This window comes from Strix uralensis, chromosome 19 (assembly GCF_047716275.1).
Source record: "Strix uralensis isolate ZFMK-TIS-50842 chromosome 19, bStrUra1, whole genome shotgun sequence".
Lineage (NCBI taxonomy): Eukaryota > Metazoa > Chordata > Aves > Strigiformes > Strigidae > Strix > Strix uralensis.
This window is the reverse complement of record NC_133990.1, coordinates 16,108,549-16,317,871: the sequence shown is the minus strand read 5'-3', so window position 1 is coordinate 16,317,871 and position 209,323 is coordinate 16,108,549. Positions and strand designations below refer to the sequence as shown.

Below are 209,323 nucleotides of genomic sequence, written 5' to 3'. Positions count from 1 at the left end.
TACACAAATCTGTCACTGTGGCCAGATCTCCGGGCTGGGAGAAGGAAGCTCTCAGTGCCCAGCACCCTTGGACCAACACCCGGGTTAAGCTGTGTGCGAAGCTTCGCTTTAGCAGCAGAGCCCAGAACAAACAGTTTTATCCCTGAATCAATGCAGCGAGTCTCGGCCAGTTTGCAGGGCTAAAGCTTTTTCTCCAAATGTGGGGGCTCCTGGCTGGACACACAGGTTATTCCTCACTGTTTCCGAAGAAAATTGGAGCAGATGCACGAGTTTTTGAGCACAGCCAAACCTCCGGCATGATGATTTTAAAAAAGCCGGGGCTGTGTAAGCTTCCAGCCTGAAGAGCAGAAAGGCTCTTTTCCTGGGATTGGAGAGGGGTGCTCAGGGCCGGGACTCCTGTGGGCTGTTTCAAATGCTGCCAAGTGGTTCGCTTGTGCATAAATTTTTATCTTACAGCTTTTGTTGCTCTTTTCTCGCCGCCACCTCAGTCTCGGTGCTGTGTAGAGGACGTTCAGCCCCCGTCGCACGTCTGTGCAGCATCTGCTAGAGCCGAGTCTGGGCTGGTTCCTCCTTCAGTGCAACACCCTGAACCCGGAGGGGGAATGGGAGGAAGCCACCAACTTGGCTCCCCCTTTTCACAGGGCTTCTGTGAGGCTGGGCCGTGGGGGCCCTGAAGAGGGGGGCAGGTGCTGAGAGGGTGCTTCCCAAAAATCTGTGCTGATGGAGCTGTTTTAAAGACAAAGCCCGAAGCAGCTGCAGTTTTCCAGCCCAGAGAAGGAGCTGGTTGTCTCCTGGGAAGCACAAAGCTGTGGGGGCTGCCAGCAGGGTTCTGTGTCCAGAACCTCTCCTGAGATGGCCGCGTCCCCCATCTTGAGGGACCAGCCTGGAGATGGAACCTCCTAAAATGCAACTTGGTGACCCCAGAAACAACCAGACGGGTGGGAACGGCCTCCGGTGGTGCTGCTGCCGCCCTCACCCGTAGGGCAGAGGCCCAGGGCTGCACGGGGGCAGCGGGACCTCAAGGCCTTGTAGTGGCCAAGCCCGTGGCTCCACTAGCCCAGCCTAAAGGCCGCTCAATGGGGAGGGGACCCTGGCTGTGACCTCCTGTGAGGGAGGAGTATTAGTTGTGTCATTAGCAGCGCTCTCCCTGCAGCAGGAAACTCAATCTGGCATAAAGAGGAAGGGCTCGCTGCACGCAGCTGCCTGCACACGAAGGTCTGCTGGGGTGGGAGCCCCCTAAAACCACCTCCCATGCCCCCCGCCCCAGCCGCCTGCCTTCAGGTCTGAGCAGAAACGCCCTCCGTTCCCTTTCCGCCAAGACCGTTGGACTTGGGGTGAGCCCTGCAGGACCCCCCTAACTGGTAGGGACAGGGCTATGAACTAGTCAGGATGGGGCTGGGCCCTTTCCCAGCTCTTCCCAGGAGCCACGGCGCTGCTGTTGGCAGCAAACGGTTCATCCGCTTCTTCCAACCACATGTGAAGCAGCAACTTCACTAAACCGCAGGGTTTAGTCCTCTAAAGCCTGTCACAGATTTAGGCACAAATGATACACTGTGGGCAGCTGTTTCTTAGCTCTTGGGGGCAGAACACCAGAAAAATCCATCTTTTTTTGCTGGTTACCTTGGCCCAGGGAGCAGCCAGCTCGTGCTGTGGTGCCACAGGACCAGCCTGGGCTCATCCCAAACTCTGGGTCATGTTCCTCCTGCTGCAAATTTATCTCGGCGGTGCTAAAGCCCCACATTTGGCTCAGCTGTGCCAGGGGAGGGTCTGTCGGGGAGCAGAGCAGCTCTGGGGATGGTCCTGCTGGAGGAGGGGTTTCCTCAGCAGCTGGGGCTGCAGCTCCTCCTGCCCCGGCTGCGCAGCTGAAGTGGGTGTCTGTGGCTTTAAGCTCCTCTGAGATATTGGTGATTTTGTGCACTTCTGGTTGGTGTTTGACCACGAGGGGGTTGTTGGGTGCTGGGTGGTAGAGGTTTTGCAGCAAAAGGTATGAGCTGGGCTACGCTGAGCCCCGTTCCTCAGCAGGAACGTGAGGCTTTGCTGCTCTGGGTTTGCAGCTGGGGGTTGGCTCCTCCCGCTGAGCTCTGTGGGGTGTGTAAGGCCTGAGCTGGTAACGCTGCAGCCTGCTTCGCTGCGGGGGAGATGCCCCTGCCCGGAGGGGTGAAGTGGGGAAAAAATTTAACCTAAAAGAAAAAAAGAGACAAAAAGCATCGCTGTGCGCTGCTTCCCCCAGGCATCGCCGCTGCCGCTTCCCCCTGCGTGAACTGACGCGTCCCTGCGCTCTTCTTATCTGAGTGCAGGTGAGCTCCTGCGGTCAGAGCACTTTGGATTAAAGTCACCTTCATGGGCTGAGGTGGAGGGTGGGTGTTGCCTCAGCGCTGAGACCTTGCAGCCCTCGCTGCAGGGCCGGTGGAGCCGAGGGCTCTGTTCTGCTTGGGGCTGGTATTTACCTGTGCTGTGCGATGCTCTCGGCTGCCAAAACCTGGGGAGGCGGTTAAACAAACGGACTAAGCTCTGTGTTTGGTGTCTACTTGTGGCTCTCTGAACACAATAAGGGATTAACTTGCTCTTTATCTAATTGGCTTATCAACTAGGGAAGGGAAGATCCCTTTGTAATGCATGAAACCTCCTCTTAATAGAAACTCGGGACTAGAGCCTGAGTGTCCTTCCTAAGTAAACTCATACACATCTCTTCCTTTTTAACTTTCCATTTGCTGGAAATCAGCTTTTCTGGGTGTTAAGTATTTGTTCTCCGGTTCCCAACAACTTATTACTGACTTGTTATAAATCCTTGCCTTTTGTTGTCACCAAGGATGCTTTTCCCTTTAGCGTTTCTACCTGTGACTGTTCAGGAGTCTCTGAGGGGGTCTCATTGCTCAGAAACTCCTCGGTGCTGCTGGTGACGAGGGCGTGGGGCCGGAGCTGCGGGGCAGCAGGAGCTGTGTCTGCCACAGACCACGGCCCTGGCACTCGCAGCAGGGACGTGGCCGTGCAGCGATGCCTCCCGGGTGATGAGCAGGGGTGGAATTGTTCACTAGTGCTGATCGCTAAATATGAATAACTAAGGGGTGGCAAAAATCTGGGACGTGGATGGGAAGAAGTAGAATGGGGTGAAAACAAAGGGGAGGAAGACAGATGAAGGAAGGAGATGGAATCCTCTCTTGTGGCTGCAGGGGGGGCTCTGTAAGGAGGAGGCTGTTGGGATAGTTCTTGCGCTTCTCACCACAGAGGAACCGTGTATCATAACAGTCCTTGCCCGTCTGCTGTGTGCCTGGGGGATGGATTGAGGTTGGCCACCTTTGATTAAACTAATCTGCCACCTCTGCTGCCTTATCACTCAGCTGGGGCTGGGCTGTAGCTCTGGTGTCGGGGTGGCAGCTCCCCAGCCAGTTCTGTTGGGATTTGCCGCGTGGGTTCGGGTTTCCCGACTCCCTGCTGTGCTCTCTGTAAGGGATGTGGCACCAAGACAGCTCTGCAAAACGATTCCTGCTGGAGTCGTGCTGGGGATGCGGAACGTGCCTAAATCCCTCCCCTGCGTGGGAACACGCTGCCGGGAAGGGAGGTGGGAGCAGGAAGGATTTAAAGCATTGCCTGTTCTTGGGAATGTTTGGGTCTGCCTGGCCCGTGCGGCCTCCCGTGCATGGCATCTGTGTGCGGGGCACGTGGCCCGGTGGCTTTCGGAGCCAGGACGGTGAGGGGGGGGCTGTGTGTCCCCCAGGGCTCCCAGCCACTGCCAGCAGCCAGCCCCTTCCTCCAGGAAGCTGATAATTAAAGCAGGAACCGTTTCTTGGCTTCGCTGCTGGGGAGGCCGGAGGGAGCCACTCGCCCTGCTGAGATGCACATGTTGGAGAGCCCTTCCTGGCTGTCCTGCCTTGGGCTCGTCGACAGGCACAGCCTGCTCTGGCTTAATTAAACCTGAGCCACTCCATGCAGAGCCTCCTTGCTGCAGGCTTGGCTTCTGCAGGTCAGGCTCAGCCCTGCATGCGGTTGGAGGCAGATCAAAGGCTGCTTAAGAGCTTCTCCATGCAAACCTGAGCTGGCATAAGGAACCAGACCCCTTCCCCTTCTGAACCTGGTATTGGTGCCACCATTCCAGGAGCTTCTCCCCTGCCTCCTGAGGGCTCCTATGGCCACTTGTTTTACAGCTTTGTTTGCTCTCTGAGGATAGATGGAAGATTTGTGCCAGTCAAATGACAGATGATTTGTTCTGCTGCAGGTTCTCTGGATCTGCTCCTTCTATGTTCTTTGTGGACACCTAGAGATCAGAAAGGAAGATCTCTGCACATGTGCTGCTTAGCTGGGGTCCCTCGATAAGGGAGACAAGATGCTTTAGGATGTAGGTCTGTTTCTTCTCGGATTATTGAGGGAGTCTCGATGAGTAACTCAGTCACAGATGTCTAAAGCTGGGCGAGATGAATTCCCACCTCCGTGTCTGGAGCTTGTGGTAGGCTAGATGCTGCCTGTGCAGTCTGTAGTGCAAGGACTGAGCTCTGGTGACTCAAGGTTTGTATTTCGGGACGCTCGTGCTGAGGGCAGGGAAAGTAGTTTTGTTGGGATTTCCCCCCTCCCCACCCCCTAGTTCTCATTCCTCTTCCCTTTTGACTTGTGCTGGCCGCGTAGATTTAGGAGAGGCTGCTTCCCTCACGCTTCCCCCAAACCAAGCCCATCTGCAGACTGGGAGCATCAGCCCAAAATCGGGGTGCAGTGTGTACCCACAGGCTGCAGAGCTCCTGCCACAAGCTGCTGAGCTTCCCCTCCCGTGTTTCCAGCACATTGGGCTCGTGTGGCGCTGGCTGGGGCAGCCGCGTGCCGCTGGCTCCGTCCCTTCTGCTCTGCGTTCCCCAGCTTTGGGCCCCAGTCTCTGGCTGCAAAGAGGCATTTTCAGGGTCGGTCCTGACTGGGACCTCATCAGGGCGTCCAGAAGCCTCTCGTGCCTCGGATGCGACGGTCGGCGTTCACAGGCGGTGCCTGGGTGTGCGGAGGGCGCTGGGGAGGCTGGGCAGTGTCACCGCTCCCCTGCGGTTGTCTCCTTTGGTCCTATAAATAGTTCTCTGCCCCAGTGCTCTTCCCTTTGTTGGTCTTGGCTGATCCTCTCTAACACCGCTACAGACACCTCTTGCCAGAGTCCTGCCAGCCCCCTGGCTTTATTTTAAGGCCATATTAATTAAAAGCGAATGAGTGGAATTTCTCTTGACACCCAAATTAATAGAAAATGAGATAATGATGAGCTGTGTCATTAGGGTGACGGAGCAGCTTGTGCAGGGCTCAGCCCCAGAAGAGGCGGCAGATCTGCGGCGCCGTGTGGAGCTCGGGGGCTGTGTCTGAGCAGGGCCGGGGCTGTGGCCGTGCCCCCGAGAGGCGGCTGGGGAGGGGGGTGGTGGGAGTCAGGGGACACGATCTCGGGCAGATGAGAGCCAAGACCCGATTTCTTAGTGGCACCTGCCCTTCTAGACCTGGGGCTGGCAGTCTCTGCCCACGGAGGGGGAAGGCTGGGCAGATCCACCCGAGCACCAGGCAGGGCCTGGGCGATGTGAGAAGGTGCTCTTGGGCTACTGGCTGGATTGATTGGGGGCCAAAGAGCCACTGCTGCTGAGCAGACGCGGCAGCGAGCCTCCCCCCGCGGCGGCTGGGCTCCAGGAGGAGGGTGGGGTGGCAGAGCAGGAGGCCAAGGGGGGGGCTGGCTGCTCTCCTGCGCCCGGGTGCTCCGCAGGTCCCCGCATGCGCCGGCTTCCTTCCGCGAGGGCACGCTGGGAGCGCCCCTGTGCCCGTTCCGGAGGCCTGATCAGCTTTAAAAACATGAGATAAAAGCCATAAAATCAGCCCGTAATTAATTCTTGGTTTAGTTCCCAACTCAAGGGCTTGATGCAGAATGTTTCCTTAGGAACGTGCTTTTTCTTGCTTTTCTTGGACTCGCTGCTTGGCTTGTTGTACCTCTGCCTGCAAACCCCCAGCTGTTCACTCTCCACTGCTGGTGCTTACGAGCTCGCGCATTGATTTTTTTATGTTTTTTTTAATGTTATATTTATTGAGCACTCCTGAGAACCTTGTGCTTGGGAGGCCCCCGGTGAACGCCGGGACTCCTGCCTCCCGCCCTGCCTGACGTAGGTGTCTCTGCCGGGGGGACGAGCATCCCCCTGGCTGATGTTTTGACTGGAACCATTTCTCTTGTGTGGAAACAGCTCCTGTTTGCGTGTTGATTAGGAGGATGTGATTAACCAGGCCAGTGGCATGTCTGGAGGGAGGTCTACATGCCTGCGATGACAGGCACGGGAAGGAGATGAAAGGTAGGAGAGGTGGTGCTGCGAGCCAGCTCTGCTCCTCTGTCGTCACTTGAAAGAGAAATGTCCATCTTCTTCATGAAGAGCATTATTGCCCGCTAATAAAATATCAAACAAACTCTTAAGAGAGTGTTTAGCATCTGAAAGCCTGTGATAAATCTGGTAGCTTTGTAACTCGCTCAAAACTATGGTGGGTAGCAATGTGATTAAAGCTCTCTGATTAACACACAAACCTTGTTTGTAATGAGCAGGATTGGGAGGGTTTGGGAAATCCAGCTGGCACATAACAAGGTTTCTCCAACAAATTACTTGGATATCAATTAGTTTGCTAGGTAAATGTCACCTGGTTTCTCTTTGTTTGCAGTAAAGTGGTATCCAATTAATTTGGTGTGGCTAATGCTTGTGACTGACACCACTGCAGCCACTGCAGGCTCGGGGGCAGGCAGGGAAGGGGCAGTGGGGCTCTACCCCACCCGTGGGGCAGGGAAGATCCCTGTCCCTTGAGGATAAAGTCACGACCTGGATAACATCACGGCCTCCCCTGGTGCTCCCGCCGAGCAGAGCCCCCCTCCGCAGCCGGAGGGGTCAAAGCCCTGAGGTCAGGCTGGTCTGCGACACCGACCGGAGCCTCCTCTCTCCTGACTGAAGGCAGATAAATATAATTTTGCTGAAAATAGCCTCCCCCCGCCGCGGGACTTGCTGTTCTCCTGCCTCCTTCCCCGGGAGCTGCCAAGCTGTGCTTGGAGCGTGTGGCTGCAGCGCCTGGAGCCGGGGAAGCAGCCGAGGATGCAAAAGCTGCTCCCTAAATCACACAAGCAGTGGGGTGAAGGAGGGGGCAGAGCGGGAGCTGGACAGGGGGACAGAGCCCCCGTTTCAGCCCTCGGGAAGGCTCCTGGATGTCGGGCATGTGCTGGGTCTGTGAGGTGAATGGGGTTGAGGAAGGGTCGAGGCAGCAGCGTCAGGGCTGGGGGGGCTGGGGGCACATCTAGCCCCAGAGAGCTCTGCGGCTGCTGGAGAGACCCTGGGGATGAGCCAGGCAGCCCCCATCATCCCTGGGGAGCTGCCAGCTCGTCACCCCCTGGGTGAGCCAGGGCTGGGGGGGAGCTGGCAGCGCTGGGCTGGGGTTGGGGGCTCCTCTCCCAGCCCTGGATGCTTCCACAGAGCTCAAGAATGCGAACGGCACCAACATATGGGCGATCTGGGGAGGGAGAAGAAAGGAGCAGAAAGCGTTGCCAATTGTGAAGCAGAACCCATCCCAAATCTAACATTGGTGCAAGAAAACCAACCCGGTCTCTGGGCGTAGGATGGCGTGGGGGGGCTGGAGAGAAAAGGCTGGCGTGAGCTGGGGCTGGCGTGAGCTGGGGCTGGGCGCAGTTGCTCTGGGCTCTGCTGCAGAGTCAGGGTCCTGCTTCCCCCTCGGGAGGGAATAAACCAGCTCCGTTGTGTCCCCTTGGGGGTTTCCCCCCCCACACACCGGGGTGTGGGGGTGGGAGGCTGGGTGGGCAGGAGGGTGTGCGGGTGTCTGGGGGAGGAGGCTGCTGGTCGCCGGCTCTCAGAAGCCCTGAGCCAGCAACGTGATGGAGCCCCGCATCCCTTCTCTCCCCGCCCTGGCAGGAGGGGACGTGCGGGGTGATCCAGGCCTTTACATCCCTCCTTCCCTCTCCCCCAGCCAGGCCGGGGGTGTCGGCGGGCGCGGGGCTGCCCTGTGGCATCTCCGACTTGCATAAGAGCCTCGCCAGGATGATAAATGTTAAAATCTGCTGCAGGCTATCGCTGACCTAATTTCCAGCATCGCTGTGGATCTTGTCATCTGTTGCTTACAGCCTGGGTGCAGATGGGCTGACAGGGAGCTAAGTGTGGGAGAGGGTGCGTGGGGACCCCCGGGCTGGGCTGCCCTGGCACCTCCAGTCCCGTGGGGACCCGATTCCCCAGGGCTGGGGGTGCCGGGCAGCGCGGGGTGGGCTGTGACCCCGCTGCAGCCTCCTGTGCCCAAACCAGGACAAACAAGGTAGTTGGGGTCCAGCTCTGCTTCAGTCCCTGCAGATTTCTGCTAAGCAGAAAACAAATGCTAATTACACAGCATAATTAGCGAGGTGCTGCATCTATTTTTAATCAGCTTTGGAAAATATATTCTTCCTTCTGCTCCGTGCTCACCGGCAGCCTCTCCTGTGGCGGAGCGGTGCTTGGTCAGGGACCCTCTGGTGGGAAATGAGTTGCTATTCCCCTCTGCGCCCCTGGGACGGGGCTGGGATCCCTCCTGGGATCCCCAGCCAGAGGAGCAGCCCCCCCAAACTCCTTGGTGGAGTCTGAGCCCCCACTGAGATCCCAGCCCCTCCATCATCCATCAGGGGGGGATGGAAAGGATGGAGGAAATCAGCTCAGCTCTGTCAAGGTGGTGTTCAGCAGCAGTTGGGAAAATCGCAGGAGGAGGAGCCCAGGAAAAGGTTGCAAAAATATTCCAAGAAGGCAAGACGAGGGGGGCCAGCCCCGCTTTCCCAGCAGCTCCCTGCCCCCGGTGTGGGTGGGGTGGGGTCTCCCTGCTGCTGGGGGACGCCCGGTGTGAGCTCTGGCTGGGGCAGGGTCGCTTCAGAGAGCGCTGTGGGGTGCAAAGAGCAAACTTTGCTCTGAAACGTTCAGCAGAGAGATGCAAAAGTGCCATTTATGTACATCTGCTGCAGCCACGGGGGGGCCCTGTCCTGCAGGTTGTGGCACTGGGAGGGTTGTGACACACAGGGCCAAAAGAGATGGGGGACGTTCATGGGACCCCCTGGAGAGCAGAGCTCTCCTGCAGCTGGCAGCAGCTCGGAAAGATCCAGAATTATCAAGATTCTTCCAAAATTGCTTTAGAGCTTGGGGTGGGATGCAGCAGGGCTGGCAGGGAGCTGCTGCTGGGAGGGCTGGATCCTTCCACCGGGCCGGGGGGCTGCGGCAGCTCATCCTGCCACAGAGACCCTCTCCCTGCTGCAGACCCCGGTGTGCCGTTGTCCTGGGTTAGGGAACAAGGAGACTTGTCATCAGCCAGCAGGCCTGAAGGGTAAAGACATCATTTAACTAATTGAAGGGCTGCACAGAGACAGGCTGGTGGCTGGGAGGTGAATCCGGATCTCTCTGGGGCGCTGGGGTGGGTGTGTGGGGTTGGACCACCAGCAATCTGGGGATGGGGCAGGGCACCACTGGGAGCTGTTTCCCTGCAGTGTCACCGGCGACTGAGCCAGGTCCCCAGCCTGTGCTGCTGTGGGAGCCATCGGGGCCAGCCCCAGCGCCCCAGAGCAGCCCGGGGAGGGGAGCTGGCGGCCCCCAGGCAGTGCGGGGGGAAGGTGGCATTACTCTGGGTGAGCTGGGGTGTCCCCAGTGAGCCCGAGCTGGCGGAGATGGTCTGTTTGGTGAGCGGTGCCGGCATGGCCCGGTTTCAATCATCCCATGCAAACAGCCCTCCCTGACCTCCCCGCTCCGTCCTCGCCCCATCCCGCCTCCACTGGCCATGCGTCCAGAGCTGCCGGGGTCGCGGCTGCCTCCCTTCTGCTGCTCAAAACAATTTCCCTCCCGAGCCGGCCCGAGCGCTGCCGCTGACCTGTGACCGTAGGACAATAGTGCTGCCCTTTCCCACTGTTCGCCCACTGGGCACCCCCCGGCTCTGCAGGGACAGCCAGATCCCGGCAGGATGGAGCCAGCGGGCTCGGGGCCGGTGGCCGGGGTGGTCCCAGCTCTCTGCATGTGCCACCACGTGGGACATTGTGATGCTCGTGCAGCAAAACCTCCCCACATGTCCCCTGCCACGTCCTCACCCTGCTGGGGTCTGTGATTGCCACCAGCCCAACCCCGTGTTGCTGGAGGAGCCTTTAAAGGTGGGAAGGGGCAGCACTGGGGCTTGTCACTGCCCTTGTGACCAAGGGGGGCTCTGGTTTAGGGGGGTGCTGGTGTGGGGGGAGTGGGTGAGATGTGTGGGGCTGGAGGGGCTTGCTGGGGAGCTGTGCCGTGGAGCCAGCCGGTGCACGTCATCAAAGAGCTCGGGGCTGATGCGTCCAAGGCTGCCGTGGGGTCCTCGGGATGCAGAGGGGCTGCGGGACCTCCCCAGGGCTTGCTGCCCCTCCCCAGGGCTGCTCAACGCCTCGCGGGTTTGAATAAATCCTGCAGCCATCGAGAGCCTCATTAAACTGCAGAATCTGGGTTACCAAAGGGAGATTTTTCTATTGACTCGCCTGCTGCAAGCCCCCGCTGGACCCCCAGGGCCTGGGGAGCTGAGCAAGCTCCCGCTCCTCTTCTCCCTTGCCTCTACTGACCCAGTTTCCCTGCGAGGAGGCTGCAAAGGGGCTGGTGCTCGTCAGACACCCGCCGCTCCCGGCTGCCGCTGCTCTTAATTTCACCGTGGCTGAGCGGTGTGAAATGGCGTTTGCTCTTCCAGTGCCATTCGGGCTTTGTGGCGGGGACAGGCTGCTGTCCCACCGGCCCGGATGTTGACCTGGGGTGTTGGGGGTGACATCCCCGGCTGCGGCTCTGGCAGGAGCTCACAGCCCGAGTGTTGGGAGTCCTTGGGGAGGTTTTGCAGCCTGGCTGAGGTCTGAGCTGCAGTGGTGGTGCCAGGCGCGGTGGCTGGTGTTGTCTTGGGGGGAGATTTTGCATGTTACAGGTTCATTACTGTAGGAACAGCCTCTGCGGGGTCCTGGGAAAAGCTGCTGCCTGGCCAGAGGCTCGTCTCACTGTGCTGAACGGATTTCACATCCCCGCAGCTCCGCGGCGCGGGAAGGACAGGCTGGGGCTGTGCTCTGTGCCTGCCCACAGCCACCAGCCAGGACATCGCTGGCTCCACTTCAGCAGGGCCCTGGGCAGGTCTGGCTGCGTATCCCGGGGGGAGGAAGGGCTGGAGGAAGCCCCCTCCTCAGCTGTGCCTGGAAAGGACGCCCGGGCAGTGCCGCAGCCGAGCGGAGGTGTGGGGAGATGGTGCTCTGCCAGCAAAGGCTCCTGAGCAGCATCTGAGGGGCAGTCACAGCCGTGACTCACGCCTGTGACCGGAATGGTCTGTCGGCCTTGACCTTGTGCCCGGGGCCGCGTCCAGCCGCCTGCAGTGACCCAGCTGGTCCCCGTGGGCTTGGCCGCAGCACCCACAGCTCGCTCTGAGCCACATCCCTGGGGGAGCCCGGGCCGGCACTCGGCAGCCCCCGCCGCAGCGGTGCTCGCGCTGGCTGAGCTCCTCGGCCCCACGCTTGCTGCTCGCGGTGTTTCCGTGCAGGTTGGAGCTGCTGCTGGGGCTCCCCAGCCTGGGGAAGGATGGTGCCAGCGCTCCAAACCCTGTCCAGGAGCCGTGCTGGGGAGGATGCTTCAGCTTCTACACCCCTCTTCCCCCATCACCTCCAATTTTTGTGAAATGGAAAGTGTTTTCTGTAGGCATGTGCCAACATTTCTATCGCTGCCCTGCCCAGGCTCAGCGCTGAGCCCCCCTCACTGCTCCGGGGGGGCTTTTCCCACCGTGTCTCGTATATTTTTTACTCGGGGCCTCATGGAGCTGTGTGCTCCTGGGCCAGGCACACGGCATGACACACTCGCTACTAATTAATCTAACGGCATGTTATTAAGTGCCTCGCACGCCTTTGGCACTGCATAATAATGATGCTCTGGGATGTTTCTGGACGCAGTGCTGCAGACAGCTTTGCTTGCAGGCAGCCCTTCCCCTCCGGGGCGGGGGGCTGTGTGTGCCCCCGGGCCCTCCTGTGCAGGGCAGGGATGCGGGAGAGGCCATCTCGGGACAGGCTGTCCCTCTGGTTTTCATGGGTGTTTTGCTATAAAATATAACCAATTTAGTTTTTCATTTAGTCCATCACCTCCTGAAAGCCGTTGGTGGAGCTGACCTGTGCCTGAGGAATGGGGAGAAAAGGATGGGCAACGGGGTGCAAAATGCCCGCAAGCGAGAGTGGTTTCTCTTCCATGTGATTTGCCAGCGAGAAGTTGGATCAGAACTGTAAATCCCAGCTGCATCCTGCCCTTAAGAACTCTCCCTCGCCCCCATCAATATTTCTGAGCCATCTCCTGAGCCGTGGGGCCTGTCCTCACACAGCCCAAGATCTCCATCTGCTCCGCTGCTCTAAAAGCCTCCTGGATTTCATGCTCTCGGCGCTGGTGCGGTAACGCTCTCCCTGAGCCCTGCGCTTGCTGGGGACACAGGGCTGCCTGTCACCACGTCACCGAGGCAGAGCTGGTGCCACCGAACAGCTCTCAGCCCCAAGCAGCAGTGTCTGGTTGCAGGCTGAGGTGTCAGGATTGGTGCGGCTCATCTCCTCTCGCAGGATCCTCCCTGCCTCCCTCCCTCCCTGCTTCCCTGCCTGCCTGTCTGCCTCCCTGCCTGCCTCCCTGCCTGCTTCCCTGCCTCCCTGCCTCCCTGCCTGCCTGCTTGCCTGCCTGCCTCCCTGCCTGCCTGCCTGCCTGCCTGCTTCCCTGCCTGCTGCGGGAGCTGGCATTGCTGCAGCAGCGCTGGCAGGTCGCACGCCTGGAGCTGTTGCTGTGTGCTGAGCTGCCCCAGGAGGGACAGGCAGTGACAGGCAGGGACGGGCAGGGATGGCCCTGGGGCTGCTCTGCCCCTCTCCTCCCTGCCTGGGTTAGCGGTACACACAAGGACGGGCACGGGGGGGCTCCATACCCACAGGTTTTTGTGGGGCTGAGAGACAGATCAAGGGTCCCCTCGAAGCCTTGGGCAGCCCGGGAGGTGGGAGCAGGAGGTTTGTTCCCCCTCTCTTGATGCACAAGTCTCAGCTTCTCCAGCTCCAGCCCCCTCAACCGTCACCTACATCCCACCCTGCTCTTGCCCACAGCCCCCACCCGCTCTGCTCCGGCCGTGCCGCTGCCACCCGCTTTGGGGAGCGAGACAGCCCTGCTTTAATCGCAGCAATGTTTTCCAGCTACCAGCAGGAAAAAAAAAAAAATTATGCCTGGTAGTGTAATTTTTTTTTTTATTGCAGTTTAAATTGTAGTGCAGCACAAGCCTCCAGCTGAGGGTATCGTTTCCCTCTCCGGCAGTAGCGGGTGGGCCCTGTAGCTCTATCTGGGCACCTGGGATGGCTGAGCGCGGCTGGGAAGTCTTGGCTGTCCCCGGACGGGCCCTGCTCGGGGCTGGGGCAGGGCTGGGGTGGGCTGTCGGCGGCGGAGAACAATGCGGGAGCTGCCACCCGTTCCCTGGGTAAAAATAGCATTCCCCTTGCAAAGATGTAGGCTGTTCCCAGTGACACGAAACCAAACAGCCTGTCCTTGGAGCAGCTGGTTTTCAGGGGCGGGAGGGAAGGGGATGGTGTCTGCATCGCCAGAGAGGGCTGAGCTCTGCTCCGGGGGCTGGGGAAGCGGGGTGTGCGCGGGGGGGACGAGGGGGGGGATTTCTGGCCGGGGCTCTGCAGTATTGATGCCTTTGTAAGGCTGTCAAGATGCTGAGCTAAGTCACTTCTACACCTGGGAGGGATCTGGGAAGCCGGGGAGGGGGAACTCTTGGTTGCACCGTTCTCTTCAACACCCCTTCTGTGTCCTCTGGCATCCCGCCCCTGCTTTAATTCCGGTGCCTGTGCTGCTCCCCATCCTGCCCACCTACGAGCTTGGCTGCGGCTCCCTCGGCAGCCCATCTGTGCCTCCTCGCTAATCACCTGCCGGAGTGACTGATGAGTGGCACGTTACACTCAGCCTGTCCCCCATGGGGCTCAGGAAACTGCCCTGGAATAGTTTTGATGTGTCATTTTACCTCTTGCCCCCAGAGGATTCCCGATGCTGACCACCCCCAGCCACGGGTACCCAACACCTGGAATTCTGCTTCTGGCTGGTGGCACGGGAAAACCCGCCGGGTCTCCAGACCCTCAGCGTGGCTGGAGGCATCCTCCCTCTTGCCCTGGATGCCATGTCACCGTGGCTGGGGCTTGAGACATCCTGAAAAGGGCCTGGAGCCCTCCCAGGAGCAAACCCTCCAAAGGAAGAGAGGTTGTCAGGGCGGCAGGCACTGGGTGAAGGAGGGGCCCCCGGGGGTGGCAGTCAGAGATGCGGGAGGTGGCCAGTGACCGCTCAGGGATGCTGTTACAGGCTGCAGATGTTGCTGAGATGTTGTTGTTGTCGTTAGAGCTGTGGATGTTGCTTGGGAAGATGCAGCACAGGCAGTTGCAGGACCCTGGCCATGGCCCTCGCCAGCCCCCGGGGTCTGAGACTCGCTGGCCACCGGTGCGGCAGCAGCGAGGGCTCTGCCAGCTGTGTCCCTCCGGGCTGGGTCACCATGTCCTTGCTCCTACAGAGGAGGGAAGGGGAGTGACAGAGTGACAGTGTCACCGAGGGCTGCGTGGTGCCCAGGGCAACGGGACTGAACTGGCCCCGTACAGCTCCCGGTCCCGGCTGCAGTGGGATGGGGGCAGTTATGGGGCGGGGGCGTATCAGGGGAAATTGGTTCTGGCTGGTTCCAAGGAGTAAATAATAGTTTCCCTACTTCTATCTTTGATGCTAAAAGCAATTTATCTGGCGAGTCAGTTCTGCAGCGGATGTGTAACAAGTGGGAATTTGTAGCGATTACTGAGTTAAATAACAATTACAGCACATCGCCGCCGAGTCCCCACGCCTGGGACACAGGGGTGGCCTCCAGCCACGCCGCCCTCCCAGCCAGGTGCTCCCGCGTCACCCCTGCGCTCAGATCTGCCCTCGGGAGCGAGCAGGAGCCGCTCGGTCCTGCCCGCCCCGGGACGTTGGCTGCAGGGAGCTGACGGGATTGGGGTGTCACTGTCCCTGCCAGCCCGGCGCAGGCAGCCGGAGGGAGCTGAGCTTCCAGCCTGTGTCTTGGGGGGAAAAAAAAACATAAATCAATTTGTATGATGGTGTTGCATAAACCAGGGAAAGATGTGGTCGAATGCAGAAGAAGGAGAGAGCCTGGCAGGTATGGCCGAGGCTCAGGGGGTGCCTGAGCAGGCTCCGAGGGGAAGCGGGCAGAAATTCCCACTTTGTGCAGGCAAAACCTTCCTGTGCAGGAAGATCGGCTCCCGAGCACGGGCTGCCCAGGGAGCTGACACATTGAAGAGAATCCAGTGTCTTTCTTCACTCTTTATTGTGTAAAAATAAAGTCAACAATTCATGTAATCTCGGCAATAAAATGGAAAAAGCATGAGTATCAGTAGAAACAGTGCATTTTCAGAACTGCTGATGCGGACTGGATGCGTAGTATATCTTAACCCATTCAAAACCCAAAGGGGACAGAGAGCAAGTAATAGGAAAAATGTACAGCTTTGGTTAGCAAAATAATGACAAATTAAGATACATTTATTCTCTCCCCTACTATACACTATATACATTGTGTTGACATCACACCCTTTTTTGTTTTTGGCAAATCCGACGCACCTGGGGCTGTAGCTGAACCTTTTCAGTGGTCTTGTTCTTCTCAGCAGGTTGTGCTTCTCGCTTTGCTGATGCGAACAGGTTCTTAGGAGGAACTTAAATTAACTCACGATGGTTGGTTGGTTTTTTGTTTGTGTTTTTTTTAAAAAGAGCACGGTTTAAAATACGCTGCCCTGAGCCACAGTTCGTCTGAAGGTCTCTCGAGCCGGGGGGTGCGCGTGTCCCGAGGCGGCGGTGGCTGGGCCAGCTCTGTGCTCCTGCCCAGGGGCGACCTTGGCCTTGCCCGGCTCCGTACGGGCCCCTCCGCTCTGCAGATCTCTTTGCCACATCTTTGGAGTTGGTCAGGGAGGCTCTGGAGCCCTGTGTGAATTCTCTGCCTCATCCTCCACTGCCGCCCAGGGTGGCCCTCGGGGGTCAGTGGGGGGGGGCTGGGGGGTGATTTCTGCGATCTGTAGTACAAACCAGGAGTTTAGAAAAGGAAACCATACAAAATGCATCTATTATTTCAAAATACGCTTCTTTATCTCTTTTTTTCCTGCAGAATCTCAAAGTACTTTTTTTCTCAGGGAGCACTGCTTAATTCTATATTTTTTTATCTTCATAAAAATACCCTTTTTTTATTGGTAATAAACTTCCCTTTACAGTAAGAGAAACAACATAGTGTATTATCAAAAGCAGAAAGGCTTCAGACTTTTCAGTGGTAGCTAAACTTCCAGGGGATGGTAAAGGCTATTTTTTCACCAGCTACGGCACGTAGGAGGCCTCGGGGGGCTGCAGGCGGCGGGGCCGGGGGGGGGACGTACCTGAGTGCGGCAGGTCGGGGAGCAGGGCCGGCAGGGGGGTCCCATCCGGGGGGGTCCCGTCCCAGTGCCCGCCGCAGCCCGGGGCTATGGCTGTGGTGCTCGGGAGCGGCGCTGGACGGGGAAGGGGGCAACAGGGCTCGCCCGGGAAGGGGGGTGAGAACAGGGCAGGGGGGTCACCCCCTCCTCGGAGTCCTGGCCGCTGCCGCACCCCCGGCTCCCGGGAGGGAGCGCAACCGCGTGGGGGGGGGATGTTGCAACCCTCCCCTGGCTCCGGGGGGGCTTCAGGCTGGGGGGCGAGGAGCCCCAAGGCGGGGGGCTCTGGTCTGGGCCCCGCAGCCTTTTAAGGCGCTGGTGCCCGGAGAAAGCGGGGCCACCCCGGCGGGGGGGAGGCATCGGCAAAGCGGGGGCCGGGCCCGGGGGGCCGGGGGGGAGCGGGAGGGGGGCGCAGCCGCGCCAGGCCAAGGCACGCAGGCGTTGAAGGACGTTGGCAAGACAGAAACCGGAGGGTCGTGGGGCTCCAGGGGCGGGTGGCCCCGCTGCCAGGGCATCCCCGCTCCTCGGGACAAGACGGGTGGCTTCGTTCTCGGTTGTTTTTGCGCAAAAAAAAAAAAAAAAGAAAGAAAAGAACCCGATGAGGAGGTTTCTTTCACTTGTCCGTGGCCCTAGTTGAGCTGGCGACAGGCCTCGAAAGTCCACTTAGTGGCCCCGCCGTAGATGTCGATGTTGGCCTCGGCCCAGGCGATGACGTTGCCGGCGAGCGCCTTGGAGCTGCAGGTGGCCAGGCCGTACACCTCGCCGGGGCTCAGCTTCCTGTCCCACACGTTGAAGTGGGCCAGCTCCCCCACGAAGGCCTGTGTGGCGTCGAACCCGCCGCCCAGCGTGTCCTGTGGAAGGGCCACCATCACCAGGGGCACCTAGCCAAGCAGGGACACCCCCTCCACCCCACGCCCGTCCCCACCAAGCCCTTACCTGCTCCTGGCCCAGGACCAGGACCCCCTGGGGTTTGATGGGGTGGTAGGGTGCCAGGTTCTCGCCGCTGCCGGTCTGCGTCCCGTCCTGGTAGGCCTCCCAGACACCGTCCCGCGTGGTCCAGGTGACGCAGATGTGGTGCCACTTGCCGTCGTTGATGACAAAGGGCAGCTTGGCCACCTGCGGGCGTGAGGGGGCAGGTCAGGGTGGTGGGCACTGAGGGAGTCCCCCATGCTTCCCCCTCCAGGCTCAGCACCCTCCCTGCTCCCCAGCGCCGTACCTTGTCATTGATGAGGATCTCCATGGGGTTGTTGCCCCACTCGATGAGCACCAGCTCGTTAGCCTGCCCAGGCACAGCGTAGGAAAAGGGGGTGCCCATGCCGGGGGAGGCGTTGGACTTCATCCACATGCAGACGCTGAAGGCGTACATCTCGGGCAGGCTCTTCTTCACCTTGGCGTACATGTAGTTGGTGCGCAGCGGGAAGGTGAGCTGGAACCTGTCCGGGGGCCGGTTGTCCTTCTGGCCTGGGCAGGGGGTGGGCAGAGGGGCGGTGGGCTCCGGCCGGACCCCCTCTCTGCCCGCTTTGGGGGTGTCCCCGTCCCCTCCTCGCCGTTATGTAATGGGCCTTGAGATGGCAGAGAGGAGCAAAATCCCTCCCGTGCTGCGCGGCTCCTTAATCTGCCCCTCCCCGGGCAGTGCCCGGAGCATCCCCGGCTCCTGCGGCCGGGCCCGCGGGCACCCTCCTGGCTACAGGGGGAAAAGGGACCACTCCACGGAGGGGGAAGGAATGGGACAGGGACAGCTCGGGGGGGGGGGGGGGGGGAAAGGGACAGGGACCGCTCCACGGGGGAGAAGGAATGGGACAGGGACAGCTCCAGGGGTGGGGGGGGAAGGAAAGGGACAGGACCGCTCCACGGGGGGGTGGAAAGGGACTGGTCCACGGCGGGGGGGAAGGGGACAACTCCACGGGGGGGGGGGCGGGGGGAGGAAAGGGACACGGACCGCTCCGCGGGGGTGGGAGAAGGAGAGGGACAGGGACCGCTCCAGCGGTGGGAAGGAGCGGGACAGGGACCGCTCCACGGCGGGGGGAAGGAAAAGGACGGGGACCGCTCCGGGAGGGGGGGGCGGGAAGGAAAGGGACAGGGACAGGGACAGGGACAGGGACCGCTCCACGCGGGGGGAGCAGGCCGGGCTCGGCAGAGCCGCTCAGCATCCCGCCCCGCAGCGCGGAGAGGGGAGCGGCGGGCACGGCCGGCGGCGTCAGGTGGGGGGGGCTCTCCGGGACGGGGGTCACCGGGATGGGACGGGGGGGGGGTCCCGGTACCTTTCTCCAGGTCGCTGATGCGCTGGTGCAGCGACGTGAGGGTGCTCTCGATCTTGCCGCGCTCCTCGGAGTCGTTCCTGGGGCCGAACTTGCCCTCCTCCAGGCTGTTCACCCGCGACAGCACCTGCTTCTCCAGGTCGTCGATCTTGTTCTGCAGGACGTCCCGGAGGCTGCTGCTCTGGCCGGAGGAATTCATCCGGCTGAACTGCTGCGGGGGGCGAGCACAGGAGCGGGCTGTCACCGCCCGCCCCGCCGCCGCGCTGCCCGCAGCGGGGCGCGGGGACCCCCCCCCCCCCCTCCCCGGGGGGACGGGGCGCGGTACCTCCAGGTTCTCCAGCCGCGTTTTGAGGGACTGCAGCGTCTGCCCGAGCTGGCTGAGCGTCTCGGCGGCGGGGGCCCGCGACAGGTCCCCCATGGTGTTTTTGGAGGGGGGGGCGGCCGCCTTCCTGCCCGCCCCGCCGGCCTTGGCCTCGCCGGGCAGCGCCTCCGCCGTGCTCTGGCTCTCGCAGCGGCCCAGCTTGGCCGTCAGCTCCCGGATCGTCTCCTTCTGGTTCATGATGGTCTCCTTCTGCTGCAGCACCGTCTCCCGCAGCTGCAGCACGCTGCTCTTCAGCTCCTCGGCCGAGGAGCCGCTGCCCGGCGCGGAGGCAGCGCACACGTCGCCGTCCAGCGGCACCGAGGTGCAGATGAAGCGCGTCTGCCCGAAGCCCTGCCCGCGGCCGCGCAGGCAGAGCAGCGACAGCAGCGCCAGGAGGAGGAGGAGCGGCGGGGGGGGAGGAAGGCGGCGGGTGCCGGGGGGCCCCGCGGCCATGGCTGCGCTGGGGCTGGCGCTGGGGCTGGGGCCGCCGCTCTCCGCCGGGCCCACTGCGGCACGCGGCCCCTCTTATAGCGCCCGGGGCGGGGCCGCCCGGCCTGACGTCACGGAGCGTGGAATCCCGGCCGCGCCGAGGGGGGGTCTGGGGGGAGCGGGAGTGGGTGTGCGGGGGGTGAGGAGGGGTGCGAGGGGGTGTGTGCGCGGGGGGGGGCGTGGGAACGAGTGGGCGCGACGCGCGTGGAAGAGAGCGGGGAGCGGGGGAGGGTGCGTGGAGGGTGCTACAGCGAGCGGGGGGGGTGCGGGTGTGTCCGTGTGCGGGGGGTGTGCGTGTGCGTGTGCACCTGTACACGGTGTGTGGGGGGGTGCGGTGTGAGTGTCCGTGTGCAGGTGTGCGGGTGTGCGCGGTGCCGCGGGGGGGCCGGTGGTGCCGCCCGTCTGTGCGCCCAGGGCCGTGCGTGGAAGGGGCCGCCCCGCGCTCTCCGTGGGCCCGTGCCCGTGGGGGCCCGGGTTTGCTCCTCCCCCGCCGCTGCCGGCAGCAGCCGCCGGAGGGGCCCCGCGGGCTCGCCGTGCCCCCGGTAAAGCGTCTCCTCGCTCCCCCCGGGCACCCCCGGGTCCCCAGCAGGGCAGCTCCCACGGTGGGGGAGCCCGCAGGCACCCCTGGGCTCCAGGGCGCTCCGGGGGGGGGACACGGGTGTGTCGCCGCGTGTCCTCGCAGCAAAGGGCTGTCGGTGCCCGGCTCCGTCGTGGCCGTCGGGGAGCAGCTGCTGCTTCACTTCTGCCTTTTGAATCGGGGAAAACAAAATAACCCGCGGGGAGGATTTGGATCTGTCCTTGGTGGAACTGGCTCGTGGCTCTCAGATCTGCCGCTTTCTCCTCTCCAGCACTTCAGCCGAGGCCGATTCCTCTTCAATCCCGGAGAAGCGAGCGTGCGCCTTCCCCCCACGGTTCTTCCTCGGCCAAGACCCGCGAGCTCAGCCCGGCGCGACCCGCAGCCCCGGCTCCTCCAGCTCCGCTCCCTGTTGCTTTTACCCTTCTCTGCTCTCCGCCGTCTCGCACCGCGGTAGGAAATACCTGAACTGCGGAGGGGTGCAGGGAGCAGAGTGCCCGGGTAAACGTGCTTCTGGTGATACCATCGGGGAATTTGGCCCTCGGTTCACTCAGTGCCTGCTCTACCCACCCTGCACTGCAGCAGTCCATATGGCGGGAGTGTTTACATAATGCCAAGTTATCCTGTGAAATATGAAGCAATTAATTTTGATTAGTGAAGTGGGTCAGTAAAATGCAAAGGCTTTCCATCCACGGATCCACAAAAGATGAACTACTACCACTTCATGGTCCTTCCCCCCTTTCCTCTCCCCTCTGCCCGCCGAGCCCTCCCCGGGAGCGGGAGCACACGGAGCCGCTTGCAGCCAGACTGGTGACTCTGTGACTCAGTTCGGTGCCTTTTCTGATGCAGGTGTTTATTTAGCTGCAAGAGTTTTATTTTATGACACACTACCCTGGCACGGAGCGTTTCCTTCTCACAGGCACCTCGGCTGCCCTCGGGAGGTCCCGTTCCTCGTCCAGCCCTGCTCTGCGGGTGACCGCTATAACCGCGTTTTCAGGGCCAAACCCAGAGGTTTGGGGTTGTCGTGGGGTGCAGTAGAACAAGGACTGGCAGGGCTGGCAGCACCCCCAGGTCTCTGCCGTGGCTGGGTACGGCCGTTGGCGCGGGGGAGCCAGGGCAGCGCCGGGCTGGTGGTGGCCGAGGAGGCCGGAGCTGTGGCTGAGCTCAGCACCTCCGTGGCACCTTCACGCGGCTCCTCTCCTGCTTTCGTTGCCGTCTCCCATCCAACCTGTCCCAGCGCTTGTGGGGACTGCAGAGCCTTGTTACCTGTAGCCTTCTGGTTCCCAGTGCTGATCCTGCCCCGCCCAGCGGTTCAGAGCCCCCTGAAGCCCATGAGGAGCTCACCCCTGGTGCTGTGTGCTTTGCTTCTGGAAATTCTGGGGAAAAAACCTGCATTTCCACTAAGTTCTTCACTTCTGGCTTTATTGCCCTGGTTCCTTTCCCTCCCGTTTGCTCTCTGTGCTGGACAGTGTTTCAGTGCGACAGGAATGGAGCAGAGGGGACAGGCAGGATGTGTTTTACTGGGCAGACCAGTCTCCCTTCTGTGCTGGTTTGGTTTTGGGGTTGTTTTTGTTTGGTTAGGTTTGGGGTTTTTTTAAGAAAAGGGATGCTGTGGAGAAGGCTGAAAAGACTGCAGGTCTAATTCTTCTGCCACAGGCAGGAACGCAAACCAAAAATAATGTTACTGCAGGCAATACAATTACACCAGTGTAGAACTGGTCTGAGAGGCAGCTGAATTGGTACTACCCACTTCTGTGAACATTTGCACGGTATTGACAAAGCTGTTCATGTCACCGAACCAATTTAACCAGGAATCTTTTGTCATCCACAGTACATTATGCTGCAACGAGACCAAGGTGACAGGTGCAATAAAATAAACACTCCGATACTATGGTGATGGAGACCGTATAAATACCTAGATAGGAAAAAACAACAAAGCTGCACTACAACAGATAAGCAAAATAACCCCTGTGTCTCCTAATGCAAGGAAAGAACTAGAAAATATGATCAAGATTTCAGCTTTCCCAGAATCACTGAATCATGCAGTAGGATCCGTTATTGCTTTTGTAGATTTAGGAGCTGTATGGGTATAATGGAATAATGGAGCCCCTATTATTTTTAACTCTTCTCTTGCCTTTTCCAAAGCACTCTCTGTAGCTGGCTGATTTATCGCTCTGTAGCTGAAAAGAGCTGAGCACAGCGATCAAGGACCCTTGGAGATGATTTAGTTCTGAACAGGAGCCAGCAGGCACATTTGTGTTTGTGATGGAGAGAATCATTTTGGACAGCCCAGGGTGCTCCCTCCAGGGACCAGCAGCCCTGGCTCCCAGTGCCCTCTGCCACCGCCAGCTCTCCAGTGCAGAGGTGAGGTATGTAAACACTCGATCTGTCCCACACTAACCTTTGTGTGAGAACAGCAGAGTTACAAGTGCATAAAGGACATTTTTCTTAAGTGGACAAATCTCTTTAATCCCAGGAGCCGGAGCCCTCGGGAGCCGGGAGTGGAAGCTTCCTCTCCTGTTTGTGCAGCCTGCTGTACATAAAACATCTCCTGTGGGGTAATGCTGATTCTGCATTTAAGTCTCCTCTGCGGAGTGGGAACAATATGATCCATTATGGGATGGAGACAGCTTTGCGATGGGAAATAGTAACGGGTAGGCTTCAGCGAGCGAGAAACCCAGCTCCTTTTGTTCGTGCATCTAGCGGGTACGCAGCCGAGCTGCTGGTTGTGCCCGTGTTGTCTCCGAGGTTCCCAGAGGGATTGTCCACTCCAGCCCCTGCCTGCACACCCCCGTCTCCAACGTGCTTAAAGCAGGACATGGCAGTGGTGATGAGGCTGTTTTGTGGGGTTTTTTTTTAATCTAAGGGCTTGTTCTCAGGGAGACTACAGCCAGGACAGGATCTCTGCCATGCCGGTCTGTGCAGCGCCCGCGCCTGGAGGGAGCAGGACCCTTCCCAAAGCCCTTTGCCTTCTGCAGCCAGACAAGACGCACGGAACCAGCCCACACCTCTGAGCTGCTCCGTGGTTGAGTTTGCAGAATAGTGTATATGCAAAATCTTTTTTTTACGCCTTCTAAAAATCTACAGCTGTCATTAGAACAGCTTGAGCATGGTGTGTAGCTAGTACAAGTAGAGTGTGTGTAAGGTGGAGTATTGCCTTCTGTAGCAGACAAACACTTTGGACTGGAGTTTGGAAATTTGCTGCATTTTGCTGCAGTCTTTCTTTGCAGATCTCTCCCTCTCTGTTTCTCTCCCTCTCTCTCTCTCACACACACATTCACTCTCTCCCCTTTTTTCCTTCCCTTTCTTTCATTGTTCCCATCTCAAATGCCATTTTCCTTCTAAATTGCCCGACATTTACATCCAGTGAGAATGACGAGTGTGTTCTTTGTACTAGTAGGTCTCAGTGATGCTATAGGGACACAGATCCTTTCATTACAAATAATTAATTTAGCTATATATTGCGTAACATCCTAAAAAGCTTTCTAGGGCAATCTCATGCTAGCTGGATGCACAGTTCCTATCAATATTACATTACATTTGGGTACAACAGTTATGAAGTTTCATTAAAAATTTAATTTGTGGTTTAAAACTGCAGCATTCCCTTAAAAGTGTAGCAGAGAAACCATTTTAGCTGCTTGAGGACTGATCTTGCATTAGCTGAAATTGCAGGGAGCGCTGCAGAAGGGGCTCGGTACCGGGGCGATGCTCCCTGCCCAGGAAGCCGACGGGCTGGACCGCGAGCGGGAGGGAGCTCAGGCCTGGCTGGACGGGGTCCCGCAGCCCTGAGATGCTTTCTTTGAGGACAGACTTAAAGCATTAACCTGTGTCTCTGGGTAGCAGCCACACGTGAGCACAGAAGAGGCCTTACCCCATTCTCACGGCTCCCCGCTCCAGCCACAGGCACCGATCTGGGGTTAGTTTACGCGTGAGGAAGACGGTGACTCCTGGGGAGCGCAGAAGGAAAAGGGAGACGTGCTGTGCCCCGGGGCTGTGGGACAGGAGCTGGTCTGTAACTTGTGCAGGCTCCTGGAGAATTAGCTGTGAGCCCAGGAGTCCCCGAGGAGAGGATGCTAATGCCTTTGTAGAGATCACAGACATCCTTCCTTCTCCACTGTCTACGCTCCGGCAAATTAAAAATCTCCTTACCGTCAGTGAAGTCATCCTACAGCAGGGACTGGGAGACGGGAGGAGGAATAGGGCCCAGTATCATGTTTTGTTAATGAAGTTTTGTTGTGATGCTTCAGCAGCAGATTTGAATGGAGGCAGGTTTAAAGCATCCCACATCCGCCTCTCAGTTTTGGAATTGATTTGTACAGTAACTTCCACCCCTCTCTGCACACACGCACATCAGAAGAACCAAGAGCTTTTCCTTCCAGACCATCCCTCAAGCCATTTTTCAGCTTTCTCAGGATTTACCTGCTGTAAGAGAAAGCAGGGAGCTGGCTGCGTGATGGATCCGAGTTGCTGGGCAGGACATGGACGTCCCCGTCCTGCCCGGGCGGTGGGATGGGACGTGCTGCTCCTGCCCACAGCTCGGGTCTAACGGAGGGAAGGTCCATTCCAGGAGCACAGCGCTGCCCGAGTGCTCTACACAGAGCCCGGCCTCTCACTGAAGCACCCGCAAGTGACAAACTGTGGCTCTATTTATTACAAAAAAACACATTTGTCATTTTTTCCCCGTCCAACAAAGGAGGGGAAATTCGTAGCCAGTGGGGTGTTTCAGAAATCAGCACGGTCCTGGTGTTTGCTGTAGGTCCCTGCAAAAGATCTCTTCCCCTCCCCCCGGAGAGGATAATAATGGGGAGTGGGTTCCTAAATCCCTTAAGCTTCTTTGATAGCTTCAATATTTATCTGTAATCCTGCTAGCACTTCTGAATAGAAACAGCCCTGTGTCCCTGTCGCTCTGGGGCTCCTTCCCACCTTGCAGCCTTCCCTTTTCACAGGAGAAAAGGCAGAGCAGGATGAGACGGAAACATCAAAAGCCGGAGCACTGTTGGTGCCCTAGTTTTTTCCATGATTATTTATTATTTTGCACAGCCTCTTGCTCTCTTTCTCCCACGCTCTCTGCTCTATTATGTTAATGTGTTGTGGTGGGTTGACCTCGGCTGGACGCCGGGTGCCCACCAAAGCCGCTCCATCACTCCCCTCCTCAGCTGGCCAGGAGAGAGAAAATATAACGAAAGGCTCGTGGGTCGAGATAAGGGCAGGGAGAGATCACTCACCAATTACCGTCACCAGCAAAACAGGCTTGACTTGGGGAAATTAGTTTAATTTATTACCAATCAAATCAGAGTAGGGCAATGAGAAACAAAACCAAATCTTAAAAACACCTTCCCCCAGCCCTGCCTTCTTCCCGGGCTCAGCTTTGCTCCTGATTTCTCTCCCTTCTGCCCCCACAGCAGCACAGGGGTGCAGGGGATGGGGGTCGTGGTCAGTTCATCGCCCGTTGTTTCTGCTGCCCCTTCTCCTCACACTCCTCCCCAGCTCCAGCGCGGTGTCCCTCCCACAGCAGACAGTCCTCCACGATCTTCTCCCACGTCAGTCCTTCCCACGGCTGCAGCTCTTCCCGAGCTGCCCCAGCGTGGGTCCCCCGCGGGGTCACAAGTGCTGCCAGAAAACCTGCTCCAGCCTGGGCTCCTCTCTCCACGGGGCCACAGCTCCTGCCAGGAGCCTGCTCCAGCGTGGGTTTCCCACGGGGTCACAGCCTCCTCCGGGCACCCCCTGCTCCAGTGTGGGGTCCCCCACGGGCTGCAGGTGGATTCTGCTCCCCCACTGGCCTCCCTGGGTGCAGGGCACAGCCGCCCCACCATGGGCTGCCCCACGGGCTGTGGGGAATCTCTGCTCTGGCGCCTGGAGCACCTCCTGCCCTCCTTCACTGACCCCCGTGCCTGCAGAGTTGTTTCTATCACATATTCTCACTCCTCTCTCTGCTACAGTAATGCAGTCGGGTTTTTTTCCCTCTTCTTAAATACATTATCCCGGAGGCGCTACCACCGTCGCTGACGGGCTCGGCCTTGGCCAGCGGCGGGTCTGTCTTGGAGCAGCTGGCGTTGGCTCCATCGGACACGGGGGGAGCCCCCCCCTACCAAAACCTTGCCACGCCAACCCAATACGTGTCTGGAGCTGAGGGGAGGAGGTGTCCGGAGGGAGCACAAGGCAGATGGATGGCTGGTCCGGGCCGGGCCGGTGGGTGAGGAGTGCAGGCAGAGGTGCGAGGCCTGGATCAGGGTGCTGGGAGCTCGGTGCTGGCACCTGCCCCCAAACTGGGGAAGCTGGAGCAGAGGTGGGGAGGGGTCGGGGAGGCAGAGCTCCCCAAGGAGGAGGAACGCTCTGGTCCTTTGTGGAGGGTGAGAGATCTGATTGTCTGTGCCAAAGTCAATTTGTGTTTGTGCTCATGACGGTTCGGAGTTCAAACACAGCAAGGTTTTAAAGACAGAATAGATAAAAATGCTGTAATGCAACAGGAATTCATTGCATTTGCCTGCTGCCAGGGCTGACCCTTACCTAAAGTGCAGCTTTTAGTGGGGGAAAGGGGCTCTTATGACATTGAAGATTCTTTGCTGGCACGGATGCCATTAGGGCTGGGTATGTTATTGATTCCTTCTCAAGATTTGAGGCTTGAGAAGCTGCAGAGACACTAAGGGTAACTGGAATGCCATAGAAGCTGCTTCCAGGCAGTGAGAGAAGCTGGAGACATTTTGGCTGGTATGTGGAGCTGGCACTTCTTGAGCTGAAGGTGCAGGAGCCCAGTGAAGGGCCTTCCCAGCTGGTTCTGAACCAAGACTGCAGCACCGTATCTTTTAGAGGTGAAAGATGGACTTGCAAAACTCCGGGCTCCTCCACACCTGGAGCGGCGCACGTTTCCTTTATTATTTGTTACAGCGTTTTGTGCTACTGGGATCGCAACGCCGCCTGAACTTGAGGCCATCAGCACTGCCCTGCTTTACTTGTGCATAATAACAATAATAATGTTGTCAGCAGGTGGTCTGTGGGGCTGATTGCCTCACGCTGTCACTTCTTCGGGCTTTTCTGCATGGGAAATGCAAAATAAATTAAACCATGAATCCGGAATATGCTAGCTGTGCTGCACTGCTTCCAAGGACAGAGGCTCTTGGCATGGTCTTTGCAAGAGGAGTAAGCTGCTCATTCTTGCCACATCCTAACTGTTCGATCAGCAGTTTAATGGGAAGTCATTAGTGTACTATAAATTCACACTTTGTATTTATGTAGTGCTTATTTTACCATGTAGAAAAGCCTTTACTTTCCAGCTGTATGGATGCTCCCCAGTGTAAATGACAGAAGGAGAAGTTTGTGTATATGTTCATCTCATATGTTCATGTATAACTTCCATTAATTATAACAAGACTAGCCACGCTATTTCTTAGAAACCTGCTGAATTCCAGCAGCTAACAGATCAGCCATGAAACCCACCAAGGCTTAGAAAATAGATGTGATCACTGTCTCACTCTGTGTCAGGAATCTGAGTTTGAAATATCCTAGGCATAAGGAAAAGGTTTTGACTGATGGATTTTGTGGGAATGGTAAAAAGAGGACTGGAGAAATATGCTGTTTCCATGGGTAATTACATTTTCTAGGTGTAGGAAGAGATTTTTGGTTTTCTCTGTCTAAAGCAATGTTAGTTGTTAACACTACATGGGCTAACCCAGGCTGTATTTTTCCATTCAGAGTTTGTTTTGGGTGGGTCCAAGTCTCTTGGTTGTTGCCTCTTTTATTGCACATCATAAAACCAAACCGTAGTGGTTCTGATTTGGAAGCAACCTCTGCATGGTTGCACAGGGCATTTCCAAAGGCTGCGCCGTGCAGTAACTGTCACATTCCCAAGCTCCAAAAGAAGGCAGTTAGAACATCCTGTCAAATGCTGGATTACTCCTTATTAGCCAGTTCAGCTCTGGTTGACGGGGATGTCAAGTCCCGCCTGGCTCCGTGGGAAGGTGCGCTTGGCAAGGTGACTGCAAAAAGATACGCCAGAAAACAGGACATTTGGTCTGAATGCTTTTGACAGGCTCAGAAGGAGCCAGCGGAGTTCACTGGCTTCTATTTCTGGTGTATTGGGGTGGTTTTGTCGCTGAGTCAGAGCTGATACTGATCTATAATAGCTACAGAGCGTTTAAGGAAACATTTCTGCTCTTAATAATGAGCAAACCAGTGAATATCTGCTGAGGTGACATCTATCATGTGTTTTTAAACACACATAGCCTGATAACCTAGCAAATTATCCAGATTGCAAAGAGACAAAGGGAGATAATGATAACAAATGAGCTTACATTTATATAACGCCTTTCATCGAGATGGATAGCGAAGTGGTTTGAGAACTCTATTAACAGCTTCTACAAACTATCTAATCTATCGTATCCCCAAACGTATTGAGTGCAGCTTCACTCAGGCTTTATGAGAAAAACATCTCCATTAAGCAACCAATTTTTGTCAGTCTTCGGAGTGGTCATTTAAGTCTCCCCTGTGCAAGCAGGAACGCAGAAATCTTTACGTTTGTCGGTGAACTAAAGCCACCTTTGGGGTGAAATGCAGCTGTTGCTTCACAGTCTAAATTACTTCTAACTTCTTTACTACCTCGTATCCAAGGATGTCAAATACACTCATTAACGAAACTCTACAGCTACTGATTTGTCAAGAAACTTGCCCTTTTATAGTTCAGTGGTGGCAAAGAGAAAAGACAAAACTCCCAAGTTTTCTGCTTCGAACTGCTGCATCACCTCTTCTTTCTCTCTCTCCTTTCCCTTGGTGAAAAATTTCCCCTGATGCCAAAGCATTTGTTCCACTAAAAGGGCAAGGAGAGATTTTTGACCTAGTATTTATTCTGGCCTTTTCACCACGAGAAGAGAAGAATGCCTGTGATATTCCTAATGGGGCACTCCTGACTAGGACACAGCTTTGCACCCATTTTATGTCTCCTCCAATTTTAAGGCAGTCAGAGTGTGTCCGTAACAGCACGTTGCACCAGTGCCAGGGGCCGGGGGCACTTAAGAACAACTGGCATGTAAAGTGCTCTGGCCACAGTCCCCAGCCCCCTCCAAGTCCTTTCTGCATCTCCTAGAATAAAGCGGCCGGCTGTTTCCTCTGCGTCTGCCGCGGGATACTTGAATGCAGACGGCAAAGGATCTTCAGAGGGACACTCGTGTCCTCCCTAGGGCACAGGGGTGGCTGCTCTGCAGAAGCTGTGGGGTGGCCCCGTGTTGAGCAGGGTGGGGTGACTGCGTCCGTACGGATGTGTATTCCCTGCTCTGGAAGCAAAATGAGTTGGAGTGAGACTCAGCAGCCCTATGGTGGCTTCCTCTGCGTCAGGTTTGAGGCAACCACTCTCCTTAATCTTCTCAAGCTAGTTCTTGTCTGGGCAGGGGGAAGCCTCTGATTTTCTGTTCCTCCTAGACACCGCCCGGGTCCCTGTGCGGCAGGTGAACTGCTTGGAGAGCAGAAGTTACTCCCGAGGGGGTATCTTGTACTAGAGCGCCTTTGGCAGCAGTCAGACGAGTGCTCTGTTAAGCCCAACCTGACAGGTTTAATGCTACACCTGCTCCTCAGCAGCGCCGGGGCCACTCCGGTGCTTCCCTGCCCAGGGGTGTTTAAAGGCAGCGAGTTCGGAAGCGCGTGGCAGCGCTAGGAATAGACTCGATGGTTCTCTTCCTCGCAGAGGGAGGTCACTGGGATTCTGTTACGAGATGGAGTCAATTTTATGAATCATTTTTTGATGTGTATTGGACTTGGCATATATAACATCAACCGCCCCCTTCTCACCTGCCTCCCGATCCCTTCCTCCCCAGGCTCCAATCCCCATTCCCAGCCTCAAGCCTTCGATTCACATTTACTGCGAGGAGACAGGCGCAGAAGTCTGTGTGCTGTACATGCATAAATAATAGAACTGAAATCATACTTAGTTAAAAATAGATATTCTTCCTAATAAATATTTTACCTACTGTCTTTAGGATATAAAGGTCCCCTGACTGAAGTGTTAAAACAAATCTTGTTGTTAGCCCCTAAATGCTTAAACCAACCCCGGCCATGGCTGTACAAATAACGCTCGGCTGAGAGGCTGCGTATGGGGAAGGTCTGTGTTCACATGCATATGCATAAAGACAAACACCTACTCTTAAGGCCTTAGGAAAGGTAACCCTTTGGCTAAGGGCACAGACCCTTGCATCTGGCTTTGACTCATCTGGTGACCTGTGAATTTGACTAATGAAAATTAAAGATAAAATCTCTCTTGATATTTATGACTAACGTTCTTCTTTCCATATCTTTCTTTCTTCCTGCCCAAGAGTGGAATTAGAATTAGCTGGCTGAATGAGGCAAAACAAAGGACACTGCCAGAGACTGAGATAGGAGAATTTTTCATTAGAAAGAGTGACAGGTGGAAGAATTTGTCCAAGTGTGTTTCTGGAAGATAATCCTTCTGCATTTTGGTTTTTAGGCCATCACTTAATGTGCCTTACTTGACGTGGTGTTTCCACTCCCTGGATTCCCTAGGAACAAGGGTTTTACAATGCCGCTTTAATCGAGAACAGATTTGCTAAACCAGGGCTCAGCTTTATAAAAGATAAAACTGGGACTGGAATACGGTGATCTGAAACACAGGGAGCTCCCAGCATGAAGTACAGTAGGTGAAGTTCTGCCTACGAGCATGAGTGTGTGTGTGTTTTAGGGGGCTGCAAAGCCAGCTAGGCAGTAAGTGCCACAAAGAATTCACAAGGAAAAATTCAGCCTGCGGGAGTGGAACAAATAAATACAAACCAGCTAAAGTACCTCCAAAGGGAGCAGGGGCTGGAGCATCTCCCTGCACTGGCCATAAAAGCTTCCTTGCTGTTGAAATGCACAGGAGAACAAATGAACTGGGCATTTGACTGGGGGACCCCCAGCCATATTTTCAGAGCACTAAAACCTAATTGGCATTCCAGACTGAATATAGCCATGGCCTCCTTGTTAGGCAGGCAGAGACCTGGTCAATACAGGCAGCCAAGCTTAGGACACAGCTTGCTTCCTCCTGCATTTTTTCAGACTAATTGCTCTGCTAAACTCTACAGACTGACTTGACGAGATCCTTACCAACTCTGACGGAAGCCCAGAGCCTTGCTCAGACACAGACACCTACGTGGCTAATGCCTAAACCACGCAACACGTGCAGTGGTCTAGCAAATGCGGTCTAGATGGAATTACAGCAGTTTGGATGTTTGATTTGAGTTATCAAGGATCCACCGTCAACGTAAGGAGCAGAGGATTCAAGGCGTCAGTCTGGGGCTGGGAGCTGCCTTGATAACTCCCACTGCCGACTTGGATGAGCGATTAGGAAGCACGCTTACTAGATTTTCAGACTAAAGCTGAGTGTGCTTAGAGCACGTCAAAGGATGGGACTGGAATTAAGAAAGGTTTGGACAAACTGGAAATATCTAAAAGGATTTAGTTTCACTTCAGTATGGAGAAATAAGCTGCTTTTCTGCCGACTGAGGGTAGGAATGAAGTACCTGCTGTAATTTTAAGATGGAAATTAGCTGTCAAGGGTACCTCGCCTGGAGAAGTTATGTAGTCTCCATCACTGGAGGTCTTAAGAGCCTGTGATACTGTAGAAATATGAACTAAGCATTATAAATAAATCAATCAGAACATTAAGAAAGCCTACACAAGCCCAGCAGGAGAAGCACATACGTAGCCTAGATTCCATACTCTAGTGGCATGGGGCTCGCCATGGCCTATTAACCTCAGGAAATATTCTGCCTGAGTAAAAGATGCAGAATTTTCTCTGTCATAAAAGAAACCAGGACCTGACACTGGACTACAGAGTGAAATGAAAGAAGTCCAGGGAATGGCATCACTTCCAACAACTAATTTTTATGGAGATGTAAATGGGAGGTTATTTATGTCTCCCTTTGGTTCCTGCCCTATGGAGACTGAAATAAGGTGAGTTGCTTTGATGAAAGCGTAGAACTGCAAATGATCAGAGAGCCCATGACCACCATCCTGAAGATTTTCATTATCAGAGAGCAGATGCCATCGGGGCCAAGAGCTTGGCAGTGCTATTTTTGAATAAATCAATTCATTCTGATTTCCATCAAAACTTGCAAAATTAGGAATTCAAATGGAGACTGATCCCTGCTGACCTGCAGCATGTGTCCTTTAGAAAAAGGATATTTGTGAGGCTTATTCAGAGATCTGATAAAGTGCAGATAATTTTTTTCATTTGATATTTACTGGCTCTGGTCAGTTCAGAAATTCCCAATCACAGATTTGCTAAAACTAAATGTTGTGCCCTTTTCATCATGCATTAAAAAAAGAACATGTATTTAGCACGCGGATGATGTCATCCCAGCCAGGTCTCAGACACTGTCACGAGAGCAGCCCCCCCTTTGCTGAGGTTGGGGGTGCTCTGCCGTGCTGGTCCCCGTGGCCTGCGCTGGGCTGGCTGGGGGAAGCCCCCGTGGGCTGGGGGTGGTGGGCTCGCAGCCCAGTGCAGGCAGTCCTGCTCTGCTGTAGGTGCGTACGCACACGCTGATGCTGCCCTGCCTCAGCCCACTCCCGGCTGAGTCGCTGCCTGTGCAGGCAGTATTTCCTCTCTGCAGACTTTTACAGTGTTTTATCACCTATAGAAACGTCACAGCAGCCTTAGAAGGGTCACAAGGAGTCCCTGAGGTCCCTCTGTTTTTCAGGCAGCCAGCCTTTCTGATGTTCCTCTCGTTTGGCTCTTCTGCAATGCCCCAACAATGCAACCCAAATCCTTGGGGGGTAGCAAGGGCTCCATCCTGTATCACCACACAAAGGCTGGAGGAATATTTGTTGTGAAGCTGTGAGAAGAGCCTGTGTGTGCAGCCCCATTACCAGCACAGGAACCAGTCCTGGGCTTTCTGCTGCAGAGGACAGCATAGCCTGGTCACAGAGCCTGAAGCAGGTGTGTACCTACGAGCATCTGTGTCCACAGGCATCCCCATAAACACGTCTGGTTTTATTCTTCTGTGGAAAGTTGTATACAGCTCAATCCAGTACGGTGTGAACGTAAAGGGCTGCTAAGCCAGAGCTCTGCACTTCTTTATCCTGCAGGTATAAAGAACTGCTTGCATGTAGGGACCTTCTATCAACCTATTATTCTAATGCAAGAATAATTGTAATCCGTCAATTTAATCTGTTATTCTGCTCAGAATCCGAGGCCAGAGGGTTGCCTTTCCAGGGAAATGGGGGGTCCTGATGGCAGCAGTGTGCATCACCACATGCTGCTTTCGGTAGGGAGAAGCCAGCAGCCCAGGGAATCCTGGCCAGCTGTGACAAGAAAGGATGCAATTAAACAGGACAGGGTGGATCTGCAACGGGAACGGTGGAGAGTCCTCCTGGGAAGTGCACATCTGCGATAATGGGAGCGCTGCAGGTCAGAGCTGCTGCATTCGGAGCTGTGTGGGAAGTCTGCTGACAGCCTGCTCTCGCTGTCTGCTTCCCGTCCCCGCAGCCAAGCCGTCGCTTTGGCTCTGCTCTGCGGAATCTTCCTCCTGCCACCTTCCCTGCTCCCTTCCCCCGAGAGCCCCTGTCAGGTGGAACCGAGCAGAGATGCTGGCGTGGATGGGATGAAAGCACTGGGAGCACTGGGAGCCTCAGGGGAGCAGGGCAGTGTTTCAGAGAAGTTCCTGAAATAACACGGGAGGACGCGGGGTGCACAGGGGATGGGGGAACACACGGCTCTTTCAGCACAGGCTGTGGACTTTGCCTGGCCAACCACGAAAACACACGGTCCTTATCGTAGATAACGACCACTTTAAAGCTGCGCGCATGGGAAGCGAGGCAGATTTGTGCTCTCTGCCCTCTGGCAGCTGTGTCCTTCAAAGGTATTTTGGGTGGCAGCTCCCGAGGCCGCACAGCAGCACATTCTGGCGGGGCAGGCGCTGGCTCCGGCACACGCTCCCTAAAGCTGTCGGGAGCCGGGATTAGCGACCTGCGCTGCCCAGCACGAGGGTCCGTCCGTGCAGCCGGGGTGCTGGATGAGCTGCCTTGGGCGCTCCAGGGGCTGTAATTTTTTCAGGTGGTGTGTTGGGATTGTTAGTCCTGTTTTGTGTAGGTGCCGCTAGTACAAGGAATTCATCAAAGGTTAGCAGAAACACAACCACAAGTGCTTTCTATGCCATGGCAATTCATTTCAATAACAATCATGTAGTTATGATCAGTCATCAGCATAAAGCACCCGTAAAGCAATGAATCAGCTCAGTCAGTAAATCGAAGGAGCAAAAGCAAACGTTGGCCACCCCAGAGCCTCCAAGAAACACTATTTTCCAGGCTCTAGTAGAGAACAGTCTTAGCATTTAAAATGTTCCATGAATGTAAACCCACTGAAGATATTAATGAAAATTAATATGATTCTATAAACCAAATTATACATGTATTCTTTGATTTCTACTTTGAAAGGATTTTTACACATTTGATGTATTACAAATATGAACGCAGTTGGACTTGATTACTGCTAAGAGCAAACACTTTGAGGAGCTTCATTAGGAGCAATACTTGGTATTCATTAACCTTCAGTTTATTTGCTAGCACAGAGGATATATTCCTGAAATACATCTACTTTTCCTCATATATGGAGCGAACATAAATCAAACATAATTCTGCTGGAGCCTGCTGTCCGGTTTCACCACCCCCCTGCTCTTTCCCCCCGGGATTAACGACCACACAACTGGAAGCCAGGTAAGGGCCGAGAACCAGCATGGTCGGCCCAGTGCCGGTGCCGGTGCTGCTCGGGGAAACCAGGACACACCAGTGCAATGCTCGCGCTGCTCAGAGCCAGGCGCTTGACAGCACAGGTTTATTTTTATCTCTGTTTAAGTTTATGATCATCAGAAGTGTAATTGTAGGGCACGGTGGTCTGAAGGGTCGGTATGTCGGGCAGTCAGTCTTGTGCTGCTTTAAGTGACGGAAACCAAAGTCACGTTGGATTTTTCTGTGTATACATTTTTCGGCGCCCCGAAGGTAATCAACGACCTTGTCCCTTCAGCGCTGCAGGAGGGACAATCCCTGGAGGAAACAAGCACATCGCACCCTACGGCTCCCAGTGAAGTGGACACGCAGTTAACCGAGGAGCAGGCAGCACGGGGGAAAATTTGCCCTTCTGGTCCCTGTGTGCAGCAGGGCAGGACCTTCCCCCCAGCCAGGGGCAGACAAGCCCCTCGCCCTCCGACCCGAGCAGCCTCTCGGGCGCACTCGGGCGGGGATCCGCCCTCGAAACGCCTTTTCCCCACAGGCGGCCCCAAAGCTGCCCCCAGGCTGTGGTGCCCCCCCCACCCCCGGCGGCCCTCCGGGACGGGCTGTCCCCGCGCACCGCCGACATCTTGAGGCCGCGCACTGCAGGGGAAGGGCCGGGCGAGCCGGGGACCTTCACCCGGGCGGTGCTCGCCTGCCCGGAGGAGGGCGGCCTGTTTTAAGCCCTGCGGCTCCCGGGAGGGCTCCGGGAAGGCTCCCGGGGCCGCCCCGACTGCGCTAGGCCCGGGCTAGGCCGCGCTGTAACCATGGTAACCGCGGCTGGACCTCGGCGGCCCGGCTTGTCCCACGCGGCGGCCCGTAGCGCGGTGCATTGTGGGCCGGGGGAAGATGGCCGCCTCCTTGATGTGGTGGTGAGAGGAGTCGGGCGCTCCGGTGCCGCAGGACGAGTCTCCCCTTCTCCTCCCGCCTCCCGCCCGCTCCCGGTCCGCCGCTCGCCGATCCGCCCTCGGCCCGCCGGTGTGCGAGGGAGCTGGGAGCCGCGATGGGCCGGGCGCGGCTCCCGCCGCAGAGAGTGCAGGGCCCGCGGGGCTAGAGGCGCGAGTGGAGGCCCGGGGCCCGGTCCCCGCCGGCACCTCGGCCCTCCGCGGGGCCGGGAGGCGCCGCCTTCCTCGCAGCCCGGCCGGGGCTGCTGTCTGCGGGCGGCGGCGAGTCGCCAGGTGGAAGGCGCTGCTTCCCCCGGGCTCGTCCTTACCTGCACACCTGGGAGCGGAGCCTCCCTCTGCCCTTGCCCCGTCCTCCCCCCCGCCAGCCCGCGTCCGCGCCTCCGCCCGCCGGAGGGATCCCTCGGCCCCCGCTGCCTGCTGGGCTGGAGATTGCTGCTCACTTGTTGCCTGGCACTTCCCCTCTGATGGAGTCTGAGATGCTGCAGTCGCCTCTTCTGGGGCTTGGGGAGGAGGATGAGTCTGACCTGACTGACTGGAACTTGCCCCTGGCCTTTATGAAGAAAAGGCATTGTGAGAAGATCGAAGGCTCCAAGTCCTTGGCTCAGAGCTGGAGGATGAAGGACCGGGTAATGCTCAAGGGCAGGATGGGGTTTGGAGGAGGAGTGGGGGGGACAGGTGGTGAAAAGGGAGCAGTGAGTGCTCAGAGGGTTGCTGTACCTCCAGCAGCAGCCTGTTTCCAGACGGAATGCTGAGTGTTTGATCCGATAGTTCCTGTGCCTGTTGTATGGTATTAGGGGAAGCAAACACGCAGATAGGTCAAAGGTACTAGTCCCAAGCTCATGGTAATACACTCTTTGAGTAGCTCCCTCACTTAAGATCTTTAAACGAAATTTGGGTACTTGGTATTTTTCAGGAAAGACAATAAAACTAATGAGATCTTAAAGAGCTCTCTGGATCAGCAGGTTAATGATGCAAGCACAAGGTGCAATGAATGTAGTCATTACAGTTGTCTAGTGGTGAAGATGCACGGAAGCTTTGTGGTTTTGAAGCTTGCCACCAGCATGTTATGTGGAATATGAAATTAAGGCATTCTTTGTGTTTGTGGAAACAGAGGTTATGTGATTTTGGAGGCAGGAAATACTTACTAGATGAAGCACTTACTGTATTAAAGCAAAGTGCTTCTCTGTGTTTGAAGATATGTTGCATGTTAAATTGACAAAGCCAAGTGCGTCAAAGAAAGATCCTTGCCAGGGGGTCTTGAATCCTGTGTTGCGTCTATGTGCCAGCTTAAATATTTTAAGTTAAAAGCAAGCAAACTCTTTCTGTGCTTGGAATCTGTTTTGGGTTACAGGATTCCCTAGATCTCAAAGTTGTTTTACCCATAACTTTGTGTTTATGAATATGTATATATGACCAAAGTTTTGTTTTGTTTATGATCCCTCTTGCAATACTCTGGAATAATTTGGGAACTGCTTTTGAAACTCCATCCTGTAGTTTCTTTCCAGAGGCGTTATGACCAGGCACGAGGACGCTGTAGTGGTGTCTAAATGTTCCTGGAGGGTTGTTCACCTAAATGGTTGTAGTGCTCAGAAGTTCTGAGGAAGGCTCTGGCTGAACCAGCATCGTTTGACTGAGTAGAATCATGTACTGAAAATTTTACTTGGCAGATCATTAATGGATTGAATTGAGTTTTGTTTTTTTTTTTTTTTTTTTTGATGTAATTTAAATGAGCCACAGAACACAAAGTTTTGTGGTATGTCATCTTTAAAGGGTTTTGGCAAGGAAGAGATTTTTCTCTAGTAGACTGTGGAGGTGTGATGAGCTTGCTTGTCTATTTTAGTGATCCCTCTGCCTTCCTGTGAAGCTTCCTGTTTGCTTATTTCCTGATCTGCAAAGTTGTTTTTTTCTAAACTGGGGATGACATTGACTTGATCAAGGTGATCAATAGGTTGTGCAGCATAAGCATGAGTAAAGTGCTAGTAATCAGCTGTCGTCTTCATATTTATTGTTAAATGTTTCATATGCATGTTACAGCCAAAGAGAATCTTCTCAATGAAGACGAGAGCAGTGATTACAGTGATCGTTGCAGCCCAGTTTCTACCGTCCTTACTCCTATGGAGTTGTAGTTTCTTCTTCTGGGAGTCCTCTGTGCTGTGACGATGCGCTTTGCACGAAATAGCGTGCTACTCGCTGTGAGTGAGCTCAGCGAAATCATGCCCGAATCCTTCTCCGAGATACTGAGCCTTATTTTTGTAAATGAAGAACATGAGAGCAAATCTGATATTTTCTGTTTAGTTCTTCTGTTTCACTGTCAGCTTGAATCAAATAACTTTTTATATCAGGATCAGTGGTGCTGCTCCTATGTCATTTGTATCTGGACGGCTTTATCAGATGTTGTTTGGACAAACTTGCTGTTGTGTATAATTTTTGCGTAAGAACAGGGTCATAGGAATATATAGAAAGCACACAAAGACATCTGAGAGAGGAAGGGAAGCTGATTTGAGAATGTTCAGTCTCATTACCTTTAAGTATTAACAGTTATTTTTCACGTCTTGTGTTTTATTCAAGTTTTTAGCTATCACTGGATATCTTCTTAGCATTTGACGTCGTATTACAAACTTATCAGAACTTCAGACAGTGAAGGAAGGGGTCTGGAGATGGGGTGTTTAGAATTCTGTATGGAAAATGATATTTGATAAATATTTTCCCCTACCCAACTCAAATTAGGTTAATCCTGCAAAACAGTTGATAAAATCATATAATCTGGTTTGACCTTGTGTTACATGAACTAGCTTGCTAGACCAACTGAAAATGGGAGTTTGAGTGTAACGGGTTTGTCCAGAAAACCAATCACCTTAATAAAATTGCAGGAATTTGAGATTTGTGGGGTTTTTATTATGAAACATTTTGGAATAATAGTGTGAGGGAAGATGTGCAGTAATCTGTCAGCCTTTACTGTCAGGAAGTAAACTGACCTTGTGTTGATTTCCACTCCCCCCCCCCTTTTTTCCCTTTTTCTGATTTCACTTTACTGTTTTGTTACATGCTCTCTGGCATTATAATTTAATTATTCCTCTCATCGTGTTGTTTTAGCTGTCCTCAGAAAGTTCGTTCTCTTTCTTTTTTCTTGCTTTGGAGCATCATTCCCCAGCGATCAGAATTTTGTGTTGCAGCCGTGTTTGTTTGGTGGCGTTCAGAGCCTCTCATGCCCGTCGGTAGCTGCTCATCAAATTAATGCCACACAGTCCCTGCCCTCCAGTCTCTGGCTGCGAGTCTGTTGCGTTCCCCGATTTCCTGTACCTTCATTTTCTTGTCTCTTGCCTCCTTTTTCCAAAAGCCAGGTCTGATTGACTTCAGGTGTGCTCTTATCTTCAAGATGCTATTGAAAGAGATTTTCCTGAGGGCTGGAGGGGATGTACCTCTTGGTGTGAGTAGAGAGTGTGGAAAGGATTCCATTATTTTAAATCTGATAAATTGTCAAAGCCTAGGATGGGAAGCATTAGCTGTGTTTAAACACACCAGCCTATCGCTAAATCAAGAAGTTCTCAAAGGTTATCCAAAACAAGTCTCTATCTGCCTGAGTTGCAGGTAAATTTGTAGCATTTTTTCACTGTGAATCATGAAAAAACACAGGCAGTGGCAGCTTTTGCCCTTATTCAGCATCTTGAGTAGTCCTACAGAGAGATCTTAGCTTTACTATAGTTATAGGAAATGATTCACTAAGATTTGGGAATGGAATGACTCTTTTTTTCATCTTGCTTCACTGCTGTAAAAAACCCAGAGTTTATGCAAACTTAAAGGTTTTTTAGAAGGCAGAACTCTAATAAGAGGGAAGAATCAAATGAGAAAAGTAATGAGTAGTAAATCCAGATAAAATAACTGCACATTCACTTGTCGTGTGTTCCCCCCGCCTTTCATCCAAAAGGACTGCTCTGAAAGCATTTAATCCTTTGTCTCCTGCTTCCGTGGACTACATATGCCATCAAAGTGACACTGCTTTGATCTATTATTTATTTAAAGAATATTTTTAACACAAGAGGGTTGGAATTATGCTTTGTGTATTCAGTTAAATCTCACAGCCTCAGTAGCAAGCAAATCATGAAACTTGATTTAAATGAAAAGATTTCAAATACACTAGGTTTTAGTGACAGGTTGCTACTAAATTCAGAATATTTAAATGAAGATGTGCTGTAGTTATATTGATTTCTAAAATAAGCAGAGAGCAAGAAAGCTGATTGTAATAGTTTTACTTTAACATTTTTTTCCTGCTGCTTCATAACTTGCTGAGTGAGAATTCAATCCTGTTTTTATGAGAAGAGAATACACAATTAGGTTTCTGTGGAAATGTAGATTAAAGCAGGGCTGTGTACAAATGCGCTTAATTCAGACAAGCAGAGTTTACCTGCCTGCATGGGAAATGCTTCTTGTGTCAAAGGAAGTCACTGAAGGATCGTAGTGTTGGAAGTTTGTGTGCATCGCTTCAGCTTGAAATAGTTGTTTCAATCCGAGGGAGCTTCCAGGCACCCTTGTAAGGGACGTGCCTTGGCTACTGCTTGCTCTTGGAGCGCTGGGGGCTCACGTCCCCCCTCTCTTCTAAGCCTGGTTCAGTGTGTTTCTTGTGAGCTGAAATGAGGCAGCAGGAATCCTCGGGGTGAGAGGGTGGGAGTTGGTGTTTTGGCAGCAGCCTTCTCTTTGGTTTGACTTATTTCATTTTACTTGTTTTTGTTTGCTTATGCACGAACACGGACTGTCAACTGCGTTCATTGTTAGGAAACGCATAACCCAGTAAGTAGCCTGGGGTCCAACCCAAATGATCTGTAGTTTCCGTTCTTCCCCTGGTATGAAGATAAACTCTGAGGAAGCCTGGCTTGGAGTGCTGAGAACTGGTGATGGTGTGAATCTCTCTTCTAGGTCAGTTGTTGAAATCCACTTTAGTTCAGGAGTTACTAAAAGTGGCAATTGCTGTCCAGTGAGGTGTGTGAATCGAGCGGTAGCACAGGGCACCTGCTGGTTTACAAATATCTTTAAAAACAAAACGAAAAACCTGGCTTCTCCCCAGACTGAACCCCCTGCTGTAAGTAATGAGCCCTGTCATCTAAGTTATAGATTTATATCTCCTCTTACCTAGAACAAAGATCATTTTGAATTAAGATGGTTGTGTATTGATTGGATGGAGTTGGGAAGCTCGCGCTGTATCTACCACTATCTACACACGTTTTTACGTCTAAGCAGAGAGGGGACTGTAACAGCTCTGAGGAGTACAACTAGTCGTGTATTTTAAAAGAAAAAGATCTTACCTTTGTACACCGGTAGGAAACAAAACACTGAAATCTTCAACTCGGCAAATGGAATGACAAAATAACTCTATCTGTGTTCCTCCATTCAAAAAAATGCAATGAGAGAATACTTATTTATATATAATGTGCTGCTTTTTTTGTCTTGGAGACTAGGGCAGGCTTGGAGACTGGTGTTGCTGCGCTACAGAGCATATGGTATTTGGAGAGGAGTTAGGCAATTATTGCTACTTTAAATCAACATATATGTTGTAGTGGCTCGTTACCCTCCTGCCCCCCAGCATGTTTGTAGAAATTTGAAGGGCCTGTGAATAGCAGATTATCTTTCAAGGTATATATTTTTTCCATTTACGTAAGTGCTGGACTATTATTGCAAATTGCATGCTTTAATTAAAAATATGTATCACTGTATGAGGCTTTTCCTCTAATTTCTCAAGTGTGGCAAATGTTAATAAACATTGGTAGAACCCTAGTGCAGCAGTAGATGGCCAGATGGTAGCGGGCTGCTTCGCATGAAGCTCTTGTGGCAAAAACTGTGAAACATCTGTTCTGCTGACAACTACCACTACTTTATTTTGGCATTGTCTGTGTTTCAATAGTTGCGAGACTGAAGGTTATGTGAACATTTTAGAAATGCTTTGTTAACGCTTCTCTGGCTCTTACCTTTTTTCCTCTCTGCCTTTGTGTAGATAAATTCAAGGGCAACAGGCTTCCTCGGAGTTTAATTTTCATTTGTCTCCATGGGTTATGTAGGTTTTCCGGGAAGTTTGGAGGGTTTGCTTGTGTTTTTCTCTCTGAGATGTTGTTTTAATTGGCTTGCTGCTGTGCTCATCTTCTACCCTTGAACGTTTCCAAAGGTGACTGTTAGCATAGTAGGGCAGTGGATGACTGAGGGAGATTATCGATTGTTCTCTGTCTCTCATAGCTTTAACTGGCATTTCTGAGTAAACTTGATAAACTCAGGATGTTTGTCTTACTCTTGTATTCTTCTATAAAGAATGTACTTTAGATAATTTATCTCATGAAATACTTGACAAAACCAGATTTGTGTCAGTGGCATTCTTTAATACAAAGCTGTCATGTGGGATACAATAGGTGACAGATAGGCTCGGGGCCTGAAGAATTCCTTTTTATCCTTTTGTCCCAGTGGTTCTACCAGTGACACCCTCACCAGGGTTTTTACTTCTGTATTTGTATTTATTTATTTATTCTTGCTGTGTTGTGGCAGGCTGATCTAGAGCCGGAGTAGCTTTTGTTGGGTGGGGGATGCGAGCGGCAGTGTCCAGAGGAGAGGAGCAGTGCCTCAGAGGTGTGCAAGCTGGTCTGTGGTAAAAGTGATGATTTGGGTCATTCCACCCCGCTCTGCTGTCAGGATGGAGCTCTGCACGCGTGGCTCTCCCTCTGCTTGACTTCCTTGGAGTCTGACAAAGCCTCAGGAAGGGGCACAGCCTGCAGCGTGGTTTGCTCCGGGAAGCTTGATTGACTTCCCTCGGTGATTCTTCCTTTCTCTCCATGGCACATCAGCAGTGAGAAATTTAAAGCCCTTGATCAGGCGGTTGAGCCTTATTAGGCAGAGGGACAGTGTTTTGTACCGTATGGCTCTGAAATACAACCAAACATCTTCATCTTTATGTTCCTGACACTTCAGCTGAAATTATGGACTTGATCTCGTCCTGTTTGCTCCTGTAAGCTCAGGAAACTTCTCAAAACATTATTTTATTTTAGTGAAGTTGGCTGTAGCTCAGGGACTCCACTGAAAGGGGACAGTGTGATTCCTGATCAAATATATGTTGTACAGAATGTGGTATTGACTTGTTAAAGATCTAAAAATGTCTTCCAGGAATAATTTGAAATAACAGTTTGTAAGGAAGATCTGAAGATGAGGAAGTCAGTCAGTGCATGCAAAGATGGACACCTTTTTAAAGATAGTGCTAGACGGGAGGGGAAGGTGGTGGAATGATGAAAAGGAGCGTGCGGAATGCAAAGCCGATAGAGAGTTGTGCTGAGGTGAGAAGGGAAGCCGTTGTCACAGATCAAATGAGGAATAACATCTAGAAAATGTCTCTTGTCGATTCTTTTTGCATGTTGTATAAAGAAAGCAAAGATCATAGAAGTAAAATATTTGCCTCCTATTCTTTTTCATTATTTTAAGGAAATGATTGGCAGGGACAAGAAAACACCGTTTTGGTTATATGTATCTAAGCAGTGGTTTAAAGGCAGTATTTTGATGCCTTGCCATGGCAGAGTGAATCAGCCTGCTTGGCTTTGTAGTTTTTAATCCTAAGAGCAGTTCTGTCGTGCACGATTACCTTTGATCTCTGAGGGCCCCCTCAGCCGCTGAGGTCGCCGGGCCATAGCGTGTCAATTGATGTTATTCCCTGTCAGACAGAGAGGATGCACACTGTTCTCCGAGCAAGTAAATAGGAAGTGTGTATGTGTATCTCAGGTGTTGATTGGCAGTAGTAATTCATCTGCAAGCGTAAGCAGTGCTTATCAAGTAAATAGTGAAGCCAGCAGTTAAAAGTCTGTTTTATGAGGAGCTGTGTTAGCATTACTGACTGCTCTTGAACTTTGTGTAGTAGCTGCATTCACCGGGTAAACAAACATGTTGGACATAATAAACCTCTGAAGCAAATTCATAGTATTAGTGCAGAATACAGAGGTTAGAAAAGGAAAACAAAGACTAAGGAGGAGTTGATCTAGGAATCTAGTGTATGCTGTCACCACAGTCACAGCAAGAACCGACCTTTTGGGCTACAGATGGCTGAAGACTACCTGCAGAGGTGTTGAATTATTAATGTTAACTTGAAGTATTTCTTTGCATTCTGCTATTTTTATCACTGTGGAGAAGCACGCTGAGATTTTTTTCCATAACAATTTATTTCTCTTAAACTTCATATTAAAAAACTTTCTTGAAACTGGAAGTTCTTCCTTTTTAGATGTTTTCCCTTGCAAAAACATTACAGGTGAGCTGAAGAGAACTGGCACATCTCTCTTCTTTTGGTATTTGGCCTGCTAAAAGGAAGATCCATTAAAAGAAGAGTAACACTTGATTCTCAATCATCTGTCACAGTGTGGTGCAGGGTGAGTGTAGAAGAGTACCAGATTAGAGCTCAAAGGTGTGACTGCTCCAGGGGCACAGGTCAGACAGACCCCCCTTCTGCAGCAGGGATCTATATTCCTGCTGCCTGTTTGCCGGGTGGAGGTGAGTGGGATACATTCTGTCAGTCACTCCCTTCCGAAACCTTTCTTTGTTTTTGTGTGCAGTTGTGTGATCAAGTGGACCAGGAAGGGCAAACTTTTGTCTTCCTGTTCAAAATTTTAAGGCTTTTCACCAGCTGACTTGTAAACTGTCATTCCTCAGTGGTGTTGTGTGCCTGAGCCCTGGGAATGATGCCTGTGCTGTTAGAGAGCACCCTGACAAAGTGCTGCCACTTGTCACCTCTTAGCTGGGAGCCTGAAATGGGAAGTTGCTAGAGTTCAGGATGCCCGTCTCCTCCCGTGGCTGCTCTGCCATGAATCCCGGCCCCTCCAGAAGAGCCCCACTCCAGTTAAACACGCAGGTTGCTGCAAGAGGCCACCTTGATATGAGAAAGCCTGCCGGGTGTGGGTGCGATGTATAAAAGCTTCCACCAGGCTTGGGAAAGAGAAAACGTGATTTTTCTGGGTGTTGCAGAGTGATCTGTAACTGAAACTCCAAAGGGAGAACAATGTTCCGTGTTGCTAAATACTGCAGTTACTGCTGGGTGTTCACAGAACTCCTTGTGGAAGTGTTTAATGGCACGTCTCCAGAACTGTTAAGGTTTTAGAGTTGCTGGTGGAACACCTAGCTGGTTTTGCCTTTTGGTTGAGAGGCTTGTACTAAATCCATGTAAATGTATATAAAGAAAAACGTCCCAAAAAGTCTTTAGGAAGGGAATGAATTTACTGAACAAGCAGGCAGAACTGAGCCTGCGGGCCAATGAAGACTCCCAAATGAGACGGAGATGAGGATTTCTCAGTCTGGAAATCTGTCCCAGGGTTTGTATTTAATGCCGTTAAGTTCACCCTCAGCTCTGGAAAATAATGTAGCAACATATATTTTATGTTTAATGCTGACTTAATCTTGTGTTTGTATTAACTCACAGAGCAATTTAAACTTACTGGCGTAAAACCAGGCAGGTTTGTAATGGTTGAGTGTTCATCTGTGTAATGTTTAAACAGAAATTTTTCAGCTTGAAAATTTCAGTGTAGAAATAAAATATTTACGGGTTTTAAAAGGTCCATTCTAAAATGTTAGGTGAGGGTCTTACCACAAAATGCAAAATTTCTCGTAAATTGATTATCTGACTTGTTCTTGGTGTCACTTGAACTAGGAGATAAAACAGTTATATGACTCTTTTCTTCGTTGCTAACCCCATTCTTCCTCAGCCTTTAACAAATATTTAGCAACTGATGAAATGGGCTGTCTCAGTTACAGGCTGGGCTGGAATTACTTTCAGGACTGCTACAGTAGGACAAGTTGGGCTCCCTGTGATGGTGAAACTTCAAGTTTTCAATCAAAACCGTTCTTATGAAGATAATGTAATCTTTCTTCTAGCTGAACATAGCTGCAGAAATTGCACTAATTTTGCTGTGAGATACCTATGGGTGATGTTTCTCTCGTCTGCAGATCTGTTTTGCCTCAAAAGGACGTAAGAGGTGAATTAAGAAGATTTTCCAAGTTCTCCAATGTTTAGTATAACATGTAAATTTCAGTGTCAGAGGCTTTAATAAGCATCTTCTCTTCCGGACAGGCACAGACTACCTCTGCTCACCTATTCCCATTTCTGATGGGTTTGGGGTTTAAATCCAGTACTGTTACTGCTCAGGAAGAGCTTTTTGACTGAGTGGATTTTGCAATTTAAGTATTGCAGGTTCTGACCCGGAGTTATTAAATAATTTTAAATTGAATGCAGCACAAAATTGTGAATTGTATCTTTTTCTTTTTTTTAAAATACAAATTACACTATATAGTGAAGAGCCCACAGTAAGAGCTTCTATGGTTTTGATCTTGAGCCTTTGCTGAGAAAGCATTTTGGATATTGGTTTTCCTAGAAGCTTGCCAAACGTTCTTATGCTTCATTTTTTAATTCTAACAAAAATACATCGAAATGTGTTCTGGTGGATATATTCTTGAAATGTAGGAAAGAAAATTTCCACTGTCTTAATGACAGATGAGAGTGTCCTAGTACTTCTTGTATTAAGAAGCTTTAAATATGCTACGGTTTCTGGTAGTAGGTTCCAAAAGAGTTTAGAAATGCAAAAAGCATTATTCAGTTTCTTGGGCTCAGGTTTTCTTTTGATCTGTAATGATTCAACATCATAGATGGATGTTGAGTAGGAGTCGGAGGGGAGTATGGAGAGCTGTAATTCTTACTGAAGATGTGCTCTTTATTAGCAGAACAAATAGTTGTGAAGTATAATACTTTACCTCCTTTGTGGGGAGGCAGGCAGAGGGGAAATAACCCCATTTGTCTTTGGGATCAGACTGTTACTTTTCATCACTGGTTTGCTGTCTGTTTTCAAGGAGAAATCCTCATTTAAAACATCGAACTTGGGAATAGAAAATAAATATCAGCCTCTTCAGCGTAAGTCACAGATCAGACATTACTAGTAAAATATTGAAAAATAAGTCAGTATTAGACCACAAATGGGAAACAATAAATAAACGAGACAGGAAAGATTGTTTGGCAGGATACTTTCTCTTGAAAGAATGATTTGTGTGTTTCCACTTCTAATAAGTTATTTCGTCCTGTAGTTTTCTTTGTTTCCTTCTGGGTTTTCAGTGCGTGTTTGCCAGCATGTGATTACTTCTGGGGATGTTTGTGCTCTTTAACACCCTGGGGCGCCACGTTTTTTCTGAGGCTGTGTGACCTGGCAAAGGGTGCAGCGTACTGAAAAGGTGTCCTCGTGTGCAGGTCAGAGCTCAGCCCGTGCAAGTAGGTCTGTAATGGGCAGAAGTTTTGTGGGGGTATTTTTTGGGTGGGTATTTTTTTTCCTTTTTTTTCTTCTTCCTACTTGACCATACTGCTGAGCACTAATATTCTCAACAAGTGTGCATAGTTGGTACATAGTATTTCTGTGCTGCTTGATACAGTAAAGGGTTACCTATTTAAGAGCTTTTGTTAAATGTGATTAATTTCTTACCTTTGCCTAGTGTGCAGGTGGATCAAGCCAAAAGTCTCAACAGGAACTCTGTGCCTCTTAGTTTTCAAAATATTTGATGGGTTTTGGGAAAGGGCTGGCAGGAAAAGATGACACTAAATAATAGTCTTCGAGGGTGTTGCTTTCTAAATGAAGTTATTTCCTGATCTTAATCTTATCCTTATTGGAAAGGAATAGAAAGGTTTCAAATTGCTGTTGTAATAAGTATTTATTGCAATATCGAAGTAACATGATGTTTTCATTGGTGCAATAGTCAATACTGTGCATGAAATAGGGGAGCGGGAAGAAGGCCAGGTGCCCTCGCTGAGGAAGAATAAAGCACTGAAGTATCGGGTGCCAGACACCTGCGTTACTGGGTGGAAAGCCTGTCCCTTCGGTTTTAAGACTAAAGGGAACTATTTTCACCCATTGCCGGTTGGGTACAGCAGCCTGCGCTGTGTGGGAGCTGATCTGCGCAGGCGCCCAGCGACGGGTGTGCTGGTGACTGCAGGTGCATGGAGCTGCCAGGTCGTCTCTGATCACTTTTAAAAATCAGGTCATTTTTATAACACGCAATTTTTTTTACCGAGTGAATTGAAAAATTAAAAATTTTGCAACTATTTTTCCTTTTACTAGAGCTGGGTATTATTTTGTTACCTTGAAGATAACGTATCCGTGTCTTCACAATAACCCTAGTGCAGCGGTACGCGGGTCTGCAGCGGGGGAAGGAGTCTGGTGTGGTTTTGTGGGGGTCACGGATTCTCAGTCTGTGGTTTGGATCAGGAGGTAAATCAGTCAGTACTTGGATGTTGAAGTAACTTTGTTCAAAAGAAGTGCACCCAGTTAAAAAATGTCATGTGTATCTGTTACATTTGTAAATATCTTGGGGTTTTGTTGCAGCTGTTGTAGGATGGTTTTTTCTGGAGTCTTTATTGTAGTGAACCACCAGTGAGATCTTTGTGCTGGGTTCTGTAAAACCAGGGCAGCAGTTGCCCTGTGTCGGATGAAATTATTTTCTAAACAAAGAAAAAAAACTGAGAGGAAAGGGTAAGATGTGTGCAAGCAACGTGAAAAGAGTCAACAATTGCTGTCGCAATTTATTTTTGAGGGTAGCGGTTTGGTGTTGACAAAATAAGTGAGGGAAAGTGAGGGGAAAAGAGAGATGAAAGTGAAAGATAAAAGAATCAGATAGAGCCGGAGGAGGATTGAAAAGACTTCCAAGGGGAGAGGAATGAATCAGGCTGGCTCTCAGCACAGCATCTCTCCTCCGTCGGGAGCCCGGGGTCTGGCTGCAGGCATCCGGGTCTTGGTGGCGTTTCCTTGGGCTACCTGGCTGCTCTGGCTTTGGAGGACCAAGCTGCATCTCACGGCTGATCCTCATTTTGCCAGTAACTATACTTTATCAAAATTAAGAACAACACGTAGTAAAAGTATTCTTGTGCATGTGTACTTAGTGCTAACCCTTAGCAGTGCCACCTTCACCCCAGCTCTGCGCAGCCCTTTGGGAGCCCTTGTGAAGCGCCGGTGAGGGCACCCCTGCTCAGAGTCTTGTTTTCATCTGTGTTCTGGAAAGTGCTGCTTGCTCCTTGTTAACTCATGGGGGTGAGTAACTCCTACAGGATTGCAGGGTTTTGTTAGCAAGAACATAGTTTGGGATGAAGCCATTAACAAGATTTCTTGCTAATTTTTTCACTGGGTTCCCCATCATAGACATGGGAGTGATCTGCCCTGCTGTAGAGCCTCTCCCCCCTTCTTGGTGTGAATAGTGTCTCTCTGCTCCAGTTTCTAATTTCTTTATGAATTATGTATTTGTGTGGCTCTAGCTTCTTCTGTAAGTGTGAAGTTTGGATATATTTTTTTTTTTTTCTTTTTGCCTGCTATTCTGAATTGTACTGAGCACCCTGGGGAAGTGGAGATGTGGGTGGCCTTGCTTCAGACAAGCAAGGGAGTGCTGAACACTTGATGGAAGTCCTGTGAGCCACGTTGCTTCTTTTCCTTCTCTGGTTTAGATTTTGGGATGAGAGAGTTGAGAAAAGAGCATCAAGATGTGAAATAACACTTTTCAAGCAGTATTTTGAACTGGCCATAGTGCTTAGTCATGGGTTTAGTGCAGCTTTTGGGTCCCAGGTAAGGTATCGATGGGTTTGGATTTTCTGTGGTCGGGGTGCCCCAGGGGCTCCCGAAGCCGGTCGGAGTGTGCTGCTGGGCTGGGCTGGGCACGAGCCAAGTGAAGATTTCTCTGAAAATAAGGCTATGCGGGATAACTAACCTGTGAAGAAAACAAACAAACAAACTGGACTAAACATTTTGTTATGGTTTAGTCAGTCACTTGGGTGTTTTTCCCTTGTAATGCTTTTAGTTTTAATATCAGAGAGGACATAGTATATTATAATATTGATCATGGACCCTGAATAGCATATTCTCATGTTTTAATAATGTGTTTCAGTTGGACGATGACTAATTAAAGATGAGTAACAAGAAGTCCACTGATATCCATTTCCATGCTTTGTAAAAGAAGAATGGGCTCTGGAAATAGTAATAAAAATAGTAACATAAAGTCTGAGTACTGTTCTATTTAAAAAAAAAAAAAAGAAAAATTTAATCAGTCATGCCTTGCTTAAAATAGTCCACCTTAAAGAGCAGATAACAGTTTGTTGAAACCCTTCAAAAGTTACAGTAGTGGTAAAATTTCAACACAAGTGAAAACTGATTTTGTTTCTACACCAAGTAAGCATTTTACTGTCTGTCTTTGCAGATGAAGACTGTCAGTGTTGCCTTAGTTTTGTGCCTAAATGTCGGCGTGGACCCTCCTGATGTGGTGAAAACAACTCCCTGTGCCCGTCTGGAGTGTTGGATCGGTAAGTCTGGAGAACTTCCAAGCTGAGTTATAGCATATATAATAATCTCATAGTTGTGTATTTCCTGGACTTAAAACTAGGGTGAACAAAAGGAAATCTGGCATCTGATTTCACTCTGTCTATATGAGTTAATTAAGAGTCCAGCAGTAACTGCTGCCATAGGTCGTCTTTCCTGCTTTATTCTAAAATGAGAGAGCATGGAGCAAAAAAAGCTTTTAACTGGCTACTTAGTGTTCTTCTAATTGGTGTAGATTTATAAATATCTAAGGAAATCTCCCAGCAGTTACTTTTTTAGAGTACTGTGATCTGCAAAGGTTTAAAATTACCCTGCCTCATACAATATAGAAATAAGTTCCTGTAAAATGCATGGACTTCACTGCATGTTGAGGTGACTGCTCTGGGGCTATTTTAATTGGGATCGTGAATTCAGAAGACCTGGAATTATTCCCAAGGATGTCTTGCCAGCAGTTCCAACACCTGGGCTTGCTACTTTGATGCAGTGTTGGACTAAATTCCTAGTTTTTTGTTAAGAAATGAAAAGTTCCCTTGGTTTTGGGGATCGTCTGATTATCAAGATGAGACAAATCTGAAGTAATATTAGAAGTGATTGCCTTGTGTAAGAAAGCTTTCTAAGGGAGATTTGGTTTTTTTATCTAGGAATGACAAATGTTCAGTTTTCAGCAAGTAACCTGCAGAGCACTGTAATCCTAAACTCTGGGGCTTATGATAGGCTGCAGAAGCAAATTAGTCATTGCACAAACTGGATTTCTTTAAAAACTTTCAGAACATCTCATTTCTAACCTTGCCTTACCTGCTTTATGAATCATAGCATTTTTTTAACCTAAAAATGCTGATGACTTTAAAGCAGTTAAAAAGCCATGAGCGTGCACTAAAATACATTTATTCAGTGGAGAGAACAGCTCTGATTCCTCATTGATACATGAGTAGAGAGTAAAGAGAATGAGGAGCATTGCAGAGTCATTAAAATAAAGTTATTAGTGACTATGATCAACAAAGAGAATTTTAAATGCAGTTTTTAAATTAAATTTTTAGCGTGTATATATACAGAAGTACTCATTTCCGTTTCTAGCCAACTTTAAATTTCTGAAAAAGGTAATTGCAAAAATATCTGCCGTTTTTTCTTCTATACAACAGTCTCAAGAGAAGCTAATGGTGTGTATTGTGGAAACATAATGTCTTTGCCAGATGTGCAAGGAAGTGTGGAAATCATTTTGGTGCAATTGCTGCTATTTACAGCTGAGCTGGGATCACCAGCTTGTGAACTCTGGTAATAAATGGCCATCGCAGTCTCAGACAAAAGCTGCTTGCAGTTCTCCCTGTACCTTCCAGATGCACCCTTAGAACATCTGAAGTGTTTTGTTTTTCTCCAGAATTGAGCCTTAGTGACATCTCTGCTACAGTGTCAACCTGGCACCGTTTGAGGCGCGGATTGTACCGAGGGTGTCTCGGCCTGGAGCCCCGCAGGCCTTCGAGCCTTATACACACCCTCAACAGCGGAGGCTAAAGCTCACGTAGTGCCTGTGGTGGCATCGGCTCTCGTTAGGAAAAGAAACTATTTCCATTGTTTGCCTCTTGGAATGGGACCAGCGTACTTTATTTTTGTACAAAGGGTGTTGTTAATAACGCTAATTACTCTGAAGGCACTCCAGAGTCCACAAACTATGTTCCTCTGCTGTCAAAGTGCATGTGAAGTATTTTTAATTTCTTTTTCTGAAGTTCAGTTTGGTCCTTTTGAAGGACTCAGAAAAACTCTGATGTCTTTATGCTATTTGTTTCCTTTTTTAATTTGAGCAGTGGCTAATGGCGTATCAGCTAACAAAAGCTGTGAGGAGGCAGTGTGAATACTTTTGGGGGAATTACCGCTCAACCCCTCAAGGGTATTGACTCAAAACTTGCCTTAACTAGCGCAGGGGCTGTTGTGGTTCCGAGCAGCGGGTGCCGTCCGTAGAGACCTTTCTGAAAGGTGCGTCCGGGAGCGCGGGGACCCTCCGCAGGGCAGACTGGGTGCTCCCTGGTCCTGGGGACGGCCCCGGGGAGGCTCCTGCAGCCACAGCTCCGCGAAGGCACTAGGCAGCCTTCTGGAAGTCTGAGCAGATGATTTACTGCTGGTTGTGTTTGGTTTGAAAAAATGGAAGTGGTATACTCGCATTACCTTAAATCTGTCTGCAAAAGTGCACAAAAATGTATTCATTTGTATTAGTCATTTAAGAACAATAACTCATAAAATCCTGCTTTCATCCTACTTTATTATTTTGTTTCTAGCAGGACAAGATAGAATATTTGTAAACATTGATTTGGTTGAACGCTTCTAAAACGACATATTAAATTGCAAAATATTAGCTTCTAGGATTTTTTTAAAACTTTTTAGTAGTGTCAATTATACGGCCGTGGTTTTTGAATAAAGCGCAAAAGCTGAGATTGTATTGGTGTGTATGGATGGTGGTAATTACCTAGTGATAAAATTAACTTCTTAAAAATTACAAATGGCATACAATCTCTGAAGCAGTAAGCAATGGAAGTAAATGAAGCAGGATTTTACATTCATCAAGAAAAAATGTTTATCATCAAATATTTAACCAATTTAAATTTTTGTCATTATCTACTATAGAAACCTTTTTTTCAGTATTAAAAGAAACAAATGTAATGCCTCTCATGTCTTCCAAAACAAAATTGTGTTTATTACCTTAGTGAGAGAAATCTTCCAAATTTGACTGTCTTTAATGGCATTTAATTTGTACTTGAGTGAAGAATTTGGGGGTAAGTTCTGGGTATTGCACCCAAGTAAATTCCATGAGGAACGTAATGTTTATGAATTTGAAATTGAATGCGTGAAAGGAACCTGCATTAAAATAGCATTAAATGATCTTTCTTCAAAGCAGAACAGTGGAGAGGGAAAGCGTGGGAAGCTTTTGGCTTCTTTCTCCTGCAAAGGGGGGTGGTGTTCATGCTTTGATGTAGACTTTGGTCTCCCAGGTTGTAGATCTGGATTTTACAGAAACATGATGTAGAGAACCTAAAAGTTTAAATGCAGGTAGAATTGGAAATAATTTCTGCCTTTTGTCAAGCTGAGTGATTCAGTTGTGGTCCAAAATACTAATTAGTGTTATATTTCCTAGATCCTCTCTCAATGGGTCCTCAAAAAGCTCTGGAAACCATTGGTGCAAATTTACAGAAGCAGTATGAAAACTGGCAGCCAAGAGTAAGTATTCCTTGGGCTTCCCCTCTGCAGCTACAGCTGTGATTCTCCTTTGTGATACCGTTCAGCGTAGCCTGGAAGCTGAGGTGTGTGTCTGTAGTGTGGCACGGTGGTCTCGCAGCATTTGTTGCTCCCTTCACCCGTCGGCGTGAATAAATTCTCGGAAGCTGTCAAACGTGACAGCCTCCTAGCTGGTGTCCCTCTTGGCTAGCACTTTCTTTGATCACGCCTGGGGTATTTGTTTAAAGTACAAAGCCCTACAGTGATTTTTTTTTTTTTTTTTAATTTAGGTTCCTCTGATTTTATTGTATTTTTGAGATGTTCTGAAGTTTTTCATTCTGAGTTTATAGTTTCTTCTTCATTTGGCCTCAGCTAGTTCAAAACTGTGTCCCACTTTTTCCAGAAGTGTTTTGTAAGTATATTTATACAAGAAGGACTTGTCTCGAAGCATACATGGTATATATCCATCAGTACTGTCTGTATCCTTTAGAACAATGAATGTTGTGCAGTTAGTAGCTGAGGACGGGTTTTGACTTTGTTGTGAAACAGTTTCAGAGCTTTGGTAACTGCTAATTCTAACTAAAGTATAATGTCTATAAAATATAAGGCATGCAAGCTACTGAGTGTTTATTTCCTGTTTTGCAACATCTCCTTCACACTGGGGAAGTGTTTTGCTTCTGGGTATTTCAATGTCTGTAGTTTCATGTGTCTCAGTAAATAAACTACAGAAGGATCTAAAGGATGAAATTTGAAGTCTGCAGCGTTTTCCAAACAGATGCAAAAACTGAACCGTAGAATCATCTTCACTGTTAATATTCCCCAGTATGTTCATGTCCTTATCTGTATGCTCTAGGTAGTTTGGGTCAAAATGTTCCTCTTCAAAGTACCTGGGCTATTGACTACTAAATCATAAATTTATCATTATAAGCATGTAATGTATAACCCATCAGAAATAGTAACTTCACTGAATGAACTTACCTGTAGGTTTGCCTTTTTTTTTTTTTTTTTTTTTCCTTATGATGTGGTGTGAATACTAACCTGGTCTTCATTTTTTATGGAAACATTGTTTCTTCTCTTCTTTTTAGATCATCTTCAGTAATAATAATAATGTGTGTTTTTGTCAGCACCAGGACTATATTTTCTGTTTCTGACATTGCTCACTACCTTATTTAACGTATATCTAATCTACCGAGGGTCTCTGTAGTGTCTGTTAATATACAGTTTAAGAGTATGGTCTGCAGTTGGAAAAGTTACTGGTATTTTCCTATCCTGTGTATAGCACGGCTGGTTGAGAAGCCCTTTGTGTCAGCAGTGCCTTAGGTACTTTTAATCAGTCTTTCTATTTAAACTGTGATGGGTTGCATTCATTTATTTGTTTCTTCAGAATTTATGAAATCAATAAAGATAGGTTGCCACTGCAAATGTTTTGTTTGGGTCTGGAACCTACAATTTCTGAATGTCCCTGTTCCTACAGGGAGATAGATAACTTGGGGGTTTTGTTATTTTTTTCCCCCAAAGTCTTCCATTCCTTCATGAAGGACTAAGACCTTCAGATAAAGGACAAGTTGGCTTTGAGATTGTCTTTGCAGTAGTAAATACGAACTGTTCTTTTGCCAGACACTGCTGAGAACATTTTTCACTGAAAAAAGGGTTGTTAGCGTGTGTGATGTTAAAAGCAGCTGGTTGTATGCATTCAGAGTCCCTCCTCTTTCTAACTCAAACTTGATGGAAATAGTAATATATTCAGAGCAATTTGAATGTAAATACAGCTCGTACTGGTTCTTTACCTCTTGCCTTTGTTTGATACTTTCCAGCCCCCTTATTCAGGGTTGGCTGACTAGAACTGAGTTTATCACTCAGTAAAAGCTGAATGTATTACCTGAAGGAGTCTTACTGTTTTCAGTGATGAAATGTTTACATTACTAAATCTGTGGATAATTGTGGGTATGCTTTTTTTGGAAGTGTTTTGTAAGTATATTTATACAAGAAGGGCTTGTCTTGAAGCATACATGGTATATACTTAAGAAAATTTACTTTTGCATTTTTCCTCTCGGTACATTGACAATTCTTTTTTAAAATCTCTCTATAGCAGCCCAAGAATTTGGCAGAAAATTAAAATGGTGTCTGAAATCAAATAGGACAATAAAACATCTTGATGCAAAAGTGAAAACGAACCTCTTTCTCTGCTCTTTAATTCCAGAGTCTGTAGTACTGAGGAATGAGGGACAGGCATCTCGCAGCAGCAGGTACCCTGTGTGGGCCGACCTCACGCTGCCTTGTAGAGTTTGCACAAAACATGAGGCAATTACCGAGCTCAGATGTTTGTGTGCAAGGTGCCTGGTTCTTAACAGTAAATCACAGCCCTTTGAAACATTGCAAAGCTAAACACGTACCGTTTTATTGCACTCTACAGGGCTCTTGAGTTTTCTGCAGTAATAAAGAGAAGTTGATGTGCCATCTGCAATAAAACAATAGGAACATTATTGAATTTCCTAGACCTTTCATATAAATACTAATACATCCAGTTTTTGTCTATTTCTCAGTGTTTTGGAAGGGTTGAAGAATTGAGGGAAGGAAGACAATTTGGGGAAAACTAGGCAGTCTGGAAAAAAGACCAAATCATTAAAATGTTCTGAAAGAGCCGATATTATGGGCTGTCAGTGTGGGTCCTTACACCAGGAAATGCCTGTGGTCACTATCTTGTTGTGAAGGCACAAATGGTGCTAACTACTGATAAATGGATCATGTGGTAAGAAAGGCTCTGTGAAAGGCCCCTGACATCACTGCCAGGGCGGTCCTAGGATGTTGTTCAAATACATGCCCGTTTTTGTTAAATACAAATAGCTTAGGTGAAAAAGCTTTCAAAGGGGAAAGCATGAAAATTCTTTGTTTCTGGAAGCTCCCAGGCTGCACAGCTGATGCATATTTCCTTCCAGGTCTTATTGAACCCCTTTCTAAATAATTTATCAGCTTGCCATTCCTTGAAGTATTTGTTCTCATTAAATTTAAGACTTTGCTTTATTGTTGTGTAGCTACATAAATTTGTGTGCTGCGGGAATAAAGAACACTTCAGCCGTTGTTTCATCTGCAAAATACTGCAGTTAAACAATATTCAGTCATTTCATTGCAATTCTCAAACGAAAATTTTACTGGGGGAAGAGTAGGAGATGACAAAGCTGTAGGCTTTATCTGTCTTTATAAAGAATTTTCTGAACAAGTAAGAGTTCTTGCAATTCAGTGCAAAGATAATTTAGCTGTTAGTGAAAAAGTGGAAAGGAAAAAAAAGACAGCTCTTCTCTGATGTTACCTTGGGTGGTGGGTTTAGAGTTTCACTGGGCATGGAAGGGGTTAAACCTGAGGGTAATCTGGAAAACAGGCTCAATTACAGGGAATAACGGGGTTGGTTAAGCAGCTGAGAATGAAAGGAGAGAAAGGTGGTGAAAGTTAAGAGCACAGGACCCCTTAATGCCCAGCCTGGTTGGAGGGAAAAAACCTTCCCTGGGCCTGGTCTGGGGGATGTGGGGACTGGTGGGCGAGGGAGGGATGGCTGGTGGAGCCCAGCAAAACCGGGGCTTGCTGGTGACAGGGCCTGGGTGACAGCGGGCGGCAGGCAGCGTCGGGAGAGCAGCGTGAGAAAGGGGAGCCTTTGGCTCAGGCAGCACATTATATCACTTTAATTGCCTGGAATAAAATACTTTAAATTTCTGTTGGAGATTCTTGGCATGCTCTGTATTTAAAATATTTAGATAAGAAATTGATCACATTGAAATGGTATTTCTCTGCTTCTGATCTCCATTTATACCCTTTGCAGAATACTGCCTGTGCTAGGTGCAGCGTCGTAGTAAGTGACCAGCCAGAGCACTCGCTGCCTCGTGCTGGCGGTAGGTAGCAAATATTTTCCCTGTTGTTTGGATGCAAATTTAGTTTTCTTGGCAGCATTGCATGTTACCTCATTCAAAAGGCAGGAACTTGCCTTAGTTTAAAAGTCAACAGACTTTGTTTGAAAACAGGAATAATCGTCTGCGAATTCCGAGTGCGGCTGCAGCGAGCGGCTTATGGGTGGGCAGTAGCTGGTGGGGTTTTCATGCACAGAGGTTTCTGCTGGGTACTGAAGTCCCAGTTTACATCCATTTTTCAGCAGAGCCTTTGCTGCGATATTCTGCAGAGCTGGAGCAGAGGGGTCGGTGGTGAGGATGAAGGTGTTACCCAGCTTTCTACTGCTCCCACACAGCAGGCTGGTCCTTTCTTGTGGACTGGTTGGAGAGAGCGGGTTTTTCTGCATCCTCGTGGCTGGAGTTCTCTGAACTGAGCTACAGTACTTTTGTATAAAAAGCACCAGTTACCCCATGTGAAATGATCTCTGTGTGTGGTATTGTACAGAATGCTACGAGATTAAGTTGATCTGTGATTGCTGGCTTCATTCTTAGAAGGGTGTCAGACTTTTTCTCCTTTTTTCCCCCCCCTTTCTTGCAATGGACATCTCATTACTTGGCTTCTGGCCTTCCCTAGACAATAAAGCTTCCTTTGCTTCCATTCCTGTGTGTAAGCCTTTGAGAACGGGGCTGTGTAGCCAAAGGCAGAACTGTAGGTTGAATGATGCACAGTTTACATAACTCAGGATCTGATATGAAGTAGTCTGGAGCATATGCTTATTAAATTTGCATGAAATTACAGAATTTTTTTCTTTTTGTTGGCTGTGGCTTTTGACCAGTTTCTTTCTTTAACTCTGAACTGACCAGAAAATTCACAGGACTTTTTTATTCCTTTCTCTCATCTTGCTCAATAATTTTGTCACTTCTATTGTGTTTTCTGCTAGTCCAAATGAATCCCAATGGCTCTCCTACACCAGGTGCTTTTTGCAATACTCTCTTTATTCTCTGACAGAAACTTTCCCAGTCCTGCTGCTGGAATGCCAAAAACTGCTGTTCATAAGCTCACCTCTACTCAGGAAGAGTGAAGAAAGCTGTCTCAGAGACACTTACATTCCTCCGTTGCTCATGAAGTGCATTCTTAACACTGGAGGAGTGGGACCTTGTCTCAGTGAAAATTAATATTTTAAGTTTTCTTAAATCTCCCTTTTCATGAGAGTTTGTGCCATGTGGTGGTCTGTGCACAGCTAGCTGTGAGACCTCTGAAAAACAGATGTTTGTGGCTCCCTTGGGTGTGGTTTGGTAAAGATTCCTTTCTTTTTTCTTCTTTTTTTTTTTTTTTTTTAAGTTGTACTCTTGCAGCGCCCAGGAGCCCTGGTTGTGGAGGAGGGTTCGGTTGAGCCAGGTGCTGTACAGATGAAAAGGAAACCGCTGCTGCATAGCTCGCAGTCTGAAATAAAGCTGATGGAAACAAGGGGGAGGGCACAGAGAGATGGTAAAACAATGGCAGTCGATGTGGTAGGGCCTGGGCTAAATGTGCCGGGAGATGTTCCAGCGTAGTGCAATATAGGAATAAGAAGCAAGTGCTTACAGGGGAGTTTTGAAAGTGCAATCACCAGGTGGAACAGAATATACTGAGAGAAACAGGTTTGGGACAGACCAGAGCATAGGGCTGTAGGTACACTTGGTTTGCGTGTGGGAGTACTGAAGGAAATAAGGTTTGGAAGGTGCAGAGAAGAGGAGCAATAGTAGAGCCGGAGGAGGGGATATCTAGAGAGTGACTACAAACAGCATGTTCTGGGAGCTGAAGCAGTATGTAATTGGCACGCTCATGAGATGCGTCCAGGAACCTTGACAGCCTTGCTGCCAAGCAAAGCCCAGGGCTGGAGTGGAGCTGGTGTCCTTTTAAGCTGGACTGCTACAGAAAATAAAGCTTTAGTTATGGTACACAAGAGTTGAGGCCCACGGACAGCTTAGAAGAAGAGGAAGGTTGTGTTCTCTGCTGTATTTAAGGTGGAATTTGGTCTGATGTCTTATTTTGATGTGTATGGAGGTTTCACAGGAGGGGGAAACTGCTCCGGAGACCCTTGTAGCAACGTGGGTATTTGTTGTCCCCTGAAGCCAGTTGCAGTGACACAGTGGTCGAGCGTTGGTTTCTTTAGATTCATGTCACCGCTGAAGGGAGCGGGCGCTGGGCCCTGCTCCTGGACAGCTCTGGAGATGGTGCAGGGCTGCGAAGCGCTCTGAGCTGGTCTGAGATTCCACAAAACTTTGAGTGGGATCTTGCTTTCGTATAGAGACCTTTACTTCAAGTTGAAGGTCAATTCTTCCATGGAATTTGGAATTTTTTGCATCCTCTGGTAAGTAACTTAATGGAGTGTGAGAGTTTTGTACCTCTCTGTAAGATTTAACCACAGCAAGGTCTGCAGTTTGTCATCTGTGCAGCATCCCTGAGCACCACCCCCTCCTGTTCTTTCAGGCCAGTAGCTCTGGGGCTTCTGCACTTCCCCCTGCGATAGCCAACACCAGCGCAGCCAGAGAGCTTTAAACATTACATCCCAGAGAATTTTTTTTCCCTTACACTCACTTGCTTAAATAAAACAAAGTCAATTACAGTATTGATTTTTCTAATTCAAGTGCTACATTGTTATCTCCCTTTTTGTCCTCTCCTTGCTCCTGTTGTGCTAAGACAGTCATCTTCACTGTTTTGATTGTCTAATGGAATTAGTTGTGAGTATTTCACTGTAGCTCCACCTGAACAGACAGCCCTGGAGTGAAGGAGAGCTATGAGCTGTGAAGGGGGATGGAAATCCCAGGACTGGAGAAATCTAGAAGGCAGGATTAAATAAACTTTCAGAAAGCCTTGGGGAAGGGTGGCTTGAAAGCAAATATTGGTATTTGAGAATGCCCTAGTCACCGAGGATGGTGTGTTAATGACGGTGTGGGCACTATCACACGGCAATTTTGCTTCTCTTCCTTATGCAGTTCTCTTTTTGATGCTCCATTACTTACATTAGTGTCACTTAATGAGAGACAGGCAGTAACATATCTGAACTCATTAGTCTGGCAGATCTAGGCATGTTTTAGGTCTTTCCAGCCCATTTAATTTATGTGGTTGTACCCATTTTTTCACTCAGTTCAAAGAGGTGACATAATCAAGGAGGAGCGGTTGCAGCAATCTTCTATTGAAGTGGGCCTAAGGGAACAGAAACTCGGTACTAATCCCACATAGGCATGCCTGTTCCTTTTATGTGTGGCATTAATAGAAATGTTAGTTAGTTAGTTAGTTGAACTGTGGCTATATGTTATCTTTTCCCCCAAGTTGTTGGTGCCAGGTTAAGACTCCCAGCACTTTGTGTGGCCCATTGTGCTTAACTACGCAGGTTTTTAAATAAAGGGTTTTCCTATTTTTTCCTAATCCGATACCGTATGTTCTGCGATGCCTCTTGCAGCTCGCATCCACCAGTGAGCCATGGTCTCTGAGGAGACATCTCATACCATACAGATAGATTATATTTTTTGTGGCAATCCTTCAAGGAAACAGTGATGCTTTTCTGATCAAACGAGGCTGTTTCTCTTCTAGTCTGCTTCCCAACAGTTTTCTCATAATTTCAAAGGAAGTACAACCAAGATACTTGAAACAAATAATTTAAAGCCTCTACCTTTTTGTGCATGTTTTCTGTTGTTGATGCTGCTGTTTCCCTCATTAGATATCTCTGGGCTTTGATACAGTTTCTGAGGTTTCATTCCTTGCATTGCTTCCTTCTGCCTAATTAATTGGTAAGTTGCCTGCTGCACATCAAAGGTTGAGCATTTCCTAAAGAGTAACTAGTTAAGCATGAAAACTAATTGAACACATGACCTAATTATTGGTCTCTCTGAGTCATACTTTTTCTTTATTTCTGTAGGGTTTTTCTTTTAAAACAACAGCAAATACTAATTGCTCCTGCAAAAGAAATACTGTAGAATTCCAAAGGGGAAAATGTAAAATGGAAAAACTTGTACTTGGTCTCCCTACTCTGCAGATGTTGGAACATGTAACAAAAAATGAAGGGGAAAAAAAAAAAAAGACACTATGACCTTGTTAAGAAAGCCAGGTTTTCCTAAGAGGACTATGTTTGTTGTTTTTTATTTCCCAACAGCCTCTTGAATTTGGCAGCTATTTCAGGCTCTGCAAAATTTTGCTGTATCAATCCTTTGCTGTCTTGTTGAAGATCAACTGTCTTCAGCATAAACCAGCATTTTTTTCCAGAAGAAAAAAAGTCTGTCATGGAAGAGGGGTCAACAAGTATAATTGCCAACACCAGTTATTCACATTCTCATTCTGTCTGAAGAATTGTCATGGTACTATTCTGAGTTTCACTGTTAGCCACGTGCTGTTTTTGCAAAATACCGCTCTAGAAAAACTGGTAGTTTAGCCAGAAAAGCACAAATTGTAAGTATGGTAAATTATGAAAACCACTTTTTCATGTCTTTTGGATACGGGGAAAATTAGGGCAAATTAAGGAGTATCTGACTTGTAGTTTTCCTTCTGGTAGCTCTCCGAGAGTGGTCTGCAGCCCAGGCAGCCACCCATGCACAGCAGAGCTTGGCAGGGGAGAACACGAGACCAGGGTCTCAGTTTAAACCAACAACAAAGATGCGTCGCGTTGAAGCTACTCTCTTTTGTGCTGGAAAATCTGAACTGGGCCACCTATTTTCTTCTGCCGTCGGGGCGCTGAGCATCGGGAGGAGGTCACGATGAACGGCTGGGGAGATTTTAGCATCTTAAACCACTGCGTCGTTCCTCGGAGTTTCGTAGGCTGAAGTGTAGCGGTGTGTCTGCAGGCACTGCTGGGGTGAGTGCCTTCGCACGGGAGTAGCTGCACCACCTGCACATAAAAACTCCCCTATAGCGCTGGTAACTAAAGGATTTGGGAGTAAGCTGTGCAAGTGGAAAGCTCCCTCCTGCAATTCTGGGGCTCAGTCTAGGTAGAATGCAGATTTTAATTCTTTTGATAGTGTGAAAAAAAAAATCTGGTAAGTCTTTAACACACTACTAAAAATAAAGTGGAAACCGCAAAATTACAGCAGTAATGTACTTAACGCTGATTTCTCTGAGATTCTCATGGAAAAATAAGTCATAAAAAGGAAAAAATAGTTACGGGCATGAACTGATGTGAAGAAGCGTGTTCAGAAACCATAAAGACAAGGAAGTGGCATTAAGAACTGTTCGTGCATTGCAGAGCAGCAGTGATTTGGCATTCTGGAACTAAGTCAAAAAACTTGCAAAATCAGTTTAGTGGGAAAATCCTCCAGGTCTTGGCATCTTGCTGAAAGCCTCGAACACGGCGGGCAGGAGCGACCTTGGGTGAAGGAGACGGGGCAGAGGGGAAGCTATTGCCGAAGTCTAGAAAGATAAGTCTGAACCACAGTGAAAAGGACATTTAACTTGTAAGCAAACAACATTTCTTCCCATTTTATTAGAAAAGTGATGCAGTAATGTGATAGTTTAGGATATGTCTCTGAAAAGTGGCAGTCTTCAAAACCACTGAACTGCCCCCTCAGCGGCCGGCCGGTGATGCCTGCCTCGCTGTGCTCTCTGGGAAGCAGACCTGCCTTGCTGCAGGACAGCAGCTCCAGAACACCCCACCACTATTTCTGCACATTTTAATGAAAATGCGAAGAGCTGGTGAAGTCTCCCAGATGCAGTTCAGGAGGGTCTGCTCGGCAGGGAGCTGCTAAGGGCATAAAGCCACAAAGAACCGCATTCCTGTTTTACCTTCCCTGCCCTTACACACTTGGTCATTTGCAGAAGCAACAGGCCGCCCTTGCCAAGGGGGAACTTCTGAGGCTGCCTCTGAAATGCTGCTTCTTTGCTTTCTCACCCAGTATCTGAATTCCTGTTAGTTTTGAAATCCTCTCTTTGACTGCAGTCGTTCAGTCACCGTGCTTTCTCTTGCTTTGCTTTCCGTAGTCTTCTGACAATAAGATCCATTCACATGTTTTATCCTTCCTCTCTGTTTTGTTTTGTATTTTGTCATCAAAATGAGGCCAGAGTTGGCAGACGAGCAAGGTTTGTGTATTCTAGGGTATCTTCATGTGACCATTGTACTCTTTTTAAAGTCAGTTTGCCCTAAGATGTGAAGAAAGACCTGATATTAGGAAAGGCTTCTTGAAAGAGATTAGCAGCTCTGCCTGCTCAAATCTGATTAACGTTTTTCTGTAATTACCACCCAGCCTCTGTGTGACCTATTTAAAAATACCTTGTCTTTGTGTTCCATGGAGAGTAGTGAATCACTGGCGATGAGAGACAGGGAGGAGCCTTCTGCAGATCCACTTGCATCGACCCTGGTGCTCTTTAGAAAATACCACCGGGTACCTGCTAGACAAGGATTCGGTCATTGCAGACTTGGATGTGCAAATGATATTGTGTTAGACAACAGAAGCTTCTTTCTGGATAGACATCGGAGTTTTGAGCAACACTTAAGATCATTAACAAAGAGAACTATTTACATTTTTATTTATATTCCTTCTCTAAGGCAGGATGAGAAAAGCCTGAAATACGTTGGGTTTAACTCCTTTCATACGGATCTTAACCTCTGAATGATTGTTTTTCCTTCTCCTGACTCATTAAGCTGTTTGTTAATTTGAATATAATTTCATTTAAAAATTACTTTGCAATCAGAGGAAAACCTGAAATTACTAAGTAATTATTTAGTATTGAGAAGATTAACAACTTGTCCTAGCATGAACACAGGGTGGTAGTCCCTCCTGTTGAGGACAATGTGCTTTGTCTAGAATATAAAGACAAGCAGTTTGAGGATTTGCTTATGCACCAGGTTGTGGTCCTGCAGCCTAAACTGGGTTCCAAGTAGCATCTAAATTTATATTTAAGAAACAAGAAGATGCAGAGCCTGAGACTTTTAAAGAGCTCTTAAAATAGAGGCTATAAAGAAGGCGTAGTACTAAAATGACACTTGCTTAGGAGTTATGTTATTTGACTAAGTAGGTTTTAAAGATGTGTCCTGGCATGTACTTAAAATCCTGTTAGAGCGTTTTGTGATGTGACCCATCAAACTGTTACCAGACTGAGGACAGAGATCTGGCATATAAGAAGCAGATTTAAGTTCTTTTACAATTCCCTTTGTTTAAAAACAAACAATTATTTACACAGCCATCTCAGACCGTTTATTTTATTTGAACAGACAGGGTCGGATTCTTACCATACAGGGCAAGCTGCTGGGTAGAATTTCTATAAATCTTGGAGCAAACTTGTCCAGTGTAGCAGCTTGTAATTGCTGAGAAACACACCTGTCTCCTGAATCTATTGTAGCAGATATCCAAGGTTAGTAGTCTTGATTTTTGTCTTCCCTGTCAACATCCCTTCTCATGAACAGACTGCTCAAAGGTATTTTTTTGGAAGTATTATTGAATACTGAATCCACACAATGAGGATTAGGTACTTTAGAATTCATTTCACATTGGACTTAAAGGCAAGGTCAAAGACTCTGCAGAGGAAAGGTAAAGTCACTACACTGCTGACTACAGTCAAGCAAATAAATGTTCCACCCTTATAGCTTAGCTCTAGTAATGCGTTTTGTCCTAGACATCTAGCAAATTAAGTTATTTAAGTCTTGGGCTGCTCGTGAATATATTAGCATGTAGGCGAATTAGATGGATTTAAAAAATGCAACCAAGTATCTACAGAGGACTTGCCTAAGACTTGCAAGAGTCTTCCTTGTGGCTTGGTTTAGCATTTAAACCCAAGTATCTGTGAGTTATAGTATGTCTTCACTGTAATTAATAGTTTTCAAGTTAAAAATAAATAATAATTTTATCAGAAACATTTTTTCATGGCCTGCATTAACCAGGTTAAGCTGTTGCTTGTAACATCAATTTGGGATTTCCAGCAGACTCTGTTGTACTTAAATATGCAGTTTTTTATTATCTTTGATTAATCCTCATCAGTTAACATCAGGGTAATTTCACGTGCCCACAACCTAAAATTTAAAAAACACCTGAAAGGTGTTTTTTAAAAAAAAATAAAAAGCCTGGAGTCTGTGGTTATGGTTCAGAATAATTTGTATTTGCATTCATGTGTCTAACCCAGGAGTTATTGTGGTCATATCAGCTTGGGTTTACAGGCAATCGAATTTATGATCGACTGATAGTAGGTGTAAGTGGGAATCACTTCCTACATTGCTGAACCCATCTCTGAAGTTACCACATAACATGCTCTTGTGGCTGTTTACTTCTCTGCCACCCGTGTTCTGCAGTCTGACCTGGTGCAGCAGAATCCTGCTCTGGCACTCGTGTTTGCAAGCATAAGGAAATGAACAGCAAAGTTGCATCAGTGCAAATGTTGTGAAGTTCAGAAAACCCTCTGTGAGACTGCAGGCTTCCTGCCAAGTTCTGCGCTAGACGCAGTTTGCCAGGTACTTTAGGACAAACTCGTCACACCACCATCCTTTCCAGGCTCCACAGTAAACTGGGAGTGACTGCAAGGTCATGTGCTGCCTGGAAAGGATTTCTGTCTTACTGAGATTTTGCTGCTGTTTGCTGTGTCCGGGGGGGCTGGGGAGCACAGCTGCAGGAGTTAGAGTACAGTGCTTTGGGATAAAATGCCAGCTGTCCTTTGGGGAAAAGAATCCCGATTTATTACAAGACATACTTTTTATTGATGTAGTAAGGGTTATTTTAAACAAATGCTTGTAACAGGGTAGTGCAGAACGTGTTGCTACGTGAAAATACATTTTTGAGTGATTTCCCGAGGAAGCCAGGCTTTTAAAACCGCGAGGTTGCGTCTTGCACCCATCGTACATCCCAGCGACCTAAACGCATCGCATGCGGTTTTTAAAAGGGTTGAGGATTCAGAATTTAAATTTGTCCTAAACATTTTGTGAAAATAGCTGCGTGGAGGTAGGGGACAGGCTGCGTGTTGTACTCTCCTGGTCAGGTAAGGAACAGGCTGCAGTGTGAGCCCAGCTCTTACCAGACACTAACAGCTACGTATGGGGAGGGAAGAGAAAACACCATTAACACCCAAACCTTCGGCAGGAGGTTACATCCCACTGGTGATAGAAAATCCAAAAATGGCCAGCAAAATTGGGGAAAATTTGGCTTGATTCTGCTGCTCATGGAAGAATTCTTTTATGTGTAGATGGTTCATTTATTCTGAAATTTTGCAAAAATGAAATGGTTCTTGTACAGTTTTAAATTTGTCTATTCTTTGATGTGTTTCCAAAGGCAATGTAAATTCAGGATCCTAAATCCTTCTTTGATGCAAGAAAAAAGATGTGTTTTTAGTAAATATTAAAATTAAATCATGGTAAATCACAGGATTAAGATATCAATAACGGTTTTGAATGAACCAAACAACAAAGTATTTTTGTTATGAATGAATTATGTAGTTTTTTTACTAAAACAGCTTCAACATCAGAAGACTTGGAAGCAGGCCAACTTAGTGTCACATATAGAAAAAGAAAAAAGTGTGGGTATAACAACGTCATGAAAAGTTCATAGTAATGAAGTTAGTTGAGAAGAAATTAGGGAGGATAAAGCAACTAGTAGTGAAAGTTATTAGGAACATGAACTGTTAGTGTGTGCTGGAAGAATTTGTGGCTTAGAGAAATCTGCTTGAGATGGAGACCTGCAGAGGGCCTTGCAAAGCTCAGTCTCTGAGGAGCGGTTTATCCCTTTGATTAGCTCTGGCACTGTCCCTGACAAGACTATAGTGAGGGAGCAAAGCTGAATAATGAAGCAGTGATTAAAAGCTCTCTGGGTAGGTAACGGAACTGGACTGACTGGGCTGTGCTGGGGCACAGGAGCAGTGGAGCTGTGCTGGTTCTAGCCCAGGGCCCTGGCTGGTACCCTGGCCAGCATCTCACACGAAGAACCTGAGCGTGTATCTTACGTGCTTGATGGCTTTCTGAGCTGGAGGTGGAGTCTTGGTACTCTGCTGTCCTGCGTATATTGTTCTTCCAGGAGTTTATGAATGCTGAAAAGTTCAAAGTGGTTCAAAGAAGTGATTGAACGGTGGTGTCCTGCGACAGTGTTTAGTTAAGCTGTGTGTTCTTTTGCTCTAAACATGTCAATGGACATTTTCATTTTAGTTTACCTAGTTCTAGTGTTGGAAGAGATAATAGCTAGCCATGAGAAAATGAGTAAACTGTAATTGGTTCTCATTTTACAGGCCACCGTTATGTACAGCTTCTGTATCCTTTCTCCTGGCAGGTGAATCCTAGCCCTCATGTGAAAGCCATTGCACACCTGAAAAAACCCAAACAGACCATCTTCAAGATGTAGGTGTTTGCTGGGTCTCTGCAGGGACATAGTGCTTTTGGGACTTTTTTGCTTTCCTAACGATTTCAAACTCTGTACTTGGCTTTTATGACTGCTACTGGGCTGATGTTTATATGGAACAGCTCCTTACACTCCCAAGATCTTGCTTCTGAGTGCTAGCATGGAGTTCAAGGCTAATTGCGTAACATCAGAACGGCGTTTCTTCTTGCACAACTTTTGAATGTGTCTGTACTGGGTATCGTCTTCTGCCCTGCTGCTGAAACACTCCGGATCGCAGGGTCTGCCTGCAGTAAATCTGAGTAACCCTCAGTCATCAACAGGCTGTCGTATTTCTGCTCACTCCCTTTTCAGGAGTATTTATTAATGTGTTGGATGATTGGGGCTACAAAACTGATCCCCTTGGAACTCCGCAGTGACTTCTCTCCATGGACAAAATTAATGATTCTCCCCCCACCCGCCAGTTTTATAAGCAAGTCTTTATATATGGACTTTCCTCCAAATCTTGTGTTAAGATCTTGCTAAATGTCTTCTGGGAATCAAAATGGGTTTATATCAAAAAGATACTTTCTCTCATCTCCATGCTCTTTGATTTCTTTAAAAAACTCGTAAGAGTTTGATTAAAAAAGAGTATGGCTTCTGATTATAGATGCTAAATGGACTCTTCCCCGAGGTGTTTATTCATGTTTCTGTTTGTTTATTATTCCTACCAGTGTGCTCAGCACAGATGTCAGACTGCTCTGGATTTCCTCTGGATTCATTTAAAAAATTATGTCATGCTTACTGCTTTCGTGTTTACTGATACCCAGGCAGTTTTAAACTGAGGTCACCCTCTACAGTCAAGGTCAGTAATTCAATACTGGAGTTAGTTTGGAACACAAAGTGTAAACTATAGCTCCTGGAGATGCGATAGGGAGGGGGAAGCTCTGGTGATCTCGGAGCTGGTAACTGATTGCGGTTGCTGATGGCGGGGTCAGCTCGGTGGCTGCGAGCTGTCTGCTTCCAGCAAGTTAAAACTTACCGCCTGCTTTCCACAGCTTGGAACTCCCGACCACTTGGAGCAGCTCTCATGCTGTGCATCAGCTTCCTCCGCGTTCTTATGCTGGTCCCTGTGTATCTTGTAACTTCTTTTCATTCTCTGGAACCCACATTATAGATATAATTGAAGATTTTTGTGTTGGTGGTTGAAATACTGATCTGAATGTTGATTCATCTAAAGTGGTTTTAATACCAAAAATGAAAATGGCAGTCAGTCTTAAATCTTGCTTACATTTTATGATAGAATAACTTTTATAACTTACATTTCCTAAGGAGAAGAAAACTCTGAGGCTCGAAGAAACAACAGCCACCCCTCAACCAAAGGAGCCCCAAAGCATAGTGATGCCTTGCAGCCACAGCTAGTGGACAGTTCTTACCCTGTGTTCCTCAGACTTGGGCTGCAGCAAACCAGAGCAAATCTTTAAGCCCAGCCAAACCTCAGCTATACTTTTTTTATTTTTTCCAACTAACAGAGGAAATCAGAAGGGTGTTTAGGAAACTGAACCCAGTGTTTGCTAGATATACAGTGTACTATTTCCTCATAGAAATTCACTTACAGTTTGTAATATTTATAAATATAAAAAAATATTTTTGTGGTCTGTATTCATCGCAGTTTGCTTACTTGATGCAGAGTGTTACCCAGTGCAGGATAATAGTGACGGGTCGTACGGCCCCTGCACACGCTTACGTGATTCTGTCAGAGGTTACTTGTGGTTTATCCCATCTTTGGGTAACTACCCAAATTCCGTGGGTATGTGAGCTTGTCTGCATTTTGGAGCTCTAAGTTTTTTGTCTTCTTTCTGCTCAGCATCAAAAAGTTCCCTAACAAGGTCTGGTGGTGATTGCAAGGAATTTCTGAATGTTCAGAGAAGAAATGTAATGTGACCTTTCGAGAAATGGAAACAAGGGTGAATTTGAGCATCCACTCAAGAACAATAAAATCAAAGTTCCAGTCCTTATAAGGACAAAAAAGATGACACAAATCACTGAGCTTCCTTTCCACTGCACTAGAACATGATTTAAACCTTTTGAGAAGCTTACTGAAATTTTTTGACCCTATTTTTTATTTTCCTGCATCTCATTGCAAGATGATTTCATAGAATGCTTTAAAAATAAATGAATAAAATTATGGTAACACTTCTAATTTCTAATTTATCTAAGCTATTCCTATTGTACTTTAATTTGTTAATGTCCAAGTATAAATGCTGCTGTTCCCATGCTGCTGCTTTATTAAGTGAGGATTAGTGTTTTAAAACAAAACAGAAGCTTATCTGTGTGGTGTATACTTAGAATGCCCTGTCTTAATTTGGCTCTATTGTAAGTTATAGCTATTTTAGTCTTTTCTTTTTCCTAAAGTTTTTTTATAATAATTTAAAAAATATATTTGAAATCACTTAAGCCAGGATTTTCCAGGACTTTGTAGCCTCAGTGAGTGGAGATCTGAAAGAGAATTCCTTGCCATGCAAAAGCAAATGCAGGTTTCGTTCTCGGAGCTGGTTTTTCCAAGCTGTGACTGGGAGCCGCAGCAGGTCGTGGTGTTGGGATCCAGGCTGGCCGGTCCTGCCTCCTCAGCTGCTGTCGAGAGGAAGACACGTGACTTAGATATACATAGAAGTTATTATCTCTATTTCTGTCAGTGCTACTGCAGGTAACTTCTCTTTCAGCTCATCTGCTGTATATTTATGCGTCCTTAGGAAGAATTTTCTGTTTAAAGTCTTTTAATAAGCTCTCAGAAAGGCTGATGGTAGCAAATGTTCCCACCCCATCGCCATAAAAATCCAGTGCTCTGTAAGAGTTGGGCTTTTTTTTTGAGGGTTTTGTTGAGCCAGTTTGTTATCCTGTATTACTAACGGGATAGTTACTGCTCTGTGGTACTACTGACATGGTAAGTAAAACCTAGAGCAACGCTGAAAGATGAGAATTGCTTTTTCCTGTACCGTAATTCAGAATCAGACTTTAATATACTGGTCACTCAATTAAAAAGGACTTATTTCGGTTTTTACTACCATAGCTATTTTATTATAGGCTGTGAAGGTCACAGGATATGAAAGCACAAAGGTTTTCATTGTGTAGTTTAGCTCGTGTATATCTCATTCAGTGCTGAGCATCGTGCGAAAACACTGTAAATGTGCATTGTTGCTCCTTCATTGATCCTTATTATTGAATAAAAGTATAGAAAAGAAAGCAGTGGGGCATAGGTGAGGATGTTTTGATTTCATCAAAAGTTAAATTGTAGCAACTGGAATAATGATGATACATTGAGGTAGTCTTTGTGGTGAATAGCTCTAAAATAGTAAAAAAGAAGAGATATTCCTCATCTCTCCTCTTTGTTGCTTTTGTAATGGAGATGCAGCTTGGCAGAGTTCTTATGCAAGGATGAAAATCAAGACAGAAGCACACGAGTGTAGGTGTGGTGTAGGTTTAAGTTTCTCCAGTAATCTCCATAATCTCCAGTGTTTTCTCCATAATTCTTTTTCCTACACATGCACCCATTCTTGGGCCTTTTAATTTTCTGAATGGTTATGTTGCTCAAAATTTCTATTTAAACGTGTTAAGCTAAATAAAAGAACTGTAACATCAGTCTCTGAATGAATTATGTTTTGCTTGGGAAGAGTAGTGCCATCATCTTGGCAATGTTCTTTTCCATTGTTTTGTGTATTTACAGTGTGTTAAATAGTATAAAAAAAGAAGTCAAACATCAGTGATGATGTTTTGCAGTGTGGCATAATATGGTCATCCAGTTACATGTCTGTGAAACTGTTTGACATATCTATGCTTATTTTATACGTCTAAGCCAGAGTTTGTTCCAGACATTCAGAGGAACATGTTGCATCAAACTGGCAGTTGCCCCATAAAAGATGGAATCTGAGTTAATTCAATTTTATCTTTATCACTTTAAGGAAAACTAAATCTAGGATTTTCAGTGTTCATCATTAATAGATCTTCAGACATCTGAGAAACATCTCTGGCTGCAGGTTGTTTTTTTTTTTTTTTATTCCTTGGATGTAAGATCCTGGTCTGAATTCTCTTACTGTGAGAGCGGTTGTTAACGTAACTGCTTCGGCACTGCGTGCAGCGCCGCACGGCCCTCCAGTGTGCTGCTCTCCCTGCTTCTGGTGGAGGATGTGGCCATCGGATTGAACTGCGGGATGGTTTGTACAGCTGCAGTCCTGGGGACTTGCTGAGATTCTCATCTGTGACGAAGAGGTGGCAGTCAGCAACTCAGGAACGCAGAGACTAGAGTGGTGTATCAATCCCCGGAGCACCCTGCCCTCAACTGGGTAAATTCTTTTGTCTGTTGTAGAAATAATCGGTTACTGTGCCGCTTCGTTAGAGCGGAGCAGAAGGAAGCAGTGTGGATTTGCCTCTTTCCAGGGCCAGCTTCACACAGGACCACTGGCATGCCCTTGAGTAGTGTTCTCAACGTTTAACCTTTAACAGTCAGTTCAATAAAACTGACTACAGAAGTTCTGTGACAGTTTTCCCATCGTTTCAGAACCTGCTATTAGGTCTCCTTTCCCCCTTTTCCCCTGGTGTTCTGCTCCCACCGTCCTCACAGGCCACAATAGCTAAACTGGCTCGTGGAGCAGCGATTTTGAGCAATGACCTTGATCCCTTGAGCAGTAGCAAAGGGGTTTGTGTGCTGGGCTGGAGGCTCTGGGCCGCCACAGCCAAGAGGTAGTATGAAACCTCCACATCTTTGGCCCTTGAAACTGCTGGTTTCATTGCTCTTGTTTTTCAGTAACTTATTTCTTCACAAGGCTTTTTATATTTCTGTTTTTCAAATTTGGGCATTGGTCCAAAAAAACACTCTCTTGGAATAATTAGATTGCTTTGGTTCCTTTTAATTAAATCACGTTAAGTAGGCTGTCTGTGTGCGTGGCAAAGTCTCGGGTTTAATGTATTTTCTGTATTTGGAAACTGGGATTCAAATCTGATCCAAGTCACAGTGCAGCAGCTGCACGACATCCTGTGATGTCCCATTTACGTAGAGGTTCACCTTGAACGGCAGAGTTGCTTTGAAGAATAAAGCAGAAAAGATTATAAATCATTTCAAGGAGGAATTAGCCTATGTTAGGAAAGAATGTTTATAACAATAAGGGAAATGCAGCACTCGCTGCCTTGCAAGGCTTTTGGACATTGCCACGGAGAGGCTTTAACACAGCTTAGGTGACCAGTTGTCAAGAAGGATGCGGGTGGAATTGATTCTGCATCAGGATAATTGGGATGGGACTAGATTACTTCATGAAATCCAAGGCAGCCTTGCTTTCCGAGGTTATACAGGACTAAGTGACGAGATGGCAGGTGCAGAACAGGAAACCTTTCAGTTCGTTGTACGTATCCTGCACAGGAACTGACAGTTCTGTAGTAAACTTGAAAAACTCAGAATCAATATAGTTGTAGTGTTTATTTTATTTATTTTACCTGTAGCAGTAACTCTGAACCTGTGTTTTTCTTGCTTTGCGTGTGCTATTTTGCATGTGCGATTCTTTGCCACCCAATAGCTGTTTAAAAAAAAAAAAACAACTTCAGCTAAATAAAGCTTTTATACTTCATTATAAATTCTGGGTAGGATCATGCACGTGGCTTCTTCTGTAAGGAGGTGTAAAAGACAGTTTCAGTATAAAATACTGAATGCTGGAGTAATTTCTTCTGTTGGTAACTTAGGAGCACAACTTCAGGTGATAAATGGAGCAGCGGTGCCAGCGGGTGTCTCAAGAGCAGCAGAGCTGTCCCTGCAGACCCACTCCTCTTTTGGGGAATCTTTTCCCTGGCAGCGTGTCCGACCGTAAGGGTGATTTTGATCCCTTTGAGGAGAGACAGGAATGAGAGGAGGGCAGATATGAACAGAAACAGAGCTGTGATTTCATGGAGAGCTTCCTTAGTCCTTACACAGTGAATCTGAAGCCATTCCTTGCTGTTTGCCAGCATAATTTTACCCCCAGCCACTTCTCTCTCGAGTTGTTTCTTGCTGGCGCCCTGCGGCCCCACTCCAAACAGTCTTGTAGGGTGTAATCTGTGAAATGCTGTCCGCGGGGCTCAAATCCTGCTTAAGCAAGTTATGTCTGAGAATTTCTTAACTTTTAAGTGCGAACCTCTGACCTTGAGCGTTTGATGCCTTTTCTCCACTCAGGTGAGCACGGTTTTACCTTCTTCACCTTCCTTACAGCTGTACCCACTAGTAAATGTCCCTTTGTAGCAGCTGAGGAGATCGTTGGAGTAGCTGCGTTCTTCAACCCGGACTCACCAAAGGCACCTCAGCACTATCGAGTTACTAGGGAAAGCAATTTGGAGATCCCATGCCAATATGAGTTGTAAAAAATGAAGTATTAATTTATCTTTATGGAAGTTATGCCCATCAGGTTTAGTAAGGTATTTTAGGGATAAAAGGTGAGTGGCTTTAGGCTTTTCTTACGCTGAGTGAAAAGAGGGCAATATTATAACTTGTAAATAGCAAAGGTTGTGAATGCCAACAGATACATTTTTCATATAGTTCATATCTGCTGTGCTAGGTGCTGCTAGTTTGGCATTGAATCACACACACACTGTGGTCTAAGTCTTGTGGAGTCTTTCTGGAACCAAGGCTGAGGTTTTAGGTTGCAGGAAAGTGAAAGATCAAGACCTGAGTTTTATAACTTTGATGGGAAAATAGGTTTATCATTTTATTTTTCTGAGGGGGAAAAAGATTAATCTCCCTGATGAAAATGCCATAGTGCCCCAGCATGTGCCTGTCGCCCTGCTGGGCTAGTGAGTGCCAACGATGAGGGAAACCAGGCCTGGCTTCAGAACTCCTCTTCTCCCCATTGCCCATTAATGGTTAAGCACCATCAGCAACTTAAAGCACTTACTCTTAAATTGTCACCTTTAGCACTCTGCAGTTCTTCCTTTTTATAGGACCTAATCCTGGGGTGAGTTTCCTGGACTCAGCACCTGGCAGGGCTGAGCGCACCACAGTTTGGAAGGTGGGTAATGAGTCGGGTTCTGGTTTCTCGACTGACAGCAGAAGCACTTGGCCACAGAATCGCTGAGCTGCTGCAGCCCCTGCTCTGTTGAGCATAGCTTGGTGATATCCAGCGGGGAGGGCCTGCAACTTGGACTTTTCCTTATTGTTTGATTTATGTTTTGGCCCCATTCAAAGTAAAAGAAAAAACCTGTAATTAGGTGAAGTTTCCAAAGCAGAGCCATTAATTTAAGCACAAAATCCACAGAACTGTGGGAATTAGTTTATGCAACCAACACACACACTGACATTTCCCAGTGGGATAGAAGTTGATGAACACAGTGAATTGGTTTTTCCCCTCCAGACAGACTCATCTTGGAGAGGTTGCTGCTATCACCTGCTAATCAGTAAACATGTGGGTGTTTTATTTATCCTTTCAAAGAACGTAAATCCCTCACAAAACAAATGGGACAATGCTTGTGCTTTATTGCCCTGCTTGTTGTGTTCTGTGTTTGAGCCCTGGTGCAGCCAGTGCGGCCCCTGTAGCGAGGCTGGGTTACTCAGCTGTAACTCTGCTTTATTTGCCCACTGCCAGTTTCCCCCAGTGTTTTCCCAGACCTGCTAATGATACTGGTAGTGTCAGCCCTGCGCTGCTGGACCTCGCTCCCTTGTCCCGATGAAAAGGACGCGGAGCTGGTGCAGATCCTAACGACAGTTTTCAGACCAGATATAGCCAGAATGTTGCTCTCATCTTGAATAAGGAAATGATACGGTTTTGATAGATCACATCGTCAGAGAATCCCTGTTTTCTCTCATAAGGATGATTGCTTTGATTTTATGATAGGAAATTTGGAAATAGTTTGAAAAGTATTTCTGAGAGCGTGTCGATAGGCGACCAGCATAACTGCTTTAGAGCAAAACTGTCTCACTTTTTAAGTTTCAGCATTAAGCATGGTTAATGTTAACATCGACAGCAAGACCATCTCGCTAATGCATTTGGTATTTAGCCCAAAGTGTCGTCTTTTCCTGATTTGGGTGCCAGAACTCCTTTCTGTTGAAACACCGACTTCCGGCATCTCTGTCAGTACAATGCTTTGTCAGTCCAGAAGTTTGTGTCATACTGAAAATTGAAATGTCTTAAAAATTAACATGGTACCTGTATTTTTAAACAAGTATATAGGCAAAAAGGTTGGATAAACCAATGAGGGTTTCATAGAAGTGTGGCAATATTACATAAACAAGCAAAACTTTTAATTTTGCCTGCGTGAGTAGAATAATGAGGATGGTCTGGATCAGGCTGCCACAAAGTTATTGCTTTTGACAGGAACTCTTCAGTGAGACACTGAGGTGATCAGAAAATCAAATTCACACCAGAAAGCCAGCTGACATCACCGTCAGCAATTTCATGCTTGTCCGTCACGGCGCTCCGGTCGGGCTTTTTGACAGCTCTAATGCTACGATTGCAACATCAGCTGGGAGCAACAGATACAGCTGGGCGTCCTCTGCAGAGGAATCGAAGTCTAGATTGTCTTGTCTGATAATTGCGTCAGGAAGCAAAGGCTCCATGCCAAACACCAGAAAACATCTGCCATCAACACAGAATAGAAGGCAGGGAAAGCCAGCACGGCCTTCAGATGCTGTAACAGTCGGGAACTGGTCAGCAGCTCATAAAAACGAAGGGAAAACAAAACATAAAGCCTTGTTGGGTGGCTGTGATTTCAACAGAAGTTGATGAGTTTAAGCCCAACAGACCTTTCGAGGGTTTCGGTTGGGCTCTCTGTTACCTTTTGTACTAACTTCTGCTTGAAAGCATCTGTTTGGACGTGGAAGGGATGCAGCACTTTGCTGGGGAAGACAAATGAGTAATGACGGAAGGAAATACAGGAGGGTGGCAGAAGGAAACTATTCATCAAAAGGGTAGTGATGCTAAAACGCAAAATGTGCATATGAGAACTAAAACTGTGTTTAAAAAAATGCTTCTTCGTACTGTGAAAGGAAAGGTGAAGTTGTGGAATGGGTGAATCCTCCTGGACCGCAGCTCCTCGGGTGTCAGCTGTGTTAAACGTGGTGGGACACCAGAGCTGGTCAGCGGTCGTGTGCTCTCTGGCACTGGGTAGGAGTGGCAGCCCATGGGTTAACAGGGTTTTTATTGCTGTTTCTCTATGGTCTTCTCAAAGACCTTCAGTTTCTGTAGTTCTGTTCTGGAAGGAGACCTTCTTTGTTTTTAACAGTTATTAAAAATATCACCCTGTCCCACAGAGCATCACATAAACCAGCAAGCTCCTCCTCTCCCCCCACAACACCCCGTACCCCAGTCAGGTGAACAAGCCCTGAACGTTTCTTGTAATTACTGTTCTACTTCTGGTATTTTTTACATATCCATGAAAAGGGTCTTGAAGATATTTTTTAGGGGAAAAAAAGAAAAAAGAGACCACCTAGTCTAGTTCATTACTGAGATACTGTTTCTTGTCCTGTGTGCATGACTGATTGTAATAAACTCACGCCTGAAAGTCCTGAGCTGACAGGTAGGACCAAGACTGTCTGCGTCTTTCCAGGCTTCCTCCTCTCCTTTTCATCCTTCTCAGCCTTGTGTTTCTCAATGCGCAAATGATATTTTACAGTCTGGATCTTCAGATCTACAGGCTTTAGTTTTAGAGTATGAATTCACCTCCGTTAATTGCGAGCTGTATTTAATATTTATGCTAAAAGGACGTGAGGAGTGTTTGAATGAGCATGTTCTCCTTTGAAAAAAAGGAGCTGAAAAATTACCAACCGCTCTGGTTGCAGTGTCTTGTAAAGATGCCAGCAGGCAGAACGTGATTTAAGGTGCACATTTTTGCAAATCAGCGCCTTCGTAACAACACTGAAAGGAGAGAGAAAGAGGTGTGGGAGGATCCGTGTTAAGATTAATATAGCCTCTTATCTTTACTTAGTGCGGAAGTTCCCGAAAAGGATGAGTGTGTCAGATCACTGGTTCTTTCTTAATATTTTTTTTCTTCTTTTGCTTGCTTTTCTTTGCTGTTGTCCTTATGTACACGATGCCATTCAGTGTATCCATCTTGCCTATTGGCTTGAGATGGTGAATATTAATTGAGCAGCATGATACCTGTTTTTCAAGCTTCGCAGATAAGCAAACCGTTTTTATATTAAAGTGCTTCATCCTCTTTTGCTATGATATTTTAAGACTCTCTTATCTTTGCCTGTCATAGAAGAAAAACCTAAAAAGCCCAAACTTCTGAGACCTTGGCTTGATTTATAAACAGGCTTTCAATAGCAGATTTCTGTAGAGGTATGTATATGGTTGTCCTCTCGTAAACTCGGTTCTTTATTTCAATACATAGGCTTTAATTTTTTTTAAGCCATTGTGATTCTGGATTCTTAGTCTCTTTGCAGTTCTGGAGAAGAGAGGAAGAAACAGGCTTTTGTCCTTCAAAGGACAGTTGAAAGACTTTTTATTATTTGGCCTTGCTTCAAAAAGGCACTTTTGACTATTACAAACTAGCTACTACATAGGCATCTTGAATTTAGCCTAGCAAAAATGTTTATGAAGTATTGGTGGTTTTTTAATGGTTTGTTTTTTTCTCAAACATAGAAATGTGCTCTGTTTCACATGCTTGTAGAGCTGGGAGTGGTAGCAGGGTGTCCACAACCAATGTTGTGATGATATTGAATACAAAATGTTTCCAAAAGCAAGGGTTGATTGCCAAGGGCTCTCAATCAGTTTTCCCTCTTTTTACCCAGCTGTGTGAATGTCAAATTCCTGGGACTTTTGTGCACTTTTATCTTGACAATGGTGTTACCTTAAAGTATAAGCTGTTTGATGTGAGGTTATGAAATATATTCATAACCCTTCTTTAGGGAGGGGGTGCAGTACAGTCTGGTGTAACCTGGTGCCTGATCTTAACCGCTAATAGTTAATAAGTTAATTTAAAAGTGTGTTAATGTTATGCTAGATTGCTTTGATTTTTTTTTTTCCTGTTTTTATCTGTCACTGAATGTTGAATAAAATTGTCATGTACTTGCTGAGTTCAAAGTAAACTCATTAACTGAAAAGGAGTGTGTACATAGTATAGCTGCAAGAACTTGGCCATGTTTCTTTTTGAAGACAAACTTTTTGCCATAGAATTTTTCACTGTCTGCTATGGGTCCATCTAGAAAAGACAAGACTCCATCCAGGTTTAACATGTTTGCAGAGGTGTTGGCCAGGTTTCTTTTATATTTGTCTTATTAATAAAAGGGGAACTAACTAGTTGGGGCGTAGGGAGAGGATGAGGCTGCTGCTGTTCTTATTCCATGAACGACAGATACCTGAACTTCTCTACCCTTCAGTCTGGTATTTTCGTTCCTTTTAAGGCTTGAAGCAAGAGCTGTGTCCCTTTTCCAGATGGGAGGGAAGGAACGTTTCAGGATGAGATGTGAGGTTTACAGAATATCTGTTTTATACAATTTTCTGTCTTTAAGAGGGAATTTTGTCCAGTTGGAAATGCACAGGGTATGAATTGGAGGAGTAAGGAAATTGTGCAGGGTTATTTTTGAGGCTGGCTAATGATGGAAACATATTTGACCTTCCTAAGGCTTTTTGAGTGTTAATAATCCCCCAGTGAAATGGATCGGAGTTCAGAGATGGGATAAACTCAGTCAAACCTGTGTTGTTACTGTTTGTGTGTGCACAATCCCACACACCAGTAGCAGACACATTTTGTTTATTCAGCTCTACAGTAAATGTTTTGTGTTTTCTTTTTCCAACATAACCAATTTATATACATGCTTCTATCTTAACTAGGTGCCTGCATCTTACAGAGTTTTGGGTTTGCACTTAAAATGATTACCTTACATTTTATGTTACTAGGCCAGGTACAAGCAGAGTCTTGATCCTACGGTGGATGAAGTTAAGAAGCTGTGTACGTCCCTGCGTCGGAACGCCAAGGAAGAGCGGGTACTTTTCCACTACAATGGACACGGCGTCCCCAGGCCAACAGTGAATGGGGAGATCTGGGTCTTCAATAAGGTGCGTCCCTGTGAAGTGCTGCTGAACAGCTGAACTTTTTTCACTGCAGTGTAAATTACTGAAGCGTTCTCTTAGAGGAAACTGGATTTCCAGGGTTTCAGATGTGTTCACAGGTATTTGTCTGGCTCCCTGCTGACAGCTGTTTGCTTTGTTCATGTTCCTAAAGTTCTGTGAGACCAAGTAGGTTGTCCCTCACCTCCCGGCGGGGCAGGAGGGTCTTCTCTCAGGTGCACTAAAGCTCATTTGCAAAACACTGAAAAGCCAGTGACTTCCACTTGCTTCGTCTGCTTTCCAGAGGTAGCACCCCAGCTCCTTCGGGTCTGGGCAAACAGTGAGGCTCCTCGATGGGCTTGGCTTTGCTGCCTCACGTCACTGACTGATTATTAAGTTATTAACATGAAGTTTATGCTTAAAATGTCTACTAACTCTGAACAACCATTGCTCAAACTACCTCGAGATGCTGCATGAGGGCAATAAACCGCATGGCCAGCTCTGCTTCCAGAGCACGGAGTACTGAAGAGCCTCCCAGTACAATATAATAGGTATCTTTTATTTTTTTAAAGACTTCTGTTACTCCTGCTGAGCCATGGTTTGGACATTTATGTAGATCTTGTGCAACACCCTGTGAGTGATTCCAAGTGTGACCTAAATGTACTTTGCTTTCCCTTTAGTTAAGCTGTTTAATGTCTGTTAATGGTAACTGATTTGGAATGGAGTCTTAGGAAGTGGAGAGATACTGTTTGTACCTGAAAAGTACATTCAGCTGGCATAGGACTTGCATTCACTATTATAGATATGCTTCTATTTTATTTTGGGGGCTTATTGAGCTTCTTTCCTCATACTTCACATGTATTATTTTTGTAATTGAATGACTGTTCACTGGTAATTTGAAAGAGCAGGATATAAGGGGAGGGGAGAAAGTGCAAGAGGGCATCACTTTATCCTGATGCATCTATATTGGAGTCTTGATTAGTATTCTGACCAATTATTTATTGGTCGGAATACTAATTCATTTTGAAGCTGAATTTGGTGTTTAAGAACAAATAGGAGTGACCACCTTCTTACTTAACAGCCAGTGGGGAATAAAGAAGCCAGAAAGAATATTGGGCAGAATGTGTTACACATGGAAGAAGAGGAAATTACTGCTCAATGAAGTTGTGTTGTGCCAAATGCTTTGTTAAGAGCTTACTGAGTATTTGCCAGTTTCCCTGCAGTATCAGCTGGGGTAACGTGGTGTGGATGCCACTGATGATTAGGAGCTGAGGTCTTTCTGATTTATCTTACAAACGGTGAAAAAAAAAAATTTGATTGTCATAGAGGTTCATGGGGAAAGTTGCAACTTAGTAATTTTTGTAGCATGTTACCAAATCTTGGCTTTTTTGGAGGGAAAGAATCAGGAGTGGAACTTTTAAGCAAAGGATTAAATTTAAGGAAACACTGAGGGGAAAATATCAGCAGTCTTTAGAAATCCAGTCCTAGGGAATTCAGTCTCGGATCTAAGCAGAGGGCCTGATGAGGCTCAGTATTATAGCCCTCTTGAATTGAAATAGTAGAGGTACTGAAATTTGACTGTGCTGACATTTTAAAATCAGATTTAAAACGTTCATTGTATGCACTTGCAGTCTCAGTTATAAGAGTGTGAAGGCAGAGCTGAAAGGGACCTTGAGATCAGCCAAATGAGGGGCCAAAAAGAGTGAAACAGGCCTTGCTGGTGGATGTGGCATGTCACAGGCTGACCTGTGTGTGCTGAAGCAAATACAGTTTGGGGGGTTTATCCTGGCTTCCCGTGGGGCGAGGTTGAGCAGCCTGGTGCTGTTCCCCGGAGCGTGTGGGAGCAGGCGCTGCGGGAGAGGAGAGGGCAGGGGCCAAACAGGGTTGGATTCCAGGAGAGGCGACAGCAGTGGAATTTCGAGTCTGTCCAGACATTTCAATCTGCTTTTGTTCTCACTCTTGTTTTTCCTTTCCTCTTTTTCCTCCTATAAAATTGGTGTGCAGCCATCACGGGGCTGGTGACAGCGGGTGCTGCCGTCCCCGTGGCCAGCCTGCACCCAGCACCCACGGGTGGGGGTTAGCTTTCCGGGGTGCACGCACGAGCAGAGCCAGTGCTGCCTCTTTTCTGCAGGTTTACTGTGAGGGGAGAGCTTTGCGGTGCTGTTGGGAGCTGCCATCAGAGAGCCTGGAAGCTTAGAGGACCTTAGTACCTCTTCAGTTTTTTTCTTTTTCACCCGTGTCCCCTGTAACAACGGCTGTCTTTAGAAATCTACTCTGGCTGTCACAACGCTTGGGTTTGTTTGTTCCTCGTGTTTTGTGAGAGGCTACGACTTTCAGGTTGTGGTGCCAGGAGCGTCATAGTGGTGTCAGAACACCCCAAGCCATTCTGTGGTTGGGGTTGGAGGAGGTGTGCTGCGGCTGGCGGGAGGGGACGTGGCTGCTCGTAAGCATCGCTCCTGTAGCACCAGAGATTATTTAAATCTCCCAACATGTGCCAGCAGGCTATCAGAGACAGCGAATAGATGTAGTGGTGTAGGAGCACTTTGTAATGATGCTGGAGAAAGTTCACAGTGTGTTAGATCTTTGTTAAGATCCCCTTAATTTCTCAGGAGTTGGTATTTCAAAATTAGTTTAGACCTTTGCCCTTGTATGGTTGGTGCTTTGTCTGAACTGATGTTTTAAAGTGGTAATACAAGGGGAATGCTTCTCATATGCTTTATTATCTACTCTGAAATACTGGCTGCTTATGTAGCTGATTGAATTAGTTGACAAAGGGCCTGACAGATGGACTGATGCATTCAGGAGGGTGTCAGAGGAGCTCCTGGATGGGTGCTCCCCCCCCAGCTCCAACGTGGGGCTGTGGCGCTGTCACAGCATCAGCAGATTGTCCCCTAGCCCGGCTGGAGGGAGACCCTGAACTTGCAGCTAATCTCTGCCACGTGAGAAGCCTTCCCTGCACGGCAGTAGTGTGTTCAGGAGAGATTAAGCGTGGTATATTCTATATGTAGATTAAAAAAGATAAAACCTTCAGGAAGTATCATGTAGCGTGATTCACTTGAGCCGCACAGCTCAGTCACTCAGTTCAGTTAACAGCGCTACCGGAGAGGCGTGTGAGAGAGGAAGGAGTGTGGTATGATCTGGATAAGGCACTCGAAAAGCTAGTAGCTAAACTAACTTGGTCTTTAAAAACCAAACCTGCCTTCTCTCCTACAGACAGGTTTTCCTTGAGTTTAATTTTTTAACAGATTTTGACAAGTTGTGCTTGCTGTAGTATTAACACTTCTGGTTACCTTCACCTTTCAGGGCTGACCTATGAAACAAGCCTCTCCTTTTGATATTTAATCTGGCCTGACAGATGAAGAGGCCAGTAGTAAATAAATAATCTGATACTCATCGTTTATTTTATTAGAATTTAAACTCACTTTCTATATATGCTTTGCAGAAGAGAAGACGGTAGCGAGGAGTGTCTGCCTGGGTGCCCTGTGGCACAGTGTGAGTGTGGGGAGGCGCCCACTCCTCTTCCCCGTGCCCTTCCTCCTCCCCTCGAAATTCAGAAATTACTTCAGCTCGGTAACTTTGTGGGGTCAGAGGCAGCATTAAGGGAAGCAGAAAGTATTTTCGGTTGTAATTTTTTTTTCCCTAGTTTTTAATCATAGCTGCTCAGCCAATGCAGTGCTGCTCCAAGGCAGCGCGTGAAGGCGTTTGTAGCACTTCATTAATTTTTGCTTTGCAGCTCGACAGACAAAACATTCCTGAACTCTTTTGATTAGAGAGATAATAAGATGTATGAAAAGAACTGGGGATGGATTCCCATAGGTTCATTGCCACGAGGTCCATTTCCTGAGATTTCTGAGGGTTTCCACAAAGTTCAGAAATCCCAGGACAGAAGCTGAATGCAGCAACCTTCTGAGGAAGATTTTTAGCTTTAGAGAAGTCTCTTTAGAGAATACTCTTCAAGCATTGTTTCATCTTTGATAGGAAAGGGAAGGGCGAATTGTACCATGCTCTGGAAGGAATGATTATTTTGAAAGTGTCCTTTCCCTGGGTCTGTTGTGTCTTACTGTTATACAAAAAGGTGTGAAATGTGGGCAGTGTCAGGAGCAAATTCTGCTGCTCAGGTGAGAATGTGAAACAGAAAATGTGCATCATCATTGTGTTCCTGTTCAGTCCTTTGAAAACCATTTACATATCACTCATCCTGTCCGCAGCTCTGCTGAAACATGCTCAATTTGACCAAATAAGGGCCAGGAGCTGCCATCCTCCCTCATGCCATGTAGGTCGCCGTGGCTCGTTGCTTTAGCTGGCTGCTCTCGTTGACAGGCGTTACAAGCCAGCGCTTCATTACGGAATTGTACGTTATTGTACTGTAGGCTTCTGCTCTGGCTCGCTGTACAGTATTGGCGTACAAAGGAAGGGTTGAGGCAGTCCTTGTAAACTGGTTAATTTGGCATATTCTGGCATTTTGCCAGGTTTTGAAGATGCAATAACATGCTTTTCATCTATTTATTGTGAGTGCTGTTGGATTAATGAGGAGCAATGCTCTTTTTCTAGTTTTGCTTGCTACTATATTCTGAGAAAATCCCAATGTGGTTTCAAAAAGGTAAAAATCAAACACCTCCTTCCCCCTGACTTCAAACATATTTATTCTGAAGTTCTGGGGAACTTTTTTTGTAAAATCTGAAGAATGTTTTTTTTTTTTTAAATGTTTCTGAGTTGTTCGTTAAGCAATGAAATCTGTTCAAAATCAGTTTCTAGTTTAGTTGTTTGTTGTGTCATTCCTTTAAACAGTCACAGAGGGATGGTGGGAGCTGTGTTAACAGAGCAGAAACTTTCCTGCTAAAAACCAAAGTCAATTCTGAGAACAAAACATACGGACACGTTCTTTCATACTCACAGCCCCAGCATGGCAGAGGCAAGATGAGCAAGCATCAAAAGATCACCCTGAGCAACCATGCTAGAAGACTATTATTTAACACTCCTTTTTTCTTCAAACTATCTCATTTACATATAATTAGCAAATTTGATAAGTTGTATGTGACCCCCACGGTAAAGTCGGAACATAAAATTCTTTCTGGTTGGAAATATGATGATATTAATCAGAGCTATAACCCAGTCTTAGCTGTAGCAATATGCATTGTAAATATAAAGTTAAACCAATGCATGCCCCAAACACCTCATTGATTATATGTGTCAGAGCAGGATTTTTATGTGACTCACTGTGATTGGAATGTGCTTAAACTGAGTGATGTCCTTAAAAAAAAGGTCTGGGCTAAGGGTGAGTTGTTTATGTATCATTCTATCCTGCAACACTTTGCAAAGCTCCTAACAGCCTAAAACTTTGGCTTTTATAAACAATTTTTCCTATTAATTTTAATGAAACAACCAAAACTTTTATATATGGGCAAAACTGGATTTTGAAATGACTTACCACTCCCTACCTTATCTAACATACGGTTTACGATCACTTCTATCTTTATATATGCTGATACGTGTCCTTGAAAATTTGATTTTTGTAAAAGTTTACTGGTTTTATTACAGCTATTTTAAGTCTCTTGAATTTAAATGGGAGTTATGATCCCATCCATCATTCTGCTGATGTTAATGGGAACATCCCAGCTTTTACTGTAGATTTTGGGCAGAGTTCAGTGCCGTACCAACATGAACAGGTTGCCCTCTGGCTGCAGATGGGAAGGATTATGCCGTCAGCCACTGCAGATTTGGTGGTGACTCTTCGCAGGCTTCAGTGGCAGAAATCTGCTTTAGTTTATATTTTCAAGTCCTGCCACTTAGTTTAGGGTGTGACCCTTCATAGCTAATTTTAAATGTCTGATTTTTGATCCTCATTGTATTTTAAGAAGCTCTTGCCTCCAATTATTTGGGGGTGTTAAGGTGGAAGGCAGGGAACAAAGTGCTTCATATTTACAGAAGCTGAATTGTTGGTACTTCACTTTGCTGAAGCCATGCTTTGTTGGTTTTAGTTTTATTGGATAATTCTGGAAGTTGCACAGAAGTTAAAGGGTATAATAAAGTTACGAAGCATCTTGTTAAACTAAGATGGTGTAGCTGCTGATGGGCTATGTAGTCATAATTACCAATCTTGATTTATTGATGGAGTTTTCAGTTTAAGACAATTCATGTTAAATTAAAGACATCTGGTTTACATCCTTTATCAGTGTTGCAGAAATTTGAGATAAAATTGGACGATTAAATGCTGGTTGGAGTTGTTAGCACATATCAAAGCACTCTCTGCTGAGTTTTAGAATTTTAGTTTAGTGTTTTAAACAATACCGCAAAAAAAAAATAATCTACTTGTCATTTGTGTTGGAGTTGGGCTCATAGTCCTTGTTATTAGTAGGTGTTGATTGGTATTTGTATTGACTAATACGCCCAATGTGCAACCTAGGTTTTATTTCGTGATTTCAGAATTGGAATTTTTTGGTGTGTATTTAATTATCTCACCAATGAAGGTTCTGTTGCTTCTCTGACTCTTTGTAACCTGAGTGGTTTTTTTCCTTCTTACAGAACTATACTCAGTATATTCCTCTATCCATCTATGACCTGCAGACTTGGATGGGCAGCCCTTCCATTTTCGTCTACGATTGCTCTAATGCCGGCCTTATTGTCAAGTCCTTCAAGCAATTTGCACTACAGAGGGAGCAAGAGTTGGAGGTGAGATCACAGTCGGTGCAAAGGTTTCATTTGCGTTTGTGCCACAGGGTTAAGTGTAAGCTTGCTGTGCTACGTACAGCTGAAAAATATGTTTTAAATTACATTGGAAGGCAAATTAATTTGCAAATAATTTTGCCACTCTAATCTTTCTGGTTCAGTTTGCTATCCTATTAAACTTGGAACAATTTTTAATACAAGTGCTAATTAAATGGTAGTGTTAATAGAATCCATTTGTGCCCTAATGGTCTTTTTTGCTGAGATAAATGCTGAGGTGAACTAGACATATTTATTTTAGTTGCAAAAGCCTAGTATCTGGGTATGTATTTGGGTGCAGTTAGAATTTTGTGCTGTTGAAGTCAATGTGAAAATGTGAAACAAAATAAACCTCACACACAGAGGGATTGTCACTGGTGATTTCAGTTTCACAGAGTGCTTAAGTTGAGTGTGTTTCTAATGAAAAGCTGTCTTTCATTGCAAATGTCATTGCTGATAAATTTACTGAAGTAAATCTGACATGCAGAGGGGAAGGTAAGAAGTCAGGATTCTTTGTGCAGCAACTTGGGATGGCAAGATTCCTCTCTGCCAGAAATTCCTGCTAGCTTTAGTTTACGTAGGAAACACATTTTTTAAAGGTTAACTTCCTATACTCTCACAGTTCTCAGACATTGTATTTAATAAAAAAAAAATATCCAACTTCGAGGAAGGTATATTAGTTACTCAGGTAACTGTCTGTCACATGCAACCTTCAAGCAGATATTTATAGTATCCCTGGCTATAATTCCTTTCATTCTAAATTCCAGTTTTTGGAGATGCTTTTGTGGTGGAAATTCCATTCTACTGACAGAAAACAGCCTAATACCTCGAGAGATGCAGATCATTTCATTATTCCTTCTCTCCAGCCAGCGTTAATGCCGTATTTTGTAAAGATAAGAAACTTCTGTGGCTTGGGAGGAAGATGAATGGCAAGACATAGATCAGTAGTGTGGGTGGCAGATGCCTTTGAAGGTTATTATCTTTTTAAGTCAAGGAAACTCTCTGGTGGTCATGTTCTGTTCTCCTTTTCCACATTTTCCTATCAGCCTGCTGCTTTCATTGTGATATTTTTCAGATCCTTTCTCTTCTGTTTGTACAATGCACCCTTCTGGATTTTTGTTTTGTTTTCTCATTCTGTTCCTAAGCTGGTTAAAGATGGGCCTAAATTTGCCTTCCCTTTCCCTGCCTGCTTCATGAATTTCCTTTTTTTCCCTTGGCTCTTGCTGAGCTCTAGAATGACTTTGAAGCTGTTTTGGAAGGAAGGCAGCCGCAGGTGTCTCTGGTTTCTGCTGTGAGACAGATAAATCACTCAGGTGAAGCTTGTGCAGGAAAAGCTCCTCTCTGCAAGTCAGACAGACCAGACTGTCTGCAGACAAGGACGGCTGGTTACGGTGAGAAAGATGTGCACAAATAACAATGTCAGTCTTTATTTCAACAAAAATATTAAATTCTGTTTGCTCTGGGTTTTTTTTCTTTTTTTTTTTTAAATATGTGAGAATACATGGGAAAGCTGCTTTAGTATTTCTTCTCTTTGCAGCACAGGTTAAAACTCCCAGTTAATTTGATTATGAAAAAACTTTCCGGCTGATATGTCAGCTTTCCATTCGGTATCTTTAGATTTCTTTAGCTCCTGACGACTCACTGAGACAACTGCTTATTATTAATAGAAAGCAGAATACTGGGTAACAGATAGAAAAGTGCTTACAGTGTCATACAAAGCATGGATAAGAATTCATTTGGAACACTATAATTTATTGAATTGTTCAAATTCATGAGAGGTGATGTAAAGCTGGAACTGGTACTCAAGAGGGGCTGCTAGAGTGATCAAGATAATTGTTGGCCCATCTTCCTGAAAGAAGATTAGAGGAGTTGCCGTTCTCTTAATCTGTCAGAGTGAAGGCTGAGGGAAACCATGGCTGTTTATTTTACTTTTTTCAGGATCCCTTTTTTTTTTTTTTTTTTTTTGGGTAGCACAGAGCACTGGCCAGGTGCCATCAGATTATACATAGTTTCACTAGAAACATAAAAATTAATTACAACGTATTTACAGCTGTGTTTGCAACCCCATTATATTGGGTTTTCATTGTTCATGGAATATAAAGGCTGGTACTCTTTCTTAATGTAAAATCTAAATCTTGTTCAGCCTCCAAAGAGAGGAAGCACAAAAAGAAATGATAACTTGGAAGTGATGGAAAAGCAGTTAATGCTTCTCTAAGGTGCCTGAGAAAAGATAATGGTACAGCGCTGCATGGTACATTGTCGTCTTAGAGAGCTGCCTCCAAAATAGCACTTGAATAGTAAATACATATTTTTTTCCTTTTGTTAGTAAATAAAGTATGGCCAGTGTGTGCCAGTGAAGAGCTGTGTAGATAGGAAGAAGTGTGTCGGTTTCAGTAAGACAACAACTTTGTTTACCAGAGGTAGGGTCTGTCATATCTTAACCTGGTGGACAGATTAAAAATCTCTCTTACTTTGGGCAAGACTGCTCCTCTGCGGGGCGCGAGGGGGGAAGGCAGGAGATCTTGCTCTGAAGATGCCAGAGGCAGTTCAGCTGTAACTGGTTTTTGGCGGGATGGGGAATGGGCAGATGTGGAGATAATTTTGTCATTTGATTATAGCTTTGTATTGTGTAATTATAGGGCAGTAATTAACCTAACAAAGTCTACCAATCCCCACCATTCTTAATATGTCACAGTGTTTCCAAACTTGTAAGTTAAATGCTGTTGCTATAAGGACTGGGGTTTTCCTGGACTGTGATAGACTTGACTGTTTGAGAGAAATAGCTGTGAATTGTTTTAATTATCAACTGGATGGGCAGTTAAGGATTTGGTTTAGTATCTGGCTAAACAAAGTACATATTTTGCAGATAGGAAACACCCTCTTAGCAGCATGAGGTGGACATGATGTGGCACAGTATGAAGTGTGATAAATTTAAAAGTTCATTTTTGAACTTTTGTTGATCCTGCCGTTATTTGTTTTGGGTTTGTCCCGATATTTGTAATAGAAGGCTGTCATTTTCCTTACCCAAAAGACATTTTTCAGACCTGGAAACTGACCCCAGCTTTTAGAAACGGGAATTCCTGCTGTTGCTTTCCTGGTTGTTGTCCTGTTTGATGTCACGCCGCAGGATATGGTGAGGGTGGTGGCGGGACCTCAGGCCGCTGAGGAAGCTGAAGCGATGCCTGGGAGCAGGCAGTGGCCAGGTTAGAAAACACCTCGTTGTGCCTCCTTGGAGCTCCACGCTCTGCTTGGAACGGGCGCTGGGAGGGTGGCATGGGATGCTCTTAATCATCTCGTTAGCTAGCTCTGATGGTTCTGTGAGCGCGTATAAATACACCGTGATTCTGGAGAATTAAGCAGGCGCTCGAAGTGTGCTGTGCTGACAATGACAAAACAGTCGGCTGGTTATTTCTGATTAATTTTCTGTGTAATTGTGACATGGCGTTTCCTCTGACTCATACTTGTGCCATACAGAAAAAGGCTGCTGGCTTAAGGGCGCATTTGAGATGTACAGAAGTGAAAGCTGAAATACGTCTCCTAGATGTGTGCTTTGCTGCACGAGATACAACTTCTTGATTTTTCAACTTTATTGCTTGAATTTTTCAACAGCGTACCGAACAGCTGCATACAAACTTGTTTTGTTCTTGCCTGTGTAGGAATTGGGTGTTGCGGTGGGAGTGCCTGTTCGGCTTCCCCTCCAGCAGGGTACATGACTAACTAGTCCTAATTGGAGCTGAGGAACCCACATTTTTTATTTTTCCATCTGCAACATTAATTCTCAAAAAATTAGCTTAACGACAGCACAGCAGAATGTTATCTGGCATTAGCATCATGTCTGGGGGGAGAGTTTTTCTAAGCCACCATCTGCTGGGAGAGAGGAACATCTCCTTTCCTGTAGCTGCATTAATGCTTCCACTGGGGAGGAGGATTCTCCCCGCAGGAGTTGTGTGAAGCTGGCAGGTCTGGTCAGCACTTGAAATAACAACTCCTGGTTTCTGTCTTGGGGCAGAGTTCCTCCCAAGTTTACCTTGAACATGTCTGTTCATTCCAAAAAGGGCTGGCTTTCTATCAAGTGCTTGTTTCTTGGTTTAATTATATAGGTACATAAATGTTTTCAGTAGCAGCGGTTTAAAATACATATGTTGTTTCCCTTTCTGATAATTACAAGCAGTAATACTTGCAAATCCATTGGCTCATCCTCCGGATAGTCAGAGCGCTTGCAAGTAGCAAACCTGGGTGCTCCTTAGCTTGGGCAGCTAGAATTTGTTTTCAGAACAAATTAATTACCACCATCTTACAGAAACGATAGCATTTTTCAGTATAATTGATAAATTACCACTATTATTTTGTCTGAAAGGCTGGGGATTGTCAGTTGCCGTGAAATAACAGTAAGTAACACAATAAGTGCTCTGCTGATGGGGAGGAATTTTTACTACAAAGCTTACACGGGACAATATGCATCACTTTGCCTTGAGACTGTGTTTCTGCTGGAAGACGTTGTGAGTTAGTTATGACCTGCTGCAAGGTCTGCATCTAACTGGTGGCTTACAGAAACATATTAAAAAACCAACAGTTAAAGATTGTAGATAAATGCGTATTGATAATTCTGATAACTTTTCATATATGGTAACTTTACATAGTTTATTTACTATTCTTAAGAGTTGTGAATGAATACATTTTTGCCAGTTGATGCTTTTAAATCTTTCTTTAGCCTTCAACTTTTTCCATATCTTGCCCTGATTAAAAGTTACATTTAAGAGGGAACCAAGCAGTCTAGAAAACATCACTTCAGTGGATGTTCTAAGGATGCAAAAAGGGGTTTACTTGACCTTTTTTTTTTTTTTTTCCCCTCTCCCCTTCCTTTCTTTTACTTGTAAAAGAATGTTTTGCTACATCGCTATTCCATGAAGTCTGACAAGATCTGTAATTACTAGCTGGTATTCTATGTTCATTTTATGGCTGTTAATAGTTCATCTCCTAATGGACACACATTTACAGTGCACGTGTCACAGCTTCTGTAGTTCATCGTACTGTGCAGCAGCCAAGAGTTGAGCAGGTCTTGGAGTATGAGCTACTTCCCCGTCAGAACTGAGGGGCACTACCAGATCATGACAAATGTCAAGTCGTCAGTGTTTCACACTACTCAGAAAGCAGAAAATCCATCTAAATGTACTTCCCACCTACGGAGCCCATTTATGAGGATGCCCAGGGGGCAAGTCTTTCTCTAGGAAATGAACAGCCGTAGCTAAGCACTTTGACTGTTTTATATTTATAAATCTGTGAAGAGCTAATGCTTTTCCACACTGTCTCTCATGCCTCTCCCCTCAAATGAAATATCTCTCCAGTATTTCAATTACCTCTTTTTTGTTATTAGCATGCAGCTTTAATTTTATTGAGAGTAAATATCACTAGAGGACAAGTGATGAATTGAGGGTGGCTTCATTTCCACCCAAGGAATGAATCTTTGCTGAGAGCAGCACGACTCAGCTGTGAGCAAGGACAGGTCTTAGCTAATTTGGACAACTTGAGAAAGCCAAAGTGTGTCACTGCTGCCTCTGGAATTAGAATGGAATATTTAAAGAATCAAAAAACTTAATAGGCTGCAGAATTTGTGAAATAGCATCTGAAACTTCTCCATAACTTATCAGATTGCTTTGCTAGACAAGAGGTGTGTGATTGTGCCAGGCTCTGGGTTTGTAACACAAGTATTCTGTTCCCCATCGACCCTTCTAGGACACCAAATGGAGTTCCTCTGCACATAGACAGAATTTTTCACATGTCAAGATGGTAAAGAATTAGTTTATTAGTCAACTGTATCGCCTTACTCAGTTGGCAAAAAAAATGAAACTGGCTGAAGTGTTGGTCTTTGAAAGAATGTCCTTCTGTTAACTTGGTAACACAGCATATAGATCACCTTGATGGGTCTTTGCTCTCTAACTCTTCCATGAAAGGGCAGTGAAGACACTGCATGTGTTACATTTCTTTCCCCTATTCCTTTGAGAATCATAGATCAAAATTTTGGGTGGCTGAAGTGTTTATTTTGTTTATCTGTTTCACAAAGGCACTGGAGAGATTATCTGTGTTTTTCATTCTGAATTATTAGTCTCAAAAATAATAATCAAAATTTTAATTAGGAGAATCACTGTGGTTTTGAAAAATGGGAATATTGGTATATATGGTATTTCTGCTTTACAGACTGATGTTTGGACAGATCGATTGCCATAGTGCAGGTCAGAATTTTAGAAACTCCACTCTTTCACAGCAGACTTGACCCTGATTTTAAAAAAGTGCTGAATATGCCCGTGTAGGTGTTTGCTCTGTTTCCCATTCTTTCTTGCCTTTTGAAAATTAATCTACAGCATGTGGAATGAAAGAGTTGAGTAACATTTATGCAGAGCTGGTTCTTGTCTGCATATGCACAAATACCATCGGACCGATGGGCTCCAGCAGTCCATGGCTGGCATGAAATCTGCACTAACATGTCTCTCAGTTCTGAGTATTTTAAACAGGTGATTGTGCCCAATTAAATATAAACCAATCGAGCCTTGGAAACTCATGTCTTTTATAACAGTTCTAGATCTTGAGATGCAAAGGCTTTCCTTTAGAGTTATTTTTCAGTGTAACATTTGCTGCTTAGAGCAGAAGTTACCATGTTTTTTCCATCCAGAAGAATATGCAAAAGGACCTTGAGCCCTTTTACTAAAGCACTGATTAAAACTTCTGTCTGCTGATATGTTAATATTTGCACTGCAGAAGGCAGTGCGCATTTCTTTTTCTCTTTGTGGTGGAAGATGACCTCTCTACTTGCATACGGTAATTTTCTCTCTTCCTTTTTCCAGCTTGACCTTTTTGCTCTAGTGAAGCAGAAAGACGTATGGGGAGAACACGGGGAGTTCACTATTCTTCTGGCTTACCAGCAAGAGTCATCTGTACGCTCCATGGCAGGAAATGCTGCCTAGTACAGCCAAATTAATTGTATTTTTCCATTTGAAGCTATTCTGCCATCTGTGGTGAATGGTTATGAGCCACAGGAAGGATGGTTTTTACTTAAATGTAGAAGAAAGAATAATTAGCCCAACTTGCTTCTACAGTGCTTGATTCCAAGCTGGCAGATGTGAACTGAAGACTCTGAAGTGGTGATCACTGTTCAGTCTGTTGCAAGTTGCTGGTTTTGGTTTGTGGTGTTATGGTAAATACACTTAAATGCTGTTAGTTGTATGTGAGTTAAACTACGGCTGGTGCTACCGTAGCCGTACATTTCTCCGAATCCAGAGACCATCGAACTTGGACAGCTCTTCACTGGTTATTTACCAAACCGTATAGAAATGAACTTTACTGAATTCAGCACCTGAGTAATTTCCCTGATCTCTCCAGGTGGCTGCAATCAACCCAAACCATCCGCTTGCTCAAATGCCTTTGCCGCCATCGATGAAGAACTGCATCCAGCTGGCAGCGTGTGAAGCCAACGAGCTGCTCCCCATGATCCCTGATCTGCCAGCTGACCTCTTCACATCATGCCTTACTACGCCGATCAAAATCGCTCTGAGATGGTGAGTATCTTCCCCGATATTGAAGGCAAGCACGTAATTTTATGGCTTGTATGTTGAAATAATAGATTTGTTAATCCAAATGCTTCATCTAACCTAAAGTTTCTCTGCAATATTGAATTACAGGATTTGTATTATGCATTTGGGACAGCATTTTATTAATCAGAACTAGAAAGGTGAAAATAGTTATCTTCTACTTATTACAGTTTAGATTCCAGCTCAATATCTAGGTTTGTTCAGATTAAGGGATTTACTGTTCTGGGAATTAAATATCTGCTTCTTCAGAGAGCAGAAATAGTACATAGTGTGATACAACTTTTTGTAAATTGTCCTTTGTACAAATCATATTCCAAATATTGCAGTGGCTGTAAATAATACAGTAGTATTAAATAATGATGTAGTGAAAGAAATTGAGCGATAAACCAAAGAAAGATGTTGTGGAATGACATACCAAGTTAATTAGGCAGAAAGTTATAAAAGACTGCTACAGATAGCAGGAGCTTTCGAAGAGCAATATTTTTACCCAACAACAGAGACAATCACAAACAATTGTGGTGCCAGCAGAGGACACGGCACGAGGAATCCAGCGTGTGCACCCAGGCAGTACGTAGGTCCATCAGTTCGTTCCTGCTCTGATTGATCTGCTCACAGTTAACGTGTAGTCTGGGATGAAGAACTTCAGGTCACTTGCTAGGCTGGGTTAAAGCAGGCGGGACCTGTCGACGCTGCAGACGATGGCAAGAGGTTGAGTCCCCACGGCTTCAAGAGTTCCTAGCTGTCTTCTGGAGATACTCGTAATAACTTACAATTCTTATACGCTTTCTGACATATAAGCAACAAACTGAATTAATTTGACCACATTCTGGTGACTGATACCTCTTGCTCACACGAGGGACAGCACAAGATCTGTTTAATTCTTTTGTCCCTTTTTTGATTTCGTGAGCTCACAGGGTATCTTCTCACAAAAGAGTCACAGCTTGTAAACACTGGCAGAAATCTTGGATAATTTTGAAAAGCAGGACTAAGAGCTTTGGCGACATTAGGAATATTTTCAAGGGGAGGTTTTGAGAGAGCGAGGGAGAAAATTATTTTTCTGACCCAGGTGCCATGGACCAGGAGTCTGAAGGAATGGGAGACAAGCCTAGAGCTTCATCAAGGAACTGCAAACTCTAAATAGGTTAGGCAGTGTGTGCTCCTCTCATAGCTTTAAAATCTTTTTCATCTTACTTTTTCTTTCTTCTGTTGTAAAAATGAAACGTTATGTTGTTTTTCTAAGATCCCAGGCTGGTTGCTATACTAACCACCCGTCAGAACTCACGAGTGAGCGCTGGCAGGTATGCAGCAGGATTGAGCCTGCTGATGAGCCCGAGACATCTGATCTCATCTAAACGAGAGAACGGTGTGCTTCCCTTCGGGGGAGGTGGGAGGAGAGAGGAGGTTGAGGTCCAGTATAGCTGTTACGTGGCAGCTCTTCGCTGCTGGGGTGACTCTCTTGACATGGAGCTTTGCTACTTTGCTCTTCCCGATGCTGACGTGGTGCTGGTAGGCTAGCTCTGAGCTCAGCCTGCTGTCTGAAAATTCTCAAGCTGCCTGCATAAATCCTTGTCTTTTAAAAGCTAAAGAAAGTTACTATGTGGCAATATTCCTTTAGGGGAACTTTGAGAAATACTGTGTTTTATAACCAGGAAAATGTGGTTTCAGGGAACTACTTTTATCATCTGGCTGCTATCGGATCACTGCCCAAATGTGAAGGAGTTTTGATTTCTGCTGGTTTTATCTATGGAGAAAGACTTTGAAATGTAACTGAATGTTCCACCTGATTAGCTCAAGGGTGGGAGCAGATGACAATGAATGCAACTTGGTAAATACAGATGATGCTTTTTTAAACATTACTTGTTGAATGGAGTCTGCAGCAAATAAATAAATAAATAAATAAAGTGACACAGGATTCAGCAAATAGAGGTTTAAGTTCAAGTTCTACGGAGAATGTTTTCACTGAAACACCGTGTTACTGTGGAGAGAAGAATGAAACAATCGCTTCTCAGAGCGGGTACACTGAGGCTTGCGGATCTTCTGAACAACTCGTTATTGTACATGTGTGTTAAATCAATACTGTGCGGACACAGTGACACCACTTAATTCTTGTTGTTTTCATGAATTCCTTACATCTTTGTGAGAGTCCCTAGCGTGGGCTTTGATGCCTACCGAAGATTAACTGGTTTATAGCAAACTGGAGCTTTGTAAGTGAAGTGAAAGCTGTTGGCATTAGGACTTCAGGGTTCTCCTTCCCTTGTACTTACCAGAACCATTCTTCACAGTTTGTGCCGTATTTAAAGTGAAAATGCTGAGGCTCTGTAAGAGGGTTTTTTGGTGTTTTTTTTTTTTAATACAACAGTGTTTAATGCACAGTTTATATATACTGAGAAGGGGAGTTTTTGGATATTACGATCTGTTCAAGAATTTTCTGTTACTTCATCTCCATGGGAACGTGGCTGAGGGGGTGATCGGGGCAGGTTCTCAAGCAGAGCCACACCTGGCATAAGCATGAGATATCTCAGAGTTGTGTGTCCTTTGTGTTTGACAGGAAACGCGTTTGTGAAAATGCAGCTCAGGGGAAGGATTTAAAACTCTCAACCTTGGCTGTCGGGGGGTTGGCGCTGGTGGATGCCAGGCGACCTCCCGGATGGTAAAGCATCTCCTGCTACATCTCATCTAATGATTACGTGTGGTGCTTACTGCACAGAAAAAAATTTCTCCCCTCTTCTCTGAGGAAGATTATGTTCCTTTTCTATTCCCTATTGATCGGCGTTATTATGGCTGTGTTTTTATCCATGCAAGTCCTGTAAATAATAAGCGCTTGCTTGCAGAGCGTTGTTATTCACTGCTGTTAGACATAAGACATGCAAAGGCAGGCCCTCCTCCTGCACTCCAGCTGTTTGATGTGAGCCCTGTGTTGGGGTCCTAAAGCAGGCAGTTAACCAAAAGTAAAGATGTAAACCTTTGTCATTAAAACTTCTCCTCTACTTCCGCCTGGCCCTTTCACTACAGCTGATCCAGAACCCTGCAGAATTGCTTTTAAAATCAAACATTTTTGCAATTCTGGACTGACAGGCTGATGAGGTTTCACATACTGAATTTATGGGCAAATAGAAGTTTGATGAATAAATTTCTATACATCCCATTTGGTGCTCTGTATTTTAAGTAAACAACTGATGGACAAAATCACTTATCAAATGGGCTTGCAGCTGCATCTGCTTCAGTCTAATTTCAGGGGAAGAAAAACTGGTGCTGGTAAGAGAAACACAGGTCAGTCGTGCCCTTTGGAATGTGGGGTGTGAAACTCAGTGATGGTCTGATGGTTCCAGAAAGCTGCTGTATGAATTCTGGCCAACTTACACTGCTTATCTTCGTGTGTAGTGACTGTTGTGAGCTGACGTATTCCAAATATATGTTGTAACTATATATAGCTATATATGAGGCAAGCTTAGAGATAAGCTGTATGGATTGTTAATCTTGACTGATAGGCACTAATCAGGAAGTAGATGCAGCTATTGCAGAAGCGGGCAGAAATCAGTAGCTGTTTGGTGCGCTGTTTTACGCAGCTCTGTGTGTCTCACACCGTCTAAAGCAAAAAGCAACTATATTGGAAGTTGTGATCAGTAGTGCGTCACGTGCTTGTATTGTCATCAGTCCCTTAAGACATAAACAAGCTGCAATTATGGGTTCAGGCTGTGCTTGTCTGAATTGTCTTAAGGACCCTATAGCTTTGAACCATGAGGTCCCACTCATAAAAGAGTAATAGGGCTCCTGAAAAGTGCTGGAAAACCCCCAAACCAAAAAGAAACAAAAATTTGGGAACTGCTCAGACTCAGGAATTCCAGCTAGGCAGTTTGTACAGCGGAACGCTGGTACAGCAGGCTTGTAAGTGCATGGAAAAAGAACTTGACCTGTGCCAGCTGATTTTCTGTTGGGTCAATGAAATGGTTAAAGTGTTTTTTTCCTAATGTATTCATTTTGCATTTCTGCTTGACATTTTGGGGGGTTAACTGCGCCAATCATCTGTCCCAAATTTATTCAGAAAAACTAAATGGAGTTTCAGAGTATTCCCGTGATATCTGAGCAGAGCCCTGCTGAGCGTTGTTCTCTGTTTTTCTGGTTTTCTTCTTTATTGCCTGGCATTTACTGGTGTGTTTACACGTGTCTCTAACATATTTTGCCTGACGTTTGTGGTGATGACACATCAAGGCCAGGTTGGACGGGGCTTTGGGCAACCTGGGCTAGTGGAAGGGGTCCCTGCCCGTGGCAGGGGGGTGGCACTGGATGGGCTTTAAGGGCCCTTCCGACCTGAAGCAGTCTGTGATTCTGTGATCCAACACCAACCAACGCTTGAGACATCACATTTAGAGCCTTGGAGGGATGAAAGGGGATTGCAGATACAGGATGAGGAACATGTTGTTTATGAGTACGTTTTCTTGGCAATCAGTATTTGTTAGGAAATGCAGATAGTCTGCTACTGTTTAGATGGGGTTTTAATGAACTAATCTCCTTCAAAATATTCTGGGCAGTGGTGGGGGCTTTTACTGTAACAGGCCCAGTATATACAACAGCAGCAAGCACTTGCTGCTTCCCTGCCATTTCTGTTTCTAATCCAAGAAGCTGTAATCAAAAGCCCTGTGCTTAGGAAAAATCCTTGCAAAAAGGAGGCTAATGGATTTGTTTGCCCGGTGGCAGATGCGCTCTGCAGTCAGTTCTCCAGCGCTTGCCGCGTGGCTCGGAGGAGACTGGCTGTGCTGAGCAGGGTTAGGGTGCTCATCCTTTTTTTATGTTGTGTCTTGCAGCCGTGTGCAGCGCTGCCCTGTCAATCTGTGAGCCTGTAAAATACTGCTGAGTGAGCGAGGTTAGGTGAAATCATGGCTCGGATGAGAGCCTTCCCAAGTAAATACAGAATACCGTGTGACATGGCTCTAAGTGGGACTCTTCTTTATAGAAAGCAAATGGGTACCAGTACAAAGCTGTGCTGGCTCTGTTAAGGTCCCTTTCAGTTATGTTGTAAGACAGAGGCATTGCGCAGAGGAGTTAGCAAGTCTTTTGGCATCCTCGGTCTGTAGGGAGACTCCAGCCTGATTCCAGTGACCTAATTCTGCTGTGCTGAATCCCGCCTGCATTTTGGTTTGAGAGGGGTATTTCCCTGCGTGGTTCTGTAAAGCAGTGTTGTAAGATTTTTATGTTCTAGCAGATTGCTTAGGGATCCCACTGTATTGTTCATAGATAGCTTTATGACTTTTTTTTTATGATGGATGATGCACACATCAGAAAAGCAGCCTGGAGACCACTTAGCTTTTCAGAGCCCATCCCTGCTCTTGGCAGTAATGGATGCCGCGCAGGCAGGGGATGCCACAGGAAAACTGGAGGCTCCTCAAGACTTCAGAAATGGGCTCTGCCATCTTGTCTTTAAAGAAGTAATTGTTCTCCCCTTTACCTGGTCAAGAACCTTTGGGATGTGGATGTCGGGGCTCTGGTGAAAGGGGGGGCGCTGCTGGGTGCGGGAGGTGGGATTCCTGGGCAGCAGAGCCCTCCCGGTCCCCCACTGCCCGCGGAGCGAAGTGTAGGGGTTCAATAGCACCTCACCCACCAGTGTAAGGTAAATTCCTCATTAAACAACAGAGTGAATTTCTGAAGTACTGGGAAAATGGGCTGGGAATGTAGTGATATCACTGAGGAAGTAATTTCTCAAGTTGAATTTGCTGATTTTTCTTCCCATATCTATTGTTTCCCACTCCTGCCCTCCAGGCCACAAAGCGTGGCCCCGAGGGTTGCGTGGCCCCGAGGGTTTTGGAGGAGGGAGGCAGGCGCTGGGAAGCTGGGCTGCCAGTCACCTGCTCTTCCCACACTCCCTTGGGTTTAGCCACTCTGGGGATTTTCTAGGCGCAGCCAGTGGTAGTGCTAAGAGGACTCTGCATTTTCCAGGGCTGGCACTCCTGGAGTAGTGGCATTTGTAATGCCGAGGAAATGGAGTCAGCACTTTTTTTTTAATTAAATAACTGAGGTGCTTGAACTTGACGCATCCCTCTTGTTCCCTCCCTTTCTCGCTTTCCTGCCTGCAGTGCCAAATCTCTTCAGGGAAACCCAGCCAACGCTAATCATTATTCCAGAAGCATAAACCTCCTCGGCTCTCGTGTCGTCTTGCTCCTCCCGAGGGACCGTGCTGGATGACTGTGAGCCCTTTTCCCCCCCGCTATGTGTTGGAAAACTTGTCACTGTGACAGCTACAATACCCCGGTTTTGACACCTGACGATGGAAATCGCCGCATAATCATGAGTGTGACAAATATTAAGGGCCTTGTTTGATTCTTATTATGCTCTGGCAAAGTTTTCTACCCAAACACCATTTTAAAAGCAGAAGCTCTGTAATAAAGAAGCCTCCTTCCACATTCTTTCCACAGAACCTTGTCATTAAACATTCAATTAGTATGTTTTATTTTTATTCTCTTCTCCACAGGTTCTGTATGCAGAAGAGTGTCAGACTGGTGCCAGGAGTCACACTGGATTTAATAGAGAAGTAAGCCAAATTTTATGATTTTTTTCTTTCCTGTTGCTCTTAATTTCCTCATTATTTCTAGCATTTCTCTTGCTTGTCTGTGAGGAAATTTCTTCGGAAAGCTTCTCACAGAGTCTGCACCTACAGTATTTGTCATTTCTTGCCTTACCCTGTGTTGCTGAAATAAGCAGTGGCCATAAAAGTGAGCAGTTGCTCGGGGAGCAGCGCCACAGCCGGGAGTTCCGGCTGTGCTGGGGCTTTGCTCAGCGCCGTGAGGTCAGAGTGTCGTAGCTCTCGCCGCTCCTGCCGTCATCCTGGACTAGCCACAGAAATGACAACAGATTGTGGCCACGTTCCTGGCAGTCCAGCACTGAAAAGCCCCGTGTGTGGCTGATTTCGGGGTGGGTTTTGACCGTGGGAGCGTCGACAGAGGAGACGTGCTTGCAGCCCTGCGAGCTGTACACCCCACGTCACCCAAACCAACTAATGAACAGAAAAGCTCTTCACCAAAAATACTGCTTGTCACTTCGTCACTGCGCTGTCCTGCTATTTGTCTGATAGTGGTGTTATGTTTCAGGCTTAACGTCACTGAAACCTGTTATAATCCTTTTATCCAAGCAATACTTGAGCATAATTACTGGTTGTCAGACAGCCGAGGCAAACTGATTAACCAAGACGACTATTCTTCAAATTCTACTTCAGTTTATACAAACAGGGTAGACTTTGAAATAAGAATAATTGTTGTTCACTGTAGTCTTTGCTGTTATTTAAGATTTTTATTTTTTTTTTAGAAGGGAAGCATATTCTTAAAGGCAGGGCAGTAGATTCTTGCAGCCACTAGATGCAGGAGTTCTGTGCTCCCTGCAGGTTGGTTTTGAAAGCCCTATTCTTGGAACATTGATACACACACATAAACGGTCTGGGAGTGATTAATTAAAGATCATTCATTCAATTTCTGAGAAATTTTGACTCTAGAAATACTGTTGTTGAGATTAATTAAAACTCTTCTGACACGTGGATGCCCAGAGTCCAGTTATCATCTTTTGTCTAAGATGAAAACTGTAGGATTGAAGGGCGTCCTGAAAGGGGTGAGGAGAACAGGAACCTGGATAATAAGCATGAATTCTTAATAGAAATATATTATCATACTTCCTTGTTTTTTAATAAGCTTCTGCATGGTGTAGCGAAGTGCAGCAATCATTCATTGCCCATGCTGCCAATAGCAAATTATCTGTTAGAGCAGAAGCAATGAGGGTAAGATTGCATCAGCTAAAATTTCTTCTTCAGTTTTTGCTTTAGTAAATCATTCCATGTTAACTTGCATGTTTTACATTCAGATGAGGTTAAAAATGCTTCTCAATGCTGCTAGCTCTTCCACAATATGTATTTTAGAATACTCATCAGGAGCATTTAGGTATTTAATCATGCTAATTTTACATGTGAAAATTTGATTATCCTGTCTCATCTCAGTTGCGGAAGCTGAGCAGTGATTCTTGTAAAGCTGTATCTCAGAGGCACTGATCTTACCAAAATAAAAATAGTTCTTCAGTTTACAACTAAAATAGAGACAGGACCCCATCCATCAAAGGAAGTGTTAGAGTGGTTTTCAGAGATGCGTCAGTCTAGGAAAGGGTCCACCACTGGATATTGTTTTCCCTAAAAGCCATTGTGACAACGTGTGGGGTTTGTTTTTCTTTTGGTTTTAAGATGAGAAGCCAGGAGGAAATCTACCCAGGGGCCAAGCTTGCTTTGTCTGTGTGCTCAGAGGTGTGCTCACAGGGTGTCTTGGTGTGAGAAGGTTAGATGCTCCTGAAGTGGCAGAAAGGTGTGTAGTTCCCTGCCTGTTGTGTAAATGGGCAGAGTGAGGGGGGTGTTGTTCTGGCCACCACTGGCTGTTGGACAGCAAAGGTAAGGAGAAGTTCCTCCCGAACCCAGGGGCTCATCATCAGCGTGGACCCAGATCACCTCAGGCCACTGGATAAATGTGTTCCAGAACAATGACTATATTATGTTAATTGCAATTAACATATTGCTACAAGAGTGTATCTGGTCAGAGAACATATGGTGAGGGTCAGTGAAGGTCTGAGCCAGGAGGCTCAAGAATCGGCTTCACTGAACACTCGGTTGTGTTGCTGAGGGTTAAATACTCTTTCAAGAATGGTTTACTGGCAAAAAAAAAAGAATTTTCTTCAGTATTTTCATTCTTGTTGGTTAACACCACAGCACGCATGCATTCTTTAAAGGCTGTCTTCATGGAAAGCGTGCCAGAATGAGGTTCTTGTGGATATCAAATATTTAAACCTCATCCTCATCATCTTAATCTGCTACATATATCAGTTATAGAAAACATATTTCTTATTACAGTCTCCAGATAAGCCTAGAATACTTTCTGGATTGCCTGTGTGTATATTGTAATTCATAATTTAGTTGTCTTTAAAACTGGAGAAGGAGTTTATATTGCAATTAAGCTGCAGACTTTGAGACTAAATTAGGGTGCACCTTCTTTGAAAGGCTCAGATTTCTAATTATCTAGGCTAAACCAGCATCCTGATGAATAAACGTGTGGTGTATCCTGATGTGCGTTTGTATTGCTGATCTTCTGAGATGAAGCCAAAATAATTGCTAGTTTAGAAAAAAAGATCTTTGCTGGAGCCAGACAGTAAAATGTAAAGAAAAAAGGAAGGAAAATTATGTTGGTGAAGTACTGGGGATTCAGGAACCTCTGGCTGCCACTTTGTAAGACTCTTCAGTGGCAGCATCAATGCTGGGCATTCCTACTGCCTTGGATGGTCTTTCTGCTTGATCAGAAACCACCCCGTCATCTCTGCTGGAACAACTTCTGTGGCTGCTGAGGGAAATGAACTGGGCCTTTGTTCTGCTTTTTAAAAATTCTGGAAAAAATCCTAAGGAACAGTTCAACTTGGTGTAGGGTGGGAATACAAAGCTGGGTGCCAAGAATCAGGGGTGCACAGGAATGCTTTAATCTATGCTGCTGCATTAGGCTCCCCCCCCGAAATCACATTCTCAGGGGAGCAAGGATGGTACATTGCTTTCCAGGGATTTTTTTTTTTTTTCCCTGGGTCCATTTTGCAGAAGGAGGGAATTCTCTAAACAAAAATCCTGGTGACCTGAGAGCTGTTCATGCTTCTGGTGGGGCCGCTTGCAAGACAAGCTTTTCGGGTGCCCACGTGAATATGGAACCACCGCTCACTTTCACAACTGGAAAGGAGTCTAGTCCCTTGCTGTCAGGGGTTTGTGACAAAGGACCTTTTCTGAATGTCAGCTCTGCCTCACGTAGGCAGGAGCAGTGTGGGAGAAATCAGTCTTGCTGCGGCGTGTGCTGTTGCTGTTCTGAGAGCAGAGAGCCCATCTCTAGGCTGTCATTCACCAGCACAAAATCCATTTATAAAAATCACTAGAAATAACAAATTTGAGACGAGAATTAATTTTTGTTCCCACTTTAAGTATTGTTGAATGTCACAGACTGGAAATTATTAATGTTTTAATGTCTTATTGATTATTGATGAGTAATGGTTCAGTGGGAGCCAATTTAAAGATGAAGTAGGAAAAATAAAATCCCAAGATATCACATGGCAAAAGTAACGTAATTGGAGAAAATGTAGAAATTATACTGTAATGTAACAAATACCTTTGGTGCATCATGCTGTCAGCACTTGGCTAATGAGGTGCCTTCAGGCTGGTGAACCGGAGGGCAGGCGAAGGAGAGCAGCTGGTTAGTACCGTCGGTTTTTTCCCAGGTGATCCCAGTAGCCAGCGTCGGCTGCTCCAGCCCCGTTCAGCAAGTTTTCCCGTGCCAGGCTGGCGTGCTGCGTGCTGCGGCTGGAGGCTGGGACCGGGCCGGAGCGACCCGGGGTGGCCGGTCAGGCTGAGGGGGTGGGTAAAGGGGGGAGCGCCCAGAGCACCCCGGTCCCAGCCGCTCCGCTCGCTGCTCGGGGTTCAACGGGTATTGCTTGAGCACTTCCCCCTCAAAGTTCAACATGAAGAGCAGCTTTTTGCTGACTTTTTGAAGTTGGGCACATCAGCCTTGGAAGAGAGTTTGTTGTGTGGAAAGTCACTGGAAATGATGGTTTGTTTGAAAAACTCAGAAAGACAAAAACTGTCAAAGTGTGGTAACAATCTTACTGATTGTATTTGTGTTTATTTAAACAAAATTGTTGCTGTGTAGGCAAATGAGGCCAAATGGTAAATTGAAATTGTATTTCCCACAAGATGTAGTATTGCCTTCTACAACACGCTGCCCACCTGGTGCGGGGGAACGCTGCCAGAGCCGCTGGTGTATCGGCTTGGCACAGATCAGCCAGACTCATGACTAGGTGGAGGAAGGCTTTTGGTGACAAGAAAAAAGTTCTGTCATTTCAGCAGGACTAGACAGGGACAAGTACTGTTGCCTCTTGGGCAGGTGACTGAAGGCGGTTGAAGGCAGGAGGATTGTTCAGCTGTTGGCAGGACCGTGGTCTCTCCGTAGCAGGTCTGTGTTGTCCCAGCTGCCACAAGGGTCGATGTCTTTGCAGATATTTAATCAACCGTGTGCCAGTCCAAATTCTGAAATACTGCAGCCTGGCTTTTTTAATATCTATTATTTTATTTAAAATGGGAAAACTATAATTCTTGGTTTGCCTTTAGACCTAGGTTAGGCAGCTTTCAGCCCCTTTTTTTTTCTCCTAGAAAATTCAGTAGAAGGCGTTAGAGCTTATTTCAGAATGTGAGTGTTTTAGTAAGTATTATTAGCCACAGTAGAACGGGGATGCTGTGCCACACCACCTGTTGGTAACATATCACTCATTAGTACTTGAGTTGAGGAAAAACTTTGCTTTTGAAGATGTTATTCTGAAAAGTTTCTCTTCTGTAATAAATCTGGTTTTATTGAAATGGAGTATTTAATTAAATCGCCATTGTTAGAGGGTATCAGTCTCTAGTGTAGGCAAAGCCTATTGTAAATACAAAGTGAAGATCATCCTCAAAAGGATGGTTTTCATGGCAACACTTCTCTCATATCTTTATCCAGCGAGATGACAGGATTGCACACTAGTGTACAAAGCTTTACAGCACTCTCGAACAAATAATTTAAGAACCTCAAACGTTTTGTCTTTCTGAAGCAGTTTGCCAAGGTTTCAGGAGCCCGATCACAACACGCCTGTATCACGCGTGTTACTTCGTGATGAGGACGCGCTGTCTTTGGGCACGTTAACTCTGCTGATCCTGCCTAAGCAGCTCTTGCCAGTTCAGGAGGTTCCTGCAGCCTGTACCCTGCCTGCATTGCTGTTACCCCCTTTGCTCTGGTGTGTGCTCCCCCTTATTTTCTGGGAAGAGCGATAAGTGAAATGTACTTACGTTATTTTCTTTCCCAAAACTAAATTTATCGCGAATGTTCGCAGGTACATCAGTACCAAAGCATCTTGGTTTTTGAAGTCCAAGTGTGATATGGCATATCCTGATGTTTTATATATATATATTATATTCTAAAAGTAGAGATAATGACGGAGCCCATCTGAAGGGAAAACCTGGCATGCTTCGAAGTAAATGCTTCCCCTGTAATTAAAGTGATTCATGGGATTTTGCTAAATTTCTGACAAGGACATTGATGGTTACACCTAGCATGAGCTCTTTAGTGACCCTGACATTTCATAGTCCTCACTTTTCACAATAGACTGCCGTGATTTACGTCTCTGTAAAGGCGTCTGTCAGGAAGTTGATGGAAGAAGCAATTGAGAGGCTGGAGATGTTAAATTGCAGCGAGCAGCTGAGACAGCTTGCTCTTTTTTCCTTTTCTTCCCCTCCCTCAAAAGTAGTTTTTACAAACGAGGTCTGCTTTGTCCTTACTGTCAAAGGCTCTCGCTGATTGTCAAAGCACAATGTGAAGGACATCAGGAGAAGTGATACCAAGGCGACAGCAATATTCCTTGTGGGGAAAAATACTTTCTGGAGCCTTGCAACTTCCTGGTTATGTAGATGCATGCGCAAGTAGAAATTAAAAGAAGCTTTAGTTTGTAGCCACAGGAGAGATTTGAAAGAGCACATTGTATGAGGGAAATGTACTCACCCCAAAATATTTGACTTGAAAAATGACGTTAAGTAAATTTGTGTAGTGGAGCTCTACAAAAAGTGACCTCTATGTTTTTAAGAGAGGTATAGCTGATGTTTAAAAAAACCCTTGATTATTTCAAATAAATATTTATAACTGCCCAGAAACAAATAGGAGGTTGCTCTGTGTGTCTTGTGACTTTCTAGTATATGGTGGTGGTGGTTATTTTAGCGTAGTGTGGAGGTGCAACTCTCCGAGCTGGGCTGGGAGGGTGGTACCTCTGAGCTGTAGTGCATGGAGATGGTTGGAGTGGGGGTCGGCCGATGCGCTGTCCCTAGCATCAGAGTGTCTTTGAAAGCAACCTGAGAGGTGAGAATCATTCTTCTGTTGCCTTTGGAAGCTTAAACTTTAATTCTCAAAGATGATTAAGATCTACTGTCATTGAGTAATATTGTGTTGAAAATGCCTTCCTTGGATCACTCAGCTTGTCATTTGAGTATTACAAAGTGTCCTCCAGTTTCTGGGATGAGAGTTTGAGCCGTCCCATCCAGGAACAGAAAATACGTTGTGTTTATTTTCATCTGCCGATTTATAGCGCTGACTGTTCCAACTTTAATTGATTCCTGTGTGCAGCCCAGAGAACAGCCCTGCTGCCAATTTCCTCCTAATGGCTGCTTCCGAGTGCCAGTTCAGAACCTGAGAGCTCTGGTAGGGTTTTGTGCAGTTAGGGAAATGTATTGCCTTTCATTCTTGTGCGATTCCCTGCGCTCGCTCTGCCCTCACCATTAACACCTAATGCATAGGTTTTCAAAGCACTGAACAGCATTAATCTTCACAATGCTGGAGCTAGGTACAAAATTAGTATCTTCCTGACTATATATATGAGGGCAGAAAGAAAATGAACTCACCCGATGCCACATAAGAAGTGAGAATGCCATCCTATGAATCTCTGCTTCTTGACTGCAGTCCCTCGTAGGCAGCTGTATGTTGTATTTTCTATGAATCTTGCAGCCAGTCTTAGAAAGGACAGTTGTATGGTGAAAAAATACCAAATGCGTTTTAAAATCCAAAATAAAATCTATACTATACTGATGAGTAGCTATTTTAAGTCTTTCGATAGAAAAATAAGCAGCATACCTGTTCCCCAAGGAAGCAGATATTCAAGTCAGGAGGAGTGTCTAAGGTTGGGCTGCTGGCAGCAACTTTGGATTTCAGCCTGTCATTCCTACTTCATACCATCAGTAAGATACGTATCAACTTGCAATCTGCATTTAATAAAGGGAATTTAGTATGAACTGTGCACAGAACTCTCCATCTGGTGTAAGGATTCAAACTCTACTGTGAAACAACGTATCTCCACTGAAAACTGGCTTGAAAGTGGCCATCGAATGGTTTAGGCTCAGCATTTGGCTTGCTGGGGAATCTCAGCAAGGATCACTTTGGTTTCTAATTAATAACATTCTGACTTATGAAACGCTGCTATTTTGCTGCAGAGGGTGTTCTGCAATGCAAATATTTATGTGAAATCCTCACAAGAGCGGCTGTGTGGCCTTGTGTTCCCTCTGCTTGCTCTGGGGGATCGGTTAACAAACACTGTTTCAGAGATCTATATTTTTCCTCTGATATCAAGACAGACAGGAATTTTTTTATAAGATGTTAATTTCTAGCTGGTTTAGAAACTATATTTATGCAAGGGAACGTGCTTCAGCTGAACCTGCATGGCAATAGCACTGCTATACATATCAGAACAAATTGCTGTCGAGAAAGCGCTTGTGTCGTGTAGTTTGTCTTGATACTTTTAATATCTGAAAACTTGTTACAGAAGGGGAGCTGGGCTGCGTTGGGATTGAATCCATAGGATGTCTTAGCGGGCTGGGTGCACGTTTCTGACACCTCCCCATCCTATCTCTGATACTTTCTCAAGGGAATAAAAGCTGTGCTTGAGAGTGCCAGGTTGTGTTTGTGTGTTTGAGCGTTAATAAGACAGCCCAGGGCTGAGTCTGTTGGTCTTGATTTGTTGTTTGGTTGGGTGGTGGTTTCTTTTGTTTTTGGTTTTTTTTTCTTGTTTTTGTTTTTATGAGAAGCAAATAAGCACTGGAACGTGTATTTATTTAGGAAGGCTGATCAGGATGGAGGCAGAAGCTGAGAGATCCTGAAGCAGGGTTTACAGCCTCTTTTCTTCCCTCCAGCAGTGTCGTGTGTTGAGTGGAGCCACAGCAGAGCGGCGCTTGGGCTCTGCAGTCCCCGCACTCGCATTGCACGGTGCTCTGGCAGGGCTTCCGACCTCGCCTCTCGTTACAGATGAACAAACACAGTGTGAGATCTTTGTCAGCTCCTGGGTGAAATAAATTTGAGTGACTTTTTTCAGTCTACAAAAGCAAGATCCTGGACCAGGAAGATTCCTGGTGGAACGTTGCTGTTCCACCGTCACTGGATGTGCTTCGGTCAGGCATCGTCTCTGGTGTGTTGGTGCTTAGAGTAATAAATGTTAAGCCTGGAGGAGACTGTTAGTTTGTCTGCTCTGTCCTTCTGCATATCTCAGGCTACAGGATTTCACCGGGTTACTCCTCAGAAGAGTCAAATAACTCATGTTCCTCTGAAGCGTGTCTGCCTTGAACCTCTGAAAGATGAAGATTGAATTGCTTCCCTTTCTTTTAATGGTCAAGTGCTCTTCCTCCTTTCTCCACTTGTGTAAAGTATTTGTTGGCAATAAGATTTTTCTCTCTTGTAGGTGTTTATCCACAATATTCAAGTTGTTCCTTGGTAGGGTAGATAGAATGACTTCCTAAAATTTCTCGCTGTATGATATTCATTTGCTATCTTTTTTTTTAAAGCTTTTTCTGCATCTTCTATATTTTGTATGTCCTGTTTTTAAGCCATTTAAATGAATGCCACAACATGAATACCAGGTAAAACGTTCTAGTATCAGGCTCGGCAGTACAAGGCAAAATCATCCCTGTCCACCGCTCGCTCCCTTGCACGAGATGTGCTGCTGAGCTGCTTGTGACGAGGATCCGTGCTCAGAGTCCTGGGCGTTACCACCCCTAAACACTTGGGGCTTTCCTAGGTAAACCAGGCTTTCTTTGGGGCAGGTTGGGGTTTTTGTTTGGTTTTTTTATTATTGGATGAGTCTTCATGCCACACGGAGATTTTACAGAAGAGTTCCTTTTGTCTATAGGTATCGCTGTTAAAACCCTAGTGAGCATAGTGCTGCAAAACTTCAGAATCCGGGATGTCAGGGACCTGTGTGCCACTGCCAGGGATTTCCGAGAGAGGTCAACAGCTCGGGTTCGCTTAGAAGTTAAGTGCGAGTCATCTTATAGCCAAAATATACACACACATGCGTGTGTGTGTGTGCACGGGTGTAGTCACAGGAAGGCTTTCACTGTGACAGCCCAAAGTGCTCCTTCAGTCCCGCAGGACGTGTGTGCACTGTACCCAACCCTCTGCTTTTGAGGGAGTGCACTTCAAAGCATTTATTTGTTAAATGCTCACGTAACGTGCAGCTGGCTTATCCCAGTAGAATCACTAGTTGACCCTCTGCTTTTGCTTTGTTTGAGGAAGGGGATGTCTGTATGAATATTTGGCTTTTTACATGATTTATTTTCTCCTATCTAAAATACAATCTTAAAAAAACCCAAACCACCCAACGTATTACTCACTCCCATCGCATATCCCACGTAGGAGCAGGGACAGGGAGTAGGTCGCTATTTGGAAAGCTGCCATCTCGGATATTGATTAGTGCCACCTTTTTTCTACTTTAAAATATTTAATTAAAATTAGCAGTTGGACTCCTCAGCATTTTTAGTACCTCACTACACCACAAATAGCCTCCTGATCTGTATTGCTGACGCGATGTTGATGCTGTGAGGGTTGAAGCGCCGTTCCCGGGTGGGGGGGGGTGTTGGCCAGATGGAGGAGGAGCAGGAGCTGCCGCGGGTCACAAACAGCTGCCAGCAGCGGTGACAGCGCCGGCTGTTTGCTTCCCTGGTGTGCTGCGCTGCCAGGCCCCGGCTCTTCAGGGGAAGGAATTTGTTCTCTTCTTTGGGGGGAAGAACACAATAGAAAGAAAATAATTTTGGTTTATTATTTTATACATTGTAGGCATGTAGGTGCTGTCATGGCACAGCTGGGTAGGGTTATGAAGTGACTACGCACAGCTTGTGTCGACTCCCACTACACCCAGACCTGGATTCAGTAAATGCTTCTTCCTGGAGAAGCATCAAATCTTGCCCGTGGCCAGCGAGGGGTCGGCTGTGGTGCCTCTGCGGTAGGAGGGCTCCAGAGCGCGGCATCGGCAGCGTTGGGGTTTGTTCATCAGAAGGTGCTTTTCAGAGTGATCCTTTTCACTCTGGATTTGGTAACGTCCGATTTATAGAACTTCAAAAGAATGTGGCTTTTGCTGTTGAGTTTCTGTGGGGCAATATGTTCAATCTTAGATTAAGGAACTGACTTTCAAGTTGCTGATTTCCACGGGCGCCTGTGTATTCGTTGGAAGGTTCTTAACTGCAGAAAACCTCTCGTGTTTGAATGAAAAGCTGCTGGTTATGCTCAATAACTTTTGTAGCAAGATGCTGTATTTGCAGCTGCGTGCAGCATTGGTGCTGCAACAAATCTGTTCAGGAACTCAAGTTGTCAAAGAACTTGGGTGAAAACCTGTGTGTCTTCGTAAGAAAAAGCAAACACGCCCCTCAGAAACGAGCAGCCGCACCGTCTGTAGCAGGCACGTGTGTGCTGTGATCTTGACGTGACGGGAGTCTAGCTGGGCCGGGAGGGTGAGTCCTACAGGGTCACACTTCTTCATGAACAGGCAGCGCTTCACAGCAGCAGGGACCTGTGAGGTACGTGCGTTACTGTTCGACAATTTCTAACAAAAGGACAGTTTTTTCTAACTGTTCTGAGCTTTCTGACTGTTCAAAAAAATAATAATTGTTTTTTCCTGGAATACGATCGCTCGGAAGTTCTTACTCAGGGACGTTATGGATTGTGAGCATACAGTGTGTAATATAAATTGTATTTATTATTAAATATTTCAGCAAGAAGTGAACAGTGGATAACATGAAGCAGGGTGGCAGTTCTGAAGAAAAAGGCATTTCCATTGCATCTCAGAAATCAGCATCATCTCTGTGATACCTTCCCAGACATTTTCCTTTAGCTCAGTTATCAATAAACAATTCCTTGTTTGTCGTCCTTTATCTGGCAGTTCGTCTCATGAGCAAATTCAAATCTAATAGATTTTGGATAAGGGAAGTTTGTGTAGCAACATTAATTCTTGGTTAAGAGTTAAGGTTCTGGAAATACTGTCTTTTATGAGCCTTGATTGAGATGTGCATGTGTGCGAATCTCAAAAAAATATGTTTTTTTAACAGGAAACATACTTGGTTTTTTTTCCCCACTTGTAGGATTCCCGGAAGACTGAATGACAGGAGAACTCCCCTGGGAGAGCTGAACTGGATCTTCACCGCTATCACAGACACCATCGCATGGAATGTCTTGCCTAGAGGTAAGACTTGGGCGGGTGAATCAGGTTTCCATCAGAAGTGAGCGTTGCTTATTCAGAGTAGAAGGATGAAGAGTGAGATAAATGAGACACTGAAATAAGGAGAAAATTAAAGCCTGATATTGAAAGAACAAATCAGACTGGATCTTAAGGCTAGTTAAATTTTTAAAATTTGCTCTATTTACCAGAAGCATTTCAGCAACCTGATCATTAGAAACTAGAAGGGGTTTTTTTCTGGTGCTAACGTGATTGCTTTAGCTTGAAGAATTTTCTTTCTGACTGTATTTATAAAGAGCAATCTGGTTTTTTTCCAGCCTTTGTTAGTATCATAAATAAAGGTTTTTTTCCTCTTTCCTGGTAAGGCAGTCTGTGTTTCCCATGAGTAACTTCATCCCATTTCTCCACCCCTGTTCTGCTTTGAATTCGTACTTCTGGAGCATGGGTGGCCAAATTTGTAAACAGTTTTCCAACTCTGCTCTTTCTGATGCTCAGTACAGCATAAATTCTTTCTTGCCTCTACAGAAGATAGCACATTTGCTATCTTTTAGGATTCATTTTGGCTTCTCATAAGCACATCAAACTGCCGGTTAACAGGTGTATAGTTCTTAAACAGTACACAGAGGTCCTTTTCTCCCTCAGTAATTTCCAAAAACTTAGTCATGCTGAATTTAAGTGAAACACCCAGAGGGGAATTTTGTCCAGAAAAGGCAAAAAAGAACCTGAAGTAGAAAGTATTTAGTTCTGTTCGTGTGAAATGGAGAGTAACTGCGATGCTTTCCGGGAACTCAGCAGGCAGGATTTCCTTTTAATAGTTATCATATCATGTCACTGCAAAACTGTTGTAGACTGTAACTGTTGTTACTGGAATAAAATATGAACATGTTTTTATGTTTTAAATGATTTTTGCATATTACCTAAGGTACTTAAGTTACAAAGCTATGCCTCTAGTAATTCACGCAATCTCTCGGCAGATCTTTTCCAGAAGCTCTTCAGGCAAGACCTGCTTGTGGCCAGTTTATTTCGTAACTTTCTCTTGGCAGAAAGAATTATGAGATCTTACAACTGCACCCCTGTCAGCAGCCCTCGGCTACCTCCGACGTACATGCACGCGATGTGGTGAGTCCCGGCCGCCGCGTCACCCTCGTGCCGAGGCTGGGGGCTGATGCCTTAAGGAGATTTCAGACGCTCTAGTCATGAAAGATTGTTACTTCTTAAATCTACACAGTGCTTTACTGATTAAGTCAGTGGATCAAAAATGAAACAGCATGTGGCAGAGTAATACCCATCTCCAAATGTATTTCTTCTCTGTGCGTACAGAACTTCAATTCAGCCGTGTAATCTTTCCCTCCAAATAGAAGAGAAATTGGGCATCTGCTACCTTTATTTTCACAACGTGAAGCTAGTCACCTCTGATTGTGAAGGGTGGGGAGAGCTGTGGGCCTGAGGGAAAATTTCTTAACTTGTGTTGTTGAAGTAGAAGAAATTTTTTGCTGCAGTGTTCATCTACTTTTATTTTAAGATGATTACTGGAAATGGAGGTGGCACAGTTATCGAAAAGCTCTTCAATGTGGTTTTGACTATCAAACAAATGTCCATGAATAGTAATATAAGAATAACAGTAATAACAAAAGTGTTTGCTTTCATTTTTTTTTATTCAGTATGATTAAGAATAGAACCGTACAAAATTTGGCTAAGTACAAACTGGTACAGTCAAGCTAATGTAGCTTCTGTAGGAGAAAATGATAGCTGGGTAACTTGCCAAAAGGCGAATAAAATGACAGGTAAAGGTAGCTGAGGGGGCTTAATTTGCCTGCATTTTCAAAATCTTTTTGATTCAAAATCCTCCATAAAATTGTGGAGGAAAATAAATGTAGAAGAGGTATGAAGTGATGATGATCAGCGTAAAACTGATAGCAGCATCAGGGAGTTCAAATTCTGTGGCCCAGTTTCAGTGAGAAGTGGAGCCCAGCTCCGAGAGCGAGCCCGGCAGCGCCGGCAGGCGCAGGAGTCAGCGAGCGGCCTTCGCTGGCAGCGCTGAGCCGCTGGAATTATTGAAGAGCGTGGTGGTGATGGGGAGGCTTCGGGTGGAATTAGTCATTGGGCAGCCTCGCTAAATGTACATGGCAAACGATGGTCTGAAGTGCTTTGGATCAGCAACTTTTGAGGAAAATTGTTTCAGTCATTTGTAAATATGGTGAGCTGTTTTCTTGTGTCACAGGAGGGACTGGGGCGTCTGTAAGTGAAGAGTAGAAGAACCCATCAGAGTTCCCACGGTGTCTTTCTGCTGATGTTGCCACTAGATGTGGCAGAGCTTGAGCCACAGAACTGTGCGTTGCCAGTTGCAGTAGAGTGGAACACGTTTTTGCAGAAATTTTGAAATTAAACCAGTAAATTTCTTGAGTTATTTATAGCTCGCTCATTGCCAGCATATTAAAAACCTTTATTTCCAGTTCCTTATGGGAATATAATTCATTTTTATTGCCAGCGTATTAAAAGCCTCTATTTCTGGTTTCCTATGGGAGTATGACTTGAGTTGGAGTTGGTGCTGCCATCCATGTGCTGAACCACAGGAATGAAACTCGGCAGACCTGGCTCCCGCTCTGTGTCTCTCACAGACCTGCGTGGTAGCACGATGGATTCTGGCAGTGCGTTCTTTTCTGTGCTTGTATTGTAGTTCTCCTGGTGCAGAATGGTGCTGTGGATACCTTGTAAAGCCCCTCAGACCGTACCACAGCATAGTGGTGGTGTTGCTGCTTTTTAGGATTCACCAAAAGAAGAAATTCCTTAAGAAAAGTCACACGCAGGGCTTTTTTCCTTCTGAATTCCAAACACTGGCAAAGCAGACAGCAAGCGAGCAGAGAATCCCTTGACACACTTTATTCAGCGTCCTCCAAAAAATGTGCAGTTTGAAGCTAATCTAGCAAAGGGGAAAATTCCACTTTTGTCGGAGGTGGCTCGGTTCATTATTACGAACTTTTAGTAAGGACAGATTTAGAAACTAATTTAGGGCTCGCTTAAATATTTTCTAAAAATACTCGTCTGCACTTATCTATTGCCTTTCATTCAAGCATTTTCTAATGGATCCCTGACCTGAAACCTCCAGACCCGTTTTACTGTTCAGATAAACTGGGTGACGCGGCTGGAGGGCAGGAGAGTTGGCCAAAGGAGCGTTGGAAAGAATGGAAACTTCAGCCAGTGCGATGTGGTGATCACGTGGAATCTACATCTGCGTTGTGATGTGCTGGATGATGATACAGCAGTTTTTTGCTGATTGCTGTTTTCTTGAGCTTTTCACAGGGTTTTCATACCCAGCATGTCAGACAGTGTTTTGGGGAGCGAGTCCTGGCTGCCGCGTCGTCCGCAGTGGTGGATCTGCAGCCTCGGGGGCTCCTCCCGCAGCGTTACAAATGTGGAATGGATGCAGACAGTGGCAGTCAGGGACCTGACCGGGCTTTAAGGGACTTCCCCACCTCTTGTGCTCTTCCTCCCCTCTTCTGTGCTTTTTGGCCTTTGTTTATTTGTTTGGTTCAGGGCCCCATACCTTTCACTGTGATCCTGTGGGCAGCAGGGGGCTGTTCCCGGCTCAGGTTTGGGTTTATTGCTCGCAGCCCAAGGCTGGTGTGATGTTTTAGCTTCTCCAGTACATATATGCATGTGTTCTCCTCTCTCCCATTATGCTCTGGACGCCCATCTGGCTTCCTGGGCTTTGCTCCTCCGTTCACAAAGGTAACGTAAGATGACCGAGTTCCTCTGCTGTTACGGACACGAGCCGTTCTGCACATCCACAGCTGAGGTCGTGACTGCAAACGGGATCTACGGACGTAACTCACGTCCCAGCAGAAGGCTGGCTGGAGAAGCAAACTACTGTTGTATGTCAGTAGATATTTTTTGCACCATCTTTTGCAGTAAATGTAGGTAAATGTCAGTGTCTCACTGACTGTGGCAGCACAGACACCGTCTCTTCTGGACTTTGCATACGCTGCCCTGATCTCCCTCCTCATCGCAGCAGCCGCCATGAATTTGTGCTCTGCACTGGCCTTGAACGCTCTTACAGGGAACATCTCGCAGTGAGAGGGGAAGGAGCAGAAAGAGCCCCCACCTCACCCATGGGCTCCCCGAGGGCGGAGCACGATGGTCCTGCTGGCCCCGTGCTGGCTGGGGCTGGCCCCCACAGCTCTGCCCACTCGAGGGGAGCCACGGCCGAGAGTGCCGGAGGGGTGGGCAGGCCCTGCAAAACGTTCCTTACGCTTGACTTGAGCGTCAGTTTGCCTCAGGAATAATGACGACTGCCTCTTTTCAGACATTAAATCTGAACCATTTGCTCTTTATCTTTTTTGCTTACCTTTGCCTCTGCTTGTTTGATAATCTTCCCTAAGTCACACTCAGATGTCTCGTGATTTGAGGATCTGGCACAACCAGTTGTAATAGAAGCACTGAGGTTGCTGGAGGTACGAGCTTCTGTTCCTTTTGGTTTAGTCCTTTTGAAAACAACTTTTAAAAATTTTGTCCTATTAAATTGTTGTTCTGGTCAATTCATTTGACAGACCGCTGTTACCTCTTCTGTTAATTATCCTTTTTACCTGCACAAATGAGGAAAAGTAAAGACTTATTTTTTGAGCGAAAATTTCACCCACGAGCTGTCAGTCTTTTTATTTCACCAAGAAGGGTGCTGTATTTAGGAATCAGGAGACCTGATCTCTGTGACCTTGCCCTGTTTGGTAGGCTCTGACATATTACTTCATTCCTTCACATCTTTCGTACTTTTATTGGCTTTCTCTGTTTTACCTGCTTAGGCGTAAACCCTCCCGGGCACGGGCTGTTTGTTTGCGCTTGTATGGTGCCTCGCACTGTAGGTTCTTGGCTGCTGCAGGCACTACTGTAATACAGGTATTAATATTAATATATATTGATTGACTGGCTGTGCTATTTAACTTTGAGAGTCGTTCCATCTATTGTGCAGTGAGAATAGGAGGCCTGATGTTCTGTCAGCGTCTTGATCTCTGTTGTGATGGATTATGGTTTATATATTACTGCTGTAGCCAGCAAGTTATATTCATGGCCTTTGAAAAGACCTAATAATGTGTTTGGAAATATTTCCTAACACAGGTCGTATATTAAAAACGAAGTACCTTAATTACGCTTTGGAAGAGCTATGATTTGTCCATGATAGAAATATTACAATAGTGCATACACCGACCATGAAATTCTAGTTGAAAGAAAGTCATAACGTACTGCAAATAAAATAAGCTTGAAATTCTAGCTGAAAAGAAAACCGTAATATAGCGACCCAATTACAGGTAAGAGAGGAGCTGGAGTCTTCAAACGCTGTGGGAGTGTGGCAGAATGGGTGCAGGTCTGCTCGCCCATCCCCGGAGAGATGAGTCTCATTTAGCTACACAGAAGGACTGAGTGTCTCGGCAAGAAGAACGGGATTGTTTGAAAGGGAATTGGGAACTGTGTGACGTTTGAAGGGTTAGATCCATTCAGATCACACTGTTGGTTTAACCATATTTTTTGTGTGTCTGTGTGTCAGTCTTAACATCTCCAAGACCCGTTAGCAGACTGCAAATAGTTTAATGGAGAGAAATGTAGGACAAAAATAACCAAGCATGTGCTTTAAGTTGTGGTTGGAGCAGGGGATTGCATGGGTAGAAGAAAGAAGGATTTTGTAGTTGTACCAAATATTCATAGCAATAAATATCTTTTAAATATAGCTGTGTCTGAGCAGCTTCCCAGCTGTCTCCCCTAAAGCAGGCTTAGGGAGTTCACAGTGTCACTGTAAAGCAGGTGAATTCAGGCTGAAATCTGAAAATTCAATCAAACAGGGTATGTTGTTGGCTTGTACTTGCAGAAAAAAACAAACATGAAAAAATCTTGCCCAACATACTTGATAAAGTCTAAAATATTTAACAGTTCCAGAAACACAATTCAAAACAAGACGATACCCTGGAGCCTGCGCCCCAAGACTACAGATGGCTTCAGCTTCTCTTTAGTTGCTCCTCAGCGTGACTGTCCCAGTAAGAAATACTCATTTTCACTAACATTATGTGCAGTGCAATATAACATGAACTATTCCCAGAAGAAGAGAGAATGTTAAAAGACATCAATAATATGTTCTAAAAAAGTGACATGAGAATTAAAAGCATTAGACATTGACTCAGCCCAGAGAATTTGAGTGTAAGAAAATCTGCTTTCATGATCTGCCAGCTAATACAGTACATGTGGGTGAAGAAAGAGGAACACACATCTCTAACGGGGTTTCATTTATGCTGTTAAAGTATTACTGTGGGCTTCCATTACTGAACTTTTCATGGATTTGCACAATAAAACAGTTATTGAGCAAAGCTGGAACTCTCGGCCTTCTGTTCTTTGCTTAAAAGTCCGGGCTTTGCAGCTCCTCCGGGGAAACAAAGTAAAGGCAGCTGGATGAGTTTGTGTTAAATTATTAAAAGTTTAAACAGTCCTACTGTAATGAAACTGGTGTTGGCCTGAGGGAGGTGAGGATAGATGGAGTCTGGGGGCACGTGAATAGGGACTTTGTGCTGAAGGGCTAAGAAAAACTCAAGCTAAAATATAAAGATAAATATGTGAGTGTTTCTATCACAGGAGAAGAGAGTTAATGACAGTGTTGAGGGGAGCTCTTTCCTTGTTTTAATTTTTATTGTAGAATTATGGAGGAGCAATGCCTTTTCATTTTTAATTTTCATACATTCTGAAATGCAGTACCCCTTTGCAGGATGCTGGCTCGCATCTTGTGTGTTGAGTACCTTGTTGAACTGATTGATCAGTGCAGACAGATGCAGATGTTGGCTTGTTTTCTTTACAGACTGTTTGTGTTGGCATGCTGCATTGCTTTGCTTGTTTTGGATAAACAAAGGAACTTTCTTGCCTGTTTTTTAACCAAATCAATCTTCCGACTAAGGAGAGGATTTAATATACGTTTATTCCAAAATATATATGGGAGATGCATGAGACTAAATATATTTTCTCAGTAGTTGAACCTGAGGAGTCCCCCCATCCTCACAAAGTTGAAAGTCTGTGAGTTTGACCCCTTTCTGTAATGAGATTGCTTCATGGCATCGCGTGGGGCACCGTAAAAGGCTTTTGCCTTTTTTGAGGTGTGATACTATGAAAGTTGACAGGTCCCAAACAAGCACAAGGGCAGGTACAGCCATGCTGTGTGGTTGTTTACATAAAAAAGCTTCTGAACTTGGGGTTTGAGGGTTGATGGTCTGGCTGTTGGGTAACTCAACCTTCACCTCCTGTGGTGCCTCTTTGCAGGTTCTCTCCAGTTACTGCCTCATACGTGTTGGGTTTAGACCACGTAGAAATGGCCACCTCCTGGTAGGTGGTGTACGATGGAAGTCCTTGGGGCTTGGTCAAAGCAGTCGCTGTGTGGGATTGCTTGTTTTTATTACCTTTTTGGGGTATAAAACCTGACATTCAGTATATGGTAACTTCTAACATAAGTGGGTTGTACAACGAGGAGGTGTCCTCTCCTTATGCAAGCGCTCTATCAATTTGTTGTGCATACAGAGCAATTAGGACCACGTAGTATAAAAAACTCATTAACGCTTTCTTTAGTAGCGTAACGTAGTGAAGTTGAAGCACTGCGGTATTTCGGTAGGTTGTCACCCGGCGGATACATCATAGTGTCGTCTTGTCGTGGTGGAGGGTCCGGGGTTATTGGAAGAGTGCAGCAAGGAGGAAGGAAAGAAGAGTGCTGGGGTATTACCAAGCTCTTTTTGTGCCTAAGGTAGTGAAAACAAATCTTCCAAAGCACTTGGCAAGCAGCAATCTCCGCAAAGAAGGGGGAGAAGTAGTGATCTCTTGGGTTGGCTTTCATAAATCACTTCTAGGATGCAACACCACCCATCCTTGTTCCCCTGCTGCTCCCTAATTTATCTCTTGTTTGTGTGCTAAAGTGTAATATTAGTTCCGCAAGCATATCTGCAATTTGCCCACCTTTCTAGTTCCCTTTGGCATATTAAAACAGTCAATCACTGCTCCTCCTCCCCACCAGCCATTATTTTCACCATGACTGTAACAAGGATTTTTCCCCTTCTGCTTCTCTTCACGTACTCCGTGGTGTTACTCCTTCACCATCCATTTGTGACTTGTTTTGAATCTTCTAATTTTTGTAATGCCTGTTTAATGCCATCCTCATCTGTTTTGCCAGCGCAGCGAGTTACCTGTGTGGCAACTCATGTGCAACCTGAAGTCTCACAAGTAACGTGTAGCTGCGCTAGTAGTTGGAAATAGTGAAGTTTTATTTCAGGCGAAGCTGCTGTTTGCTCACGCGTCTCGTTGGATGGGGAGGTTTTCTGTTTGCCGCAGAGAGGACGCAGAAGCGGTGTGTTGGGCTCCTTTGGAAAGGCTGGAGAATCATTTTAAGTATTTGAATTTATTGGAATCTCTTACACGGTTGGTGTTAATCAGCAGAGCTCTAGATTGCGATGAGCAGTAACGTTAAGATTTTATGTTGGTGGTTTCTCTCTGAAAGATGGAGCAACATCGGCCATGTGGCCTGTTTTTAGAAGTATAAAAAGAGATTGTGTTTTAATCTACTAAAATCTCTTTCTAAATTTTTGTTTGTTCTTTCTGATAACACTTAAAACCTTTGAGATTTGACCTTGCAGGGCTGCTTTGGACATTTTTATAGCAGTATTAGTGCTTCTTACCGAAAACGACTTTGAGGAGCTCAGCATCTTCGCTCTGTGCCTCTGCAGTCTAATGACCTACGCAGAATTCTTTTATAGGCAGCCAAAATAAGACTAGTTGTCTCTGATCTCTAAACCATTTTTCTCCTGCATAGTAAAACTTACCTCAAAGGCACTCTGTATTGACTTTTTCTAATGTTGGAGAGGATTTCTTTAGGTGGTATTGCCCATTCCTCCAAGAAACCTGGAAGTCAGAAATATTCTTTGCTTGAAGTAAAATTATCTTTATATTTGCACTAATTGACTTTGCCTCTGCCTCAACCAGGAATAAATATCTCTCTCATCAGCTCTGTGTAAACATTTTGTCTCCAGCATGGGTCTTTATTGAGCATGTGGGAAGCATTTGTTGCCCGTGCTTTGATTATCTCTTGATTACCTCTTAATTATATTGGCAGCATATTGTCAAGTGAAGGTGAATGCTGTGAAGCAGAGGGACATGGTCTGGGGCAACTAAAACAAGCTGCATCTCTTGAATCCAGAGAAAAAATGCAAGAGCCTTATAGTTTATTTTTCCATCTAATTGGAGAGATTGTTTTCGGTTGAGAACAGCTGCCAGTTAGGCTAATGGGATAGATTTCGCTCGGCAGTTGTTCTGATGGAAGGCTTTGTTTGACTCAAAACAGGGTGATTTAAGAACTTATTAGAGCAGGTAACTAAAATACACTGTATTGATTATCACCTATGGCCTTATGTCTGCAAATGTTCCTAGGAGGAGAGGAATTGCTTAGCCTATTGATGTTAGCACATGATGGCCACAAGCCATGGAAGAGCAAATGTATCTGGAGAGTAAATTAGTTTCTTTTGTGTAAGGAACTCAGTGGGTGGTGGTTTAACTCCTGAGCCTTTCGGAGTGCATAAATGCAGATGTTAAAATGAAAAGTGCATGCAACGTCAATGGATAGAGTAGGGATAATCGTTTCTGTTTCACTTTTTTTGGAGGTGTTTTAGGAACTTTGGAGACCCAGTGCCTTTATTTTAGTTTGGTCCTCTTTCAATTTGTGACCGTTTTGAAGCAGACAGTTAGCACGTTTTGTTTGCACCGAATCGGGCACAGCAGCTTCCTTGGCCACTGTACGTAATTAATGTGCTGTCACAACCGTAACACTAAAATAGTGTAAGTCACAGTACTTTAGCCGTTAAATAGTATAGTAGATAAGTGTAAAAATCTTTAACCATTTTCTTCTAGTTTAGTGTACATCTCTCCATCCTTAGGGTGAGTCATGTAGAGCCAGTCTTCGTAAACAAGGTTGCCACGCAGAGCCCAACTCTGAGTTAGATTAATGGAGACCGAGTTCCTTTTCTCGGCGATATGTGCAGTGACACGGTATCTGTGTCGAGGATGCAGAAAAGGAGAATTAGTGTAGTGGTGTAGGTGTATCCGTGAATTGTGAGTTGGAGGGCTTGTCAGCAGGAATGCATCTTCCTGAGCCTGCTGATGTGATTCGAATACAGAGCAGGCGAGGGTTTGGATGCGTAGAGGTGTGTGTGCTGAAGGATCATGGGTTGGAGCTAATCCAGGATTGAGTTCATTTTTCTAGTTTAAAAAAAAAAAAAGTCATCCATTTTCACATGAGGACAGGTATATAATAAGACTTCCATTCTCTGTGGCTTCATTCTGCGTTGGAGAGGAGCCCTTTCTGAGGATTCAGCTAGGGATCTTTTTACCTCGCCCACATTTCGTTGGTCAGCCTGGTACGATGCTGGCCGAGGCCTTCTCACTGTTGTTCTGAATAGTTTTCATATGTTACACTTGCCTTTTTAAAAAAAGGGAATATTAAGCATTTCTGAGCCAGTCAGACAACACTGCTTTGCCCACAGACTTGTATGATCAGAATTTAAATTTACCTTGATGTTACTTATGGGTAACTTGTAGTGACCTCTCTTTCCTCTTGCACCTTCCTCTCCAGGCAAGCGTGGGACCTTGCAGTTGATATTTGCCTTTCCCAGTTACCAACCATTATAGAGGAAGGAACTGCCTTTAGGGTAAGTTGGATAATATCTTGAAATGTTGTGTGCCCAGTTTAACCCATTATTTGAAACCTCAGTTCAGCGCATCCCTTTTGCTTGTTGAGTCTTGAATTGTTGCAATTTAAGGGTTTATATTTTTGGAAAATTGTCCGTGTCTGCTCAGCTCGCTTAAAGGAATAGATGGAAAATCACCTTTAAGTCCTTCGCTGGTGTATGAGCTGTGTGCTTCAGCCCGCAGCTGTTGGTGAGGAGGAAACTCCTACCAGTAGAAACAATGTGTGAGACCTGATTCGTAAAATTTCGGAGCACTGGGTCTTGACTAACAGTGCAGTTACCAAAAAAAATCCCAACGTGCCAGCATGATTTTTGAAATGAAAAACTTTGTCAAAATTATCTCTTAGTAGAGTTATTTTCAAATAAACATAAAATGGAGGTTGAGCGTATGTTCAAAGAGTTTTCTGTCATTAATATCACATCACTAATATGAGTCACTGAGGGGTTTTTTCTACTTTAGTTAATCTCAGAGAGCAGAAGAGTAAAAATTTTAATATTATATTTGGCTTAAATGCCTCTAGTCAGAATGGATTTTTCTTGACATTCCTTTGACATTTCATGAATGGAAACCATTAAATAATAATTACTGTGCAGCCTCAGATACCTATTCCACTGCGATATTCTCTCTAATTTTACATTCTTGCATTTTATTTATGTTATCAAGCTTCCAAAAGGTTTTCTGGCTGCGATTGCAGGTTGTGTCCAAAGACCCGGGTACAGGAGGAGAACTGTGGACTTCTGTGAGGGTGGGGGTTGATAAAGATGCCCAAAGGCTTTTATCCCCCTGCCCCTTTCTTTCCCCACTGTATGTACTGTAAAGTTTAAACTAATATAATTTTTCCTCTCCTAGCTTATGTTCATTTTTATTTTAGGTCTCTAACAATGTCAGTGGGTGCTTTTATAATAGTCTTAGGCCTCATCTGGGCACTCACTGTCAAGTGAGTTGAAATTTAGCAAATCTCTGTGTATTTGGGGGATGAGAGGAGGCACACACTTGCTAGGGGTTAGACGAGATCAGCAAACAAGAGTGGTCATTCTCAACTAGCGATTGATTCAAGACAGGGTAGAAACAATTTACAAGCAGGTTTTCAAGCCTGACAAACGTAACTTCTTGTGTATTTTGGCTGGAACTTGAGGTGGGTAGAGCTATCGACGTGCAGTCGCAGCTGGGAGCCTGCATGCTGCGAGGTTCCAAGCTGTGCGGGCACTAGGCGTAAAGCCAAGCTCAAGTCCTCTTCTGAGCTATTCCTTACGCTTCCGTGTAGAATCCAGTGTGATTAATACCATGTGGGTTTGTGCCTGCTCTAGAGAGGGGACAGGTACCTGTTGAACATCTCCATGAGACACCTACGGGAATATGGAACTTGGCTGTTAGTTTGGGAGGGAGTGGAAGGGGCTTAGCTCTGCACTGCGACAAACGGTTGGAGCAGACAGACAGTTGCACATCTCTGATCTATTCCTTGTGTTCTGACCAACGTTTTGCCCTCAAACCTCTTGATTTATGCCCGGCAAGAAGTGTTGTGTATCAGAGAAGGTTAACTGCTGCTAGCCAGCAGTAATCCTGGAAGAAGTTGTCGTTCGACACAAGGCAGGGGAAGGGGCGTTGTGTTCCTGAGGTTACTCAGCCGGTTTCATAACTGGGCTGGCAGGAGCAGCCATCAGTGTCTGGGATGTCAAATGCCAGCGTGAGTCACAGGATTATCTGCTGCCACCCATCCATCGGCCACTGTGGGTTTAGAGTCCAGTCTGGCCCTGGATAAAGTGATTGATAAGCTCTTCGGGGCTGTTCTGTTTCAGCAGCGCATTATAAACCATGTGCGTCTGACTCCTGCTTACTCTCTGGGTGTTCTTTCCTACTCAGACCTGGAAAATATGATAAACGTGATGGAGAAGGGCCTGCGGCTCACGGCTTGTGCAGGGGGGTGGCGGGGGAGCGCTTGGGCTTCTGGCGGCTTCGGGTCAGTTTACTTCACCTCCTCACATCCCTTCCCTGCCGCCTCCCCCCTTGGTTTCTGTTCTCCTGTGGGTCTCTAAGTGGAAGCTGCTGTGCTTTGGTCAGTACCTTCTCCTGCCTCTCTTGGAGCACGTTCTTGGTGCGATAGATGGCAAAAGGACCGTTTCTCCGCGCGCCGCTGTGCTGGCGGGGATGCTGCTGTGCCCGAGGACTGTCGGTGCACGGCGGGGTAGAGCGCTTTGGGGAATACATGTCAGATTATTGGGCAGTCACCGCGGGTGTTAGGAGATGAGAGATGCTCTGCGCACTTGAACAGGCTCCAGGGACTTCAAATGTGCTGCAGAATGTCAGATCTCACCAAGTACACTCCCTATTTCATCAGGCAGGGTGGTGCACCCCCAAACGATCACATCTCCTTAGAGTAAGACCATAGTTATGTTTTTCAAAGTACACCGTATTTTCTTTACTTGTATTTGCTGTCCTCTAAACCAGTTTCCTTTACATCTAGAGATCCTACAAGCTCGTATCCTTCATATTTACTGGATGCCATTCAGATGCATTTGTAAAATAACACATGATTGTACCAAAGTACAACTGGTAGGTGTTAGCTGGTGGGAGTTCACACCCCCCCGCCATATCTTTACTAGGCCACTAGTGTAAAGTCTATTAAATATGGTAGCACTCTGCATGTTATTTTTTACCCACGCTGCTAGGATAGCTCTAATTAAATTAGTGGATTCAATATATTAAGTAAATTTTCAGATTTTTGTTTGCCTGTATGAAGTCCTTTTACTGTGTTACGGATGTCAGAAATGATGGATAGCTAAATAAAAGGCTTGAATTAAAAACCTGATGAATAGGAGGCAGCCTTCTTACAGCCCAAACCAGCACATCTGAATTGCCACCTGTTTGTAGGAGAGGTTTCTGGCAGCCAGGGAGCTCTGAGACGTGGATGGACATATTTTTCGTTGTTGTTGGACTGTATTCACTGTGGACTGGGCAGAGGCACCACCGTGTGCTGCTACAGGAGTGAAACTGCCTCTGCAGAGCAGATAAATCCACTGCGGTTCTGTCTGCTGCTCACATGGAACAGATTAACCAGGTTGCCCTAACACCTTTTGTGATATCTTTTGCTGTTTCTCTGCTCTTTCCTTCTTTTTTCCAAACGCTCACTTTAGAGAATGCCAGCATATTTAAAGGGAATTGTATCTGCTCAGTCTCTGGAAAATTTTTATACATTTAAAGAATCCCCTACAAATGTGCGTCAATTAAAAAGAATAGTTTTTGGAAACAATAAACTGTGCGAGACCATAGGTGCCAAAACTGTTTGCTTCACTGTTTTGGTCGGTTGGTTGGTTTGTTTGTTTTCCTTAAACCAAACTTGCCTTCCTGTTCTCGCTCCACCAGCACAGTCCGTTCTTTGCGGAGCAGCTGACGGCTTTCCAGGTGTGGCTGACCATGGGCGTGGAGAACCGCAACCCCCCGGAGCAGCTGCCCATCGTGCTGCAGGTGAGCGGCCGGCGAGGGGGCTGGGGCCACCGACCCGCGTGCTGGGCACGGCCCCCCCTGCCCGCCCAGTGCTCTGCCATCGGCCAGATGGCGTTTGGGCACAGAAACTACCTGGGCTCCTTCAGGATTAATTAGAGCTGATTGCATGTTTACTGGACCTGTGCAGATGAAGACAAAGTGCTTTTCTTCCCCCGTACCTTCACTCTCCGTTGAGCAAAACTTCTCGCTATAGTCCATTTGCAGCTCCAACAGTATCAGGCTCTGCTGCCTCCTCTTTTGCTCTGAGGTAGCAAGAATTTTTCACGGAGTAGCACATCTTTGTTGTTTTCTCCTGTAGTATCTCCTGTTATATGCCAGCTCTGTCAGGCAGAAACTTTATCTTCTGTGTTCAGAAAGTGGAAGTTACTGCAGTGTAAATAGTTTGGAAATGGCTTCTTTATTTGTCTGGTACAGCCTGGGAGGGGTTCCCTTTAATGCAGTGCTGAAATTTTGCTGCAAGAACATAGAAGCAAGTCTCTGAAGACCCTGCCTGGAAGAACTGTGAGTTCTGGTAGGCATTTGCTCAGACTAGACAAGTTCATACGTATAAAGGAGAAGTGAATCTAGCAGAAACATAACATCTCATTTCAAATAATGTTTTATGGCAAGGCACATATTATAATTGTCATCTGCTCTTGCTGTCTCCTCCCCAGGAGTTTGTATTGACAGAAATATAAACCCTCATCAAGGTAGCTGGGGTCTCTTCTATGCCAGACAGCAAAATTTAAAGTCTTTCTGTTTAACAGAGCGTGTGGTTCCAGTCACTTGTACAAGGATATGTGATTTCTTTCACTAAATGTGAGAAGTCTCATCTTCCCTCTGTTAGCTACCGGCTTGTTTTGTGACTGGCAGCACCGTCAATGTCTGTAAGACCAAATCTTAATTTCCCTGAGCCTCCCAAGCCTTGAGAGTTCAGTTGGCTGAACAGATGTATGGTTTCTGTCTGTCACTGCAATGGGTGAAGGCAGGCTTCTACTCTAGCACCAACTTTGCTGCTTCCCAGTGAATTATTTGGCACCAGAGGGCTCTGCAGGTAGCTTAACCTTGCAGTGGAATTGAGAGGTCACCTGGCAAAGGAACCTGCTTTTCTTCCTGGAGCAAAAAATGAGGTAGGACAATGTAATTATTATAATTAAAGCATATTAATTGTATAGTGGAATAAGATTGCTTGTTAACAAGTTTGAGATACTTTGAATCAGAGACCAACTGATCAGAGAGGGAAGGAAGTGCATTTCCAGACCCTTTATGAGTGTCTTTTTGCTTTGATCCCTCAGGAGTGCTTCGACTATGCTGCTGTAGCCTAACAAAGGCTGATCCTGTTTTCCCGTTTTTAGATGAGCCCCTGGGGAAAGCAGGTATTTGAGAGCCAGGGCCACGATGCCAGCCAGGCAGAGCTTGGATTTGTTAAGGACAGGGGAATGGTCCTTTGTAAATGGCCTTTTAATTGGCTTCAAGAAGTTGCTTTTCATTTCTAATTCTTGCTGTGCATGGGGCGGGTTGGACACAGGTGGCTTCCTGGTGCAGAGAAGGGAGAAGCCATCAGAGAGGAGTCAGCAGAGGCGCAGCTGTGCCGGGCTGGCGAGCAGCCGCCGTGTCCCGGGGAGGTTCCTCCTGCTGTGCCGTCCCCGGGCGCCGGGGCAGGACAAGCCCTTCCTCCTCGGAAGGCTGTGGGGAGACCACTGCTGCAGTCCCCTTCTGCCGTCCTGCATTTGTCAGGAGATTCCTGCTCAGATGTGGACTGCTACTTCGAAATTATGCTCTTGTGTCCTGGTTAATCCCTTAACTTGCATGTGTGGTTGTAATTAGTTTTCCCACCTTCTGTTTAGGAATAGTGATGGATAAACGTCAGGGAGGGACGCGACGTGGTGCTACGTGCCTATAGTGGCACAGTGTGGCAATTTCCTAATTGCACTGAAAGTTCCTAAATTGTGCGCAGACTCCCCACGTCCTCATCCAAGTCTCTAGAATTTGTGTCAGTTTTGGCTTCAGGTTATTGTGCAAATCAGTTTGGGAAATGGGAATATAAAAACCTGGGAGAGACTGATGGCTTTTTTTGGTTTTGAAAATAATGTAACAGAGCTTTTAAAATAAGACACAATTTGATTTGGTTAAAGGTTCTTGTGGGATGCTAGCAGTGCTGAGATGTGGGTTTGTATCTTCACCTGGAAGTCCTTTTCAGTTACATCCATTTTTTCCCCAGCCTTTTCTCTGAAGGTTGCATAATAACAGCACTGTCAAGCCTGTATGTGTCCCAGAGTCCGCGCGAGCATCCCGCGCCTCACCTGTTCCTGTCTGGTGTTCCAGCCCTGCCCCAGCTTCCCCCATGCCCTGGTTTCTATTCCTGCTCTAATCTCACACAACTCCCCCTGTTATTCCTGTGCTGGGCACCTTTAAAGCACATTGTTAATTGTGCCAGGTTCTGTAGGAAGGTTATGGAACAGGCTCGTGCCAACTTAGGGCAGGATGACCAAAATCCTTTCTCTTATGACCTGTCCTGAGATCTGAGCTCTGATATTCAGAGGTGAAATGATCAGAGTAGTTAATACATTCTCCTGTCGTCGTCTTTGGGACTTTTTCTGCCCAACTTCAGTATCTAGTATCCATCTTCCATAGTATGAGACATGAGCCAAGCGATTTAGTTATTCTTCAATATTAAACATGAAAAATAATTTAATTTAAATATGCAGTATGGAAAAACACTGAGAAGGGGATGGAATTGGGGAGCTAAATCAACGAGTCTCTTTCCCCGAGACCCACGCTGAGGGATGTTACTCCATTTAAACTGAGGATTAAATGTTACATTCCAATATCTTACATCTGTTAAGGAGATTAAGAACTGAAAGTCTGTCTGTTAATATTTCACACCAGGGTAGGTATAAGCCAGTAAACTACCACCTCGTTATCGTTGTCAGACTCTGTTTTAATGAGACTTTTATTAATGACTAATGTGACCTTTTGCTTCCCTCTTAAGTCTCTTATATCGATTTGCCAAGGAACACAAGCCTCTTTTTCTGCTTCTGAGCTGGTTTGAGTAATGGGAGCCTGGGCCTTTTGCTCACCTTTGAATCCTTCCTGCAGATGCAATTGTGTTCCTGCTTTACTGGGGAAAGGCAGGTGGTAGGATGAGAATATTTGAAATCCATAGGGGCCGCTTCCACCTCGCAGAGCTGTGCTGGGTAGGAACCACCGCGCTTGAGAGGGAAAATTAGCAGAGGACTCTAGTGGAGCAGTGAGGTGGAGGGTAAGTGCATTCCTGGGAAAGCGTTCACGTGTGTCTGCAGAACTTCACGAGGGAGAGCACTGCCCGGAGGGGCAGCAGCCCCTCGGTGGTGCTGTTCAGTGGGGTGACAGTTCTCAGCAGTCAGGGTTTGTCTTCCAGCTTTTTGGTTCACACCATCAATTTGTTCAAGGCGATGTCACGATCCTGAGGTCCTCTTCTGACACAAGGACTCTGCAGTCACAAGGATTTTTGTTCTTTTTGGCGATAACCATTGTCCTTCTCCTCTGCAGGTGCTGCTGAGCCAGGTGCATCGGCTGCGAGCTCTTGATTTGCTGGGCAGATTCCTGGACCTGGGTCCCTGGGCCGTTAGCTTGGTGCGTGGATGTTGCCTATTGTCTTGTAAGAGTCTGGTTTTTCTCAGTATAGGGGATAAATACAAATGGCGATTTATGGAAGGAAGACGTGGAAAATATTCCACAGATTTGACAAATGACCAGTGTTTTATGTGTTTGTGTGTGTGCAATGGAGCAAGCATACCTGAAAGAAAAGTGGTTTGTGTTAATCAAAAAGGCCAAATAACTGTTCGCTTGCATTACAACAAAAAGGAGTTCCTAGGGAATAGTTCAGTGTAAAATATGGCAAGGGACAAAATAGGAGGAAATATCTGGGAAAATAAGAAGGTTTGTCATGTAAAATAAATAACAAAACAATATGTTTATCATCTGTTCTCTTGGCTTACTGGTTGCATCATTTTCTTCTCTTCCTTTATCTATTTGGTCTCTGGATTTTATAAGCTCTTCTGAGAAGGTGGCAGCTGCCTTCTGCATTTGGGAAAGTGGCTGGCCCAGTGCAGATAATAAACAAGAATTAAACAGAGGAGCACTTTAAAACACTTGTAAGCAGAACTATTTGTTGATAAAAGTGAAGAAGATGAACCACCAGCTCGTCATGGAATAGCTCAAAGATGAGACTTCTTAGTGGTTTTCTTTATCTTCCTCCTTCATCTCAGCCAAGACCCCCTTCTGCACAGCTTAGCCCTCAGTGGCAGGAAGAAAGTATGCAAGATTTTGGTGATTTTAAGACCTCTGGATTATAAACTTTTGTGAGAATCAAAACACAGCTGCAGGTCAGGCACCGTGGCCTTGGCTTTGGTGCTTTATACACCTCATTGGCCGTACCTGGGCGATGCTCAGCTGCTGGGGGGGTGACCCCCCGGAGCCCAGCGCTGCAAGGGCAGTCCCCGCCACACGGCCCCTCTGTGCTGGGCTTTGGGAGGAATCGGCATCGCTGGGAGATTCTCAGAGATTTCATGTGTTGTGTGTCCTCTGAGCATAGTCTGTAATTCTGTGGAAAAGACTTGGTAAAATGTCTCTGTAAGGCGAGAGGCCTATTTAATTTCCAGGGGGAAGGCTGCAATTATTGAGCTTTTGCAATATGTTTACTTGTGAGAGCAAATGGCCCCATCTGAGGAGAGCACAACGTATCATGAAGCATAAAATAGCACAGGCTGTAACGAGGAGAAGCTAGTGCTAGATTAACTCTGAGTCTCCGTGGACCAAATGAGTCTGAAAATATCTGGTGACATCCAAGATTAAAATGAGCAATAGACAAATACACAGGGATCCCCTCTTTACTAGAAATGTTTGAAATTGTTTTCTACCAGATTTCTCATCTGTGTCGTTAAGCACACTGCATCCTTGCAGAGCGCGCGGTCCTGCCCGGCGATGCCTCTGCGGCAAAGCCGAGCTGCTCACGAGGGTTTGCTCTTCTCTCTGCCTCTCCAGGCCCTGTCTGTTGGCATTTTCCCGTATGTGCTGAAGCTGCTTCAAAGTTCAGCTCGTGAGCTGAGACCACTCCTTGTCTTCATCTGGGCCAAAATTCTGGCAGTGGACAGTGTGAGTACTTCTGAACTTGGCTGTTTCTTTTGGGTTTCAGCAACGTGCCTTTTTCCCACCACCAGCTTTATCCAGTTGATTTAGACTTGAGACTTTCTCCTGAGGTACTTCAAGAACATTCTGCATTAGCTGGAGACCAGCATATTATCTCATTAATTGATTTGACTTGTGGGAAACCCTCGTTAAGGTGCTGACACTGGTTAAGGTTTGGCTGCCCACCTCTCTGTGCCCGGGGTGACAGCAAGTTTGCTTTGTCTGTTAACGCTGCGACGTGGTGTTAACATCTCACAGTTCCTAGTTGCTCCCCTGGTTCTAGGGTGTCAGTGCTCTGGGTAAAAGCCATCAGATCTCACCGATTGCACCTTTATTGGGGACGATATCGCTTCGCTGGTTTAAAATGCACTCGTGTCTTCTGTTCCCAGGGGAGAGTGCGCGTGCACACACTCGTACTCTCCCCCAATTTGTTCACTTTAGATTGTGATCAAATGTGTTTGGTTCAAGACCATTCCTGTCAGTTGTCAAAACAGTCTGTGAGTAGTCTTCAGACACGTGATTTTTCTAGAAATAAATCAAAAGTAATCTTTGGTGACTTTAACTTATAAATCCCTCTCCAAGTCTAATGCACGTGCCGATGCATTGAAGATGGTTGGCACAGAAATACTTACCCCCCTCAGAAGATGGGTTATTCCTGTCATGGGCCCATGATTCTCCTCTTCTCTATAATACTTTGGCACCTCTTGAGATGAGGTTTAAAAACTGAGCCCTGATTTTTAAAGATGCCCTTAGCCAGAGCTCTTGTTTGTGGGGTTTAAAATAAATAATTAAGCAAGTAAGTAATTGCAGATAAATTTGTATAGTCGTATATATGACTCCGTGGTTTGTGGGTGCAATTAGTCGAGCAATATGAAACTATTAGGAGTGATGCGGACAGGTAATTGTAGGCATGATTATAAGCTGATAGGAAATTGTCTGAACTGCTTGTAGAAGTTGCATCTTGCCTATTGGGGGGTTTATTTTTGTCACAATTCTTCCATTTTAGTAGGGAGAATAATACTGAATTTGTTGGAGTTTTTCCCCACTGTTGATCTAGCATTGTCAGGTTTAGTTTTATAAATCTATTTTCATTAACATCCTAAGAGGATTTTGGAAAGCAAAGAAAATGAAAACTATTCATCTTACAGCTGCTCTTGAAAAGCTTATTTTTGATGTGTGCTTCTCCATGGCTGACGCTTCAGCCCCAGGTATGGTTCGGAGCAGGCTCATGTATAATTTCCGCGGAGTGTCGGGTCATCCTTCACTCTGGTGCTGCCGCTGCTCTGAGGCTCCTTCCCCACTCCCGCCACCATCGTGCTGCTCCTGCCCCTGCTCTCTTGTAGTGCCTCACTCATTTGCTGGGCTGGGCGTTACAACAGAACGACAGCAAAAATACCCCTAACTTTTGTATTTGGATTTCTTTGCACTGTTTCCCTCACCAGCTCCACAAAGAAGTGGTGCAAGCAAGAAGGGAGGAGGGGGCACCCGCAGGAGGGAAGTGCGGTGAATGCTGCCGAGGGAGGGGACAGGCAGTGGCTCCAGTTGTCACACCATAAAGGGAACGAATTTGTCATCGTATCGGAAGCTAAAAGAATACTTTCTCGTTACATGCTAAATGTCAGTACAGACATGTCTTTTCCCTCTGCTGACACAAGGTTTGTCCATGGATGTTTGAAACAAATTCAATTTCAAAGTTTAACAAAAGCCAGTCTCTCAGCATGCATGTCGTGTGGATTCCGAGTTCTCTAACGCTCCAGCCTGCTCCTCTTCCCCAACCCTCTGTGTTTCCAGAGGGTGAATTTATCTAAATGAACCACTGGACTGTTATCCACGTGCTCCAGGATGAGAGACACTCTCTTGGTGCTCTGGTTGCTCCAGTGATGCGGCCGTTTGTGACCCGTCTGAGCCGTGCGGAGCCGCACTGCGTGTCAGCGTCGTTTTCTCAGAAACGGCCTTTTCCAGGACTCGGCAGGGGTGACCGCAGCAGGGGGGTGCTCTGTGAGCCCACAGGCAGGTGGTGCAGACCCAAGGGTAGGTGCAGGAATTAATTGTTGGGCTGCAGGGAGAGGCTGTAGGGTTAGTGCTGCGCGTGGGTCTGGGGGCTCGAGCCTCTGCCTGCGCTGGGCCGGCGTCTGCCTGGCTCGGCCCTGGGCCGGTGGCTGCCACTGCCATCGCCCAGGCAGAAGCCACTGCCCTGGCACAGGAGAGCGTGTTTATTTTCAAGCATTCTGCCAGATAGTCTTCATCCTCACAATAATTGTACAGTGCTGTCTCTCTCCTTCATCTGCTGTCCCCTGTACCTGTATTTTATTTGGGAGGCTGTAGCTGATGAAACTACTTCCATTAGGACTGGAGCTCAGCTGATTGCTCGTTCCTCTTTGCATTTGGATGTGACTGAGAACAAGTTACAGAAGGCTCGCTGGTGCCCCGGGGAGCAGAATATCCTGCTAAGACCACATTTCTGTTCTGTTCCCTCCCTGGCTTTGGGCAGGGAGGCGAGGGGAAGGTGTCCTGACGTGGGACAGCAGCGCAGGACGCGTGTGGCCGTCCGGCTGATACCTTCAGCAGGCGTGGTGTGCTGTGAGGAGCTGTGTTTTGTCATAAAAATTACAGGATAAACCAACAGTGTTATAGAAACACTGCACCTCAGACAGAATTGTTTGTGTGTGATATATATAGGTGTCCCTGATAAACATGGGAATATTTAGATTAATCTGCTTTAATTCCATGGATAATCAGATGATTTTTCATAGGACATTCACTGGGGGCTCTAGTCACCTCTGCCTGAAGCCTGCTGGAGTATTTCTAGACAACCCACCTGCAGCGTTGCAGAACAAGTGCTGGTTCAAAGTTGCCAGCTGTAGGTGTCGGGCAGGTGTCGGTTGGTGTAGGAGTAGTGTTGTGTGCTGCCGCACGGAGATGGCTGGAACACTTGTAAATACAGTTTGGGTCAAGAATTCGCTACATCAATAATGTTTGGTAAACAGCACATTCTAAATCTTAAATACTTAAAGGGGAAAAAAAAATCCTCCCACCTGTAATGAGGGTTATAATCAGGAATTTAAGCAAGACTGAAAAAACCTGCACGTGAAATAGTACTGAAAATGTGAATAGTACTGAAAATGTGAATAGTACTGAAGTGGGACAGCGAAAAAGAGATCTTGCTGCTCCAAAGAATTGGCTGAAGACAATAGAAAACAAACATTTCTCAGACTTTTTAAAGCAATGAAGTGACATAAATAACAGGCTTACTTTCCAGATGAGTCCTTCATCAGCAGAATTGTGACTACCGTTGCTCATCTTATGATTAATGCAAATACTCGAGTGAAGTGTTCCCTGAGGGTAATTTGGAAAATTGACCCCCCGGGGGTGAGGGTTCCCTGACCAGCGTGGTTGCCCAGGACACCCCTGAGCTGTGGCTGTGCTGCTGTATTCCAGGAACTTGGGAGGTTTTCAGGGATAAGTTACATAGCATGTCTGTTACATTAAGGAGAGAGAGGAGATCTGTGCTCCAGTCCCTCCCCAGCACTGGGAACTTGATATTTTATGTAAGTTCTGAACCTTCACACCAAGCCTGCAGCTTGTTTTGGTCATGTTGTATTATTATTCACAAGTGTAGCTGCTTGTTCCCTGAGGAGGAGGTGTTACTGATGCTGGTTTCCATATTGGACCCAGGATCTAAGCAGGGAGGGTTTGAGCAAGCATGCTGGCTTTATAGAAGTTGCCTCCCTCCCTCGAGCCTCAGGTATTTCAGTAACAGTGGCAGCACAATAAATGTAGTGTGAAGATGAGCAGCCTCCTCTTTGTCGGTGTCTGTTTGCCTACATTACAGCAGAGAGATTGGTTTTTATAAGGAGCAGAAAGTATTCACACCAAGAATGAAAAGAGGGGGGAAAGGAAGCCTGGTCTTTGTGCAGCTTTACACAGAAGTCAGGAAAGCCTCTCGTAGCTGCAGCCTGGCATCAATCCATTCCCTCTGCTCTTTGGTCTGCCAAGAACAGCATCTTCACTCCCTTCAGCAATAAAATATTCTCTTGCATCTCTGACTTGCCATTCCCTCTCCTTTCAACAATTAGTTCCTTCCTTCACCTTCTATGCCTGATAAAAAATACATGATCCTGTCTCTGGCACGAAGCATACAATAGAACCCCAGTCACAGGGGAAACTGATTGCCAAGTCAATATTTCCTCCCATAAATTTTCGCTTTCGTAGTATGTCTTCTTTTGGTTTAACCCTAATATGTCAACCTGAAGCCTGACTTGGTATGTTAGCAAAAACGTGGTGTACGCCATGTGCTTCGCTGCTGATACTACTCCAGGAAAATCTGCATTATTCTTCTTACAGGATTCTAAAGACAGTGGAGTTGCTCTGCAGTTTTTGACTGTGTGTAGGAGATGGTGCTACTGCCTGCTCCTGACTTAATGCACGTTAGCGCTTGAGCAAGTAATACAGCGGTTAGTCTCGTTTGTGTAGATGAGTTGGAATCTTTGTGTCAAAATCTAGTCCCACCTAGGCAGGGGATTGGACAGAACAGAAAGAATGAATATATAAAGAATGAATAATTCCTCCTCTGCCCCCCACCATTACAGATTTACTGGGAATCGCTCAGTGTGAGAGAAACGTGTGCTGGGTTTATTGCATGCGGCCGTCTCCGGGAGTTGTCCTGCTTGTGAAGGACGGTGCTTCAACACTCTCAGGATACTCTCAGGTCCTGGCTGCCAGGCTGAACGGGGAAATCGGCTACAACGATACAGAAAGAGCCAGGAGGGACTCTCTGTGCTATCAAACTGCACCTCCCGTCATCACGGGGAAGGGGTTGCTGCATTTATGAAAGAAGGGTCAGGGACCAGACTCACCCAAAAACCTCCCGAGCTCTGGAGTGCTGTGGGTGAGGCCGGGGGGAAGAGGGGGACCCCAAAAGCATCTGCCACAGCTTCTGCCACATGCCGGGAGGGCCCATGCGTGGCTGAACATGCAGTGGAGCTGCTCGCTGGGCCCCTGGTAGCCAGTGTGGGGCCGTGACGTGGTCAGGGTGCTTACTCCAGACATTACAGGTTTGGCCAGGGTTTGACAGTAGCTCGGGAGATTGCTAACTGCAACAGGAGGGTAGCGAGCAGCAATTATCTACAGACCTCATCTACATTAGCCTAATTGCCTTGACATGGGATTGGAAATCAAGTGGACAATTAGACTAAGGACTTTTAGAAGATGCAATCTTAAACAGTTTTCATTCTGTTAAATGTAAAAAAAAAAAAAAAAACAACAAAAAAATCACATTCCTCCTCAGTTTTGCTTTTGGTGGCTCTCAAATGCTGGTGAAGGGTTAATGTGGGACAGAGATGTCAGGTTTTCCTCTTCTCCTGAGCAGGAGGTCACGTTTGCAGCTACTGTTCCCGTGGTGTTGGAGGGTGGCAGAGGGTTCCCTGCTTTAGCCACCGCTCCGCCCTGCCGGCCCTTCCCCTGCAGGGATGTTGGGTTGCAGCCCTGATGAAGGGCTTGTGCTTTATTTTGCTTCTCAAATGAAAACGAGATTTGACAAAAATGATTATAACGTGAAATACTTGTACATCATTGGAGGAAAAAGTATTTTTTTGTTGCACTACTCATTGTGTTTTTCTTTGTCTCCTTTTTCAGTCATGCCAAGCTGACCTTGTGAAGGACAACGGTCACAAGTATTTCCTTTCAGTTCTGGCAGATCCTTATATGCCAGTAAGGACAAGTCATCTTTATTCAGACTCTCCTAGCATTTGCTCAGCTTGTCTCAGCTGATCTGTTGCTGTTCTGATGGTGCTGGTGCCCACACAGACCAACCTCCCACCGCCAGCTCCTGGCCTCCTGCCGCTCTACGGGCCGGTCGTTGCTGAGCCGTGGAGTTGGTGACCAGGGGCCTTCAGAAGGCTCCTGCCAGGTTGTGTGATGGAGACAGCCAAACCCAACAAGAATGTGCAGACCTGTTCAATGTTGTCTAAGCGCAGATGACTCAGGGGTGACGATGGCGGCTGGGTGCAGGGGCAGCCTAATTGCGCTGCAGCTTTCGTAATTCCCTCTGCAAAGGTTTTTTTGCGGTTTCCTGTAAGAGGTATTTGTGTGCCTCCCCCAGAGCAGGGACGGGGGTTGGTTGGGAGGATCGTATCGGCAGTCTGAAGTGTCTCAGGTGTAACTAGTGACAAGACTAGATGACAAGAAAATTCTAGCTTTCTTTCCCTGCTCTTGTTATTTGAATGTGATACAAAATGAGATTAGAATAATCTCATGTTTCAGAAAGCATGGGTTGTAGTGGTTCTCTGACTTGTCCTCTAGATAACAATTAGTCGTGTATTTTTTTAAGGCTGAACACAGGACAATGACGGCTTTTATCCTGGCTGTAATTGTTAACAACTACAACACTGGCCAGGTGAGTCCCAGCATCCTTTCTCTCTTTCATGCTCTCCTCCCTCCTCTCTGCCTTGTGCCTTTACTTTGATAAAAGTGTCCTGGCTTGCGTTAAAGCACAACCCTGAACTGCAGAACTGAAATCGAAGGTTGCTTTACGTTATTTTTGTGTGGATTAAAAGAAAAATTGCCCTGGAGGTGTGACAAACACATTATGTACGTGGCACCTGGACGTGGAGGTTAAGGACACGAGTCACTCCACAACTGCCCCTCCAGGCAGCGCAGTGACGTGCTGTTACAGAAATGGTGCCTAGTGCCTGTCAAGTGGAAACTGGATGGCTGTGATAGTTCTTGGGAAGGGTATATGGAATGAGCCATAAACTCTGGGGCTCTGACAGGTGCAAGGAGTATTTCCAATGAGGAAAAACCAGGCTTTATGCATTACAAAAAGCATTTCTAATGCTCAGCTATTTAACTAACTCCAGCAGCGTGTAGCTGACCTTCCCTTCATGCTGCTTCCAAATGCTATTCTGTAACAAAATCAGTATATAACCACTGAATAATTATTTTCCCTTGATTTCCTGTCAATTTCAGAAATAATCTTCTTTTTTGATGAGGTGGGAAGCTGTCATCCGAAATAAATTGCATTGATTTGTGTTTTAGGAAGCTTGCCTTCAAGGAAACCTGATTGCTATTTGCCTGGAGCAGTTAAATGATCCACATCCTCTTCTGCGTCAGTGGGTGGCCATTTGTTTAGGACGTATTTGGCAGAACTTTGACTCAGCCAGGTGGTGTGGCGTGAGAGACAGCGCTCATGAAAAGCTCTACAGTCTCCTCTCAGATCCAATCCCAGAGGTAAAAATCCAACTTTTTAAGTAAACGCCAGTTGAAATTGTCAGAATTCTGGCAGAGGGCTACAGAAATACTTACAAACCTGGGGCCTTCAAGAGCTTTGCGATTGTGACTGGTTCAAAGAGAGATTTTATTGCTGTTTCTTCAAGGCGGTGCAAATCAGACGAGCCCTGTGAGAGAAGCAACCACAGAAATGCAGGGGGGTTCATACAGCCCGAAGCCCCGGAACCTTGGCTCCGGAGTTAGGAAACACCACGGGTTTTGCTTACTTCGCGTATCAGAAGCTCGTTAAAAGTGTGGTTCCAAAACTGACTGTCTTTTTGTCCAAGTATGAAAACTGTTCTCCTGGTGTGTGTGAAAATAGATCTTTAACTGAATGTATTTTACCATTGTGACAAACTCTACAAGAGAGAAGCGATTCTCGCGCGTCACCTGGCTGTGACTGACAGACCTGGGGGAAATGACACCGCGGGTGGGAGAAGTGAGCCTGGAGATAACACCACTGCTAACGCGTGGGGATTGAAGATTAGATTCCCCTTTACGTTCAGTCTTTCTATCCTGCATCCTCCACCTCCTTCCCCCGGCCCCATCTTTCCCCCGCGTTACCGGGCGCGTGCGTGCGGGGTCCTCCCGGCACACCCCTCCTCTCTTGGAGGAGCCGCAGTGTTTCCGCTTTGGGAAGCACGTCCTGCCGTTGCCGGTTGCACCGTATCCCCGCCGTGTGCAGCCTGCCAAGGCAAGCTGAACAATTACCAGGCCATCTGATCCCTCTGTTCCTTGTGTGATCTGGCAAAGTTTACCCTGATTTGAGCTGCTGTCTTCTCCTTTTCTTTTTTCCATCATCTTCTGTCTTTCTGTGAGCCCTTACCTGGAGACTGGAGTTCAGCACTCTTATTAAAGAGATTCACATCCCAACCGTAACTCCCCCTGTACCTTATTCCTGTTAATTAATATTCTAGGCAACTGGAAAAATCACCCATGGGAAGGTCACAGAGTATTCTGGGAAATTAAATATACTCCTGCATCTGTGAATACTTAAAACTCAGTTCTTTGCTGAATCTGTTTTGGTTTTTACTCTCCATGGGCTTCCCTTTAACCCTCACTATTTACCTGACACAGTAGTCCAGGCTTCCAGAGATGCCATTTGTGGGGATAAAGAAATCCCACTGGCAAACTTCAGGCTGGAGACAAGAGGAAAATAATAATGAATGTGTGTGTCTCCCAGGTTCGCTGTGCTGCAGTCTTTGCGCTGGGAACGTTTGTGGGCAACTCGGCGGAGCGGACCGACCACTCCACCACCATCGATCACAACGTGGCCATGATGCTGGCCCAGCTCATCAACGACGGGAGCCCCATGGTCAGGAAGGTACGGCGAGGCGGCCGCGCGGCTCCCGGGGCTTCGTGCTGATGAGCTCTGCGCTGCGCCTAGTCAGCGTGCGTTATTTAGTAGACTTTTCAATGAATCTGACTTGTTTGGAAGTATCTGTTTCATCGGGAAGTCTTTTAACTTCAGGCCCTGCCGAGAAGGAATACGCCCGAACGACGACAGCCGTGACGCCGGCGGCTGCTGGGGCTGCGGGCTGGGCGCGGAGGGCTCGGCGCTGAGCCTGACGCAGCGCGCGGTAGCAGCAGCGTTCTGGGCGCTGTTTTACCCACTTGTCCTTTTTCAACGTGCTACTGCAACATTTCATTTCCTCTGCAGTCTAAGGAGCCTACTGACAGGAGTAATGCAAGTAAAGTGTAGTACGTCATCGTGTCCAGGTGTGGACAGGATTGTCGTTCAGATCAGAATGTTTCTGCTGTTTAACACTGACCTCTGATTTAGCTCATGTATTCCACTAATGTCTGAAATAGGAGTAACAATCTCAGGATTTTGTGGGAATTCTTACATCCTGCTTTTTAATTTAAAGAGAATGCGAAGGCAGGGATAAGGAAGGAGAGCATTTACGCTGAAGCCTCTTTCAGGTGCACAAAATGCTGAGAATTCTGGCTGGGCTACTCTTCTACTAATGCTCTTCTGCTGATTACTGTTCTGACTGCAGAATTTTGCAGGATCTCAGGTTTTAAATGAAATAGTATGATGCTAGAAACATGGAGTATGTGGCAGTCCTAGGGGAGGAAGAGGAGAGGGACTGAGTGCTGTGGAGAGAACGTGAGAGCTCTGTTCAGTAAAGAGATCTTGCTGCTTTTAGGAACCACAGGGACGGATGACAGGCAAAGTAATTCTTCAGGTTTTCGAGAAGTACAATTTCTGATGCGCCATTGTACATCAGTAGTATGTTAAATAGTTTTTGATGTTCTGGATTGTTCTTGATGGTGTACTTAGGTGTCCTAATGCTTGTGTTTACTTAACTGGAACATCAGTACCCTGACAGTTGTCACCGACGTTGTGAGGATTAATTTTCGTTGTCTTGTTCCAGCATTTAATCAGTTTAATTCAGGAGAGAACTGCATGTCACACTATATGCTCTTTGAGATTCATAAATCTCCCTCTTGGAGATTAGTCCCCTGAACAGAACAGCAACCAAAGGCAGCTCTCCACCTCTCCTGTTTGTGGTACCTCACTGAGGATCTGACCTTCCCCTCTCCTCCCCACCCCACCCTGGTAATTCAGGTTCTCAGGTTGCAGCTGTGAGAAGGGACAGAGCGGTGATCCCTGGCGGGTGGGCAGCACCGTTCTCCCGGTAGCTGCTGACGCTGCGGGTCAGCACGAGGCTCCATGGCCCAGTGCGGGACTTGAACCCCAGGGCCCTTCGTGGGGGAGCTGAGCCCTGTCCCAGGGGCCTCCTGGCAGCTCCTGTTTCCCCCAGCTCAGGGCAGGCGTAGGACAGGCTGTAGGACAAGAGCTCCGCTCCGTGCGCGGCCCAGGGAGAGGGTCGGGCTGTGCCCCCCGGGGCTGAGGGCGCTGACCCTCGGCACAGCTCTCGCTGCTGCTCTGCGGGAAACGCTTCTGGCGGGCGAGGCTGTGGCGAGCAGGGGAGTACCAGTTCGGTACCTCCTGTGACCCTGCGTCAGCGGGACGGTACTGGGCAGAATCAGAGAGTAGTGGGAGCCTGGTCAGGTATAAAAGAATGTGAAGAAATAGGTTTGAAACAGAGTGGTCTGGGTTTTAGTTCATCCCTGTGGCATGAGGGGAGAATTATTAGTCTGGATAATAACCCAGTAACATCAGCAGTACTGACCATATCGTTCTGACCTACATAACCACGAGATACCTGTTTCTTCTGCTCTTCCCCTAGGAGCTGGTGGTGGCTCTAAGTCACCTGGTTGTTCAGTATGAGAGCAATTTCTGCACCGTCGCCTTGCAGTTCATGGAAGAAGAGAAGAATTACCCTCTCCCTTCTCCAGCTGCCACAGGTAGGTGGTTTGTGTTTGTGCGGGCAGGAAATGTATAGCCTGAAAGCACTTGGGAACTTTTATTTAAGGAGTTTGCCCAACACAATGAAATTCTTGGGGGTGGTGATTTATCAAACAGCACCATCGCTCCCGAGTTGAGTGACGTGGTGGGTAGCTCTAATGTCTGTTTAGCACTGTGATGTATTGCACTGGAAAAGTGCATCCTCTGCCTAAAACATGGCCATAGCTCACCAGCAAGTTGTAGAGCCTGAACAGCCTGTCAGATTCAAAGGGATTCCCTTCAGATCAAGATTAAAGTATATTTATCAAGGCGATACTCAGGCTTACCAGACTTTTTTTTCCCCCCTCAAATTATCCCTGAAACTTCAGTGTCATGTTGACCTAACGAGAAGCTTTGCCACACAACAATGAACCAACCACACTCTTTGCTACTGTAAAGCACCAGACAAGAAGCAATAAAGAACTTTATGCTCTGTGCCTACGGTCCCATCCCTAGTGTTGTGTCTGTTGCTTTATGTGAGGAATGAAAAGCCCTAGTGACATTGTTGCTAACCTCATGTTTTCTTTAGATGTTAAGTACGTTGGAAATCTTGGAGGATAATGGGACTGTTGCAATGGAAACTTGGAGACAAGAGCATGTGCTGTCTCTGCAATGAGTAGTTTAATCTCCCTATTGTCTGAGTGACTAAATCATATTGGAAAATAAACTTCTCTGCCTTCGTCCTTTTTGCTGGTGGAAATAAACATTGCATGCAGTTTCTATAGTGCTTTTCCTTACCCAAAAGATTTCTGAAGTATTTATAAGTAGGAGGCACTGGAAGCATTGGCCCCGCCACCATAATGCAGCCACCTCTGCAGCGAAATGAAACGGTACTCAGTGTGTCTTCAGGAGTGAAAATGAGAGAGTTTGGGAAATCATAAGCATCCAGGTCATAGGTGAAATATGAGTTGAAACTAGGCCTGGTCAGGAAACCAGAATTTCCATCACTCTTTATAATGAGAACATTTACTGGATTTTTAATGAGCAGAAGCAGCCAGAAGCCCACAAATGCTGCCTGCTAAATGGCGTCTGCTGTAGCAGCATGTCCTAGCACAGTGTCTGGGCAGAGGCCCAGCATCGACCTGGAGAGAAGAGTCATTGTGCCTCTCTGGGTAGTCTGCAGGCACTGGCAAGGCTCGGCTCACCTGGTTTTATTGGATGAAACAAAATCACAGCCTGAACAGCAGAGACACATATTCCTTGCTGATTATGTGCACAGAGGATCCTTTGTCATGCCTCATTCTGTTTTGGCTTAAAGGGCAATGACTAAATTCTGTTCATATTGGTAGTATTTTAGTTACATATTTGCTGGGATATAACCAAAAGGCTGCAATCGCTTTGGTTACATCTATAATTGGTAAATTTTGCATCCACAGAGGGTGGAAGTTTGACACCAGTGCGAGATGGTCCGTGTACGCCGAGGCTGCGGTCCGTCAGCTCTTACGGCAACATCCGAGCAGTTACCACAGCTAGGAACCTGAACAAGTCCTTGCAGAACCTCAGCCTGAATGAAGAATGTAAGAGAGATTTCAAAATGCTTTGATTTTTCTTTACCTCCTCTTTACCCCCCTCTTGAAGCTAGAGAATACCCCGGGCAAGACAACACCAGCTGAAACCAACACTTCAGCCCAGATGATCCAGCTGCCAGCTCCAAGAGCTTCGATGAGAAGCCCCCGCATAATTAGTTTCAATTTTCTGGTCATTAGTATTGATTTTTCTGAGTGTTTGGAGACCAAAAAGGTGCCTTCCAACTTCCTAACATGGATTTTTAACTGAATCTTTTCTGACCCCTTGATGCTTACTCTGTATTTAAACATTCAGTATTTAAAAGGGGATGTTGTGGATTTGTCTACACCTTCACTGAGTGTTGCAGGATTTAGGAAAGGGCTGTTATGGGTAAAAATCGTTCTCTCACCAGTTCTTGATTCAGCACCTGCCCTCTTCTTTTGGCAGCTGGAAGCTCTGTTGCGTTTTCTCCTGGGAATCTCAGCACCAGCAGCAGCGCCAGCAGCACCTTGGGCAGCCCTGAGAACGAAGAGTATATCCTGTCGTTTGAGACTATTGACAAGATGAGACGAGTCAGCTCTTACTCTTCTCTGAATTCACTAATAGGTGAGTAAAGACTCTCCTACCGTTCCTTTAGTGTCGCCTTTCTTCACATGCTTGCACTAGCTTTTGTGGAAAGTTTGCATCTTAGCTCCTGCTAGATCTTACTCCAACAAATCTTCTGCTAACAGCAGAAATGCTGCTCCTGTGTCTGGTCAGCCTACGTGCAGAGTCACTCCTGCTCTGATGGAGGGGCTGGAAATGAGAGCTCTTGGCTCCAGCTGTAAGCTTCACTACGATGGACAACAGTCAGGAATTTAAGCACAAAAATGTGGCATATACAGGAATTCACATCCACTGCAGTTCCACTGGTGAGAGAATGAAAGCGAGGACTCCCCGCCCCATGGCCTTAGCACCTGGACACGCTGGCACTACCAGCTTCCCCTGGGTATTTTTCACGTGGGTTGTATTTCTGTCCAGCACATCATGGTGTTACTCATCCAAGGGAGCCTTGCCCTAGCTCATTTCCTATGCAGGTCTGTATGTACATTGTTAAAATAGGACTTAAAAAAGAAGAAATCCCAGACTGTGTCTTAAAAGCAGAAAGACCGAGTGTTTCACAGAAACCTGCTTTTGTGCAAAAACTTCCATGGCTGATCCCGCTGCCTCCAATCAATCCCCTCTTCATTATTTCCTCCCAGATAAGCAGCTCTAACATCACTAACAGCACTGAACTTGTTAAGACCACTCAACAGTCCCTTTCCTGGTGCCTGCCTCTCTGGGTAGTGAACTCTGCAGAGTGAGGTGCTGTAGCAGAGGAGGAAGGGGGATTTGGCTCGTGTTTATGCAGTGCATGGCTGATCTGTGTGTAATGGGCTATTTGCATTTCTTTTATAGACCAAAACTGGAATGTTTATATTAAGCTAGTTCAACTCAGTTGTTTTTCAAGTACCTTTCCCAGTCGTGTCTGACTGCTACAATAGCATTGCTTTAAACTAGCTGTAGTTTTTCAAGCAGCCTAAACCATTTTGGGATGATAACACAGACAGCAGGCAGAAGCTTTTGGAACAGCCTCCTTCCAGGGAGCAGGGAATGCAGCATGCTGCAGAGAGATGCTGGGGAAAGTCTCTGTATTTTCTTTGTAATCAGTAAATGTGCCCATATTTTTCTAGCCTTCAAATATCAGTGAAAAGAGAGTGGTGTAACTCAGAGAGGAATCCACCTGGGTGATAGACTTGCCTTGACTGCAGCAGAATTTTGCTCTGCTCTGTGTTTTCTGGAAGAAGTAGTAGTGAGTTGGCTCTCCTGAATTGAAAGATTCTGGGGCTGTAATTCCTGAGCCCCTGTGGCGGTTTAAAATCATGTGTTGATCAATTAATTTGCTTTTGATTGTAGGTGATGAAATTGGGTCTTCTAAAGCCTGACAGGAACGTTAGGAGATTTCTCTCCATCTTAAGCTAGAACTTGAGTTTGCTCATTTCCACTGGTGCACACTGTGATGACTTGTGTGTGTCTCACAGGAGCTTTACACACAGTTGGAAAAGAATCTAGAGATGAGCTGGAGATGAGTGAGGGAGACCTAGGGAAACAAAAAGAGCAGTTCTCCAAAGCCTCCCTCATTCCTATTCAATCGGAAGAGCTCGTATCCAGCTGGAAACGACAGAGCTTATAGAAGTGTTTAAAATTCATAACTCACACAGAATCCCATTACCTTCAGCATTTGCCTGCTGAAAGCCAGGCTTTTTCCATTTCTACGGAAGAATCGCCATCTTCCAGAGTGTGCTCTCCTGCTCCCCGAGGAAAGAGTTTTCAAAATGCCACCAGCTCCAGCCACCCTCAGCAGCGCTGCGGCTGCTGCACAGCCGGCCCAGGCTCCAATTAACCCCTTTCTTTAAAGTTTTAGTGTGCAATAAAATTCTGCTCTGCAGCTAGCTGGAGTGGGGTAACTGGGAGAGGAGTCCACCTGGGTGATAAACTCGTCTGAAGAAATGTTTTGCTCTACTCTGTGTCTTTTGGAAGAAGTAACAGTGATTTGGCTCTGCAGTAATGACTCGGCCAAGTAGTTGAGATGGGCAGAGCAGTAAGGAGGGTGCTTTGGGCGCAGGGTAGACTCCAACCGAAGCAGAAATCTTGTCTGTAATCATAAAAGTAGAAATTTTCAACCACAGTTTAATTCTGTGTTCTGTGCTCTGCTGATTCACTGATGTTCAGGGCTTTCTTCCTCTTGTGATTTTCAGAACTGGAGGATTATTCTAGATCAGTCTCTCCACTTTTCTGGCATTGTGGCATCATACGATCTATTTCTTCCCATAAACTTGAGGAAAACCTCTCCATTCCTTCTCGTGCCATTTTACAAACGGCTTCCTAGCGAGCTGTAGGCCAGATGCCCCATGGAGTGCCCCTCCCAAATGCAGCTCTTGCTCTAGGTGTGCTGTTTCCTGGCAGACCGTCCCTTGGCCAGACAATCCTGTTACCAGAGGAGACATTTATTTCTGGCCCGTGTTTCCAAGCTGGCAAGAGACAGGTTTTGGTTAGTTAACAAAGACATCACTTTGGATGGGAAGCTAAGCTTTGCTGCTTTTTCCATACAACTAGTCATTAATCTTGGTGTCCTGGAAATTTTTAGTTTAAAGATAGGACAACGGAAGGAATTAAGATGGGGGTTTTGCATACCTTGAGGCTGATTATTCATATCCAACTGCATGATTAAAGTCTTTGTCCTACAGAGAGCATCGCTGGAATGATTGTGTTAAGGAATGATCAAAGGAGGAGGAAAACAAATCTGGAAGTGACGAAATGCTGGGGACTAGTTCTCTTTTCCAGCAGGAGAGGCTGGGTCAGAAAACTGTTCGCTGTGTCGCAGGATCCGTCCTGAAGAGCTGCCTCAAAGTAAGACAGAGGGAGGTTGCTGCAGTGAGGATGAGGAGAGCAGGAGGTGTAGGAGGACAGTGAACCACAGCAAATAGGAGAGTGAGTGTGGGGACAGGTAGGGCCTCCTTCTCTATCACTAGGCAATATTTTTAAATGCACAGACACAGTGAGAAGTAGCTGGTCAATCAGCACTGTTTATAAATAGTAACTTGCATAGTAGCAAAATACAGGGATCTGAGTGGGGTTTGGAAATGGAAGCTTGATGTGGAGCCTGGTCATGGTGGGCTGCTTTCATGTTGGCTCTGACAGCCCTGGTCCAGGGGCACGTTCCCTGCTCTGAGGGAACATACTTTTTCCTAATGAGCTGCTTCTGTTTCTGCTGAAACATGAAAAGCTCGTGCTTTGCCGTTTGAATCGCCGTCGGGTTGGAGTGTGTGGGAACCCCTCTGCGTGGCCCCGTGTGAAGGAACCAGCTCGCAGCCTGTCAGGTCTGTGCAAGAAATGCTGATTTGCTGCTCCTCCGGGGAACAGGCTGCTGTCTGCATTCGCCAAAGTGCGGTTCAGAGAGCCATCGGGATTTCAGATGTTCCCTTCACCCGAGTAGCTCTCCCAGGACCTTCTGTGTCACTCGTGGGAAGAGGAGAGTCTTGTGGGACACACATTAACAACGCAGGTGGGATTAGTGTTGATTGTAGGTACCTGAGTCCTCGGTACCGTTCAGTCTGAAATATTTCAGCTGTAGGTTTCTTAACCTGCCCTTCCCCGCGGCGCAGGAGCTGCCCTGGCCCGAGGCGTGCAGCAGCACAGGCCAGTGTTGGTCTGGTTTTGCTGCTGTGTTGGGCGGGGAGGGGACTGCACCTTCTTCCGGAGATCAACGCTTAAAATCACTGCAGCGATTTTTACAGGGGATTAGAAGGAAACCCTGGCAAAGCCTGGCAAATCAAAAAGAATAAATAAAAACACTAGCAGTCATTTTTGTGTCCAGCACGGTTCTGCCCTTCATGTGCTCAGGACCCGGCTGCGGGGCCTCAGTCAGGTCCCTGCCTCAGGGCCGTTGCGTGATGCTCGCTGTGAAATTGAACCAAGAGTTACGCATATGCAAAGAAAATCAAAGCCGTCAGTAAAGGCAGGCAATTTATTTTTGACATTCTTAGTAGAGAGGAATCATTTTGTAAACGTAAATCTATACTGCAAGGTCCATTTAACCAGCTTTGAATCAGTCTGACTAATTACAGAGCTGTCTGCTTAGATTAACACCCCGTCCCCCTTGCTCGGCTCTTTGTTTGCATCTCATGGATATTTTTTGCATTTTAGTCCATTACATGAAATCAAGCTGCTGTTCCTCCTGCCACCTCTGCTGCCTTCCATTATCCCGCTGCCTCAGCGCTCGGGTTTTTACGAGGAGCAATGTCAGATGTGTCACTCGATTGAATCAGTGCAGTGAACAACACTAACATGGGCGGGGGGGTGGCAGAAGAAAGGACCGGTCCTTCGAGCACCAGCTCTGAGCCTGAGATGCCTTTGTAGAAATTCCCTCTGTTCTTTTCAAAGGCTGCTGAGTGGATGAGGAATTGCACTGGCGCAGTTCTGTTTTGAATCTGTTTTTTCATGATGCTTAGATGTATAAAAAACGTCGTTGGGTTTTTATTCCGTGACTGCGTCACGAGTGAGGTGGTTATCAGAGACACTGGGAAATCTGGTGGGTACCCTCTCGCTCCCCCTTTCTCTCCCTTTCCTTTTACTGTCTTTCAAGGGCTCTAAAAGAAATCAAGCCGTTCAGATTTCCCATCGGTCCTTATGTAACTTCTGCACAGGACCACATGTAGGAGGTAGAGCTCTGAGCAGACCTCGGATGACAGTACCTGGCTAGCTGCTTCGGTGGCTGGGGCTTTTTTGCCTCCCACAGCTTGTTTCACTTCATCTCTCTCCCTCTCTTGTTCTTTATCCTTCCCCCTCCCCTTTTTCTTTCCTTGGTAATAGAGGCTTCCAGGATGAACATGGCAGTTGCAAAAATAAAACCTAAATGGTCAGAAGCCTGGCGTAGACAGACAAGCATTGTATCACCATCCTTTATGGTCGGGAGGCCCAACCCTCTTCTCAGTGGAGCCTTTATCGTGTATTGACATTTTCTTTATTTAAATGTGGATAAAGAGCTTCTGAAAAAGACAAACGACTTTTGCCTGTTATAACCAAGGTCAAAACCTGAACTCGAACCTGCCCCGTTCAGTTCTGCTCAGCTCACACGTGCCCTGCTCCCGTGTTCCTCGACTTCGTACGCGTTGGGCTCAGAGCTGCCGTGACCCAGACGTGACAGATCAGTGCCCCTCGACTCCGCTGCCTCTTGACAGCTGGTGTTGCTTTCTCAGATGATCAACGTCCTCATTTTTCCCGGGTGAATTTACCGCTGTTGTATCTCTGTCAGGCCCTGTGTACCTGACTGTCTTGGCGAGGTTGGGCTTGGCTGGAGGTGTCTGTGGTGCAGGTAGCCCCCAGCCAGCGTCCCAGCGGTACCGTCACCAACACCAGGGTGATCGCTGCCTCAGACTCTAAGCAGACCCCACTTGGAAAACCCTTTGGGTGTCAACTGAGTGAGAGCGCCTTTTCTTTGCAGAGGATGGAGTTAGGTTATTGCCTCTGCGTTTTGCAGAACGCTTTGTCGCGTGCTGGGGAATTTTTCTGGCAGAAGAGCGGTTGCCTTGGCTAGCGCAGGCAAGGCTGCAGTGCAGCATACACACTCCTGAAGCTCGTTACCTGCCTTCTGCAGCCAGAGTTTAAAACCGGACGGTCCAAGTCTATTTTCTGTTGGTTTGAGTATCAGGTTTAGCAGCTGCGCAAGGTGAGAAGCTGCGTGCTGTCCAAGGAACCCTTTCTTCCTAACTTAACACCTTATATTTAGATGCCTCCAGAAACACGAAAGGAAATGCAGTAACAGCTTGCTCTGTCATTTACCATTGATTGTGACTCATCTGAAATCCCTATTTTAGTTCCTTTTTTGTTAGTGCAACCACTTTAATACTGTCCAAATGGCTCAACTCCCAAGTGACAGTGTTACAACTATTAGACGTTGTGAGGGTTAGAAGAAGGAATAACAAATTAAAGATTTGCCTAAAAGCAGCAAAATAAAATGTTCACAGAATTTTGTCAGTTGTTGCAAATGGTTATTAATTTGATTTGTACTTTGAATCTATGAGTCCCTTCTGCTGAAATACCAAACAGCAGATATTCTCATTAAATAACAAATTGGCAGTTGAGGAATTGATACAAATGTCAATAGGAAGGACTCAGCTAGACTTACTGCTTCACAAAGGTGCAGGTCCTAAAGCTTCATTTTTAACATTCAGATGTTTAGTAAATTTGTAGAATACATAAAACCCTCAACATTCGAGCTGAGTATTAATGCTTAAAACATCAATAAAAAGAACCATAAACATACAAGCCAGTAACGGTGGTTTTATACCATTTAGTGTTTTAGTTCAGGAAGTCCAAAGACGTTATCCATTTGGCCTTTTCAGATTTTTTTGCTTCAGGAGCCTAGAAAACTAGCAATTGACTGAAGCTTACCGAGGTAGTCTTTAATTTATTTTGTTTTCTCCCACTTTCACTTTACAAGCCCTTGCAGAGTTCACAAAAAAAGACAAAACAGAGACAAAATGCCCATGTAGGGTGTTTTTGAGCTCTTCCCTTGATGTTTTCTTAGATGTCATTATGATGTTTGGAGTTCTAATGAATTTTCTCACATAAGATCAAAGAGTTTGAGTTGATGGATTGTCATGTGCTGTGGGGCTTTGGTTTGTTTTGTTTTTTATTATTTTAGGTGTGAGTTTCAACAGTGTTTATACCCAAATTTGGAGAGTACTGCTTCACCTAGCTGCCGACCCCTATCCTGATGTCTCCGACTTGGCTATGAAAGTTCTCAACAGCATTGCCTACAAGGTATGCCTTCGCGTTCCTGCGTATCTGTGAGGTTTTTGTACGTTAATTTTTTTCATGCTTAGGCAAAGTGTAGGCAGACTGAGCTGAGTAGGTCCGTTGGAGGGCTCTGCCTAGTTGAGTCTGGATCTGTTGCAGAAGGAGCGTTTAATGTTTCAAGATAAGCACACCTGTGATCAGGTAAAATACAATAAATGGGGGAGGGCCTGGGATTGCTTTAGGATATAAATTAGGACCTTAGACAGTAGGTCTTGTTTAGAAGTCTACTTATCTAGATCAGTCCCTGGGAGAAACCTTAAATATACTTCATTAAATTATCCGTTTGCAAACTGATTTAGATTATGCAAGCGGGACTGGCCTGCAGACTGAAGCCACAACGGCTCTCCAATCCAGGTGAACTAGTACATGTGAGTCAGCATGCAGACACCCCTGCCACTACTCACCTCTTCAACCCAGGCCTAACCCGCCTAAACCACCATCCTCATCACATTTCATCCTCCAAGGGTGACAAGATGTCCCTGGAGGCTGCCATCGCCGCTCATTCAGAGTTGCCAGCTTGGGGAGCTGTAGAAGCACCCTCGCCTTCCACCCGAAACGAAGCACCAGGCCACCCCAGAACATCTTCTCACCAGCCGCCCTCCTCCTCCTGCCCCGGTCGGCGGTGTCAGGCAGCTGAGCGCAGCCCTCCCCACGTGCTTTGTAGCTGCTCTAGCATCCAGCCCATGAGCCATTGCAATGCAAGGTGACGTCTCTTACTGATGGTTTCCAGTGAATAATCTGAAATCTTCAGACTTAGGCTTCTAAATAAAGTTGCAGTAAGAGATGCCAGCATTGTGCGCTACCATTTTAATGCCTTAGAGATTTCTTGCTTTTAAATCTGATTTTCTATTGAGAAAATAGTTACTTATTTGAACTCTTATTTGTTTTAAGTGTATGTGTCAGTGAGTGGTAAAGTCTGGGATTTGGGATAGAGAATTGTTTTGACAGTGGGGGCAATGAGATCAGCCCTTCCCTGATGATGCAGGTGTACAACAAATTACTGTCAGGGCGGAGATGCCAAAGTGAGGTGAATAAGAAAAGGTGAAACATTTCCCTCTACCTGCTCTGGATGCATGAAACTATTTCGGTTTTGTATTCTGGAAGGCTCTTTGCAAAATGAAATGTTACTCCTACTATGGGATTAAAAGAGAGATAAAGAGGAACCAGATCTGCTTTTCCTGTCTTAAATATTTTTTCAGGGTTTCCTCCTGTGCTAGTGGAAGGAGAATCGGTATTAGTAGAGATGCTGCCGTGCCCTGCAGACGTCTTCGGGAGCACGGCTGGGGGGCTGCGTAGCCAGCAGGTCGTTATGTTGTGATACCCACAGTGAATGTTACGGCTGATTTGGTAAATTCTGTGTTGATTCTGACAAGTTTGGACCTAAAGGTCTTGGTACTGAATGGAGTCCAAAAGCTCAAGTGGGTGGGTGTCCTGCATCTCGTGCTCCGCTTCTAGGACATCAGCTCTGCCCCTGGCTTTGGAAGGCAACGGCTTTTCAAATGGTTTTGCAAAACAATGAAAGAAACATTCCCATTTACCAGGGTATTTGTTTGGGGATGCTTCAGGGCACAGAACTGATTTGTTCTTCTTTGCCTTAGCCATAAGATCCATAAGGAAAGTATTGAAATATGCAATTTGTCCTTGGGCAGCTCCATATAGCGTGGGCTGACTGCTGTGCACTTCGTGATACTGTGGGCTTTGCTTTTGCCAGTACCACCTGGCTCAGGTGGCTGCTAAAAAGGCTTTTTTATTTAAAAAACCCCACCCTAAACTATTTAATACCCCACCAAAACGGAAGTTAAGGCTTCAGATCCTGGGTTATGATCCAGCCTTTATTCATTTCATTATGGACAAAGCTCCTGCTGTGAGTGGCGCTGCCAGGATTTGCAGCGTGAACTCTGTGTCTCTGCTGGTGAGAGCTCAGGCGGGTTATAGGAGTTGTCTGATGTGTAATGCAAATCAGTAGCAATTACATTTTTGTTAACTGTTTCCTGAGATCTTTCCTTGGTGCTAAAGGAGCTTTGTCGGATGCAAAAGGGAGCAGCCTGGATGCTGCCCACGGGTCCTCCCGAGCATGTGCAAGCAATGCATTTTCCATATTGTTGTTTGAATTTCACCACTGAATAAAAACACAAGTTTATTGCTTAAAAATACTGCTTCAGGTGAAGTAAAGCACTTGACTATTCTGGGGTTTTAATCCTTTTGTTCTAATTAATACAAAATTCAGGGAAGGAGAGGCTTTATTTTGGAACTTGGGCAGCTGCAGTCTCCTTACACTCCCAGGACGGAGCAGGGCGCCGCGACCTGGGCGACACTGCGTGGCTGAAGGGCCTCAGCCCGCGGGCCAGCATCTCTGCACGGCACCTCCAGCGCGGGGCAACTGAATATTCCGCCTCCAAAGGTTGCCAAGCTCTGGGCTTTAAGTCTTTATGGTGTTTAAATGTAATTTGCACCGGGCAGGTGTTAGTTGTGTAACTGGGTTGCCCTGCCGGGTGGTCAGACAGCACGTGGGGAGCCGTGTGCTTGCAGAGCTTAGAGAAGGAGCCACTGCCACGCTCGTAATCCCCTGCAGTAAAACGGGGCCAGTACTGCCAGTTTTGTGACTGTGCAAAAGTTCAGTTTATGAGTCTGCATTTGTAAAATGCTTATTTGCGAGGCGCTGCGTGAATTTAAAGCAGAATTTTTGTTTTCAAATGAGACCAGTCCTGTTCCATGTTTTTAACGGAGCCACGAATGTAGATCTTCATCTCCAGGAGAGCTCCAGTGGTCTTTAAATAGGGTGATGTCTTTCTGAGCAGCCGGTGAGTAGGTTGCACAGACGTGCATGCTTCCTGGATGTGAAATGTGCCGCTTTATTTCATGGGCTGATTAGACACTGCGAGTTCTCACACAGATTGCGGCTGTGTTGTGATTTATATTTATGATGCAGATTGGAATGGTACAACTCTCATTCCCAGCCTGATCTTTTAAAAAATCCAAAATGTGCTTTTTGCATGTACCAAAACAAACAAAAAGGACACAGTCATTAGCACTGGCCTTTTAAGACTTTTTGAAATTACAGGTAATTAAGGAGAGTTTGCTTCCTCCCAGGTTGCTTCATCCAGCTGTTTCTAATGGAAGGCTTGAGGCTGAATTATCCCAGGAGTTATTCCTCCACGACATCACTCCTTGGTACAGGCTTTTCTGTGCATGAGCAAGTCATTCTGACAGTGTGCTCTTTTTTTAACCTGGATTCAATTTGCAAAATTATGGATTGCCATCTCCCCTCCTGAAAAGAGATGATTTGACTGGCAGAGGAGCAAATCCCCAGGAAATAGGGAGCTGCTGCCTCCAGCAAAATACACTGTCATATCACTGAACTGTGGCCCTCACACTGCTCGCTGCCTTCAGAAAAGAAATTGCTTTTTTATTTTTCCTGGGAAGGGGGAGGCTGTCTGCCACACTCCTCTGTGTACCCCTTCAGCAAATTGTCGTTAGCTGACCTTGTCCCTCTGCTGTGAAACAAGACGACCTGACCCGTTTCAGGTGGCAGAGACCTCCCTGTGAGACTCTTAAAACTGAGCCTTCTGTGACTAATTAAAATTAGTTTTGAATAATAATATGCCACTAGTTTCTAAATTGTTTCTACCTTCTTTCCATTCTCATGGTGCGATTGTCTGCCCCAGCCCCATGTAGTAACATCTGCTCCCGCTGCATTCCTGAGTGACAGAGAGATGAGTGCCCTTTCGATCCTCTCCCACCCCCATATGAAAAGGAGGAAAATAACACATCAAATGAGCCTGTCTCGTCCGAGGTGGCTAGCTCAGGGGGCAGCCGGGCTAGCCGGAGGTCAGGGCACTTGTCTTGCCAGGTGCGTGCGGCAGTGTAGGGGAGCTGCGCGGGGACCAGCATCACCGCCCCTGCGCTCTGGAGCCAAACAGATGCTGGTCAGGAGGGCTCGAAGCCCATCAGGGCGAGGGAGGTGGAAACCTCGGTGGGTCATGGCAGGGAGGGAGGGGTGAGGTCAGCTCAGAAGGCCTTTGGCTCCTGCAAGGAGAGGGCAGTGTGTCTCCCAAGCGCCGGCGCCTCGGATTTCTCTCTGCAGCAGACGCGTGTGGGCTTTGTGTGCAAAGACAGACACTGTTGTTCACGCTGGCTGTTGGTTCTGCCTTGTAAAGGCATTAACTTATAAAAGGCTCGTTAGCTGCCTGGGCTCCAGAAGACCACGCGCACAGCTCTTGATTTTGAGCGCTCTGTGTTTCAGTAGCTGCTGGTCTTACCTTGCTCAGCTCGGTTTCAGCTGGGTACCAGCCCTAGTGTCATCACCCGAGACCCTGCTCAGCTCTTGTGCTGCGAGATGTGGATTTTCTTAGTGTTCAGAGAGATGGTGGAAGTCATCTTGCCTGTGGGATGGCCGTTTTTGTCCCTCCAGGTTTTTTCATGCCAGTCTGGGGCTTCCTTTAAAATATATTTCATTATGGGAGAAATTTCAAACACCTCACAGAAGGTGGGGTGCTGTGGAAGAGGAGGAAAGGAGTCTGTAAGCAATGGAAGGCTTCTCCCTTCCTAAAGGGGAGGCTTGTTTGCACGGTGTGAGCAGCGTGCTCAGCCTGGAGGAGTGCGAGACAGTGAGGTAGCTGTCTGTGCACTTCTTTTTCTTTTTTTTTTTGAGGCCTTCCCCAGGAGAAAGGACAATAATTCCTCAGGCTTTTTCAGAAACAGGTCTCTTGTAGCTGGTGGCTGAGTGTCAGGGTGCGGTTTTGCAGGAGGACTGGCTGCTTTGTAGAGCTCGGAGCAACCCAACTCTGTAAATCCTCTGCCTTCCCCGTGAGAGTGGACGTGGTGCTGCTGGAAAGGGCATCCTGTAACCAACTCTGGAAGAGCTCAGCCCTCGTTAGGGGAGGGGGAGCCGCAACAGGAGGCGGTTGCAGGCAGCTGCCAGATTCACGAGGAGAGTTCTGACTCAAATCAGGGTCACGCGTGCTTGAGTTCTTGTGGTGGTGAGAACTGCAGCCCTCTGGCGCGAGGCGGGAGGGGAAGCCTGGTTGCTGAAGGGGAAGCCCAGGGCTCTCTGCCTGCCCACTGGCAGCTTGCTGCGAAGTGCCGGTGCGGGTCGTGGGCTGCAACTGGTTTAGGGAAAAGGCTTATGTGTTAGTCAGAGCCATTTCCCTGTAAGTAACAGAAGGGTACTCTCTGGTAAGTGTTTTCTGACTAAAAAGGTAGTAAAATCATCTTATGTGTTGGGAACTGCACAGGGGCTTTTTTTCATATACATTTTTAAACACCCCCACACAGCGATAGAGAGCTTAACTTCATTTAACCCCAGGTGTGCAATTGTGTTAGATAATAAACAACTGCGGCTGGTGTTTTGCAGTCTTGGCTGTTCAGGACTCCGCTGTGTTTTTTCTCTAGGCAACAGTAAATGCTCGCCCCCAGCGCATCCTTGACACCTCCTCGCTGACTCAGTCTGCCCCCGCCAGCCCCACCAACAAGGGCATGCACATCCACCAAGTCGGGTAAGCGCCAGCGTTGCCCTCTGGCACTTTGCGGTGGGGTTCGGGGGTCCCACTCGAGCCGCCGTCCCGGTTAACTGCACCAGAGAGAGAACACGCCGAGGTCTCAGTACCTTCTTGTTTTAGAGCTGGTAAGGTGTTCAGAAACAAAAGCTCTGGGAAAAGGTGGGGAGTTTCTTCCTTTTATCCTTTTTAGGACAAAGAGTAACAAGCCACACTAATTATCTAAAGCTGAATTGAAAGGAAGAGCTTATGTTGCTGATTTTACTGATGTACTCTGGCCTGAGCTCTGTGCTATCCAAATTTCCCATTGAAGTCTGATGTGTATTTTCTACCCTTTCAGCTGATAAAAGCCAGGGTTATCTGGTGATCAACAAACAATGCCTTAAACTGCAAGGAAATGGTGATAATGGTATGGGCAAAGCGAGGATTTGAAAATTTTATTATTTCCCAAAACCTGCTCTCCAAGAGAAAACACCACACTTTAGATCTGGTGGTCCCGTAATCAATGAGCACCAGTAAGATGTGAAGTTGGAATGGAGGGGCCAGAACCGCACAGTGGTGGTTTTTTAGTGTTTTCTATAGTATAATATAACTGTGCAATAAGGTGCAAAAATCTCAGTTTACATGTAAATTAAAATGCTTTTCTGTGGGCTGACAGGACTTCCAGTCTCCCCGTGGAAATCCAGGGTGAGTCGATGTGCCTTAGGTCACACATCGTGACCTGTGACTGTTGGACCTGCAGCTTCCCAAAATGTTAATTTTTTTTATCCTCACTCTGGAGTTGGCACGGTCAAGGTTCACTCTTGTTTTGGGGTTTGTATGTCTGTTGGAGGGGATTGGGGGGATTGCGTTCTTCTGTTTTTGTGGAGGAAGCACAGCACTGAGGTATAAACCTTAAAGAAACCAAGTAAAAGTGACGTAATTCACATGCGGGAGTCTCGTGTCCAGTGATACCTAAATCCTTTCCCTCTTTTTTGGTCTTTAGAGGGTCACCTCCAACCACCAGCACAAGCAGCTCCAGCCTGACGAACGATGTGACCAAACAGCCGGTCAGTCGGGACATCACGTCTGTGAGACCCGCCAACGTCGGCAACATGGGCGTTCAGTACACTCCCCACTCCCACCAGTTCCCCAGGACAAGAAAAATGTTCGACAAAGGGCCAGAACAGGTGAAGAGACTTTCCCTTCAGATCTGAGTGCTTCCCCACTTCACCGGGGTTTGTTACACGTTCTGTTCTTTGGGGTTTATTTCTACATACCTCTTGTTTGCTTCGAGCTGCTCTTAACTCCAGACTGGCTTCCTCTAACCAGTAAAATAAAAACTGATTAATTTTTTTTTCCATCAGGATAAATTTTGTTTTATAGCTTTTGATAGGGCATTATTCACTTCTGCTACTAAGAAGTGTTTAATCAGAGTTGATTGCTTCGTCTTTCATAAACATTTGTCTGCATGAGTGATAATGCAGAGCCAGATCTGTGACCCTCAGATGCTTCTTCTCCAACCTCAGCAAAGCAGCGACTGAGGAGGAAGAAGGGGAGATTCTTCTTCGTTTGACATACAAAGTGGCATTCCTCTTGAGAGTCTGGTCGGTGCTTTTGCAGTGGAATATCCACCTTCATTCCAGCAGCCCGTGCCCAGCCCACGCTGGGCGGCCCCTCTCCACTCTCCACAAAGGGAGGATGCGAGTCCAGACTGTTACTGGGAGGAGCGAAGCTCGTTACAGGCCCCGCTGCTGGGGGAGAGCGGCTCCGCTCAGAGCTGCGAGGGCCTCTGGCAGGAGCGGCCGGGTCTCCTCTTCCCGGCGCACGGGCGAGCCAGCGACGTTTTAGCATTCTGTAAAGACAGTCATAGGGCCTGGGCGTTCTTCCATTTGCAGAAGCATGAAGGGCTGATGTGGTGCCAAGTAGAGCAATTAGTCAGATTTTAGTATGCACAAAGGATTCTGAATGTCACCTTCAGATGACTTCAGATAAGTCACCTGGGATGAAGATGGTGGAGCCCGAGCAGGCTGGGACTTGCTTGTGGCCATCACTTGGAGATAGAGACTGTCACTTACCAGTGGTCAGTGTCCTGCAGGATTCAGCCATCTGCAATAGTTTTGTGTCTACCTCTCCCTCTACTTCTGCGCATTTCTGGGATTTTTGTGGTGCGGGCTCTGTGGCTGAGAGGAGGCTCTGTAGTAATGCACAGAGCGGGGTGGAGGGGGGGCCCTGACCCTCCTTTTCTCCTCCCAGCACTGTAAAAGGGAAGGACTCTCCCGTCGGAAGCCGAGGCCTGTGCCTCGCAGCCCACGGGCCAAGTGGGCAGCACACTTTCCGTGTCCTGACTACTGAGAAGTGACTGCTCTTCCCTTCCATCGGCGTTTCTGCCTTTAGTGAGGGATCTCACAGAAGCTTCTGGAGGTGGAGAGTCAGTTCTTCTGTGTGATTACAAGGAAGAAATGTTGAAGTCTTAGCAGGAACAGCTTCGCTTCTCGTGGGGATGGCAGCACTAGCCTGGATCGTATTTCTGAAAAAATGCCTGAAACCTGAGTGAATGGAGTAGTTTTTCCATTTTCTTTTCGGATGTCTTGTGCTTCGTAACAGATATTCAATCCATATATGCCCTTGATCTGGAGCTGTGTCTGGCTGTGCTTTATCTTGAATCATCTTCACTGCTCCACTGTTTCTCATGCCAGATGCTTGGGAGACCGTGAGAAAACTCATCCTGGGACTTGATTTTGATGATGCGCTCATGCTTCAGCCCTGATTCATACGGTAGCCTGATTATGTCTTGTGCTGTGCAGATGAGGGAATTGTCGCATTTCCAAAGAGTTAATGTAATGACAGGGATCTTAAAGCTAGATGTCAAAAATGTCATATCCTTGGCAACGTGTTTGAGCTTTTTTCTGCCCGGTGATGTGTTGAAGGCTGGGTATTACTATGTGTGCATCTTGCCTGCGTGAATGGGAGGGACGTGGGTTAACATCCTGTTCTCTTTCTGGACAGACCACTGACGATGCCGATGATACCGTGGGACACAAAAGTTTCATTTCGGCCACGGTGCAGACGGGGTTTTGTGACTGGAGCGCCAAGTATTTTGCTCAGCCAGTCATGAAGGTAATACTTCATTATCTCTGTGCGTGCTTTCTGCATCACGGCACTGCAGCTACTGAGAAGTGCTGGTGTCCTGAGCGCAGGCTAGTGGCTTCCCCTCCTCTTTTTCCCTTCCTTTTCCTTCAGTCTGGCGAGGGAAAGGAAAGGACTTTGTACTTGAGTGTGACTTCAGAGCTGTGCTCTGCTTACGGGTGCCCGGTAGAGACGCCTTTAACTTGAGAAGGTGATAGTGGCTGGACATCCACATGACTGCCTGGGGGAAACTTTGGAAGCATCGTTGTTTTTTAAAGATTAAAAAAGAAAAAGTTCTATTATGGCAAAGAATGAGGGTGGTAATGACCGATCTCCACTGAGATCTTTTTAGAAGCGTGTTCTGGTAACTAAGTTGGCTTTAAGTGAAATGAGAGAGATGCTGAAGCCTTGGCCCAGGGAAAAAAGCAAAACAGAGCTCTTGAGAGATGGGCAAAGATCATCAGTGACTGGAAAGAGAAACTGTTAAATTCCCAGAATCTTTTAGCCAAAGATCAGGTTTCAATTTTAAGTATGAAATCAAAACAAGCAGTAAATCTTGCCTTATTACAAGCCAACACGATAAGGCAAGCCTCCAGGTACCCGGGGAGTGAAGCAGCACAAACTGTAACAGAACTTTCAGCTTAATTTCTTGGAGGTATTGCAATTTCCATGAATAATAATGCACAGTTGGTATTAATACCATTACCTGAGCAGCTCCACAATGGATGTTTGTATCCAACCACTGATATTTAAATCTTAATAATGAAGAAATAGTACATTTGATGTGCTGTCTCATCCAGGAATTGCCTCTGAGCCATCCGTCACCGCTCCTTCCACTCTTTAGACGTGTTGAATTGTTTGGTGATGAGGTGAAGCAAAGGAGTCACATGGCAGCCAGTGTCTGTGTAGCTTTGATTTCTTTAGAGAATCACCAGGAGGAGAGACTAGATGGTAAAGCGATTGCCTGACACTTCCTCAGCTCTAGTGAAATTAACTTTCTTGTGATATCATTAGCAGAATAATTCATTAGGACATACAGCTGGCCTGTGGGGCTTGGTTTGCTTGGTCAAGCTTTAAACCAAGGTTTTTTCTCATCAGGATGAGTTTTGGTGTCTTGATTCAAGTCCAGAAGAGAGTACAAGAGGGGAGGAGGAGGGGGATGTTGCTCCATCTCTTAGTTCTTATTAAAAACATTTGTCTGCTTTTTAAGGAAAGCTCTTCTCAGTGAAGAGGGGTGTCTTTATTAATAAAATAAATCAGTGTAGACAGCCAGTCAAAGGCAGGATCAGCGCTCTGTGTGTGTGTATGGGTTTACTACTTCGTGTGCTAAAATAGAGAGAATTAGGGGAGGCAATAAACGATGTGGAGCATTTCTGTACTAATTTACAGAAGCCAGGAAAGGGGACTCATGGAAATTTAGGGCTTCCCCACACCCCCATGGTCTGTCTCTTCAGCTTTTACTGGCGTAGCAGCGTGTGTGGCAGCGATGGTTCTTGTAATAGTTTCCTAAGTGTTTTTGTTTGGAAATACTGACTGGGGTTGAGTTTCCTGAGCACAGACTGTCCTCAGTAGCAATGTTTTAGGTAAAAGTTTAAGCAAAACAAAATCTTGTTTTCTAATAAAACAAGGAAGAGAATTGATTTCCCCATTGCTTCTGTAAAGCAGCTTTAAAAGGCCAAGTAGAGGGTTTCTGCAGAAAAACGTGTGTGTTATCCAGTCCTAACAGGGAATTAGATGTAACATGGTGTGCAAGAAGAAATCCTTCTACGAGAACTTTCTTTGGTGTTCCTTGATTGCTGCTTGTGTAATCAGCAGGACTGGCCATCCTGTGGTGGCTGAGCTGCTGCAGAGTGCTCCTTTCCCAGAACTGCTGTTCCTGCAGGAACAAAGAACAAACAGCCCTGGCTGGTGGCTGTTGTCTTTTGGGAACTTCAGCCTCATGAAAAAGGCAAAAAGTAAAGTCTACTGAGTACTGGTGGAAAAAGATGACATTGATGTTTAATTCCGACACTTCATTGGAGATGCTGCCTACCATCGTAAACAGGGAAAGACAAGACAACTATTCCTGTAATGAATAAACATAAAATGACTGTGAGTGCATCTTAGTCATATTTAATTTATGAATTTAGTTTTGCTTCATAGACCTTGCTCCGAGAATGCTTTCACTGGAAAGATTGAGGGATTAATTTCCAGTGTAAATCACTGGCTCGGTTTCAAGCCATCATACCGAATTTGATTTATTGATTATCTAATCAAATAAACGGAGAAAGAAAATACTGCATTGTGAATTCTCGGTGTGCCAGGAAAAACAAGATACCTACCCTCATCCTGAAAACTCTCGTGGCAAAAGGCTGTTCTGTGAACCACGGGCGGTCTTGGCCCGAGAGGCCCAGGAAAGCCTCGTGCCAGCTGTCAGGAAGCCCTGAGTCAAGGGGAGCGGGAGCAGCATCTGTCATTGCCAGGACTGGCAGATCACGCAGGCAGGAGCTGGTGAGGATCCTGGAAGGTGAGAATTACATAAGAAATCCTTCCTGATAAATCCCTGCCTTAACTTCAGCACCGTGCTTGGCCGTTGTTCAAAGTCCCGGTGGAGAAATGAGCCTCCGTGCGATTGCTGCAGTAACGTTAACTGGGGAAGAGCTGGATTTACTACTGGAGCCGTCTGCTGAACCTCCCCTGCTCCCCTCCAAACGCTCGCTGCCGTGTCGAGAGGGAGAGACAAAGTGCTAAAGGAGAAAAATTTCGTTGGTTTTCAAATGACGCTGCTTGGTGGGAGCTTTCAGGATCGTAACTGGCTTCTGTGCGAGTGGAAGCTCGGAGCTGGTGGGAGCAGGTGGCGTGGCTGATCCTCCCCGGGCAGCACTGCCCGTGACGCTCGTGCACCGCCGGGAGCAGCAGCCAAAACCGGGCCCTTGCTTACTGAAATGACTTTCTGAGGCTTAAATGGGAGCTGGCTGGGAGGGAGACAGACATGAATGATGAGCTTAAATAGTTCCTTCTTTTGAATAATAATTTCTGTTTTCCCAGCCAGCAGCAGCTGGGCTGGAGGTCACAGCTCTCTGCTGCACACGCATCCTGACGTGCTCCCGTGCTTGTTTGTCACCAGAAGCTCCCTCATGACGTGTTCTGTGGGGTTCATATTTTCTTAGATTGTTGCTCCCTCCTGACAAGAGCAGCCGTAGAGCTCTGCCCTGCCGGCGGGTGGGCGTGGGGGCAAAGGGCTGCGTTTTGCCTGCGTGCTCCGACTCCTCCTGCTCGCTCAGTGACGGACTGAGGGCTCGGCTGGTCAAACCTTGCCTGTTCAGCAGAAGTACACTAATGGCCTGTGTCACGCTTAACTAAACTAGCTTAGAGCATCTCTGCTAGATTACAGTTACTTGCAACACTTTTTAAGGATAAGTTGAGTTCAACAGAGTTTATTTCATTAAGAGTATTGTACGTTTACTCTCTGATAACACTTTAAAAGGACCCACGGGGATTTTTCTGCATTATTCTTGCCGTTTTCTTCTCTGAAAGCTCTGTGGCCCTCCCACAGAATCGTGCCAGGTTTCTTTCTATGCAGGCTCAGGCCCTGTTACTTCTCTTTTTAACTTGCCTGTTCACCAAATTCCAACCAGCATCAATCAGCTTAATGATAACAGTGGGACTGGTGAGCCCCAGAGTCTGCATCTGAAGTGGAGCCACCTGAAGTAAGTATCTAGAGCTCAGCGAGTATATTTTGGGCATTTTCAGCTGTGATCCCAGCTGGGCCTGGGGGAAGCTTTTGGACACACACAGATCCTGGCGGAAGCATCTTTGCAGGAACCTCCCTTACCAGTTCCAAGGTGATGACATCCCCTGTCTGCAGAGCCTTTGGCACAGAGACTGCGGTTGTTTGAGTCAACGGTACCGAAGCCAAGACTTTAACATATGCCCTTAGTGTTCTCTTACTGCAAGGGACTGATTGCATCGTGCAGGGATAGGTGGAAATAACCCCTCCACAACCAGTGATCCCATGGGCGAGCAGCTGGGACTCCCCTTTGTTCACATCTTCAGAGGACAAAGGGGAAGACAAAGGTGGCAAGAGGCTGACTGCGGAGGCAGAGGCCGCCCGAGAGCAAACGTGAAGTCCGGGAGCTGCAGGGAGATGCCCAGGCACCAGAAGTGGAACCAGGCCAGGTAAAGACACCCTCATTTCTTTGCTGTTCTGGGGGAGGAAGGGCTTTGCTGGGATGGCCTCCAGCTTCCAGGTTTGTCACAGTCAAGCAGCACACCAGCAGTGTGGATGCAAACATGGGAACTGACACAAAAAACAAGTGATTAAATAGGATTCCATGCAGGAAAATCCAGACAGGGCCCTTCTCTCCCCTCATCAGTTGATGCCTCACTCACCTACGCTGGATCTCAGTACCGTGCTGGGGATCTGAGGTAGTGAAATAATCTCTCCCCAATGTTCTCCTGATACTGAGTCAGCTCTGACTGCTGCCCTGCGCTGGCATTCGGGGTATGTGCAGGAGCTGTGTGCGGTACCAGAGGCTGGGTAGGTTTCTGTGGGGGATCCCCTGACCTGGCATAGCTCAGGTCACCGTTACTCACCCAGCACAAGCATTGTCTCCAGATGGCCAAAGCAATCAGAGGCCACAGCTAACGAGATACAGAAAGATTTTGTCATTGTCAGTTCTGCCCAGACAGCAGAGGAAAGCCTTAAATAGTAGACCGTAAAGATGCCTTTATTTCCTATCTAAGGAAATGATAATAACCATTTTAATTCCTTTTTTAAGGACCTGTGGATGAATGCAGGGCTCGGAGATGCAGGAAGATGCTACAGTTGGAAGGACAGTAACTGTGCTCCAGACACTGCCAAAAGAAGATGAGGTTTCAGTGAGGAGAAAGGATGTACAGTACGTGTGTGAATACTCACGGGGCGGAGCTGGGCCCTGCCTGCAGGCAGCCTGCAAAGGAGGAGGTGCAGGAACCAGCACAAGAGGGGAGAGACGAGCCCCTGCATCCTCCTGCGCCTGGGGAGAGCGCGCTGCGGCCGCCCCCTCTCCGTGAGCTCCCGGCGCAGAGCGCGGCCGGCACGCTGCAGCCCTCGGGGATGTCCACGGAGGGGTCGGCGGTACCACGCAACAAGTGCGTTCTCACACACGGTTTTGAAAGGATCTGTACGTGCATATTCAAAAAAAATAAATGCTTTGGTGTTTCTGGGGAGGAGGAGTTGTACTCTTTTTACCACAGAATCTTGCAGTCTCACGACGTGCATCACACAGGCCTTCGCTTGCATTTCTGAGCGGATCTCAGGTGTGTGGGCTTTGGGTTGATAGTGGTTGGACCTTTGATGGTTGGACATTTGGCAGTTTATTGTCTCCAAAGCAATCAAGACACACAGTTCTGACTTAGCAAGCAGTATTGGAGGTTTCTCACAAGCCAGCCTGCCAGAATGTCCCCAGAGATCTGTCAGCCCATCAGTGACAAGCTGTGGGTGGTGCTGGCCACGCTTCTGTCTTGGTTTCTTGCTCAGTCCCTTTTGCCATCTGCTCCTCCGCTTGCAGGTGGCACACAGGACACACTGGGCAGGTGGGGCTTTGAATGGAAAGACCATTTCTGCCCCCAAAAGCCCTTTGCCGCTGTTCAGTAGCGGCCAAGCAGAAGCTGGGAGTTCGGGCAGCCCCTGGGTCGTGTGGATGGAGGGGTGTTTGCTGAGCTCGGTGGGAGCCTCCTGGCCTGCGTCTGTGCTTCTTCCCTCGCTGTTCCTGGTGACTGGGAGCCTGCACGCTCCCTGCCTCTCGCCAGAGGATTTCATCCTCCAGTCCCTGGCGCTGAGCGTGCTTCCAGCCATGTCTGAGGCTTGTCTTGCCATATGCGAGCTACTGATGCTGTAGCGTCTGGGGACCGTACCCTGAGAGATCTCGTTGCAGGAGGAATCTTACTGATACCAGATGATAAAAACAACTGCCTGCTCAGCCTCCTTGGAAGAGTTAAGTTATTTTTCTTCAGACCTGAAAAGCCCAGCAGCTCCTTTAATCTGATATTCTTTATCTGCTCGAATGAAGAGTGCTTTGCTCAACCGCATAACTGCGTATTTCTTAGTCCTAAACTGTGAAAGCCGCTGGGTGCCTGTAGGAGAATTTACCATTCTGCTCATTCCCTTCCCTTCCCCTGGCCTTTTAGGTCTTGCTTTAATTTATTTCCAGAGAAGCTAGATTTTCATTAAGGTGTAGGTGTAATTTCCCTGCTCTCTGATGTATTTTATCTTAGATTTGTTTATTGCTTTACATTATTGGTCATTTGTCATTGCCTTTCTAATAGATGATGTATTCTTGAAAAATTTAAATAGTAGTGCTTTTTTTTTTTTTTTTTTTTTGGTCAGGAAGAAAGGTAGAGGGTGGGTTTCTTGTTATTTATTTTAAAGAGGCAGAAATTCAGCTCAGTAATAGCTGTTTTCCAAAGCATAGTGCATTTTGAAGATGGTCTATATAATAGTGACAGATGATTTAAGTACTTTCTTATTCAGGAAAAAAAAAGTGTGCATTTGTGGGGAATGGGGAAGGAGTGAAAGGACTTTGTCTTTTATGTCTCTCTTCTACAAGAGTTCTCCTTCTGGAGCAGCCGTCGTCAGGAGAAGCTGGATTAGAGTCTGGCAGCTCAGCCCTTAATTGATCCAGTGGTGTCACTAGTCTTGGGTAATTTTTTAAGCATGAACTAAGACACATCCATACATAACTCCTGCAGTGGTTTGGGGGATGAGATGGTAGGAGTTTATTCCTTCTGATCCTGTCCTTTGACCGAGGGCGGAACACCCGGGGTCTCTGCCAGCCCTGGGGAGCAGCACCTTGACCTCTCAAGTCCCTGGCAGGAGCTGCCGGTAGCGCAGGAGCAGAATCCCCCGCTGGCCACCTGGCTGGGGGGATGGAGTTTGCAGGAAAGCCATGGAGTAGGCCAGAGCCTGGAGCTGTGAGGTGTGAGTAAATACAATAAAATGGATCGGAGTGGCTGTATACTGCTCCAGGGCCTCTCTCCAATTTCAGGTGGAAGTTTGGGTGTAATCAAACCAAGATGACACAGGGGCACCATTTTCTTACAGCCAGTTCTGGTGTGGGAAACTGAAACAGCTGCTGTTTCTGTAAATGTGATGTTGGGAACTCGAGCATCTCAGGGATTTGAAAGTAAAGTAATGCCTTTTTTGGCCTGCAGTCATCTATTAACGGCGAAAGAAAGATTTTAATGTTTTCTCAGCCTTCTGCCTGTATCAAAGCTGTGTTCTCTCTTTAATCTGATTGCTACGTGATGCTTTTCAGCTGAAAAGTGTTAAGCAGAGTAATCTGTATCGCACTGAAATCGGGCTTGCAGTGTTTAGGGAGAAAAGGAGTTATGGTGACTTGTGTACAGTAGAAGGAGGTTCCCTACTGACCCGTCGTGTGTGATACAGCGACGGGCGATTTGAATGTATGTGGCTCTTCAGAGACCCCCTGTCATTCACTTTGGACAAATGCCTGTGACTTAAAATAATAGGACAGCAAAAGGAGAGGGGAAGAGATTACGAATGATGGGGAAGATTTAGATCAGAAAGATGCTCAAGTATTTAATAGCATAAGGTCCCATGAGCTCCTCTGGTTACTGCCCGAAGCTGGAGACCCTAGAGAATTTATGGCTTAGTCTGACATGCATGTGTGAGTGTGTGTTACAGAGGTAATTCCTGGAGGTTTGATGGTTACTGTTTTTTTGTGTTGTGAATATGCTGATACACTGAAAGATCCCAGAAGAGCATGACCTGGAGAGCCAGATTCGCAAGGAGAGAGAGTGGCGGTTTCTGCGCAACGCTCGTGTCAGGAAGCAAGCCCAGAAGATCATCCAGAAGGGTGAGTGATTTCCCTCTTGCCCACGCTGCAGGCAGCTTCCTCGAGCTCCGAGCACTGCGCTTACTCAGGCCGCTGACCTGTAAAACCCCCATTAGCGACGACCCCACACTGACCCTCAAACTGGAAAGGTGCCCGTGCTCTCCGTGTGCCGGCGAGGCGACGCTGCTGTAGGGTGTTTTGCCAACAGTCGCTCACCTTGTCACTCTCAGCTGCTGGTGTTGGTCACCAGACCCGGGGAGCGACCACTTGGGATGTCAAGTGTCTGCCTTCCCCTTTGAAAACTGAACTAGGGCGCCGTGTTAGAAAACGCCGCGGTGGGTCCCGGGGGAGCGCTCAGCCGGAGCGTCGCGCCAGGCTGGCTCAGCTGCCGAGTCCAGCGCAGGAGCCGAAGAGTCGTGACTTCTCTGAAGGAGGAGCGAGCGTTGCCGTGAAGGCAGGCTTCCCTCCTTACGAGAGCTGACAGAGCATCCAATTTTCAATGCAGGTGTTGGCTGACGGGCGGCAGCTGAGCTCTTCAGCCGCACACCCGGTCACAGCCGGCGCCTCCGCAAGAGCCGGAGCAGTCGGCATGAAATCGATAACTCCCAGGCCTCTAACAGATGCTATTGATTTACCGTTTGGGCTTTTCCTCCCCGTCCCGTAAAGTTCGGGTAGATACTGTAGGTTGGTTCTAAAGGGGTAGAAGGCAGAGTATTGCAGGATAAACCTCAGAGCTGCAGCCTGGCTAAGAAGTCTCAGGCAGTGTTTGACGTGTCAGGCACCGTTTGGACAGCCAGTCCTGGCAAACCAGCCCTGCCCAGCTGCTGGATGTGCCCTCGCAAGCTCGGAGACACCTCAGCCATGTCCTTTCACATTCCCAGCTCTGCTGAACTCTAAATGATTGCTTACTGCTTATATTCCATTATATTATTAATACTTGCATGCACGGCTTTATGTGCTGCTTACACGTTTCCCTCCAACGTGCCTCAGGTTCACGTTTCATTAGTGTGACTCTCCAGAAAGCCGATATTGCTTTTATTTACGACTCTTTATGCCTCTACGAGGCAGCGGTTGGGCTAGAACTCTTTTAGCACAGGAATTTATTCCAATATAGTGGAACCCAATGAAGTTTCCTCAGGAATTTGCATACTTAAATTATTCCTGCCTGTGTGCCTTGAGCAGCAGAAGCTGGGGGTGGCGTTTCTGGGAGCTCCTCTCATGGCATCCCCCCAGCAGCATCCCCGGGGGCAGAGCCTGCGGGTGGGGGCTGCTCCTCTCCTGGGACACTCGCTGAGGCACGCGGAGTTGGAAATAATAATGTGCTGAATGAAGAACTGCCCAAGGCTCAGCCTCCTGCGCATACCTCGTTGTCTGGAGGTTTGCTGGGCTCGAGTCAGTACAACGGCTAGCTTAATGTCATGAAACCGCAGAATATCATAAACCAGAGTAATATAGAAATGAAACTGGAGCCCAGGGTATGGCTTGGGAGATATTTTTGAATACAAAGAGGGGAATTTTTCATGCTTGCCTGAAGAAGTTAAATCTTTTTCTAGACAATGTTCATATCTGGTTGCTTGACCTGAGCGACTAAACTGCCAGTATTCATTAAAAAAAAATGAAAATGTGAAATATTAAAAAGAATTAAAATAGACTTACAATATTTTAATGAAAATTAGATTACATGGATGCATTCTAAAACAAACTAGAACAGAGTAAATGTCTCCTGGGCTTACGGTTTTGTGTGATGAATTCATGCTGTGCCAAAAAATTGCAGTGTCAGGGGTACCAAAACCGTTTGTGAATAGCAAACTGTTCTGAAGAAGAGATGGGCAAGGTCTTTAACCATCATTTTAATGTCTCTATGGAAAATACATTTTTCATTTGCAAATTAACCTAAAAAGAACCGAAATGGAAGGTTGAATAAATAATCCACAAGTTAAAATGAAATACTGTATTTTAAGTTGGAAAAAAGCGTTCTCATCGGTTTTTTATTTCGAAAAAACGATGCTGATTTTTCTGTCAACACGCACTGGTGTTTCTCTGGGCTTGGTTGGGCTTGCTTGCTGCCTTCTCTTCGGTTACCAAAGCAAAGGGCCCCCTGATTTGTCACTGCAATTTTTACTTTGTACCTTCGGACACGAGACAATGAGGCTGGAGGAGTCGGGGCTGTCAGATAACTGGGGTCTGAGAAGGTCCTTGAAGGAGGGAAGTGGTGGGGGGTCTGCTGGTGAGAACTGGGGGGGAGGAGGAGGAGGGCGGCGACACGTGGCCCTGGGCAGCTGGGGGGGTCTGGACCTCGTCCCTCGGGCGGGATGTTCCCAGACCCTGAGCCGCGGCTGCCTCCTGTCCCCCGCAGGCATTTCCCGGCTGGATGATCAGATCTTCCTCAACCGGAACCCGGGTGTCCCCTCCGTGGTGAAGTTCCACCCGTTCACGCCCTGCATCGCCGTGGCCGACAAAGACAGCATCTGGTAGGAGTTTCTGCGGGTCTGTGAAGCAGCTGTGGGTGGGTTATCGGGGGACAGGTCCCCCCATGGCTGCCTTCTCCTCTCTCGGGGCGGGGGGACGGGGCAGACTCCCCCCAGAGCTCAGTGCCACGGTTGTGAGCGTTGCACTGGGGCCTTTTCCCCGGGAGGTGCTGGGTTAGAGCAAGGGGATCCTGACAGATTTACAGTAGCTACTTACAACTGGGCTTTTATCCTGTTCCTTTTTGACGTACATTATTAATAAAATAATGCTGAATGCCAAAGGAGAAAAACAAATTGAATTGGTATCCAACACGTTTAATTTCTAGTTGTGCTGTAACGAGTAGATCTCTTTACAGCTTGCACAGAGAACCAACAACTGACCTGATATTTTTTCTTCCCCAAGTTTCTGGGACTGGGAGAAAGGGGAAAAGCTGGACTATTTCCACAACGGGAACCCTCGATACACCAGGATCACGGCAATGGAGTACCTGAATGGACAGGACTGCTCCTTGCTGCTGACTGCCACAGGTAAACAACATATTTTCTCATTTATGAGGGCAGGATTGGGGGCTTTTACGGAATTCCAGGCCATGGAGCTGTTCCAGGCCTCCTGCTCTCCCCTCTATGAGTTGGCCCAAGCTGACCCTCCCTTTGCCTGTGTCTTGCCTGCCTGGTCTGAGCTCAGCAGACATTTCCAGGATCAAACCTGAAAGCCGTTTCTGGCAGTACTGAAATCTCTTCACTGCTTAAGTAGGTGCTGCAAAGATTGTCAAATGGCTAACAAGTCAAATGCTTGCTGAAACCATTTCCAATCACAGCTTTATTTGTTACATCATTCCGAGTCTTTACCTATCCCTGCAAATTCATGGTAACCTCCGCCTACTCAGTACCTCGGGCAACATCATTTTAGTTGGTTAAAAGCTGCTGTCCAGAGCTGAAAAGGAAATCATGCTGCAACCATAAGAAATCAAATTCTGTGTCTTGTGCTGCTTTAAGTCTAGAGCAGGCAGGGCTTATTTTAAGCACTAAACTTCTCAGATAGTTGTGACTTTCTCTCTAGTCTGTATATCTCACCCAGCGTCACGTCAGGGATCATGAAGAGCTCTTTCCCATTCACTGCTCTGTAAAGCTGTGAGTAAGATCTGCTTCTCTCCTGAGGAACCATTCTAAACCTGTCAGTCTAAGTGTTGTCAATAGCTTTTCAAACTTTGCTGAAATGTACAGGTTGGATATAATTAAGAGGTGGAAGAGGAGCCGAGAGGGCCTTCAGAACATTTTCCTTTCAATTTATTGATTCTCAGCACAAAAGTTTCACAGAAGGGGAACAAATTGAAAAAATACATGGGTTCTTGAAAGATTTGCTGCTGATGGGCTGGGCTTTGATTCAGCTGCTTCTGTGGGGTTGTATTTTGTATTTAGCAGAGTACTTTTGTGACTCTTGGCGCCAATAGCAAGGAGGAGAGAGATGACTCCTAGAGAAAACGAATGGGTCAAAGAAATGGAGCGACATCCGATGTCAGGTGTTACTCGAGGGAAGGAGAAAAGCTCTTCCAGAACAGTTCCCAGTAGAACAATGCTTTAGGTTTTATGGATGTAAGATTAGAGAGGAATTAAGTTCAAGTGACACTCTCAGTTTTGGACTTTGTATGACTACAGTTCCGCTTCTCTTCTCTTCTTTTGTTGTGCACAAGTAATTATGAGAGTTGCACGCAGTGATGTTGCATCGTGTTCTCTTTTTCTGTGCCCCCCAAGACGATGGTGCCATCAGAGTGTGGAAGAACTTTGCAGACCTGGAAAAGAACCCAGAGATGGTGACTGCCTGGCAGGGGCTGTCGGACATGCTGCCAACCACACGAGGTCGGTTCCCGCTAAGTTTTGTTGGGGGGGGTAAAAATAATTGGTGATGGTAGGATTTTTTTTCTAGGGATGGGGAGAGTAAAGTGGGTTTCTCAACTTCAGCCATCGGTGACATCCTTGTTCAACAGTCTCTGCCTTCTGGAATGGCCTTTTGCCAGGCCTTGGTGAGGAATTAATTTTCCAGGTCTCACAAAACAAACCAACAAAACCGAAAGCCCAACGCAGCAACCTCACACACACACACACACACTGCAGAACAACCGGAGCAGCCTCCTGCTGGGGAGCAGCAGGGTACAAAGTCCTTGTCCTTCCCAGGCTTCACAGCAGCTGGCTTGCCCGAGCCTTCCTCTTCGCTCTGTTCCTAAGGAGAGAACTGTAGAACAACGGTGGACCCGGGCACTGCCCCGCTCCCTGCTCGCCGTGGCAGGAGGTTGTTCTGCCCCTTCGGGTGGGATGGGAGCTCCCATATTGCCTCTTTCCTTCTCACGGGCTGCTCAGCCTTTGCACAGCTTTGCATGTTGCACCTGTGACCTCCTTTAGCCTCAGCTCAAATTTTGGCACTTATTCTTCACTGTTTATTGTGGGTCAGGAGGTGGCAAGAGAATATGCGATCTAAATCTGATGCGTGCAGAAGGGCAGCACAGTTAGACATTGACCTGCTTTGAGCGTTAGAAATATTGGATAGGAAAAGATGCAAAAAGGAGCACTGGCATCCTGCCATGCACAGGATGAAGCCAGAAGACCAGTTTGAGTAACCCTGAAGTCTGTTTTAGGACATTAAAGAAGGTGGACATTTCATCCTTCCAAGGCCTGGTGAAGTACTAGTGCTCTAATGGGGATTCGCTGCCACTTGAATATTTTTAATCAAGGTTTTTCTGAATGTGCCGTGGTTCAATCAGCCCTTGTGGGATTGATGCAGGAGTTGCTGGGTGAGGCTCCCTGACTTGTGCTATGCAGGAGGTCAGATGAGATGACCATCATCATTCATCCTGACCTTAAAATCTGACAGTTCTCATTTCTGAGCTTATGTGGTTCATCACAGGAGCCTGACACAGCTCTTTTAGCTATTCATTGGATTTTCCTAGTGCTGCCTTGTTGAGCTCATATCTGTTATGTTTTCCTTAACACCTCATGGTTCATTTCTGGTGTTACATGAAAGAGGAACTGTATTCGAGGTAACTTCAGGCTCTGTGCCTCGCTGCGGTATGTGCACAAAACTGATTATAAGCTGCTGGAAGTTTGCAGCCTACTGTGAAAATTGCCACGGTCGAAACCTGCTCTTTCAGAGATGTCAGTAAAAGCAGGAGGAAAACAGTGGTAACACACCGAGTGGTGGAAGGGCTGGATCTCCTTAGGCAGAGAGAAAAGTGTCCAGTAGTCGTTCAAGTTGCCCTTTGCAGCGTCACTTGCTCGATCTGTATTTCTCCCTTGCCAACAGCAGCTTTCCTGAAGGGTGGTGGTGAACGTTGACCATCCCTGGGCTCAGGACCTGGCTTCCTTGGTGCTGGTAACGGGCTCACCCAAGCAACTGGGAGTTGCCCCAGGCTGCTCTGGTCATCGGCCTCTTGCTGCATCGTCAGTCGTGTTCAGGGAGGCTGTGACTGAACTTGAGGCGAATTCCATTTTCCTGCCTGACTTCCTACGTGCCCCTTCACAAGGCACAACAAGTGCTGACCATGCCTCGCTCTCTACAGGCCTTTAATGCAGCAGAAAGGATTGTGAGCATCAGTGTTTGACATTGCAAAATAGGTGAAGGGCTGAGGCAGGAGCTGATTTAGCTGTAAGAGCTGAGCGGTTACGCTTGCCAAAACAGCAGTGTTGAAACTTTGAAGTCTGTTCTCTTTAAGATTGTGGGGTTTTGCCCTTTTCTTTCCCTTATGGTTTTAAGAACTCTGGGTCCTGTTTTCTTTGCCTTTCACCTTTGAAGCAGTAGAACTAGGTTCAGAAGACAAGAAGGACAGATTTCTTTGTGGAGAAATAAATGTAGTCACTTCAAAAGAGCTATGTGGATCGAGTCCCCTTGGAAATGAGACTCTCTGGAACAGTTGCCTTTTGCTGCCAAGACCATAGTTGTGGTCCAGCACTGGCTCATAAAACTGAAGGTGCATCTTTGAAGCTGCAGAGCTCAGGAGTTTTACTGGAGTTTGTTTGCTCCTACTATTGATTTCCTTCTGTCCTCTCCCACACTTTTCCCTGGTGTCATACTCATCTCTGAACTTAATAGTCATCTTGACAGCTACCAGAATACTGACTTTTCCAGGCAGTTTTCCCACTTACAAAAGGAGAGGGATGTGCAATACCTCAACACACTGTTTGGAAGCTTGAAAAGCATCCCTGGGTTGTCTGAGTAATGGGAGGTCAACAATAACACGCTCAGGGGCTGCCTGAGAGGGGGCAGCAGACCAGAGTGAGGCCCAGAACTTAAACTTTTACACTCCATAAAGGACTTGGTGCTGCTGTGCAGCCCGAGGTAGGAGAAATGAGCTGATACAGCCAAGTTACTGTGTTAAACTTGGCCTCGGTTCATTGCACTTAATAGTTGATTTGAGGCTCAGGGTAGGTGAGTCAGTTCAAACACTGGCAAACTACTGTGTGGGCACCCTCTTTTTTCTGTATAAGATTTTTTGATCTTCTTTAGATCTGCAGTCAGGATGCACCAAGAAAGTCTCTCTCAGTCGAAATCAGGGTGTTGAAAGCAGCACTGGGACCAGGTGCTGTAGCATAAGGCAGTGACTGGGAATCTCCAGCATGAGAGATGGAAGGGGCTCAGAAAAAGGCAAAACGCCTGTTGTTAATAGCCTGGTGTTTCAAAAGATGGAGGAAAACCGGAGCATTTTCTGTCGAGCAGCACAGGAAGAGCATAAACCTGATGTGCTCTGAAGCTGTGATTTCGCAGCAGGAGGCTTTGGGAATTCTGGCAGTTTCTGTAGAAGAGGTGTTTGAAGGCTGCGGGTTGTGTGGGCTCGCGGAGCAGCACAGACACCCACCGCCTGGGGTCTGCTCGGTTCGGAGCCGCTCTGAGTCCGAGCGGCCGTGCTCGTGCCTCTGAACAAAACTGCTGTGTTTTGTATTGTGTCTTTGTGACAAAGGGAAACGGGCCACGATCCCCTGGTCAGAATGGCTTTGCCCCTGAAAGCAGTACAGTTCTGGAATTTGGAAAAATATGGAAGTGTAAGCAGCTGCTTCCCAGTGACCAAGTGCTGTCTGCTCCGCTGTTCCCTCCCCAGCTCCTGGTGTGCTCTCTGCAGATGTCTGCCTTGTCCCTCCTCCAGCCCAGCAGAGAACCAGCCTCTTGCTACAGGCTGAGGGGCTCAGCCCAGTCTCTTCCTGAACACCTGCGGCTTCCCTGGGCGAGATTTTCCAGGATTGCCCCACGGTGCCTCTGATTTCCCCGTTTGCTGCCGTGCTCTCTTACTGCCGGGGGGTTTACAGTGGCTAGAAACTAGTCTGTGTCTGAGGCTAACTTCCCGTTTAAGAGTTGTTTAAATGCAGCACCCGTAAGTGGTTTGCACTCCCTGCACGCTGGTGAGCTGTCTGTTCCCTGCGGCGGGGGGCAGAGGAGCCCCGGTACGGCGGCACTGGCTGCGGGGAGCCTGGACCTGCCAGGGCAGACACCTCGTGTTCTGTGCTTGGTTTGATTTGTACAGATGCCACGAGTTACTCGGATTTCCGTCTGTCACTTCCTGATGCGTTTTACTTCAGAACAGGGACCAGATCATGCGAAGGATAGTCTCCTTGTTCAAGAAGAAATGTCAAATCTGTGCTGTTGTCAGCCAGCCAGAATACTCACTTCACACATGACAAGCGCCACCGTTGATGGCTTCCCAGGGAATGCTGTGATTGAACTAGTGCCTGCTCTCTGGATGGAGGCATGTGCTGCTCTTGGTGCTTCTGCTTCTCTTCTATGTTCTTTCCTTTAATTTGAGTTGCTTTTTCTAATCCTTTTTTAAGATTTTATTTTTGCTCTGGCTGACCAACTTACCCTTAGCGTCAACCCCTTAATCCCTGTCTTCTCACAGGTCTGGCCCGAAGGGTTTCAATCTATCTTGACAGAAGTAAACAGGGAGGTGAGTGCTTTCTTTCCTGTTACCTACGATCAGCTGGGGTGGGAAGGAGCTCCTCGTCTGCCTCCGGGTTGGTTGACTGGTTGGTTGGTTTTTTGGCATTGTTTGAGTGACTGGTGAGTCCTTGTGGTTCCCGGAAAGCTTTGCTTCTTCTACCTCTCCCGTTCCTTGCCCCGTGCCTGTGTCCGTCCCAGCCGTGGGCAGTGCAGGAGGGCGGCCATGCCCTCTGGGGGAAGCAGAGCCAACCGCTGGGAAAAGGGCGTCTTGGTGTCGCCCTCCCCGAGCTCTCTGCAGTGAGAGGAGGGGTGGGTGGGATGTACGAGGCTCCCTTTTCCACGACAGGCTCCGAACGTGAACCACCGTTAAGCTAATGTGGATTTTACTGGGGTTTATTTGTAATACACTTTTACTATAAAGATCATGAGAAAATGAGAAGCTGATGAATCTTTCCCAGGAGGCTTAGAATAGTGGACTTTTGGCAAGGATATACCTAATAAATTTTACAAATTCTCTTCTTTCACGTGGAAGGAAGGTAAATGAACTCCCAGCCTCCATCTGTAGAAGCCAGGACCGTGCCGTGTCTGCGTTGCTCTGGAGCCTGGTCCCCTCCTCTGCTGCCGAGGGCTGTGGGGGAAGCAGATGGCTCGTGTGTCAGGGCATCTCTGTGTGCGTGCGTGTCCGTGGATGTTAGCGTTGACGCAGTCTTCTTGGGTTATTCATCAATTATGAATGTTTGCTGACTGATAAGAGCTAAATGTGTCTGTAATAATTAATAGGCTGAAGATGATTGAAGCGGTGTGGGATTCAGAGCTCTTGAGCTTGGGGTCTTTGCAAATCTCTCTCTTACTGTTCAGAGACAGAGCACCGGGACAGGAATTAGCAAAGCCGATGTGTTGCCGTTAGTGCCTGGCTCTGCATTTCACTCAGGAATCCACTGGCAGACAGAAAGGCTAAAATTAGTGAGACTTGGCTGGAGGGAATTCCCCACTCAGTAAATCTGGACAGTTTAGGGAAATACCAGCCACTCCCTCGCCGGATCGATACTGCAGGTGCCAAGCGATCGCCCTCTGTCCCGGGCACACAGATAAGTGGGAATCAATAAAAAGCATTCACCAGCGTTTTCTGGCCAGGTGTTCTCCTAGTGAAAAATGCAGCAAGGTGATTCCTTCTCTCCCATTGAAGAAGTCTTAAAAATGTATGAGATTAGCTATTTGCTTGATGGCAAAATCCATCGGCAATATTTAGATAAAATACACCAGTTTTGTTGCTAAAGCACAGGAAATCTGTTCTCATTGCCTAGGCTTCTGTGAGGAATTTTTGCAGAAAGATAAGGGAGTATCTCTTCATTCTCACATCGCTCAGTGCTGGTTTTAGGCAGGAATCACCGGGCACTGCTGTATTGCAGATCAGTGATTAAAAATTAGAGAAATACCAATGGCTTAATGGTCCAGGTCGTATCAGGCCACTGTGCAAGTCAGCCCAGGAATCGCTGATGTTCCTGTGAGGCCCGAGCAGCCGCAGCCGGCACGTTCAGCACCGTGAAGGCAGGTGAGCTAGCAGGAGCCTCGAGACGTGCGAGTGTGACCCTCTGCCCAGGCTGCTTCGCCTCCTGCTCCCTCAGAGCTCTTCTGGGGTGTCTCAGCACACCGCAGCGTTGCCCCCCGTCGGCGTAACTGAATGTGACACGAAAAAGGAGACCGTGTTAACAAGAGAATATCCATCTGACCTGTGCTCACCTCTCTCTGTCGCTGCCTCGTGGGGGTTGTCGGTGCTGAGATGTAAACAGCCATAATCTGGTTTACCCCAGAAAATTTGTACTGATGCCAAGCAAGAAAAAATAAGCACAGACTTGCCAGTTCCTTGTTTCCTTCCTGCTCTCTCGAGACTTCGAAACAAAGTGAAAGACGTCAAATACCTGCTCTGCAGAAAAACAGGACCTTGCCCTCTGGAGGCTCTGCTCCGAATCCTGCTGACTCTTCTGGCAGGCAGTCAGCAATCCAGATGGGGAGAGGGTGGAGAGGCAGCATCGGCGTGTTCTTAGAAATAAAAGTTAGCAGCTCACTGGAAGGGAAGTTTCACAGGGAGCTGCGTGGGGCAGCCTGCCGCGGAGAGGAGCCTTGGCAGAGGGAAGGCTCTAACCTGCAAAAGGAGCAGATCAAACTCAAACAGAGCTTATACTGGAGAACAAGAGGGAGAGAGAAAAGTAGAGTGAGTCTTCCCGCATCTCTCCAGGGGTTGGTATCTTGTCCTTTAGGAATAAAAAGTTTGGGAAAAGCACCCTATTTCTGGTGAGATTTTTTTATGACAATAAAATAATTGGAGAAATTGCAGCTCCAGGGGTTTGTGTTCTTTTAATTGGATTCCCAGCATCACAGCTACTCTTTTCCTGTGCTGCGCATAGTCCTTGGCATCCGAAGAGTGACACTTTTTGAAAAGATGTTGTAGAAATTAATGAGTGAGGTCATACAACCCTCCCACTGCTTCCTGGAAATTAAAACAGTGATGTGCCTCATTGCTCAACCAGGAGGGCCCATGATTAAAAGATCATCAGTCAGAATCCGAGATGCTTTTATATTGTGTTCTCTATGTAGGTATTCCTGATTTCATTGAAATGCCAAGCACAGGTTGGTCACGTTCCAGTGACATTAAAAATAAGTGCAAACACTCAGAATGCAGCTGCTTTCAACACCAGTGTTATTTACTGAAATTTTTACAAGGAACTATCCCATCCAGGGAAATATCTGTTGCTCCAGGGGAATCCTAAGGGAACAGCCATAGAAAGTTACAGCTTCAAGAACAGCTTGTATATAAACAGGCATCATACAGAAATGCAAGTACTTGTGTTAAAAGACTCAAAAAAAACCCAACCAAAAAACCAACAAATCAAAAAAACAACCAAAAAACCCACCAGAAGAAAACCACAAACCTTTAAAAATTTCTTTTCCTGAGCTGTGGAAGATTTGTTGCTCACTATCTGAGAGCATAACATTCCTTTACGGGAAAACTGTGATCTCAACTGATGACGCATTAAAAGAAGTGTATTGCTAGGATGCCTGTTTCTGCAGTTCATCAGCTTCCGAGAGCACCCCAGCGTCGCCGGGGCCTTCCTCAGGCGTCTGCACTGGTGTCACAGCGTTGCCCATTTACGCCGTTTCTGTAAGGAGGTGGCAGCTTGGAAACGGGGGCAGGTAACGCGGAACCTGCCTGCGTGGCTCCGGCCAGCAGCTGGGAGCGTTTGGGTTTGCCGAGGTCGTTACCTTTTTGCCAGGATGAGCCTGAGAAGCGTCTTGGATGCCAAATGTGCGAGCCAAAACCCAGCAGGTGAACTGCACTCTCAGTTGTAACATCCTGGAGAAGGACCTCTGTTAATTAGAAAGGAAATGATAATTAGTATTAAGTCCCACGTTTGCTTCTCATCCCAAAATAGTAGGAATTTAACATATAAACATGAGTCAATACTGTATCATTCCCACCATGAAAACGTTTGCTTGTACGTAGAAATAGTTCAGCTATTTATGTCCCATTTCATGCTGTGAGTGTCATCTTTGAATTTAACATTTCACAGTCAGAGGAAGCTTTCCTTCCCTGTTACACGCTTGCGAATGACTTAAATTTATGTACAAAGGCTTTTCTTCTTTTCAGACACACTTGAATTCTGGTTTAGCATTTCCAGTGGCATCCTAGGGTCCCCTTTCCCCCTTCCCTTCTCCTCCTTCTTTGTCAGGGCATCTCCTGGGCTGCAGCAGGATGGAGCCCCCTGGCCCGGGGCTGGTGCTCGACTCGGGCACGACCTCTGCAGCCAGGACCCGCCACCCTCCCGGGCTGCAGACCCCGGCGGGAAGGTGCCGGGAGTCCTCCTCGGCTGCGGCTTCCACGCAGGTATCCCGTTATTTCTGATGCCTGCGTTGGGTGGTGTGGTGGGAGCACCCTCTGCTCGGAGACCACCTCAGCCACCCCCAGCGCTCTGCATCAGCACCAGCAAAAAGCACATTTCATATTTTCTTGAGAGAATAAGGCAGCCAATGAAAGAAAGGGAAGATCCCTTGTTAGGGGATGATCAAAATGCTGCACTCCCTCTTCCAGAGAGCAGAGATTTTCATTTATATGGACTGTTTCAGTTCTATAAAAAAGGCAGGAGCTGCACTGGCTGCTTGGAAGAGCAGGAGCCGCGTCAGACCCCACTGTCACCTCCCTCCGTCCTTTCCACCCGTGGGCTCTCTGTCAGCCCCTGCTCCGGGGTGAACCCTTGTCCTTTCTATCTGGTTCTCTCTCAGGGAGATCCCTGTGCCGTTTTACATAAAGTGAAACCCCCTCTGGAGCTGCTTCTCTCGGTGAAACTTTCCCCAGCCTTCTAGATGGCATCACTGAATATCCTCAGTGCTTAAATCCCTGACAGATACACCGAGATAAGCACCAAAAATGTCAGTCATCGAAGTCACCGTCTCTATCCCCCTCCACAGCAAAGACACCCGCAACCGCAGCGGGCTGGGAACTTGCTACTGATCAGACTGAAGAAAAACATTGTCTTCAAACTGGGGAATGTAACTGGAAAATTGGGATCTTTAAAACTGCCGACGAGCACGTTGCCCACTTAACTCCATCAGCGATGGCAATGGCGGTGTCTGTCGCCGCCTGCCAGGTTGATCTTGTCACATGGGCCATGAACAAGATGACAAATGAAAACACTTCAGCGATGTTTATCATCTAAATCACTGCCTGCCTGTTTGCCTCGGATCTCTAGCCACCAGGAGCTGCCAGGCAATCTGAAGTAACAATCAGTTTGACTCGCAAGATAAAGATACAAGCTCTCGGCTTTGCTGAGAGCCCCGAGTTTCCTGCGCTAAGATGACGGACTGTCAATGAGCGTCAGTAATCTCCTCGGCGGGGTGCAGCAAGAGCAGGAAACGGCTTGGATGCGATGCTTGGGAAGGGGAGATGGGCAAAATGTTTTATCTGGATCTGTACAGAACAGGGTCATTTCATCATCTTTAAGGAAAACTTGGTGTTTATGGAATGCCTGTTTTTATCTTTGTGCCCTCTAAAGGCGTTTGGTCTGGTAAAAAGTACTTATGGCCCTTTGGTGACAAAGACCATGTTGGAGTAGGTTTAAATTTCCTGCTGGGGCTAATTCCTAGCAGTAAATTGAGACAAATTTACTTTTTTACCTTATGGACAAGCAAGTTGTGGAGTGGAAATAGGGGAATCCCACTGAAGGCGACCGCAAAGGGCTCGGAGCAGGAGCCTGCAGCCCTGATGCATTGCAGAGTGCTTTCTGACTCGGGCTGCCTGTGGTTATAAAATACTTGTCAGCACCAGAGTCTCAGTTTGGCACAGACGAGAGGGTGAACTGCAGCTCTGCGAGGTCAGGATGCTGCTTCTGCCTCTGCTGAAGGGAGGGCCCTGCCCAAGGAGGTGAAAACACACACAAAAACTGGAGGTTTTTCTCTGGTTCCCTCGTGTAGCGCTCTTGGGGTTTTTTTGTTTGTGTTTTTCACGTATGAATAAGAGTCTCCATGGAAAACCTGTAGATTTGGGGTTGGTCAGCCTTTGCAGTATAAAAAGTAGAAGATAATTGGTGTACAGCTCTCTGCTTTAAGCAAAACGTTTCTGTACTGTGGAGGCAGCACACAGGTACGAAGAAGTCCCTTCTAATTAAATGTACAAGGACTGTTCCTCGGAGGTTTCCCCTGCCGAATCAGGGCTTTCATTGCCAGCGATTTCCCAGATCTCAATATCTGTTTGTTCTGACACCGGTGTGCTCTGTGCTTAGGAGAGCCAGCTCGCTCGATGGCTTCTGGACATCTTACTCCTCCAGCTGGGAAAGGAGGGGCCGTGCACTTCCCCTTCTCTGGAAATTGCCGTACCGGCACAGTTTGCCTGTTCACACACTCTGCCCGCTGTCTGTAAGCAGGTGCCCGTGTCAGGTGTTTTGGGGATAGAAAATCCCTTGTAATTCTCTTACAGCATGGATGGAACGTTTTTCTAAACTTCACCTAGCAATCAGTTTATGCCCTCAAAGATGAGGAGCAAAAACTCTCATAAATGTGTTTTAGCTAGTGTAATTGCAGAATGTTCCCCTCCTTATCTGTCTGTATAGCAAATTGGTTTTTACTCCTACCAAGTAGTTTAATTTCAATACCTTGCGGCAATGACTTTGCTATTGCTTGTTTAGAAACATCTCCCCTTAGCCACGTATTTCTGTGAGAAAGAGGGATCATGGTAATCCAGAGGCTCTCGGGTCTTGCTGTGTGAGGTGTCACCAGTTCAGTTGACTTCAATCATCACTTAATCTGGTGTTCTCATAGTGATGGATAATTATATTAAGACTCCCTTGGAAGTCCCCAGTAGCTGGCAAAGCCCCTGGAAGGCCGGATTCACCTGCCTGCAGGGCCACCTGCACCTCGGCTTTTCTAAGCCCTTATGGTAGACAAAGGGTCAGAGATGTATTTTGGACTCGAATCCAGGACCAGCTGATTTGGTCCCAGTTGGAGGACGTATGGACGTGTGTGTATGTAACTTTACATTTCCTCTAGTAACAATAGTTTCTGTAGCATGAGGTTATGAAAGCTGGTGTTTTAATTGGTGCAGCTCTGCCTGTGCTGATGCAGAGAGTAATTTGTGCGCCCTGCCTGTGTTTTACCTTAGGAGCAGGAATGGTGGTCGACTGGGAACAAGAAACCGGGCTCCTGATGACATCGGGAGATGTGAGGATAATCCGGATCTGGGACACAGATCGGGAGATGAAAGTGCAGGTAACATCTGCGTGTTTGTCCCCTTCGCCTCTTCCCTCCCAGAGGTGCAGGGAGTTACCCTGTGCGCAGCCAACGCACCCGAGACGCGTCTGCGGAGAGCTGACAGGCTCTGCAGCTCCTGCTTCCCCACTGCAGAGTCATGTTACAAGATAAATAAAAATACAGACGTACTTAGCGAGTGTGTCAGGTCTTTCCTGGAAGCTGCTGCTGTTATTGTGGGCAGCGCGCAGCGGCGTTCGGGAAAGGTGAAGCTGTGAAACGCAGAGGCGGGCACCGGGATGCAGATAGGGTTTCCTATTAGCACGTAATTGAAAGAGTGTAAAAATTCTTGAGGAAACATGGTGAGTTGAGTCACCGGTAGAACGCTCTGACTTACTGCTGCCGTCTCTGCTTCTCCGGGACACACACGGAGCTAATTACAGAGCAGCTCTGCTCTCGTCCCTACCACCCTTAAAGGGCTGTTTTTGGGAAAGCCGCGTCCGCGCAGGGAGCATTTACGTACCTGCCCAGTCCCCTCCCGAGCGGGGACCCCGGTGCTCAGCAGCACAGAAACACGAGCGTTCCCTGACTCGCCCTGGGCACATGCAGCCCATGGAGCTGTTGCCGGTCCCGGCCAGTCTGGCTCAGGTCAGAAGTTTGCTCCGTGTCGCCTGGCCCAGGTGTCGAATGATGAAGGTGGCGGCGAGGCCGAGCCTGCTGGCAGCTCCCTCGGCATCCCCACGCCCCCCCGGGGAGCTCTGCAGAGCCCTGGGGCACCCGGGACCTTCCCATCTCCCCTCGGCAGCGCGGCAGCGGTGTCTGTCCTACGTAAGTGTCTGTGCGGTGTGACCGGGGGGAGGCGCTGCAGGCGCTGTCAGTCGTAATCAAGTGAAAGTTTGTCAGAAATTACAAGGAGAAGCAGCTGGCCTGTGAGAATGGAGTCACCGTGCTGGAGAAGAAAGGAAGACTAGTTTTCAAAGCTTCTAGAAATTAATTACCCTTGGATGAACATTAATTACGACACTTTGACCCTGCAGTGCAGGATAATTAAGTCTACGTTAATCTTAATTACTTTCACGTATTATTTTTTCTATGTAAATTAGGGAACAGCAAAATTCAGGCGGTGAAAATATTTTAAATTATGATGATTAATGATTGCACTGAAAGTATTTAAAAACACGTTGTTTCTTTTTTAATTGCAAAAATGGGTTGTGTTGAAATTCAAGTGATTGAAACTCCCTGACTCAGTAACACTGGAAAAGTGAAATTCAGCACAAAGAGCAGCGAAGCTGTGTAATCCGAGCTAATAAAGGTGTCTTCCCACTCTTTGAACTACAAAAACTACCTCTGGAAGCACTTGGGATGTAGCTGAAGAGGCAAGTGCTTCATTTTCACCTCTCTGTTCCTGCTTCAAAGGCAGGGCCCGGGCAGAGGCTGGTGGAGGAGCTGCTGAGAGCGGCGCCGAGGTCGGGGCCTCCAGCCAGCGGCGGGGAGAGGGGAATGTGCACGGCAGCAAAAATAGGGTTGAGGTGTGAAATTAGCTCCTGCAGTTCTAACAGCCTCCTGATTGTTAGCCCGCTTCTTCCGTGCTGCTTAGCTTTTTTGACCTGTTTTAATTGAAAATGTTTTTCCTCGTAGCAGGCGTAGATATTATTCCAAGCAATTATTTTGCTTATAGCAAGTAAAAAGGGGAAGGTAGCGGTGTTCGGCAGCGTGCACGCCGTGCCCCCAGCACAGCTGTCCTTGCAAGCTCCAGCCTCCTTTTTCCAATGTCATTTTTTTTAATACGCGCAGTGTCTGGCTCCAGATGAGATAACCTGGATCTACTCATCACACGTCCTAAAGCGGGGACCAATAGGTGCCACAGCCCCGGCTCGCTTTTACCCTGCGTCAGCGATTCTCCGGGGCTGGATTGCCGGCCGGCCGCTCGCCGCGGTGTCACGGCTCCCGTGTCCGCGCTGACGTCGGTCGGGAGCGCTGGGGCTGCCTCGGCACCGCTCGCTGCCTCCGGGCGCCCAGGGGAGGAGGGTCACGCTCGGGCAGGCTGAGCTTGGCCCGACGGCAGCAACGCCCAGGGCTCTGCAGAAGTGTAGCGATGGTCCTAACCGTGAGAGGAGGAAGAGCACTGAGTGTTTAAAAAATAAAAAATATAAAGAAACTGAAAGAAAAGAACTTTGTTAGTGATAACTGGAGCCATTCTGGGTAAAGGGAACTGCCTTCTGGCAAAGTCAGTTTATTGTTTCCAGGGGACAGATATGTTTGTGTCCGGTACACAAAAAAAAGCTGCTTTTACAAGAGGCATTTAAATAACTTCCTAGAGCTTGTTTGGGTGTTGCTATGATGTACAAAAAGGGCTAATACCTCGCAGCTTTGTCCCTGATACCTTGCAGCTCTGTTGTACCTTTTTCGGCGTGGATGGTGGTACCTATAGCGTACTGCACGTTTGCTTTTCTATGTGGCGGTGTAGATGCCATGACAAGTTTTTTGCTTTTTACAGGTATATTTGTTGTATATGACTCTTCTCCACCAAGTCTATGCTGTCCCTCCTGTCTTTGCAATGGCATTTACAACTTGTACCCAACAAAGATGGTTCATGGAGAAATAACTCCTCTGGCCATTTATTTTAACTAATTAGATATTCTTAGTAGACAATAATATTAACTCCTTCCCAAAACAGACCTTGCCTTCATTTTGGTTTACAAAACTGATTTGTAAGAGCTAGTTTTGCTGGAATTCCTCCTCTGGGCCTGGCTCTTTGGGTTGAACTGTGGGACTTGTGGCTCAAACACAGGGCAGCGGCAGTGACCGTCGTCCCCAGGGTCACCACCCTCTCATTTCTGGTCACGTCTGGAGAGCCTGAAGGAGAACTTCACACTGATGCAGTGTCTCAGTGTTCTGAGGGACAGGTGGAAACCCTGGTTTCGTTTTGGGCTGATTTAGAGAATGGGGAAAGGAAGAGGACATTGGGTCCATCTGGTTTAGGACCTTGACTGTAGGGACTTGAAGACACGTCACGGTCTCAGCTTGGTTTTCCTGTGCTTTCTCCTTAGGATATCCCCACTGGAGCCGACAGCTGTGTGACCAGCCTCTCGTGTGATTCGCATCGTTCGTTAATTGTGGCGGGGCTGGGCGACGGCTCCATCCGCGTGTTCGACAGGAGGATGGCTCTGAGTGAATGGTAACTACCCGTCCTTCCCCGGTCTGGTGGGATCCTCACGTTTCCTCCTCCTCCCCTTCAAACGGTTCTCTACTTGTCCCTCAGCCGTGTCATGACCTACCGAGAGCACACAGCCTGGGTGGTGAAGGCATACTTGCAGAAGCATCCTGAAGGCAACATCATGAGCGTCAGGTAACAGAGATTTTTGAGCTGTTTTCTCTTCAACACGGGTTGGGTTTCTGTTTAAATTCTGCCTCTGGTATTTTAAGAGCTGAGAGGGTAAAACTGTTTAGTTTGACATTCGCTTTAGTAATTAACTTCTGCTCCAAACTCAGTGGAGAGAAGGCACAAAGAAATGTGAAGCTTTCCTTGGAAGCCTGTTAGTGTGGTTTGAGAGTAAACAAGGAGGCGTCTCTGCTGAAATCACTATCACGAGGCATGTGAGGGAGGAATCGGGTGAACCAGAAACCTGAGCTAGATATAGTAGATCTTGTGGTGGTTGTTCTTTATTGCCAACATCTCCACAGGGTCATTTGAGAGAGAACACGAGAAGGAAGGTGGATGCTGCATCTGTTGGGCATATTGCTGTGCAGGATTACTTTGCTGTCTAGCAATTTGCTACACATAAATCCATTTCTGCTGCCTGGTAAATACTGCGGCGAGAGCAGCATATACTTATTTGGCCATTAAAGAACAGCAGAATATAATTTATTGTTGCAAAACCACTGTTTGCACACAAAGAGGCTCTTTTTCTTGATTACAAAATGAAAACAAAACATAATTTTCTGGGATTCAGAACATTCCTGACGTGGGGGATGGGCCAGCAAAAATGTATTAAGATTTTCAGAACGGGGATTATGTGATGCAGCTGCCAGATTTGTCAAGCTCACATATTAGAGGTTTTAATCTTCCTTTCCGTAATCTCCTTCGACAATCCCAGGGGTCAGGCCTGTGTGCTTGGCCAGCCTGGGGCTGAAGGCTCATTTTTTCCCTCCTCTCAGTGCCCTTCTCAGCACATGGTGCTTCCTCTCAGGACTGCAGAGGGATGAGAAAATGTTGTACATCAAAAGGCAGGTCTGGTCTCGTGCCAGAGGAACTCGGTTGGTTGAGACAAGCCACCTTGCTTTCAGTTTCTCCCAGTTCACTCTCTTCTTCGGTTAACAGCAAGATCTAAGAAAAACAAGTCTTAGGACGTAGCGAGGTCTTGGTCCAGCTATTTCCTGAGAAACTTGAGGGCACTATATTGCTTGTGGAGCAGTTCTCTGAACCTCAGCCAAACTTTTTAGCTCGACCAGAGTGTTTGTACCGCAGGAGCGGTGACTCTGAGCCAGATCCCGCCGCTCTCCGGGGCTGGCTCAGTGGGGGATGCTGAGTTCAGCCGCTCTGAGCCGTGCGCTGGTGCCGCCGCAGCGCTTCTCCTTAACCAGCAGCTCTGGCAGCGTTGCTAGAAAAGGTCCTTAAACACCTGCTCAGTATCCTGGTTAGCAGCTTAGCTGCTGTTGACTTCTTGTTGCCTCTTGCTGTTCAGCTGGGCTGTGTTTTCCAGTGTAGTCCCTCATCCCAGAACTTCCATTTTAAAGCTCTTGCATGGTCTTCCAGTACATTCAGAACTATTTTCAATCTTACCGAGGTTCAAAGCTTTAAATGAATTTACTGTGCATTTGATCTCGCTCAAACAATATTTCCATCTAGTCTTTAGGATCTAAATCAACCTCAAATTTAATTTGTCTTGAATTTAATTATGTGACAGCTGGAGTTGCAGCTTCTTATAATGATGTAAGTAATCCTGTATAACAGCGTTTTGATCAGTATTAGTTATTCCAGAGGTAAGAAACCGAAGGCAGAATGCTTCTTGATGCCTTTGTTGTTCTTAACTCTGTAGGGCGATTCACAGTTGTGTGGCCATCAGTGACTTGGGAAAAAAATAGCACTTTAAAAGTTGTGGTGCCAAAAGCCTCACTGCTGTACCAGCAGAATAAGATGGGATGAGTTGATTTTGAATTTAATTTCCGTAAGAGAGTTTTCTGTCTGTCTTTCTGTACATCACTCGACCGGTCTCTCACAAGGAGTTCAGATGTACCATAGCAAAGTCTGCGCTCCTCGGTTCCGGGGCTGTAGGAGAAGATACACCCTCTTCACACTGAACAGACGTGATGCTGCTGATGTATTTCAGAGAAGTCGCTTAACAGCAAGAAATCTTTTGTGTTCGGAAGGTGCTTGATCTCCTAAGCTCAGTGTCTTGCCGCTGGTGCTCTGCCCCCCCTCTCCTCCCCGGTGCCGCTGTCAGCAGGGCTGAGACGTCGCCGGCGCCTTGGCAGGGTTTGTTACGCCTGGTCGCAGAGTACTTTGGGCTTGTGCATCTGCGTCCGGACGTTTGGCATAATGGTGGTACCAGCAGATCCCAGCTGGTTTGAGTTTTCTAATACAATTTCCTACTGTGAGGAGGAATTCGGGTCTGACGTGCAGCTCGGTGTATCGAGTGTGACATAACAGTGAAGACACTTACACTCAGTGATGAGCTGTGAGCGGTAAAAGTAATAATGGATCACTCCTGAGGGCAGGGGCTGGGCTGTTTGCACAGCACCGGGTGCGAGGTGGGTGGCACCAAATGTGGGTGACATCAGTGGGAATTCAGCTGCGCTGACAGGGCACGCAAAGGTGCGCGTCTCCTCTGTCTGGATTTTCCGAGCAAGGTGGCAAACACCTCGAGTTCCTGGGCTTTAGGATCTGGTTTGGGCACAGCCTGACGTCGTGAAACTCGTGTGTTGGCAGTGTCAACGGAGATGTGCGGTTCTTCGACCCCCGGATGCCAGAGTCCATGAAGGTCCTGCAGATAGTCAAAGGGCTGACGGCCCTTGACATTCACCCACAAGCCAACCTCTTTGCGTGGTAAGTTCTGGTTTCATCTCTGCGTCCCTGCGGCGGATGGAGAGGACAGTCTGTCTCTGCAGGCACCATTCATGCGGTTCTGTTGGGTTTGTTGTTTGTTTAAGCTCACCACAGGCAGTGCAGCTTCTTTCCCATGTTTGCAGCTCGGGAATTTTGCCCCTTGCACACGTTGGTGAAGCCCCTGCACTGGTGACTTGGTGATGGTGCACAGTCCTACACTCCTCTGTCGGATCCCGTTCAAAGCCACTGTGTGTATTTTGGGGCTCTGAGCGGGGACCAGCAACTGCTCCACAGCCACATACCCTGGAGGTTGTTGGGGGTCCCCTTTCAGTGCGTGTGCACGTCAGCTCGTCATGTTTCTCTGTGTCAGTGTAAGAGGTAACTGTGGTTCCAGCCTTTCTGTAAATCTCTCTGCACTGAGGCTGCCACAGTACAGTTAAAGTCGGGCTCCCCACTTCCAAGAACTCGTTGCACGCTGGTCTGATAAACTGCCGAGGTCAACACAGCTGGAAAGGGGCTGTAGGCAACAATATTGTTACCACCGTGTTCTCTTGATTCCCTTCCAGTGGCTCAATGAATCAGTTCACTGCCATCTACAATGGAAATGGGGAGCTGATCAACAATATTAAATACTACGATGGTTTTATGGGACAGAGAGTTGGAGCCATCAGCTGCCTGGCTTTCCATCCTCACTGGGTCTGTATTCTCTCTTTTTGGATACTGGGATTTGCATTTCTTAGTTTTGCCTTGGAGGAGGGGGAGGCGCAGAGACGCCTCTGGCACAGAGAGGTGCTGCCCCAGCCCGGTTTCCTGAGGGTGCTTTGAGCCCCACAGCCCAGGCCAGAGCTTGGCCCCCCCGGCTGCTCCAGACAACGGCGCGGGTGGTGCCGAGGTGTGTGACGTGCACCTGAGGCCAGCACAGGGCTCCCAACCACGGAGCCCTTTTTACTTGCAGCTGGACTCGATACACCGTTCCCATTTCTTCCCATCGCTCCAGGACTGCAGCCTGGCTTAGCTCTGTAGTTCTTGCCACAGAAGTTGTCCGAGGTGAATTTGCCTGGAGCTGACTGGAGAGGTGCAGTCTCTCACTTCCAGCACGCAAAATTTTTTGTGCTTATTTATTCTCTTTGCAGACAGTGGGCTCAGCCTCGTGTCTCTGGGGCTGCTCTTGCAGCGCTTATGTAAGGCTTTAGGCAGACCTGATGCTGTGCAGCACATCAGAAAAATGAGAGAACTGCAAAAATTAAAGGTATAAGCTGATAAAGTCTAGAATGAATCAGAGTAAAAAGGAGTTTTCAAAATATATCACAGCCGAGGTGGCTCTGCAGTAGTTGTTAGAGACTCTGGTTGCTACTTAATTAGGAGGCAGGTGCCCATCTGCATTACGGACTTCGGCTCACCCAGAGATGAGGAGAAAGGAGGGGGGTTGGAAGCCTGAGAAAACAGTGTGAAGGGACAGGAGAAACAGGAGGAGGTTAAAGAAGGCGTTTAGACAGAGAGTAATTTTAGAAACCTGTGGATCCAGGCACAGATATTTAATGTGCAATGGGAAAGAGCGGTGGGAACGCTGAAGGGCCTCGAGGAGAGGAGGGAAGAGCTGTGCTACCCAGCGATGGGTTGGCGTTAGCTGGGCAGGGAGAGGGAAGGAGCTTTCCTGCGTTACGTGCGGTTTACGTCCTGGGGAGAGCGAGGTTAAAGGACAGCTCATCTCCGGGGTTTTGAAAAGCTGCTTTGCAAAAAGCTAAAGGGCGATTTTGCCGTCCTGCAGTTTGGGGGACGGAGAAAGAAGCAGCTAATTGCTTGAAATGTTTTGGCTCTTTAAACAAGCAAACAAAGCCAGCCCTGTCCAGGCCGGGTCTCCACGGCTGGGATTGTTCCTGGGCCTCTCAGTGGAGGGAGTGCTAATTTTCAGTCCAGGCAACTGTTCCTAACTAGCAGATTTGCAGTCGTTTAGAAAAATTATGTTAGCAGTTGGCAACTAATAGTCACCATAATTTTTCCCTCTGGCTGAAATGGGCATATAACTCGCCGGGACGATGTAGGTGCTGGCAGGAATGTCGTCAGAGCTGCGTTGGCAGATGCACTTAAGAGCTTTCGAGCATCTGGGCGTTACTGCTGAAAATGTCGGCCGTGACCATTTCGCCCGCGATGTGCCTCTCGTTACTGCGTGACACCTGTATGTTTATCCCCATTTGCTCTCTCCCCAGCCTCATTTGGCAGTCGGAAGCAATGACTACTACATCTCGGTGTACTCAGTGGAGAAGCGGATCAGATAACGGCTCGTGGCAGCGGCACTGGAGGAGGGAGTCCCAGCGGGCAGGGCCGTGTCTCACCTATAATGTACATAGTGAAATTATCGACTTGAATGTTTAGTGTTGGCTGCTGCTGCAACCCATAACTTGAACATTTTTTTTTCTGACTTAGCTACTGATGATTTTGACAAGGGGAAGAGAGACAATCTCCTTTTTTTGGTTGGGTTTTTTTTTTTTTCCCCAGCTATATCCTCTAAAAGCTACAGAAAAGCAACATTTTATTTTTGTTTCCAGTGGTTGGCTTCTCTGTTAGAAACACGGCTCCTGAGCTTGGAAGGACTGGATGAGGCAATACCCTTGGAAAGGGCTTTCTGTTTTAGTCCTTGTTTCTTTTGTTTTGCTGGAGTGTAGGTTGCTTTAAGGACTGAAGTCAGGACTCACCTACAGCTCTGTGCGTTCGACCGGAGCACGGGACCCCTCCAGCTGCTGCCTACCCTGTGCCAAACAGTAATTCCTCCGACGGGGCAGCGAGACCTGAGCTGTCCAGCTGCAGAACAATGTACCTGCTCCTGCACTGCCCAAGCGTGGGCAAGGGAGGCAGGAAAGCGTCTCCTCTGCATGAACCTTGTCCCCTCTGCAGCGTCCTCTCCAGTGGAAGCAAAGACAGAAGGCGACTTGGTGGCAAGGGGAGGCAGGGATCCTGAGGAAAGAGGCTTGAGGAGATGGCAGGAGCAGGGCAGGATCCCACTGTACTGTAAGGTTGCACGTACAGGAAGAAGAGGGAAGAAAGAGAACGAACATCTCTAAGGTCCCACCAAGCCTGGAGCAAGTCACTCATGGAACCACTTTCCAGCCAAGCACACGGTGCTGGTGGGGAGGTCTGGGGTGTCTCGGTCACTGGTACTTCTGCAGTCACTGTCCTGCCCACAGTGAACCCCACAAACACGTTGGGTAGCCTGGGAGCTCTGCCCGGCCGGCGAGGGAGGCTCCGGGTTCAAGCCACGGGCTTTCATTTGCTCCAATGTGCTCATGTTCAGCAAGATGATGGTCAGGAGAATTTGCACACTTGCTGCTGCCTGTAAGCAGCTGCACACACTGTGTGGATGTGGCTGTGGCTTGTCTGTCTGTCCCTGCAGAACCGGGCAGGTAACCACACGTGGTCTGAGCACCAGAGAATCACGAAAGAGGGGGAAGACAGCAGGTTGTCCTGCTTTGAGCAAAACAGCTTTGTCCCAGCTATCTAGGGGAAAGCCTGCTCCACCTCCGCACCTTCCCTGTCTGAATAAGGAATGTTTCTGTCCCTTGAAACCCGCGGTGGGTCTGAGGTGGGTGTGGGCAGGGGTAAGCAAAGCCACAGCGCAGGTTTCTTTCGAGCGCTGCCGAGGTGCGATTCCGCTGGCCCAGAGCAGAACTCACGCTGTGCAAAAATCACTGCGGCGACAAAGGTCAACCTGCTCAGTCCAGACGTCCCCGGTTTTTCTTCCAGCCGGTATCACGGGGTCTGCAGGCTCCGACCGAACTGCCAGCGAAGGAAACGCTGATGAGGGAAGGGGTGAGAAACGTCGCTCCTGCGCGGGCGGCAGCTTCACCTCTGCCGCGGCGCCTGTGGACAGCGTCTGACCTGTCGCCGCTCCTCACGCACCCGATAATCCCTTTCCTACATGTGTCGGGGCTGCTGGGCCACGTGGGGCGGTGGGGATGGCCCGGGGGCTGTCCCAGGCTCACAGGGAGGGTCCCTGAACCGCGGAGCTGGAGCAGACGCCAAAGGCTGGGCGCTGTGTCCTCACCCTGAGCACCGTCACCGTCCCCCCGCAGCAGGGAGGCCGAGGGCCGCTTCACAGGATGTTGAATCAAAGGCTTTAAACTTCAGAAAAACTACCTAGAAGTCCACTTTTAAGTTACCAAAAGTTAATTATGGTCTAACAGAGCTGTGCCTCTTCCCGCTCCCAGCGGTACGCGCCTCCTCCACCCGCCCCGTGCCGGGGCCCGACGAGCGTGGAGCCAGAGTTTGGGATCTACACGTAACCAATTAACATACACAGCTTAAAAAACAATAGATTTTTAACTTATATCAGTGTATTCACGAAAGGAACGAGAAATACCTGGCAAAATGCGAAGGTGCGTGGTGGGAAGCTGCTGTTCCCTGCCAGCGCTCCCCGGTGCCAGCCAGCCCCTGCGGCCAGGAGGTGGGTTTTTAACTAACTCGGCCTGTTTAGCTTTCATCCAAGCGTGTGCGTGTGTGGGCTCTATTTTCACAGGTCTGATGCAGAGATTCAATCATGAAGTTTAACCAAGGATCTGGAGAGCATCCTACCTAAAAGTTCACTTATCTCTATTTATTTTACAAAAATAAAAAAATATAAAAAAGCCACACGATTGTAATGTGAGAGTAAAACAATTACAAACAAATAAATGGTTAATAAAAAATAAATGCAGAAACACTTCCCTGTGTGAGGATCATTTCCTGGGGCAGACGTGGGGGGGGGGGGACAGCTCCAGCCAGTTTTGGGTGGGAGGCTGCCTGGTTCTGGGCAGTTCTGGTGCAGAAAGAGCCCGGTTACAGGTGGAGGTCCTGGGTGAAAGACACGTGGCTGGGCCCAGCTCGCTGCTGCCGAGGTGGAGCAGAGACGCAGCGTTTCTGCTGGGCAGCTCTGCGGGAACATGCGTGTGGATCTGAGCCCCAAATCCAGCTCTCGAGCGGTGGCTGGGGCCCAAATGGGAACAGTCAACGTTGTCCTCGGCCCGCGGGCCTGCGCAGGGTGTCCCACCAGCGCGGGGACCGATGCTCCTGCATCCGCCTGGGTCCCGGCTGAGGCACCAAATCCCCACCAGCACCTCACATTCCCGTTCCGGCGTCAACAGTGAGAGCAGAGGGGCCCTGGGCAGGGCCTTTGGGCGCAGGGGAGGACGGGCAGGACGAGCTGTTGGGGCGACCATCAAACCCACCGAGACGCAGGTTGTGTCCCCGCTGCCCCTCGGGGTGACCCCCACGGCAGCACCGGGCACCAGCGGGGTTAAACGGCCCACGAGGGGCTCGACATCGCTGGGGCCGTGGCACTGGGAACCACCTTCCACATAGTTTTATTTCTATTATTTTTCACCTCGACCCAGCTGCCGCTCTGCAGGACAGCGTTGCGTTTGCAGCAGCAGCGTGGATGCGAGGGCCGGGCTCTAATCACCTTCTCCACAGGCGAAACTGTAATTAGGGTTGTGGGGAGGCAATTGGATAATTGGGTGATGCGGGGCAAAACTGCAGCGAGGAAAAAGAGGCGTTTTCTGGCACCTGGCCTCACAAGTCCAAATTGTTTAAGCGAGCTTTGATGGCGTTGGGCAGCGCTGTACTGCAGCTGTGGCACCTCCAAAAATAACCGGGATTGGACTGGGCCAGTGCGGGGTGGCCAGGGACACGGTGGCCACACTGGCCCTTGGGGCAAACCCCTGCAAGTGGGTTGTGGGACAGGGAGAGCGGGAATGGCTGCGGACGCGGGAGCCGGGATTCCCACCCCTTGGGGCTGCCGTGAGCCCCCAGTGCCCCCGTGGCCACAATAAAGCTGAAGTGATGGCCACGGCCTGTCCTGGCCCCCAGGTGCATCCCCTCTCGCCACTGTCAGGCCGTTTGTGGTGGGGCCACATTCGCTTCTCCTGGCCCTGGGGACCCCCAGGGACCCCAAACCCACGGGCAGCGCTGGACCCTCTCCTGTGTGGGGACGTGGGGACACAGGGCCACGTCCCTGCAGGGGCAATGGGGACAGGGGTCTCCATTCATCACAGCCCTGCAGCCCCCCCCTGCAGTGCCCCCAGCGCCCCACCTCTGCCCTACAGCCCCCCCACCTCCTACAGTGCCCCAATCCCTTATATTGCTCCATCCCCTATAGCACACCTACCCCCTAGACCCCCCATCCCCTATAGCCCCCATCCCCTACACCCCCCATCCCCTATAGCCCCCATCCCCTATACCCTCATCCTCTGTAGCCCCCATTCTCTATCCCCCATCCCCTACACACCCCATCCCCTATAGTCCCCATCCCCTATAGCCCCCATCCCCTACACCCCCCATCCCTTATAGCCCCCATCCCCTACACCCCCCATCCCCTATAGCCCCCATCCCCTACACCCCCCATCCCTTATAGCCCCCATCCCCTACACCCCCCATCCCCTATAGCCCCCATCCCCTACGCCCCCCATCCCCTATTAGTCCCCCATCCCCTATAGCCCCCATCCCCTACAACCCCCCATCCCCTATAGCCCCCCATCCCCTATACCCTCATCCTCTGTAGCCCCCATTCTCTATCCCCCATCCCCTATACCCTCATGCCCCATCTCCTACAGCCCCCATCCCCTATAGCCCCCATCCCCTATAGCCCCCATCCCCTGTAGCCCCCCATCCCCTCTACCCTCATCCTCTGTAGCCCCCATTCTCTATCCCCCATCCCCTATACCCTCATCCCCCACCCCCTACACCCCCATCCCCTACACCCCCCCCCCGTTCCCGCCCGTTCCCTCCGCGCCCCCATAGCGCCCCCCAGCGGCGCGCGCCCGCCCCTGCTCCGCGCTCACCTTCGCGTTCTGCCGGGCCGGGCCCTGCGCGGCCGCCGTCGGGGGAGGGGCGGGGGCGGGGCCAGAGCGGGGCCGGGCCCCGGGGCAGGAGCGGCGGCGGGGCCATGGGGAACCTCTTCGGGCGGAAGCGGCGGAGCCGCGTCACGGAGCAGGACAAGGCGGTGCTGGTGAGCGCGGCGGCGGGCCTGGCCCGGCGGGGGGGCCGCGGCCGCGGGGGGGGCCGGGCCGGGGCCGGGGGGAGGCCGGGGCCGGGCCCAGCTCGGTCAGCGCCGGCGCGTTTCCCCGCGCAGGGACCGGCGGAGCCACCGGGCCCGGCCCCCGAGCGGCCGCGGGCTCCGGGGCGCGCTCCCCGGCGGCGGGTCCGCGGCGTTCTCGGTGCGGAGAAGGACGGAGGGGGGTGAGGCGGGGGGGGCCGTGCCGGTCTGAGGGCGGCGGCGGCGGGGGGGAGCCCCGGGAGTTGCGCCGCCGGTGAGGCGGGGGGGGAGCGCCGGGCCGGTGCGAGCGGGCGGGGGGGGTTGGCTGGAGCCGTCAGGACTCGCCTTGTGACCGGGTCTGTCTGTCCGTCCGTCCGTCCCTCTCTCGTCCGTAGCAACTGAAGCAGCAGCGGGACAAGCTGAAGCAGTATCAGAAGCGGATAAGCCTGAACCTGGAGCGGGAGCGGGCGCTGGCCCGGCAGCTGCTGAAGGAGGGCAAGAAAGAGTGAGCGAGGGGGTGTCCCGCTGCCGGGGGGGGCGAGGGCCCGGCGGGAGCAGGGGGTGTCAGGGTGCAACGAAGGGTCACCCCCTCGAGAGGGGAAGTTACTCAGTCGCAGGTACGGGTGAGCCTTGGCGGTAGTTAGACTCTTCCTTCAGGAAGGAACCTCGGTGTGGAGTTTCATACTCACCAGCCGAGAGGGGCTCCCTGCGTTCCCCAGGTGTGAAAACAGGTCGGCAAAGCCGTCAAAAAGCCGTTCTCTTTCTCTACTGCAAAGTGGCCAAGGGGCGGACAGATGCTGTGACCATCTCGTACGTCTGATTTTGGGTGTCTATCATAAGCCTCTTGTGCAAGGGCTTCGTTTTGCATCGCTACAGCACAACTGGCCCAGTGAAGTCCTAATCGACAACAAATACACCTAAATTTCCAGGCACCCGATTAGCAAATTTGTGATTGATTTGCTCATCCCTATTCTTCACAGGAGCAGTTCACAGTTGTCATTTAATTTGCACACGGTTTTTTCCTCTTTTGGAAGAAGCACAAAACAAATGTGGCTTTGACGTGATTCTTTTAGACTTGTTTGCTTTCATCTGTGCTGAGTTTTCCTCCTCCTGTTTTCCTTCAGAAAAGCCATGCTCTTGCTAAAGAAGAAGCGTTACCAAGAGCAACTTCTAGATAAAACAGAAAACCAAATCAGCAACTTGGAGCGGATGGTAAGCGAGAATCAGTTGCTGTAGGCTGTGAGTGCCCGCTGTGTGCGCTTGGTATAAGTCTTTTTTCTGGGGTGGGGGTTCATTTTCGTTGTGTGGAATTGTGTTTTAACTGTCAAGCCCTAATGTGGGTTTAGTCCTCTGCCCGGAGAGCTGATGTCTCTGAAATCATACGTGTGCCGTGACTCTTCCCTGAAGAACCAAGTGGTGAGGGTGTGTGCAGTCTGCAGGGCAGGTTACCTGTCGCATACGTGTTCTCTAGGTTAGTAAAACTTTGGTCACAATGCGGACAGCTGCCGTAGAAACTTCCTCAGGGCTGCTTTGGTACCTTCATTTCGGAAATGGATGTGTTTGTTCTGGGGTAGCCATGGAAATTGGCCTCATCTTAGACTGTCAGCTAGAAAATCAGTTAAAGAGCTGTTGGAAATGCTTTTGCAGCTGCCTGTGGTAAGGCTTTTTGTGTGCATGTTTCTCGCTACTGGTATAATTTAATCTGCTGTTCACTAGAGAAGGGGCTCTGGACTGATTTCTCCTTGCAGTTTCTCTTGGCAGTCTGTGTCTGGCTGGCGATGGGAATGTGGCAGCCTGTGATGTTTCCCCTTTTCCTTTCTGCTTCAGGTCCAGGATATTGAGTTCACCCAGATTGAAATGAAGGTCATTGAGGGTCTGAAAATAGGCAACGAGTGTCTGAACAAAATGCACCAGGTATGTGTGACCAAGTCACCTGAGCACACTTCTGCCTTGGACTAGGCAGAGTCTGGGCTGTTTGTAGCTGTCTCCCCACAGACCTCGCTCATGTGGTTTTTGGCTCTTTTCTTCAGGTTATGTCAATAGAAGAAGTAGAACGAATAATAGGTGAAACCCAAGATGCTGTGGAGTACCAGAGGGTATGTACTGCGTGTGTGAGCAGAGACTGCCTGCTGTGCAGGGTTTCTCTGATGAGCACTTCCCAGCCTTATTTAAGAGGCAACCAGATTGGGAATTACATCTCAGTTGTACCCCTTCACCCCGCATTTACGTTGCTCTCCCATGTGTGTGTACCGTGCTGCGAGCCGTAGAGCTGCTTCTGCTGTGCTGTTGTTGACTGGAATGTGTCTTTTCCTCTCTTTTATAGCAAATAGATGAGATACTGGCTGGCGGCCTGACTGAGGAAGATGAAGATGCCATTCTAGAAGAACTAAACACTATTACTCAGGTAGGACTGATGTAATTACTTTAAATCACATTTTCAGGAAGCTGTTTGTAGTAGGGGAGAAATCCCCCACTCTCGATAGTTTATCTTATTTTGCCAGAGATCCCAGTTATACCTGTTTATGCCCCATTATTGTGTCATCAAAGATCAAGCTAATTGCTCCACACGCGGGGATCATTTAAAACTGGGATGCTTTTAAGGGCTGTACCTTATTTGCTGTCTGTTACAGCCAGCTGATCTCTGTTCCTCCTGGATATCTGTTCCACTTCACCAGATGACGATCTCGAAAGTCCAGGCCGTGCTCACACAGCAGGAATTCGTGTCCATCCTCACCCCCACCCTCCTCCGTGGGCTGGTGGCTCTTCCCAACCCTGCAGGGAACATGCAGCCAGTGGAGAGGCTGCTCCTGCGTTGCTGTGAGGAGACTCATAGCCAGTACAGGGGCCTATTAAGTCTCATTTAATAACAAAACAAGCGCCTTGTACTCACTCACTGGGCAGTACTGAAGCCCATAACCCTTCCTGCGGTTCTGGAGGCAGATGCCAGTTTGTGTGTGGAATCTCTGTGATTATTACCCTGTTCCCAGACATTCTCTGCACAAAGGGCGGTGCAAGGGGGTGCGACCGCTGCCTGGTACGTGGGGTGTGTGTCATGGGTTGTCTTTAATGTTCTTGCAGGAACAGATGGAGCTTCCAGAAGTTCCTTCCGAGCCGCTGCCAGAACAGATCCCAGGTATGTTTTCTCTGTGTGCTCTGCAGCTTTGGCTTCTCGTACTTCTCAGTTCCATGCAATAGGCTGAGACCCTCTCCTGCTGTAAGTATTGTCCTGGCAGATGTGGAGAAACGTAAAGTTTGGGGTTTGAAGCCCCATTGATCTGGGCTACACAAGCTTCCCTCGCGCAGCTCTGACAAATCCAGCTGACCCTTTACCCTAAGAGGACGCAAGGCTCTTTGTTCAGTCAGCATCTAGCCATTCCCCTTGAAGATTTCCTTTTTGTTACATCCACTGTTCTTAAGTCACACTTTGAGACCACCAGCTGCCTTGCAAGGCCCAGCGTATGTTCCAGTGTGAAGCTCCTTGAGAAGCTCCGTCCTTGCTTGACCCAGGCAGGACACACAACACCCGAGCTGGTCCCCTGCATGTTGTCACAAGGTGCTGCCACACAGGAACAGGTTTTTGTGACCACAGCTATCGGCATTCACGCTGCACAAAATGATTTCACTGAAGCTCATGACAAGTCGTAGCTCTTGTGACCTCGCTTCAGGTGACAACAGTCATTTTGAGCTGGGTGAGGATCGCTGGAGTCCCACAATTCCAGGACAGTTGGAGCACGAGCTCTGCGCAGCCGATGCTCCATGTGTGTTTGCTCCTGAGCGATCCAAAACCTCTGTGACAGGGTTTGCTGGGTGCGAAGGGGGAAGAGGGAGAGAGCTCGTGGAGCAGAGTGACTGCGTGGGCGCTGTTGGCGTCTGTCCGTGCCGAAAGACTGGAGGTGCAGCCAAACAGGGAGGCAGAGCTGGACTCGGCTGGGTGCCAGAGGGGAAACTAGTGAAAAGTGTCTCCTGGGACAGCAGAACACCGAACCATCAGTCGCAGAAGCTGGACACCCCTATTCAAGGAAACCAGGAGCTGAAAGTGGCCGTTTCCTTGGTGTGGAGCCTGCCCAGGAGAAATGAGAAATGAGATCTGGAGCACAGGTCTTCTGAGGAGCGGCTGAGGGAACTGGGGTGGTTTAGTCTGGAGAAGAGGAGGCTGAGGGGAGACCTCCTGGCCCTCTGCAACTCCCTGAAAGGAGGGTGCAGAGAGGGGGGATGAGTCTCTTGAGCCAAGGAACCAGCGCCAGGACAAGAGGGAATGGCCTCAAGCTGCGCCAGGGCAGGGTCAGACTGGCTCTTAGGAAGGATTTCTTTGCAGAAGGGGTTGTTGGGCGTTGGAATGGGCTGCCCAGGGCAGGGGGGGAGTCCCCATCCCTGGAGGGGTTGAAGAGTCGGGTTGACCCAGCGCTGAGGGATCTGGTGGAGTTGGGAACGGTCAGTGTGAGGTTCATGGTTGGACTGGAGGAGCTTCAAGGGCTTTTCCAACCGAGGTGATTCTGTGAAATCTGGGCTGTGGGGAACAGGGCTGGTTTCTTTTTATTGCTTGTTTACTGGTAAGCGTGGATCAGATGTCCTCTGGCAGCAGGAGGGCCAAACGCAATAGGAGCCGTGCAGCTGGTTGAGCCCCGTTGAGGCTCGTGTCGTCAGATCGAAGGGGTGAGGGGAGCAGCTTGTCTGCCCGCTGCCCTCCGAGAGATCCCTCGCTGCCCTGGATCGGTGCCGCTGGGCTGGTGGCTTACTGAGGTTGTGCTGGGTACGTTCTGAAACTGTTTTAACTCAAGCGCTGTGAAAAAAAGGGGCATATGGGATATGTGGAATTATTTATAACAAACTTTTATTAGTTATGACTTTCCAGGTGCCGTGCAAGCATTTGTTGCTCTACAGAGAAGTGGATGATGAGTCCTAGTTCTTCCTCAGATGACCGGAGATTATTTGCATTCTCTGTTTCTGTAACAAGTTTCTTTTTCTTCCACAGAAGCGTCACCCGTCAAGAACAGGCCAAAACCAGAACTGGTGGCAGCATCTTAACTCCCACTTCTGGGGATTCCCCCATCTAACTTTCACCCAGGACAGTTTGCCATCCCAGCCTGTGCTGGGAACATACAATGCCTCGGCAGCATCCCAGCTGTGCTGGGCGGATTGTGGAGCAGGATTCCCCATGCAGGGTGGGGAACCTCAGCTGATTATTGCTCTTGTATCAAGATTATTTTCTAGTGCTTTCTTTTTTTTGTAACTTAAATTCTAAACTCACTCAGCTGCGCTGTCTCGGGATTAAACAACAACTCTCAAACTTCCAAAGGCAAATGCTTTCTTTAGGTTTGATTTCAGTGGTAAATCTGCCTTTGCTCTGACTGCAGCCCTGGGAATTTCCACCCTCGGAGCCATCACGTTGGAAATGGCTGTCGGCACCGGGCTGGGCGAGAACGAGCCGCTGCCCTCGGGAGCCCTCCGGACCACGCCGGTGTCTGCGCTTCTCTCGGCCCCTTTGCTCCTCTGGTTCTGTTTGTGTCTGGCTGCTGGTGTCTTGTCCTCATGTACGTCAGTCCGGGACGGGCAGAGCGCGGGGCAGCCTGGAAGAAGGCAGCAAGCCTGAGCTTCCGCAGGCCGTGGGTTGAAAACAGTTCTGTCGGCCTTGTGTAAAACCAGCGTACGCGTGAGGGTGTTTCGTTTGAGCAGAGTTGAGGGGTCGCTTGGCTGCGTGCTGGCTGGCAGCAGTGCTGGCTGGGGGGAAAAGCCGCGTCTCCGAGCGGGGTGAAGAGCTGCCTCGGGCTGGGTGTGAGTCAGGCGGTGGGTAACGATTCCCGTTCAGATCCCGCTCTGCCTGCCCGCCTCTGGTAACGCGTGGTGCTGAGCGAGACCTGGGGTGGCAGAAATCTGATAAGCCTCTTAAAATGACAGCAAGGAGTCTTCTGCCTTCGTTAGGAGCCAGGAGTTGTCCCTTGACTGTCTCAGAGTTCACCTTTGCAGCCTGCAGGTGGGCTGAGATCGATTCTGCTTCCAGTTGTCAGCTTGTGTTTATTCCCTCGTAGGGTTGGAGGCAGGAAGGGTCATGCTGGGGTAAACATGAGGCTTGTTCTGTGCTGGACCTGAGGTGTGAAGCTTCTTAACACTCCGAGGACTCTGCTCAGTAGGTAGTTAGAGGGGAGCCCAGTTCCTTGTGAGCCCGCGCTGTGGGGACGGTGTAGCGGGCGCCCGGGGCGGCCCGGGGTGATGGAGCGTTTGGAAAGCTGCCTGGCCAGCCAGGTGGTGGGCAGATGGAGCTGTTCCTGGAAGCAAGTTTACGTGCCAGCTTGCAGATGCTCTTCAGGACACTGCAGGTCTTTATTTATTACGTTCTTGAAGCCACAACCCTTAATCCCTGTGACAGCAGAAGAAGGACCAGAGAGTCCTTGGAGACTTCTAGCAACTGCCTTGGGGGTTGTGTGATCTGGTGCTAGATAATAAGAAGTAATCCCAGAGAGCGTGCTGCTCTCTGCGTGGCGATGGGCCGGCAGCAGCTCTGCTTTGGAGTTGTGCTTTCCACGTCTTCTCCGTTTGTTACGCTCCAGAAACTGGCCGGGGCATCCTCCTCCTCCTCCTCCTCCTCCCGCGTGCGTCTGAGGCAGCGTGCGCCTTGGGGTCGCCCTGTTGCTGATTCTGCTGCACTCGCTCTGTTAATTAGCGTTTCATAACGAAGCTGGGATCCCAGAAGCCTCGGACTGTGTTTATTAACCAGCACAACTTTAGCAAACAACCAACTTTCTCTGAAGTTGGGTTTAAACCGCTCCCTGTGCCGACGCCACATGCGCCAGTTGTCCCGGCCGGTGTCGGGAACAGCCAAAGCCTTCGCCCGGCTCCGCCGCCGGAGCTGACCCGGGCCAGGGCTGGGGCCTGGTGATGTTTTTCTCCCGGCGAGGCTCTGAGGGACCATCCTGGCTCTCCTGCAATGCAGCCTTGTTCCACCAGAGAGAGCCTTGTCCTCATCAGCACGGTGGTGGCTGTAGCTTTCTTGGGCAACGCTTTTCCTTCCAGGCTCCTTCAGCCTGTTTCTAGCCCGGTGCCGACTTGCTTTAAATTTTACTGTTTAATCTGTAATTCATAGGAGCAAATGCTGGACTCTCCCAGTAAGGTCCTGAAGGGCCCTTTCCTGAGAGCACGGCTTTTGCTGCTGGAAATGTGCAAACCCCTCAGACAGGGCTGACCCCCATCGCCGCGCTCGAGGAGGGGAGCGCGCCCCAGGCCCTGGGCTCCAGCCATAGAGACATGAGCCCTCCATCCCTGGGGAAGCTGTGGCCAGGCCAGGCCTGGTCCTGGCAACTGCTAGCCAGGAGCCCAATGCCAGGGAGCCAAACCCCTGCTCGGGTGGAAGCTGGCCTGGAGAGGGAGGGGGGCTGGCGCTGAGGGGGTTAATGCAGCTCCTTGAGTTTGTTAATGAGTAAAGAGGCCGTTTACTGAGGGAACAGGAAAGTTTGGAGCAGATTGCCAGCAGCTTCCTCTTCTAATCCCTGCACCAAACAGATTGTCCTGTGTCTCCTTGGGAGGAAGAGCCAGGAGTGGTGTGTGACCCCTGTGCTGTTCTGTAACAATAAACGATTTCGAATGGTTTCACCGATTCCTCTTCCAGCCTCGTGTTTTCACAGTAAATGTTTTGGATGAGCAAGAGTTGCCTTCCTCCTCCCTCCCCTCTTACTCCCTGCTCCTGGGAGAGCTGTGGGCAGGAAATTTCAGAACAGGCTCCGTGTGTAATAGAAAAACAATCCTGTTCCCCTGGCTGGCCCGGGAAGGCCCGTCTGTGCCTGGCAGCAGCCCTGGGCCACCAGCCACATAGGGGTGAGCTGGGGGGGTGAGGGAGCCTCCACGGCCTGGGCTTGCTGCAAAGGTAGAGCAGCCCCTGGGCCTGCCAGTCCCTCGCCCGCGGGCCAGCAGCAGCACAGGTCACCTCAGGACCCCCCCCCCCCCCCCAAAACGGCTTCCAGGGGATCGGGGCTCTCCAGGGAGGCCGGAGCGATGGGCTGGAGCCCAAGACAGTGCGGGGGGTGTTTGGAAAGGCAGCACTCCCTGCTTTGGCTTTGCAATAAAGCTGAACTGGGGGGGCAGGGGGGGTGTGTGTGCAAGAATGATTCTGGAATTGTTGACAAACTGAGCAATAACCGCTCCACGCCTGGACGCTGGACTCACAGGGAGCGTGTGGCTCTGTCCAGATCCCAGCAGGACCCGTGTTGTCCTGCCCCGGGCTGGCCTGGGGTCCGATTCCCCTCCCTCAGCAGGATTTTCTGCTCCCCGCTCACAGGTTTGTCCACCCCAGACCCCTCTGCGTGCGACCGTCACCCGTTTCACAGGGTTTGGAGGGCACGGTGTGCAGGAGCAGAGCTGTAGGGCAGCACCACCGTCACGCTCGGTCCTCGAGAGCCACCGCGGGTGTGGGACGAGGGCCAGGGAAGTGTCTGAGCCACCGGCTGGTGCTTTGTTCCTCATTAATTTGGATTTACGTCTCTTCTGGTGATGGAAGCTGCGGGATGCCTGCGGGTGTCTCCTGCCTGCGCCAGCCGGACCCTCAGCAGCAGCTCAGACCCCCCTGTCCTGTCCCTGCCAGAGGTGCCGGGGGTTCCCGTGTCCCTGGGAAAGCAGCTGCGCTGTATTTAACAGTGTTTAATTAACGCTCCCTCGTACCCGCTCAGCTGTGGCAGCGGGGTGGGAGCCGGCGCCCCGCAGTGCGAGCTGAGCATGGAGCTCTTCCAGCTGTGTTTTCCTTGGCCAGATGTTTAGTTAAATAGAGGAGTGTCCTCCCTCGAAGAAAGTCATTGAGGCGACGTTGCTAATTAAACCCTGGAGAATGCAAGCAACCTCCCGCTGCTTCCTCTGCCACCCCCACGCAGCGCCCGGAGCCCCCCCAGTGCCCCCAGCCCCGGCACGGCCCTGGCTCCTTGCCAGAGGCACCGGCGAGGTTCAGGCCACCGGGCAAACGCCGCGGCAAACCTGCCCGTTAACGACACGGCGCGTGCGAAGGCAACAGCGAATTTCAGTCCCTCGGCGTTTACGGGAGCGGGAGATTTGTCACTTCTCCCGGAGCGGCTGCCGGAGTCTCTGTGGTATTTCCAACGTGCCATTCGGTGCCGGATCCAGCCGCCGTGGCATTTAATGTGACTCGTGTGGCGATGCCGGATCATCGCCCGGCTCAGGAGGCGGCGACTGGGGGAAGGGAGAAGCTCCGCTGGGAGACGGCGCTGTGGGTGCCCCGCTCCCCTCCGCAGGGAGGGTCCCTGTCCCCGAGAAACGCTGCCTGCGGCTGCCCTTGTCCCCAGGGCTCTGCCCGGCCGCGGCCACCGCCTGCACTGACCCACAGCCCTGGGAGTAACGCCTGAGGCTGTGGGGAGAGGGAATCGCTGCCAGCATTATGCAAGCGGCATCGCCTTTAAATAGACTCTTATTCAATGTTGTCCAGGAGGCAGCGGGGCCGTGAAACATCAGCGCCGCTTCTTTGCTGGCTGGGGGTTTGTTTTCTTCTGCTGCAGCCCACCCCCGCCATGCGCTGGAAGTTGTCTAGAAGTTGGTTTGGGGCAAAGGCCTCTTTGCCTCCCCGCCGGCCTGGGAGCTTCTCCCCCCTCTTCATTAAATGGCAGCGGCCCTTTCAGGCGGTGTTTAATTGAATTGTGTAACGTAGCGACGCCGTGGCAGAGCTGTGGTAGTTTCTATGCCAACACAGCTGGGGGGTGGCGCTGCCTGGGGAGGCAGAGGGGCTGCTTGCGCCCGGACGACACGGCTGAACCCCCCCAAAGTGGCTGCACCCCCCCCCAAAACAGCTGCACACCCCCGACATGGCTGTACACCCCAAAACAGCTGCACCCCACTGACGCAGCTGCACACCCCGACACGGCTGCACACCCGCTGCCGCAAATGTTTCCTGAAACACCCGTGGAAAAAAAATGTTGAGATGAAAATCCCGGTTGCAGCTGATCTGCAGCTTTTCATCTGAGTCCAGTCGCTTTTTGGCACGAGCCAGCTCAGAGCCGCTGCTGGGGCACTGGGCACAGGGGACACACATGGGGGACATGGGGGGCACAGGGGACACGGTCCCCCGGGGTCTGCAGCCCCGCTCGGTGCCCCCCCGGCCGCAGGTCTCAGCTCCCACCTCGCTGGGAACAACCTCGCCGCGTCCTTTGTTGTTCTCCCTCCTTGGCAAACACCGAACCAGGCCCCGGCGCTGCTTTGGAGACTCACAGCGGGGGTTTCCATTTTCCTTCTCCTCCTCTTCATCACTCGCACCCCGAGCTCGCCCTGCCCTGCACAGGGGGGATGCCCGAGGGCAGGGTGCTGCCCGCACGTGGGGGTGGCACTGGTGGAGGTTTATTTTGCAACGCCACAACACCAACCCCCCCCCCCCCACGGCTGGACGCTCAGACCCGTGGGGAATCAGCTGCTGGCTCCTTCCTTTTCCCTGTTCACATATTTTAAGTGGCCTGGTGTCACCATGAGTCACCAGCGAAGAGACGGAAGAGGCTTTGGTGGAGAACAAGCCTGAGTTTTGATAGTTCAACTGTGGGAAAAAAAAAAATCAGCGCAATTTCCTAATTAGAGCAGTGATGGGAACAAAGCGGATTTGTTAGAGAGCTGCGCGGCTGAGTTCGGGAATGTGACCTTTGCTGGCTCTTAGCGCTAGACGGGAGCTGTCGGTGTACGGTGGTGCTTGGCAGTGGCTGAAATGCTTCAGCAGTGACTGCTCTGCTCTAGGAGAGCCAGAATTTCACCTTCTGGGGGAAGCCAGACCCGCAGCCAGAGCAGTGCCTAGTGTGGAAGGAGCACTGGGAAATGGTGGTTGCCCCTGGGTCACCTTCCTTCGCTATTTCCCCCCAAACTGGGCTGGTTTCCCCGCCCCACAGCAGAATGTGGCTCCTTGAGTGGTAGGAGAAGCCGAGGGCACGTGCTGGGTGGCCAGGCAGGGCCAGCACTGTGGAGTGACTGGTGGTCCCCAGCCCTTGGCTGCCACCCGGCCGCAGGGCCGGCTGCTCTCGGCACGGGCTCCCAGCCACCAGCCGGGCTGCGTGGGGGACCCGCTGCCGCGTTGCACCCAGGGCTGGAAGGAGTCACAGCCCGACATTAGCAAGAGGAAACAAGTGGAGACCAGTCCCAGGGCTGTGCCTGTGCCGCTGAATCAGGAGGAGACGATGCTCCCGCATGAGCCCGTCTGCGCAGAAAGGCTGGAGATGCCGTGCGGGGAGTGGGGTGACCTTGGGCACTGGAAGAGGAGCGGTGGGAACTCGGCATCGTGCTTCGACCCCGAGCCCCAGCGATCCTGCTGCAGCCTGGGAGCTGGTTGGGGCTGTCACAGCCTGGCTGCACCCGGCAGACGTGGCCGGGGAACAGGCGGCCGTGACCAAGGGGGCTGTGGGGCCAAGGTCCCATCCCAGCCCGGCGCAGTGATGGCTTGATGGAAAGGAGGAGGAGACACTGGGCAGGGGTGGGCAGGGGGGGGGGGCAGCACCCAAATACAGCACCCAGTGCCCCCGTGCAAGGCTGGAGGCACTGCCCTGTACGCTTCCTCGAGTTCAGCAACGTGATGCAAAATCCCATCATGCCAGTTATGCAAATCACATAAACTATTCCTGCTATTCAGAAGTATCCCCCGAGAGCTCCTCAGCGAGCTGGAACTCAGCATTACTCACTCATGAAAGCAGGAGCTGGGGCAGATGGGGAGCGAGAGGGGCTCTGGGCGGCTCGGCAGCCTGGGAGCAAGGAGGAACCACCGACCCCAGCACGTTTCGGGGCTCCCCAGGAGCACACAGCACTGCTCCCCCATGTGCTCCCACCCCGCCTGGCTTAGCAGAGGCTGAGTTTGCTGTTTGCTGTTTGCTTTGAAGCCAAGATTTCTCCCTTCCAAGCCTCCCCTGCTCCCCGGCTCTTCCATGGCGGGTGCCAGCCCCACTGCCCCTTCCCCCCATCCCACTCTGTGCCTCCGCTCCCTCCATCTTCCCAGTCCCCATCCCAGCTCTCTGCATCCGCAGCGCTTTGTTCTCCCACCCACTCCCTGTTTCCTCCGTCACTCCGGCTCCTCCCTGCGCCTGCTCTCCCCAGGAGCCTCCCGGGAGAGCCCAGACTCCTCCTCGGCCGCTCTCCTGCGCAGCCTGGCCTGTGTCCCCCCGCCAGACCCGCCTGGCTCTGCCTGCACCCTGCCCGCAGCCGTCACCACAGGAGCCGGGAAGGGCGCGGGGGTCTGCAGGGGACACTGAGCAGGTCCCCAACCCCCCCAGCCAGGAGTGGGGGACTGCCAGGGCCACGTTTATTTGCACTTTATTTGCACTGTGCCCGCGGGCTCTGGCTTTGCCCGGGGCAGCAGGAGCGTCCCAGACACCTCCAGCAAAGCTCTGCCTTTTGCATCCCACCCCCTCGGAGGATGCAGGACCGGGAGCTGGGGGGTCTGGGGGTCCATCTCCACTCTGCCAGCACCCCCCCCTCCAGCCCACGCTCCCATCCCCGGGGCCACCATGTGTTTTATTGCCATTAGTGCCCCCCCAGTGATGAGACCCGGCCCCCCCGCAGCGCCCAGCAGCGTCCCTCGCCGTAAGCAGGGCCATGTGCTCCGATGCGGAGAGCTGCTGCGTCACATCGGGGAGCGCAACGGCTCCCGCTACACAAATACCTGAAAACAGCAACTTTCACTGCCGGGAGTTTTGTAAAACTCCCTGTAAAATTCCCCCACCCTGTAAAATAAGAGCCTGAATTGTTCATCCTTTGCTAATCCTCAAGAAATGGCTTTACCTGACTTGCTGTTTGTGCACGGGGGGGATTTAAGAGGCTGAGAGCTGCTGGCACACGCAGGGAATTGCCAGTTTTGTGACAAGTTTTAAGTTCTGACCCTACGAAACTGAAGGTGTAAACTCGTGTGTGCCTGAAGGGAGCACGGGGAGCAACACACGGGCAAGAGCACACTCCACGTTAAACACTCGACGTTGCCCACTCGAGGGACGTGGAGCCCGCGGCGGTGCAGGGACCAACCGGTACGAGCAGGGGTGGGAACCCGCAGCCGCTCTTGCCGACACCCCGGTGAGCGACGGCCGCGCTGCAAAGGGAAAAGCAAAGCCCTGTTTGGGTGGGTGGCTCCGGGACCCACGTGTTGATGTGGGGTTTTCTGCCCCACCTCCCGCAGAGGTGAATGAGGTGCTCAAAAGAAAGTGGGGGACAGCCTGGTGGTGAGGAGGGGCCCCCCCCACCTGCTCGGCGGTGAGCCAGGAGCCTGAGCTGAGCGAGGTGGATGGGGAGAAGCATGTCCTGTGCTTGCGGCTGGCTTGGTTTTGCTCAAACCTGTCAGGCTGATTCCCCAGTGATTCCCCCCCTCCCCAGATGTCAGAAAAATCACATTTAAATTATTTGAGAAAGAAATAACTCCTGGCGCAGCACGGAGAGGGCTCACAGTCGACTGCACAGCAGCGGTGTGTTGGGGCTCTGATGGGGAAGCCATCTGCCCCAGACAAAAAGCACGGAAATTTCCTGGTAATCTCATTAACAAGTTGACACTTGCAGGTACGCAGGGTCGCTGAGGGGTGGTTGGGTTTATCCTTCCCTTTCAGTCCGTGTCAGAAATGAGGAAAAGAGAATGAAGGACCAGCCCGAGGTGTGGCTGTGCAGGCAGTGGGACAGCCTCTGCCTCCGGCCCCGCCGCGGGACCGGGCTGGGCAAGCAGCTGAGTTAGAGATGGAGGCGGCTTCTTGCACCGGGCCCAGCTGCCTGCGAAGGTGCCCGGTCCCCTGCTCGGCCTCTGCTCCTCCGACACCCTCCGTCCTCTCGCGAGGAGCCAAGGAGCGAGCAGTGGCCGCCTGGAGCCGTGTCTGGTGCCAGCTCACCCCCACTTGGCAGAAGTGCCGGGGGGCTGGCGAGAGCCGGGGGGGCTGTACCGCTGTTTCCTCCTCTCTGGATCGGCCGGTGAAGTTCAAAGCCAGGAGGGATTATAACCCACCTTTAGCTTTTCGCTCTCTCCTGTCACAGGAGCCTTCCCTGAGGTGCTGAGGATGCAGCAGCTCCCCTTGATTCCACATTTTTCCCCTCCTGTGCTGCCCTGCAGCCACCTCCCTCCCTCCATTCCCCCCACCCCGGGTGTTCACCACA

General features: G+C 48.0%; 3 protein-coding genes and 1 long non-coding RNA gene across 11 annotated transcripts; 3 read left to right on the top strand and 1 right to left on the bottom strand.

Annotated features, from left to right (window-relative positions):
- Window positions 1-15,302: 15,302 nt before the first annotated feature.
- On the bottom strand, window positions 15,303-19,548 carry NPTX1 (neuronal pentraxin 1). Of its 2 annotated transcripts, XR_012631594.1 has the most exons (6): window positions 19,028-19,548; window positions 18,706-18,913; window positions 17,661-17,905; window positions 17,381-17,560; window positions 16,412-17,295; window positions 15,303-16,057 (listed from the first exon to the last, which is right to left on the bottom strand). XR_012631594.1 is itself a non-coding variant. In XM_074889581.1 (5 exons), exons 1-5 carry the CDS (start codon window positions 19,514-19,516, stop codon window positions 17,074-17,076), a joined length of 1,344 nt encoding a protein of 447 aa, XP_074745682.1. In that variant the 5' UTR covers window positions 19,517-19,548; the 3' UTR covers window positions 15,303-17,073. The 2 variants fall into 2 exon arrangements, 1 of the variants encoding a protein (XP_074745682.1); XM_074889581.1 differs by having other exon boundaries at window positions 15,303-17,295.
- A 2,172-nt stretch (window positions 19,549-21,720) lies between these two features.
- LOC141952166 (uncharacterized) lies at window positions 21,721-30,369 on the top strand. Of its 2 annotated transcripts, XR_012631564.1 has the most exons (3): window positions 21,721-22,495; window positions 22,603-22,780; window positions 23,006-30,369. It is a non-coding gene; the product is annotated as an uncharacterized LOC141952166 (long non-coding RNA). The 2 variants fall into 2 exon arrangements; XR_012631563.1 differs by having other exon boundaries at window positions 22,603-30,369.
- Window positions 30,370-35,708: 5,339 nt separating this feature from the next.
- On the top strand, window positions 35,709-192,942 carry RPTOR (regulatory associated protein of MTOR complex 1). 4 transcript variants are annotated; one of them, XM_074889552.1, is made up of 36 exons: window positions 35,709-36,396; window positions 49,985-50,087; window positions 53,225-53,307; window positions 79,283-79,441; window positions 85,955-86,101; window positions 93,509-93,684; window positions 100,181-100,240; window positions 111,665-111,765; window positions 112,734-112,878; window positions 122,390-122,465; window positions 125,866-125,967; window positions 129,517-129,600; window positions 131,011-131,121; window positions 136,789-136,863; window positions 137,483-137,548; window positions 138,190-138,381; window positions 139,604-139,744; window positions 141,618-141,735; window positions 143,152-143,292; window positions 143,729-143,887; window positions 150,507-150,625; window positions 150,961-151,029; window positions 156,053-156,156; window positions 157,142-157,325; window positions 159,145-159,255; window positions 166,997-167,102; window positions 169,438-169,552; window positions 169,953-170,077; window positions 171,302-171,406; window positions 175,426-175,473; window positions 182,116-182,222; window positions 185,252-185,379; window positions 185,464-185,550; window positions 188,131-188,247; window positions 188,814-188,943; window positions 190,455-192,942. In XM_074889552.1, the coding sequence occupies exons 1-36, from the start codon at window positions 36,235-36,237 to the stop codon at window positions 190,521-190,523; spliced, it is 4,125 nt and encodes a 1,374-aa protein (XP_074745653.1). In that variant the 5' UTR covers window positions 35,709-36,234; the 3' UTR covers window positions 190,524-192,942. The 4 variants fall into 4 exon arrangements, with proteins under 4 accessions (XP_074745653.1, XP_074745655.1, XP_074745654.1 ...); XM_074889554.1 differs by lacking the exon at window positions 150,961-151,029; XM_074889553.1 differs by lacking the exon at window positions 175,426-175,473.
- A 2,170-nt stretch (window positions 192,943-195,112) lies between these two features.
- On the top strand, window positions 195,113-202,836 carry CHMP6 (charged multivesicular body protein 6). Of its 3 annotated transcripts, XR_012631551.1 has the most exons (9): window positions 195,113-195,223; window positions 195,646-195,755; window positions 196,375-196,462; window positions 197,078-197,164; window positions 197,281-197,346; window positions 197,574-197,654; window positions 198,329-198,383; window positions 198,484-200,000; window positions 200,223-202,836. XR_012631551.1 is itself a non-coding variant. In XM_074889161.1 (8 exons), the coding sequence occupies exons 1-8, from the start codon at window positions 195,161-195,163 to the stop codon at window positions 200,273-200,275; spliced, it is 603 nt and encodes a 200-aa protein (XP_074745262.1). In that variant the 5' UTR covers window positions 195,113-195,160; the 3' UTR covers window positions 200,276-202,836. The 3 variants fall into 3 exon arrangements, 1 of the variants encoding a protein (XP_074745262.1); XR_012631550.1 differs by having other exon boundaries at window positions 198,329-200,000; XM_074889161.1 differs by lacking the exon at window positions 198,484-200,000.
- Window positions 202,837-209,323: the final 6,487 nt, after the last annotated feature.

Coding starts and splice junctions, on each gene's coding strand:
- RPTOR (XM_074889552.1), top strand. CDS start 36,235: ATGGAGTCTGAGATGCTGCAGTCGCCTCTTCTGGGGCTTGGGGAGGAG. Junction 138,382..139,603: donor TCTCAGATCCAATCCCAGAG/GTAAAAATCCAA, acceptor TGTGTCTCCCAG/GTTCGCTGTGCTGCAGTCTT. Junction 139,745..141,617: donor GGAGCCCCATGGTCAGGAAG/GTACGGCGAGGC, acceptor CTCTTCCCCTAG/GAGCTGGTGGTGGCTCTAAG.
- CHMP6 (XM_074889161.1), top strand. CDS start 195,161: ATGGGGAACCTCTTCGGGCGGAAGCGGCGGAGCCGCGTCACGGAGCAG. Junction 197,165..197,280: donor GTCTGAACAAAATGCACCAG/GTATGTGTGACC, acceptor TCTTTTCTTCAG/GTTATGTCAATAGAAGAAGT. Junction 197,347..197,573: donor ATGCTGTGGAGTACCAGAGG/GTATGTACTGCG, acceptor TCTCTTTTATAG/CAAATAGATGAGATACTGGC.
- NPTX1 (XM_074889581.1), bottom strand. CDS start 19,516: ATGGCCGCGGGGCCCCCCGGCACCCGCCGCCTTCCTCCCCCCCCGCCG. Junction 18,914..19,027: donor CGCGGCTGGAGAACCTGGAG/GTACCGCGCCCC, acceptor CGCCCCCCGCAG/CAGTTCAGCCGGATGAATTC. Junction 17,296..17,380: donor TGGTCCTGGGCCAGGAGCAG/GTAAGGGCTTGG, acceptor GCCCTTCCACAG/GACACGCTGGGCGGCGGGTT.